We start from the raw sequence: 288,358 nt of genomic DNA, 5'->3' as shown, positions 1-288,358 counted from the left end.
TTTAGAAACTGATCTCTGCTTGCTGGGATTAGTCATTTATGGTATTGGGCATTTGATTTAGAAGTGACATGGTTTTAATTTTTTCTATTAATATTGTGAAGGAGGCAATTATCATTTGGTGATATCTAAAAAGAATTTCATTCAGTGTATTCAAATTGATCTAAGATACAGAAGATCTATGGATATATAGTGTGAGCACAAAAGGGAAATCGTTTTTTCTTTGTTTTATTTAACCTGTCCCTTTTGGCTTAACAGGGTGACTCTTTGGAATTGATCCTGAACTGGAACTTTACACAGTTGAAATGCAAATAATCATAGTGCTGTTTATGGTAATGTGGGATCCTTGCAAACACCTAAACATGCACAAACAAGGAAGCAGAGACTGCAGAGCGAATTATATTTTACAGTGCTTTAAATGTGTTATGTAATTATGCACACTTGAGTTATTACAGATAACATGTTTTTCTCAAACGGAGCATCGTGATTTGAACACGTTTCTCTAAATGTGGCAATTGATGTCCGGGAACGTGAAGTGCCTTTAAGAGACAGGCTTGGATATTGCTTATAATGACAAGATTTTTAGGCCCTTGGAATGAAAAAATGTCATTTGTTTTAAATGACCTTCCTGGGAACTGGAGAGAATGAAATACAAATTATAGTGATTTGCTGTGTCTCTTGTAAGTGTTTTTGATTGTCATAAATTCAAGTCACAAGAACGATCAATGATGTGATCTGTGTAGAAAGACTTCCTGGATGGACTAGTATTATTTGCTAACATTTTGCACAACCTTGCTAGATGTGACAGTGCCTTATAACAGAAGGCGAGGGAGGACAAATCACCTGCATACACGTTAGAATCTCACATTAATCGCATTATTGGATTTGACTGGAACACTTTCTCTTTATTTTATTGAATCTCGTATATACTTCAATGGAAGTGGCGCCATGTATAACATCTGGGCCAGTGTTTCTCAAACTGTGGATTGCCGCTTACTAGAGGGTTGGTAGCCGATTTCTGGTAGGTCGCCAAAGAGCAATACAAAAAGCTGCCTTTACATTTTGCATTGTTAACATTTGATGCTCTTCAAAGACAGAGATCAAATGTCAGGTTTTGTCTTCTGACAAACTGCTGCTTATTGTTTTGAAATGGGGATAGTTTTTTCTGTGACTGTAAAGTGATAGGAGTTTTTCAAGTGAGCTACATGCCATTATTGCTGTGGTACGCAGAGTGTGATAGGAATGGTTGTAGGATGCAATTTTTTGTACCACATAACAGCATTCAGGGCCTCATTATGATGCTGGTCATAAGGGCTACAACCTTAGGTCTGAGGCCTTACGACCTAAATCGTTGATTTCAATTCCGACCGGCTGATTATGATACAGCCGGTCAGAATTGAAACTGGCACGTCATTCTGACTGGCTTCCGAAGAGTTCCAGGAGGCCATCTGCTGGTCGGAGATTGGCCCAGAATCCAAATGGAAGGCATTTCGGGCTTCTGGGTTGTGATGCATGGTTTATGGCAGGGTTTCCTTGCCAGACTTTCTGATTTGGAAACCCTGTCGGAAAGCGTGCTTGAGAACCCTTAGCAGGGCCCCCTTTCCCTTGCGGTCTCTGGTTGGGGCACGAGGGGGCACTTATGGTGCCTCCTGGTTAATCCCTGCACCTTTTGGCAGTCACATTGAGGTGCCTGCCATTAACACAACCTCCCATTTCCATATGGAAGCATGTACTACGGCCGGTCTACAGCTGTATTACATGCTCCCATAGGGAAATGTGGGAATGCGACTGAACAGTGTTTGGTCGCATCATAATCAGGTGGTTGGGACCACCGACCGGAGGTCAGTCAGTCCGGTTTCTGTCACGGTGCGTCTATCCGACATCATATTAACTCCCGTAATTTGCTAGGAAAGCAAAAATGTGTACATTTTCTGTAATAAGAGTGTTGGGAAAAAAGATTTTTATAGGATCAAGACAAATCGATCTACTTTTACTTGGAGATGCACAAGTGCTCACTGAAATCTGATTGCAACATAGTATCACTTGTGTGCAATATAGTTTTATCAATAAAACTGTATGTGCACATATATTGGTCATTTCGATGGGAAATCTGCTGTCTGTAAATGATAGTGTGCTATTGCACAGTGCTTTAGTAATACATTTGTCAACATGTGCTCCAAAATGCACCACCAGCTACATAGTACACCCTTACTACTCTCCTGTGGAATACATTTGTTGCACTCTGATTAAAGCTATGTTTTTCATAACCCCTATGACTTCAGTGGTATAATACTGATGTCAGCACCCTCCATGAAACCCGTATTTTGGGCTGCTGTGTTAGCTCACAAAATCATTTCAAAAGAAAATGTGTTCTTATTCATACACAATCACTGCACTTATGTATGAGTTTCACTTATTGAGAAATATGGATGTAGCTTAACAACCAGAGCTGCCGACTTTGGATCGGGAGAACCAGGTTTGAGGCCCAGTGTTGGTTCTGGGCCAATAATTTTGGCTCAGGTTTATCAATATTTGATGCAGAGCAACGCATCAAGATAATTTGCTAAGATGCATCAAACGGCGATGGCAGGAATGCAATAGAGGTAGTAACATATGACGCATTCCTACACTCTCACTGCGCTGGTGCACTTGTGGCTGCCAAGCACTAAAGCAAAAACCACAGTTGATGGACAGAATGCAGAACAATATCATACATTCACCCCAGTACAGAGATCTGGGCCTAAATCCATCGTTTTTTTGCACTCCACACCACCCAGTTCAGACATGGCCATATGCAATTCAGTCTGACCCTGTGCCTCATGGGAACAGTCCAGCCGGTACTGCCAAGCCATGCCTTCCCTGGACGGGAAACAAGCTTCCGAGGACCAGTTTCTGGCATTCCAGCCGTCTTCAGCCCTGCTTGCTTGAATCCAGTGGTGTGGAGAGCATGGGACTCACGTCTGAGCATACCCATCCCACTCGGGGTGACAAATGCAAAAACCACAGTTGATGGACAGAATGCAGAACAATGTCATACATTCACCCCAGTACAGAGATCTGGGCCTAAATCCATTGTTTTTGTGCACTCCACACCACCCCAGTTCAGACATGGCCATATGCAAATCAGTCTGACCCTGTGCCTCATGGGAACAGTCCAGCCCGAACTGCCAAGCCATGCCTTCCCTGGACCGTAAACAAGCTTCCGAGGACCGGTTTCTGGCGGTCCAGTCGTCTTCAGCCCGGCTTGCTTGAATCCAGTGGTGTGGATAGCATGGGATTCACGTCTGAGCATAACCATCCCACTCAGGGTGACAAATGCAAAAACCACAGTTGATGGACAGAATGCAGAACAATGTCATACATTCACCCAATTACAGAGATCTGGGCCTAAATCCATCGTTTTTTTGCACTCCACACCACCCCAGTTCAGACATGGCCATATGCAAATCAGTCTGACCCTGTGCCTCATGGGAACAGTCCAGCCCGAACGGCCAAGCCATGCCTTCCCTGGACCGGAAACAAGCTTCTGAGGACCGGTTTCTGGCATTCCAGCCGTCTTCAGCCCGGCTTGCTTGAATCCAGTGGTGTGGAGAGCATGGGACTCACATCTGAGCATACCCATCCCACTCGGGGTGACAAATGCAAAAACCACAGTTGATGGACAGAATGCAGAACAATGTCATACATTCACCCCAGTACAGAGATCTGGGCCTAAATCCATTGTTTTTGTGCACTCCACACCACCCCAGTTCAGACATGGCCATATGCAAATCAGTCTGACCCTGTGCCTTATGGGAACAGTCCAGCCCGAACTGCCAAGCCATGCCTTCCCTGGACCGTAAACAAGCTTCCGAGGACCGGTTTCTGGCATTCCAGTCGTCTTCAGCCTGGCTTGCTTGAATCCAGTGGTGTGGAGAGCATGGGATTCACGTCTGAGCATAACCATCCCACTCGGGGTGACAAATGCAAAAACCACAGTTGATGGACAGAATGCAGAACAATGTCATACATTCACCCAATTACAGAGATCTGGGCCTAAATCCATCGTTTTTTTGCACTCCACACCACCCCAGTTCAGACATGGCCATATGCAAATCAGTCTGACCCTGTGCCTCATGGGAACAGTCCAGCCCGAACGGCCAAGCCATGCCTTCCCTGGACCGGAAACAAGCTTCTGAGGACCGGTTTCTGGCATTCCAGCCGTCTTCAGCCCGGCTTGCTTGAATCCAGTGGTGTGGAGAGCATGGGACTCACATCTGAGCATACCCATCCCACTCGGGGTGACAAATGCAAAAACCACAGTTGATGGACAGAATGCAGAACAATGTCATACATTCACCCCAGTACAGAGATCTGGGCCTAAATCCATCATTTTTTTGCACTCCACACCACCCCAGTTCAGACATGGCCATATGCAAATCAGTCTGACCCTGTGCCTCATCGGAACAGTCCAGCCCGAACTGCCAAGCCATGCCTTCCCTGGACCGGAAACAAGATTCCGAGGACCGGTTTCTGGCATTCCAGCCGTCTTCAGCCTGGCGTGCTTGAATCCAGTGATGTGGAGAGCATGGGACTCACGTCTGATCATCCCATCCCACTCGGGGTGACAAATGTAAAAACCACAGTTGATGGACAGAATGCAGAACAATGTCATACATTCACCCCAGTACAGAGATCTGGGCCTAAATCCATCGCTTTTTTGTACTCCACACTGCCAAGCCATGCCTTCCCTGGATCGGAAACAAGCTTGAATGCCAGAAACCGGTCCTCTGAAGCTTGTTTCCGGTCCAGGGAAGGCATGGCTTGGCAGGTCGGGCTGGACTGTTCCCATGAGGCACAGGGACAGACTGATTTGCATATGGCCATGTCTGAACTGGGGTGATGTGGAGTGTAAGAAAACGATGGATTAAGGCCCAGATCTTTGTACTGGGGTGAATGTATGACATTGTTCTGCATTCTGTCCATCAACTGTGGTTTTTGCATTAAGCACCAAAGCAGGCACCATTGTGTCATGAAGCAAGAGTTTTATTGTACAGTTTTTACAGGACCTGAAACTTTCAGGCACAAAAATAATCCTTAGATGCCTTTCCTCTAAATGAGCTTCAGAAAACAAGTCTTTGCAACTCTATTGGGAAGGCTTACAATTTTTGGCGCATTCCCAGGACATAATATCGAACTAAAAGTTTCATATTACATCAAATATTGTGTCAAGAACATCAAGATGTCAAAAATATTGTCAACGGGAATATCTAAGGTAAGGATATAATTTCAAGTGTCATAAAAAATATCCATTTAGAAAATATTGTTGTATCTAATATCATTTGTAAGTATTGTTTTGTATGTATTTTATTGTAGCGTGTTTGATTTTAGGTTTTATATATTTTTTTGTTTGGGTGCTATTCTGTAATTGAAATTAAAATTTTGAAAATTCTTAACTGTATTAATGTGTAAAAATAAAGTCTATATAAATTTATAAAAACTTTTTTAGGGGTGTGATGTTGGGTTTTAGGAGTTTAGGGTGGGGGATTGTTTAGCAAATATTTTAATTTAAATGCAATCTTAAATATGTTAATACTGTACAATTTATCAAAACATTGAGTTTCATCATTAATGTTTCTAAATATTATTTCATATTTATTTTGAATGCATTGATACATGATGTTAAAATAAGCAATATTGTATTGTAAAAATGATAAAGGTATTTTAATTATAGAAATTATGATAACAATTTAAATTTAGGCCATTAAATATTGCAATAGTTTTATAAAATTAGCTTATTAAATTTTGTAAATGAATATTTGGTTGAATTTGTTTACATTTTAAAATATGTTATGGATTTTATTAAATGTTGAAAATTATAATGTCATTGTTAATACATTGTTTACAAACATTTACTTTTATTCTTACATTTATAAAAAAATATGTATTATAAAACTAGAATATCCATTTGTTATTTATGATGTTTGAATTAAGATTTTGTTGTATATTTGTATGTTATTAGTCTTTAGAATTACATGCTTATTGTTTTTAATATTAGAATAAATTCTACTTCTCTGGATATATATTTTAAAATGTATTTTATTTACTGTAATAAAAAAATATTTTATATATCATTTTAAATTTAGTTTCATATGTTTTCTAATTTTGAGGATTTTTCTTTTTTGGATTACACATGTTTTATTTTATGATTCAAATATGTGGAATACTGTACAATAGGAATTAACATATTATGTTGTATGTTAATGTTTAATTTAAATGTTAAATACATCATTCTTCTTTGTTTCTAAGGAGATTTGATTTTATACTTCAAAAATTACATGTGAGTATGGAGTATTTATTGTGTATATACATGTTTTAGTGTCCAACACCTGGTCTAAAATGCTTTAGATTGTAGTGGAAATAGTAAATGTCAACCCTTTAGAGTTCAACACCTTCTCCACATTGCTTTATATTAGAGTGTGAAAAGGTAAATAGCAGGGCCCGATTCACAGAACTAACTTAAGTCAAAATCCTAAACTTTATACCATTTTGGTATTCACAGAAGGAACTTACTCATTTTGTTATTCACAGAAGACACTTACTCATTTCAGTATTCACAGAAGTTAGGAGTCCTAACTTTAGGACTCCTAAATGCCTTCTGAGAATACCAAAAGTCTTAAAGTTAGGATTTTGCTCAGTTTAGGAGTCGTAAAGTTAGGGATCCTAACTTTACTGTTCCTAAATTGAGAGAAATCCTAACTTTCAGACTTTTGCTATTCACAGAAGGCATTTAGGAGTCGTAAAGTTAGGAGTCCTAACTTTACTATTCCTAAACTGATAAAAATCCTAACTTTCAGACTTTCGGTATTCACAGAAGGCATTTAGGAGTCCTAAAGTTAGTAGTCCGTCCTAACTTTACTACTCTTAAACTGAGAAAAATCCTAACGTTAAGACTTTCTGTATTCACAGAAGGCATTTAGGAATCCTAAAGTTAGGACTCCTAAATTCTGTGAATACCGAAATGAGTAAGTGGCTTCTGTGAATACCAAAATGAGTAAGTGCCTTCTGTGAATACCAAAATGGCAGTAAGTTTAGGATTTTGTCTTAAGTTAGTTCTGTGAATCGGGCCCAAGCTCTTTAGCGTCATACACTTTCCACAAAGTGAAATAGAAAATGTCACCCCTTTTGTGTCCAACACATTCTCCAAATTAGTTTAGATTGGAGTGTGAATTGTAAAAGTCCCGCCTTTAGTGTACAACAACTTCCCCAAACTGCTTTATATTGGCATGATAATAGTAAACAGTCCTCTTTTGATTTCCAATACCTTCTCCAAATTGTTTTAGATTGGGGTGGGGATAGCACATTTTACATCTTTGGTGTCCAATACATTCTTCAAATTTGTTAAGTGGGAGTAGGAAAAATAAATGTCATCACGTTAGTGTTCAACATCTTTCTCAAATTGGCCTAGTTTGCAGTTGGAATAGTATATGTCACCCCTTTAGTGTCCAACCCCTTCCCCAAATTGATGTACATTCGATTGGGAATAATGAATGTCACCTCTGAAGTGTCCAACACCTTTCCCAAATTGTTTTAGATTGTAATAGGACTGGTACACGTCACCCCTTTATTGCCCAATACCTTCCTCAAATTGGTTTTGACTGGAATGAGAATAGTAACTGTCGTCCCGTTGGTGTCCCACACCTTCCTAGAAACTGGTTTAAATTGGAGTGGACGTAGTAATTGTTACCCCTTCAGTTTCCAACACTTCCTTCAAAATGGTTTACGTTGGAGTGTGAATACATAATGTAACCATTTTAGTGCAACATTCTTTTGTTAAATTGGACTCCTGTGTAGTAGGAGTAGTTTATTTAGCATTGTTGGTGTTTAGAAAGATATTTTGAAAGGTAGTTAGTTGTATATTTGTAATAAATAACGCTATTATTTACACATTTTCATAAACAAAGTATATGTAACACATTTTCCAATTTGGTATTTAGGTTTGAAAGTTTATTTAATATGTATTATTACATACATACACATTTGTTTGTTAAAAACATATAAACACACACACACACACATATATATATATATTTTAGAAGACAACAAACTGCAATACCCCTCTCTAAATTACTTTTGTCCATGAAACAGCACTGAAGCTGCCCTTCTGGCTGTTACAGAACACCTGCGGAGCTCACTTGATGAAGAACGAGCCTCAACCCTGATCCTTCTGGACCTGAACGATGCATTCAATATGGTGTCCCATCAGATCCTTTTGCAATGTTTAAAAGATATGGGCATTGGTGGCTGGGCCCTGGGTTGGCTCTACTCCTTTCTAGCTGAGAGATCCTTCCAAGTGATTGCCCCCCCCTTCTGCTCTCAGACGCACGCTGTGCGCCAAGGTGTTCCTCAAGGCTCTGCTTTGGGCCCTACTTGATTTAATATCTACATTCAACCCCTGGCAGCAGTGGGTAAGGACAGGGACCTAACTTTGGTCTCCTACGCAGATGGCACACAGTTAGTGGTCGCGTTATCTGACTACTCCGCACAGGACGCAATCAAATTTAAAAATGATTTAACAGCTATTGCACACTAGGTGACATCTACCTGTATTCAATTGAATGCCAGTGAATCCGAGATACTGTTAGTGGGCCAAAACACTTATCTGTTGAGCGAGCACTGGCGGCCGTCCACCTTAGCCCTCTCGCCTGCCCCCTTTAGAGACGGTAAAAAACCTGGGCGTACGGGTCAACTCTGCATTGACCTTCCAGGCTGGAACAAAGGCGATAGCTGGAGTCTGCTTTGGGCTCCTACACGGTATCAAACCTCTGCTGGATTTTTTCGATGGTAACACCCATCAGGTTATTATCCAGACACTATACTATCAAGGCTGGATTATGCAAGCTCTTTGTACCTAGGGGCCAATAGAGCAGAGCTACATTGCCTACAAAGGGCACAAAATACTGTCACCCAGATGCTCATTTGCGTGCAGAGAACCTGCTCTATTTCAAACTTTATCAGTAGATTACACTGGCTTCCAGTTGAGAAATGAATTAACTTCAAAGCCCTCTGCATTTCCCATAGAATTCTGAATGCCCAATCCCCCGATATTTTAGCTGATCTTCTCATGCCTTACACACCCACCCGCCAGCTGCGCTCTACTGGTCAACACTTGGCGTCTATTCCTCAGGCTAAGAGAGCCAGGGCAGGAAGGCGCTTTTTCCGTGTTCTTGATCCTATACTCTGGATTGCCCTCCCTGTGAGCATCAGAAGCATCCAAATTCATATGTCATTCAGAAAGGCTATAATACACATCTCTTTCCTAAGTAATCTGCTTCCCTCTTCTTCAACCCTCTATGCTATCTGTTTGTTTGAGATCAGCGTGGGGACACCTCTTTGCTGGGGCAGCTATGCGCTTTACAAAACTAATAACATAACACACACACACACATATATATACACAGATAGATAGATAGATAGATAGATAGATAGATAGATAGATAGATAGATAGATAGATAGATAGATAGATAGATAGATAGATAGCCTTTGCAACAATAAATTGCTTGACAAAAGACTTCACCAGTGTTGGTACCTGTTTGCAGTTTAAAGCAGGAGTGGGAGATCTATATTCGTGATGTCATCTGGGATTTCATTTGAGATATCATGAGTGATGTCACTGACCATATCATGCGGGATGTTATATGTTAGATCATAAGCAGTGCATTGGGGGTCACGAGTTATAGTTAGCTCAGCTGACTATAACTGCAAAATTTCTCTGGTTTTGTGCGAGTGAAATATCAGCCTAAATATAACATCCCTGTAACCTATGTTTTTTTCAGTGAATATCGAAGGTTTTTTATCCTATTTCCTAACTATAATATGCCCTTTAAGCTTTGCTTTTCTCAGTGAATTTCTAAAGTTTTTTAAATGCTAATTCCGAACTATGACTTCCCTGTAACCTTTTTTGTTTTCAGTGCATTTCCATGTTTTTTTAAGTAGCAATGGTCTTTGCAGAATTGTGTGGAAAGGGGACGGGGCCTCTGACCAGCTCTCAGAAATCCTACCGATTTGGAATGGAATGGAATGGAATAAGTTTTTGTATAGCGCGATAGCTTCCCGCAGGCGTCCTAGCGCTTTAACAGAGTACAGGTGGGTGAACAGAGTACGGGTGGGTGAAGCGGGTCGAGATTATCTGCTGAAGAAAAAGGTTTTTAATTTTCTGCGGAAAAGCAGGATGTTAGGTTCAGATCGAATGGAGAGCGGGAGGGAGTTCCATAGCCTGGCCGCGTTTGTAGAGAACATTCTTCCTCCACTTCTTTCTCTTTTGAACCTAGGAATGATGACTTGGAAGGTGAGGGTCGACCTCAACTGCCTGTTAGGGTGGTAGGGGGTGATTAAAGTGTGATTCAGGGTTGCTCCTTTCCTCCAGTAAGCACGGTGGGCGATGCACATGCTTCTAAAGTTGACTCTATCCTTTACTGGCAGCCAGTGAAGGGCTCTTAGTTCAGTTTTCACTGATTGCCGTCTGGGGATACGTAGGAGAGTACGAGCCGCGCAGTTTTGGATGACCTGCAGTTTTTTTAGGGTGGATTCGGGGGCTCCTAGGTAGAGGGCATTTCCGAAGTCTAGCTGGGAGAGGATTAGACCCTGGACCAAGATCTGTCTGGCCTTGAAAGGGAGGAGCGGTAGGATCTTTCGTATGAGTCTAATAATACCTATACAGGTGGCTGCTAGTTTAGTTTGCCTGGTGTCCGAAGGTTAATGTGTTGTCCAGCCAGATGCCAAGGCTCTTGATGGACTCCGCGGCAGGGGGGCGGGGCCTAGTGCCGGTGGCCACAGAGAGTCAATGGATTTTTGGGGGGAGTTGCCCAGCACCATTAGCTCTGTTTTGTCGCCGTTCAGCTTCAGATAGGACTGGCTCATCCAGGTGCATACTGCTTCCATGCAGCCTCTGAGATCGCTGGAGTAAGAGGAGGGATGAGTCAGGGTAACCACCAATTGCGTGTTGTCGGCGTAGGACACAACTTGAACGCCAAAAGGGCGTATTATTTCTGCAAGGGGAAGCATATAAATGTTAAATAGTGTGGGGCTCAGGGACGAGCCCTGAGGAACCCCACAACTGAGTGGTTTGCTGGGCGAGGTGGTATTACCCTCACAGACACGGAAGGTGCGGTTGGAAAGAAAGGAGTGTAGCCAGGCCGCGGCAGTGGAGGTTATCCCTAGCTTTGACATTCTGTGGAGTAAGATGTCATAATTTACTGTGTCGAAGGCGGCACTAAGGTCCAGTAAAATGATGGCCGCAGTGCCGCCCTGATCCACGATTTTTCTAGATCCTTCTGTTACTGCTAATAGAGCAGTTTCCGTTCCATGCATAGGGCGGAACCCCGTCTGAGAGGTGTCCAGAGAGTTGTTGGTTTCCAAGAATTCTGTCAGACATTGGTTTACGTATTTTTCCACGATTTTAGTCATCCAAGGTAACAAGGAGATCGGGCGGTAGTTCCCTGGGTTCATCGGATCTAGATTAGGTTTCTTCAGGAGGGCCTTCACTATAGCTTGTTTCCACTTTGGGGGAACAAGCCCTGCTGAGAGAGAGTTGTTAATTAAGTTCAGAATGCTGGGGAGGATGGTGGGGGTGATAGTTTTTAGGAAACGAGCTGGGGCTGGGTCACTAGGGGAACCAGACTTAACTTGTAGTATTATAGTTTCTAGATTGGTAGACTCCAGAGGAGGAAAGGTTTCCAGGGAAGTGAGAGGGGTAGGTTTGGTATACTGCTGTGCTGAAAGGGAGTGAGGGGGTGGGGGAAAAGAGTAGTAGATCGTGGCTATTTTGTTGTAAAAATAGTCGGCCTGTTCATTGCAGCGAGTTTGTGCGGTCAAAGGATCTGGTAGCTTGTCTGGAAGTTTTAGCAAGCTTTTAGCGATCTGGTAAATTTCCTTGGGTTTGGATGCTGCTTCGTTAATCCTATTTTCGAAGAAAATGGTTTGAGCTTTTTTTATGTTGATTTTATAGATTTTTAAAGACACCCGGTATTCAGTTTTGTTGATGAGTGAATAGTCCAGGCGCCATTTCCGTTCCAGTCTTTTGCATTCTCTCTTGAGATTGCGCAGGTCTTGAGAGTACCAAGGGGCATTTTTAGGTCTCTGTTTGGACTTGATGTCCTTAAATGGAATAGTGGAGTCTAGGGAGGGTTTAATCCATTTATTAAAATTGTCGTTGCTGATGATGGGATCGGGGTTATTTTCCGGGGCAAAGCTTCCAGTGTGGAAGTCCACATATTGGTATTGAGTTGTGACCATTTGCGATTTCTGCTTGTGACGGGAGGTGGTGTGGGGCGAGATTCTGCTGGTGCCCAGGAGAATGGGATCATGAAATGGTCCGTCCATGGGAGGGTGATGGGTGAATTAACTGTAAAATGAGTACAATTGCTAAAGATTGGGTCCAAGAGGTGACCTTTTTCGTGGGTGGGTTGCAGCACTAGCTGGGGAAGATCTAGTGCTAGTAGATTATTGCGCAGTTCAGCGGCTGCCGGATCTAAAGGGTCGTCCAGGTGCACATTTAGATCGCCTAATAGAGTGTAATTAGGAGATGAACAGATACCACTTGCTATCTCTGGGGTGAGTTGGTTAATAAAGTTAGTCGGAGTGCCAGGTGGTCGGTAAATGAGAGTCCCAGAAAAGGTACAGGTAGGGGAAAAGTCCAACGAGAAAGTGAGGTGTTCACAGTAGGATAGATTAGTTGGAGAGGAGCGGCAGGTGTAGCAGTTTTTATAAATGATACCTATGCCGCCACCTATTCCAGTAGAGCGATCTGCTTGAAGAATTTGGTATTCTGCAGGGAGTGTTTGAATGACATCATGATCGGAGTCAGTTTGGAGCCAAGTTTCCGTGAGGAAGATGGCGTCGGGGTCTTTTTCAGAGATCAGCAGGGATATTTCTGTGGCATGTTTAGGGAGGGATCTGCAGTTGAGTAGGACCATGCGGAACGAGGGGGGGGTGTGGTAGGGTGGCTTTGAAACTTACAGTGTGGGCAGTTGAAGTGTTTAGTAGTGGGGTCCCATGATGCAAGGCAGAGATTATTAGGATGTCCACGTAGGAGATGTAGTTTGCTGGAGGAGTACTGTGTGGGATAAATTTTGCCAGCACTCGTGGCCCCTGGTCCCGGACGGTCGCAGACCGGGCAGACGGGCTTGCCTTTGGCGCGCCTTCGGCGCCCCGCCGGCGCCGCCGCTACGCCCGTCCGCTGCACCTCCTGGGTAGGGAAATCATTTTGTAGGGCTAGGGCCTCGGGGAGGGAGGGGCCTAGCAAGGTGATCGGGTTCCTCACCTAAGATGGTGGACCTGGAATTTGCAAATACGTCAGGGAAGCCGAAGGCTCTGTCGGTAACACGAGGGGGGGGCAGGATACGCTATCGCTCAGCGTCGGCCTCAAGGTAAGTGCCAGAAAACAAAAGTGAATTTTAAAAGGTGCAATTGACACAACGTTCTATATACAAGGTGCACGTTAAAAACTATTTAAGGCTTATCAGTCAAGCTGTCCCGGCTTCTGCCTCAGGACCACGCAGTACACACCACACTCACTTGTAGTCAGTGGGCGAGTGGTGCAATAGTTGGTTCTTTTAAAAACAATTTAAGGCTTATCAGTCAAGCTGTCCCGGCTTACGCCTCAGGACCACGCAGTACACACCGCACTCACTTGTAGTCAGTGGGCGAGTGGTGCAATAGTTGGTTCTTTTGTAGGGCTAGGGCCTCGGGAGGGAGGGGCCTAGCAAGGTGATCGGGTTCCTCACCTAAGATGGTGGACCCGGAAGTTGCAAATGTGTCAGGGAAGCCGAAGGCTCTGTCGGTAACATGAGGGGGGGCAGGATACTCTATCGCTCAGCGTCGGCCTCAAGGTAAGTGCCAGAAAACAAAAGTGAATTTTAAAAGGTGCAATTGACACAACGTTCGATATACAAGGTGCGCGTTAAAAACAATTTAAGGCTTATCAGTCAAGCTGTCCCGGCTTCCGCCTCAGGACCACGCAGTACACACCACACTCACTTGTAGTCAGTGGGCGAGTGGTGCAATAGTTGGTTCTTTTAAAAATAATTTAAGGCTTATCAGTCAAGCTGTCCCGGCTTCCGCCTCAGGACCACGCAGTACACACCACACCCACTTGCACTTATAGAAAGTAAAAGGAGGGTTTCTTGGCCCTCAAGGTCCTTTAGCAACCCCAAGAAAACTTTATTTCCCAACCAGTAGTATAACAGGAGACGTGTTTGCAGAGTGGTGCAAAAAGGGGGGGTGTCCTCCGAAAACCTTTTAGCAAACTGACTGTGTGGGACTTACTAGAGGTAACAAGAGGGAGACTTAGCCCCCAAATACCCTCAATAGCTAAGGAGACTTCATCCCCCAACTAGTGATATGCCAAGAGGTGCATTTGCAGAGTGATGGAGAATAGACATCTTTGATGATTGCACCGGTAGTGCCTGTAGGATTCTATGAGTGCCGTTGCCAAGGACAGACTGTGAATACCAAGTGTTTTAAAAAAAAGTGTAAAATACTTATATAGACATATTTTACTTAAGGTTTCAGTGTAGCTATTTAGTAAGATACTAATTTAACTTTTCTATTTGTATTCATTTGTCAAAATATATAAATCAAAAAGCATTTTCCTTCTTCACAGAAGGACCAGAGGTCGCAATAACATCAGTAGTCACAAATACAAATAACAACGTGAAAAACAGATATATCTACATATTTTATACAGTTTGAGTCTATTCGTTTAGTAACATATTGGTTTCCGTTTATTTTAACAACACATTTATGAAAAAGAACAGTTTCAAAAAATACCTCAACATCTGAACTCATAAATAGAACTTAACTTCCAAACACCCATCAAACTACCCATTGTCACCCAAACTCATGGGGAATTAAAAACCGTTGCCAAACTAGTAAAATGGACAGTCTCAAAATATCACATGACTGTGAATGTGAGGAATATAATTGGACAATATAATGTTCAGTAAAATTGATACTAAATATACAACCACTCCTCCTTTATGAATCTTCTTTTCCAGAAGTATATTGTGAGCAGGTGCTAGATTTTGGCTGGAGACTTTTTTGGGACTAATGCAGGATGACGTTCATCTTATATCATTATAAAACCTATTGTAGAAATCGTCTCCAACTGCCAATCAAGCAGAAGGAAGCTGGAGGACCATCTACATCAGTGGCAGCAGCAACAATTCCCAGCCAGAAAGTCTCTTCATAGGTACAGACTACTTGAACAGATTTGGCTCCAGAGTTTTTAAGAATGGGTATGTATTCCATGGATTGTAGTGTTTTTATAGCAGCTGGTGAGCAGTGTGTAACAGCTATATTACAATGCTGTCAAAAATGATACATGGTATACTTTCCCCCTTTTATTTGTTTATATTTTTTTTTACATTTCGTAAGTGGAGTTCACAGTGAGCAGCAAGAAGGCAAAGTAAAGCTGAAAGACCCTCAACTTTAATAGCAGCACAACAACACCGAAGCAGAGAGTCCATTCAAAAGACCAATCTCAGCCCCACAGTTTTGCCCAATGGCATCATATTGCATGGATTGTGGGGTTGTATTCAGTGCTGGAGAGCAGTCCATAGCTGCCCACGTAATGCTGGATAGAATAATATATATATATATGTTTTTGGCTCTTCATAATTTTTCTATATTCTATATTAGCAGGCATGTTATTAACATCTTGGCTGCTTGAGGTATTTATCTCCTGTGCTGGACCACTTCCCGTCTGCAATGCTCTCTGCCTATTTATTGCCAGTTTCAGCATAGTTTGGCGCTTAGCATCATGCCAGCACTTCTTGCAGTCCATCACTGTCCTCTTAACTTCTGTGATGGAGTTTACCTTGTTGACTATGGACTGCCATATAGTATTTAGGTCCCCACTGAAACCTTGGAGCTGACAAAGAGCTTTTGCTGATGGTCCGTTACCTCCACAATCAGGATCTCATTCTTCTCCTGACTGAATCTGCATTTCCTCATCCTGTTCCTCTGGCTCTTCATCCCGGATGTTGGTGGGGTTGGGAAATTGTTGCCAGTCCTGGAATTGGCCCTGGCTGCTCCATTCTGCATTCAAGTTTTTTTCCCCATTAGCAGCATATGTGTACGTTTTCCCCGCTATACACTGAAATGTGGTTTTAGGCTGACAAGGGCGATCTTTCTTGCCGCTAATGGGTGGCCATCACTTTTTTCATGCTAACGTATAGTTTTCGTATGCCTTGATGCTTGTTTAATTTTTTCCGGCCACTAGCTGTTCCTAATGGCACATAGCACTGTATTGTAAATAAAGTAAACACAAGGAGTTGATGGACTAAGCGCTGAAACTTTTCAGACACTCATCTTCAGTCACAGATCTGGGTTGAATCCATCATCGTTCTTTAGCACACTGCGCCACTCAAGTTCAGACCCAGCTATATGCAAATCAATTTTGACACTGTGCCTCATGGGAACAGTACAGCCAGAACTGTCAAGCCAAGTCTTCCCTGGACTGGAACCAAGCATCCTGGGACCGGTTTTGGGGTAACACCCCTCATCAGCCAGGCTAGCTTGAATTCAGTGGCAAGATGAGCAAGGGACCCACATCTGGGCATACCCTGCCAAGTAATTGCGAACAAAGCAAACACAAGGAGATGGTGGATGGAGCGCTGAAACTTTTCAGACACTCACCACCAGTCACAGATCTGGGTTGAATCCATCATCGTTCTATAGCACACTTCTCAAAGTGAGCTAAAACGTGATGATGGATTCAACCCAGATCTATGACTGAGTGAATGCAATGTTTTAGCACTCCGTCCATCATCTCCTTGTGTTTGTATTGTAAATAAGGTGCTAGCATGGTGTTAGGAATTAGCAATCGGAAGCAGTAAAAAGAATTGACGCTAAGCAGCATGAAAATAGCTCCGCGACAATCTTTGTATATATGCACTAAAGTCCAACTATGAAGGAGAGACCCAACCCAACAATGACTGCCTGACTTTCTAACATGTCAACCAACAAATCTCCTAAAGTGATAGTTTTGATACAAGAATACTAACCAAACTGTAGTGAGGTAATGCTGTTGTACATTGTTAACAAATGATACTAATTATTCGGGAGGTGAATCTGGTATGCAAAATGTGTAATTATTTTTTCGACACAAAGCCCACCTGTGCAGGTGCCTGCAGTGAAAGTGTGATGGGAGAGGCAGAGGAGAAGGCTGTAGGGGTAGGATTCCCAGAGTTGGCATGGACAGGTTGTGGTGAGAAGCCACATTGTTTGCTTTTTGACAAATTAAGTATAATCTATTTGTCAAGCGAGGCAGATATCCTGTCCATCATCCTTCGTGCACATAGCATTTCCCCACCCATAACCTAAATGTAGCATGGTTCAATTTGGTACTTTAATGTTGGCTGTGTTATGTGCGTATGCTTCAGTTAATGTGGCATTACAAAGTTTACAATGTATCTTAAGCCAAAGACAAGGGTTTGGTCCTAGTGCCCAATCAGTCACCTCCTATAAGTATTTTACTTCATTATTCTTTTCTAAGTTCTGTCCAAGCCTACCAAAAAATCGATTCTTGACATGTGCCACTTTTTTCTATCCAAGTTATTTATGTGAATTTATTTCATGACTTCCATGACAGATTTAAGTCTGTTAAAATGTTTCCCTTTCATTATTTATCAAATACAGTGACTGACGAAGCCCCACTGTTGTATAGCAAAACTTCTACCTTGCTTAATTTCTTTAACTTACCTTGCAATAGAGTAACTTTCCTTACTGCCAAGAGAAGGTATTTGTTGAAAATAATTTGATTCGGAGGGTGAGGGCAGGGAGTAAAGTGAGACTGAGTGCCTAATTTAGAGTTTGGCAGGTGGGATAATCTGTGATGAATGTGCCAAATAAAAAATATATCCCATTCCTATCCCTGTACTGCAGAACACTGTTTTTTTTAAACTGTCTAAACACAACAGACAAGATATCCATATTTATATACATGCCATGTGTGATGTAGAATTATTATAATTCATGTGTCTCTCTGGAGTCAGGGTAGAATTGGAAGGCAGTCACAGAACAGAAAGGTAATTGGAATTAAAGTAAAATAATAAATTGTCCATTACAGCGACCCCAGCTCAAAACTGTAGAGAGTACCAAATCCGACACTAGCATGCCTCCATTAATGTTGCGCAACAAGAATAGAATACTATTAATTGTGCTGCTTATATGCCTCACTTAATAATTAGTAGTAATTTTACTTTATAGTATACACACAATGTGTCTGTTTACCTTTTGCCATGAAATCCCTTAAAGGAAAAAAATGCTTTTCATTCTGGTGGTATTGTGGCTTAATTCCCGGCAGTCAGTGCTTTATGTGATGTATGTGCAGTGAAAACCTGTCCCTGTGACTAATCACATCGAAAATTCCGATGGCCCTCGGGGACCACAAGTGTTCTGTACTGTGCCAATATATAAACCGGTGTTTGCACTGAGCATAAATTACAATTTTTCTTTTTCTTTTCTTTCTTTCTCGATAAAGCTATTCCTGCTGGTCCAGCCTGTATGGGGGTGAAAGCAGCCTGGCTTCACTGCCGCTGGATGGAGCCCATCAAGACTGAATATCGCTGGCTGGCTGATGGCTCTAAAGGAGCAGGAGGTGGAGGAATGAGTTAACTCCCCCAATACTTGCATTTTGGACTTTTTTGGGACTGTTTGTACTTTGAACATTGATTGAGGCAAAATTTATTGGTATGAGGAGAAGAGTTGGCCTGCAGTAAAAAAAAAAAAGTTTATTTATATCTTTTGTCTTTGCGCTGCTTGTAGAACAGCCTTAAATGACAAAAAGATGCCCTCTGAACAGTCACCCAACTATACATGGACTTTTCCCCCTACATTCTGTTTCTGAAGTCCCTTGCCATATAATTAATTATTTATTTTCTAGGTTACTAGGTTACTTACTTTACATATGCCCAACAATACCCCGCTAAGAGAGTGGAAACAAACATACTAGGTCTGTCTTATTGCTTAAGGATGCTAATAAAAAATAAAATCTTCAGTAAAAGTTACTAACTAAACTCCAACACTCCATTTCTTAGTTCTCTTACCTAAACAGATTAAGCAATGGCTGCTACCTTTCTCGATTTTCCAAAACCTTTTCATGATTCCCCAAGTTGCCTTCTTAATGGTGGTGGTAGCGCACAAACAGGGAAGACAAGACATCAAGAGTGAGGTTCCATTCCCACCTTGGTGAACTCCAACTGTAGGATTAATCATAAGGATTATCCATCACAGGCAACTAGATTGAAAGAAATCACATAGTTATTGGGTTATTTATATAATAACTTATCAGAGACTGAGACCAGATTACCACCATGACATAAAGAAGACCCAATATAAAACTAGCAGTAGTAACTTCAGAGCAATGAAGAGCTTTTTAATTATTGTATGAAAATAATTAAAACTAAACTTACAAAATCCTTGATTCAGGAGCAGTGGGTTCAGGACAGGAGAAGGTTATTGGTTATTATGCGTGGGTGGGTAAAAGGGGCTGGTATGGGCTATTGCTCCGGTAAGAAAAGATCCTGCAGTGAGTTGGTGACGCTTCACCACATCCACCCCACCAAACTTGTGATTAATTTATGGTGTTAATTCATGAGTCACATCTCAATATGTCACACAGCATGGTGAAAGAGGGTTCGGGGTTTGATCAATGGATGGAAACCGGAGCTGGGGAAAGGTGTGACAAAGACAAACACTACAAAGCAATAATATTCATCAGGTCAATGAGCTGCACAATCATTATCATCAAATGTGTTGTAGAAGGAAATGAAGAAATGACACAGTTCAGTTATATGCACTGCAAACAGTCCTTCAGCACCAGAGACCCAAGCTATATTGACATTTTCTGCCACCTAGGTTTGAAGAATACAAATTATGGAGGAGTGAACTAACGCAGTGCTAATTATTATCATTACTAAAAGAAAATGATGCTATATATATAAATGACAAATTGGGCAGTACTTCTACTGCCTTCTCGGAATGTCTGCTTTGTGTGCCTGGCTAACCAGGTCTGGAATGGTAAGCAGGAGTGGAACAGAGCTTTCACCTTTCATGCAGGAGAAGCGAAGTCTGTGGATTGTAAAACAGAGACAATATTGTAGAATCAAGGAGAAGGACAGAAGATAAGCTTTATGAGGAATGCAACAAGAGGCAGAGAAAGAGCATGGGCTGTGCAACCATTCATTATGTCCCATGTGCAATTAACTGAAAAGTGAGGGCAATTTTACAACCAATCCCAGACACATAGGTGCAAGTCCCTGGCCAGACAATCTCACAAAAGTCATATCATTTAGCATAGTGCATCCAGAGTGCATCCATTATGTTGGTCATCATTGTGTTGGTTTTGCTTTGAAATCAATAACTTCCTTCTTCTGGCTGCTGAGGTAGCCCCACTTTCAGTCCTGATTCTGAGGAATGAATCAGTCCAACTCTAATCCAAAAGGAGACTGTTAGAGATTGATCTGTAGTGCACGGCTGTTGATGAACAAGAATAGAAAAATAATGTGAGCATTGTGTGTAGATTTGTAGCGTGGACCCTGCAAGTAAATCTAGCTACGTGCGAAAGGTTCCATCACATTCAGGCAAAATCATCCACCAGCCCCCATTGCAAATCATCTAAATCAAATTTACAAATTAGTTTAACACCCTCCCTCACTGTCTGCCATCACATATATCTACAATCATCACTCATTCAAAAATATATATCACTTATTGTTGCAATAGTTACCTTTTCCAATCCAAGCATGGAGGTAGACAGTTATGGTATTGTATCTCATTTTCTCCCATGGAAGCAACACATTGTCAGACTTGTCAATTAAATGATCTTTACTGGGGCAGCCCACTATGTAATGAAAAAAGAAGGCTAGGCTTATGATAGAGGCAGGCATTGTCTCCAATGTCCCTGAAAGGAATGGGGGGGCTTCCTCACTGCACACTGGTCCAACTCCAAATTGGCCATACATGTGCCTAAAGAGTGGGGTTGCATTAGTTGCACACAAAGAAAATATATAATGTTCTTCTAGATAAATCCATATTTTTGTTGCCAAATCAGTTCAACTGCATTCTGAAAGTTCTATGGGTCCTAATAAGTCAGAGAAGTAGAGTAGGTCCTCAAACTCTGATGGTTCATTCAGACATAGGTCATTTAATGCACTGGAGTCAATTGCCCTCATACGCCTCTTCCTCCTGTGGTTTTTCAGGAATGGTGTAATTGTGTTGTATGAAGTGTTGTTTAATTTTAATCATGGTCAATCTGTCCACATTTTGAGCTGATAGACTAGTCCTTCTCACTGTGACATCTGTGCCAGCTGTACTGTACACACACTCAGCAGATACACTGGCTAAGGGAAAAGCAGATACTATATTGCAAGCCTGCTGAACTCTGGTCATTGGCACATCTTCCCATACCAATGGAAACCAGGCTTTTGATCCACGTACACTTCTTCTTTTAGGTGATCCATACAATCTTGGAACATTTTCTGGATGGTCAATGGAGCTGCCACTTGCTCGACCTCTTTTGCCTTCATCTATGTGCTTGATTTAAACCCTGTCACTTGAAACCAGAGGTTGGGTCCAATTATTCTGTTGCTGGTGTTGTCAGTTTTCTCCAAATATTCTGTTTCCCTCCAGACCCGGTAACTCTAACGTTGATCCATCTCACACTCTGACAAAGTTAGCTGTCTCTGACATCCTCTGTCATATGGAATCACAAGATGATTTTTAACCAGGCTGGGTAGTGTTATTTCTCTCACTCTTTGTATAGCACAGTTTATTACACATGGCATTGATATATGTGGGAACAATCTGATGTAAGCCCATTTTTGTACCTACCTTATTTTTAGGCTGTAGCTCTCTGGATGTCCGGAGCCTAAGGGCCCAATCCATCTCCATCTACATTGCCACACAACCCACAGTGGCATTTTGGTAATTATTTAATTTGCATCTTTTGTAACCCAGAATTAGGTGATACTTCTTTAGCTTACTTCAACTCTCTTTTAATTATAGGTGCCCCCCTTGAGTCCCCTTCACTTACCAGTCCTGATGAAGGTCCCACAGTAAGGTGCAATTGAACCTACAACCACCAGGGGTCGAAACGTCAACTTCTCTTTTGCCTGACCTACCCATGAGCGACAGATCATTGTTACTGTGTCATAATAATTGGGATAGGATTATATATGTGTAAAAGAAATATATGGCAATAACAGCATGCCCATGTGATGTCAACTTTCAAATGTACCAGTGTGACCACATGTCACTTCTGAAACTTTTTCATACTATCCCGATCCTCACCAACCACTGACCCACCCTCCTTTGTTTCCCCTCTCTCCAAGCTTCACTTTGGGCACAAACGTTTTAGTACCGGTATTTAGCAAATGTGTACATAATATGTTTATGAATGAGGATGTGAATAAATAACATCACTCATCTAGAAAGTGTTACAAGTATGATTTACATTATTTTCAGGAACTTTATTCTTTTTTAAAAAAGCGCGCAACTGGGACCCCCATTTTTGAATACCCAGGTCCCAGTACCTTTGGGTCAACCCCTAATTTGTAACAGGCACTTATGGCAGGCAGGGGGTGGCGGTAAAATGAAGAAAAAAATCATAAACAATAAAATAAAAAAAATAAATTACAAAAATAATTCCTGGTGCTCTAGGGGACTTTGAGAAACCTATTGGGAGACAAGGAAATGCAGGGGAAAAATAGAAACACATGCATATATAAATTAAACATTGTTCATATATGCATTTACTACAATGACCCTCAATCACATTAAACGGCTATCAGCGAAAAGTTAAAAAAATGAACAAAAACAAATAGGTATAGCCCTTTCCTATCAATCTACCTAGAAAATGGCTTTGAAAACGAGAAAAAAATACACACTGGCTGGCTGTACAAAAGGGCTACTGGCTACATAGTCAAACTGCAACAACAAGCAAGGAGTCATGGACATAACAAAGAACATATGCAGGCCTACGTCAAAAGCACACTGGCTGGCTGCAGAAAATGGGCTCTGGCCACATGTACAAACAACAACGCCAAGCAAGGAGGCATGGACACAATAAAGAACACATTAAGGCCTATGGCAAAAGTACATTGGCTGGCTACACGAAATGGTTGGCAGCCACATGGCCAAACAACAAGCAAGGAGGCATAGTCAACAAAGAAGGCATGCAGGTCTATGAACACTGACTACACAAAATGGCCCCCAGCCACATGGCATGGACATCAAAGACAAATGGTAGGCTACGGCAAACACAAACACACACTTGCCAGACAAAGAATGCATGGTAAACAATGAAGAAAACATTACCTTAATTCAGTAATGCAAACAATGAAAATTAAGTAATGTATAAACATTTTACAATGAGACACATCCTGCAAAGTCTTCAAATATTATGCCACCAAAATACAATTTTTGAAGACAATAAAGAGAAACACAAAAAAATAAACTCAAATTTTTTATTCAATTTAATGCCATCCCTGGCCTAAATGATGTTTTAAAACAACATATACAACAAAAATAATTGTTTTGTGTACCAAAGACCAATCCTGACTGGATGGTCCATAGGCAGACTAAGCCACATAGTAATATAAACAAATAATGCAAATTTAAAAACATGGAGGAAATGTACTGCACTGTGCAAACGTTTTCCGTTACTAAAGATAAAAAATGAAATGTAAAAAAAATAACTAGGCTCCTCCTACAACTCAAGGTGGTTCCCCATCACAATCAAATTTAAAAACAAATAAAAGTTTGAATCACTACTGGTGCATGTCCTCTATCAAACAAACAACATCCTTATGCAAAAGTGTTTTAACTTGGCTGTGATATCCCAAAATTCACAGTCCTTAAAATCAAACTGTATATATGCAGCAGGAATTGAAGACAAAGAGAGTGATCCTTCCATCTTAAAAACCAAATGAAAAGTGACCCGAAGATGGTCAAAGCACCAGGAGAAGCATGCTGGACACCAAGATGAAGTAGGAGTGACTGGGGTACTTCCTTCTTGTTGAAAAAAGTCAAATAAAATAAATGCTTTTTGCACTAAAAAAACAACCTTGAATGGTCTGTTGTAGTAGAATATTCACTTCAAAACACTCTTTTAAGTTGATTTAGCTCCTTACTAAGCAGCCACAGCTGTTTGCATACACTAAAATAAGTCTTGCTCATGTCAACAGGATTATAATTACACCATGCGCCAATAGGCGGAATTTAGCAGGAACTCCAGCTACATGTGTAGCTCCAAAAACATAATTCCACCCGTGCCGACTTGGAGCTCTATGATTTCAGTTGGAGTGCAGGGCCCTCTTGTGGTTACTGAAAACTGCTAAAAGAAAGACTCAAATATAGTTGAATGTTTTTATTTACCAAAACGTTTTCAATAGTTATTATGACAATCACTTTTATTAAACATTGCATTTTGTGTATTAATGAAATATACATTTGATTATGTTGTAGTTTTTTGACAAAGAAAAGTTTTGCTTTATATATGTTTGCGGGGTAGGGGGGATATTGATGAAACCTTTGGCGCCCGGTATATAATAGGTTTAGTGCCCTAGACCAGGTTGACTGACTAAGGATGAATACTACACGCTCCATACAGTCTACTTTAGTACACCAGAAGTTGGGAAGTCCTGGTGAATCCGCCAGGACACTAAAGCTACCCCCAAAATTGGTTGAAGTTACAAATTGCCCCGAGAATTTGTCTCAACTCGAGAGTGAACAAGGGGATGGGTTAACAATTCATGCAGTACCAAGGGGTCAATTAAGCTTTTCCTCCATTAGTACACAAATAGTGTGTCACGATTTGTTACATCTTATTCCTTTTTCCACTAGGGGTGACCAGGAACTCTTACAGTCGCATGTCAATCGGGGAAACACACTGATGCTTGGGGGAAAATCCTTGAAAATATGTTCCAGGAATATTGCAGGCCTCAAAAGCAATATTGATAATCCCGATTGGGGGGCATTTATAGATCTCTACGGGATCTGTTTATTCCAGGAAACTTGGGCTCAGACTCCACTGCATCGAATGGGGTATATTGCCTTTGCGGAACATGCCACCAAGGGTCCGAAAGGAAGACCATCAGGCGGGCTGTGCCTTTTGGTGGGTATACATCTCGGATTTAGGGCAAAAAGAATTAATACAAATAGCCCCAATCTAACCTGTATTTCTATGACTCATAGGAAACTACCCAAATTTACACTAGTTAATATTTATTCAGGCCTGTATGACATGGGGGGACCATCCCAGACCCTTGAGGCTCTGACTACCTTTTTGGAATCTCCATCAGGGGACACCACCCTGGTGATCGGTGGTGATTTTAATTGTCACTTCCAGCCTCTAAGTGGCGTCCCTGCTATTACATCAGAAGAAGAAGAATTATGGTCAGTTCCCCCCGTGTATGTACTGTGCTAAAGGGTGGACACCCCTGGTACTCCAACTAACCTCACTTTCGTACTCATTTTCTATAAGAGCATGCAATGGGCGATTTAGTGGGGACTCCCCAGGGACACCAACTTACAGGGGAATGGGTCACGCCTCTGTGATTGACTATTTCCTGGTCAGTCTGGAACTTTGGGATAAAGTTCTAGCCTTTAACATAACACGACGCACGGAGAGCGATCATGATCCCCATATTGGACCTTCAGTTGGACCTTCAGTTGGTGGACGCAGATCACGAAGATGTGATATCCACAAATGACGAACTGAGGGTAGTCCAAGGTGGGAGGCGAGTCCGTTGGGCAACATTTAAACAGTCATGTGATAATATGGCCTCCCTATACTAGCGTATACTCCCCCTATTTGAAAGGGTAGACTCCATCCTTGTTAACTCCACTGCTAATGGTGAGGGTGTTGATATGGGCGGAATCCATACGGACTTAGTTGAATCCTGAAGGACTCCTTCCATAAAGAAGGCACCCCTAAACAAAAAAAAGCAGGGGGATACAAACTCCTGGTTTACTAGGGGATGTAGGGTCGCCAAGAGTGAACTTCTTAAAGCCCTTAAGCAAGGTGAAAAGGCATGCGTTATTGAAGCTCGGCAGGCATATAAGAAAATTATACATAACGCTAAATCAGAATGGGAAATTGAACGATGGCAAGCCATTAGGGCCGCGCTCATCAAAAAAGATCCAAGGACCTTCTGGAACCTTGTCCATAACGGGAAACCAGAGGGTAATACTGTGATTAATCCAAATAATCCTGAAGAATTATGGGCACTCCACTTTAAAGAGCTCTATTCTATTGCCCAGTTTGAGAATAGTGAACCTTTGTGTACTTTTTCCACTACCGATCTCACTTGGGATACGCCCCCCTGTACACTAATGGAAGTTCAATCGGCACTAAAAAGTCTACAGCAGAATAAAGCGCCAGGTCTAGACTGGATCCCCCAGGTGATCTGTTCAAAGATGAACAGACCATATGGGCACCCTATCTGCTATTATTGTTTAAGGATATCTTGCAGGGTTCATCATTACCACCCACTTGGATGGATGTGGAGATAATCCCCATATATAAAAAGGGTTCGCCACTTGAACCGTCCACTTATAGGCCTATCAGCCTTATTTACGTGTTGTCAGAAAATCTGTGCTCGGATTCTACTGCAAAGTTTGTAGGCCTGGATAGATGAAAATATTATCCTGACCCCACTCCAAGTGGGTTTCAGGGCTAAAATTTCAACAATCGACCATATGTTACAGGTCCTGCATTGGAAACACGTTGTATTGGATGGAGATAGCCTTTATCTGACTTTTGTGGACTTGAAGTCCGCATTTGATATGGTGGATCGCAATAAGCTCTCGAACCTATTGCTGTCAATGGGAGTACCACCATGTCTATGCTACCAACTAAGACTCCTCCACGAAGGGACATATGCCAGAGTTCGCTATGGTAATGATGGACAACTGACGGGCCCGTTTCCTGTCGAAAAGGGTGTGCGCCAGGGTTTTTTCTCTTTTTCTTAATGGGCTCATCGATGAACTCTTGGCTATTAAAGATATTGATTCCCCTAAGCTGGCCTCCCAAAGATTTTCTGCTCTCTTGTTTGCAGACGACACCCTGCCGCTCTCAAAATCGCCAATGGGCATGCAGCGGGTATTAAACCAGTTTAGTATCTTCTGCAAAAAAAGGAATTTGGTGGTAAATATTAATAAAACAAAGTATATGGCTTTTAATGTAGATACTAGTAATTGCCCCCACCCTACGATGGAGGGCAAATCATTAGATAGGGTCCATACTTTTGAGTATCTAGGTCTAACGCTGAACGACAAAATAGGGTGGGTTCCCCAAAAAGTAAAGGCAAATTTAAAATTAATACAAGCAGCAGGGGTATTTTAAAAGTACAAAAAAAGTGTTGAAAAAACAATAAGTGTCCCCCTTGAAATTTTTAGTGTTCAGGCAAGGTCTTCGTTCCTCTATGGGGCAGAACTCTGGGGTCATACAACATCAAACGACCTAACTTGTACAGAAAACCACTTTATTAGGCAAATTATGTCCCTCCCAATTAATACGCCGCTCGTGCCGCTAAGGTTGGACTTAAATATACGTCCAATTTCAGATGTCATAGCCTCGCAGCCTTTGCTGTATTGGAGGAGACTCTGGAGTACGCCGGAGTTGGCGAGCTTTAAAAATGAACTTATGGTAGTTTTGAGATCCTTAGGTGCTAACAAGATTCCCTGGCTATCATTCGGTAGGCATTCCTTGACCGCTATCGGGCTGGAGAACCTCTGGACAAACCCAGCGGACTCCAGCTCGGTTACTTCAAAGAAAACATTAGCCCTAATAATAAAGGATTACAACCTTACTAAAGTTCTTGGTGCTGCCAAAATTCTAAGCCTAACTTACGAGTTCCTAGAATTTAAGCCCCATTATGGCTTCTTGACCGAGCTAGATCTTATACAACCCACTCTAGCCAAGAAGCTATTTTTACAATTTAGATATGGAACACTCCCTTTATATGCTTTTAGTAATAGGTGGACTGTAGTACCCCACCACCCATGTCCCGGCAGCAGAAAGGAGGAGGAATCTCCTCTTCACGTTTTACTTTTCTGCCCAACATATGCTGTAATTCGGAGGAAGTGGGTTATCCAGTTATGTAAAAATCTGGGCATTAGAAATTACCGTGCTTTCTACAGGATTTTGAGAACTGACACTAGTCCTGTGATAGTTGCTGTAGTTGCAAAGTTCCTGTCCTTAATGTGGCAACTGCGAAAGAAACTGACTAGTTAAATAATGCAGTTCTTCTGCACTAATTGAATCCAGGAATGAATTTGTGTAAACATGTAACTTTTTTTATGTTCTCTTATTCCTCTTAGATTTAATTTAAAAAATGTATAAATGTTAAACTTTTTTTCCCATTTTTGACATTTTGTAGTATTGATGTATTTTAAAGTAAATAGATTGTGTGGAATTGTACTTCTGATTTTAATAAGAAATATGAAGATTGATTATTTGGAATATTTACTGTTTTAATATGCTGTGCTTCATGGTTATATCTAACCGAAACATCTCAGTGGTGCACCTTGTCTGAGTAGTTTTGACCCTGCGAAGATGTCATATGTTATGACTGATGCCAGCTTGACTGGCCTGGTGGCTGCCTTGTTGCAAAAGGTTGATGGGGAGGAGAAACTATTCTGTTCATCTCCAGGTCCTTGAGGGGTGCTGAATTTACCTATTCAGTAGTAGAGAAAGAGGCTCTGGGTGTGTTGTGGGCAGTGCGCAAATTGATAACATTTTAGTGGGAAAGAGGTTCAGAATTCTCTCTGATCACAAACCTCTTAAGGAAGTTTTGTCTAAGAAGGCATACATTTTAGTCTCACACTGCATACGAAAATGGTGGTAGCTATGAAAGAGTTTGATTTTGACTTATCCTACTTGCCTGACTCTAACAATGTTCTGGCAGACTGTCTTTCAAGACTCACCTTGGAGATGATGAGGCAGTGGATGATATTGAGTTGTTTGGTTGGGAGGACTTAAAGGAAGAAGTCAATGTGTGTTTAATCAGTGAAGGGGTAATTTCCAAAAGCAAATGGAGGGAACACCTTGTGGGTATTGAGGAAAGTTTGTTGGTCAAAAGCACTCATGCCTCACACATGGGCATCACCAAAACCAAGGAAAAGATCAGGGAGGCATACTGGTGGCCTGCCATGGATGTTTCTGTTGAAAGATTAATCTGACAGTGTGCTGAGCATGCAGGCTGTGACAAGATACTCAAGTGTATGACACAACCCATGGTCATTAGAGATCAAGCTGCTGGTCCATGGACTGACATTTCTATAGACATTTTGGGGATGGTGAAACCGAGATCCCAAGATTGTTATGTCATTGAATGTATAGACTTGTTATCTCAGTGGCCCAAGATCAAAGTGGTGAATTCTACTGTTATGACTGAATTTTTAGAAGAGCTTTTCAAATGTGAGGGTTTCTCGCTGACGCCCTGGTCTGACAATAGGGTTCAATTCACCTCTGCAGTCATATAAGATTTTTTGACCTCTAGGGGGATTAAGGCGCATCCCTGCTTTTTTAAGCTATCAGAGCACGGCTTTACCAATTTTAGCATACCACCTCACTCCGCCAGCTTATTGTAAACATGTTCCAAAGTGTCTCCAGATAAACTTCAGTACAGTCAAAAAGAGGTTCAATATCTGCAACACATTATCTGTAATGGAGCCAGAAAGATGTCACCAGAGAGAGTGGAAGCCATCTTACAGAAGAATCCACCAACACACAAAAGGAAATCTGGATGTTTTTGGGAATGATTTGCTACTGTAGACATTGGATACCAGCCTTTGTATTGATGGCAAAGCCACTACTGAGGCTGACACACTGAGATGTGTCTGATCTGCTTCCTTGGGACAATGAATGTACAAAAGCATTCCTAGATCTGAAAGAAAGATTGTGTTGCACCCTAGCTCTGTAAATGCCTGATTATACAAAAGAGTTTACTCTGTTTTGCAGTGAGAGAGATGGGTATACACTCTCAGTTTTGACACAGACTCATGGTGGGGCCCAAAGACATGTGGCCTATTTTTCGACCACGCTAGATCCTACAGATCTCCTTGGCTGCTTGAAGGTGGTTGCTGCAGTGAGTGCTAGTTTAGAAAAGAGCGAAACTATAATGATGGGGCACCCTTTAATTGTGATAGTCTCACATTCTGTGGAGCTATTGTTGACCAAAACAAAAACACACTACCTCAAATACAATAGGCTGACTAGATACAAACAGAATTTGTTGGCCTCTAAAAATGTTGTCTCTCCTACCTATTCGCAATAGGGGAGCGCACAATGGTTGTTGGGTCCATATATGCGCCTAACTAAGGTCAGGAGTGGTTCTTCCAAAAGGCACTGAGTGAGGCCATCGCTAACAGCGCACCCATGATTCTTTTCGAGTGTGACCTCAACCCTGTACTTGATAATGCATTGGATAGGTCCTCCCAGCGCTTTGGTCAGGTTTGCGCTGTCTCCCAGGCAGGTCTGACCCACTTATCGGAACTTGGCCTAACAGATCTTTGGAGGAACCAACAGTCACACCGTAGAGAATATACCTACTATTCCAGCGCCCATAAGACCTACACCAGACTAGACTATATGCTGGGATCTTCTGAGCTCCTTGATATCACGTCGGCGGTCGACATTCTCCTGACTTCACTTTCAGACCATGCTCCAGTAGTGCTCACTCTCTGTCCTTGCCTCCTGTCCAACGTCCCACTTGACATTGGCATCTTCGTGATACTCTTACAGCGTGCAGATGTCGTTGACCAAGTAAAAGGAGCGATAGACGACCATTTACTACATACCTATAACTGAGATACCCATCCGTCCACCCGCACTTAAAGCGATGATTAGAGGGGAACTTATCGCCATCACCACGGCAGATAATGCAGACTGCAGGCACAAACGGGATGACCTGATGCGAAAGGTGCGGGAACTCAAGCAAATGCACCATCGTATTGGGGCACCTCCCACCTGGCGACAAGTAGCGGCAGCTAGGGCGCAATTAGTGGTAATAGATCAAGACAGGGCCGAATACGCCGCGCTGTGCTTGTGCCATGCCTTTTATTTAAGGGGCGATAGATGTGGATACCTATTGGCCCCCGAACTACGTGAGACTTGACTACAACAGGGGGTCTAGGAACTCAGAGGTAACACTGGGAGGGTGACAGCAGATGACGCGATTATCACAAAGATGTTTCGGGACATTTACACCCACTTATACTCGGAACAGTGGTTAGGCATTGATGACATAGACGCTTATTTGTCACAGGCACATCTCCCTACGCTGATCCCAGAACAGGCGGAGTACTTGGAGGGCAACATTTGAGTAGAAGACGTTATCACGGCCATAGTGTGACTCAGACTAGCCAAGTCCCCTGGCCCCGACGGTTACACTGTGACCTTTTCACAAGCAGGTTTGCTTCACCTTTGCACCCCTCCTCACAAGGCTATATAATTCCTTTGCTTCTCTCTGGGCGATCCCCCGCTCTATGCTGGAGGTGGCTATCGTAGTTATCCCCAAGCCAGTGGAAGATAAACCAGCTGCGGAGCATATCGTCCAATCTCCCTTTTGAATATTGATTTGGAATTGTACACTGGAATCCTAGCAACCAGGCTCACTCCCTACATGCCTGGCTTGGTTGATCCTGACCAGGCGGGTTTCATCCCTCAAAAGCAAACAAGTGATAACACCAAGAGAAAAAGCTTCAAGGATCCCCGGGGACTACATACTCCTTACTATAGATGCCTAAAAGTCCTTTGATTGAGTCCACTGGCCATATTTAGAGCAGGTACTGATCCGGGTGGGCTTAGGAGAAAAGATGAGGGCGCTTGTACTTAATTGCTATCACACCCCTATGGCATCTGTGCGGATCAACGGTCAGGCCTCGGCCCCCCTTCCCATTAGCAGGGGCACGAAACAGGGGTGCCCTCTGTCACCCCTGCTCTTTCCACTGTACATGGAACCCCTGGGGCAGAGAGTCAGGGCTCATTTGCCTATAACGGATACCCGTTTTGGGGGTGACACACAAACACCATCAGCTTATATGTGGACGATGTTATGTCTTGTGACGCTGGCGAACCCTGCAGTAGCTTTAGGAGCCTTTTTCTTGCAGCTGGACTCCTTTGCAAAGGCCTCTGGCTTTAAAGTCAATATTGCAAAATCATTAGAACACCAAAAGGAGGTCTCAGGGGAGTTTTAACGACCCTAACTGCTATGCCCCCTAACTGATAATGAGACCCTTGCATATGAGTACGGAACAGCATACCTTGACAAATCATAAAAGCCCCCTTGTTAGATGGCACCATTTTAGGTGCTAACTTTTTGAGATAGGGAATACAATCTCCAAGGATCGTAAACGTTAACTTTGTCATGATTGCGACCCTTGCATAGGAATATGGAACAGTATCAAATTTGTTAAAGCTTCAATAAAATTATTAAAAGTGACCTTGTTCGTTGGTACCATCCTTGGGTCTCAGTTAACTGAAACGGGAACTACGTTTCCCTAGAATCACTAACGTGCCGTGATGTGATGACGTTACGTGCACGCACGCCGCTGACGCCCAACGCAGAAGCCTGAAAGAATATAGCGAGCGCCGGCACACCGTGTCGGTACCTCCCCACGAAACAGCTTAGAGGGACGACCGGTTTACCGACGGAGAGGTAAGAGGCACATGCGCGACATGGGAAACATTTGCACATTTGTAATTAATCAAGTATACGTCTTTGAGATAATCTCTAATGGTGGGGACTCAGACGATTTTCATTGGTTGTTTCGTCACCCGAGTGTAAATGGAGACATTATTGTGTGCACATTTAAATCAGAGACACAGAGAGTGAAACCAGCGATTATTTACTATAAAACGCTGGGTTTCGCAAATATAGAAGCGTGACCTAATGTGTGAGAGAATGCAGCACCGGATGGGGCGTGCGAGGGACCGGTGATATGTGGGGTGTGAGGGATACCTTCCCCATATCAAAGCAAATCCTTTTCATTTTCACTACAGAGCAGTGCACCCACTACCTGAGGTGGTGCCAGGTGAGGTGGGGCTGTTCCCTCCCATCATATGGGTGAGTGAGACACAACATGTACACATGTCAAATTGTTACTGTCCACAACAGGCTGGTATCTAGTAGCCAGATTGTTGTTTTTTGAGATTAATGTATCATAATCGATGCACGTTGGGAGAATCACTGACTGTGCTTTCTTTGGTCTCTTTTTATGTATCTATACATCTCGCCCGGCTGAATACCTGGATTTAAAGTCAGGAGGCTGAATGTATATCGCACTTATCAGGTGATATCTTTGTACTTTTAAAACATAGCAGTAGCACTAATGGTCCTGAGGAAGCAGCAGGAGACCGGGGGCTCCAGTGACTGCAGAAACATGTCGACCTAACATTCTTGTCGGTAGTCATTTGTTATACTACTACTTGCACTGTTTTTATTGATTTGGGAGTGAAGGGGTGCATATTAAAAAAAATGTCCCCATCACTATCCAATTTTAGAGCTTTTCTCTCCTTTTCTTTTCACTTTAACACTTTCACTTTTTGCACTGCTATTCAGTTCCCCACAAGACACACCCTGTTTACATCTGAGTTAGTGTGTCTGGTATACCCTAGATCTGGCTAACAACATCTGCCGGTCTGCTGTGGTCTACCAGTCCTCCAAACGAGTAAGAGATCCCAGATGGTGAAGGGCGGTCTCGACGGTGGACTGATGGGAACTCGCTCACACTGATTGTTTCCCTTGTTTATCAACACTTTGGTTGGTTGTTTTTCTGTTAGATACATATTTCAGTTGGCCTTTTTGACTCACTGCTATTCTTTGTTGGTTTCAATATTGCAAAATCACCTGCTCTTAATCTTTACCTATCTCCGCCCGCACTGACAAGTCTCCAATGTCAACATCCTATCCAATGGTCTGGGGATACAGTGCTCTTTCTGGGGATTCACTTGGCGCCCACCTTGCAATCTACGGTGTGGGTTAACTACGCCAAGCTGCAATCCTGGGTCCACTCTGACTTACAGCAGTGGAAGCATATCCACTTTCATGCCTTGGACAGATAGCCACTATTAAAATGACAGTCCTACTCAAAACATTATATTTTTCCAAGACCCTTCCCTGCGGCCACCGATTGGCTGGTTACAGCGCTTACAAGTGGAAACTCTGGCAAGGCCGCAAACTTCATATGAAGAAGCTAGTTAGCACCCACCCCCCTGACGAAGGTGGGCATGGGATTCCAGATATTACAAAGCTGCACAGCTGCGTCACCTGAATCGGAATCGGAAAAAACACTGTTTATTCCAAGGCCGGGCAGTAGCGGATACCCCCTCAGGAAAATTCCTTTCCTTAAGACGCCACACAGATCCTCTAACCTTTACGCTTCCCAGATCACACGCACTACCTTAACATAGGATCAGACTAACAGGAGACATGGAATTATGACTTTCGCTTCCCATCTCACCCCACTGTTTGACAATCCAGACTTTAGTCCAGAGATGACTGAGACCGCCTTTCCTTTTTTGAGGGCCACAGAATGCAGCACATTGGGTCATTTCTTTGATTCCCTTTCCCCATCGTAGGTCTGATTATGGCCTTCCTGATCTGAGCAACTCCGCTACTTGCAGGTTTGACATTGGGCACTTCACCCTGACAACAGGCCACAAGCACAGAGACACCTCACCCCAAAGAAAAATGGCTAATCACACACTCATCCGATAAGAAATTGTCCTTGGATCTTTATAAGATGCTACTTGCGCATTATAAGCACACATATAACGCTGGTCGCGCAAGGTGGGAATAGGATCTGGGGCGTTCACTCGGGGGTAGAGAATGAGACGGGGTGTACTATAGGGCCAGGCACACTGTTAGCAACATGGGCCTCACTGAAACCCTGACCAAACTGGTTACTTATTGGTACTACACCCCGGAATGCATCCATTGCGCTGTTCCTACACAGAATGCGGATTGTTGGAGGAGCTGCGAGACACCAGGTTCTCTAGTGCACTCTAGTGGAGTAGTGTGGCCCACTGGTTAGAGGCGGCAGACCCGGAAGCAGAGATCGGCCCGGGACCAGGGTTCAATTCCTGACGCGGCAGGGACGTGGACCAGTGTCAGCGGACTCGATAATTCTTGCCTCGGTGCCTACTCTAACCAGGGGTCCCACTCGGCAACTCTGGGCATTAGCTTGCCTAATCTCCACAACGGCCCCATCAACGCCGGGGATGCCTGGCTCCACCTTGGGGATAGCCAGGAGGGACCATCCCACAGGGAAAGCCAGGACGGGTTCCCAAGCGGTATACAGCGCCAGGACGCCGCTCGGCAACAGTGCGCTTTACAAGTATACATTACATTACATTACTTGCTTTTGGAGTGTTGACACCTGCGGCAGTACTGGTCTCAAATTCTGGATGAAGTAGATAAGCACCTAGATACAAAACTTCCCATACTTCATGAATATGTCCTTTTGGGTGTACTGAACCCTTTGACCTACCCGCTTAAGTCTACAAGAGGCTGCCAGATTGCAATAGCGCTGGGCTCGGCCATCCAAAAGATCCTACTCCACTGGAAGACATCCTGGATACCCACACACACTGGCTGGTTCCAACACCTTTGGCACACCATGGGGATGGAAAATATTTCTCTTACCCTAGCAGGGAGAGGCTCAAAGTTTGGGGAGCTCTGGCAACCACTCCTGGCCATCCTGTATCAAGAGTTTCGGGAACTCACATGCCCCAGGTATTTGCTCCTCTTGCACCTCACTACACCTGACACTACGTCTCTATAAACTCTATTGTTGTTGTATCACTACACTTAAGCTGTAATCTTCCTTAGTCAGTGGACAGGAAGTGGGGAGGTATGGGTGAGGGGGATTTTGTTTATCTTTCTGGTTGTTCTATGTTTCCCTACTGTTGCAATAAGTGAAGTGGGAATAGTAATTTTTACCCCTCCGCTATCCAATACTTTCCCTACTGTTGCACTCACTGGAGCGGGAATAGTAATTTGTACCCCTCTGCTATCCAATACTTCCCCTACTGTTGCACTCACAGCAGTGGGAATAGTATTTCTTATCCTTCCACTATCCAACATTTTCCCCACTGTTGCAATCACTGGAGTTGGAATAATACATTTAATTTTTTTACTATCCAACATTTACCCTACTTTTGCACTCAATGGAGTGGGAACAGTAAATTGTACCCCCCGCTTTCCAACACTTTCCTTACTGTTGCACTCCTTGGAGTGGGAATAGTAATTTTTACCCCTCCGTTATCCAACACTTTCCCTACTGTTGCACTTTTTGCAGTTGGAATAGAAATGTAATTGTTTGGCTACCCCACATTTTCCCTACTGTTGTATTTATTGTGTTGCAAAATGAACGTTTGAACATTGTTTTAATAGTTTAACGTTTTAATTAATTTTAGATCTTTTTTAAATTATTGATATTTGTTCATATTTTATTTGTATATAATATAAAAGTTTGAAAATTAAATAAAGATAATAGTTAATACATTATTTAAAAGTAAATATATGTAAATGTATAAATTATTTTGTTTGTGTGTTTATATTTTTTTAAATTAAGTTAAATTTTTATATTTAGTTAAAATGTATATTAAATGTAATATATTTTGTTAAGGATAATATTACTATGTGATAATTTTATATATATTATTTTATTTTATTTATATTTTTAAATCAATATTTTTTTACATTCAATATTTTTGTACTTACCTGTTTTAGTATGGGGAGTCGATGTTTGCACTATCAATATTTTTTCTCGATATTTTTACCATCAATGTTTTTACCATCAATAGTTTATCAGTGAACTGTCCCGCATTATGAAGTCTGAGTTCTACTTGCAGGGACCTTTTATGACTCTGTTGCAGAAGGGTCACGCTATTTCACCACTTAGCGGCAGCTATTGCTAAAGGTGACATTATTCTTTCTTTTTATTCTGATTCCTCTGATCAATGCTTCTGCAATAATCATTCCTCTGTCACTGATATTTTGATGGTTTCTACTGCAGTTGTTGGGATCTCGGCTGTGTTTACAGAGCAACTCTTTATGGGAAGTTCTAGTCTGTATTTATGCTCCAAAATATTGCACTTTTCTGAAAAGCAACTCTTTTCTCGACATAGTGTAGATTAGGCTCTTTAGTTAAATAGTGTCAATTTTCCTTATGGAACACTCCGTATTGATTTATGCTGTCACTAACGAACCTTTGAATCAATATTTCTGTAACTGTACTAATGTGAACAAAGATAACAAACCATATTAATCCCTTAAGATAAACAAAGGTTTTGAAAATGTATTCAACCTCTCTTTATTGACTGAACATTAACCCCTACGATGCTTATGACGGAACCGTTCCGTCATGACCACACCCATTTTTCGAATCTTCAGCACAGTGCGAAAATTCGCGCCGCGTTGAAGAGGTTAAGAATCTGGATATTGATTTTGTATGGATGACATGCATTTTGTTCCTGCTTCATTCGTACCATGTTAGGAACGGTCCATCTGACCTGTCAAGCACCATCAGGGTTTCCAGAAGGCGAAAACTGTAAATTGGGGTGTTTAATCCTAAATAGCATTTGTCCAATCCTTCCGGTACTAACAACTGCTTTTAAGACTCTGAAATATAAATTGTCAAAGATATGCTATCAATGTCATGCAACAATTGACATTTTTAGCACTATAGACTTGTAAAAAAGTATTTGAACACATCTCTGCTACCACCGAAGAAGCTATAAATCCTTCCCCAGGCTTGCCTTTCTTGGGTCTACCATGCATATATCTATCCAGTGTGTGGCGAATCATTTATATGTCTCACTACTAAAACCTAGAAGTCATACCTCATCTTTTGCAAACAACAACTTGACATTTACTATTTTACAATCTCCATGGACACTTAACCTAAACACTTTTTAGCCCTGTTAGTATCAAACAGGGATTAAACCATTTGATAAGATCATAGTAATCATTGGTTATCATTACAATGTTTTATTGTGGAGTAAGTGTACCACCAACTAAGAGTTCCAAATGTATCCTGTAGCCTTCACTAATAATGTTATCTGCATGTTCGGCTCTCTGCTGATCACTAATCACAATATTTTATCTACATTTTGGTGTACCTGTTGATGTTATTTTCTGAAAATCAAAAAAATTATTTCAAACCAAAATAAAATCCTTACAATTTAAAACACAGTAACACGGGTGCAAACTTTGTTTTAGGTTAATCATCACTTAAGAATATAACATGGTTTGATTGCCTGTAGCAAACCTCTGTGGTTCTAATTGTACCATTGCAAGTTAAATTCACAGTGAAATTACGTAGTTGATTACTTTTCACAGTACATATGCCTATGTGTAACCTGTACAAGAAAATAAAGTGTGCAGTAGCTTACTAGGTGCATATTGCAAAAGGGATAATTAGTTACTAGCAGAAAATGTTGTCAGAAACAAAGTAGAATTAAATGAATACCCAGAGGTCAGGCTCACAATTACATTCCCTCAATAATACTACATATTTTTATATGTGTTCAAGATTAGAGAAAATGTCAAATCAATTTTTCTTGATAGTATATAATGACATTTTGAAAATAAAATATGCTTTCAAGTAGACAAATTAACACTGCACCACCACGGTGTGTTTATTTAACTTTCAGATGATTATATCAATTTGAAAAGAACTTAGCAGACAATATCAGGCCTTTTAATTCAAAGTTGGTATTCATGTATCCTGCATACTAACCAGGGCTAAAAAGTAGAAATTGCACGCTTTTACTTTTAACAAACTTAGGAGGCTTTAGACAAAAATTATGATATGTAATATCTTGAAATAAAATGTTTATTTAAATCTTTGTGTCCCAAATCCAATGAATACATTATAAGGAATATGGCTTAAAACAAAGGTTTGTGCAAGATTATTGTGTGTTGCCCATTCATTTAAACCAAATGCTCCACTTGATTTCACATCTTTCCTATGTAGTTACAAGTGTATGGAAGATTTCTAATACTAGGTTTCCTAATATTAGGGCCCAGATTTACCAAGAATTTGAGTGTGGTTTTTGTACTTTTTTAATGCAAATACAAGTCAAAGAAGGGCACAAAAATTGGAAAGGTGAATGAAAAAAATCCTGCAATGAGGCCACTCCCTGTACAAAAGCAGTGAAAACCAGGGACAAGCCTGCAAATCCCACACGTCTGGCGGTAAAAATGCACTATGGAAGCTACAAATACAACACACCAGAAACAATCTAAAGTGTATAGCAACATGGATGTACCCTGACCGAGCGGAGAGGCCGACGCTAACCCCACAAACCCCATAGACCACTAGCAAGGAACAACGGGGTCGGGGTAGGCCAGGGAGAAGAGGGAGAGGAAGACAGGGTGCAGTCCGCAGGAAATCCAGATCGGCGTCACGGAGGTGACAGAACACTACCATCAACTGACCCACAATTAGACTACTGTGAATGCAGTCGGAGTGTCAAGGAGGCCAATCGAGAGGCCAAGAGGCGCTGGCATGATGTGACAACTAAACAAGGCACAAACCCGCTGCCAACTGAATGGCTGCAACGACAACAGGAGGTGGGAATCCTAGGCCACAGGGGGACCTGGAGGAAACCAAGGCCACTTCATCAGTGTGGCGACGGTCATGGCGTCGGGAGTACGGACACAGCTCGCGAGGACCTGACATAACATCAACAGGGTGTGTAACGACCAGGAACTGGGGGGATGGGGGAGATGGGCACAATGGCTCACATGCACAAAGAAGTAAAGCACACTGCACAGCCACAATGACCCAGGATCATGTCCATGTTCCCCGTAGCACACTCCAGCACATACATAGCAAGAACAGCACCCCCACATTGACGACATTTTAGTACAAGGTGCAACACAACTCTGCATACCAGAAGACACAACTGGGTCCACACACGTGCAGAAACAGGCCTACCACATCTGACAGAGCTGGAAACTGTGAAATGGAAATGTACGTGTACATCCTCACATCCGTCATGTAGTCCAAATGTACATGTCCTGCATCTAAATCCTGCACCAGCAAAACAGTCACAATGTACATTGTCATATAGTCTGCATGTGAACATGGACAATACATCAACATACATGTAAACACAGTGTCAACATGCATCTCTCCTTCACATTGCAGAGGGACACACAACACCCCAAGCAGAGCACAGAAGACCACACATTAATGATGCTGGAGAGGACCACCACACCTTCGACACCGATGCCCTACAACAGCCCATGGACATCTCATGCAACAGAGCACCAGGACCAGGGCATCCAAGCTACTCAGAGGAAAACACAGACCCTGCAACAGACCACACAGCAGGAAGCGCCAGCAAGCATGGCTGGCTCACAACACTTCACTGAGCCACACATGGCACCCCAATTCCAGGTGTCCGAACACCAAAAGGAGGTGGCTAAACAGATGTGGTGGGCTCTGAACCCATGGAAGGCGAACTAGATCACATACGTGGGTGTATAATATACTTCCGGGATCACCTACACCCCATAAAGGAGACCCACACTGCCATAGAGACACATGCAGATGCACATTACTAGTACAGAACCATGCCCAGGGACACATAAATATCAGTCACACACCCATGTAGGCTCTGTATACGATGGCCCCGTCCACTCCACTTACGTATTGAGTGGGTGACAACAAAGCTACATGTCCAAGCTCTAACCCGCTGCCTACAGTGACATGTTTGCGTCCTCTGTACACAGCACAATGTAAGGTTGTAGGGCCCAGGGGCCTCATGCATACAACAACACCACAGGGACATATGCAGATATTATGTTAAACTTGCTATGGGCATGTGCGCCCAGCCCCTTTATTGGCAGGGCCACATGTACGGTGACGCCTATGCTGGATGTATGTGGGGTGAGTGTAAGCCAGCTTGCACGGAGTGCTTGGTGCTGGACACAACCTGAACAGTGGACACCAGTGCAACGGAAACATAGAAAACTGCATAACAGAGTCAACTGCTGAGCAACATGGAGGCATCCGGAGTAAGTACTGAGGTCACCCGAAATACAAACAGAAGTTTCCGTGAGGTGCAGTGCACTGAGGTTGGGGCACTAGAGCTTAGCGCGCTCATGTGTTGAAAATGACTAGGACTGTGTCCCTTCGGGATATTTCTGATGCAGACGCAGTGGGGTGTGTTAGAATTGCATCATCGTCCTCATCAACATCCCAGGTCTCACACACTGCCGGAGGTGACATTGCTGTGCAACCTCTACACAGTACAAAACTCAATCAGTGACGGTGCATGGGTTGCGGTGCACTGAGTCAGTGGCACCTGGAGTGTTGAGCAGGGTAAAAGGTAAGGGTGGGCGTAGTGGGCATAGTGGGGCTACGCGAAGCCCCACTACGTGCCACCCGCCTCCCTCCCGCCCTCCCTAAATGCTTCAATTAGCTTAAAAACTTAATTATAAACCACTTACCTTGTCCGCTGCTGCGTCCCGGGGCTCCCTCTCGTCATTGCGCAGCCGGCGCCGCCATCTTGGATACTAATGCGCATGCGCGGCCGCCCGCGCATGGGCATTTCCCGCGGCCGCGCATGTGCATTAGTATCTGCGACGGCGGCGGATGACGAGAGGGAGCCCTGGGGACGCAGCGGACAAGGTAAGTGGTTTTATAATTAATTTTTAAGGTAATTGAAGCATTTGGGGAGGTCGGGAGGTCGGGAGGGAGGCGGGTGGTGGGCAACTTCGCTACGCCCACGGAGTGGGTGTAGTGTTGCCTGCTATGCCTACTTCGCACAGGGCGAAGTAGGCAACACTACGCCCACTCCGTGGGCGTAGCGAAGTAGTTCGCCCAGGGTTAGTAACAGGCAGATGATGGCATCCACAACAGGTGTGAGCAACTCCGTTAGTCTGTCAGGACCACTATTTCCACTTTGTCAGATGTCGGCTGGACGTGGTCCTGGTGATGGTGGTGTGTGCCTCCTGCGGTGATGCCACGTCCAAACTGGTCAGGACTAGATTAGATGTGTGTGCCCTTGCGGACCGCTGATGAGGCGGGAGGCAGCAGACAGCGCAGAGCCATAGACACATGGTGTTGACAACCCCAAGGCCATGAAATATTGAATCAAACAGGGTCCCTGACTTAAGCTGCACAGAGTTAGTGGCCCCAGATGCACAGCAGCTGGCACAGGCACCCTGCAATGGGACAGAGAGTTGCTGTGCACTGAGGTAGGGCCACGCTCCCTGGGCGGATCCTCATCGATGTCGGAGGTGAATGTGGCAGAGGGTTGCGGGGGACAGTGGACGGTGTCCTTCAGGGTATGATGCGGAAGGTCTGATTGTATCCAGGGGATGCAATGGAGGAGTGGTAAGCGATGGCCTTGTTGCCCGCACCAATTCGGTGTCAGCTACATGAGGATGAAACTACCCCCTAGTCCATAGCTTCAGACACCACCAAGTGAGTGTCCATGAATGCCAGGGAACAGACTTAGTGGCACCAAGGCTGAGAGGGGATGCAGTCTTCGATGATGTAGGTACACTGATATGAACTCCGCCATTGCTAAATCAAGACTCTGTGACCTACTGGACCGCAGTGTAGGCCGGAGGCAGCAGTCAGCAGTGGCCCACAGCCACGTGTCGTTTGCTCGCGATACACAGAGTTAGTGACACCAGGGCAGTTGTCGCTAGTGTTCGGTCACCTCTGCATTGATGATCCTTTTTTGCTCCTGACTGCAACGCGGCATCCTCTTACAACTCTCCTTGCGTGCAATATGTACCCTGCCATTAAAAAATGGGAAAGATCCTTTACAACGCAACTTTTTCCACGCAGTTCCTTTACCATGCAGGTATTACAACGCAAGCGCTGGGGAGCGCTGTAGGATAGGGAATAGTTTAATTTACTATCCAAAACCTTCCCTACTATCCACGGGGACTGGAGTTGGACCAGTAAGTTAAACTATTCAACAATCCAGCGCCCCCAACGCAAGTCGTAAAACCTTCGCGGTAAAGGCATGAAAAAGCATGCATTGTAACAACGTACATCCTTAAAAAATAGATGCTGAGTACCAATTATGTGACCAACTCGACTGCAATCTAGGCGGTAGGTGTTTCCAGCAAGGGGCCACAGAAACATGTGGTTGTGATGCTATACATAGACTTGGTGTCACCACATCGATGGGGGTACACTGATGTAAAATCTGCGTTGCCATGTGTACCCAGCCATTGCATGACTCAGTTTCAAATTTGTGACCTACTCGAGCTGGGAGCATTAGTCCGCTTGGGCCCACAGGCATGTGTGGTTGTGATGCTATGCACAGACTTGGTGGCACCACGTCGAAGGGAGTATAGTGACTGAACCTCAGCCTTAAATAATGTTCCCTGCCATGGTGTAATCAAGACTCAGTTCCAGTTGTATTTCCTACTTGTCCGCTGTGTCTGCCAGTAGAGTACGTCAACGAGAATGTAGTTCTGCGTACCTGTGTCGTGGAGGCTGTGATGGTCCGAGGAGGCAGCCACGGTCGTGGACCTCGGGCATGGAGCTTGCACCGGCATGTGGTGGGCCCTCTTTGACACACGCCAGTGTCAGCAGGTGAGCACTGAGGCCTGGCTGAGCTGGGGCGGACAAGATGGGTTTGGGGACCAGCAGCTCGGGGTGCAGCAAGCGCACTGGATCCCAGGCCAAACCGCTCATGGCGTCAGCCTCATGGTGGGGTGAGAGGTGCCGCCCTAGCAGCGATGTTGGGCATTCCGGAAGAGGACCACGCTCAGAGTTACGTGCCTTTTTTTCACACCCCTGCACTGGCCTGGCGTACCCTGGGCCAGCCCACTCCACTCATGCTTATGTGGGAACGTAACAAGCAACTTTTCCTTGATCTCCACCACTGGCTGGGGTGGCATGGTTGTGTCCACTGTCCACTGCACTGCATACACCAGCAGGGTTTGTTGACATGGATATGTGTTTGGTCTGCATACTGTAGTCTGTCCTGCACAACCATGCCACACTTGGCATTGTGTACATTCATATTCAACGGTCACTTGACTCCTTCACACATGTCTGGTCCCTACCTCTTCCCACATCCTGCAATTGTGTGGCTGAGGTGGCAAGCCGTTGATGGCTAATGTACATGGCTAGCCCATGTTCCCATAGTAGGTTTTTCTGTTGTGTCTGGTGAGTGTGCATGTTGTATGTGAGCTTGTGACGTGTGCATTCCTAGAGTTGTGAGTTGCATGATTGAGGAGTTGAGGTATGTGATGTGTTCATTTGGTATTGGCCAATGAGCTATGCATTTCCGTGGGTGCCATCCTGGTAGCGCAGGTTGATGACAGACTGTCTGAAGGTGTAGGAATCATGCACACTGTCTGGGGTGTTGGCAGTGATGTTGGCGGGGATTCCTTGTTGGTTCAATATTGCCTGAAAATTGGTGGGATATGTGTGCTTTCTGTTGCGCTTATTGTGTGCAGTGTTGCCAGGGGGCACAAGCAGGACATGTGTGCACTCTATTGGCCCCTGACACGTGCGGGAAGCAAGCTGTGGTGCAGATGCCTTGCTTGGTCTCCGGCTGTTCCTGCGCAGTGTGTGGGAAGTATAGATAGTGGGGTACCAAGCTGATGGTGTCATCCATGACTGTTGCAAGTGACTTGGATTGGGCTGGCTGTGTGGCACCTCCGACTCGTGTGATTGTTGGTTGGAGGGTACCAGTGGCCAACAGGTGCATCACGGCGAGCAGCTTGGTCTGAGGTGGGATGTTCATTGTCTCCTGTGTTGGTACCGTTAGCCTGTGTACAACGGTGGTCAGGATGCGGAGGTGGATTGTCCTTTTGAGCCTGTAGTGGGCAAAGACATTCTCTGGTGTTGGGTCTGTGAGGTTGGTTCGTTTTCAGAGAGTCGCTGTCTTTGTCGGCACTGCCATTCCATTGGTCCGGGGGGGGACGTGAGGGTCTGGGGGGGTGGTGGGTGGTTCTGGGGAGTGGTGGCGGTGGGAGTTGTGGCCCTCGTGGGTTTCCGGCCTACATGATCAGTGGCTCCATGGCATCTGTTGTTCTTCAGGGGGCTGCCCTCCCTTTTGTGTTGCAGGCTGTGGTCCGACTTTACACCAGGTCAGAGCAGGTGTTCGTTTCCTGCTGCTAATGCACCTTATTGCCTGTTTTGTGATCTTAACGCCGATGTGGCTGGTTGTTGAGAATGTTGCGGAGTGGTGTTGTTGTGACTTTTTGCTCGGGAACTCCTGCTCTGCATCTCGTTAGCGATAGTTGCGGGGGTCATCTGTGGCGACGTTTTGTGCGGCTGCTAATGCAGGTAAACTGGTGCTATGGCTGTTAGCACCAGCTTGTGAATGGGGTGATAAATTTATCATGACTTTGGCTGCGATAAAGTGCCATTAACTCAGCGTTAGCTCCTTGAGAACATGCCCCAAAGTCTTGTGGTGGAATTTATAATCCAAACAAATCACGATTTGTGTTGGATTGTAATACAAAGTAAAGCAATATAGCACAATGATCTGCCTTGTGTTGCTTTGCTTCGGGGGGCGTTCATGCAACTGCCCATGGTTTGGGTGCTAATACCTATACACAAAGAATTGTAGACAGGGATTCATTACAAAACATCTTTATTTTCTCCTCCTTTTTCCTATTTGCGCGTGTTGTGTATTCCCTTGCATATATACAAAAAGAAAATTGCCCTTAAGCATAGTTTATTTGTCATTAGAGGCTCAGCATGTGAATTGGAAACCATGATAATAACAGGTAGCATATCTAAAACACTTAGATTGTCCTTTAAGTAAAACTCTTTGCACCAGATTTGCATTACTTTTGTAATGCAAACCCAATGCAAAGTTTTATATTGGGATTTATTATCAAATGCAAACCAGGATTTGCATTTGATAGTTTCCAAAAGTATTTCAAAGTTGTGCTATGTGGTTCTTTGCATTACTTCGAATCTAGGGGAAGTTCCATGGGAGGTGCCTCAGTATTCCTGTGTAATCTCTTATGGGTTTTGATGCTAATCCCTATCTACAAATAATTGTAGTCAGGGATATGCAACAACATCCTACACTTCCTACAGGCAGGCACAATGAGCATTTCTCCTCTTTTTTCCTACTTTGCATGCATGCTGCATTGTACAACAAACAAAGCAGAAACAATGTTGAAGAATATTTTTTGATCTGGAAGGTCTCCCTTGCAGTAAAAAAAATTCTTTCAGAGTGCACACTACTTTGCACTAGGGCACAAGGGTGTGTGCGCTGGTGCAGGGAGAGAGAAAAACAGCACTACATCCTAGTAAATACGGTGATGCTGTGCTCTTGCGCGTAAATGCAACGCAGTGCAGCAACTTTAGATTCTGTGCTGTTTAACTTTTTGTAAATATGGGTCATAGTGTGCCAATTTAATAAAACACCATCACTTTTTGCAATGATTCTGTATTGACATGTCCATATGGATTATATTGTAATTAAATATTTTACCTCCTACACACTTTCTAATGAGAACATATGTTTCATAATTATAACATGAAGCCACTAGGCTAATAGCATACATTAAAATATGGAGGCTGTGTGGCAATACTTATGTGGGTGGCTTACTGAGAACACCCTTTTGTGTGATTATTAAAACATTAATGCTATCCTAAGTTTTAAAAATAAATGTATGTGTTGTTCCAATCCATCCTGTTCTAATTAAAATATTATGACAGCAGAAAAGACATTAGCAATGTACATGATACATTTCATACATTCACCCTTCTTTATTGTGTGACCAACATTGGCTGATATCTTAAGTGAGGATTCATGAAATCGTACTTGAAGATTATGATGTAACTCTGTCCTTGGCTACCAGCCCGACATACTAAAATGTCAATAATAACAAAGGTTCTAAACTAATTTTGACATTGTTCCTATTTGATCATGTTAAATTAAATATTTTTAAAAGGTATTTGAACTTAACAGAGATAATCCTAGCTCAAAATTAGGGTACAGAAACTAGTGCAAGGAAAACTATAAATATAACACATATGTCCGATAAATAATGACCTGTGATGCTGGTTATGCTGAAGGACATATTGTATGGTCATATGTCATCATTAAAAGAATTTCATTTCACATGTCAATAACTGCCCTGTTGTGTAGACAGCAGTGTGCCACTGCTCATAGTGAATTGTAATCACATAAAATCCTATATATTAAAGTTATGTCTATGTTTTCAACATGAGCAAAAGGAAAAAGCACATTTTTATAAATTGTAACCTTACCTGGGAAATGTCACTATGTGACCCTTTCACCGCATTCATAATCATCCCTGATGTGTTTGGGATATTTCAATCTGAAAAGGTACATTTATCATTTTCAAATTATATGTTTCACCAATAAGGTTGAATTAAGACATTGAAATGTAGATTTATTTATTTTTAATTTGTATGGTACATAGGTTCATATTTGAGCCTTTCTACACTTCTGCCTAATGTAGGTGAAGGTATTGGCTTTTTCTTGTCAGTGTTAATATTTTACATTTTTGGAAGTATCAAATTATGTTTAACATGAGGGTGGATATATTGAAATGTATCTAAAATGTATTGTGACATTTATTTTGGTAACTGGTAAAAATAAAATGGACGGAAATGGTCTCATGCAGTGACACTTCTATCTAAAGTATTAGAATACACACAGAAAAAAATGTGGTCTCTAGTTGACAATGGTTATCACCTTTGTCCAAATAGGGACCCTTACTTCTAAGTCAGGATAAGGGGATTACACTCCTTAATAACCCCTGCTCACTCCCTTGGTAGCTTGGCATGAGAAGAACAGGCTTATCTCAGAGGAATTATGTTAAGCATTTGTGAATATACACAGTAATACAGTGATAACACTACAGATGGGCACATCACAGGTTTTATAAAAATAAGTATTCTTTATATAGACTTAACACAAGACCACAAACGACAAAAATCAACAATACTACACTTAGGATTACTTAAAAATGATTAAAGTCTCTTAGTTCATCTTGTTGGTAAATGCGACAAAGTTCTCAACAAAGTACCTGGATGCATAACGCAAAGTGAACAAAAGGCATGCAAAAGGGGAGATGCATTGGTTCTGTGACCCGGGGGAATGGTTGCGTCCTTCTTCAATGCTTGCGCAGAGTAGGGAACTCGTCGTGAGCCTTACCGGTGCGGAGGTGAAGTGTAGATTCTCGGCTTGCGGGTCCGTTGCGATGTGCAAGATGGCGCCTTGATGGCGTTACGTTTCTCCGGTGATGCGACAGCAGGCAGCTTCGATGAACACACGCTTCCAGGGAGATGCGGCCAAAGGCTGGCTTCTCCGGCGTTGTGAAGATTTCAGCTGTGGCGGCGACACGCTTCTTCTTGATGCGTCATGCTCCCAGCTCCCAGCAGCACGCAAGTGTCTGGAGTCAGAATTCCAGAAAGGAAATTCAGGAGGGAGCTGGAGGTGAAGTATTTTGTCCCAGAGACTTCAGCAGGAGGCAAGCACAGTTCAAGCCCTTGGTGAATATTCTGTAGATGAAAGTCCTTACATATTTCCTTCTCCTTTCCCTTGGCAATGAAGCAACCACTACAGGCCAACCCAGCAAACAGCACACTGGCAGAGGGGCAGTCCAAACTCCTGCAGTTCCTTGGTTCTTCTCCTTGGCAGAAAGGTTTCTTGTTCCAGAAGTGATCTAATTTCTTGGGATCAGGGTCCCAATATTTATACCCCAAAGTACTTTGTTCTCTGAAGGCACAGAGGCCTTTGCCTAGTCCAAACCATTTCCTGAGCACTTTGCTTACATAACTCTCTTCTTCATTTTACTGTACAGGGCAGAGACATCAGCTGCCTCACAGGAGGTGGAGCCAGCACAGGGGAAGGAAGATACAGCTCTGGAGCACTCTGTTCACATAATTCCTCCTCTCCTTTCACAATGCAGGGCAGAGACATCAGACAAGCCACAGGGGGTGGAGCCAGCATTGTAGAGGGAAGGCCCAGCCCTATTCAGGTCCCAGGTGCAACTTCTCCTTCCCATCTAGATGCAGATCTCTCTATTCACCACCGGGCTGACCCAGCCTGTCTCCTGGAATCCCCAGCCCTGTCACACACGAACCCAGACAAGGAATACATAACTCAGCAGAGGCAGGCTCAAATGGTTAGGCAAGCAAATACCTACTTTCTAAAAGTGGTACTTGCAAACAAAGAAAATTTAAATAAACTTTACTAATAGATGTATTTTATTAATCTGAGTTCAGGCATACTAAATTTGAATTTCTACCATGTTCCCTGAGTCAGTTAGGATTATAAGAATGTAATAATCTAACTGCCCATTCTGGCCTATGAGAACAGGTAGCCTTCAATAGGGAAAAAGGAAAATGGCTGTAATTCACTATTAGACCATGCTACACACATCTGAGCATGTCCTACCTAATACTTACAATGCACCCTGCCCTGGGGCCTACCATAGGGGTGTCTAATATGAAGCAGAGGGAAGGTTTAGGGACTGGCAAGTGGGCGCACTTTGCCAAGCTGACATGGCAGTGCTAGACTGCACATAGGCCTTGCAATGGCAGGCCTGAGACACACTTTACAAGCTGCTTCTGTGGGTGGCACAACCAGTGCTGCAAGCCCACTGGCAGCATTTGATTTACAAGCCCTGGGCACACATGGTGTACTTTACTAGGGGCTGACAGATAAATCAAATAACCCAATCATGGAATCCAATCAATAGTACATACATTTAACATAGGGAGCACTTGCACTGTGGCACTGATTAGCAGTGACACAGTGCCCAAAGCATAAATCCAGCAAAAACGTATTAAAACAGAGGAGGCAATCCGTCAAAATGGAAGGGAGACTCACGCCAATGATGCCAGGTCTAATAATGTGCATAATATATATTTATGATTTTGAATTATGTTTTTCACCCACGAGGAGCCAATGAATATATTTTTGCAACTTCACTATCACAAATCAAAGATGTGCAAAACATTAAGGGCCAAACTATGTGTTTGACAGCTCATGAGACCGCCAAACCTGTGGTGGCGGTCCCTGGACCGCCAGACTGGCAGTACACCCATTGTATTACAACTATGCAGGTGGGACCATCACAGCACTTCCACAACTGCCGGGGATCCCTGATCCCACAGCAGTGGTGCAGAGGTATGAGTCTGTAATATGCTGGCGGTGCTGCTGCAACAACGCCAAGCTTATTATGAGTTTCCTAACTACAAAGGTTTTTTTTTGCCTGCGCACTCCCTTGACTAGTACTCTCTTAATGAAAACAGTTCAAACTATGTGTGTGTGCTGTTTGGTTTAAAGGCAGCCAGCCCAATTCAATGATTAACCTCTGGTGAAAACTCCACTAGTATACCAAACGCACTACATTTGTAAAGTATGACAGTGACAAAATATTGGTCTATGACTGTTGTAGTTACCAAGTAATCACTCAGAGAATCACTTTACTGAAAATATGTTATTGTGTTATTTGAATCTGTACATTTTCATTGCATTTTCAAAATACAATCAATAACAGGTTTATACATAATAATGAAAGAATCAAGAAACAAAAACGTTGTCCTATGATTGGTATGAGAACAATGTCAAACAATTCTCATACTAAGATTAAGAAAGATAAAGAATCAGCAATCAGTAAATTTTGAAACACAACTTAGAGAAGGCCCAATGCATTTCGGGAGGTTCCCTTCTTCAGGGGCACTGAAAAGAAATGAAACATTGTATCAACAATCTATGACAATGTGAAATTATTTATGTTCAATGCTGTAAGTAAAGCTCACACATTAACGGTATTTGAGGGCAGTTCTAATTGATGAAAACACTGGAAAAAACTACTACACATAGTAGCAATTGATGAATACACATTTGGCATCAAGCATATTCTTCCACATCGCACTGTTTTTTTGTTACAGGTTGCGCTGAATCACTAGTTTCAACACCTAAATCGGATAGTACTGGCACTCTAGAATTCAGAGGGACACGTCACACGCTTTCTGGTGAGAGAGACTCATTGGTCTTTGTTAGAGCACGCTAGCAGTAGTTTTATAAGTGCAGGTTGCAGTGGTGTATAATGCTTTCATGCTTACAGTAGTTTCTTTGATTCTATGTAGGCTTTATAAATATACTAATACACTCTCTGTTCAATTTATCACAGGTTGTGTGCATGCCTAGTTCCTAAAAGTGTTTTGAGCATATTGAATTTAGAAGATTCAGAAGAAGTCGTCTTTTGTATCCCGTCTACCTTTAGTCACAGATTTGACGGCATCAAATTGTGAGATAGCGAACATATTCCGTTTCAACTTTCACAGTTGTCACTTTGAACAATTTCCTAACTACAACCCATTTCATGGCAGTGAACCCACCATGAAAAAGGTGGTGTGAAGAAACTGAGGGGGCCCTACGGGCCCCCCTGTTGGTTCTGTGCATGGGTGTGCATCTGTATGCACCTGCTCCAGCACTGAACAAAATGCACAACATTGGGCATTTCAGTCTGTGCAGGAATGAGCTGTGGTGATCCCACAGTGGTGCCTTTCTCAGGCTCTCCCATGAGCCTTAGAAAGGTCCCACTGTGAGACTGCCACTGTAGGACCGCCCGACCTGTATTCCAAACAGAATACGGCAGGTGGGCTGACTACAGATTTGGTGATGTTGCAGCAGGTTGCTAACGTAGCAGCCCACTGCAACACCGCCAAACTCGCAATCAGGCGCTCAGTGTTCAGAAATGAAATGTACAACAACAACAAAATTCTAAATTACCATCTACAAGCAGTAAGCTTTATGTAAGCAATATATTGACAAAATATACACAGCAACACTAACTCGCGATTGCTGATGGATTTTGAAAAGATGGAATGATTTTCAGATGAAGATGAGGGGAACAAATGGTCAAGAACTCCCCACTGATGAACAGTAGGCTACATTGTAACACATAATATTGATGCCTACATCTTCTTCCCCTGATAAGTGATCATGCTCCTCAAACTATCACATTGAGAAGTAGAAAAAGGATTATGTGTGGCCAATGATGATGCACCAGAGGAAGATTTAGGCTGTGTAGTAGCTAAAACATTAGTGAGTGCCGTAAAGACTACAGGATCTCAGCTTTGTGATGTCACTACTACATTAGGAGAATCTAGTTGGATTCACTCTTCTCCTTCTGACTTATTCTATGACGGTTCACTGACAGAATATCAACACCTAAAATATCCCCATACCACAATATCAAGTTATAAATATTGATGTCAAAAATATCGACATCCTATATTTATAATGTAGGTACGAAAATATCATGAAAAAAGTATTCATGTCATAATTATAGTTGTACAAAATATAATTTTTTTATTTTATATATATATATATATATATATATATATATATATATATATATATATATATATATATATATATATATATATAACATGAATACAAGTTAAATATATTAAATAATACAATTATTTAAAAAATCAATCGGATTTAATATGCATTTTGTATCAAATATGATAAATTAACTTAATTTAAAAGTGTTAAACACACATATATACATATATTTACTTTAAAACAATTATTATACTAATATTTTAATGTTTTTTATAATTTTGAAATAATATATAAATCTTGCAAATAAATATATATATGTAAATATACATATCCCAATAACATAAAATCTATTACAAAAAACATTCAATTTTAAATGAAAACACTAAACTATTTAAAAATCTTTAAACTTAAATTTCCCACTCCAGTCAGTGCAACAGTATGGAAAGTGTTGGATAGCGGAGGGGTTAAAATGGCTATTCCGACTCCAATGAGCGCAACAGTAGGGAAAGTGTTGGATAGCAGAGAGGTTAAAATTACTATTCGCACTCCAGTGAGTGCAACAGTAAGAAAAGTGTAGGATACCGGAGGGATAACATTTATTTTCTATTCCCACTCCAGTCAGTGCTACAGTAAGGAAAATGTTGGACAGCAGGGGGATTCCTACTCTAATGAGTGCAACAGTAGGGAAAGTGATGGATAGTGGAGGGGTAAAAATTACTATTCCCACTCCAGTGAGTGCAACACTAGGTAAGAGTTGGATAACAGAGGGGTAAAAATAATTATTCCCACTCCAGTCAGTGCAACAGTAAGGAAAGTGTTGAATAGTGGGAGGGTACATTTTACTATTTCCACTCCAGGCATATTTTGGAAAGCCATCTTGTAGCATCTTTAGATAAAATAAACTGAGTCAGTGGTGAGAACTCATGTGGCTCCTCAGGAAAACTTGGGATAATTTCCCATGCTGTGTGCTACAGCCAGAAAGTCACCAATATGTCTAATGGGGAGGGATTACACCAATTAATTAATTTCCCTTATGCATATAGGTGACCAATTCAGGCACATCTCTCTTGTTCACAGCTTGCAGTACTGTGTCTTTTAATAATGACACTTTGACCTGCTAAGAAGAGCAGAAGTTGTATACAGTTGTTTATCTTGTGGGTTAGTCTATCGACTGGCAGACCATAGTTAAACCTTGTGACCAACTTGAGATCTGTATGTAGAATGATACCTAAATATCTAATTGAGTCCTCTACCAACCTAATCAGGAATCCCATATGACATCTGGTTATGCTCTCAGTGAGGGTAACTATTGTGTTTCACTTAATTTATTGATATACCAGAAAACCATCTCAATCTGATTATCTATTTAATCAGGTGGGGAAGGTTATCAGCTGATTTCCTTACAATTAGTAAACTGTCTTCGGTATATATGGAGAACACCACGCAGCAAGACTGGAAGTGCAGGGTTCTGTGTATATAATGTTCTTGTAACTGCAATGTCACTGGGTCCATGGCAGTATAAATACCAGGGATGATAGTAGTGGGCAGCCCTGTCTAGTGCCCCTGGTCACCAAAAATGTATCTGAGGTCAAACTGTTCACACAAACCTGGGCTATTGGTTGAGATTAGAAAACCATCAAGAAAGCTTCCCCAAACCGAAATCTGTAGCAGTGCTGGCATCAAAAAAAGGCCATTCCAATTATTCTAATGCTTTCACAGCATCCAAACAGGATAAAGCAACCTTTCAACTCTGGCCTTATTTGATGCAAAACTGCAAACCCTGTATGCAGATTTGCTGTAGATCTGTGGGGAACACACCTGATTGTGTCTGGGAGACAATACTCTCCATCAACAAAGATAGGTGAGTTGAGGAAGGGTGCTTCTCTAAGTGTGATACTTATTTAGAGAAGGTAGAAGCCATATCTGATTTCAACCACTTAGAGGGGCAGTGAGTTGGTGCCATGCACATAAGGTAAACAACTATGGGGCATATTATCAAGGGGGTTTATCTCCGCTTTTTTGGCTTTAAAAGCCAAGAAAGCGGAGATAAAATTATCTCCCTATTACCAAGCTGTCGCTAACACCAGTTAGTGACAGCTAATAGGAGATAGCGACCATCTTGGGCCCCGCTTTGCATGTCAGTGATATTTATCACTAATGACATGCAAAGTGGGCATGCCAAGATGTTAGCGACTGGAAACAGTCCCTAACATCGCTATCTCCTATTACCAACTTTTGGAGATATTCGCGCTAAGCGCGAATATCTCCAAAAGCTAACACCTGCCCTGAGCAGTTCTTAGCCATGTTATCCAATGGGAGGTGGATAACATGGCTAAGAGCATTTGCTCGCTAATGCATGAATATCGCTGACTTTTCAGCGATATTCATGCATTGCGGCCGTTTTTTATCGCATTTGCGATAAACCTTGCTAATTGCAAGGTTTATCTGCGATAAAAATCGCCGATGTGCGGCGATAATTTTTGTCTCTAAACAAGTTAGAGACAAAAATTATCGCTAGTTGTTGGTAATATGCCCCTATAGGCTTTCACTTTGGGAGCAACTCAAAACAGCATGTGCAACTTAATGGTACCAGTCGAAAGGTATATAACACCTCATCATTAGAATAGCTAGTAGGATGGGCATTTTATGAGATATTACACTGGGATGTGAGACTGAGTGAGAGCAAGATATATTCTTGATCATTCCTGGTTGATTTATTTTTCTTCCTTGCACAGAATATTGATTTGGTAATATGGTCAATGTTGAGTATGGAACATGCTGTATAGAGGTTTTGGCTTTGAAGTTTTAATGAATGGGGTTATGGCTTCTAGCACTCCATCCTGGTATTTGCTCTTTTCAGTGACAGCTTTGTAGACATATAATCTTTTGAAGGTTTACCTACTTCTCTCAAACATAACATTCAATAAAAACAATATGAAAAAACAGATTGGTGAGTAACAAATCTTTTTTCTAGGATTGTATTTTTTTAAATTGAACAGGGTCAGGGGGCATGCATATTATAGGCTCTTTTCTCGGTTTTGGGAGGGCTATGACAATGGCTTTACTTAGAGAAATGGGCAACGCTCTGTCTTTTAGCACATCAGGGTAAACATTCAATAGATGAGAAGCTAATATATTTGATAACATTAAAAGAATTGGTTCATCAGTCTGAGCCTGGTGCCATACAACCAGCCAAACCCTCACTGGCAGGCAAAATCTCCTCAGTCAACAAGGGGTAACATAGAAATTGCCAGTGGCTATCTGCTGGTTATTTCATCAAGGTATTGTTTAATAGTAACACTGGCTGAGTGTGAGGTGTATTATCGTTTGTAATACCTCACAAATCCCCTATGTATTCACTACCAGTAACTGAAGAATAAGGTTCTGATGTCTGCCCTGACTTGATAACCAGGTCAGGGTTTTCCCAGGTATTTTGCACTGCCCGTACTGGTCATAATAATGCTTCTTTCTCCTGAAAAGCCACATCTCTGTCCAACAGTTCATGATACTGCAATACAAACTGGTTTTGTTCATCTAGATTAGTCGAAAGGTCATCACTATGACTCTGTCTACCAATATCTTTAAGTCACTCTGAGGCATTCCAAGCATGGAATTGTTTTACCTCACATAAAAGCTTTAACATTCTCCTATATGGATGCATAGCTTGACACTGTGCCTGAATTCAGCTGAAATATTAGATTCAAGGACTTCATGAGGAACCAAGGACGGTTCAGCCAATAATATGGTACAGCAAGCATCAATTTCAATGGGGAATGTTCAGGGAAAATGTTTAGCTTCAGTCACCCATGATATCACATTACAGGTTATTAGATAGCAATCTATAAGCAATCTAGAACAATCTGTACACAATAAAGTGTCATGGGGAATGAGTACAATTTCCATACATTTCCATGATATCACCCAAAATTTCTGCTGACTGAGTAATTTATGAGAATGTGACCCAGAGCAATCTAGAATGAAGTTTAGTGTCATATTAAAATCTCCGCTTAATATTCCCATCTCAACTCCATTGTGTCTTAAGATAGTGAGAATCTTAATAAAACATTGAATTATGTCAACATTTGGTGCATAAGTGTTCAAATACACTATGGCCAGTATTACAAAACTGTCACAAAAAGCAGCACAGCACACAAAGTTGCTGTGCTGCGTTGTGTGAGAGGGAGAGGGGAGAAAAGCACCATTTCTATAGAGCTATGACACTCTCCTCCTCTTTTCCTAGTCCTGGTGCACAATAAGACAGCTGAACGCCACATGTACACCTTTGAACCATAGTGCAAAGGTGTTGTGTGAGTCTAACATAGCTTTAAAACTGCAAGCTACCCTTCCAGTACAAAATACTATGCTTAGACTGGCTTTAAAATGTTTCCCACTTTAAATGTGTGCTCTACAGTGAAGCACCCATGCAAAGTGGAAAACTTTAGGAAAAATAAAAGCATTTTTTTTACACATGCTTTCAAGTTGTGTTACTTTTAGTGCAAAACCCAGTCTACTATTGTTATTAGATAGGGCTTTGCGTCAAAGACCATGGAAATGCCTATGTACCACCCACGGAACACCGACGTGATGAAGAGTAGCGCAAGGCGGGCTTCACACTAGTTTGTGTTACTTTTTCCTACATATCAACCCAAATACTCATTTGCATCGGCTTGTAAATCCTGAAAATTATTTTTACGTTGGGTCTGTGTTATAAAATTAATGCAACCCCAAAGCAAAGCCTTCATTATTCTGGCCCCACTTCCTCATCTTCTAGATGATTTATCAATATATAATAGATCTACCTTCTGGGTCTTCAAATTTGTGGATCAGATTTAAGTCCACACAGCTATAAGAGGAAAAATATCTGTGAGGCCCACACATATTGGTGAAGGTATGAGAACACCATGGTACAAGATGTGTCTGCTGAAACAGAGCCATATCTTTTCCAAGAATGACAATACATGTTTCACTTTGTGACGGTTATTTAGTCCTCTGCTATTACATGTCAGTGTTTTCTTATGGAGGGCCGACTCAACAAAGATGTTGTCTTCTGGTGTTGTGGTCTCAGGGTAACCTGTCAATCCATGTAGAGATTTGCCTAACTTCACAATATATATTGGGAAAAACAAAAGTCCCAACCAGGGAATCTCACACTTCACACATATTATTCAACCCAACTACCAGTGACATGTAATTCAAATAAACCGAATGTTAATCCATATTCTCGGTGCAGTGGTGATACACATTGTTGGGCTTGGCACTCTCTGCATGGTGATCTCCAAACATTTTGCCTTCAAACATCCTGTGTTTTGAATTAAATGTCTTTAGGAATGAGGTATCTGTAGGTATTAGGTCTCTGTGCACAGCTCACCAGTGTTGAAGTGCTTTTGCTCTCTTCCTAAAACATTGAACAATTGGCTTACAACCTTCTTGACGTATTTAATTTGCTTATAGTCCCTAGTATATGGTACTACATGTACCCAGGGCTTGTAAATTAAATGCTACTAGTGGACTGCCTGTTTCTGTTCCAGGCAGGCTCTGGCCTGGTAGTTTTGGCTGAACAGTTCTCTAGGGGGAGCAGTTTTAAGACTGAGTTGCATATGTCTGAGTCCAAACTGGTATGGCGATGTGAGAAAAAAAAAACAATGGACGGAAAAAACCTCTGTACTGGGGGTGAGTGTTTGACATGTTTCAGCATTCCATCCATCATTTGTTCTTTTTGCAATTGTCCTCATTCTGATACTGGTATGCTCAGACATGCGTCCTGTGCTCACCATGCCACTGGAGCCATGCTATCCTGGCTGATGAGGGGTGATACCCTGAAACCGGTCCTAGTTTACTTGTTTCCAGTCCAGTGACAACATGGCCTGGCAGTTCAGGCTGGTGGGTTCCCTTGGGGAGCAGGGTCAAGACTGATTTGTGTATGGATGGGTCCAAACTGACATGGAGTGGTGAGCAAATAAATGATGGATTTAGGCCCAAATGTCTGTACTGGAGTGTTTGACATTGTTCAGTATTCCGTCCATCATTTGTTCTTTTTTCTTTTGTTGCCCTAAGTGGGACGGGTATCCCCGGATGTGGGTATCATGCACTCTATGCCACTGGAGTCAAGCTGTCCTGGCTAATTAGGGGTGATGTCCCGAAACACGTCCCAGGAGGCTTGTTTGCGGTCCAGGGAGTACCTGGCCTGGCAGGTTGGACAGGACTGTTCTCATAGGGAGCAGGGTTAAGACTGATTTGCATATGTCTGGGTTCAAACTGGAATGGCAGGGGGAGCAAAACACGATGAATTTAGGTCCAGATCTCTGTACTGGGGTGAATGTGTGATATTGTTCTGCATTCTGTCCATCAATTGTTATTTTTCCTTTTGTCACCCGAGTGGGACGGGTATGCCCAGATTTGGGTCCTGTGCTCTCCATGGCACTGGAGTCAAGCTATCCTGGCTGATGAGGGGAGATATTACCAACTTTTGGAGATATCCGCGCTAAGCGCGAATATCTCCAAAAGCTAACACCTGCCCTGAGCAGTTCTTAGCCATGTTATCCAATGGGAGGTGGATAACATGGCTAAGAGCATTTGCTCGATAATGCATGAATATCGCTGACTTTTCAGCGATATTCATGCATTGCGGCCGTTTTTTATCGCATTTGCGATAAACCTTGCTAATTGCAAGGTTTATCTGCGATAAAAATCGCCGATGTGCGGCGATAATTTTTGTCTCTAAACAAGTTAGAGACAAAAATTATCGCTAGTTGTTGGTAATATGCCCCTATAGGCTTTCACTTTGGGAGCAACTCAAAACAGCATGTGCAACTTAATGGTACCAGTCGAAAGGTATATAACACCTCATCATTAGAATAGCTAGTAGGATGGGCATTTCATGAGATATTACACTGGGATGTGAGACTGAGTGAGAGCAAGATATATTCTTGATCATTCCTGGTTGATTTATTTTTCTTCCTTGCACAGAATATTGATTTGGTAATATGGTCAATGTTGAGTATGGAAAATGCTGTATAGAGGTTTTGGCTTTGAAGTTTTAATGAATGGGGTTATGGCTTCTAGCACTCCATCCTGGTATTTGCTCTTTTCAGTGACAGCTTTGTAGACATATAATCTTTTGAAGGTTTACCTACTTCTCTCAAACATAACATTCAATAAAAACAATATGAAAAAACAGATTGGTGAGTAACAAATCTTTTTTCTAGGATTGTATTTTTTTAAATTGAACAGGGTCAGGGGGTATGCATATTATAGGCTCTTTTCTCGGTTTTGGGAGGGCTATGACAATGGCTTTACTTAGAGAAATGGGCAACGCTCTGTCTTTTAGCACATCAGGGTAAACATTCAATAGATGAGAAGCTAATATATTTGATAACATTAAAAGAATTGGTTCATCAGTCTGAGCCTGGTGCCATACAACCAGCCAAACCCTCACTGGCAGGCAAAATCTCCTCAGTCAACAAGGGGTAACATAGAAATTGCCAGTGGCTATCTGCTGGTTATTTCATCAAGGTATTGTTTAATAGTAACACTGGCTGAGTGTGAGGTGTATTATTGTTTGTAATACCTCACAAATCCCCTATGTATTCACTACCAGTAACTGAAGAATAAGGTTCTGATGTCTGCCCTGACTTGATAACCAGGTCAGGGTTTTCCCAGGTATTTTGCACTGCCCGTACTGGTCATAATAATGCTTGTTTCTCCTGAAAAGCCACATCTCTGTCCAACAGTTCATGATACTGCAATACAAACTGGTTTTGTTCATCTAGATTAGCCGAACGGTCATCACTATGACTGTGTCTACCAATATCTTTAAGTCACTCTGAGGCATTCCAAGCATGGAATTGTTTTACCTCACATAAAAGATTTAACATTCTCCTATATGGATGCATAGCTTGACACTGTGCCTGAATTCAGCTGAAATATTAGATTCAAGGACTTCATGAGGAACCAAGGACGGTTCAGCCAATAATATGGTACAGCAAGCATCAATTTCAATGGGGAATGTTCAGGGAAAATGTTTAGCTTCAGTCACCCATGATATCACATTACAGGTTATTAGACAGCAATCTATAAGCAATCTAGAACAATCTGTACACAATAAAGTGTCATGGGGAATGAGTACAATTTCCATACATTTCCATGATATCACCCAAAATTTCTGCTGACTGAGTAATTTATGAGAATGTGACCCAGAGCAATCTAGAATGAAGTTTAGTGTCATATTAAAATCTCTGCTTAATATTCCCATCTCAACTCCATTGTGTCTTAAGATAGTGAGAATCTTAATAAAACATTGAATTATGTCAACATTTGGTGCATAAGTGTTCAAATACACTATGGCCAGTATTACTAAACTGTCACAAAAAGCAGCACAGCACACAAAGTTGCTGTGCTGCGTTGTGTGAGAGGGAGAGGGGAGAAAAGCACCATTTCTATAGAGCTATGACACTCTCCTCCTCTTTTCCTAGTCCTGGTGCACAATAAGACAGCTGAACGCCACATGTACACCTTTGAACCATAGTGCAAAGGTGTTGTGTGAATCTAACATAGCTTTAAAACTGCAAGCTACCCTTCCAGTACAAAATACTATGCTTAGACTGGCTTTAAAATGTTTCCCACTTTAAATGTGTGCTCTACAGTGAAGCACCCATGCAAAGTGGAAAACTTTAGGAAAAATAAAAGCATTTTTTTTACACATGCTTTCAAGTTGTGTTACTTTTAGTGCAAAACCCAGTCTACTATTGTTATTAGATAGGGCTTTGTGTCAAAGACCATGGAAATGCCTATGTACCACCCACGGAACACCGACGTGATGAAGAGTAGCGCAAGGCGGGCTTCACACTAGTTTGTGCTACTTTTTCCTACATATCAACCCAAATACTCATTTGCATCGGCTTGTAAATCCTGAAAATGATTTTTACGTTGGGTCTGTGTTATAAAATTAATGCAACCCCAAAGCAAAGCCTTCATTATTCTGGCCCCACTTCCTCATCTTCTAGATGATTTATCAATATATAATAGATCTACCTTCTGGGTCTTCAAATTTGTGGATCAGATTTAAGTCCACACAGCTATAAGAGGAAAAATATCTGTGAGGCCCACACATATTGGTGAAGGTATGAGAACACCATGGTACAAGATGTGTCTGCTGAAACAGAGCCATATCTATTCCAAGAATGACAATACATGTTTCACTTTGTGACGGTTATTTAGTCCTCTGCTATTACATGTCAGTGTTTTCTTATGGAGGGCCGACTCAACAAAGATGTTGTCATCTGGTGTTGGGGTCTCAGGGTAACCTGTCAATCCATGTAGAGATTTGCCTAACTTCACAATATATATGGGGAAAAACAAAAGTCCCAACCAGGGAATCTCACACTTCACACATATTATTCAACCCAACTACCAGTGACATGTAATTCAAATAAACCGAATGTTAATCCATATTCTCGGTGCAGTGGTGATACACATTGTTGGGCTTGGCACTCTCTGCATGGTGATCTCCAAACATTTTGCCTTCAAACATCCTGTGTTTTGAATTAAATGTCTTTAGGAATGAGGTATCTGTAGGTATTAGGTCTCTGTGCACAGCTCACCAGTATTGAAGTGCTTTTGCTCTCTTCCTAAAACATTGAACAATTGGCTTACAACCTTCTTGACGTATTTAATTTGCTTATAGTCCCTAGTATATGGTACTACAAGTACCCAGGGCTTGTAAATTAAATACTACTAGTGGACTGCCTGTTTCTGTTCCAGGCAGGCTCTGGCCTGGTAGTTTTGGCTGAACAGTTCTCTAGGGGGAGCAGTTTTAAGACTGAGTTGCATATGTCTGAGTCCAAACTGGTATGGCGATGTGAGAAAAAAAAAACAATGGAGGGAAAAAACCTCTGTACTGGGGGTGAGTGTTTGACATGTTTCAGCATTCCATCCATCATTTGTTCTTTTTGCAATTGTCCTCATTCTCATACTGGTATGCTCAGACATGCGTCCTGTGCTCACCATGCCACTGGAGCCAAGCTATCCTGGCTGATGAGGGGTGATACCCTGAAACCGGTCCTAGTTTACTTGTTTCCAGTCCAGTGACAACATGGCCTGGCAGTTCAGGCTGGTGGGTTCCCTTGGGGAGCAGGGTCAAGACTGATTTGTGTATGGATGGGTCCAAACTGACATGGAGTGGTGAGCAAATAAATGATGGATTTAGGCCCAAATGTCTGTACTGGAGTGTTTGACATTGTTCAGCATTCCGTCCATCATTTGTTCTTTTTTCTTTTGTTGCCCTAAGTGGGACGGGTATCCCCGGATGTGGGTATCATGCTCTCTATGCCACTGGAGTCAAGCTGTCCTGGCTAATTAGGGGTGATGTCCCGAAACATGTCCCAGGAGGCTTGTTTGCGGTCCAGGGAATACCTGGCCTGGCAGGTTGGACAGGACTGTTCTCATAGGGAGCAGGGTTAAGACTGGTTTGCATATGTCTGGGTTCAAACTGGAATGGCAGGGGGAGCAAAACACGATGAATTTAGGTCCAGATCTCTGTACTGGGGTGAATGTGTGATATTGTTCTGCATTCTGTCCATCAATTGTTATTTTTCCTTTTGTCACCCGAGTGGGACGGGTATGCCCAGATTTGGGTCCTGTGCTCTCCATGCCACTGGAGTCAAGCTATCCTGGCTGATGAGGGGAGATATTCTGAAATCAGTCCTAAGACGCTGGTCTCTGGCCCAGGATAGACCTTGCCTGGTAGGCTGGGCTGGACTGTTCCCATGAGGACCAGGGTCAAGACTGATTTGCATATGGCTGGGTCCAAACTAGTACTGCATAGTGAGCAAAAAAAAGATGGATTTAGGCCCAGATCTCTGTAACGGGGGTGAATGTTTGACATTGTTCAGCATTCTGTCCATCATTTGGTTTCTTTACACTTGTGGGCCTCCAGCACTCTTTGTGCCACTCACTTAAGTAGCCTTTTAAAACATGTTGCATCTCTATTTTTCAAAATTAATGTGAGATTTTTCTAGTGCTGTGTTTTCACTTTCTCACTGTTTGAGTTCAGCCTGACTAATTTTGTGCTTAGCTTAGTACTATCTTTCAGTTTGCATTTGGGGCAGAGTTCTGAACTAAGCACCCCATTAGGATGGCGGGCGGATCGCCCCCACGAGGCAGGCGGTAGCCACCACCGTCCTGTCGGAGGCGATCCACCCGCCATCCGTGCCGGAATGACCCCCCGCCATATTAGCATGGCTGGGGGCTCCTCGGCGGACGGAAAGACCGTCCTCCGCTTTTCCGCCCCAGTCGCCTTGCGACTGGGGCTGAAAAAGGTTTATATGGTGGCGTTGTCTATCAGACACCGCCAGCCACATTTGGATGGGCATTTACCAATGCCTTTCCGTGGCCGCAATGCGGCCACGGAAAGGCATGCGGAGTCTACTTTGCGGGCCCGTTGCAGGCCCCCAAGGACTCCGAGGGGGTAGGGGGTGCACATGGGAGGTACCTATGGTACCCCCCTGCATTTCAAAGGACAACGTGGCAGGTGCCACGCCGTGCCGGTCACATTGTTCTTTGAAATGCACAACATATATTTTTAACATTGCGGGTGGGACGGTGGATTCAGCACCACCCGCCACAAAGTTAAAAGTACAGGATGCGCCCGCCACTGTGGCGGGCGCATCCTAATTCCCCCCACGGGACCCCCGCCCTTATGGCGGGCAGTCCCTTTCCACAATGGGATGGCGGGCGGGCAAAGTCTGCCCGCCATCCTAATGGGGGCCTAAGTGTGGACTTAAATATAGTACTCCTAAATGCGCTTTGTGAATTCCCAAAGTCGTAAACTTAGACATTTGGTCAAACTTTAGACCAAATGTCTAACTTTACCTTTGTGAATCGGGCCCAGTACGTGTATTAAGTCAATATTTTTTGCCCCAATATATTTGCCCCAATATTTTGGTATTGCAATATTTATGTCCTCGATATTAAGTCAAAGTAGCCACCAAAATGAAGTCAATGTTGACTTCTTGTAGGGTGCAACAGGAGTATTTGGGCCCAGGGTCCATTGACATCCAAGCAAATCTACCAACCACGGACATGCATAAAAAGCAGACACCCCGGGCCCAATTTCCAAGGAGCCTCTGCAGTCATGGAGGTGGTTCCACAGTCACAGTGGAATCTCCGAACTGCAGTTTCTGCGAAGATTCCAGCATGACATCCGACCCTCCACCACATCTGTGGAGGCTCTTTGTAAATCAGGCCCCAAGGTTATTCCAGGATGGTGTGTCTGGTTTAGACCCTTGCACATTTTATTATGCGGTAAGGTGAGGAAATTCTGTGATTTTAGCCAAAGTTTGGTGTTTGCAGGATATTCTGGGTAAGATAAGCTAGTGGGATTCAAACAAGTCAATTCATTCTAGTCTTCCTTGTGTATTTACTTTTCAGAAACTTCTTAGTTTGGCAGGGTTTCGTTGATGGCGAACGAGCTCAGACCCAAGAACCTCACCCACCCACATTGCCAGAATTGTTCTATTTTCAAGTGACCTTGATGTCCACACATTTCGGGACATATTCTGTGGCAAGTGATAGGTTCCATCTCACAAATGGGGTACTGTTTCCATGAGGAAATGTGTGGGAACACTGGGTAGAAGAAATTTTGTGGATGTTTGCAGAATCAAGAAATCTATTCTCACAGTAATATGAAGAAATTGTGGGATTTAAGACCATGTTTGATGTTCGTAGGGCATTATTTGTAATGAACTGTAGTGTTATCCCGCAAGCCACAGTAACCTGGACTCCCTTTGGCATCTAGTTTTTATAAATGCGAGGGTTTGGTAAATTTCTCTTGATGTTGGATGAGCCCTGGACCAAATACGGCAATTTCCCACATTGCTAGAATGGGTCAATTATCAAGGCACAATTCTAATGCATCTGTTTTGCATTTTGGAGGTTTTCCTCTAGTAGGCGATAGACCCAGCCACACAGGTGGTGTGCCATTTTTATCTATTAGAAGTGTGGAATGGAATTTTGCTTATGTTTGGTATTTTAATGGCATTCTGGGTAAGAAAAGGTAGTGGGATTCCTCTGTTTGTCTAGTTTTCAGAAATATCTGGGTAAGGGAGTTTTCCGTTGGTGGCGGCTGAGTGCAGGTTCAAATACCACAGCTAATCTCATTGCAAAATCTTGTCAATTTTTATAGCAAAAAGTGGATGTCTCCATGTTGCTTTTTGGGGGTTTCCTTTTGTGGGCGATAGGACCAGCCATAAAAACGAGGAATTAATTTTATTAGGAAAAGTATAGAAACACAGGTACTTGTCAATTGAATGTCAAGCGATTTTTGGCTTCCAAGTTTAATACTATGTACAAAACAGATTATGTTTTTCAAATTGCCATTTGAATCATATGATACAATGGGTAACCCCTAATTCAGCATTGCACTTTTGACCACTATTCCCTAAGATCAGAATCTTGATTACATATCAAAAATGCACATATTATCTTCATACTCATTTTTTTGTTCATTATATTTTACCATATGACATGATACATACTCTGCACACATTGAAATATCATTATAAGCTGAGCTCAGTTTTTGACTCTGAGTGTAGCTTGTTTTTGGACAACCAGCAAACATGGTATAACCCTGAGTTCAGAAAAGTCGGGAAGATATTCCAGTTTATGTTACGTTATGTTATGTTATGTTACTATTTGTTTTGTAGAGCGCTCAGCTGCTCCAAAGAGCGTCCCGGCGCTAAAGATCATCACACCAAAATACCAGCAACTTTATTACTTTTGTATATTAGCCACTGGGACCAAAAATGAAAGATGAAAATGTTATCACAAATTTGTTTTTATTTAGATAATTTTTTAATACAGATATTATTTTTCTTTTGGAATCCATCACTGATCGACACAAATTATCCCTGGTTGATGTATATCATTTTTATGTAATTTTGAGAAATGTATAGCTTTTTTAGGCACCCATGGGGTTCATACCTGTTTTCACCACAACCTGCAAATAGGAAAAAACAACAAAAAATAGGTAAAATATACCCTCTCTTTGACATTAAAAAATACAAATAGCACATTGATAGGTGCCTAACAGAGTGTACAACCAGTTACAATTACCTTGGTGTTTGGCAGTTAAAACAGAAAGTTGAAATACAAATCGTAGCCCTTTCATTTGAGATTTGTCAGATCCATTGGATCTGTAGAATACTTAGGACATACATGCAACTGCCAGTTAAATCTCTTCAAAGCATAATTAAAGTGACATAATTGAAACTACCCCATCCTTTATATACTCTCACAAAGCATTCCTCAGTGGACTAGCAAAGTAAGTGATTACATAGCTCAGCCTTCTTCATTCAGTTCTGTATTTTTTTTCCATGGTCCTTCAAAAGAATCACTATTTGCCTGGAATTTAACTTTCACAGGCAATCTCTAGCCTCTATGTCCATTTTTATTAAATTCTACTTCATAGCACTGTGTCTCAAACTAACTTAGAGAAAGGAACTATCTGTACCTATACCGCTCATGCACTTACACAAAGCTACAGACCCTTGGTCTGGCTTCCTTTTTGAATCATTGTATATGGTAAAACCTGCTGACTACTGAGCAAGTGTCCCTAAATAGGTATGCTTTTAAAAATATCAGTCAGTCAGTCAGTCAAAAAAGCTTTATTATCGGCTAAAAACCATAAAAGCACATATACACACATTGAATAAAAACATACCAATATACAATAATACAATGTACTCTGAACTCATAATAGAGGATATTCTCCTAAAATTATGTACAGCATCAAAACATGGGCAGATCCTTTCCAATTAAAAACAAGGCAAAAAAAAAGGAAAACAGACACTACATGAATTAATAATTGGGATTCCTTGTAGAATACAGAGGTTGCAACAGAGGTTGCAGTTGTAACAGATTGGAATTTTTTTGTTTTAATTTTGGCACCTCTCGCATACCACATAGACAAAAGATATCTACAGGTCGCAAACACGATCAGGGGGGAGGTGTCATATTTCAATAATCTAAAAACTTCCCTGTAGTACCTGAGGCCCATAGACTTACATCATTGAATGACCCATTTTGCTCTAGCCTTGGAGTAGAAAGGGCAGAAGAGCAGAATGTGCAGATCTGTCCCTTCGCTACTTTCACACCCTGGGCATGAGCTAGGTAACTTGTTTGTCACTGCCCTCACTGGAAGTGTTCCATGTCTAAATTGGATATATAATTTCTTTGCCAGTGAGGGTTGCATGTCGTCCAAGAATTTCTCAAGTTGATAATTAACCTTGACCACCAGAAATCTATCTGTCAACCCACCCAGAGATGGACTTGATAGTGTCAAGTCCAATTGGTGTCGCTTGAGTACGTTGACCAACAGCCTCCTAGGGGTCAGGGCGCAAGTTTGCTCTAGAAAAAGCCACATATCTCCCCTACCTAGTGCATGGCAAAGCTGCTTGACATGTTTTAGCCAGGGGATTTTTCCCACACCCCTTATGGCCAATAGATCTCTTAAGTCCTCTCTGTAGCTTTGCAGCTCTGGAGTAGACCAGAGTTGCCGCCAGTACAGCAAAGGGCCATTGCAAATTACCTCCTGTATGGGAGGCAGCCCCAAATATAGCCGTAACTGGGTCAGGTGTGTTCTCTGGGGGAGTCTCAATAGGCGCCTAATGAAGCTGTTCTCGGTGCTAGACAAAGGGGTGGCGTTGATGTGGCCCCATAGCTCTACACCATAGAGAGCCCCACCTCTGGCCTGAGCTTTGTAAATTTCCACTGGTGGTCCCAAGGTTTTATATGAACACTCATTGTAGACCTTTAAAATACCGCCAGAGGCTTGAGCCAACTTCATGTTTGCGTTAGCCATGTGCGACCCCCATTCCATCTTGTCGTTGAGTGTTATCCCTAAGTAATCAAAAGTGGAGACTCTTTCCCACACCGAGCCATCCAAATGAGGGTGGGGACAGTTGGGTGCTTTGGCGTTGCAAACCATATATTTCGTTTTAGAGATGTTGATCTCCAGATTTCTGGAACTACAAAAGGAGCAGAACGTCTCCAGTGTTCGCTGAATACCCATAGAGGATTTTGATAACAATAGGGTGTCATCAGCGAACATTAGGGCTGGTATCTTACGGGCTGCTAGACTGGGTGAATTTAAATCCCTGCACCCAATAGATGATCAATCAGTCCATTAAGGAACAAGGAGAAAAGCGTGGGGGCCAGCATGCACCCCTGCCTCACACCCTTTTCCACCGGTAAGGCATCAGAGAGCTCCCCATTCCTCCCATACCTCACCGTCACGTAAGTGCCTTGGTGTAAACGTTTGAACAATTGGCACAAGTATACTGGGGCACCCATCTCTAACAATATAGCCCAGAGCTTGTCCCTTTGTACCAGATCAAATGCAGATCGAAGATCTACAAAGGTCAAGTAAGGGCTACCAGCCCCCATAGTCACCGTCTTCCAGTAGACCAATTGTAATCTAAACAGTTGGTCGGTGGTAGAGACCTTGGCTCGAAATCCCGCTTGGAGAAAAGTCAGGATGGGATGTTCATCCATCCAACACTGCAACCTCGTTAATAAAAGGCGGGCAAACAACTTCTGCAAGACGTCAATGAGGCTATATCAAAAAATAGTTTTTGGGAAACTTTGTGTATTGCAGCTATAGATTAGTATCCTTAAAGCAACAATTTCTCATTATGTAATCAATAGAGGAATCCAATCAATGCCCCAGGATTACCTTTCAGTTCCCATGAATAAATCACTGTTAATTACATTTACAGTTCAGATTTATGTTAACAAGTTTAGACAAGGCTGGCCTGCTGCTATGATTATGTCAGGCATATGTTGTTTGTTTGGTAGATGTAACACAGGTTTTCCTTATATCTTATGTCTCTGCGATATTCTTTTGCAAGAGCGTCACATACTCCGGAGGCCATTGTTGTGGGATTTAGGGATTCGCTTGTCAAAAAGTGGCGTTGACTGACATACATTTTAACAACATATATGCTAAATTGATTGCAAGGCCATTAAATTACTTTGATTTTATCACTCATGTGCTTAAGGGGAAAAGTCAGAATTTGTGGGCCAACAAAAGTGATTATTTAATTGATTGTTATAGTCTGCTTTTGAATGTATGGTGTTCCTGGATATGTTTTGCCTTAATCATTCCTCTTCGATTATTTATGTTTATCATAATAACTATCAAGCATCATGCGCAGAAATGCTGATAAGCATTCGAAATTGGGATGGACATTTATGCTTATGATGGTTATGGGGTTCTGAATATTTTGATGATTTGAAATAATCCTTAAATATTTTGTTTTATTACTACTTGTTACTTTTAATCAAATCAATATTCCGCTCCCCAATAATAACCAAGACCCAGCTGATAATTCCCAGTACTTATAAGTGGTACAGGTCAATGCCTCACCAACGATACATGTAAGTTTGACCCAGGAACAGTCAACATACAACACACAAATGACTTTATTGAAATCTGGTGATCAAAAAAGTCAGTGAATCCCTAAGTTTCTGCCTCTGGCATACAGACTCATTAACAAGAGCTGAAACATCAGAAGAAGCGACAGAGGTCCATGTTTAATTAGGGACACTATTTTGCACTGGTTTTTTTTGCATAATGGTTGGGACTGGCGTGCGCTGGTGTATACATGCCCAATTTATTTTCATGAATGTTATTTACAGCCTAAGCGTTGTTTGTTTTCCACTTTTTTCCCGTTTATGTCATAATTGGTAATAGTGCTTGGCTAATCATTCTATTTTCAGTATTGGTTGATGAATTACGACTCTATTATTAAGTTACCCTGAAAGTATGAACTACGAAACTGACATTGTTACAGGGCATGCGCAGAACAAACCACAGTATGTGTCTTTGGTACATAACTCAACTTGCCTGCTACCTGTGCTAAAAGCGCTGCTAATGCATCTTCTCAATTGAAGAGTTTCGTCTGGGTGGTCGGGTAGCATTTTTCCACCACAGTGAGATAGCCTAGTGATGTCACTGACCATTTCATGAGTGATGTAATATGTGACATCATCAGCAGTGCATTGCGGGTGTGCGAGTTATAGTTAGCCGAACTAACTATAAACAGGGGAATTTCTCTGGTTTTGTACGAGTGAAATGTCTAACTAACTATAACTTTCACTAAAACCTATGTTTTTTTCAGTGAATTTCAAATTTTTTTAAATGCTAATTTCTAACAATCCTGTGCCTGAAACCTATGGTTTTTTCTGTGAATTTCAAAGGATTTTCAAATGCTTTTTCTAACTATGCCTACAGAGGTAGGACATGTGAAGAAAGAAGAACAAATGCACAGAAAGAAGCAAAATAATTCAAAAAGAAGCAACAGAAATCCACAAAGACAAGGAAAAGTGCAGGAAGAAGCAAAACATGTGCAGAAAGAACCAACAGAGGAGCAGAAAGAGGTATTGTTGCAAACTCATCCTGTGCCCACAACTCTCAGACATGTAATGGTGGTAACTGACTCTGACTAACCGGGCCTGGAGCTAATGCTATGCTAAAAAACACTTAGAATACAGTGAAAACACCTACGTACACTAGGGAACATTATGCTTTGGGGTACCCCTATGATTAGCATGACCTCCTCTGTAAGATCCTAGTACATAATAGGGCAGGGGGATAAAAACTACCTCTTAATATGTGCTACGGACGCGTTTGCATATTGGTGAAGGTAGGGGGGCCTAACGTGACATGTGTGCAAACACGCCCGTGGTGCATTTTAAGTTAGGGGATTAAGTCACCTTGAATGCTAAAGGTCCCTGGGTCCAACTAGCCCACCAGGTACCTCCAGTAAGCTCCACAGAGCTGCGTTGCAGAGAGGTGTAAAAAGGGGAATGACCTAGACCACCTCTTTGCAAAGCAGAGCAGTGGCACTCACTGGAAGCACCTGGTGGGTTAGTTGGCACCCAGGGGCCCTCAGGATTAAAAGGGAATAATTTCCCCAACTTTATACATGCCACAGGGTGTGTTTGCACACATGGCACCTCAGGCCCCGCCCCCTCCCTTCACCACTCTGCAAACGTGCCCTATGGCGTATTTTTAAGTTGAGGGAAAAAGTCCCCTTCAATCCTGAGGGCCCCTGGGGGCCAGGTACCCTACCAGGTACCTCCAGTAAGCGCCATAGAGCTACGTTGCAGAGAGATGTAAAAAGAGTAGTGGCCTGGACCACCTCTCTGCAATGCATGGACATAAGCACAAAGGCATCTCTCTCTCACCTTTTGTAATTCAAACACGTTTTTATTTGAATTTGTCCAAAGGAAGGGGCGCTGTTGGCCCCGAAACCCTTCGGACTTACTAATTGCATGGGGAAAGACTTTGAAGTTACTCGGGAGCCAAAAAGAGATGGATGGCTTGGGGGTGCAGTGGTGTGCTCTTCTGTCAGCACAGGGGCGCTTTGTTGATCCAGATTTCCACGGTTGGCCTGAACCATGAGAAGGAGCTCCGCTTCACCGGCGTTAAGAAACACAGTGCGTGTGAAGACTGAGGTAGGTTTACAGTATCCTGCCTGTCAGCGCGTCATTCCTGTTAATGCTGTAACCTCGATGCCTGCCCCCTTACCTACTAAATGAGTTAATTGATGATAATAGCGCACAAAGGCATAGCACCTACTGAAGGAAAATATTAAACCTGCCGGACTACAGTTACCAGAAACCCTGGCGACACTACCTTGAGAGCCACACCCACTGAGGGCGGACAAATTCAAATAAAACGTGTTTGAATTGCAAATAGTGAGAGAGAGACGCCTTTGTGCTTATGTCCATGAGGAAGCAGCGCTGTTGGCCCCAAAACATGTCAGAATTACTAATTGCATGTGGAAAGGTTTTGAAGTTACTCGGGAGCCAAAAAGAGCCGGATGACTTGGGGGTGTTGTAGTGAGCCCTTCTGTCATCGCAGGGGCACTTTGTTGATCCAGATTTCCACGGTTGGCCCAAACTGTGAGAAGGAGCTACGCTTCACCAGCGTTAAGAAACACAGCGCATGTGAAGACTAAGGCAGGTTTACAGTATCCTACCTGTCAGCGCGTCGTTGGAGTTAATGCTGTGACCTCAATGCTTGATGATAATAGCGCACAGAGGCATAGAATCTACTTAAGGTAAATATTAAAACACTCACCTGCCGGACTACAAATACCAGCAACCCTGGCGACACTACCTTGAGACTTACTAATTGCATGGGGAAAGACTTTGAAGTTACTCGGGAGCCAAAAAGAGATGGATGGCTTGGGGGTGCAGTGGTGTGCTCTTCTGTCAGCACAGGGGCGCTTTGTTGATCCAGATTTCCACGGTTGGCCTGAACCATGAGAAGGAGCTCCGCTTCACCGGCGTTAAGAAACACAGTGCGTGTGAAGACTGAGGTAGGTTTACAGTATCCTGCCTGTCAGTGCGTCATTCCAGTTAATGCTGTAACCTCGATGCCTGCCCCCTTACCTACTTAATGAGTTAATTGATGATAATAGCGCACAAAGGCATAGCACCTACTGAAGGAAAATATTAAACCTGCCGGACTACAGTTACCAGAAACCCTGGCGACACTACCTTGAGAGCCACACCCACTGAGGGCGGACAAATTCAAATAAAACGTGTTTGATTGCAAATAGTGAGAGAGAGATGCCTTTGTGCTTATGTCCATGAGGAAGCAGCGCTGTTGGCCCCAAATTACTAATTGCATGTGGAAAGGTTTTGAAGTTACTCGGGAGCCAAAAAGAGCCGGATGACTTGGGGGTGCCGTAGTGAGCCCTTCTGTCATCGCAGGGGCACTTTGTTGATCCAGATTTCCACGGTTGGCCCAAACTGTGAGAAGGAGCTACGCTTCACCAGCGTTAAGAAACACAGCGCATGTGAAGACAAAGGCAGGTTTACAGTATCCTACATGTCAGCGCGTCATTGGAGTTAATGCTGTGACCTCAATGCCTTCCCCCTTACCTACTAAAGGATTTAATTGATGATAATAGCGCACAGAGGCATAGAACCTACTTAAGGAAAATATTAAAACACTCACCTGCCGGACTACAAATACCAGCAACCCTGGCGACACTACCTTGAGAGCCACACCCACTAAGGGCGGACAAATTCAAATAAAAATGTGTTTGAATTACGAAAATGGTGAGAGAGAGATGCCTTTGTGCTTATGTCCATGAGGAAGGGGCGCTGTTGGCCCCGAAATGCGCGGACTTACTAATTGCATGGGGAAAGGCTTTGAAGTTACTCGGGAGCCAAAAAGAGCCTGAATGCTTGGGGGTGCTGTGTTGAGCCATTCTGTCAGCGCAGGGGCATTTTGTTGATCCATATATTACCTACTGGCGGTCGCCAGTAGGTATATATAGTTAGGACCTAGTTACCATGGGAAATTCCAAACATTCTATTGGGAATAACTTTGGCGCCGATTGAGGCATCTGCCTGTAGCTTTCCTTACATTTGCCTCGCTGCGCTCCGCTCCTTCCCTGAAAGTTTCGGGGGGATTCGTCAAGCGGGGTCCGAGAAAAAAACGTGTTTTCCTCATGTTAATTTCCATAGGGACATTCTGACAAGGCTACAGCTCGAACAGCTGAACGGAATTATACCAGATTTGGCAAAATGGTAGGGACTGCTATGCAGATGTGCCTTTTGTATGTTTAGTGTAAATCCCTCCAGTAGTTCTTGAGAAAGTTGAATTTGAAATTTTTCAAATGGCATTTTCTATGGGACTTTTAGACACGGCTACATCCCGAATGGCTGAACGAAATTACACCAAACTTGGCAAAATGGTAGGGACAGGTATGCAGTAGTGCCTTTTCTATATTTGGTGAAAATCCCTGCAGTAGTTGTTGAGAAAATGAATTTGAGCAAATTTATTATATATATATATATGTGCTCAACATTCTATTGGGAATAACTTTGGCGCCGATTGAGGAATCTGTGTGTAATTTTCCAGAATTTTGGCCAGCTCTGCTCTGCTCCTTCCTTGAAAGTTTCAGGGGATTCGTCAAGCAGGAGCCAAAAGGGGGGTCCCAAAACGTATTTTCCCCATGTTAATTTCCATAGGGACCTTTAGACACAGCTACAGCCCGAACGGCTGAATGGAATTACACCAAACTTGGCAAAATGGTAGGGCCTGGTATGCAGATGTGCCTTTGCTATATTTGGGGAAAATCCCTCCAGTAGTTGTTTTTGAGAAAACTAAATTTAATCAAATTATATATCTATATGCGCTCACCGTACGCGTACCCTTATGTGGGCGAGCGATTGGCTGGCAGTCGACTGTGTTGGCCACCATCTTGTTTTTCAGGATAACTGAGGCACAAGAGAGCCCAAAACAAGAGTGGAAAATACAAAAAGGGGGCAGGGTAGAGACCCCCCAATCCTCTAGCCCTTCTCAGGGGGTCCCAAAAGGACAAGGGCAAAAAAAAACACGCGGGGTACGCGCACCGTACGCATAGGGTACGCATACTGTGCGCGTACCCCGCGATTTAAAAAAAAATAATAATAATTTGCACTTGGTGGTTCTTCTGGGACGCCCTGAGAAGAGCTAGGGGGTCAGGGGGTTTCAACCCAGCCCCCATTTCGCGTTTTCCAGTCTTGTTTTGTGCTCTCTTGTGCCTCACTTCTCATGAGAAACAAGATGGCTGCTCAGGTGGTCCCAGAAGGATAATAACATATATAAACGTTATCCGCTAATAGAATTAGCATTTTACAAAACCTTTGAAATGTATTGAAAAAAAATATAGGTTTCACGCCTGATATAGTTAGGAATTAGCATTTAAAAAACCTTGCAAATTCACTGAAAAAACCATAGGTTTCAAGCCTTATATAGTTAGGAATTAGCATTTAAAAAACCTTGCAAATTCACTTAAAGGACCATAGGTTTCAGGCCTTATATAGTTAGGAATTAGCATTTAATTGAATTAACATTCATCAAGTAGTTGAGGATCTGGATTTTCATACGCAGGCACCGTGTATACATGGAGCCCACGTGGCATGCGTTGCACATCGAGATAATTTTGAAGCGAGGTCCCTTCCCACCATTTTAGGATTTCGCTTTCAAACAGTTTCTCTAGTTGTATGAATGAAGTTTTCAGGTGACTTTGCACATTTGTTGTTGTTGTTCTGCTCGCAAATCTTGATTGTCCGGCATCTAATTTAAAGATATCGGCCACCGTTTCTGCCCTGCTTCATCCGAATACATTTCAGTTTGTTATCCACAGTCGTTGTTTTCAACTACTTGTTTCACGCATTCACCACTATTGCCACACAGTAACTGTGGTAGTTGCACACCACCCTTTGACCTGGTCTGCTCTTTTGTGTGTTTTGCATCTTGATACAGGGGAGCGAGCAGACAGGTCATAAAAAATTCCCCTAGACCCTCCACACACCTGTCCTGTTTTTTAGTATTAAGTGCAACTTTCAGTTGCGGGTCGATTTGATTAGGTTGCAAACGTAGTTTTGTTTGCACCCCTTAGCTCACCCAACTCAGTTGTGTGTGTTACCCGTCTGTCTGCCTCCACTGACACCCAAGGATAATACCTCCCACATACATCATTGTGTAACCAAAACAATTCTTCTTGGGGGCTTGTCACTTTTTTACCACACAGCGACTCATAATGGCGTATACGCCCTTTAAATTGAAGGTCTTAATTCTGCTTCAGATACCTTCTTTTTTCCTCTCTACTAAGAGGCAGTTGAAGAGTTACTCTATGAAGTATGTACCATTGTATAGCATATATCCTTAGACCTAGTTTGACGGAATTTTCCATCCAGTATAGATGTTTTCATATTAGAAACGATCTTATAATCCTGTAATACTCGATGTAAATGACGGAGGAACACTATCCACTCTAACTGACATCATGGGTCCCAATAACGGGAGATGTGCGCTTGGGAAAACTCAACCCCCCCCACCAACCCTCCACACCCTCTATATATCTAATTTTTTGCATTTTGAAGTTCCGAATAAACTGCTGAGCCCGGTTTGGTGAGATCCGCCGGTTGCATGTCAGAGGAGCAGTGTCTCCAGTAGGGGCATGCAAACATATCCTTAGTGGAGTTTGGGTCGAGTTTAATTAACATCAAACCTCGAAGTCTAACTCCAATAGGAGTTAAAACGATTCAATAGGGAATTACCTTTCTCGTATGTGTAGAAACGGCAATATGCATTTCTTTGGATTTGTGTTATTTGATGACCGCGCATGCGCAAGAGAGTAGTGATTCCGAATTTCCACGCATGCGCAAAGAAGTAGCGGCGTCTTCCGCAACTTTGTTCATTCTTCAAGCCACGGAGGTCTCATTATGCAATTACCGGAGACTATTAAAGGAGGAGGGGCAGCATTTCGTTCACCTCCACTTCCGCTCGTTTCCAAACTGAGGGCACCGACGGACAGGTGAGTCGCCTGGTGTCTTTTCTCTACATTAGTCAGGTCCTGCTTAGGACACTGTATTAGCTATTGCCTGTAGAGGTAGTAAGATCAGAAAGAGCCATTATGACCCTTAATCTCAATTAAACTTTGTGCCGGGGAGGTTATCCTGTCGTTTGATATCCCTCAACAGCTAAGGAGCCAAGGATTATGAGTGGCCCAGGTAGCTACCCATTGGCGCCTTTCAGTACCCCTACCTAATGCCAAAGCGCTGTGTTCTTAAACAAGTGTTCTGCTTATACCCATCTTCTGTATTGCTTGAAAAAGAGTTTTATAGAAGCCACTTAGAGGCATACAGTAAAGTCAGGAGAGAGCCTTGTGACATGATTAATATCGCAATTTGTGCAACCCCTATGCGCCCCCTGGGAGTCTTTGAGTTTGTAGGTGGTTGGTATGACAGCCGGGTTACTATCACACGTGTGTTGGGTTTTATGTGTAGAGCCATTGGTTTGGGCACTGTAAAGTGGTGTGCTTACCGTGTTCTCTTTTTCTACACTGTAGAGCGGGGCCTCATACTCCAGAGCGGTCACTGGGTGAGGTGAGCTCATCACCCACACAAAGCTGGGTGAGTATCACTGTGAGGAAATGCCTCAAGGTGATCAAGCTATTATGCTTTTTATCATGCAGAATGTAAATTATTCTTGCAGGTGTGGCTATACGGTCTCTGTGTGTGTATATAGGTTTATGTGTGTATTTGAGTGTTATTTAACATATTATCTATCTGTTTTTGTTTTTTGATAGGAAGAAGACACATATCTCTCCCTTCAGTGGACACTTAAGTATCTAAGTTCCTGGTACAGATGTAACTCTTTAGTAGTACATTCTTGTTACTTGTCACTTAAACACATCATATGTAGTTGCAGTAGCTATTCTATATCATAGGTCCTGAAGAAAGCCGGGTCAATGCCCCTTAGGCTGAAACATGTCGACCGTACTGCACAGCGCCATAGGGTAGTCTTACTACCTGGCGTGTGTTTAATCTTCGACACTTAGATTTCTGTCTAAACGTTCCTTGGAGTCTGGGTAGTCGATTTTATTCACTATTATTATTTGAGCACTGCACTTTTCATATTCACACCACTCTAGGATGTACATCATGATCACACTTTTTGACATCCTTTCCCGCACCGGCACTTTATGGTCGGATTTGGGATGGTATGACCAGCAATTTCCACGTGATGCAAACTCCACCATGAGGGTGGTCTGATGGAAATTGCTCTAGCCTTCTGTTATCCACAGTCGTTGTTTTCAACTACTTGTTTCACGCATTCACCACTATTGTCACACAGTAACTGTGGTAGTTGCACACCACCCTTTGACCTGGTCTGCTCTTTTGTGTGTTTTGCATCTTGATACAGGGGAGCGAGCAGACAGGTCATAAAAAATTCCCCTAGACCCTCCACACACCTGTCTTGTTTTTTAGACGTCTCTTCATGCCCTCTAGTAGATCATCCTGCAATGTTGAGTTGGTCCTGCGCTATTAATGCTTCTAGCGGTTCTATTTCTTTTAGCCACTTGACTCTGTCGCTCCACGCGAGTTTAATTAGAATTTTAAGCATCCCGCCCGACATTTCGGTGGTGTAGCTGGCCCGTTCATCAAGTAGTTGAGGATCTGGATTTTCATACGCAGGCACCGTGTATACATGGAGCCCACGTGGCATACGTTGCACATCGACATAATTTTGAAGGAAGGTCCCTTCCCACCATTTTAGGATTTCGCTTTCAAACAGTTTTTCTAGTTGTATGAATGAAGTTTTCAGGTGACTTTGCACATTTGTTGTTGTTGTTCTGCTCGCAAATCTTGATTGTCCGGCATCCAATTTAAAGATATCGGCCACCGTTTCTGCCCTTTTTCATCCGAATACATTTCAGTTTGTTTTTGTGTTTACTTTGTGCAACATGCGTGTTCACCAATGTCACAAGACTTTATTCACAACGCTCCAGCCATGTTAAACTCTGCTTTCAATCCACAACAGCGCAGTCAGAAAAATCACCAGACATTTATGACAGCGTAGGAGAGAGCAAAACGAGGCTGCACAAGCCCTCTGACTCACCCGTCCTCAATGCCGTCTCTGCGCACGTTATCAGTAATCCTTTTCTGTTAGTCGGCAGAGCTCAGGCTATGTCGGTTTTGCTCAATTCCATCAGTAAATGTCATCAGTGATATCATTTGAGATGTCATCAGTGATTTCATGAGTGATTTCACTGACCTTGTCATGAGTGATGTAATATGTAACGTAATCAGCAGGGCATTGCAGGCGCGCGCGTTATGGTTAGCTGAACTAACTATAACAGGGGAATTTCAATGGTTTTGTATGAGTGAAATGTCCAGCTAACTAGAACATGTGTGAAACCTATGTTTGTTTTCAGTGAATTTCTAGGTGTTTTTAAATGCTAATTCCTAACTTTAACATGGCTGAAACCTATGGTTTTTTCAGTGAATATATATATATATAAATATATATATTCATATATATATACATATACATATATATATTCACTGAAAAAAACATAAATTTCACACCAGTTATAGTTAGCTGGAAATTTTACTGACATAAAACCATTGAAATTCCACGTTATAGTTAGTTGGACTCACTATAACTTGCGCGTGTAATGCACTGCTGATGACATCACATATTACATCACTCATGACATGGTCAGTGACATCACTCATGACATCACTGATGACACCATCCAGTGAATGTGTGCCTTTCTGAAAAATAAATATGTTTTATATATGTATATGTAAAGGTCGATGGAAGAATAAATGTTTAAATAAGTGTCTAAATGGATGTTTTTAAAAAAAAAAATGATTGGTTAACTGGCTTATTAAGTGTATCTTAGTGAATACATATATTAACGAGTAATGTTTAAATATTTAAATATATGTATCAGTGTTTCACTTTGTGTATAAATGGCTGCATGGGTTGGTGAGTAGCTACATGTGTGTGTATATGGGTTATTAGATTTTTTTTAGTATCAGTATGAGTGTCTGTATGGTTTCGTGGGAGTGTTACTTAGCACATAGATGCATCAATGACTGACTCACTGTTTGTATGTGTTTTGAAGATGGCATATGTGCAGGACTGTATGGGTGGATGAGTGTGTATATGCGTGTGTTAGTGAGTGAATGACTGTCTCATTAGTGTCTTTATCAGTAACTACATATGTTTTAATCTAGTATATGTGAGTATTGATGTATATGAGTGAGTATATGTGAGAGTGAGAGATTGAAAGAGTTTTTTTTAAATGCTAATTCCTAACTATATAAGACCTGAAACCTATGTTTTTTTCAGTGAATTTCAAAGGTTTTTTAATGCTAATTCCTAACTATATAAGACCTGAAAGCCCACCAGGAATCTCCAGTATGCGCCAGGGGACTGCATTGCAGAGAGGTGTAAAGAAGCCACGCCCCTTTTTACACCTCTCTGCAACGCAGCTCCAGTGCATGTTTGAAGAGGGGAAACTAATTCCCCTTGCATATTGGGGTCCCTGGGGGCCAACTAGCCCACCAGGAGCCTCCAGTATGCGCCAGGGGGCTGCATTGCAGAGAGGTGTAATGAGGCCACTCTTTTTTACACCTCTCTGCAACGCAGCACCTGTGCATGTTTGAAGAAGGGGAACTAATTCCCCTTGCATAGTAGGGGTCCCTGGGGGCCAACTAGCCAACATGGAACCTCCAGTATGCGCCCGGAGGCTGCATTGCACAGAGGTGTAATGAGGCTATGCCCCTTTTTACACCTCTCTGAAACGCAGGCCACTGGCACATTTGCAGAGGGGGGACTAATTCCCCTTGCATACTGGGGATCCCTGGGTCATATCTGCCCAAACACCGATATTCCGAACGATTGAAAATGACTTTTCTGGAGAAACATTTGGATTTGGATTATCATGTCCGATACTTTGGAATTTTTGAAAGACTGACTTTGAGGATGCTATAAATTACTCAAGTCTGCCCCAATATTGTGGGTAAAATTGATACCTAGTCACTTTGAATAAGAATGTTCTTATGTCTCGTCTAACATTTGGAAGAAGTATCTAGTTATATGACAACAGGATACCGACATAACTTGAAGAAAATAAGAACGCCCTGAAGAAGTTCTGTTGTACAGAACGAAACGTTTCGGCTGGCTGTGGTACATAAACTTAAGGAAAATAAAAGCATTTGAACATACACTAAGATTCAGCGCTTCAATAAGGACTCTAAGTGATATCATTTGATTGGACTTATTGTGCAAGTGGTGCTGTGCCAAACTTTGGAATATTCTCCACTACTCTCTACTACTTACTCTCTCCTACTCCACTACTCTCAAATACTCACTCTCTACTACTCATTTTCTACTACTCTACTACTCTCTACTACTCTCTCTCTACTACTCACTCCCTACTACTCACTATCTACTACTCTCTACTACTCACTCTCTACAACTCTCTCTCTACTACTCACTCTTTACTACTCACTCTCTACTACTCTCTACTACTCACTCTCTACTGCTCACTCTCTACTACTCTCTACTACTCACTCTACTACTCTCTCTCTACTACTCACTCTCTACTACTACTCACTCTACTACTCACTCTCTACTACTCTCTACTACTCACTCTCTACTAATCTCTCTCTACTAGTCTCTACTACTCACTCTACTACTCACTCTCTACTACTCTCTACTATTCTCTCTCTCTGCTACTCACGCTCTACTACTCTCTACTACTCACTCTCTACTACTCACTCTCTACTACTCTCTACTACTCACTCTTTACTACTCTCTACTACTCACTCTCTACTGCTCTCTACTATTCACTCTACTACTTACTCTCTACTACTCAATACTACTCACTCTCTACTACTCACTCTCTACTACTCACTCTACTATTCACTCTACTACTCTCTACTACTCACTCTCTGCTACTCTCTCTACTGCTCTCTACTACTCTCTACTACTCACTCTCTACTCTCTATTACTCACTCTCTCTACCTCTCTACCTCTCTCTACTTCTCTCTCTATTAGTCTCTACCTCTCTACCGCTACCTCTCTACCTCTACCTCTCTACCTCTACACCTCTACCTCTCCACCTCTCTCTACACGCACACATATACACAAATATATTTGCATATATATGCATATGCATTTATATATATGTATGTGTATGTATATATATATATATATATATATATATATATATATATATATATATATATATATATATATATATATATATATATATATATATTCACTGAAAAAACCATAGGTTATAGACCATATATAGTTAGGAATTAGCATTTACAAAACCTTATTTTACTCGCATAAAACCATTGAAATTCCATATATAGTTAGTTGCACTAACTATATATCGCGCACCCGCAATCCACTGCTGATGATGTCACACATTACATCATTCATGACATGGTCAGTGACATCACTGATGACATCACTGATGACATCTCAAATGACATCACTGATGACATCACTGATGACATCTCATTTGACATTACTGAACACATCACTGATGATATCATTCATGTGATAATACGATGAACCTCTTTAGACTCTAATATAACCTTAGATACAATCAGTGTAAACAGACACTCACAGACTGTCACACATCCATGGAGTTACTCACACACCTAGTCAGTCATGCAAAGAATCAATCACACCTCCATTTCCTCAACTATACAGTTATACAAACTTTACTTATTCAAACATGTACTAACACATATTTACTCTCTTATACCATTTCTGATCTAAGTTCACAATGATCCATACAGCCACTCACACATTCACTGGCTCTTATGTTCAGTTATTTATATATGTGAACTCTCACATGGACTGTGTTTTACATATGTACTTACTTTGACATGTAGCACTGAGATATCCATTCACTCACCAATACACTCATGCACACAGTCAACCGCCCATACAGCTGTTTCCACATGCACTCTTGAACCCATACACCAAGTGAATCAACTGCTCACACATCTATGCACAGAGTCATACACCTCCCAGCCACCCACACACACACTCAGTCTCCCATACAAATACTTCGACAATCAATTAATAACCCATATAGTTACTCATATAGCTACTGATCAACACATGCAGCAGTTTACAGAACAGACATAATGATGCAGAAATTAAGACAGTTTAGTCACTAACCCATGCACTCAGTGAGACACATTTAATCACTCACTCATACAGTCAGTCACGCACCTACTAAATCCTTCATCCAGACACTTCTACATCCACTCATTCTTCAATATGTAAGACATATTTTAACTTTACAGAAACATACAGTCACTGGATGTTGTCATCAGTGATGTCATCAGTGATGTCATTTGAGATGTCATCAGTGATGTCATCAGTGATGTCACTGACCATGTCATGAATGATGTAATGTGTGACATCATCAGCAGTGGATTGCGGGTGCGCGATATATAGTTAGTGCAACTAACTATATATGGAATTTCAATGGTTTTATGCGAGTAAAATAAGGTTTTGTAAATGCTAATTCCTAACTATATATGGTCTATAACCTATGGTTTTTTCAGTGAATTTTCAAGGTTTTGTAAATGCTAATTCCTAACTATATATAGTCTATAACCTGTGGTTTTTTCAGTGAATTTCATTGGTTTTTTAAAAGCTAATATCTGTAGCTGTAAAATATACTCTTTATTACGTGACGTATCACGTAGCCACGTGAGACGCCTCATGACGCGTCGCCTCTGCAGCGCAAACCAAACCCGTAACGTAAGCGCGCCGGAGCACGCTTACAGATATATATATATTTTTTTAACCTTAATTAGACAAAATCCACACATGCACATATCTTGAGGCCTTGCAAAGGCACATCAAACAAACAATCCCTACCGCTCTGGACTGTTTAGAATGTTGACAGACACCGGAGAGCCAATCAGCTCCGCTTCGCAAAGTTTAGCTTAGCTGCCGGTTAGCTGCCTGGTTAGCTGCCCGGTTAGCTGCCCGGTTAGCTGCCCGGTTAGCTGCCCGGTTCGCGTACCAAGACGCGTCTCTACGGCGAAAAAAAATCGAATTTTTTTAATTTTTTTATTTTTTGCCCCGCGTGGCTCTATAATATCCCCCTCATCAATCCTAGGGGGTCAGGAGGGGTCTACCTTGCCCCCTTTCCTTCATTTCCCCCTTCGTTTTTCACCACCTCTTGTCTCTCGAGAGACAAGATGGCAGCCGCTCCGGACTGTTTACAATGTTGACAGCCAATCAGCTACTCCTCCGACTCACGTTACGCTGCCGGTTAGCTGCCCGGTTAGCTGCCCGGTTAGCTGCCCGGTTCGCGTACCAAGACGCGTCTTTACGGCGAAAAAATCGGATTTTTTTTTTTTGCCCCGCGTGGCTCTATAATATCCCCCTCATCAATCCTAGGGGGTCAGAAGGGGTCTACATTGCCCCCTTTCCTACATTTCCCCCTTTGTTTTGGCCTCCTCTTGTCTCTCGATCCTACCGAGAGACAAGATGGCGGCCGCTCCGGACTGTTTAGAATGTTGACAGACACCGGAGAGCCAATCAGCTTCGCATCGCAAAGTTCCGATACGCGAAAAGTTCGCGAACCGGATCGCTGCCCGGAGCGCTGTTACAGATATATATCTTGATTTAAACGTTAATTTCTCAAAATTCACTGAAGCACATATATTGAGACCTAGCAAAGGCACATCGGGCTAACAGTCCCTACAATTTTGCCAAGTTTCGTGTAAATCCATTCAGCCGTTCGGGCTAAAAGTGAGTCCAACCGCCCTATGGAAATTAACATGGGAAAATCGCGTTTTGGGACCCCCCCTTTTTTCTCAGCCCCCCCTTGATGAACCCCCCCCAAATTTCCAGGAGCTGCTCAGAAACAAAATGTGCCATTTTCCTGAAAATTTCAGCCGATTCCGTCCACAAACGCCAAAGTTATTAGGCATAGAATTTTCAAAAGTCCCATAGAGAAAAAATCCTAACTATATATACCTACTGGCTATCGCCAGTAGGTAATATATATATATATATATATACATACATATATGATCCCTAATTTTTCTTTCTGAAGCACTAATCATACTTTCTATGGCAAAATGAACCCCCTCATTTTTTCAGACTTACCACTTCATTCCAATCAAGATGGCTTCTGGTGTGCCATACTTTTGTCATAAGTAAGACTGTTAGCGCTCTAGTTGTTCTTTAGAACACTCTGGGACATTCTGTCATTGGGCTATACTTGGGCTACATCTGGGTGATATTTGGGCTACATTTAGGCTCTTTTGTCTCTGGTGGCCATCTTGGGAGCCTGTATGTCAGAATTTTTTAATGAAATTGGAGAGGATTTGAGAAGTCACTCAAAATGTGCCCTAATTTTTCTTTCTGCAGCACTTATCATACTTTCTATGGCAAAATATACCCCCTCATGTTTTCCTTTTTAAATTAAATGTTTTAAGAGTTACCACTTTATTCCAATGAAGATGGCTTCAGATGTGCCATACCTTTGTAATAAGTAGGACTGCTAGCGCTCTAGTTGTTCTTTAGAACACTCTGGGACATTCTGTCATTGGGCTATACTTGGGCTACATCTGGGTGATATTTGGGCTACATTTGGGCTCTTTTGTCTCTGGTGGCCATCTTGGGAGACTGCATGTCAGATTGTTTTAATGAAATAGAAGAGGATTTGAGAAGTCACTCAAAATGTGCCCTAATTTTTCTTTCTGCAGCACTAATAATACTTTCTATGGCATAATATACCCCCTAATTTTGTTCCTTTTTAAATTAAATGTTTTAAGAGTTACCACTTTATTCCCATCACGATGGCTTCGGGTGTGCTATACCTTTGTAATAAGTAGCACTGTTAGCGCTCTAGTTGTTCTTTAGAACACTCTAGGAGGCTGCAGTAGAACACAAAGGAATCAACTGACAGTCTCTGTCCTTGTTGGATGTACATGTTTTACTGAGAATGTCAGACTTCATTCTCAGATGACTGAGAAAGATAATGTGAATTTACAGAAAATATGCTTTCAGTTTAGCTTATACATCCCCTTCCAAACCCCTGTGGGAAAATCATGAGATATTAGTTTTCTTTCAAACATGATTCATGATATCACAGCAGAAGGCTTTTTCACATGGTAAAATCACCTTAGAACACACCACAATTCCTAAAATGAGTATGGTACCATCAGCAAATGATTTATAATGTAGCTAATGTTCTAAAACCCTCTATTAACTACAATGCTTTTTAATGAGGTGCTATCATGTATATTGGTCCCAAGATGGCTGCCAACACTTCTTGGATGAAGTGCTGACAGGAAATCAGATCAGATGTGTGGTTAGGCTCCGCCCAGATATATATATTTTTTTGAACCTAAATTACTAAAAATCCACTGGAGCACATATCTTAAGACATAGCAACGGCACATCGGGCTACCAGTCCCTACAATTATGCCAAGTTTTGTGGAAATCCACTCAGCCGTTCGGGCTAAAAGTGAGTCCAACCGCCTTATGGAAATTAGCATGGGGAAAACATGTTTTGGGACCCCCCTTTTATCTCGGCCCCCGCTTGACGAATCCCCCCCAAACTTTCAGGAAGATTGAAGGAAAATTACAGGCAGATTCCTCAACCTGCGCCAAAGTTATTCCCAATAGAATGTTGCGGATTTCCTATAGAACTACCTACTGGCGACCACCAATAGGTAATATATTAATATATATATATATATATATATATATATATATATATATATATATATATATATATATATATATATATATATATATATATATATATATATATATATATATATATATATATATATATATATATATACACAATTAATGATGGCACGAATGTGCTGTAGGATACGCATATGTACCGGATTTCTTGTACTGCCTACATATCGTAAACCACATGTACAGGTAAGAATATATACGGCATACTCAGTGCGGCAGTCGTATTTACCCCTGATGGACTGTTCTTTAGTTTTAAAGGGGGTCCTGTACGTGGTAGTATTGGCTCCAAAGTTGCATGCCCGACAAGTCGCGCATTTGCGAAAACCATTAGTTGTGGGTAGCCACGTTTGGATGTTTGTGGTCCCAGTGGGGGTCTCTTTAGATAAAAGATTTGCCATGTTCTTTGATTTTCTAAATGTTACACTGGGATGTTCTGGTAACGTGCTTTTTAGAATTGGATCAGTTAGAACTATGGGCCAATTTTTATTCAGGATATTCCGTATCTTGCGTTCCTGTTTGCTGTACGTGGTAATCAGTCTAGGTGAACTATTTTCCTCTGTTGTGTGAGTATCTTGCTCAGTGGTGTTGGGTAACAAGGCAGATCTTGGTCTTTCATTAGTTTTAGCCATGGCTTTGTTAAGGATGTCTTCACTGTATCCCCTATGTCGCATACGATCCAAACATGACTGGCTACAGGTATCGAATTGTTCCGAAGTGCTGCAAATGCACTTAAGTCGTAACAATTCCCCCTAGTGTATGCTTGCTATCAAATGACGCGGGTGCGCACTTGAAGCGTGTAATATCGCGTTTCCAGCAGTTGGTTTTCTGTATGCTGTGGTTGTTAATTTCTCATCAATTATTTGTACTTGGACATCCAGAAATTCTAACATGGTGGCACTCATGTGTGAAGTGAAATGTAAGTTGAACTCATTGATATTTAACAAGTTAACAAAATCTTGTGCACTCTGCATGTCACCCTTCCAAATAACAAAAACATCGTCTATATAACGAAGCCAAGAAACAACATTTTGTTCAAATATAGCTCTGTGGTCAGTCATGAGGACCTGCTTCTTCCAGTAGCCCACGTGTAACCCTGCGTAGCTCGGGGAAAAGCAGGCCCCCATGGCCACCCCCTGTTTCTGCCTGTACACATTCTTTTCAAAGGAAAAGTAATTGTTGTTTAAACACCACGAGATGAGAGCCATGAGCATCTTGTTATGCATGGCATATTCAGCAGGACGTGTTTTCAGAAAATGTTCAACTCCACGTAAGCCACATTCGTGTCGAATGCTGGTATAGAGAGATTCTATATCCAGAGTCAATAGAATCAATTCTTTGGACCAGGTCATATTTCCAATGTGTCTTAAAAAATCGCCTGTGTCTTTCAAGTAAGAGGGCATGGTTTTCACTAGGTCCTGTAAATAGAAGTCTATGTAAGAGCCCACATTCTCAGTCATGCTACCTTTCGCCGAGATTATAGGGCGTCCAGGAACTGGGATAGTGTTCTTATGTATCTTTGGTAACAGATAAAGAAAAGGTAGCCTTGGATGAGTGTTAAACAAGAAATTATATTCCTCATTTGATATTAAGCCCTCATACTTCCATTTTAGTGGCTCTTTCTTGATGTTATCCTTCGCTTTATCGTATTTGTTCCATGTGGTTAGTTCATAACAATCGCTGTTATTTAACTGTCTTTTGGCTTCTATGTCATATTGATGTTTGGGCCACAGGACAACATTGCCCCCTTTGTCTGATTTCTTGACAATGATGGCAGCATTGTTGGCTAGCTTGTCGATAAGTTTGTTGAAAGAAACTTGTTGTTGGTTTTGTTCAAATTTCCTGTTGCGGTTAATGGAACAATTTAAGTCTTTGATCTCCTCGACGATGCGATCATGAAAGACGTCGATGGCGTCTTTCGCATCAAAGGGATGAAGGTGGATTTAGGTTTGAAAGGGCTTTCCCCGGCACCTTTTTGCAGCAAGTTGAGTTCTCTTAATTTGGTTTGTGTAGGTGCTTGGGAACTCAATTCATCTTCATTACTTAAGCCATGTAATGCCCATAAAGTTGGTATTTCTCCGACCTGCACGCCAGAGGGATTTGAGGCTCTTGATTTGTTTTGTTTGTCCTCTCCTAGGTCTTTTAGGGCATAGAATTTCTTAAGTTTTAGTTTTCTGATGAATAGAAATAGATCTACACGGGTGGAAGCATAGTCAAAATTGGTGTTAGGGCAGAAGTTTAAGCCTAAGGAAAGCAGCTGTTCCTCAGCCCTCGTGAGTGTTAATGTGCTGAGGTTAACTACAGTGTTGTCATTGATTATTTCTTTTTCCGCCAGTAGTTTTGCCTCTTTTTTGGCTTGCCTTTTGCGTTTCCTGCGGGCGGTTTTTCTGATGTTGTTCCGCCTTCGTCTGCTTGATTTCTCTCTTTCCTTGGTCTCAAGGTTTTCAAGCGGTCCTGCACTAAAAAATCCACTTCTTCCCCTAAACCCGGAATGGTGTTTGCGGGTTCCAAAATGCTTGAACTTGAACCAGCTGAACTAATACTGGAATCACTCGTGAGGGATATTGTGTCTAATTCAGGTGTGTCCCCAGCTGGTGCTTGTTGTTTGGCTTCCAAAATATTCGGTTTAGTTACAATTGTTCCTTTCATTTTACGAATATTCTCATATTTCTTCGCAAAAGTGTAGATTTGTCCTCTTTCATAATCCTCCAAGTCTCTGGCAAATTTATGTACTTTTCTATTTTTTATTTTTTCTTCATATTTTCTTAGACGTTCTTTGATTTCGTTCATTTTTATTGAAATCCAATCCTGGTTTTCCGCTTTGCTCAGATCATGTTCCATTTCTTCAATTTCCTTAGTGAGAGCTAAACGATCTATATCAGCATACTTGATTAAGATCCGTATGAGGTTCATGGATTGTTGTAAATTACTTTCCCCCCACTCGAGTAACATGGCTGGATTGGGTTTTTCGAAGCTGGGAGCTAATAGTATGCGTAGTCCACAAGGGACCCTGTTCACCTCCACGTATTTGGTTAAAGATTTGCTTTCCCACCATTTGGTTAACTCGGCTCTCATTTTTTTCTCCAAGTTTCTCAACAAAATGTTCGTGTCTTTATTGGCATCTTCAGTATTTTCATTTTGCGTAGTTTTGTTCATATTTTTAGTTTTATTCCTAGCTACGTTATCGAATAACGCATCTGCATCCTGTTTTCTCTCTCGTACTGCGCTGCTCAACATTATGCCTATTTTTTTGATCGTTCTTAACTGCGGTGATTAATTTTTTTGGTCGTTCTTAACTGCGGTGATTAATAGCCTGCACGTTTAAATGTATATGAAGTCATGATTGGGTGAGTCCTTTCTTCATTTCTGTATTTATATACAAATACCCATTAAGCCCACAATGAAGCATTCTGGGATATGCAGTTGTTAAGGAAATTCAGGATTTCTGCCCTGGGAATCCCCCCCCCCTGGCGACCGGCCTTTCAATTTTATTTTTGTAATAAAGGGAGGGGGCCAAATGGCCACCTCCTGGGCCATTTTTGGTACCAGGGATCCCATCCCCGGGGGAAAGGCCATGAGGTTGGGGACCACATGAGAGCCCCAAGGCCCCCGCGGTCCCTGCCGGCAACCCACAAAACAAGCTGCTGCCAATTTTCCTGCTCTCTCTTCCATGAAGCAAAACAGAAGTTTACTATGGCATGGTGGGAGCAATGCTCTCGCCATACCATAGGAAACTGCATATCCCATTGGTGGGCACCCCGGGACTTTGCTGGTGCCGGCCCTGGAGCTCCTGGAAGGGGAGCGCTGCCCTCTCCAATCAGAATTAAAGCACTGGGGGAGTGGTGGTCCCCGGGGTCAGGGGGCCGCAAAAAAAACCCTGCATTTTCATTAATGTATGCCCTGGGGAGATGGTGGTCACCGGAGCTGCATGGGGGAGGAAGATGCCCACACCTATTTTATTTTTTTCGAAAAAGCCCAGAAAGGTAGCAGTCTGCGTGGCAGCGAGGGAGGCCCCCGTATTTAAAGATGAAAGCCTCTGGGAGGTGGCGGTCCCCAGGTCAGTGTGGGAGGCCCCATCCCTTTTAAGTAAAAAATGCCTGGGGAGGTGGCGGTCTCTGGGGCTGCGGTGGAGCTAGCAGCACTATCTAGAGGACCTGGAATGGAAAATTTGCTGATGAGATCATAGAAGCAGCTAGTAGCACTGTCCATAGGACTTAGAATGAGGAATTACCACTGGGAACAAAGATACAGCTGCAGTGCTGCCTAGAGGACTTGGAGTGAGGAATTAACACTGAGACCAGAGTAGCAGCTATCAGTACTTCCTATATGTCTTAGAATGAGGAATTACTGACTGAACCAGAGAAGCAGCCAGCAGCATTCTATAGAGGACTTAGAATAAGAAATTTCTGACAGGACCAAAGACGCATCTGCAGCACCTCCTAGAGTACTTGAAATGAGGAATTAACAATGAGATCAGAGAAGCAGGTAGCAGCACAGCTTTGAGACTAGGAAAGAGGAATTACGTCTATGATAAGAGACACGGCTTCAGCACTGCAGAATGATTTAGAATAGGAGAGTCACTAATTGGACAAGAGAAGCTGCTAGCTGCACTGTCTAGAGGACTAAGAATGAGGAACCATTGTCAAGACCATAGAAGCAACTAGCATAACGGCCTAGAGCACTAAGAATGAGGAATCAACACTGGGAACAGAGACACAGATGCAGCACTGCCTGGAGGACTTACAATGTGGGACTATCTGATAGGACCAGAGTAGCAGCTAGCAGCACTGTCTGGAGGACATAGAAAGAGGAATTACCACTGGCAGCAGAGAATTAAGCTGTACTGTATAAAGGACTTAGAAAGAGGAGTTACCACTGGGGCTAGAAAAGTAGCTAACAGCCCTGCCTAGAGAACTTAGAATGAGGCATTACCAGCGGGACCAAAGAAGCAGCTAACAGCACTGTCTAGAGGGATTAGAATGAGGAATTACTGTTGTGGCCAGAGGCACTGCTGCAACACCAGAGAGCATCAAGCAGCACTGCCTAGTGGACTAAGATTTAGGAACTACCAATGGGACCAGAAAAACGGCTAGCAGCACTGGATAAAGGACTGAGAAGGAGGAATTACCATCTGGGAACAGAGACATAGCTGCAGCACTGCCTAGAAGACAAAAGACTAAGAATGGGGAATTACCATTGGGTACATGGGAGCCAGTGCCTGCCAGGCTGCGATCGTGGAGTTGATGATGTAGATTGCATCACGGGGTGTGCAGCAATGTCTATATGTTAACATGGAGCTCAACGGGATGGGATGTGCGTCGCAATATTCTACCGCCACATGCAGAATAAAATTGTGAGATGCAAACCAAAAATGTGCATATTGTGCATGTACGCACAGGTAATACAGATAGGTCAGGCAAACTGAATCCCCCATGTTTATAATCAAGGGTGAAAGTCCGCCAGCCCACCTGAGCCTGCCTACTACCCCAGACCAGGCGAAGAAGCAGCGAACAAACTGTTTTAAAAAAAGTTGGGAGAGAGGGACCTATGTATTTAAAAGTTTAAAAAATGTAGGTATCACCACCATCTTAAGAAGAGCAATACAATCTGCAAGAGAGAGTGGAAGACGAACCCACCTGTCTATTTACTGCCCCAACAATGTGGCAGCGAGGCCATAATTCTCTCGGATAACTCTGTTGGGATCGCGGTGGACCCAAATTCCCAAAGGGGGCATTCAGGCTCATGTGGGTGTGTGCATGCAGTCAGTGGCATTGCTACAGACTTGGGCCAGTTGATATGTAACCCAGAGAACCGGGCAAACCGAATATACTCCCGCAGAACAGGCACTAGATGAGAGCGGAGCTCACCCATAAAAAGCAACATGTCATCCGCATATAACTAGATGTTGAGAGGACTGTGATGTAAGTTGAGAGCCGCATATTTGTGACATTGCCAGCGGTTCCAGAGTTAGGGTAAATAACAGCAGTGAGAGGGGGCACCCCTGCCTGGTGCCTACAGTGATGGAGCTTGGTTTCAAAGTATGACCATCCACTCTGACCCACGCTGTGCATTCAGTAGTTTTACCCAGTTAAATAAAGAAGGTGGAGAAGCCCATCCGCTGGAGTACAAAGAAAAGATAGCCCCATTCGATTGAATTGAATGCCTTGGCAGCATCGAGCATGACAGCTGCCGCTGGGAGATCAGGAGAGAGAGTGTGGAACAGAGCAAACAGTGTGGTGGTCGATCTTACAATCGATGGACTGCAAACTTGCCAGCACAGCCACAAGGGTTTTGTCAATGTTAGTAAGGTGGTCAGTCAGTCAAAATATCTTTATTCAATTTAGTTAAAAATCATACAAAGAGATAAAAACATTTCATACGATATAAAAACTATTTACAATATCATACAAATCAATACATACATGGAGATATTAAAAAGGCAAATTAGGTTCATTTAGTGTTGTGCAAAGTTCAAATGCAATGATTAAACACAGTTTTAGATTGACCCATTATTCTGATGCGTTTTCTTAGTTCTGGCTGCTGCCACCAAGAAATTAGCCATACAGAATGTGATGGGTATGTTGTTCAATGATTGTAGGTAAAGCAGGGCTGGTCTCACTTTTGTGAAGCCAGCCTCCTTTAGGACAGGTAACGGATATTTTTTCCTGGGCTTTAAATAAAACCCACAAAACATAACAAAGTGCATGGTGTCTTGGGCAGAAAAGTGATCACAACAACAGGGGGGGGCTAATTCGGGGTTTTCCCACGTTTTAAAATTGCCCAAATAAAAATGTAACAAATTAAACCTAAACTTGGTCAGGAGAAACCTATGGTATGGGATCGTAACTAAACCAAGATAAGGTGCTAGTGCAAATGAGTTTACAAGCAGATAGTGTCTCCTCACTGCCGGTTTCGCTAGTTCCTTTTCCTCGCGACATGCTCTTGCCCTACCTATGAATTGCTATTTGATCAGGTCAATGTCCTGGTTCTTGATGTCCCTGGGGGATGTAAAGAGTTCTGGTCATCCCAGGTCTGAAAACGACTTCATCTAGTAGGCCAACCATGGCACCCTTTTAAAGTGGTCCAAAGACATGACATCAGCCATGATCTTATGGTTAAGGGGAAGTTCTTCAATGAGCCAAGTCTTTAGCCAAAAGATCAAGGGTGCCATGTTCAGTCCATCCGTGACGAAATCTAAGCCCACCTCCATATGTATAGAAAAGGTCGGTGTGGACTGCGGGACAGACAGGAGGGTCCGTATGAATCTATTTTCCGCCTTCTGGATTGGTTCCAGGTTTACGTAACCCCAAAGGGGTGAACCATATGAGGCCAAGGCAACTGATTTGCTTTTATAAATCTTCAGAAGGGCTTCCATCGGCCTAGCGCCCAGCCTGCCCGCAAATCCCATGAGGGCTGCTGATGATCTGGTCACCGCAACCTCTTCGCCCTGACCTGAGGTCCCCAGGATCCCCTCTGATCAAAAAGAACCCCCAGATAGGGGAACGTGGAGACTCTGGTGATGACCTCGCCCTTACATTCAAAGATTTTAGATTTCCCCTTGCTACTTTGGTGCCCCACGACCATGGTATGGGATTTATTCATATTTATTTTTAGGTCCAGATGGTCCATAAACGTGACAAAAGCATCCAGGAGACGTTGCAGCCAGATGCCAGTGCGAGCTATCAGCACTGCGTCGTCCGCGTAGAGGAGCGCGGGGATCTTAACTGCTCCTGCACGCGGAACATCGCCCTCAACATCCTCCAGGTAGGCGCCCAAGCCATTAATGTAGATGGTAAAAAGCAGCGGGCCAGTATGCAGCCCTGCCTGACCCCCCCCGCATAAACTGAAAACGGGACGTACACCTTCCCTCATTAGTGACCCGTACTGCAGCAAAAAGCTCTTGATGTAGAGAGGCCATGAACTTAACTAATGCCTCATGGTATAGAGACAAAATATCGACTCCAAAATATCGACTGGACATAATATCGAGTTTTAAATATAGACTGGACAAAATATCGACTGGACATAATATCGACTACAAAAATATCGTTTTTCAGGTAAGTGAAGTAATATCGACTGTATAAAATATAGATAGCAAAAATATCGATTTTTTCATAATATATAATATTTTATAGTCTATTTTTATGTAATAATATGTGTGAATAGTTTGTATTAATGTTATTAAATATTTTATTACATGAATTTTGTTTTGATAATAATTGCGTAATGTAATTCTGTAGCGGGTTGTGGGTTTATAGGGGAATAGGGTGGGAAGTAATTTAATAATAATTAATTAATTAATATATGTTTGTTAATATTTTTAATTAATAATTAATTGATAATTAATTAATATTAATTAGTTAATTAATTAATATAATTTTGAATATATTTTGTATTAGTAAATAATTGTTAATTAATTAATTGTAATTAGTTAATTACATTAATTAGAGTACATTTTTAATATATATAATTTTGTGTTATTTTAAAGTAATTAATTTTTATAAAATAATATTAATTATTAAAATAATTACACCTAATGTTCTAATATATTTACTTTATTGTTATTGTTAATTAATAGTTAATTGGTAATTAAATAATATTGATAAATTTTGGGTAAAGGGGTATTTTTAGGGTTTAGGGTCAGTTTTCAGTTCATGGGTAAAGGGGTATTTTTCAGGGTTCAGGGTCAGTTTTCAGGTCATGGGTAAAGGGGTATTTTTAGGGTTCAGGGTCAGTTTTCAGGCCATGGGTAAAGGGGTATTTTTAGGGTTCAGGGTCAGTTTTCAGGCCATGGGTAAAGGGGTATTTTTAGGGTTCAGGGTCAGTTTTCAGGCCATGGGTAAAGGGGTATTTTTAGGGTTCAGGGTCAGTTTTCAGGTCATGGGTAAAGGGGTATTTTTAGGGTTCAGGGTCAGTTTTCAGGCCATGGGTAAAGGGGTATTTTTAGGGTTCAGGGTCAGTTTTCAGGCCATGGGTAAAGGGGTATTTTTAGGGTTCAGGGTCAGTTTTGGGTTTTTGGGTAAAGGGGTATTTTTAGGGTTCAGGGTTAACAAATAAGATTTTAAAAAATTATTTTTATTATTTTCATTTATTATTTAATTATTATAATTTAATTTAAGTCGTTTTAAGTATATTTTAGTAATTAAAATTTAATATTAATTTAATTTAACACTGTTTTTAATAAAGTCGATATTTTTTACATCTATATTTTTGTTAACGATATTTTGTACTCGATATTTTTGTACTTACCTGTTTGTAGATACAAACTCGATATTTTGACTGTCGATATTTTGTCCACGATATTTTGGCAAGTCGATATTTTGTCAGTCGATATTATTTCAGTGATCCATGCCTCATCTATCCCCATCTTCAGGAGGGTGGTCCATAGCTTAGACCTGATCGAAGGCCGAGGAGAGGTCCATAAACGCTACCCCTCCTTGGCCACCGTGTATTATGAAATCAGCAGGTGTAAGTTGGAACATTGCTCAACCGTTCCTTTCTTCTCTCTGAACCCGTACTGAATGTCGGCCAACCCCCCGCAACACTAGTAAGGTGGTCATTTGGAGGGTCCGTCTCAGAGTCCGAGGTTGCATGTTGAGTGGTTCTGGCGGGTATACGGGTTCAAAGGTGAGGCGCAGTTGGGTATGCTCGCTCATCCCCATTTCACGAGCATAGACCAGTATGACTCAGTACACAGGTGCAGTAGTTCAGCGTAGGCCCCCTAACTGTCATAATGGAGAAGCAGCCTCCTGCTAAATGCACAAGGATATAGTGCCTTCAATGTTAAGCACGATGAGGAAAGCGGCAAGGACACCCTATCCACAATGCGTTCAAGGCCCAGACTCCAAGGGCCCCAGCAAAGCACAGATCTCAAGCCACTAGCTGTGAAGCAGCAAGGATAGGTCACCAAGTAAGCCCAGGAGGGATGGTCTGGTGCTGTATGTCCACAAGGTTATGGTGTTGTCGCGCCTGTGGGGGGAAGGATCACCACAATTGAGAGGACCAGCCAGTCCGTAACCCACTGTTGCACCGCTCTCAAGAAGCTAGGGTGAAGGAGGATAGCAGTCCCAGCCGTATTCAGGAGGCACACAACAAGAAAAAGCACTGCCAGGGCAACTCAGAGGGTAACAATAGTGTGATCAGGCATGTAACGCTGTGCCCCCTGGAATGGGAGCTACAAGAGCAGATCTACGCCACAGCCGCACACTTCATTTCGGCGCAGACTTCAGGAAAGATGGCGGCTGAGCGCTGTTGCAAGGGGTGTCGTGCTGGCAATACCTGTCTCTGGAGGGGCCTGCTCAAACACCAGGTCAGCCGCGGACTGTACCGGCAGAGAAGCAAGGGCCCCAGCGCCTCTGGTGCACTGTACGGAGTTCAACAGGGAGGCCCCCCTAGTTAAACAGAGGTCCACCGCCGCAGTGTATAGCAGGTAGGTCAGCCTAGAGGGTGAGCGCTTAGCGTGCAGACACACCGAAACACAGTACATCGCACAGCGGCTGTCTAAAGCAGGCCTGCGCTAGCTCACTGGCCGGCCGCGAGGCAGGGGGGCACACCGCAGCTCCCACATGGGCCCGGCACTGATAGGCTACACAGACAGAGACCCGGAGGTGGTGCGGTCCTTTAACCACCACAGCAACTCCAAGCAGGGCACCCACCGATCCTCCAGGTCACCCCGCACAGCCCTCCAAACGCCAGGCCCAGGGAGCCAAGCACACCCCTAGCACACCCAGCCCACCACCAATACCAGCCAGGGTCTACCTCAGTCGCTCGATCTGAGTGCGCCCCAAGACACCACGCTGTCGGCACCGGCCCAGAGCTTTCCAGTCAGTGTTCTCAGCAACGGCGGTCTTCCGGCCCATGGTGCTCAGCCAGATCAGTCAGCAGCTCTTACAGGCCCAATAGCTGTCGGTTTCTGTCGGATGCAGGGCAGGATGGCAAGGATAATTGACAGATTTTGAACTCGGCCGGCGGATCAGCTCTCCAGATGCGGCCATCTTGCCTTGCACCCTCTAGCGCCCCCAAGGATACATTCATTTTTGTTAGGAAGGTTGATAGCAAAAATATAATTTATGAACTCCACCTGTTAGAAGCAACTTACAAGTCAACAAAAGAAATGTAAATGTAAATGTATTTGAGCTTATATAGCGCACAGCTACCCACAAAGGGTTTCCCGGTGCTTGCTTAGGGAACCCGTCCTGGTATTCCCCTGTGAGATAATCCCAGCAGGGTATCCACAAGGTGAAAGCCAGGCATCCCGCCGCGAGGGGCCGTTGTGGAGATTAAGCAAGCTATTGCCCAGAGTCGCAGAGTGTGAACCCGTGAGTCGAGAAGGCACCGGAGCGAGAATTATCGAGTCTGTGAAATTTTTTTGAGCCCAAGACCCGCCGAGGCGGGGAATTGAACCCTGGTCCAGGGCCGATCTCAGCTTCCGGGTCTGCCGCCTCTAACCCCTGAGCCACACTTCTCCAGAAATAAACCTGGAACTCAAAAGAAATTGGAAGACTGGTATTATCGGGAACTTCTAACATATGAAGAAAAGATATTTCTCTTAATTGAACATCCAACCGTTGCTAGCATTTACCTACTATCAGACATTCTCAGAAAGGCTTTTTACTACCCAGGTTTACTCATTATTGCAGAAAAAGACTCCCTCTGTTAACTATTAGCTGAATACATTGATGGAAGATTACAACCTTACAAGAAGAACCCACCATCTTATGTTCAGGATATGAAAGATATTCTAAGCAATCATGAGAACATGGACTAGCAAGACGGCTACATATTGGTCACCTTCGACTTTTTGAGCCTACACTCTATTATAATTGATGAACAGTCATATTAGAAGTTTAAATGTGCTCCCAACACAATCCGTCCATTATCTGGACTGACACAATATTATACTAGACATGTTACATTTTTGCCTTTCTCATAACGTCTTCAAATTCAATAAACAATCATATTTTCAAACACAGAGTACAGCTATGGAAGCAAAGCGTGCTCCCCCATATGCCTGCATGCTAATGGCAGAGATTGAAAAATTCTGGCTGTGGAACGATACATTTCAAGAATTTACACCCCATAATATATACAGCGGACAATACATAGATCATTTTCTGTAGATATGCAGTGCCAACAGCAGAAACTCAAAACATACTTATGACAATGAATTTAATATCAAAACCACCTCAGAATTATCCAACAAGGAAATTGATGTCTAGGATGCTACCATTTTTCTAAAATATCAAAATTCAGACAACATTTTACCAGAAAACAAATGTGGCCTATGCCATACTACAAATCAACCGCTGCCACCCGCCAGCCAACATTTGGAATATTCCAAAGGGAGAATTACTAAGAACACACAGAAATTACTCCCAGGAAGAAGAATTCACTAAAAAAGGGAATAAAGTCATGAGCATATTGGTAGAGAGGGTTTATATGAGAGCCCTACTTAACAAACTTTAAGAAGAAATCAAGACGGCATTGATTGCCAATAAGAATCACCCCAAACTATGTAGAAATAAGGATATCCTCCTTTTCACTACACAATATCACAACGGCCACCAACAGTTAAGATGAGTACTACAACAATATTTGCACTTATTAAACAGTTACCCCTCCATCAATGAGAGTATTGCCACCAACCTACAAATTTCTGCAGAGCTGCTAACTTGATGCACACACAATGCAAATTAAACATCCCACCAGGATTCAACTCGTGCCACAACTGCTTGGTGTGTACATTTGTGCTGAATAAACTAAAATTATTGTTGCTCAAGAAAAAACTTTAGAATATCAATAAAACAATGGATCTGTTGCAACATTACCATATGTTATAACGTTCAAACTCCAAGTCCTACAATGGAAGCACTACCTGATCTCTGAAAACAAGGATACAAAAACACTATCGCAATATATACAAAACTGATCTAGGACTACCGATAACGGAACAGTTCTTCAAATTTCATGAATGCAATTGACAATTCATGTTCTTTGGACTATAACATATTACTCAAGTTAGAGGTGGTAATCATGAACTAAGAATGTGGCAAAGAGAAAGTAATACATCTTGTAATTGGACACATTTCACAAAGGGCTCGACAAAGATGTCGAAATGCACTTTTGGCTGTAGTAAAGTGCTGGGCCTCCTGCCCTTCAGTTGATCTTAACATCATGTTCAGGAGACCCACTCACCGATTAGTGCCTTTTCCATCCCTTTCTTCCACCTTTCAAGCCTCAGGCTGCACACCACATACCATACCCCATACATTTGAGGTGTTCGATTTTCTCCCACTGAGATGTATAAAACGGATGTATGTTAAACATAATAAAATGGAAAGGGGCGACCATTCGGTCCCCCCGAACGTATGGCAGAGTACCACGATCCCCCCGGGAAGCCATCTTGGGCGGGAGGGCGGGCCTCGGCTGGTATGCCCGAAGCGGTGTAGCCGGGGCGCGCCTATTTCCCGCCCTAGAGTGGGCTGGCCTAGACACTGACGCGGCCGGCCACGCCCCCGGAGGCGGGCAGGGGCGGGTTTACTCCCGCCCTGAAGACGGATAAAAGGAGCCACAAGCCAAGGAAGCATCCTCTTGTTCCTGTGCTCTGAAGTTGCACCCCCTCGCTACACGTGAGCTCGAGACGGAACGAAGAGCCATTTTTTGAGCGTGGTAATCTTTTCTCTTTGTCTTATAGGAACTCCGCTGGAGAATGCCTAAGAAAGTCGTGAAGCGAATGACTACTGACCAGATGCTGCGGCAGCTAATGAAAGAAATGGCCGAGATGAAAAAGCGGATGGACGATAAAGAAGCGGGAGAAGGGCCGAAACGGCCTTCGGAGGGAGCAGCTCCGGGAGGGAAGGGCAAAAGGCCCAGAAGAGGAGCGGCTGGAGGGGACGTCCCGGTTCCCCGTCCTCCGCTTGAGGAGACGACTCCGGTCCCGACAGAGGGTACTCCGATTCCTGTGGTAGTTACCCCCGTGCCCGCGGAGGAGATGCCTCCTGAGCTGGCAGCCCAACTAGCAGCGTGGTTGGGAAAAAATGGTGAGGGCACCACGGCTGACGACGCACGAGCATTTGCTAGGCAGGTGCGTGAATCGAGGGAGGCGGCGAAGGCATCGCCAGTTGCCGTACCGGTGGCGGCAGTAGAGAAGCCCCCGGGAGCATCGGGTTCAGGTAAGCGGCCTTTGCCGATTGCAAGAGATGAGTCTGCACCTTCACGAAGGGAGAGAGTGGGGCAACATGTCCCTTTAGAGATAAAACAAAAGATCTGGGCAGACGAGTATATTAACATTTTTTCACTGCTAACCGACCACTACGAGTTGGAGCATGTTAGGAGCCAGAAGGAGCTCATGCATCCGAGTGTTTGGCGCGCAAAGATGGCCGCCTTTAAAGTGGATGAACATATTGGTAACTGGGGTAAGGCCTGGGGGATCTTTACAGCCATTCTAGGCGAACGTAGACCAGAACTGCTGCACGAATTACCGATCTATCAGACACGGATCATGGAATATTCTGTAGCTTATGCGGGCACCCAGTGGTTTTGTTACGATAATATCTTTAGGAAAGCAAAAGAACAGGATAAAAGCTTAACGTGGGACAGTTTCGACTCCGTATCATGGTCAAAAATCAAAAGTACTGGCATGTTGAAGGTGCCATTGGTGGGGAGCGAACGGGGGGGGGAACCCTCCCGCCAAAACGCCGGGACCCCCTTTCGATCAGGTTCAGGTAACGAATATCCCTCGAGGCCGACTGGCAACACTAGTAAAAAGGGTATTTGTTGGAACTTCAACAGAGGTAAATGTCCAAGGCCACAGGGCACATGCAAGTTCCGCCATGAATGTGGGGGATGCGGGCAGGCATCGCATCCAGAGTCCATGTGCAGAGCCAAAACGGGTGATAACGGGGGTAAAGGAGGCGCCAAACAGGTCTGAAACTGGCCGAGGGGCGCCTTTACCTACCCCGGTTGATACCATGGCAATGATTCCTTGGCTCAGCGAATACCCGGATCACGCTTCCGCTGGGGTGCTACGGAACGGTTTCTCATATGGTTTCCGCATCCCAGTGGGGGAATTCCGGGGGGTAAGACATTGTAATAATCAAGTATCAGCCTTGAGACATACGACTGTAGTACAGAAAAAGATTGCAAAGGAGGTAGCCCGAGGCCGGGTGGCCGGGCCATTTGTCGAACTACCATGTGATGATTTTGTCTGTTCTCCTTTGGGGGTGGTTCCTAAGAAGGATCCGGGTGAGTTCAGACTGATTCATAATTTGTCAGCCCCGCATGGTCGGTCGGTGAATGATGCAATAGACCAGGAAGTATGTTCGGTGCGGTACGCATCTTTCGATGAGGCCGTCGCCATGTTGAATCGCCTAGGGCCCGGAGCGCTGATGGCAAAGTCGGATATCGAGTCAGCGTTCCGGTTGCTCCCGGTACACCTAGACGATCAGCGTCTCCTTGGTTTCATGTTTCAGGGGCAATATTTCATGGACAGATGTATGCCAATGGGTTGCTCTATTTCTTGTGCTTATTTCGAAATGTTTAGTTGTTTTTTGCAGTGGGTCTTCACAAGGAAGACGGGTTTCCAACATGTCATGCATTATCTCGATGACTTTTTGTTCTTGGGGGCGGCTGGGGGTCCCGAGTGTGGTCAGGCTTTGAAGGAATTTTGTGCCTTAATGAAGCATTTCGGTGTGCCGTTGGCACCGGGTAAGACTGTCGGGCCCTCGACTTGCCTCGAGTTCCTAGGGATCGAGCTCGATTCCGTGGAAGGTTGTTTTAGGTTACCTAAAGAAAAAGTGGTGAAATTCAGGGGAACATTAGAAACATGTATTAAGGGAACCAAGGTCAAGTTGCATCAGTTGCAACAATTGGTTGGACAGCTGAATTTTGCCCTGAGAGTCATGCCGATGGCCCGCCCCTTTTCCCGCTCGATCTCCCAAGCCATGGTCGGCCTGAAAGAGGGTCATCACCGTACAAGGTTGTCGGCCGAGGTTCGTCAGGACATGCGCATTTGGTTGGCATTCCTGGCGGATTTCAATGGTCGAGTGGTTTGGAGTAAACCGGCGGTGTCCTCCGAGGAATTGGGACTGTGGACTGACTCGGCAGGGAGCACTGGTTTTGGCGCCATTTTTGGCACACAATGGTCGGCCCAAAGATGGCCTCTAGAGTGGCATGAGTCCGGTTTAACGAGGAACATTGCCTTTTTGGAATTATTTCCCATTCTGGTAGCCTTGAAAACTTGGCCCGAGGGGTTTAGAGATCACTCTGTTGTATTCTGGTCCGACAACATGACCGTGGTCGAGTGTATCAACAGCCAGGCAGCACGCTGCAAATGGGTTCTGAGATTACTCAAGGAAATTGTGTTATTGTGCATGAAGTTGAATGTCTTGTTCAAAGCGCGACATGTGCCAGGGGTAATGAACAAAGCAGCTGATGCACTTTCTCGTTTTCATATGCAGGCTTTTTGGGGCTTTCTTCCCACAGCGGACCCGATAGCGGCACCCTTCCCCGAAGCTCTCTGGTCGCTCGGTGCCCCGAGTTACAGCACCTCGTGGGAGAGAGTTTAGCCCCCAGGACAAGAAAGGCATATCAAGGGGCGTTCCGATCCTACTGGGCCTTTGTGGGGGAGGCTAGAAGAGAGCTTTGGGGGCAGGAGGAATTAGTAGTTGAATTCCTGTTGTCATTACACCGGGCAGGCAAATCAGTGGCTACGGCCCATAGGCATCGGGCCGCCATTTCTTTTATGGCTAGGGCTCACGGGATCCAGGACCCAACCGCAACCTTTATTGTTCAAAAAGCGTTACGTGGGTGGCAACGCCTTGAGGGTCGCAGAGTAGACGATAGGCGCCCGATAGGTCTGGATAGGTTGGCCTTATTGTTGTCTGTATTGCCTGCAACATGTTCCTCTCAGTATGAAACAGTCTTATTCAGGGCCGCTTTTATGCTAGCATTCTATGGGGCAATGCGCGTAAGCGAGTTAGTGGCAAAGAATAAACGGGATACCCTGGGGGGATTGTGTCGAGATCACATCCAGGTCAGGGGGGAAACGATGACTGTCTCGTTTGTTAGGTCCAAAACTGACCAGGGATCGGTAGGGGACTGCACCCTGATACAAAGGTTTCCCGAGTCAGCCATATGCCCAGTGAAGTGCGTTGAGGAATATTTAGCACAAAGGGTGGCATCATGGGGGGGGACCCTGTTGAGACACGCTGACGCCACCCCACTGACAAGGTTTCAGTTCCAGCGGGTGCTTGCGATGTCGATTTCAGCCGCGGGCTTAAACCCCGGCGAGTTTGGGACCCATTCCTTTCGGATAGGGGCCGCTACTGAAGCTACGGCCAGGGGTCTGAATGTCGAACAGATTAAACGTGTGGGGCGTTGGTCCTCCAATTGTTACAAAAGGTATGTGCGTTTGCACATGTTGTGAAGTGATATTGAGATACTCATGCTTCTTGTTTCTTTGGTTTTCAGTTACGCAAGCCTGCGAGGCGGGGCGAACTGTGCAGTCGATCCAACACGGGGCCAGCGGTCAGACATCACCAGCTGTGAAAAAGGAGGTGTGGATCGTGGGCCACTCATACGTGAGGCGTGCCGCGGACGTATTCAAAGCAGGTGATATGATTCACGTTGCCGGGGAATACGGGTACAGGGTGTCCTTCTATGGTAAGGGCGGACTCTGTATTGACCAATTTCGATCATTTTTCGAGGGTTTGTTAGGGCGGACGAGGTCACCGCCATCTATAGTCATAGTACATCTTGGGGGCAACGATTTAGTGACCACTGGTAGACGACTTCTTCTTGAGGCGATGCTTTCCACTGTAAGTTGGTTAGCGAGAAGAGTTCCAGGGTGCACAATTGCTTGGTCTCACATGATCCCACGAAGAGTGTGGCGAGATGCTCTTTCAGTTTCTGCTCTGAACCACTCCGTTAGAAAAGTTAACAATAAAGTGAGTAGATTGTTCCGTTCTAGTACTCTGCATTCGATCCCGCATGGTTGTATTAAAGGGGACAGTATGTATTTGGGGGATGGAGTTCATTTGTCCCGGGTGGGAAATGAGTTACTCATAGGAGACCTGATAGCTTGGTTGCGGACTTTACGACATGACCTTTAGGTAGGAGTATTGTGGGGGGTCCGGATAGCCGGTCAACTATCCGGCCTGTGGCGGTAAGGTCATGATCGGTGAGCATTATTGGAAGATCCCTTGGTGGGCGTCACCCATTACGGATGGGAGCGTTCGAAGGAGGTGGCCATCGGCCCCTCAACGGTGGGCGGTCCCGTCTAAGGATGGGCCGCCGTAAGTTAAGGAAAGGCGGTCAAGGCCCCTTCCTGGGTAATTTCCTGGGGCCAGGTCATCTGCGACGGCAGATGCGGTAAGTTGTGTGGGGTTTGGGAGGGGGTCTACGCTACCTTCTAGACGCCTCACACGAGTTCTCGACGACCTTTAAGTGGCGCCGAGTCTATTAGTGCCCCCGTCAAGACAAAGGAAATTGGTAAGTGCACTCGAGGTAAGCCTCGGTGCGGTCGCCCCTCACAAGTGAGGGGGACATGTCTGGTTTAGGGATCTTGACACCGGTTATGATCTTGCCGTCGGCCCTTAACGTTAGGATGTACAATTTCAATGTAAAGTTTGTATGATGTTAGATCGGCTAGGAGAACCTTTGTATTAGCGTATATGTTAAGGTTAGCCAATGATCAAATGTGGATATGAAATTGTACATGTAATATGAAACTGTTATTTTAACGTTTTAATTTTGTTTCATATTTTAATAAATACGGCCGGTGAGGGTCACTCCCTCACCGCCTTCCAAAAACTCAGAGACGTTTCCAGTTTCCCATCATTGGGGTTGTGTTGAGAGGGGGTGGCGGGTATCTCGGCCATATGGAAAGGGGCGACCATTCGGTCCCCCCGAATGTATGGCAGAGTACCACGATCCCCCCGGGAAGCCATCTTGGGCGGGAGGGCGGGCCTCGGCTGGTATGCCCGAAGCGGTGTAGCCGGGGCGCGCCTATTTCCCGCCCTAGAGTGGGCTGGCCTAGACACTGACGCGGCCGGCCACGCCCCCGGAGGCGGGCAGGGGCGGGTTTACTCCCGCCCTGAAGACGGATAAAAGGAGCCACAAGCCAAGGAAGCATCCTCTTGTTCCTGTGCTCTGAAGTTGCACCCCCTCGCTACACGTGAGCTCGAGACGGAACGAAGAGCCATTTTTTGACCCACCCACCAGCCCCTGGGAACAGCAAGTGGTTTAGAATAAAGTCGAAGTATAACACTATTTTTTGCAGGTTGTAAGTAGTATTGTGATGCCTTTGAATTATGCAATAAAGATGGTTAGAATTTTGATTTTTCTGTCAAATAAAGTGATAACTACGAATTTTGCAATAAAGATGATATGTTTTGAATGTTCGTTTCGTAATAAAGTGGTAAATGAACAGTTGTTGCCCAGTAATCACGACGTTATAAAGCGTACATGTATTACTGTCGTTAGGAATTAGGGATTTAAGTCATTTTAGTTAGAACTGTCGTATTTATTTTGGTAGGCGGTAAGGTCATGATCGGTGAGCATTATTGGAAGATCCCTTGGTGGGCGTCACCCATTACGGATGGGAGCGTTCGAAGGAGGTGGCCATCGGCCCCTCAACGGTGGGCGGTCCCGTCTAAGGATGGGCCGCCGTAAGTTAAGGAAAGGCGGTCAAGGCCCCTTCCTGGGTAATTTCCTGGGGCCAGGTCATCTGCGACGGCAGATGCGGTAAGTTGTGTGGGGTTTGGGAGGGGGTCTACGCTACCTTCTAGACGCCTCACACGAGTTCTCGACGACCTTTAAGTGGCGCCGAGTCTATTAGTGCCCCCGTCAAGACAAAGGAAATTGGTAAGTGCACTCGAGGTAAGCCTCGGTGCGGTCGCCCCTCACAAGTGAGGGGGACATGTCTGGTTTAGGGATCTTGACACCGGTTATGATCTTGCCGTCGGCCCTTAACGTTAGGATGTACAATTTCAATGTAAAGTTTGTATGATGTTAGATCGGCTAGTAGAACCTTTGTATTAGCGTATATGTTAAGGTTAGCCAATGATCAAATGTGGATATGAAATTGTACATGTAATATGAAACTGTTATTTTAACGTTTTAATTTTGTTTCATATTTTAATAAATACGGCCGGTGAGGGTCACTCCCTCACCGCCTTCCAAAAACTCAGAGACGTTTCCAGTTTCCCATCATTGGGGTTGTGTTGAGAGGGGGTGGCGGGTATCTCGGCCATACGTAAATGAAAAGGTAATACGAGCAATTTTTAGGACAGAGATTTACTGGTAAATAAATGGGAACAACGTTAGACGAATCAATGGAGCAATGTAGGGAAGGGAGGAAAGTCAAAAAGTTAAGAGTTTGTTTTTAATCACTGATGAACGTTCAAAGTATAACGCTTTCTAAATTACATGATATAACATTTGTAATCAAATGGGATGTGAAAAATATTAGAGACGTTTCATTTCAATAACGCTTTCACTGACTGCTCGTTTTTTAGGATTACGACCTGGAAGCACTTTTAGTATAGAAAATTGAAGGAAAAACAGCGATCAATTCAGAAATCCTCTACAAAACCCTTACTGATTAAGTGAAAGAGCCTGGGCAGTATTATGAACCATATAAGCCTGTATGTTTTGACAGTGTTGCTGAGATTTAAAGGTTAAAAGATCACTTTGCGCTATGGCCCCTGTTATGAGTACGGTAAGTCAGATTCGCATATCGTATATCTGATCAGTTAGTGTAAATCGTCAGAGATTGTTTATGAGATTATAGAAAAGAAAGTTTTGCGCTAATATATAGCAATTCTTTTCATTCAGTTTCACTACAGAATATTTGTATTATGTAAACACAAATCAGAGGTGATACTGTACGTGGAATATATTCTTAACCACTGAAAACAATCCTAATTAAAAAGCAGTCAGCATTGCTGAACACTGTTTTGCCAAGAAATAGTCACAAATTAATGAAAGCAAAACATATCAAGATGAACTCGTGTGAAGTATGCCACTTAGACAAACATTGTGAAATTGCCCGTAAATGAAACAGGCAATCAAATCCCGTGAAACTTTAGATAACTTGCAAAACATCTGCAAATATAGTTGTGCAAACTTGTTTATAGTGCGTTTCTCAGCGTCTTGGGAAGGTACTCATACAAAAAAAGTGTCAAAAGCTTGAGACATGAACATACATTGAGAAAGACATATGTAATGGATCCTTGGTCTGAAACAAACGATTGACGTACCTCCTAAAGATATTTTGAGACAGATTTACAAGCCCCTTGCGCCGCTTTTACGCCGCCATTTCGTCACTTTTGTGATGCAGCGGCAAAGTAAAATATGCGCCATGGTGCACGTTGTAAAGCCCTGCGCCAGAAGAGGCGTACTATCGCAGGGGGAGGCATTCCGGCGCAGGAACGCCTCCCAAAAGTGGCTGAGTGAAATCGACAAGATTTCACTCAGTCACTTTTGGGCCCATGCTGCATCAAAACCCTGCGCCTGCTTGAAGCAGGCGTAAGGATTGACGCAGCATTGCTGGAGCTGTGTTACGCTTGCGACGCAACTCCAGCAATGCGCTGCTTTTACGGCACAGATGCGTGACGAATCTGTGCCAATTTTGCCCCATGGTGCGCCGCATTTACAATGCGGCGCATCAAGGGTGGTGGAGCTGCAGCGCACAATTACTGGTGCATCCCTGCCGATATGCAGGGACGCACCAGTATTTGTAAATCTGCCCCTAAGTATGTGCACGTAGTCCGAAGTTTGCTTGCTATCAGTGAAACGAATAATCTTTTTCTTGATCAAATTATTTAATTTGATGGCCATTGACTTGGAAGGCGCATCCTGCTTTCAGAGAATCATTAATGTTGGTAGGCTTTGTTGTAACATATTTTCATGATTTAATTTCACATGCCCCGATTCACAACTTGCATAGACAGTCACCAGGAAAGGGAATATATGGTTATATGTACTGAAAGTATATATTTAAGAATTCCCTATTGCTAGCTTGCTTATTATTCCTGTTGTCTTTACAATTTTCGTAGCCTTCCGTAATGCAAGCAACTATAATTACAAATAGGCCTTATTATTTCTCCTTTTGGTTCTCTTTGTCTTGTGATTTTTCCCTTGACGTTGCAGCTCCTAAAATGGAAATATAGTGATTATATTCCTGATTTTGTTCCAAGGAAGCGGTCGAATTTCTCAGCATGGTTCTGACGTTACCCATTTTCTCTCGACAAGTTCAGAACGGATGTGCGAGGACATTTTGAAAGGTGTGCTCTTGTTTGTAATATGACAGGATTGTATTTTTGAGGACATCAGGTGCATACCTAATAGGTGGTCAGAAAACAGTGCCAACAGGCTTTGACTAGCTATTCTGAAGAGTCTGTGTTGTTGCAGAGTAATTCCCTCTGTGGAAGGAACAGAGGCGCAAGCCATCAGCGAGGAATCAGACGTGATAGGGTCAGTATTGATCATTCCCTTTTCCTTCCATGCAGTCCTGGTCAGAGTGAAGGGCGGCATATCTCGCTTCAATTTGCTCCAGAGACATTCACCTCGAGTTGCAGCAGCTGCAGAATATCTGCCTTCTACTTCAGCCTGTCAGTCCACAGCAATCAGCTACTCAGATAATTAGATTTGGAACAAAGACAACATGAATGTAGACATACCAGAATGCCAAGTCAAATCCACTGGCAGCATTTCTTCCGCAGTACCATTTTATGGCAAGGGAAATTCAACAACTGGATTGTCCTTCGGATTAAGCACTCTTCACAAATCAGAGGGTTGTTTTTACTGATTTTACAGGTGAATGCAGGCAGACGTGTGTGACAGTGGCCGAGACATCTCAAATTTAGAAAGGGGTCTCGGGAGCGCGATTTCTTCACATGAAAAAACGTGCCAATGTGAAGATAACAAAAAAGGGCATCTGGCACTTGACCTTATGATTACACTTGAGCTCTACCTCTATACATACAATGCATCGGCTGGCTTAAATCTATGCCTTAAAGAACTTCCACATGTTTGGTGTCTGGTCTCATAATGCCTAGTGCAGATACATTTTATACCAATAAGAATAACAAACATCCAGCAGTGGATTATCACTACTGTTGGGACATAAAAGCCCTGTGCATGGTAAAAGACGTGTACCCCTTCCTGAGTGCCCAACAGTACTGTTATCTGGCACACATGGATCATGTATGTGCAATATGACATAGGCCTGCCTCACAGATTGCAGTCCTGTTGGATAGGGGAGGGATGCCCACGTCGCTATCCTCATGGTTGTGTAAGGCTATAGCCTTATCAGGACCTAAGCAGAACAAGAGCGGGGGTGGTTGGATACTGATTAATTATCAGTAGGAGTGACCATGTTGTTTTTACCAGGTGTCACTGGAGGGAGTCATACAGGCTCACTCACCTTGTTAAAAGTTCAGCTGCTGTATGTTTACTTAGCACTTGGCCATTTTTGTGTCAGTATGTTCATTACATTATTATCTAATTGTATCAATTGGAGTGGGGTTTTTATTGTGTTAGGTTTTCAACTTTTCAACTATTTGGTTAACTCTAAATAATGTGCACATTTTGTTAAGATAAATCTGTCTGCCCTGGGCCATAGCATCCAGGGATTGAGCTCTGCGTCTTGCATGTGTCGGACAGCCCCCGGCCGTCCGATGCGCAGTGGGCATGTGTGTCGAACGTCAGGGAGTGTCCAATCTGCGCATATGTGGCATTTTGCTGCACCGCAACAAAATTCCGGCCACCCCCAAGGGGTTAAAATACTGAAACCTTTACTGGATCGAACCAGATAGTGCCATTGTTACTTGTTGTGGACCCCCATCCACTCTACTAATACTTTCTCATGCTGGACTTCCAAGCTGAGGGCATCCTTGCCTTACCAAACAGGTATGCAATTATATATATCATTACATTTACTGATGCTAAGATTCAAAAAAAGAGAATCATAGGAAAGGAAATTATCAAATGATATAAAATGCTATGCTATCTCTTTTGGTAATATGAACATTCTGTATATTTTTTATTTCTATTGTATAATTGAGTTTTGCCACTATTATTTTGCACGAGTTATGTACTAGTGGGGCTTCTAGAAAAAGGCTCTAAAAATAATCCAGATCACATGTGCATGTGTATGTGTGTGCATGCGTGCATGTGTGTGTAAATGAGTGTGCATGCATTTGCATTACTCTTGGGTGGTGAGGAGAACCTAGAAACATATAACTGTTGTCTCTTGCAAGCTAAACTATAGCTAACATGAATCATTTTTCAGGTTAGTTTGGGAAAGGTTCTTGGGCCATGGCCACTGGGGGCAAAGGGAAATCTCAGAGGTGTGACCAAGAATGGCTGGCAACATGACGGCAAGGCCATTATTTGATGTGTGATGAACACATATGTAGTCTCCTGTTTGGTTGCTAATTATTACACCTCCTAATCTTTGACTTTTTAGTTTAATGCTTGTAAAGCATGTAAAGCTTACTCAATTGTATCATGGTGAAATATTAAGTGTTCTTGATCTGTCATTGTTGTTTTGATTTTTGTGAAAATATTTCTCTCTTTCTAACCATGTAGTCACATTCTTCTGTGAGAATTTAAGAATGGATATTTGAACTGTAACAATTGCATTTGCATTCCCAAATAGCAATGGGGGTGAAGAATAGGTCTTGGCTTTCAGTTGGTTTCTCCTCTATACAGAACAATTTCCAACAGCAATGATAGAACCTTCTGTAGTCAAATTATCACATCTGCATTCCTTAATGGGAGTCTCCTAAAGAGCAAGGGTGACCTAATTTCTTAATTATTCACTACTTAACATTATTATACAAAATATCATATTCGTAACTTGAATGTGTATTGGAGTAATTGAAATTTGAGTACAGATTTGAGAAGTTTGGCCCAGAACTTATACCCCTCCCAAAAGTCTTCATAATAGTTGTAACTAGTACAGAAAGTGTAATTCTGGATGCAGCCTACCTTACACCCCTGTCACATTGCACTTCAGACCCTAGCTCATGGTTCCAATCTAAATCTTACTCCAGTTATCCCAGCATCCCTCACCTAAGACTATCAAATCCATAGCATCTCCTTTCACAAGGAAATTCGGCTTACGGTATCAAACACGATGAAGTAGCCCACAAATGCAAGATATAATGCACCAGCAAAAGTATTCACTTTCATGGTGATTATACTGTCCACTGTGAATAATTCTTCCAAAATCCCAGACTTTGTTACTCAGACTCATCAAGTCTACCAAGCAAAGTCATGGCAAAACGTTTGCTAGGAGGCTTAGAAGCACTAAAAGTTGGTAGCGACTTGGAGTGACTTAAGGCCGTTTTGCAAGGGGCAGCTGTCATGACTTGGGATAAATATTTGTAGCAAGTAAGGACATTATGAATTGAGTACACCATTTTTTTTTAAGTTTGATTTTATTAAAGAGTAAAGAAATACAAAAGAAAACCAGAGCAGTGAAGAAACAATAAATATGAGAAAAACAATAAAGTGTACAGGAAAGGGAGGAAGGGGAGTGAAAATCATACAGCCATGTGATGAAATAAATATACAAATGCATCATTAACCAAATACCTGAAAAAACAACAAAGCAAGCAGTATAATCTATGAACAGGTATACAAGTAAACTGGAGAATGAGATTTAAGGTGGTTTGCGTACCTCAATAGAGTGAACATCTTGAGTGATGGAGGAAGGGGCAGAAGAGGATAGGTAATTCACTAAAGGGAGCCAAAGGAGGTCCTGCTTAATGGCTAAAGAGACAGGGGAAACAAAATGAGTATCCAACCTGTGAAGGAAGCATACTGCATTCCACCATGATCGGAAGGAGATATTAGTGGCTTGTTTCCAATTGGAAGTTATATGGTGAAAAGAAATGGCAATAAAGAGATCCATTAGGGGATAGTGACTATGTGTTTGGGGGAGTGCTGGGGATAAAGAGCCCAAAAAGATGTGAGCGGGAGAAAAGGGAGTGTTTTCTGCATCTGTGACCAGACCAAATTCCAGAAACGAAAGATGGGGGGCATTCAAAAAGCATGTGTTGTAGATATGCAGATGAACAGGGGCATGACCAGCAATTAGGGAGAGCGTCTGTCGAGAAAGGGTATAAAACAGCGGGAGTGAAAAGGGTACGGTTATGAATAAAGTAGAGTGTTTGGGTCGTATTGGCAGCCCTAGAGGTTTTATGGAGTTTAGACCAGATTTTGTCCCATAATGCAATTGGCCAAACTAAAGAGAAATCCTGTTCCCATGCTAGTTCAACTTTTGATTTGGGCCTGTCTGCAGAGAATTGAGCAGAATTGTACAGGAAAGAAGCAGAAGGAGAGGAATCCAGAACAGAGGCTATAGGGCGATGAGTTAGGGGAATGGGATTAGAATTCGGTAAGGAGGCAAGATAAGACAAAAGAGTGGGATGAAGCACTTCGTATTGAGAGCGTGAACTAGAGGGCAACGAAAATTGAGACCGAAGGTCTGAGAAGGACAGAGGGAGATTGTGGGAAAGAAGTTGGGAAATCCATCGAAGACCGCGAGAATGCCAGGACTTCCAAAAGAAAGTACGGTTGCGAATTAAAAGTTGTTTGTTATGCCAGATAGGCTGTTCGTCTGTCGAAGAAATGCAAGAATAGAAAGAGGACAGATACAGAGAAAGAAGCCTGCGGGAGTGAGAAATAATGGGATTACGAAAACTAGTCAAAGGTGAAGTAAAGGATAAGAATTCACGAAACTTGAAGGGAGAAAGATAAGGAGGATGGAAAGGAAGCTCCGTGGAAAGCCAACGAGCTGATTGTTTGAGGGAAAAGGCACGGTGGTAGGCTTTGAAGTCGGGGAAACGAACTCCAGATTGAGATTTTCCCTTTTGCAAAGAAGACATTGCAATGCAGGGTTTTTTACCTTTCCACAAAAATTTCAACAAGATAGAATCAGTCTTTTTAAAGTAATAATCGGGAATATGAATTGGTATCATGGAGATAGTATATAATAGGAGAGGTGAGAGCATCATTTTGATCGAATTCAGACGACCCCACCAAGACTAAAAGTGATGGCGGAGTCCAATTTTTTGAAGATATAATCAAAATTGAGCTTCAGAGTGTCTGATAAAAGGGGAGCGAACCAAACACCTAGATACTTAATTTTAGTCGGCTGCCACGAGAAACCAGAAATATCAAAAAGATGTTTTTGTTGAGTACACCATTTGAAGTTGAATCTTAAAGCGTTATTGTCCCATCCATCTGGATCTATGTCATATGAAGTCTTATTGTACTATATTTGTCCTACAATTTCTGTTTGAGTTACATGCATTAGTACTTGGAAATTAATGGCACTGAAGCGGCTGGGTTAATGTAGATTGAGGTAAAATTAAATGCCATTGCCAGCGCTAAGGGGGGATGAGCTGTTAAACACTGCCAAGCTTGACTACTTTAGCTGTTTTCTTGATTAACATGCTAAAATTGTTTTGATTGCCAGGTGCAATAACCTCCACCATCTGAGAGGAGCAATGTATTGCGCAAGAAAATTCTGCATCTATTTGTGATATTTTTATTCAACATTGTAGCCAGTATCAAGAAATTGATATTATCTTTTACTTCAATGATTCACCCTAAGCAATTTTTAGTCCCCACAAAGCACTCCTTTTCCTTCATGTCATTCTTGTGTGTAGCAAGCATCGGAATAGCTATCTGTCAGAATTTTAGCACTGAACTGTCTGTTTTATTTGTTTACATTTCTGTTGCTATTGGTATATATATTTACTGTGTGAAGTGACTGCAGATTATTCATACAACCATGGTTTATCACTAAGGATAACATATTTTTTAAAATTGATAGAACTGAATTTGTCCCACTTACACTTCATTACATTTTCATTTTTTTCATTTTTTTTGGTCCTCATCTCACCTTTTAAGCCTCATCTTGTGAAGCTGTTCTCGCTAACTGAGGACTCGGCTTACCGCACACGCTTGGGTCACCCGACCCATCCCCTTTTGTACGGGACTTGGTGTAATCATAGGACCAGCTAGATCAATCTGAGGCCACGTCCCCAACGCATAAGAGGATGCCAGATGTTTATCGACTTATCCTCTACACCTTCATATTCTAGCCGGGCCATAACAAACAAGGCTTAGAGCCAGTCCTCTCTTTTTGGTGGGAGGGCATCTTTCCATTTCTTACAGATCTCTCTCCGCCCCAACATAATCATGTATAATAAGAGACCTCTGTCTCACTGTGAGGCTGTCTGACAAAACAGACCATCATCTCTGAATAAGACTAAGGAGAGATTCACATCAACCCTGGTTTTAAAAATGTCCCGAAGTGAGTCACCCACCTCTTTCCAAAAGTATTCCAATTCTGAGCACTCAAAGAAGACGTGGAGGTCATTAGCTAGAAGTGTGTGACATCTTGGACATTTGGGTGGAGGTACTGGAGCGAACTTTGCTATCTTAGCAGGGGAATATTAGAGTCTATTAATGACAAAAAAATTATTCTTTTTCCGACAGGCAGGTTTTATAAACTTATACAGTGTCTTTAATGATGGCTCAAAAAGGGACTCTACTGAGGATTCTATGGGAGTTCGGTTCCATACCGCCTCTGGGGAAGGAATTGCTAGACCTTCAGCTTCTAGTAGATGATAATACCATATTGAGATTTCCTTTTTAATAGGGAGAGCTGATTGACACAACCTCTCAATCTCTCCATTTCCCCTTACCTCCTCTCTCTCCGCATCATACCAGGACACTAGCTGTAAATATTTTAATCTAGATAGCGCTATGCCTATCTTAACGCTCAGATATTTCCAAGCATGTACTCCTTCGGTGTCCACCAGCTCCATCCAGGTATTGATTCCTGCCCTCTTTATTGGCAATGCTAGACTGTCTCTCAGGCACTCCGGGGTTCCGGGCGATTCCCAGACTGGTGCCAGGTCCCAATAGTAGCCTATCCCCCAACTAAGTTTCGCTCTGTGCCACAACTTAAGAACTGCCCTCAAGAACTTTAGACGTACCCGCTTAAAGAATCTGGGGGACCCAAACGTGTTCAGAAAAGCCTCGCCTCCTCCTCCTCCTTCAGCTCTCACCACCTCTCCCAGCAATCTACCCCAAGCTGACTCGTCGGGTTTCACAAGTAGCATCCGGATGCTCTTTAACTGGAATGTCACTGCATACAGGCCGATGTCGGGAAAAGACATCCCTCCTTTAATTAGTCTGCGTCTGAGTTTTTTCTAAGTCAGTCGGACCCCCTTGTCTCCCCAGACAAAGCTCCCAATCTTGCTCTGTACCTTACTAATGCTCTTTTTCGAAAAGGTTAGAGGTATAGTGGAAAATAGATAGGAAAGCTTAGGGAGAATGACCATATTTACCAAATTGATTTCCCCGTAAATGGTTAAAGGGAGATTTCTCCATCTACTGAAAGGGCGGTCTATTTCTTTAGTCACTCTGTTTAGGTTAATCTGAGGAATTTAGTTCAGATCTTTCACGATATAAATCCCCTAAACTCTGTGCTCACTGGTCCCCTCCACTGCCCTAGATTCCATCACATAACCTCTGTTTTTGATCTATTCACCGCATAGCCTGACATGGACCCAAATTCGACCAATAACTCCTCAACCCCAGGAATCGCCACCTCCGGGTCACTTGTATATAATATCAGGTCATCAGCATAAAGGGCTAATTTGGAGCTGTAAAATTCAGACCTGTAAGGGGAGATTGATAAGTTTAACCTTATAGCTTGCGCCAAGGGTTCTATGTAAATATTAAATAATAGAGGGGAGATGGGACACCCCTGCCTAGTTCCTTGCTGGATATTGATACTTGGTGTTAACAGACCATTTAAGAGAATCCGCGCAGAGGCTCCCTGATAGCAATTCCGTAAGGTTTGGATGAAAATGGGACCAAACCCCATTACCTCCAAAACCTCCTAAAGGTACACCCAGCAGACTCTATTGAATGCCTTGGCCGCGTCTAATGCGTCTACGGACAGGGGTTCAGATCTTTGAATGGCTAGATCTATATTGCCTATTAATAGATGTGTCTGCTCCTGGATGTGCCTTCCAGCCACGAACCCCTTCTGGTCTGTATGTATCAGCTTGGGTACCAGTTTTTCCAATCTCCCCGCCAAAACGCCCATAAAGATCTTGTAATCGGCATTTAGCAGGGAGATTGGCCGATATGAGTCTGCCCTCAAAGAGTCCTTGCCTGGCTTTAAAAACAGAACGATTATTGCCTCCTTCCACGAGTTAGGTACTCGACCAACTGGGCAATATACTGAGTTAAAAATAGTGCCCAGGAAGGGAGACAGCTCTTCTGCAAGATGCTTATATACTTCACTTGGAAGTGAGTCCGAGCTGGCAGCCTTTTTGTTCTTTAATTTTTTTATCTGCTCTGTGATTTCCTCCAACGTGATAGGAGCTTCTAAAATGTTCCTACAATCCTCGGGCAAGGTGGGCAATAGTTTATTGCTCATCCATGAGCGAATGGAACGCTGGGATGGAGCCAGATCCTCTTTATAGAGGTCTAAGAACAGTGAAAGAAGGCAGGTCTGCATATCCTCATTTTTACTTGATGTCTCCCCGTTACCATTAACAATCAGTTCTTTAATATCCTTTCTGGTACGGTCAACTCTGGCTTTCCATTCCAGTAAAGCTCCTGCTTTTTCCCCATACTCAACATTTTGCATGTTTCTAGCGTCCCATTGCGCTCTACACCTTGCATCCAGTTTCCCTCTATATTCCTGTCGTGCCTCATCCAGGTCCTGCAAAACTTGCAAGAGACGCTCTGAGCCCCCATTATTTAAGCCATTTCTGTCCTTCTCTAACTGACTTATTCTTCCCTCAATATTTTTTAGTACCACTGCCTCTGCCCTGTTCTTAGAGCATATGATACCGTGTAATCTCCCCCTTAGGCATGCCTTGTATGCATCCCAACTGAAATCCATAGTTGAAGAACCGATATTCAACAGGAAAAATTCTAAAGAGAAAGACTTCATAGTCTCAATAACTTCAGGATCGAGAAGCATGGCACTCTTTAACGTCCATCTTGACTGTACCTGCAACCCTTTACTCTAAAATGTAAACTGTAATGGTGCATGGTCTGAAAGGTTGCTTGGCATAATGGTGATCCCCTCTATGTCATTCAAGGACTGTATCTATAAAGACATAATCGATCCTAGAGGAGTGACCGTACTTCTTACTATAGAACGTGAAGCCCTGTTGTTTACTCTTCATAGCTCTCCACACATCCTTCAGATCTAAATCTTGGATCAGGTTTAATAATGCACAACGTATCTTTGGGGTGCCTGTATAATGACTCAAATTAGACCTATCTTTTATCGGGTCCAATAGGACATTGAAATTTCCACCTAGAATATAGGGAGGTGACTCCAGTGTCAAAATTGGTTGCAACTTAAGTATATAGGTCGAGTCATCAATATTAGGACCATAAAACGAGGCACACACTACGTCTGTGTTATTTAATGTAATTTGGGCCACTAACCATCTCCCAGAGGAGTCTGTTTGTGTTCTTTTAATGGAACAAAAAGCGCCATGTTTCACCAATATTGCTACGCCTCTACTATGGGACGTCTGGTGAGACACACTAAAAAAATTTATCCAGAGGACTTTAGTAAAATTTGAACAGGTTTCTGATGAACTCAAATGTTTCTCTTGCAATGAACAGACGTGGGCAGTGGATAATTCCAGATATTTAAAGATTAGCCTTTGCCTTTGAGGGCACCTCAGACCATTTACATTCCAAGAGATAAAGATGGTCCTTCCATACCTTAAACCTTGGTTTCCTGCCATTTTCCCCATCTACCTGTATGGCCTGTATGGCTAACTCCTCGACTCGGCAGGATGCATTACAGACTGAGGTGAGATGAGATTGCTTTTTATTTTTTACCCAATGATCCCGATCTGTGTGCCCCCCCACCCCCTCCCCAAACCCCCTGTGCCTGTGCCCCTTCTTCCCATGAGGAACCCTCCCTTCCAAAAGGCAGAGCCTATTTGGCTCCTCCTCCCACCTGAGATGCAAATCCTAAATTGACTACGTTCCTGCTAGTACCCATACTGAACAATCAGAAGCATTTACTTATCTTTTATTTATCTCTTTTATCCTCTCCCCCTACTTTTTAACCCCCTGTTCCTCCTTAATCTTTACAATGAGGGCATTGGCCTCCTCTCCTGATTTTATCTGGTACATGCGATTGTTCCACATCACACGAAGCAGTGCTGGGAACTTCCACTGTGCCTTGGCTCCCATACTATTTAGCTCTTCCAACCTGTGTCCCAACTCCCACTGTCTAGTAGCAGTTACATGAGAAATGTCTGATCTGATTTGAAAGGAAAAGGGATTAGAACTATTAAATTTTAGGGCGGAGGACAGGATCTGCTCCTTAACTGAATACGTTAAAAAGCTAACTAAAATCTTCCTTGGCTTTTGCTTAGCTGGGTTCCTTCTAAAGGGATCATGATGCACCCTTTGAATTTTGTGTACTAGGTCCACTAATCGCACTCCTTTCAGGACTGTCCCCTTTAGCAATGAGATCACAAACCCCTTAAGATCAGACTCCTCCAAAGCTTCAGGAACGTTTAAAAGCCTTAAGTTGTTCCGCCGTGAATGATTTTCTAAGCGTTCAATGTCCTCTTTCAATTCTCTGTTCTGAGCGGACAATTTGGCTACCTCCGCTTCGGTCGATCGCATAGAGTCCTTCATCATCAGGATTTCTTTCTCCTTGTCTTCAGTTCTTAATGTGACTTCATCTAATCTTTTTGTTAGTATTTCGCTGAAGGCTTGAATTGCTGTCTGGTTCGCCTCTGAGGTTAGGAATCTGCTAGTCATCTCGGCTTGATTATTTTCTGAGATTGTAAATCTGCAGGTTATTTCGTCCTTCATTGCCAAAAGAATATGCTCCAGAGTGGATGAAGCTACATCAGGTTTTCTTGTTATTCTGGTACTCCATTAATGGTGTTGCCGTTGTCTTGTACAACTCCTTGTTGTTCTAAATTACCAACGCCAAACAGCTGCATAGAGGAACTTCCTGGCTCATTACTTGCCAAAACTGAATATTTACTTGACAGGTTTACTGATGGATGTATCATTATCGGGGCTTTGACTACTTGCTGATCTCTCGCCTTTTCATTTACTAAACTTATGATATTAACAGTATTGACAATGATAGGAGCCCCCTGACTTACATTTTCTTCAGCTACATCTCCATGGTTTAATTGGGTGGGGGTTGTTGAGGCGGTACTGGTAAACATGACTTTATAAAAAGTTTTAAGTGAAGGGGTAACTTTTATCTTAGGAGGTGATTCTTTCTTACCCTTTCCTTACCTTCTACCAGCAATGTCACCTTTTTTGGTTTTAGCCCCAACACCTTCGTTGGAGTTGCACCCTTTAGCTTTACCCCGTCTGGCGCTAACCCTTACTTCAGAGATAGGGGGGGAGATGCGTGGGAGGTAAACTGGTTTCTCGTTTAGAGGGTCAAAAACTGACCTAGCATGGAGGGCGTACCTATTAACTTTAAGGGTCTGGACCTCCTTTGGTGGTGCCACTTCCGTGCTTCCAAGACCATCCAGCCCAGCAAAGCTACCAATACTGAACCCACCCTCTGCATTCATCCATCTGTCCGAAGCCTCAAGGAGCAACTCCTCCTTTTCCTCAGGCACAGTGAATCTCTCCAGGGACCACACTCTCCTACAGGTCCTCCCCTCAATGTAGCCTCTAATGGAACGTCAACTCCCTACCTTGGTGCTGGCGTCAGCTTCAAAACCTGAACAAGAACTCACTCCTCTCTCCACTGCATCTGCCGTGTTTGAAAGGAAACCCGCACCAGCTCATTCCCAGCCTCCCGTGACCCGGAACAGAAACAGAGCCGAGTCGCGTCTCTTTCGCGCTCGAGCCGCTTCCACCCACCGCGAGCACCAGCCGCGTCTGCTGTCGCCTTCATCACCCGCGTCGCTCTCGTAACCACTCGGGGATCCAGAACCAGGCAAAGGGCACTCCGGCAGAATAACAGGTGATAGTGGGGATTATAGAAGATTATAGGGGGATTTTATCGTGATTTCTGCCTTAAAAGCAAGCAGGAACATTATAACAAGCTATAACAAGACATCTCTTGAGGGGAGCCGAGCCGCAGCTGTTCAGCTGGCGGCCGCCATGTTCCAATTTCCAGCTATGTAGTTAATTACATTTTCAGATTCATTATTTCAAGTAATGTGCCAAGCATCATTAAGACAAATCTTTTTGGGTTTTGTTTCCTCAAGTCATTTTTATTCACCAGTTGACTAGCCTGATGCATGATACCATGAGCACTGATCTTCCTATTGGGCTTCAGTGACAAAGTTCAATCAATCAATCAATCAATCAATAAAGGTTCCCTACAGCGCAGCTACTCTCACGTGAGGGTCTCAAGGTTCTAGGGGGAGGGGTGGGGGACTGCTTCTTCGTCTGGGTTCAGTTGAAGAGACAGTCCTTTAGATCTTACTTAAATTTGGTCATTAACAGGGATTGCCGAAGGTGGAGGGATAGGGTGTTCCAGGTCTTGGTAGGGAGGTTGGAGATGGATTTTTCTCCAGTTCTTGACTAGTGGATCTTAGAGACGGAGGCAAGGGCCAGTTGGGCAGAGCCAGGGTGACTGGCTGCAGGGGCGGACTGGCACTGCGGGCATTCGGGAATCGGCCGAAGGGCCGCTGTTTCAGTGCCCTCTGTGGGCTGTTTTTTTTCTCCCCTTTCCCAGTCCACAGAGAGTGCTCTCTGCTGTCTGCTCTCTGTCGACTGGGAAATGGGAGAAAAAAAAACGTCCCACAGCACGGATACAGAGACAGAAATTAAAGCGCTTCACTGTGCGGCCATACAGCGATTATCAGCTGTGGCCTCTACTGCACCCCCTGCCCTGCAAAGCAATCACGCTGAGGGTGGCTGGGGAGGGGGTGATTGTTTACAAGAATCGGCCTCCCTGGGGGCCAGGCGTTTCTCAGGCCTTTTGAGCCATTTTCACCATGGCCCCCCTGGGGCCCACGCCGCTGGGGAAACAGTGATAGTCTTAACACCTCGCCCACAGCCCCTCACATTCAGGGCACAGTGGGCGAGGAAGAATGGGTCTGGCTGTGGGGGCAAGGTGATGTTTTGAAAGCGCACAATATTCACCTTAGCCTCCCCCCGCCCCCCCTGCAAGAAGTTTAAAAAAAAAGGGTTATAGTTCTTTCTCGGTGTCATCATTTTAGAACTGGTGCATTTTCAATATTACATTCAAGGAAGTCATGGTTGCAGCTTTTCTATTTTATGCAACTAACACCATTGACAAAACCTATAGTTCTGGCTTGTTGTAGGTGTAACATTACTTGCTGTATTATATATCTGAACACAATGACAGAAGCAGCAAAATACCAGTCGGGCGGCACTCAATGCTAAGCACAGATTTGTAGCTCAGGTGTTTTAAGCTACGCCCATAATTACATTGAACACCCCCTTTGGAGAGACCCCTCAGTTTTGTCATCCAACTTAAAGCCCTGGAAACAACACCATGCCACAGACACCTCAGGGCCTGGCACTGTGCATCATGCATGTCTCATGACTTCCAAGGTTTCAGATTGACTATGTGCAGGGCATCTTGAACGCCTCCCTTTGCTTTAGGAACTACAGCGAGGGGTGAGTTCCTGATGAGTCTCTTCTGTCTGCAACTCTGCGTACAATGGCTCAGCTCACAATTATTGTGAAAAGGTGGGTGAGAGAGTAAGTGAAGGGATGGCTGGATGGATCAGTGAAAAGGTGAATGGATGAATGAAAGGGTGAATGGATGGATGTTGAGAGAGAATGGGTGGATGGATTGATTAATTGATAAGTGAAAGTGTGAATGGATGAACAGATGTGTGAAAGGGTGTCTGTAAGGATGGATGAGTGAGTGAAAGGGAGGGTACATGGGCAGAAGATTGGATAGATGAGTGAAGGAGTGAAAGGATGGATGAGAGAAAAGATGGATGGATGACTGAAAGGATGGATGAGTGATAGGGTCAATGGATGGATGCATGAGTGGATGAGTAGATGGATAGTTGGGTGGATGCAAGGAAGGATGGATGGCTAAGTGAAAGGGTCGATGGAGAGAGAAAGGGTGAATAGGTGGAAGGATGAGTGACTGGGTGGATGGATAAGAAAGTGAAAGGATGGCTGGATGGGTGAGAGGGCAAATGGCTAGATGGATGAGTGAAGAGATGGATTGGGTGAAAGGGTGGATGGAGAGAAAAAGTGAGGATGGATGTGTGGATGACTGAAAGGGTGAATGTGTCTAAGGGTGAGTGACTGGGTGGATGGATGAGTAAGTGAAAGGGTGGCTGGGTGGGTAAAAGGGTAAATGGATGGATGAGTGAATGGATGGATGGGTGGAAGAGTGGATGAATGGGTGGATAATGGGTGGATGAGTAAAAGGGTGGATGGAGGGATGGATGAGTGAAATGATGGATGGAAGAATACATGATGGATAGGTTTGCAAATGGTTGAATATGTTTGGATCTGGATTAGCGGCATCTTATGTTTGCCACTTTACATCTCACAATGACTATCCAAGCAGATCTTCCCGACCATTTCTCTCACCAAACATGCCTGCTCAAAACCATGAATTGTAAACAAAATATCAGACTGGACAACCCAGTGCTGTAACCATATATATAGATTATTATCATATGAAATATCACAAAAAGACCTGCACAGTAGATCTAAGCTGCGTGCATACTGAAAAACTGTGAAGTACACGATTGGTTCAACCTGATATAAACTTATTTTGACTTGTGCTTAAATGGCTGTCTATTTACTTACTTACATAATAATGCACAACCTCCTCTGATGGGTCGGTAAAACGTACCTTTTGTTCAGAAGGTTTGTTCTGAATTTTAACCCTTTGTCCTGAATTTTTACACTCCCCATCCTGAATGTCCACCCATGCCAGTTGGTCACCTTAGTCCTGACACTCCCATACAGAACTACAGAGTGTTCACCCTGCCTTTTCTATTTGGTTACTCTTGTAACCAGATGCACCACACTGCCAAGCTCTAACTCAAGAGGGGCCATCTAATCCCCTTGGCATCCCACTCTCCACAGGGCTGACCAAGGTAGGCTGAGTAAAGCAGTACTCAAAGCTACATCAAGTGTGCCTCAATTGTCATTCCACCAAAACCAGAAAATACTGCACTAGACTCAGTGCAGTAGGTCTTCCTCAAAGGTTTACTTGACTTGCCACATCCAGCACCCAGAAATGCAATTTGTTGCTAGCCGATCCCTTCCTCTGAAGCAAGAAGGAACCGGTAGGAACCATTTTGTTTACCATTTCTTTGCACAATTTACTGATTCATTTGTGTGCCAGTTAATAATGTAACTTTATTTTAAAGGCATCATCCAAAATGCAGACCAGGGGCATATTTCTCTATATGCCAAAAATATTATTTAGTAAGTTTTGGTTCGTTTTTGTTTGTAGTGTGTAGGTCTGACTGCACTCTATTTTAGGTCCTAGGCCAGAATGTGGCAACATGTTTGTGTGTTGATTTCAGGACATGTCTAAGACTTTGTGTAATGTGATTTCTCAAAAGAGAGCTGTTTAGCCTCATTCTATGCTAGGCCTTGTTCGAGGCCTAAGCAAAATTTTCAAACTTGGCACTTCTTTCTCTGTGCAGAAGAATTAACTTTTCTAGCATGTTCAGGTTAGAATTCCTTTTTGCAGATTTTATATCATTTTCATGGTTAATTGAGTAATCCTCAGTCTCCTCATGGCCCAGACTTGAAGGCAGCAACAGATCTGAATAAAACTGTGTTTTTTGTATATAGACATTACTTGCTGGCTGTGAAATAAATTTATGACTAGATTGTACAGATACATTTTTTCAGCATTCTTTACACCCCAGACTGCCTTTTTCTCATTTGTGAATTCTTACTTTTGTTATTACATGTTCTGTTCCCAGAGATTCCAGTCTTACCCTTTCTCCTTGACTTTGTACTAGATTTCTGATTTATGTGATGATTAGCTGGTTGGGAAAGAGTATCTAACGACCTTGTGCAGGGCGTTAAGACTACATGTAAGTATTCAGTTATCAGACCTGCAGTGCTCCTAGTCTATACCAATGTTACTTGCTCTGTAAGCTTTAAAAGGCTTAATTTACTAAATATTTCTCTATGAATTAGACCTCAAAGAGTAACCAAATAGTGTTTCATGAAAGGGCACGCCCCTTGAATGTGGGCCACGCCCCTTAACTGTAGGCCACGCTCCTTAAATGTATGCCACGCACCTTGAACGTGGGCCACTTTTTTCGTCAGTGCCCGGGCCAAATTGTGATCCCAATCCGACCCTGACTGGCTGGTATATGGAATGCAGTGGTGGTTTCTGAATGAGGGCGTCAGGGCTCTGCCCCCTTTAGTTTTACCCCCCAGAGGCAGCAATTGCAAATGTGAAACTGAAAAGAAAGTATTTATCTTTTTAATCAAAAAATACTCACACCTCTGCTTGGGGCTGGGGCTTGCTGTTATGATGAGTCACGTGACACTGTCAGAGATGCCTCAGCCTCATGCTGATGCATTGGATTCGCAATGGACCTGCCCTGAGCCAATAGTATTTGCTGGGCTGACAAGCTCACCGACCTGAGGTCTGTGAGGTCATCAGCTCAGCAAAGACCTAACCTCGAGGACCAGTCTCCACCCCCTGATGACATGAGAGTAAAGTTAACCCCGGGCGCTTCAGGCTGAAGCCCTGTAGTGCCAGGGGCTTCACGTCAGTCGGGGAGTGGAGAGGATGGTCACCCCACCCTTTCCCAACTCGTCACAAGGGGTTGGTCTATCCCTATGACGAGTTGGGAAAAGGTGGGGTTGAGGCTGCAGGCAGGAAGCTGAAAACCCGATTCTGCGCTGTTTCTCTCTGCACAGACTCGAGGTGTGCTTCCCGCGCTGCTTGTTGCAGGCCTGTGTCGAGTGTGGATGCCATGATTTGCAGCTCCGGTGTCTGCCAGGAGCTGAAGATGAAGCAGACAAGTAGATGCGCACCTTCAGGTACATGTTGTTGACATCAACAGCCTCCCTGACCGGACTATACGTCACCAAGATGACAAAGAGAACAGTGACAGAAAGAGACAGCCCGTCAAGTTAATGGAGGATAGTTCGGCAACTCAACAGCCAAGAAAAAGTGTGCATATCTTCATTTGCATCTAAATATTTTGTATATTGTGTGCACACCCTTGTTGGTGCATCCACCCTGCTGCCCACGCAAGAAACGGGGGCTCAGAGTATGGCTATTGTTGGCTCTTTGCCTCATTTCTTCCCCACCTGTTGCACTTGCAAGCGCATTCACCTCTATTTTCTAAACCAGGGAGCTTAGGGCCAGATGCATCAAAAGGTTTTGCCCATTCTGTGTCTATGGGAAAATGTGTTCATGCATATGGCCCTTAAAGTCAGACTGGGCCTCTTGTTTAAGTCATTGTAGAAAGTTAAAGACTTAAGAGGCTAGTCATCTTGTGTTATTAAAGCATAAAAATATGCAGGCTATGCCAAATTCACACAAGTGTTAATTTTAATGTGTGAAATAATGCATTACAGGACTGAAAAATATAACACATTTCATTCTTGCTGCACCTTTTAAAATTATTTAAAACACCTCAGGACAACTTGTATGGTGGCAATGTGGGCATATTTCAGTGTCTGCAGACTTGATTTTTAGAGAACGTATTGTCATAACGAACATGTGCATGTCTTTAGGGTGAGGGTACACCGGGGTGCTTATAATTTACTAATTGAACTCTAAAAAAATGGGATACATTTCAGTTTAAATTATGACAAATAATATCATCTGTACTTGCATAAATGTTATGACAAGGATATATACTTGGCTGACCTGACCAATCAAGGGCTAGAATGTCTGGAGAGATGTATTGTTCATATAGTTCGTTTTTTTATGTAGTTTGTAGCCTGACAGCTGGCATCTAACATCTAGCCAAATTATGCTGCCTGTTCCTTTGAAAATAGAGCATTGGCCATAACTCCATGTGCACCATGCTTCTAGAGCTGTGTACTTGTGTGTATACTGCTGTCATTTCCGTAGCTATGCTTCTGGATGGCTTCCACACAACCACGGAGTGCAGCCGGAGTTGTGCACATCAGTGCACCCCGGACTCCTAGAGCTCCTGAAATGCCTATATACTCCTGTGCATCTTCAGCATTTTAGGATTTGTACCACTAGGAACCATTTCCAGAGTTGTGCTCCACAGTTCCCTGGATCCATTTCAATACTAGGCTGCACATTTCTCCGTTTATTTGAGACCATTTCCACTGTTCTCCCACTTAAGTGCATTGTACATTGAACCATTTTAAGGACTAGATTAACAGATCAATTAGATGGACAGGAGAAGATCTGCTTATGCTCCTGTACAGCTGCTGAGCAGCTCCAGGGATGTGTGATTTTGTAGACTCCAAAGTCGCATCTAGAGCAGTCTGCAGAATTGTTGCTGCACAAAGTACATCTCGTTTAATTTTGCTTTTGCCTTTTAAATGTTCTTGAAGCAGTTTCTTCCCTCGCTGTATGTACTCAGAGGGCCAGGAAAGTCTGTTGAAGCAGCGATTCCTACACAATTGCCTGTCATGGCCCAATTTTTATGTTTTCATTAATTTATTTTTCTATCTTTTACATCTATAACTAAAGAATATTGTAGCGATTGTAAATATGATATTGCTTAATTTTTCACTCTGCGTTATCATTGCAAGGTGAGCCTGGTGGTGTGATACTTGTGAAGGGCATCTTTTCTATGTCAATCTAAAAAGCCTTTTATTTTGCACAGGTGTAAAAGGGGTTTCAAAGGAAACCTCTAAACGTTCTTTCTCCAGGATCATCCTCCAAACAAGGGTTCACTGTTTGCGCTCTTATCAATAATCCTTCCTCTTTCCTTTACACTAAGGGTATGTATGTCCTGCTACTCTTTCAGAGTCAGTCAGATCTGCATATCAAGTGTGTTGACATCCAAGATTAGGTCTGATAGTGATCCATTCCAGTATTGGCTTGGGAGAACCAGTGGTCTTATTTTTCTCCAAGAGATACCACCAGAACATTGCAGTAGAAAAACTAGCCTCCACCTAGACATGTGTCCAGTAAATAGAAGCTCCTGCGACCTCCTAAGTTGTTTAGTAACAATGTGCCACACGGAATTGGTGTGAGGTACGTTTACTCCATGACCTCCAGGGAAGAATTTCTCACTTGATGGTCTTCACTTCATGGTGCCTCAGGATGGTCCTCATAGAAAACTTTTTGGGAAATATTCCACAGTCTGTGGTGCCCAAGGTAGAGACTCTCGTTCCACTGAGTCACCAGGTGATCCCTTTACTCCTGTGTTCCCTGAGGTGAAGCTCTTCCTAGAATCAGTGTTGATGTAGATAATGCACTCTATGGTGCCCAAGTGTGTTGTGATGGTTGAACACCCTGTTAATGAAACCTTCTAGAAGATGTATTTGGTTGTACACTACCTTCATTTTATCTGAGAGTATTCTTTAAAAATAATGGCAGGCTTGATTCCTCTCCATACCTTCCCTTTTAGAATATGTGGTACTGCAGAGTGTACAACCAATTTCACAATGCTCCAATGTGAACTGCTCCCTCAATGGTTCTCCAGGGTGGCCTCACAGAATAGGTATCTTGAGAGACGTAACACTCTGAAGCATCCTCTTTGGCCAGGTTTTGGGATATGGGGAAGGGGGTGTCCCTGCGATGGTTGGGAACACACTGGTTGTTTTTTGGTACCCCTCACACACCAACAGGCCCCTTGGTGTCATGCTTCATCATTGGGGTCCTCGCACCCCTCTACGGGATGTGTTGTGCTGCGACCTACAGTTGCATGGGAGCACTTACAGTGGCTATGTTTGGTGTGGGTGAGAGAATTTATAAGTGAGTGCTGTGGTGCGGTTGGATAGTGAGTGAAGTTTAAAAAGTGCCTGACTCGTGGGGTAACAAAATCTTTATTTGGCCCCCGGGCTGGTACTAATAAAAAGGTGAGAGAGGAGGTATTGGCGTAACCTATGTGCGCCACCTCCTATGTGTGTGTCAGCATGTTTCGGTGTAAAAACACCTTCTTCAGGACTGGGGTACACAAATCCCCACCTTACTCACGTTTCTCTACTTTTTCAGAATTTTCATATGCTAAAAAAGTGAAATTTACAAGTGTAGGTAATATAATGTACCTAATGGATGACCTGTAAGGAGAAGGACAACATTTTTTTTCAGGTGGTCCGTTCCTTAAAAAATCATAGGCGTGTTTTTTGACCCGTGGATACAGCCATAAAAAGGAGCGGTTCGAATTTCTAGACACGTTAGTGTCATTCTACACATGGAGGACGAGCCTGTAGTGAAAATATATATAAAAAAAGACAGACACACATATAACATAAAACACACACTCTATTTTTAGGCAAATTCTGGGTTGTAGTCAGCCCCTGTGATTCTTGCTGAGTCATAAACTTATTGTGGGAAAAAGAAAATTCTGTGAAGCTCACAGTGGGCATAACATACTGTTTTGTCAGGAGTTTACTACTCCATGAAACCGTGTTAACGTAGGGGTTACTCGTGCTTCCTTGCTACCTGTAAGAAATAAACAAAAATACTGCTTTGCCCGGTACTTACATATTCGTAGGGGTGGTAAGATGGTTCTGTTGGGTTTGTATTGCTCATGAGTCTATGAGGAGAATCCCTCTTTGCTGGTTGTGCCGTGGTGTTTGCAAAGGGCCCTTTTATACTGTTTGTGACTCGCCCCTAATTGAATTATTAGCAATCTGGGGAACCGGGTATGCCCGTATTTGGTTTGCCGGTAATTGAGGCTTTTTATCTGCTCATGTCTCGACCGCGCATGCGCGGTCGTTTGTTTACTAAGAGAAGCGCATGCGCATTGGGTTCCGATGTCCTGATTTTCGCCGCACATGCCCGGACAAGTTTGTACTTGCACTAATCCTTTTTTCAAGTGGAATAGGGTTCGTGTCTACTGTGCTGTAGATATTTCATTTTGACAAAAATAGATTGCCTGAAAAAAACGGGTTAGCCCGATTTCTATAAGGTTGTGACATACTTAGTCAGGTTAGTGGGAAATAAGTAAAAGGTAGTAAAATTAGTAAAATTAAAGAAATTAGCTTATCGTTTGATCTATTACTTCCCACAATCGTTCTGTCGACTAAGTTTACCCAATTTTCACTATGGAGTGTACTGGGCTAAGTATGTTATGATTCTTTATACGGTAATTGTTCAGATTAAAAAAACTAGTTCGAATTCAAAAATGGGGAGTTACAATGGCTGTGAATCCAGGCCGATACACACGGATATGTTTTCTCATGCGGGTAGCTCAAGGTTTCAGTTGGCCCAAGGGAATGGCATTGTTCAGCCCAGATATGTGGGTACTCAGGCGGAAAACCCAGCGTTGTTCTTTCTCAAATAGATCCCGTTCTGTGGGTAATTGCTCGATTACCGTCCATTTGATGTCATTGACGCAGTGCTCCATCTCTAGGAAGTGTGCCGCTATCTTAGCGGTACTCTTTTTGCAGCGGATGGTACTCTTATGTTCACTTGAGTCGTGTTTTTACGGCTCTGGTGGTCATGCCAATGTACTCGAGGTTGCAGGGACATACAATCATGTAGATTACGTTCTTGCTGTTGCAGTTCGTAAGTTTACGTTGATCCCATCTTGGTCCATTGGCAAAGGTCAGCTGCTTACTTTTTCAGGTTAGGTGGCAGCTTGCGCAGTTACCATAAAGAAAATGTCCTTGTATTCCTTGTATTGGAAGTTGTTGCTGTTGCTGTTGTTTTGGGCAGGTGTGGACTAGTGTGTCTTTAAGGTTCTTCCCGCGTCTGTGGGAATACATTGGTTTCTCAATCTCCAGTGATCCACATGTCAAGATGCACCAATGTTTATTCACGATTTTTGACAATTCATTTGAATGGGAGCTGTATGTTGTGACGCATATTGGTGTTGCTTGTTTGGTGATCGGTCCCCTTCTGTCCTCCAGAAGGGCATCCCTGTTAATGTTCCTAGCCCTTTTCATGGCTGCATTAATGTTCCTGTCTGGATAATGTCTTGCTTGCAGTTTGACTTTGAGATCTTGGGCCTGTGATTTATAGCTGTCCACTTGCGTGCAGTTTCTCCTCAGTCGGAGGAATTGCCCGTATGGGAGGTTCATCCGTAGATGGCGTGGATGAAAACTGTCGTATCTGAGTAGACAGTTTCTTGCTGTCGGTTTGAAATGTGTAGTAGTTTCTAGTTTCCCATTTTGGTGGTATATGTTGAGATCCAAAAAGACAAGTGTCTCATTCGAAACTGAGTGTGTAAATTTGAGGAAGCGGTCTTGGGTATTAAGCCAATCCATGAACTGAATGACCGTCTCGTGGTTCCCCTGCCAGATCACAAAGATGTCATCAATGTATCTTTTCCAAGTTAGTATGTGTTGTCTGTAGGGATTGTTCTGATTGAGAATTTTATTTGTTTCCATGAGGTGTACATACAGTCCGGCTAGGCTCGGCGCAAATGTACTCCCCATGCTTGTGCCATGACTCTGTAGGTAGATCGTCTCATCATATTCAAAAAAGTTTTTTGTAATGCGATACATTCCATTACTACTCCCCTTGGAGTCTGGTATCGCCAGTGGGTGCTATACAGGACTTCTTCGATTATTGCTACTGTTTCGTAGTATGGACGGCATGTGTATAAGCTCACGACATCTAGACTGAGCAGAAGTTGGTTCTCTGGATCAAAGGTGAGATCTTTCAGCATTTGTAAAACTGATTTCGTGTCCTTTAGATACGTGTCTGTTCCTTGGATGAGTGGGCGGAGAAAAGCATCTGAGAACTTCGAGAGAGGTTCTAGGATGGAACCTATACTGGAGATGATAGGTCTCCCTGGGGGGTTGTCCAGGTTTTTGTGTATCTTCGGGATACAGTAATAGTATGGTGTTCTCTGGATTTTCTGTATTAGGAACTCAGACTCTTTTTTTGGAGAGCCAATTGTGTGCTAAAGCTTCCTCTACCACCCCCCCTATGGTTATTCTCAGGGATTCTGTCAGGTCAACAGTCAGTATTGTGTAGTTTTGTCTATCTGACAACAATCTTAGGCATTCCTGGTTGTATGCTGTTGTTGTTTGTACAACCGTGGCTTCGCCTTTGTCGGCGGGTTTTATGGTAATGTCACGGTTGTTGGTTAGCTCACGGATGGCCTCTTGTTCCATCTTGCTTGTGTTGTGAAAGACCGTGCGTTCAGACGGGGCTAAATCCTTAAGATCAGTCATTACTGCCCTCTCGAAAGCCAAAACCTCGATGGGTAGTAAGGCATCTGGTGGTGTGAAGGTGGACTTTAATCTCAATCCTGTGTCTGTCTTTGGGACACTCTCCTTATCCTTGAAGAAGACCTGTAGCTTGATCTTTCTTAAAAATTTCCTGCATTTCTATGTGGAGTTTGAAGGAGTCCAATTTATTAGTTGGGACAAAACACAGGCCTTTATTTAGTAGGGCCCTCTGGGTAGGCGTAAGTTCCAATGGTGTGATGTTCATCACTAGGTCCCTTGCGGCTGGTTTACGGGTTGCTCTGCAGGGCTCCTGTCATGCTTCTGGTGTTCACTCTGGGGTCTCCCTGGTTGGTGTCTTGCCACATCACTGTGTTGCCTTTTCTGTTCCATCCTCTGCGTGTTCCTTGGCGTGTCCCTAAAAAAGGCTGGTTGTTGTAGAAGTTCGGATCGAACTCTGAGCCCCATTATTGGTACATAGGTCCCGTTGGTCCTTGTCCAGAGTTACATGGTGTGAAAGGTGTTGGTCCTCTGAAATGTGGAAAGTATGGTTGGGGTTGGTATCCTCGCCATCCTCATTGTCTTGGGTATTGGTGGCCCTGTCGCCTCTGATAACCCCTCTGTCGTTGGTTGCTGTGGGTGCTTGATCCAGAGGAACCACTGTCGGAACCATCACTTTCGGGAGTGAATCGATCTTTGTCTTTGCCCAGTTTTTTAAAATTGCTTTGCTTCAGTGTGGCTTCAAAATCAGCCATTTGTTGGTTTAGTTCATCTAGCCTTCTTTTGAGCTCTGCAGGTTTTATATAAGTTTTTAGTTGTACCTCAATTTTCTGTATGTCCAATTTCAATTCTTGCGTGATTCTTGTGGCGGTCTTTACTATGAGTACCAACCAATCCCGTGTACAGTGCCACAAAATCAGTGACCATTCTTTTTTGAAAACTTTGTCATTCTGGAAGATGAAGGGCTCATTTTTGACCAAGAGACCCTGTGGTGCTATCTTGTTCCTCAGGTACTCGGTCATTAGCAGGCCATGAAGTGCTGCCCTTATTTGTGTTTTCCTCAGGTTCATCAGTTCATCCCAGTCTACAACACTGGGTCCTGGTTCAGTGCTGCTAAGCCCTTCAAACGGGTTGAGGGCCGCCAGGATCTCATCAATGACTTCTTCACCGAACATGAGTCCGTGTTCTGATTCCATCTTGGTGTAGTTGAGCGTGTGTTCTATGTGTGTAATGTGTTGATAGTATGTGTCTAGATAGGGATAGGGGAGCTCCCGCAGCTGTGCGCTGCCTGTACACAAATGTTAACAAAAGGGAGAGAATTATCTTAAATGGATTTGTTCTCCCTGGGTTAGTTTTATAAACAAAAGAAATCCATTAGGAAGGTGAAGGGGGTGTCCCTACGATGTTTGAGAACACACTAGTTGTTTTTTGGTACCCCTCACACACCAACAGGCCCCTTGGTGTCATGCTTCATCATTGGGGTCCTCGCACCCCTCTACGGGATGTGGCGTGCTGCGACCTACGGTTGCGTGGGAGCACCTACAGTGGCTATGTGTGGTGTGGGTGAGGGAATTTATAAGTGAGTGCTGTGGTGGGCTTTGATACTGAGTGAAGTTTAAAAAGTGCCTGGCTCATGGGGTAACAAAAAACTTTATTTGGCCCCCGGGCTGGTACTAATAAAAAGGTGAGAGAGGAAGTACTAGTGTAACCTATGTGCGCCTCCTCCTATGTGTGTGTCAACATGTTTCGGTGTAAAAACACCTTCTTCAGGACTGGGGTACACAAATCCCCACCTTACTCACGTTTCTCCACTTTTTCAGAATTTTCATATGCTAAAAAAGTTAAATTTACAAGTGCAGGTAATATAATGTACCTACTGGATAACCGCTATTTAGCTGACCTGTAAGGAGAAGGACAACAACATTTTTCAGGTGGTCCGTTCCTTAAAAAACCATAGGCGTGTTGACCCGTGGATACATCATTAAAAGGTGCTGTTCGAATTTCTAGACAAGTTAGTGTCATTCTACACATGGAGAACCTGCCTGTAGTGAAAATATATATAAAAAAAAATACTAGACAGACACACATGTAACATAAAACACACACGCTATTTTTAGGCGAATTCTGGGTTGTAGTCAGCCCCTGTGATTCTTGCTGAGTCATAAACTTATTGTGGGAAAAAGACAATTCTGTGAAGCTCATAGTGGGCATAACATACTGTTTAGTCAGGAGTTTACTACTCCATGAAACCGTGTTAACGTAGGGGTTACTCGTGCTTCCTTGCTACCTGTAAGGAATAAACAAAAATACTGCTTTTCCCGGTATTTACATATTCGTACGGGTGGTAAGATGGTTCTGCTGGGTTTGTATCACTCACGAGTCTATGAGGAGAATCCCTCTTCGCTGCCCCTTACGCCAGCTCCGTTGGTTGTGCCGTGGTGTTTGCAAAGGGCCCTTTTATACTGTTTGTGACTCGCCCCTAATTGAATTATTAGCAATCTGGGGAACCAGGTATGCCCGTATTTGGTTTGCCGGTAATTGAGGCCTTCTATCTGCTCAAGTCGCAACCGCGCATGCGCGGTCTTTGTTTACTAAGAGAAGCACATGCGCATTGGGTTCCGAGTTCCTGATTTTCGCCGCGCATGCCCAGACAAGTTTGTACTTGCATTAATCATTTTCCAAGTGGAATAGGGTTTGTGTCTACTGTGCTGTACATATTACTTTTTGACAAAAATATATTGCCCAAAAAAAACGGGTTAGCCCGATTTCGATAAGGTTGTGACATACTTAGTCAGGTCAGTGGGAAATAAGTAAAAGGTAGTAAAATTAGTAAAATTAAAGAAATTAGCTTATCCTTTGATCTATTACTTCCCACAATCGTTCTGTCGACTAAGTTTACCCAATTTTCACTATGCAGTGTACTGGGCTCAGTATGTTATGATTCTTTATACGGTAATTGTTCGGATTAAAAAAATAGTTCGAATTCAAAAATGGGGAGTTACAATGGCTGTGAATCCAGGCCGAAACACACGGATATGTTTTCTCATGCGGGTAGCTCAAGGTTTCAGTTGGCCCCAGGGAATGGCATCGTTCAGCCCAGGTATGTGGGTACTCAGGCGGAAAAACTAGTGTTGTTCTTTCTCAAATAGGCCCTGTTCCATGGGTAATTGCTCGATTACCGTCCATTTGATGTCATTGATGCAGTGCTCCATCTCTAGGAAGTGAGCCGACATCTTAGTGGTACTCTTTTTGCAGCGGATGTTACTCTTATGTTCACTGAGTCGTGTTTTTACGGCTCTGTGGTCATGTAATTGTACTCGAGGTTGCAGGGACATACAATCATGTAGATTACGTTCTTGCTGTTGCAGTTCATAAATTTACGTTGATCTCTTCTTGTTCCATTGGCAAAGGTCAGCTGCTTACTTTTTCTGGTTAGGTGGCAGCTTGCGCAGTTACCACAAGGAAAATGTCCTTGTATTCCTTGTATTGGAAGTTGTTGCTGTTGCTGCGGATTTGGGCAAGTGTGGACTAGTATGTCTTTAAGGTTCTTCCCGCGTCTGTGGGAATACATTGGTTTCTCAATCTCCAGTGATCCACATGTCAAGATGCGCCAATGTTTATTCTCGATTTTTGACACTTCATTTGAATGGGAGCTGTGTGTTGTGACGCATATTGGTCTTGTTTGTTTGATGATCGGTCCGCTTCTGTCCTCCAGAAGAGCATCCCTGTTATTGTTCCTAGCCCTTTTCATGGCTGCATTAATGATCCTGTCTGGATAATGTCTTGCTTGCAGTTTGACTTTGAGATCTTGGGCCTGTGATTTATAGTTGTCCACTTGCGTGCAGTGTCTCCTCAGTCGGAGGAATTGCCCTTATGGGAGGTTCATCCGTAGATGGTGTGGATGAAAACTGTCGTATCTGAGTTGACAGTTCCTTGCTGTCGTTTTGAAATCTGTAGTAGTTTCTAGTTTCCCATTTTGGTGGTATATGTTGAGATCCAAAAAGACAAGTGTCTCATTCGAAAATGAGTGTGTAAATTTGAGGAAGCGGTCTTGGGTATTAATCCAATTCATGAACTGAATGACCGTCTCGTGGTTCCCCTGCCAGATCACAAAGATGCCATCAATGTATCTTTTTCAAGTTAGTATGTGCTGTCTGTAGGGATTGTTCTGATTGAGAATTTTATTTGTTTCCATGTGGAGTACATACAGTCCGGCTAGGCTCGGTGCAAATGTACTCCCCATGCTAGTGCCATGACTCTGTAGGTAGATCGTCTCATCATATTCAAAAAAGTTTTTTGTCAAAGCTAAAGCGATACATTCCATTACTACTCCCCTTGGAGTCTGGTATCGCCAGTGGGTGCTATACAGGACTTCTTCGATTATTGCCAGTGTTTTGTCATGTGGAAGGCTTGTGTATAAGCTCTCGACTTCTAGACTGAGCAGAAGTTGGTTCTCTGGATCAAAGGTGAGATCTTTTAGCATTTGTAACACTGATTTCGTGTCCTTTACATACGTGTCTTTTCCTTGGATGAGTGGGCGGAGAAAAGCATCTGAGAACTTCAAGAGAGGTTCTAGGATGGAATCTATACCGGAGACGATAGGTCTCCCTGGGGGGTTGTCCAGGTTTTTGTGTATCTTCGGGATACAGAAGAAGTATGGTGTTTTCGGGCTTTTTTGTATAAGGAACTCAGACTCTTTTTTGGAGAGCCAATTGTGTGCCAAAGCTTCCTCTACCATCCCCCCAATGGTTTTTCTCAGGGATTCTGTCGGGTCAACAGTCAGTATTGTGTAGTTTCGTCTATCTGACAACAATCTTAGGCAATCCTGGTTGTATGCTGTTGTTGTTTGTACAACCGTGGCTCCTCCTTTGTAGGCGGGTTTTATGGTAATGTCACGGTTGTTGGTTAGCTCACGGATGGCCTCTTGTTCCATCTTGCTTGTGTTGTGAAAGACCGTGCGTTCAGACAGGTCTAAATCCTTAAGATCAGTCATTACTGCCCTCTCGAAAGCCAAAACCTTGATGGGTAGTAAGGTATCTGGTGGTGTGAAGGTCAACTTCAGTCTCAATCCTGTGGCTGTCTCTGGCACACTCTCCTTATCCTTGAAGAAGACCTGTAGCTTGATCTTTCTTAAAAATTACTGCATTTCTATGTGGAGTTTGAAGGAGTCCAATTTACTAGTTGGGACAAAACTCAGGCCTTTATTTAGTACGGCCCTCTGGGTAGGCGTAAGTTCCCATGATGTGATGTTCCCCACTAGTTCCCCTTGCGGCTGGTTGACGGGTTGCTCTGCAGGGCTCCTGTCATGCTCTGGTGTTCACCCTGGGGTCTCCCTGGTTGGGGTCTTGCCACATCACTGTGTTGCCTTTTCTGTTCCGTCCTCTGCGTGTTGCTTAGCGTGTCCCTAAAAAAGGCTGGTTGTTGTAGAAGTTCGGATCGAACTCTGAGCCCCATGGTTGGTACATAGGTCCCGTTGGTCCTTGTCCAAAGTTAAATGGTGTGAAAGGTGTTGGTCCTGTGAAATGTGGAAAGTATGGTTGGGGTTGGTATCCTCACCATCATCGTTGTCTTGGATATTGTTGGCCCTGTCGCCTCTGATAGCCCCTCTGTCGTTGGTTGCTGTGGGTGCTTGATCCAGAAGAACCACTGTCAGAACCATTACTTTCATTGTCACTGTTTACATTCCTTGAGATGTAGTCATCCTTAGTATATGGATATGCTGTCTCTGGAGTGAATCGATCTTTGTCTTTGCCCAGTTTTTAAAATTGCTTTGGTTCAGTGTGGCTTCAAAATCAGCCATTTGTTGATTTAGTTCATCTAGCCTTCTTTTAAGCTCTGTAGGTTTTTAGTTGTACCTCAATTTTCTGTATGTCCAATTTCAATTCTTGCGTGATTCTTGTGGCGGTCTTTACTATGAGTACCAACGAATCCTGTGTACAGTGCCACGAAATAGGTGACCATTCTTTTTTGAAAACTTTGCCATTTTGGAAGATGAAGGGCTCATTTTTTACCAAGAGACCCTGAGGTGCTTTCTTGTTCCTCAGGTACTCGGTCATTAGCAGGCCATGAAGTGCTGCCCTTATTTCTGTTTTCCTCAGGTTCATCAGTTCATCCCAGTCTACAACACTGGGTCCTGGTTCAGTGCTGCTAAGCCCTTCAAACTGGTTGAGGGCTACCAGGATCTCTTCAATGACTTCTTCGCCGAACGTGAGTCCGTGTTCTGATTCCATCTTGGTGTAGTTGAGCGTGTGTTCTATGTGTGTAAAGTGTTGATAGTATGTGTCTAGATAGGGGTAAGGGAGCTACCGCAGCTGTGCGCTGCCTGTATAAAAATGTTAACAAAAGGGGGAGAATTATCTTAAATGGATTCGTTCTCCCTGGGTTAGTTTTAAAAACAAAAGGAATCCATTAGGAAGGGGGAAGTGGGTGTCCCTACGATGGTTGGGAACACACTAGTGTTTTTTTGGTACTCCTCACACACCAACAGGCCCCTTGGTGTCATGCTTCATCATTGGGGTCCTCTCACACCTCTACAGGATGCAGCGTGCTGTGACTTACGGTTTCGTGGGAGCACTTACAGTGGCTATGTGTGGGTCAGGGAATTTATAAGTGAGTGCTGTGGTGGGGTTTGATAGTGAGTGAAGTTTAAAAAATGAGAGAGGAGGTATTGGCGTAACCTATGTGCGCCACCTCCTATGTGTGTGCCAACATGTTTCGGTGTAAAAACACCTTCTTCAGGACTGGGGTACACAAATCCCCACCTTACTCACGTTTCTTTACTTTTTTCAGAATTTTCATATGCTAAAAAAGTGAAATTTACAAGTGCAGGTAATATAATGTACCTACTGGATAACCGCTATTTAGCTGACCTGTAAAGAGAAGGACAACATTTTTTTTCAGGTGGTCCGAATATGTAAGTACCAGGCAAAGCAGTATTTTTGTTTATTCCTTATAGGTAGCAAGGAAGCCCGAGTAACCCCTACGTTAACACGGTTTCATGGAGTAGTAAACTCCTGACAAAACAGTATGTTATGCCCACTGTGAGCTTCACAGAATTTTCTTTTTCCCACAATAAGTTTATGACTCAGCAAGAATCACAGGGGCTGACTACAACCCAGAATTCTCCTAAAAATAGAGTGTGTGTTTTATGTTACATGTGTGTGTGTCTAGTATTTTGTTTTTTTTATATATATTTTCACTACAGGCACGTTCTCCATGTGTAGAATGACACTAACGTGTCTAGAAATTCGAACCGCACCTTTTTATGACTGTATCCACGGGTCAACATGCCTATGGTTTTTTAAGGAACGGACCACCTGAAAAAAATGTTGGGCCTTCTCCTTACAGGTCAGCTAAATAGCGGTTATCCAGTAGGTACATTATATTACCTGCACTTGTAAATTTCACTTTTTTAGCATATGAAAATTCTGAAAAAGTAGAGAAACGTGAGTAAGGTGGGGATTTGTGTATCCCAGTCCTGAAGAAGGTGTTTTTACACCGAAACATGTTGACACACACATAGGAGGTGGCGCACATAGGTTACGCAATACCTCCTCTCTCACCTTTTTATTAGTACCAGCCCGGGGGCCAAATAAAGTTTTTTGCTACCCCACGAGCCAGGCACTTTTTAAACTTTACTCACTATCAAACCCCACCACAGCACTCACTTATAAATTCCCTCACCCACACCACACATAGCCACTGTAAGTTCTCCCACGCAACCGTAGGTCGCAACACGCCGCATCCCGTAGAGGGGTGCGAGGAACCCAATGATGAAGCATGACACCAAGGGGCCTGTTGGTGTGTGAGGGGTACCAAAAAACAACCAGTGTGTTCCCAACCATCGTAGGGACACCCCCTTCCCCCTTCCTAATGGATTCCTTTTGTTTATAAAACTAACCCAGGGAGAACGAATCCATTTAAGATAATTCTCTCCCTCCCCCTTTTGTTAACATTTGTATACAGGTTTTGGGATAGACACTGAGATCTGTTAGTGGAACTCCTGGAATAGGTGTTCAGGCAGAAATCGCTGTCAGTAGTGTCCCTGAATGAGTGCCTAGCTGTGTGGTTCCCAAGGATGGTATGGCACTGTGCTCTATGGAGTCTCTGCAAGTGTTTGCAGAATGGGTGACTTGACAAACACTATTTCAAGAGGGTTCCAAGGTGGATAATGTAATGTCAATCCTACCAGGAGCATCTTACTGGTGTCATCACAGAAACTGCTCTCCTTGTAATATCATGACGCCTTTCTAAAAAGGTCGATAATGTGGAACATGCAATTCTTGCAGTCGCAGAGCAGGCTTACTAAAATAGGTGTCTGGATGAACACTCATCTCCACTGTGTTCCAGGGTGTCTGCAGAGGATATGTCCTAATAAATACAATTTTCCTATGTGCAACATGAGTTGACTTTAACAGGTAAAAGTATTGGACACACCACAGCATCACTTATTGTTGGCCCCCTTTTTGCAGAGACAGTTTACAATTGCTTTATGAACTTTCTTGCTTTCTCAAATTTGCTTGAAAATGCACCACTTGCCCATTTATTTTTCAAACGTTTAACTGGAGGAGAAACCCCCAGGACCCACCATATGGCTGTGTGGCTCGCTCGCTCACCAGAGGGCACTCATTCAAAACCTTTACGCCACACCACTTTCAAATGTCACCAGCCGCCACTGGTGGAATGTGAGATTAAGTTTCAGGTACACTAGTCCAGGGTTGTGGGGGGCTTTGTAGGCATGAGTGAGGAGCTTGAAGGTGATTCTGTTGTTGACTGGGAGACAGTGCAGTTTGCGAAGGTGTTCAGTGATGTCAGCTCAAGGGGGATGTTGAGGACCAGTCTTGCTGCTGCATTTTGATCGGTCTGTAGTTTCCTGAGGATTTTCCGGGTGATGCCAGGGTAGAGTGTATTGCCGTAGTGGAACCTGCTGGTGATGAGTATGTGAGTGATCATCTTTTTTGCTTCAGCGGGATCCATGTGAAGGTCTTCTGAAGCTGGCATAGCGTGTGAAAGCATAAGGAGGATTGATCTGGCGGTCCATTGTAAGTGAGGAGCCAAGTATGATGCAGAGGTTGCATGCATAGTCTGTGGGCTTGAAGGGGTTCCCAGTGTGGCAGGCTACCAGGAGTCGTCCCTGGCAGATGGGGTGGGTCCCAGGATTAGTATTTACATCTTGTCCGAGTTGAGTTTGAGGAAGCTGTCCTTCACCAAGGAGGCAATGGTCTTCAGCCTGCTGTGAAAGTTGATTGTGGTGGCTAAGGGTTTGTTTGGGAGTGAGAGGATCAGCTCAGTGTCATCTACATTGGAGACAATGTTAAGTCCATAGTTTCTTACGATGGTGGCGAGGGGGGCCTTGTAGACTTTGAAGAGGGTGGGGCTCAGGGAGGAGGCCCAGGGACTCCATAGCTGATCTAATAAAGGGTCAGAGTGGAGCAGAGTTAGTCTGAATTGAGTTCAGCCAGAGAGAAAGTAGTGGATCCAGTCCTGGGCCCTGCCGCAGATGCCAGCATCATGGAGACTTGTGATTAGGGTGCGGTGTGGGACTGTATCAAAGGTAGCCGAGAGGTCTAGCAGGATCAGGGCTGCTGTTTTGCCCCGGTCTAGGAGGGTGCAGATGTCATCAGTGGCAGTGAGGAGTGCGATCTCAGTGCTGTGATTGCTTTGTGAGCCAGATTGGGAGAATTCCAGGATGATACATTTGGAGAGTTCGGCATTGATGGATTTCGGGTGCGATGGAGGTGCCTGCTCTGTGAAATATGTGGTGCAGGCAGAGGTCCGTGGGGGGTCTGGAGCGGATTTAATGGTCTTGAGTGTGTCACCCATGGTGAGCAGGGTCCAGCTGAGCAGGGTATGCTTGGGTGTGGTGGATTAGGGGTGATGGTGTTAGGGTCTGTGGCAGAGTCTTGAACATCAAATCTGTCATAGATCTATCTGATATTGTGGTGGAAGTAACCGCTGAGTTTGTTGGAGCGTTCTTGGGAGGGAGGGATATCCGAGGTCTTGCTGCTGGGCCTGGTGTACTTCTTGTTGATGGCGCAGAGTTCTTTTTTGTTGTGAGAGTTGTTGTAGATTCTGTCTTGGAGGGCCATTTTCTTTGTGGTTTTAAGGAGGAGGTGGTGTGGAGTTGTGGCAGTTTTGAAGGATGTGTGGGTTTTCAGTACTTTTGCTGTTCCTCCATCTCTACTCAAGACGTCTGCAGGTGCATCTGGTGTTATGGAGGTTGGGAGTGAACCAGCCGGCTTTCTTGGTGTGTAGTTTGACGGGGGCCTTTTTGAGGGGGTCCAGGCCGTTAATGCAGTTAATGATCCAATAGTGGATGTTGTGAGCTGATGTGTTGGCATCTGCTATGGGCAGCAGTGTGGTAGTGCTAAGAGTGATGGTGAGATGTTCCTAAGGGTTCTTGTTCCTGCTGTGGTGGAGGGCGGTGGGTGCAGTAGTGTATGGTGGGCGAGTTGAAGGTGAAGTGCACGCAGTGGTGGTTGGTCTGGAGGAGTTCCGTGGAGTGGTTATAGGTGATGGCGCTTCTGGCAGACAAGACGGTGTTGAGCATGTGCCCCGCTGTGTGAGTGAGAGCGATGATGGGCTGCTTCAGTCGATGTTGGTGAGGTTTTCCAAAAGGGAAGTGGTGTTCTGGTTGCGAGGGTTGTCCAGGTAAAAGCTGAGGATGCTGAGTAGGATATAGTCAGTTGATGTGAGGACCTGGGGTGCGATGACATAGATGATGGCATCTTTGAAAGGTAGGCAGGGGGCCTGTAGATGAGGTTTTCAGGCAGGGTGGTGTTGAGGTGGATCTAGACCTGGAAGTGGAGATTTTTTTTTGTTCGTTTGTCAGAGTGGGTGGCAAGGTGGAGGGAGTCCTTGTGGATGATGCCAATGCCGCCTCCTGGTCAGTCGGCACAGTCCTTGTGGTTGATTTCGTAGCCATCGGGGAAGGAGGTGGCAATGTCCAGGCATGAGCTGGGGTTGGTCCAGGTTTCCTTGAGGAAGGTAATGTCTGGCCCGACGGAGTCAATGAGATCCCAGATTTCAGTGGCATGTTTGTGGAGGGAGCAAATGTTGAAGAGGATGAGTTTGAGCCAGCTGGGTGTGCTGCTGGTTGAATGAGCGGTGAGAGGAGCTGGCATGTTGGTGTGAGTGAAGGTGTGGCTGCAGTTCTGGCATGAGAAGGGTCCTTGGTTGACTTTCGGGTTAGCATGGCATCCTGTGTTGAGGAAGGGGCTTGAGTTATATCAGTGGAGGGTCCGTGAACCAAGGTCAGTGGCACTGGGTGTGGTCCAGGCATGGATGGGCTAGGCGTGCCTGCCTTTGGCACGACAAATGGCAGGGCCACCCAGTGGCCACCATTAAGTAGTGCTGCAGGGGGCTTCTGGACAGCTGATAGGTGGGAAACATGGGAGCGGGGAGGTTCACTGGAAGGGTGCGGGCCACGCGAAATGCCAGCGGCAGTGTCGAGGGCAGCGAAAAAAGTGAAAGAAAGCAAAGGAAAAGCAGAGGAAGGACAGAAGGCAGAAGCAGAATCAAGAAAAAAGAGCAGAAATAAAGGCAAAAGCAGAAAAGAGAGACAGAGGGGCGGCCCTAGGAGTAGAGCAGAGATACTCTGCCACTAGGCCACCAGGGACGAGGCACAAGCAGGAGCTGCGGGTGGAGGGGGACCACAAACACCTCACCAGTGGGTCAGCAGCAACAACGGGGGGAGCAGCAGCTACCAAGCAGAGCTGCGCCTTGAAGGGAGCAAGTGCTCTAAAGGTTAAATAGTTCGAATGTTACCCACTGAACTAACAGAATTTCTCCCTGGATGCTGTGAAAACAGACTACATGCTTTGCTGATGTTTATCCTAACTGGATTGGAAGCATTTGACTGTTCGCTAATGTCCTCCCTAATCATGCTTTTGCAAAATATTTCACATTGTAGCCTGTCGGACATTTGTAGAGCTATCAATGTTACAGTTGGAGCTATGGCCTAGAACAATAGACACAAGAGGGGTCATCAGCCTCGTTTAGATACTGTCTTTTGGTGTGGCTGTACAGCAACCAGATACTGACAGCATGAAACTCACATGCGGTGACTTGGAAATTATGACTCCTGCTTCTTTTTAAGCAAGCAAAAAACACAAGATGATGGACGGAATGTTTCACAATGGCAAAACATTCACCCCCAGTCACAGATCTGGGTTTAATCCATTGTTTTTTGCTCACCAAGCCACCTCAGTTCAGACATGGCCATATGCAAACCAGTCTTGACCCTGTGCCTCATGGGAACAGTCCAGCCCGAACTCTCAAGCCATGTCTTCCATGGACTGGAATCAAGCATCCTAGGGCCGGTTTCTGGCTATCAGCCGTCTTCAGCCAGGATTGCTTGAATCCAGTGGCTTGGTGAGCACGGGACCCACGTCTGGGCATATCCTTCCCACATAGGGTAAACAGCAAAAAACACAAGATGATGGATGGAATGTAGCACAATGGCAAAACATTCACCCCCAGTCACAGATCTGGGTTTAATCCATCGTTTTTTGCTCACCAAGACACCCCTGCTCAGACATGGCCATATGAAAATCAGTCTTGACCCTGTGCCTCATGGGAATAGTCCAGCCCGAACTGCCAAGCCATGTCTTCCATGGACTGGAATCAAGCATCCTAGGACCGGTTTCTGGCTATCAGCCGTCTTCACCAGGATAGCTTGACTCCAGTGGCTTAGTGAGCACGGGACCCACGTCTTGGCATACCCTTCCCACATAGGGTGAACAGCAAAAAAGTACTGGAGTGAAGGACTGACATTGTTCTGCATTCTGTCCATCAACTGTTGTTTTTGCATTTGCCACCCCGAGTTGGTTGGGTATGCTCAGACGTGAGTTCCATGCTCTCCACACCACTGGAGTCAAGCTATCCTGGCTGAAGACGGCTGATAGCCAGAAACCGGTCCTAGGATGCTTGATTCCGGTCCAGGAAAGACATGGCTTAGCTGTTCTGAATGGACTGTTCCCATGAGTCACAGGGTCAAGGCTGATTTGCATATGGCCATGTCTGAACTGGGGTGGTGTGGAGTGTGGGAGTGTGGGAGTAATAGCAGATGCTGTCTGATTCTGGCAGAGTAGTCTGAGGATGGATCAAAGTGCAGAAGAACTGAATTATGGCAGAGGAGCTTAACAGTAAATGAATGAAAAGAAATGTCTTCTGTAATGACTGGCAAAAGGGTTTGAGAACTCAGTGGGCTGAGGTCATTAAACATGTTAAATGGCAAACAAATAGGGTGAAAGGCCTATGACATTCTTACGGGTAGAACATCCTAGATATCCATGTATATATTTACTACCTAAAATACATAAACAAGCCATCTTTCCCCCTGGACCACCAATTATTGCAGGCATTGGATCATTAACAGAACCATTGGCGCAATTTCTGGATTCATTCTTGCAGCCATTGGTACATAATCTCCCGTCTTATATCCAAGACACCATGGATTTACTGAACAAACTGGATGGGTTGGCTTGGGAGGAGGCTTTCTGGCTCTGTACCTTGGCTGTGGAATCCCTGTATACGTGCATAAGGGAGGATTTGGGTTGTAGAGCAGTGGAACATTTTCTCTCTTCACGTCATAACAAGATGCTCATTGAGATGTTGCATCTAATTGTTGATAACAATTTTTTCCTTTATGATATCACCTGGTATGAACATTTACAAGGCACTGCGATGGGGTCCAAAGGGCCCCGTCCTATGCCAATTTGTTCATGGGGTGGGTCGAAGCCAGACACATATGGGCTCATGCGGCGTCTGAGTGGACAAACCACATACATTTTTGGGGACGTTACATAGATGACGTCATTATCAATTGGTCTGGCTCAGAAGAGAGTTTCAAGTCCCCTTTCAGTTATTTAAATGGGAACACAATGAATGTTAAGTTTACTATGATGATGTCACAAACTAAGATTGAATTTTGGATGTGACATTATATGTGGCTGACAACATCTTGCATAGTACCCTGCATGGGAAAGAGACGTCAGTGAATAGTCTACTGCATTTCCAGAATTCACATCCGACAAGTACTAAAAATGCTTTTCCATTTGGCGAATTGGTACGAATAAAAAGAAACTGTAGTGAAAGGTCGGAATATGATAGACATAGTTCAGATTTGGTACGACGTCAAAAACAAAGAGGCTATAGTAATCAGGTTTTAAAGAAAGTAACTGACAAAGCCAGTAACTTAAATCGCACAGCAACACTGACGCCTAGAGTAAAAACTTCTAATGAAAGGTTATCTTTCATAACTGCAAACTCCAGTTTGAATCAGGATGTCTATAAATTACTGTGGAAACACTGGCACCTTTTACGAGGTGTTCCAGTAGTTAGAAATTTGATTAGGGACAAATCCAGTGTAGTATATAGGAGATGTAAAATGATAAGAGAAAGTTCTTGGCCAAGTTATACAAAAGATGTGGCTCAGTCCAAAAACAGTTTTTTTCCTTGTGGTTGCTGTAATATGTGCAATCAAGTAAGCCGGGCGGCTTCTTTCAAATACAATACAGATAAACCCTATGAAATTAAATATTTCCTAAACTGTTTGACTCAGTTTGTAGTCTATGTCATTATCTGTAATTGTAAGAGGATCTATGTAGGGAGCACTGTGAGAACATTAAAAATGCGTATGCAGGAACATAGACGAGCATGTGTGAATCAGGATCTGACCTATGCTTTGTCCTCACATGAGTGTGTATGTATAGGGGATAGATCAATTTCAAATTTCATGCTATTGACCATGTACCAGTTCCCCAAAGAGGAGGTGATAGGGAGCTACACCTCTCGCTACAACGCATGGTCTTAATATTAACTCTGAAATGCACTATTTCTTGTTACACTAACTATCATGTCATGATCCAAAACGGAAATACTAACCTGATATATCTCCTATTGTTGGTACTGCATAAATGTACTAGGTAATTGGAAGAGTGAGGTAACATGAACTGACTCTACCTTTCCATACCTTTAACTTCAAGCTAGTACGTTTGTAATGAGCATACATATAGGGAATGAGTGATAGTTGGAATCGAACCTTCACCATAGAAGTGCAATTCATTGTTTCTGGTCTCCAATCAGTGAATAGGTGTTATCATGCCTTCCTTATCTGGGTGCCAATATCAAGTGATAGATGCTGACCTTTGGGAGGTTGACATGATGGGTCGGACAGAGTAATATGCCGCAAAATGAATGAATAGGAACTATCAAACTGTTTGCAACCGTTGACCACGCCATACACCTTTACGACGTTTTATGGTTGCACTTCAGTACAAGCCTTGTTATTTTGTGTCTGAATAGAAAACAGCATGGTTTTTTTACTGGGAAATATGGCGGTGCAAGTGGCATCATGCATTAGACATAGCTTAATGTCAGTGCTTTAAGGGTGTACAGGTTCGATCCTGCATAATGGATGACATAGATAGAGTAATAGACGTTTTGCTCCACAGTCTGAAACATGCATTCACTACACAATACGGGAGATTTTGTTTGTATCTTAGTTCAAGCTTTGCAAGTTGGGTCCGAATAAGAAAACCGCATGTTTCTATTTGTGGAATACGGCGGTACAAGTGGCATCTCGCACTACACACAACTCAAGTCTAGTGTTTGAAGGATGTACGGGTTCGATTCTGCAGTAGGGCCGAAATAGACATAGCAATAGACGCTTTTTGTTCCTCCTTGTTAAATAGGCATCTATCATACTGCCAAAACAGCGATACATGCCGTAAAATAAGTAACAATGTTAGTACAGACATTAGGAGGAGTGCTGCCCATTTATTTTTAAGGTTTGTTGGATACAACTGGTTATTTGTTAGCGTTTGGCTTTTGTTGAGAATTAGGTCACGAGTGTCTCCGCGCTTTTTGAAAAAGTGCAGCATCGGTACGAGAAGACGTTTGATGACGTAGTTGAGGTCATGTTGGAGTAACACACCATGTTGTTATACTCCACGCTACTTTAAATGTCATCGTACATGTCACAAAGTGGTTGCTTGGTCGTAATCATGGTCACAACTATGAGTGGCTCACTGCTTTTGTTATTTGGTTTGCGCATTTGACAAAGAAGGGGTTCAAGCCCGCTATAAGGATGATTAAAAAGTAATATGGAAAAGTTACTATTAGTATCCCTTTATTATATAAAAGGGAACCCAGAGCATTCCCTATTGTGTCACAGGGAATATAGGATTTTTACTAAAGTGTATACACATTTCTTAGAGGGATTGAACTTCTTCTAAGTAGTTCGTACTGAAAGGTGAGTGCTCTAGTTGTTTGCAAACCTAAGGCTCACAGCTGAATAGAATTGAGGGACATTTTGTGCTATATAAACGTGGCGTGTAATCGACTACCATTACACGGAATCGGGTCGAGGTACACAATGGGTCGTCAGAATGACGAGGTAAGTAGTTTTTGGTGTATGGTTAGTTGTGCTCCCTCTCTAAGATGGAGTAGGAAGGGAGTAAAGGGAAAATGCTGGTAGATTGCTGTTTGGGCATACATGGGGCAATTATAAAGAAAGCCAGCATATTCATAAGGCACTGGCTGAAACATGTTGACCCACCAAGGACGTGGGAGGTCGTAACTCGCCTCTAACGTCCACCAGCCTTATTTTTAACCGCTGACGGAGGCCCAGGTATTAAAGTTTTTTCAACCTTCGGGTACTGGGACCCCCACCAAGCCGTTTTAATTCACATTCAAAACACCCTTCACCGCACACACAGCGACATACCTGCTCCGCTGTAACCAGGCGTCGTAGCACACCCGGGACACGCTAGGTGTCACTGGGTGGGCCCGATGATGAAGCATGCCACAAACTAGGTTGGTGGGTGAGGGCTTCATGAGCACACCTACCAGGTGCCACAACCCCTTGACAAAACAAGACTGAGTCACTAAGATTTTAAACTTAAATCTTGTTAAAAAAAACCCTCCCAAACTTAGCTAGTCTCTTTTTGATTAAATTCTTAATGGAAAATTAGTGCCTTCAATAAGTTGGGACCAGTGTAATGAGGCTGGTCATAATATAATGCTCTACAAGATATGATTATACTAAAGGAAACTCAATATATGTAGGGATAATAATATGTCGTGTATATGGGCAATATGTCAGTCCAATACGTGAGTGCTATATTGAAATTAACAAAATGCTCATTATTCATTATATATATTTGTCAGAGAGTTGCTAGTGCTCTAATCAGCATGTGACAGAATAACTTCTGCTTCTTATAAGATTGAATAAAGTGGTTCGTTTGGAACATACATGGAAAATCGTACACTAGTTAAGACAGGAAACTAGGATTCGAAAATGTTAGGAGTGGTATTACACGTCTAGATATTTGTAAGTGAGGTAGTGTGGCTCACTGGTTAGAGGCGGCAGACCCGAGAGCAGAGGACGGCCCGGGACCAGGGTTCGATTCCCGGCGCGGCAGGTTTCTGGACCAGGGTCAGCGGACTCGATAATTCTCTCGCCTCGGTGCCCACTCTGATCAGCGATCACACTCGGCAACTCTGGGCATTAGCTTGCCTCATCTTCACTAACGGCCCCACCAGACCGCCGGGGATGCCTGGTCTCACCCTGGAGATACCCATTAAGGGACCATCTCTCAGGGAAGCCAGGAAGGGTTTCGCAGCGGTCGAAGCGCGGAGATACTCCCCCGGGAGTGATTCTAGCGCTATATAAACACGCAAATTAAATTAAATTAAAATTAAGGATACTTTTTACAACAATGTCAATTTAATATATTTGGTTGTAGAAATTTGAATTCCATGTGCAGAACGCTTCGGTGGCCTAGATTTCACCAGACGTAATATTTTAAGCAGAAGGGATTATCCTGCGGGATTTTACAATGGATGTCTAACTTTCTAATGTGAAAAAAGGTAGATACTTCTTCCCTCCTTCTCTTTTTGAGTCTAATGTGGTCCAGCAATGTTGCAGTCCTGAAGTATACATTTCGCTCATAATCTTCTTTGCTTCTCCTCCTCCTTTTCCCGTTTTCTAAACTCTCTCTTCGGACCAAGCTATTGCATAATCAGTGAATAGAGTGATTTCGAATTACCTCAGTCTTCCAATATATACAGAATTTGGATTCCATTATTGTACAACATGTATCAAGTTCAGGATCCATTAAATTGTCATGTGAGGGACTTATGATCGATGAACAGCATAGATGCTGAGAGTTAAAGCACATTTAGTTGCTTGAAAAACATAGCAAAAAATTGCGGTTTCTTCCAATCTCTCGTTTTTTTTTAAATAAATGATTTTTATGTATGTAAATTATATGTCCGTGTTAGTTTTTATCTAAGAAAGTCTCTTTTTATACTCGTAATGACATGGTAAAATATGCAAAGCATGTATAAATTATTGGTATAGTTGTTTATATTGTGTACTATTATTTACAGCACTTAAGTAGCCCGTGTTGGGCGAAACGCGTTGGCTGTGGATGCACTGAAATGAAATAAAGCATTTATGATCTCCAAAATCTGTGTGAACGTCCATCACTCCTGTCTGCTCTACTTTCAAATTGTATGGCATTTTCAGCCAGAAATTGTGATTTGAACAATGCCTCTCCAAATGTGTGTTAGAAAGCCTATGACATTCAGTAAAGGATCAACATCATAATAAGAGTCCGATAAGCTGAAGAAGAGCAGAAGAAGGAATGAGGGTTGCTCCAGGTAGACCATCTCAGATAACCCACAAAGGGATTCTGGGTAACAAATGTTTCTGTTTCCCAGCTGTGATGACACTGGGAACGAGCAGTGATAGACCAGAAGAGTGATCTGCCAAATTCTGAGGGCTAGATGAAAGGTGGTAAAAATACATATACAGCAGAAGTCTTTTGTAGGCCAGCAAAGAAGCACTGAATGTCCGGACTGGTCGAATAGTCTATGTGTCATCGAGACCTGTGTGCTGAAATTGCATGCGCATGCATGTGCAGTGAATATGTCGCAAGTCTGTACTAGTAAGACTCAATGTCTGATTCCTGGGACAGACAAATACATTTTGAATGGCCCCTGGGATGGCTTGACATGTGATGAGGGTAGAAACAGCTTTAACGGCAGTAATGAGCACCCAGTGTTGCCTTTAGCAGGTAGGACTTGTGTATCGGGCAGAACCTGCTTTGACTGTTTTCAGAGGGACCCGAACCACCATAGTTTATTCAAGTTCTTCATGACCCAGACAGGGAGTGCTCTGTAGATTGCTCAAAATGCTGCTTAGTGACCCGGACTGGTATCTCCATGACCAACAGCAAAATAGGAAGTGGGGTAAGTTGGTTCAGTAGAGTTGGAGAACACCTAATGTGACCAAGGGACTAGTTTTCTCCTCATCCACTAACTATGAATGGTTTCAGAGAGGTCATCTTTGGAAGCAATATGTGCACGCTAGCATGTTGAGCATGGACTAAGACAGCCTGCTGTTCGGTGATCTGGACATCCAATGGTTAAACTCCCCCAGCGACACATGTTAACAGACTTCTACCCATGCAATAATAATCTGCTGCTCCTAGGACCTGTCATTGTATAGGCTGGATTGATGGACCAGTAGCCAATCTATATCAATCAGAACAGGTACAATTTGGGTGTCACAAGCCACACACCTGAACTTGACGCAGATCTGATGGGGTGACGACCTCTGGCATAACAAATCTTGAGGGGGCCTCCCTGCAAGGCACGTGAGGGGGCCTCCTAAGGGCTCAATTAGGAGCTCTTCAGCCACAGTGGTGTGCTTATGGGGCCCCCTGAAGCTTGGGGCCCCCACGCACCGCTGGGGCTGCGGGGCCCATGTTACACCCCCGGTGATGACTGGGGTCTTTGTTCTCTGAGAACCAACCCTGCAGCAGCAACTAGCAAACTGCACTGGTGGAAGTTCCCAAAGGGAATGGGGGTTGTAGTAGAGAAAGGCAAAATGCACTGGTCTGGCTATGTCCTCCTAGTCGGTTTGCATGTGCGAGTGGTCTCTCGATGATGTTGGTGTTGATACTGGATACAGGTGCATGGAAAAGATTTATGCCTGTGGGTACAGGTAACATTAGAGTGATCACAGATAGGACCAAGAAAGGTTAACATAGACAATGGTTATGATGAGAACGTTTACACATACCCTGGATCCAAAGAGCAAGAGAGAACATGACACCCACCAACAAATTATTCTTCCTTAAAATGAGTTGCAACAATCTGTTAGTCTCGTATTAGTGTGTTAAAGCACACTGTGTTACTTGCACAACTGCGTAAGTGTTAGTGCACTATAAAACACCCTAGTGTATCAGAATCGTGAAGCGTCTTTCTACGGCATGTCAATTAGCCAACAACAACAGCAATAGTACAACAGACTTCGTTTCCTGATCTCCTTCAAGTTGAAGTCACCATTCCTAGAGCTACGAATGTGCAATTCCAATAACAGTCAGTTTCAAGGTCTAAACACAAATACTGCACAGTGCAAATCACAGTTAGTTCAGTGCAGTGGTGGAGCTAGACGTTTTGCCGCCCGTGGCAATCGGGCCATTCATTTACCTCCCCAGCGATGACCGCAGGTAAGTGGTGGTGACACATGGTCCCTGCGTTTGCCGCCCTGCGACGGACACAGGTAAGAGCGGGGGAGGGAGGGGGTAGGGGGGGGGGGGCGGCGGTCCAACACTCCTCCCAAAACTCATGCTGCCGGGGCAGACTGCTCCTTTGCTACACCACTGGTACTGGGACTCAACTAAGCACTGTACAGTCTTGAAGTGACACCCAAAAGCGGTACCGAAATATCTTTGAAATTAACCTCAATTCGTTTTTCTTTCCTTATTAGGTCGCACTAGTGACTCTTGAAGCAGAAGTTGTCCCAGGATTGAATTCGGGAGCCGCAGCAGAAATGAAGCTGGAGCAGCACTGTCAGCCAGGTAAGTGATGTCTGACGGGGCCTAGTGCTTCAGGCGATGTGGGCGTGGTTTAAACAGCCGCGTATGCCTGCCGTTAGTGTATGCCGTTCCAGGTATTTGTGCTGCACATGGAGAATGTGGCAGCTATTCAAGCAGAGCTACATGTGCGCACAACATACAGGTGTTCTGTAGGCATATTGACTCAGTAGACATGCTCATTTTAATATGAGCAATGTCCAATTGAGAGTGCTCCTTCTGCCACCAGAGCTATAAGCCATGTTGGCTCCTTTCACAGTATGTGTTCCCCAAATAACACCAAGCACAATATCATGACTGTAAACAGAGCAGGATACAATCAAGGCACATATTAATATTATACAGAGTGTAACAGTGAGCACTAAGCACAACAACTCAATGGAGGAGGGCCACCTCACAATGATCCAGAGCATTTGTGGGACACCCCCGCGCCGCACGGCCACCAGCTGCTGCGTGTGCCCCCAGTGCCTGCCTCTGCATCAGCGCCGTCCTCGCTGCTGCCCTGAGCGCTCCCCTTTGGTTTTTGGCCGTTTTGTCTATAATTTGTGCTTGTTTTTCCTGGTGTGTCCGAGATCGTGTTTCCACTGTTTTTGCCCCGTTTTGTCCTGCATTAGTGCCTGCTTTCTCTGTGACGTTTCTCTTCGTTTTTTTGGCCGTTTTGTCTGTAATTGGTGCTTGTTTTTCCTTGTGTGCCCGAGATCGTGTTTCCACTGTTTTTGCCCCGTTTTGCCCTGTATTAGTGCCTGCTTTCTCTGTGACGTTTTCTCTTCGTTTTGCCTGCCTCCTTCCTCCTTGCCCGCCTACCTCGCCGCTCTCCCTCCCCGCTCCCGCTTCCCGCCACTGCCATTAGCCCCGCCCCTTTTTCTTCTGTACCCTCCCCGCTCCCGCCTCCCAGCTGCTCCGCCCACCCGCGCACTTCGCCTTAAATGGCGACCGTGCGAACGCGCAGCGGTCACGCGCAGCGGGCGCGCCGTTTGTGCGCCGAAGGCGCGCCAAAGGTAAGCCCGTCTGCGCCCGTCCGCGACCGGATCGCGACCAGCGCCAGGACCCCTGGTCCACGAAGACCCCGCCCGACCCGCCTGACGTACTCCGCCGCCACCCTCATCGCTCTCAACTCCGGCCGACTCCCTGAATGCCATCAAGCCACACCACGACACACCCACGGACCTTTCAGCTGCCACGCCTGCAAGTTCTCCTGCATCCGGACCAGCCCCGCACCAGCACCCGCCAAGTCGAACTCCAGCAGCACCCACCTCAAGTGCATCCTGCTCAACACCCGCTCCGTCCACAGACACGCCATCGAACTCTGGAACCTCCTGGATGCCACCGCCCCTGACGTTGCCTTCCTCACGGAGACCTGGATGAACGCCTCTTCGGCTCCCGACATCGCCATCGCCATCCCAGAGGGCTACAAGATCGTCCGGAGGGACCGAAACGCCAACCAGATGGGAGGAGGCATCGCCATCATCCACAGGAACACCATCCGGCTCACGACCTGCACCGACAACACCCTGTTCAGCGCCGAACACCTGCATTTCCAGATCCACACCAACCCGAACACCACCCTCAGAGGCACCCTGATCTACCGACCCCCTGGACCACGCACGCAATTCAGCGAGGACATCGCCGACTTCGTCAGCCCGCATGCCCTCCCCTCCGCTGACTACATCCTCCTGGGGGACCTGAACTTCCATCTGGAGAACAACAACGACCACAACACCAGCACCCTGCTCGACAACCTCGCCAACCTGGGACTCAAGCAACTGGTGTCCACCCCCACCCACCTCGCCGGACACACACTCGACGCCGTCTTCTCATCCAGCACAGACATCAACTTCAGCCACGCCACAGAGCTTCAATGGACGGACCACAGCTGCGTCCACTTCACCTTCAAGAGAACGACGACCCACCAACACCAGCAACAGGCCGCCCGCAGAAGCTGGAACAAGATCACAGCAGACCAGCTAGCCACCTCCCTGAGCCAACACCCTCCTGCCAGCTCAGCGAACCCCAGCCAGGCCGCCGACAACATCACGAAGTGGATCAGCAACTGCGCGGACGAACTCGCCCCGCTGAGGACCCCGCCCAGCAGACCCGGCAGCAAGAAGGCCCCATGGTTCACCGACGAACTCAAGAGCTCCAAGAAGAACTGCCGAGCCCTCGAGAAAGTCTGGAAAAGGGACCCGACACCGGACAACAGGACCTCCTACAAACTGGCCACCCGGAAACACCACCAGCTGATCCGCGCCGCCAAGAGAACAGCATTCAAGGACCGGCTGGACAACAACGCACACAACAGCAAGGAACTCTTCAACATCGTGAAAGAGCTTTCCAACCCCAGCGCAGGAAACAACGACATCACCCCATCGCAAGACCTCTGCAACTCCCTCGCCTCATACTTCCACAACAAGATCACGGACATACACAGCAGTTTCAACAACCAACCAACGCACACCACGACCGACCTGCCACCCCCCCCCACCACCACCCTCCACGCCTGGACCCCGATCAGCACAGAAGACACCATCCGCACGATGAACTCCATCCACTCCGGATCACCAACCGACCCCTGCCCTCACCACGTCTTCAACAAGGCCGACGCTGTCATCGCACCCCACCTGCGAGACATCATCAACACATCCTTCGACACCGCCATCTTCCCCGAAAGCTGGAAACACGCCGAACTCAGCGCTCTACTCAAGAAACCAACAGCGGACCCCACCGACCTCAAGAACTACCGCCCCATCTCGCTTCTCCCGTTTCCAGCCAAAGTCATCGAGAAGACCGTCAACAAGCAGATGGCCGCCTTCCTCGAGACGAACGGATCCCTCGACCCCTCACAGTCCGGCTTCCGAGCCAAACACAGCACCGAGACCGCCCTCATCGCCGCCACCGATGACATCCGAGCCCTGATGGACAATGGAGAAACAGCGGCCCTCATCCTCCTAGACCTCTCCGCGGCATTCGACACGGTCTGCCACCGCACCCTAATACGGCGCCTCAGCAACATCGGAATCCGGGACAAGGCGCTGGAATGGATCATCTCCTTCCTCGACGGAAGAACACAGCGAGTCCGCCTACCACCGTACAAGTCAGAGGCCTCCGAAGTCATCTGCGGCGTCCCCCAAGGATCATCACTGAGCCCCACCCTCTTCAACGTCTACATGAGCCCCCTCGCGGCCATCGTACGCAAACACCACCTCAGCATCATCTCCTACGCCGACGACACCCAGCTGATCCTCTCCCTGACCAACAACCCCGCCGCCGCCAGAGCCAACCTGCACGAAGGGATGAAAGAGGTAGCCGAGTGGATGACGACCAGCCGCCTGAAACTGAACTCGGACAAGACGGAGGTCCTCATCCTGGGCTCTTCACCCTCCGCCTGGGACGACTCCTGGTGGCCTCCCGCCCTGGGCACCGCACCCAAACCGACAGACCATGCACGAAACCTGGGCTTCATCCTGGACTCCTCCCTCTCCATGACCAGGCAAGTCAACAGCGTCTCCTCGGCGTGCTTCAACATCCTACGCATGCTACGGAAGATCTTCTGGTGGATCCCCTCAGAGACCAGGAAGACCGTCACCCAGGCCCTCGTCACCAGCCGACTGGACTACGGCAACGCCCTCTACGCCGGGACCACCGCCAAGCTCCAGAAGAGACTCCAGCGGATCCAAAACGCCTCAGCCAGACTCATCCTCGACATCCCACGATCCAGCCACATCTCCGGACATCTGAGAGACCTTCACTGGCTCCCCATCAACAAGAGAATCACCTTCCGCCTCCTCACCCACGCACACAAAGCCCTACACGACCAAGGCCCGAGCTACCTCAACAGCCGAGTCAACTTCTACGCTCCCAAACGCCACCTCCGATCAGCCAACCACGCCCTCGCCGCCGTCCCCCGCATCCGAAGAGCGACTACAGGAGGAAGGTCCTTCTCCTACCTGGCCGCCAAGACCTGGAACTCCCTCCCGTCCGACCTGCGCCTAACCCAAGACCACCTCTCCTTCAGGAAGAAGCTGAAGACCTGGCTGTTCGAGCAGTAGCGGCACCCCCCCTCCCCAGCGCCTTGAGACCCTACGGGTATGTAGCGCGCTTTATAAGTGTCACTGATTGATTGATTGATTGATTGATTGTGTGCTGTCGTACGTGACGATGTGGTGATCATGACAATGAATGCCCCCCAGATATTAGAGTCCAGCTAAATGTGCTGTATAAATAGTGCATGTTTGTAGGTAGCATTTAGCCATGGGAATAATTGCGTTTCTTTGCTATTTGCTTGACACCTGGCCAAACAGTACATAATGTCTTCTATTTAGCTACAAGCCATGTAAATATTAAAGCGTATTTGCTATGTGCATGGCTGCTGGCCAAACAGTTCATAGTCTCTGCTTTTCAGCCAGTGACGGGATAAACAATGAAGGTTTCTTGCTATTTGTAGGGCCTCTGGCCAAACAGTGAAGATGTTCTACTATTTTGCCAGCAGCTGGGTAAATTGTAAAGTTTTCTGCTATTTGCGTGGCTGGCAGCCAAACAGTGCCTCGTCTTTACCATTTAGCCTGGGGTAATGTAAATAGTGCTGTTTATGTACTATTGGCAAGGCCCCTGACAAAATAGTAAATAATTACTACTGTTCAGCCAGTGGGCAAGTAAATTGCAGAGAAAAGTCACTATCAACCCGGTGGGCAGCTATGTAATTGCTACCTTAAGCAAAGCAAGGAAGTTCTGTCTGTCAAGAGATCATCTACATTTACCTTCAAGAGCCACATAAAAAACTCTGCCACTAGTGGTCAGTAGTCACATAACATGCTATTTCAAATTAGGGGGGACTTTCCAAGTTGTAGGTGATTGTAATATTTTAATTTGACCTGTTGTAATAATAATAAAGCATGGTACACTTTATATTGTTAGATAGGTTGTCCCTCTTTCCGACCAGTTTTTCCTTGTTAATTTCACCAGGCGTTTCCTCGCATAATATGAACAAGAACATTTCTGGACGTAGTTAATTGTGCCCATGTGTTACTGCTCATTCTGGCGCAAACCCCTGTTTATATCCAAATTAGTATCAGCCCGAATTTCAAAATGGCCAACTAAGTGTATACCTTCCTGCTTTACTTGACACATACAATGTGGGACATCAAGATTTTCTTCATTCGGTGAGTGACCTGACCATGGCCACAAAAAGCAACTATACATATGTGTTATGGCATTATAATATACTTGTTTGTACATGATAATCTTGCACACTCATTTTTAAACAATTAACAAATTAGATCCACTGGAGAAGCCTCTAACGATCACCGAGCATGAACAGGTTTGAGCTATTGGTTTTTGCTAGCATCATCTCCATAGGATGCAGCTCTTATTATCTACTCCCCTGCATTCCCATCTTTAAGAGAATCCTTCCAGTGATGGTTCTTCCTGCTGCATGGAGTGATGCAATTATCTGCATGCTGCGACCTATGTAAATATGCACACTTTAGGCATCCGCGCCAGCTCTAATTGTAGGTTTCCCAGGGAGCAGCAGTATTTCCTCGGGCTGAAAGGGTAGCAGAGTGAGGAAGGCGGTGCGAAGGAAGAGACAGTTAAAAGCAAAGGTTTGAATGCACCAGTAAAATTATGTCGCATTGTGCAAGCAAAGTAACCCGTGAAAACCTGGAGCATTTTAATAACATTGGCTTTTGTAATAAAGCTTTTACGGTTTATGAAACGACTGTTTTTTTAAGATGTTCCTTTCCTTTCCTACTCTACTCTACCTGCAATCCTACCGGATGAGTCATGGCGCTCTTGTTATTTCATCCCTCTCTAAAACGTGAAGCTCACTTGTGCTACGTGTGATGCGAAAAATCTTTTTTCCTGATTTTTGAGAAACACACTCTCAAGTGTTCATATATTGGACATGCTCTTGTGTAAATCAACATTGGAGAAATATTTAGTTTTCATTCATTCAAGTACACCTTTAATCTTTAATCTATACCCTTTCACAAGTGAAAGAAAGTGAGTGAAAATCAATTGTATGTTTAAAACTGCCACTGAATAATGAGTCGGTAGTCTCAGTGGAAAAAGCTAATTTTTTTAAATTAAAAACATAGGGGCATATTAGCAAGAACTTTGTTAAAATCATTGCCGTTTTAGTGGCAGGAAACTCTTGCTAAGACTGCGATAATGGGCTTGCTAATATGCGTTATAGAATTCCAATAGAAGCTCAGGTTAGTTGTCTTGCATATCTAACCTGGGCTTCTATTGGAATTCTGTCCAGCATGTTAGAAAGCCCATTATCGCCGTTTTAGCGGCAGTCTCCTGCCGCTAAAACGGCGATAATTTTAACGAGGTTCTTGCTAATATGCCCCAGAGTTTCTGGGTGATGGTCAGTCAGTTAAGGGAGGAAATGCTGCATTCTTATGAACAGATTTGCGGTTGCCACTGTGTAGCTATAGTTAGGTCAGAATGTCCATGAGGTTTTTTTTGTTTCCCTGTCAACATTGGCACCACTTGACAATTGTCAAAAAACTTTTCAAAAAATCCTCAACTCCTTCCTGGAAAATGTCGGGGTGATCTCTCAAGCAGGGGTCAAGAGAAAGAGGAGGCTCCAAAACCTTGATTTTCCATGTAAACTCTCTTTTTGGAAAGATTTAAAGCAGCTACAGAAAAAAGCGTAAGCATTATGATTGGTGTGCATGTTCCACTCTCTTCCGGAATAGGTGTGTTGAATGAAGTACCCTAGAGAGGAAGGGGCAGATTTACAAGCCCCTTGTGTCCCTTTTGCGCCACTGTTGCTTCACTTTTGTGACGCAGCAGAGGCGTAAAAGTTGCGGCCATTGACAACGTGGCACATCTAGGGAGATGCGTCACATTGTAAAGCCCCGCATCACATTATACCTGTGCCAGGTGTAATGTATGCAGGGCAGGCATTTCCATGCAAAAAGCCACGTAGAGCTGGTGCAGTGAAATTTACAAGATTTCACTGCGTCACTCTATGCCTTTACTGCTTCAAAATCCCTATGCCTGTTCAGACCACACGTAAGATTGACACAGGGCATTTTACATGGGACCAACCTATGTTTTCTGGCACATTGTTGGAGTTGCGTCACTTTTGTGTCAAACTCCAACAATGCATCATTTTTCCTCCAACAGATGCATCAGAATTTCTGAAGCATTTGTTATTCCTTCCGCCATGGTGCACTGTATTGTAAATACAGCGCATCCATGGTGGTGCAAGGACATTTGAAGGTGACGCAAGGAAACTGACGCATCTATGCAGATGCGTCAGTTCCTTATATATCTGCCCCGAAGTTGTTAGGGGCTGGTCACTGGGAGGCGAGTGCTTGTGGCAGGGTTGGGAGTGTAGGTAAACACTTTGTAACATTTCATCCAAGTAATTCAGCTTCATTTGATACCATCAGTTAATCTCTGAAATGTGAATGAGCGATTTGTGATCTGGTCCATATTAAATGGTGCCATAAAGCTCGAGGCGAGTAATTATACCTCTGGGTGGTTCAATTCTACTGTGGAAACTAAGGGCCATAGCTTTTAACAATTCACACAATGCAAAGCAACAACTACTCTGCTGCTCTGGCTGTGTGAAAGGAAGGAGGAAGAAATGAACCATATTAAACAGTATACAGTGCATTCAAGTTCTCTACCTGCTCTAATGTACAAACTTCTGCCTAATGCCAACACAAGCATTGTTGCATAATGGGGCATGGTTGCATGTGTTGTAGGGAGGATTGTCTTTGTGAAGGAAGGGGCACCTTGCATCACAAAAACAATCCTCAGAGGCATGTTCCTCTTTCTAAGTGTGCTGCAGGATGCAGCGCCCTTAGAAAAACTAAACAACACAGAGAATTAAAGAAATTTCTCCTTGTAGTCCCTCTGGTGGGAAGGTGTATAATTCTGATACATTTCCAGGTCTACCAGAGTTGGTAAATCTGGGAATGTGTCAGAATGCATGGGTGGATGAGTGGGAACACCCATGTTCCACCCATGGCACTTCCCTCACCACAGAGAAATTCAAGGCAGCAATTTGTGCTGCCTTGTGCTACTCTAGATTTAGCAAGCCATACAGGGTCACACAAGGTGGCCTTGTGTGGCTTGTTAAATCTCATTCAGGTTTTGTTTCATGCTTGTGTCCCCTAGTGGGATTCAAGGGGGATATAAAACCTTGATAACTATGGGCTTAAGTTCGTGTCCAGTGATTCTGTGTAGCTGGATTGATCCAGAGGTTGGCTGGCAGTATTAAAATGTATTGATGGAAGGTAGCGAATATAGAGAGAGCTGTTTTGATCCTTGACACTTATTTGATATTTGTCAGCACAGAAGTAGCCTTTTGCATAGTTATGTTCCAGATTATCTTGATTTATACTGACATTATGCCTTCTGTTTTTATTACCTATGTGTGATAATGGGGGGATGAGTAGAAGATAGGTGGTCAGCTGATTTTGTCATATTCAGTAGCGACAGTAAGGATGGTGTTGAGACAGAAAAGTCCTCTGTAAAAATATATCCGCCCCTGCCCTCAGTGCCCAACTGTACTGTTGACTGGATCCCTAATGCTGATCTTTGTTGTCAGAGGCAAAGACTGATCATGCATGTGTGCCATGACATAGGTATATGTAACAGCAAACAAATGATGGACGGAATGCTGACAATGTAAACATTCACCCCCAGTCAAAAGATCTGGGTTAAATACATTGTTCTTTTGTCCACTACGCCACTCCAGTTTGGACCTAGCCATATGCAAATCAGTCTTGACCCTGTGCCTCATGGGAACAGTCCAGAACGAAGTGCCAGGCAAGGTCCTCAATGGTCCGGAAACAAGCATCCTGGGACCGGTTTCAGGGTATGTCACCCTTCTGCAGCCAGGCTATCTTGAATCCAGTGGCACAGTGAGCAAGGAACCCACATCTGGGCATACCCATCCCACTTAGGGCGAAAAGTGTTACAGCAAACAAATGATGGACGGACTGCTGACAATGCAAACATTCTCCCCAGTCAAAAGATCTGGGTTAAATCCATCATTCTTTTGCCCACTACGCCACCCCAGTGTGGACCCAGACAATTGCAAATCAGTCTTGACCCTGTGCCCCATGGAAGAAGTAGTGGTCAATCTCAACAATACGAATTCGCAACTCTGCGAATTTCCTCTGCAGTTGCGAATTCGTATCGTTGAGATTGACTACTACTTCTGAGTGGTCTTTTCTAGTTCCCACATTAGAGCCTTTTTAGGCCTATTTACCATGGTAATTGCTATTGAATTGAATTACTCCTTCGTGACTACGACGGTTTTAATTAAGTTTTGTCACTTCAAATATCTGACATCTTGTTTTAATTTTTCAGATATAATTGCCCCACAACCCCTTCCCTTGTTTGTCCTGATGAAGACCCCGCCTAAGGACCTAATCTAACCTATAGATAGGGGTCAAAACGTCGACGCCTCTTTTTCCCTTGGACATCCGGCACAAGCCCCTGACAGTTCCATCTATAGGTTGTGACCGTAGAATGTCTCTCTGTAATAATTCATCAATGGAGGCCACAAATTTCGGCTTTTTGTATTTGAAATGTTTGATCCCTTATTGATTGTGGTATCAACAAGTGTTTTGATTAACTGTGTCTATCCCTTTAAACTTCACATCTTTAAGCACCCCCTTTACTTCCTTTCTCCCCCTCTGGGGCTTTTTATTTAATATGAAATAATATGAAGTAAATTCACCATTGCAGTTGCCTGGTGTTGTAATTAAATTGCAATACTTGTGAAAAAACAAAAATATTTTCTTGAAATTGTGATTTTTGTAAGCAAGTGTAGTATTGTTAGTGTGTGTAGCTAGTACAACACATTTTTTTTGCGGGGACCCCTTACCCACATGTACCATAGAAAACTGAAGAGTCTCAACCCATGGGTCAAAACAAGCAACAAGGACTACCCTGGCCTCTCCTGTGGACTGAGGAGGACACAAAGAGTGCATTGTCAAATTGCTGGGACCAGATTGTAAGTGTCTCAAAAACAACAAAGCCACCCAAGATTGTATTTAGCTTAACCCCTTGCGTGTGGCCGCGATTCTGCGTCTGTGCGGCGCTTTTAAAGAGTGGGCATGTTCATGACGGCCCCCAGCCGTCATCAGCACACGAGCACCGTGCTGCGTGACGGACGGGGGCCGTCATCAGCACGCAAGGGGTTAATATATATCCCTCAGGATTCTACCTAACACCCTTGACTACTGGACCTATACAAAAATGTGATGGGATGTCCTCACACACCACCAGGTGTCATGCTTCATCATAGGACTCTACACGCTCTCCCAAAATCAGGTTTGATGGAGAGCAGGCCTACACCTTAAGTCAGGGAGACACTTCTACCTAATAATGGACCCATGATCTATACAGATTAAAAACCAATGTGACACCTTAAACAACCCTTTATATTGACTGGAAATATCACTATGTATTAAAAACCAGTGCGGAGGTAAGGGGACTTAGTACCTCATTACCACATAGCCCTTCACCGCATGTACTGTCAACTTGTATTTGCCTGATAGCTCATGCGACCTCATGGCATTCTTCAGGACAGAAGCAAGGAATCCAGGTGTGGCATCTAGGCATTTGAATAGGGCTGACCGTTGTCACCCTTTGATGTACCAGGCACAAGAGTACGTGTAACAGAATAATAATAAGATTTTGATATCTCCTAGATTAGGTAGATCAGGGGTACATAGAAATAACCATCAGTATGCAACACTCGCAAGCTTGGTTAGAAAGTGGAACTGCACACATGAAACATTGTTTTCAAATACATCAAGTTGTGAGACCAGCTCACAATCTTACTCCACTATTGCGTCATCCAGGCCCATAAAGGAAGGGCTCAGGACCCCTGTAGTCACACTCTAAATAGCAATGCGGCAGGAAAAGTAGTTTAATTTTCATTGAATGAAATTTCCTTTCCCATCCTCAGTAATACAAACATTGGGATCTATATTCCGACACACAGGCACCTTCTTACTTCATCAAGGTGCATGCCTGTCTGTACACCTGGCTATGTCTGCTACTTCCTGCAGACGTGCAAGCGGGTAGGGGCATAGCCGGGTATTTATAATGCAGCCCGTTGTAATTTCCTCATTGTATGCAGCTTAGCCTTTTGACTCAAGAGCGCTCAACTCCGGCGGGGGGGGGGGAGGAGCGGGAAAAGGCATTCACCTGCGTCACCATAACAGAGGAAGCACTGGGTTGTGGGTGATGTCCTGTATGCGTGCCATGAGAACGTTATGTAACATCATTGAGGCGTCGCCTCCGGAAGTCAATCCCAGGCTTCCTCCAGAGTTACTAGCTCATGGGCGATGTAGTTTCCTGTTTGAAGGAGGGTTGTTCAATACATCGAGGGCAGCCGTCTGAGAGTGTCCAAATAAGCAGTCCATTCTCTACACAAGTGCAAGTTTTTTTTTTCATTGATAAAGATGTTTATTTAGAACCCCAGCATCTGAGAGTGCCTTTTTTTACTATTATATCTATTAAGTGTTTCACACCCAGGATATTACTGGGGACGGGGAAGCAATTTCCAGGGCATGGTCCGTACACCCCTCCCAGGGTGGGTACATACACTGTGCACTGTACTCAGTCGCTGAAAAGGGAGCGTGGACTCCCACTGAACTGTGGTGGTACTCACCTCATAACAGTTGTAACCATGGTATTTCGTCATTCAGACTGTTTCCCATGTCCTCAGAAGGTACATCATGAAAAAGTTGACCACCAATACTCCCGAAATCCACAAGAAACTGTTTACATGTAAACAAAGATGGGTGTACCGTTTGAGGACATGGGATCGGATGAGCTCTTATGCCTCAGCTGACAACATAAGTTCAGCACTCCCAATGGGTGCCAGGTGGTTGGAATTAATGTCCTACTTTGACTAATGGACGATATTGCCGAGGTCAATAGGGTCTCCCATAATTGAGGAATCTCACAGTGGTGACCTCTGTATGTTTTCTTGCGAATCACTTACATGATGGAGGGTGCGAATGCAGATAGCCCACTTTTTTCCTCTCGGTTCCTTCACCTTAACCCCCAATTGAAATTGGGTGTCTTTTTTAAAGAAAGAACAATTCACAGTTAACAATCAAACCCAAAACTCTCCCGATAGCCATTACTTCCCATCGCTACAAATTAACAATATCTGCCACCATCTGGGGTAAATGTAGTCCCAGAGGTTGGGTTTTCCCCATCCATTTTTTCAGGTGGAATTCGCCTCATCCAATTTCTGGTTTGTTCGGGGCTCCATCATTTTGTCCAGTTGAAATGCATTGTAATAAAAACTGATTTTGAGAGTCACAAAAAGGAAAACATATAAAGATTGCTGATTGATTTAAGCACAATATAAATAATGTATTGGTGCAATCATAAACATTTAAAAATGGTGGTGAATTGCAGGGTGAGTTTACCCTCTGGCAAATTTGATGAACTGTATGTGAGAAAAAACTCTTTTTTCTCATCATTTTCTTGAAGACGTTTTAGAAGGTGTTTTATAAGCTAAAAGGAGAACTTATTTCCTGTAAATCCACACACATGTTGCTGAGCCAGTTGTGAAAAAGCCTGATAGGGTAACTAAAACATACTTCAAACAGCAGCAGAGGTCAGTCAGTTGTTTCTCCAGTGTTCAGCTACAGATTCACCGCAGAGGTTTGTTGTGCAACCAGAAGGGTAAAATTCTATATTCATGACAAACCTGAAGCACACCTGAAAATATGTTGCTAGAATCAGATGTTGAACTGAAAGGATTTGGTATTGTGGTGACTGGTGAAAATGAATAAAATTTGGGGGTTAATTATGTCATAGAAAAGATGGTTAGTGATCTAGAACACTGAAATAAGGACATAGGGACTCATTATGATGGCAGTCGGACAGCGGTCCCACCATCGGGATAATGATACAACCACCTCCATGCAGGTCGCCCGGGATGCAGCACATGCTGCAATACACACAAAACACATTGCACATATCCCTGAATTATGTGGCAGGCACCATGCGGTGCCTGCCACATGGTGCAGAGATATGTAGGGGGGCACCATATTTGCCCCCTAGGGCCCATATCGGAGGGTGCCCAAGTTCATTTTCGCCAGCCTTTTCATGGCGGGTTAACCACCATGAAACGACCGAAGGAAAGGGACATTGTAATCCCTACTGCGTTGCCTGAGCAGGCACCTCCACCATTGTAGGGATTCAAGTCCGTCCGCCAGTTCAACAGGCTCCTTGAGCCTGTCGGAGGCATGGCGGTCGGTCTCTCTGTCCACCCTCCATATGCCCGCATCATAATGAGGTGGGCGGGCATGCAATGTCCCATGGTGGTGGGACAGCCACCGAAAGGCTTACGGTGGTGGTCCCACCGCCATCGTAATGTGGGCCATAGTTTCCTTTATATCTTACATATTTTCTCATCAATGACAGGGGAAAAGTCTGCTATGATCAGTAAAATAAATACTTCCTAAACCAGCAACAGCTTGTCAGTTGACTCCCCAGTGATCCACTGTAGCTTCACCATAGTGCTAACATACTGAATTCAAGATAAAACTCGAGGCACTCCTAAACGCTATCTTGTTGGATTTGGAGCTGCTAAATCTAAATACTTTCCTGGAGAGCAGGCTGAGGTAAATGAGAATTTTAATACAGTCTAGCTCTTAAACAAAATGAGGGGAAGTGTTATTTGGAGTTTTTTGAGGCATAATATATATTTTTTTAAAGCTAAAATAGTTAAAGGTGCGACCTCTGCCTATGCCCAGCATTGCCTTTCAACATTAAATAGGCCACCCATCTTCTCTGTTGCTTAATACCACTTTCATTTGAAAATAGTAGCATTATTGTAGACATTAATGTTTTTTTAATCTTCAATTTTAATGTATTTTATACATGTTTTACAGCTGCAGGAGAATATTTACACATATCTCATATTTAGAAACAAAGAGATTTGTGTTCTAATGAACAGTGACCCTCTGAAGATGTTACTTTTTAAACTTTTATTTTTTTTCCTCTTCCTACATTTCCTGTTGCCGGTAACTGTATCTCCATGCATGAATGTGCACTAATTTCAAACACATTTTTATTACGAGTTAAACAGAATAAAATGATAAAACCCAGTTGAAATTCCCTGATGGGTGGTTTATGGCATCATATAAGTGTTCTCTAAGATGTATTACTATTGTGGGATCATTTTAGGGTGTTTACTGCACTGCCTGTGGCTCCACTTTGTATTTCGCAATCCATATTAGACTGTGACTGAACTAAGCTTTATTACATGTACTGCTTTCTTCAGCAGAAATCTGCTGGGATGCATTGTCTCCTAATGTTGGGCCTCGCTGTACTAATGGATATATTTTTTATACTTCTGCATAACTTACCCATGAGAAGAAGCCTGCTTCCACTGGCTCAGCTGCAGGCACAAACAAAATGACCTTACAAGAGAGAGATAGTGTGTACCCGGCCCCAGACTCTTAGCTCATCCTTGTGTGCCGCTCTTTGTCTCTTGCTGCCTTCTGTGGAAAGTTACTGTGTGGGTGTGTCTTGTGCTGCTGCTGAAATGTATACTTGTTACTTCTACGCTTGGGAAAGCCAGTCCCTTGGCAGACATCTTAGGGTGCAGGTCTGAATGGACTTGAAGAGTATAGCAAATAAACGACCTATTGGTATTCTCTACTGTCTGACTGACTCATTCTTGGGAAGGCATAGCAGGTGGTTGTATATAACCTGCGTGGCCCTAGAGGGCCATGTCCTTCAACAGGACAGTGACATTAATGACCATTATAGATTGAACCATTTATAAAGTCCCACTTATCTTTAAAGTAGATCTTTGGCAGAAAAACAACCAGAAACAGTGATAGTCGCAGAAATGTGAAAATCAATAACAACATTCGTAACTATAAGAACAACTTGGTAAAATACTATTCTATTTTTTTATTTGGTTGGCTTGTCGGGGAATTAACTACTCTGTATTTTGAGGACATTGCCAGTGAACAATATTTTTATCAATGTGCTGTTTATTCTGTTTTGGAGGAATGGAGATAGGTAGGCACACTGTGATCAGCCAGCCCTTGGTAATGGCATTCAATATTTCATCAACGACTCACAAATCAATTACTTGCAGGTTTAGTGACTAGTGCTGCCTTGTCAGTACACATGTACAGTAACTTAGTTAAATACCAGTCAATCCAACATCAGTTAATAAAGTTACACCAAAGGTTAATGTTCTCTTTGTTGCTTATGCATATGTGCAGTGTTTAAACCAATTCATGAAATACTTATTCTTATTTGGGCTAAAGTAAGTGTCCTGATATAACTGTATTTATATATTAACTGAAAAAACAACGTATATGGTAGGAATATCTTACTTTATATCAAAGGAAACCTTTGAAATTCATTGAAAAACAAAGGTAAATGGAGGTTATAGTTAGTTGAAAATGTCAGTTAAAACATACTATTTTAAACAAACAAAACCACTGGAATCTACCAGTGATAGTTATCGAAAGTAACTATTAGTTGTACCCTGAAGTAACTAGAGCTTGTGCCCTTACCATGCACTGTGTTGTAATCAGTTGTAAAGTTTTAGATGTTGCAGAGATGTTATAAGTGATGTAATGGAACACATCTTTAGTGGTGTAATATGTGAGGCCATAAGCAGTGTGTACCGGGAATTCTAATTGTATGTTTGTGTTCAATGTCTGAATATATATATATATATATATATATATATATATATATATATATATATATATATATATATATATATATATATCCACACAGCTTAGCGAAGGTCATGCCGGCGCCTCTCAGTTTGTGGCGGGCCTCGACGGGGTTTCGCCACACCCCATTCAATCCAAACAAATTACCGTCTTTGCTTCACAGACAGAGAGTCGAGGCCCAGATTAGCTTTTCAAGTGTTTTTATTCCGCAACACTAACACTCAACGCGTTTCGCAGCCTCCGCCGCTTTCTCACGAGAGAGAAAGCGGCGGAGGCTGCGAAACGCGTTGAGTGTTAGTGTTGCGGAATAAAAACACTTGAAAAGCTAATCTGGGCCTCGACTCTCTGTCTGTGAAGCAAAGACGGTAATTTGTTTGGATATATATATATATATATATATATATATATATATATATATATATATATATATATCCATAAACACAAAGGGTTGCCCTTTGCTTGGAGGCCCGTTGGGGCGGGGCTTCTTTGAAATAAAAACATGTGACTGCCGTCCTCTCTGTCAACTCTGTGCCTAGCCGGTAAACAAGGGTATGGAAGTCTGAAATGCATCTGGCTGTCATTCATAAGGTATACTGTCGCTGTAGTGCTCACTGTATCTTCATTAAAGGAATTTGAATCCACCAGAGAGGCTTTTCCATACGGGGCAACCTTTGTATTTTTGGATATAATATGGCAGGCCCGGTCGTGGACCTGCCCGCTGCGGAAGTGCGGATCTGTGGACCACGAGTGCCTGGTACCTGGGATTTGTGGTTTTCCTGATAAAGGTTTCAGGTATTGGCAGCGAGCAGGTTGGAGATAGGAATGCCAACACACTGGAGTAATAATTTGTGCATGAGACTGCGAGCAACATCGAGGACCACTGGGCTTTTATTTTATTTTGCAACACTACAAACACAATAATGCTCGGAGGCCCGTTGGGGTGGGAAATCTTTGAAATAAAATCATGTGACTGGAGTCCTCACTGTTGACTCTGTGCCTAGCCTGTGAACAAGGGTGTGGAAGGCCGAAACGCGTCTGGCGGTCATTCATAAGGTATCCTGTTGCTGCTGTGATTGCTGTTCCTTCATTAAAGGATTTTGAATCCACTGGAGAGTCTTTTCCTTATGGGGGAACCCTTTGTGTTTTTGGATATAATACGACCGGCCTGGTCGTGTAACTGCCCGCCACGGAAGTGCAGATCTGTGGACCTTGAGTGCGTGGTACCTGGGGCTTGTGATTTTCCTGATGAAGGCTTCAGGTATTGGCCGGGAGCAGGTTGGATACAGGAATGCAAACCCACTGTGGTAATAATTGTGCATGAGAACGTGAGCAACATTGAGACCAAGTGGGGTTTTATTTTATTTTACAGCACTACAAGCACCATAATGCTCGGAGGCCCATTGGGGCGGGCATCTTTGAAATAAAAACATGTGACTGCAGTCCTCTCTGTTGACTCTGTGTCTAGCCTGCGAACATGGGTGTGGAATCCCGAAACGCGTGTGGCTGTCATTCATAATGTATCCTGTCGCAGCTGTGCTCGCTGCACCTTCATTAAATAATTTGAATCCAACTGAGAACCTTTTCCTTATGGGTTAACCCTTTGTGTTTTTGGATAAAATACTTCCGGCCCGTTGTGGAACTGCCCGCCGTAGAAGTGCGGCTCTGTGAACCACGAGTGCGTGGTACCTGGGACTTGTGGTTTTCCTGATGAAGGCTACAGATATTGGCAGAGAGCTATTTGAGACAGGAATGCCAACCCACTGTGGTAATAATGTGTGCATGAGACTGTGAGCAACATCGAGACCCACTGGGGTTTTATTTTTTTTTGCAGCCATACACCAATATGCTCTGAGGCCCTCCCCTTGTTGAGCATACTGCTCCAGATTTTAATGCTTAAACAAATATGGTAAGCTTTCCTACAGTCAAGGATATACAGATCCAGGAAATGTATCTTAATTTTAAAATGTTGCTGGGGGCTGCTGTGCGTTAAATGACCCTGAGACTTACTGTTTTTTAAAAAAGTTCCTGTGATTGCTGTGCTTTTGACAAGCAAAACAACACTATTAAGAACTGTGAGTAGTGCCCCTGTCCCTTTTTTGGGCACAACAACAACCACAATTGTTACAAAAAAGCCCATGGAGGGCATTATTGGCTTCTCCATGGGTGGGAACAGTGAATATTGCTCCTTTTCTTTTTTAAATTTACTTTGGTGACCTGGTCTTTTTTTCTAAAAAGGGCAACATAGGAGACCTACTCCCACTCTACCTGACTGCTTTTTAATAAAAAAATAAAAAATTGTGCTTCCCGCACCAATCAGTGCACCCACAACATAGCCAAACATTGGGGGCGGAAGACAGTGACCCCCATAGCCTGTGAGCTCCCCTGCCTGCACTATCCTGGTGTGGTGTGAGATGGCTCCAAAGGTTTCTCATGTCCAGTGGGAGCAGCTATAGTTTCTGCTCCTGCTGTGTGGGAGCAATCCTGAGTTCCCTTCCCATTATCCTGTGGTAAAGGATTTGAAGTTCTCCATGCACGCTCTCTTGTAGGCAAGGAACAGTACAGTGTCCCAGTGGAGGGGGTCCCCGGGATACAATATGTCTGTGGGCCGTGGGGATGGTGTCCCTGGTAATAAAGAAGGGGCCCCCATGCCACCCAATTAAAAAATGCTTTGGTCAAGGGGATGGAGTCCCCTGGTTTATATTATAGCTTGAGGAGTGGTAACCACACACTGAACCATGGCACAGTTTAAGAAACAAGGCTTTTTGACCCCAGAGGGGGTCATACCAGGTCTGAAGGGTTAGGGTATCCTGACCCTACACTCCTATATGTTTTTTCACACTTTTTGCAGGAAATAGAACTGAGTTACTGTGTTGTGAAGTGGATGCTGATGTTTTAAAATTATTTTGTTCAGACGTTTTGGTTGTAGCTGTATCTAACTTCCTATGGAAAGTTGCAAGGGGAAAACACGTTTTGGGACCACCAATTTTTTGCTGCCTCTACTTCTTCGATCTCCACAAAACTTTCCAGGAAGGAGCTGAGGCAGATGAGACATTTTTCGCAAACTTCATGAAGGTCCTTCAAATAATGCTAACGTTTGTAGCAAACCAAAAAAACTATATGTTCCCAGTGGTGACTGCCCTCCATCCCGATAAACTTAAGCTAATGATCTGATTGGCTGCACAACATGAACAAAGATATTGTAGCACTTATTTAAGGATCCACAATAAGAAAATACATTTTGGGAGTAGGATAGACCCCTTAGGCCTTGTTGGGAGGTTCTAGAGAGACCCTACAAAAGCCAAAACACTTTTTTAATGGTTCCATGGGTTTACAATGCATCCGCAGATTTGCAGTAATTTAGTAAAATAATGATAGTCCCACTCTTTTGAGATTCAAGCCCACCAGGATAGTCAACGGTTAAAGTGATGTTATAGTTAGGAATTTTAATAGTATCTTTCTGGATATAAAAAAAAATTAGAAATTCACTGAAAAACAAAGGTTAAAGGGACATAATAGTTAGGTCAAAATGGCACTTACAGCTTCAATCTAAAACAACACTGAAATGCACCAGCCAAAGTTAACACCCCGTGAAGTAATAGAATTTGCGAAAAGTGGTTTTAGTGTTTTTTAGTTTAAAAACACATTATGATCTAAGTTACATTTTTAACTAACTAAAATGTCATGTTAGTCTTTGAATTTCTGCAAATTTGTTAGGGTTGTCTTAAAATGTAAAACACTTAAATAACATACTGGTGGAGCACCTGCCCAAAATTGCCTCTCTCTGATGAGCTGGCACATCAGCGGCTGAGACACCAAATAAGTTCACTTATCAAAGACACCTTATGCACCATTTTGGATGTGACTGAAGTCTTATTAACCAGGGCATCTCCCTGAAGGATGTACTCCTAGTGCGTTAAATGCGCTTGGTCCAGAGAACGGTGATATCTGCACTCCTAGCTGGATAGGATTTGTTTCTTTTGTCTTAACAACAGGCCATTCTTTTGATAAAATATTCCAAAAGAAGTCCTTGTGTTGTCCTGATGATATCTTTTTGAAATCTTGCAATTGGGGGCAAATCACGTAGACATATCGTATACAAGCTCACCTCGGAATAGGGACGCAACCAGAGAGCAGGCCATTGGCCGGAACACAAATTTCAAATGGATTTGCTGTCCATAGGTCTTTTAGATATCAGCTTTGAATAGTTTGAACCATTATGAATTTTTGGACAACTGTCTGCTAATCACTTTATATCAAATACAAGAAGTTTATGTATACTGTGGTGTATATATTGTGTTTAATCATAGGAATATTGTTGTGAAAATTATGATTGTAGTAATTGACTTATGTCATTATTTTGCATCAGTAAAAAGTGTGGTATATGTATTGCCATGTATTTTTTATTCATTTATTGATAGAAAACTGAAAAAAATGTTTGAAAGAAGTTACCAGAGGGGAATTGGAGTGGCTTTATTTTCCGAAGTTTGCCACCACAGTTCAGACACAGCTATATGCAAATCAGTCTTGACCATGTGCGTTATGGGAACAGTCCAGCCCGAACTGTCAAGCCATGTTTTCCCTGCACCGGAAACAAGCATCCTGGGACCTGTTTCAGGCTAATAGAACTCATAAGCCAGGATAGCTCAAAACATTGGATAGCATATATAAAAAGATGGTTTTTAGAGTCAGAGCAACAATGAATTAAACTTCTAGTGACCATACACACCCCTTAGAATTGTGTAGATTTTTTAATCTGTCCCCCAGAATGTTTTTAGCATTGTAGTATCTCCTTCACAGATAGGGGCACCACCATGGAACAAAATACATGATAGGTATTATAGGGCAAGGGACCTCCAGCTGCCTATTTATTATTTTGTCCTGTTTTTAAAAATACTTTTTTGTGGGAGTCCTAGCTCCACCCGGCACGTCAACAGCTTTCTTTTTTAGTTGGGGCCACCAGGGGGTGGCACAGGACCCCTGTAGCCACATCAGCTCCCTGCACGAGAGCCTTCTATTATTTTAATTTTTGATTACTTGTGCCCTACCCAATGTCCCCAAACATATTTTTACTGTTGTGGGACAAAAGTGGAGCCGCTTTGGGTTCTGCTGCGTTAGGCAGGAGCAAACCTGTGTTTAGGGCAGAAAGTTGAACTTTTTCCTGTCTGCAGAGGATGTGTCACCAGTACATTGTATGTTGTCGGACTGCCGGGGATAGGGTTCCCAGGGCAATTGGGTGGCTTGGGGAGGGAGGGAAAAGCCCCCTTCCCAATTTAAAAATGCTTTGACCTCGGGGGATCGGGTTAAAGGGACAAGTTAATGGCTTGGTGTGGAGGACCCCTCAACCCCTTCCCAAAAGGGGGGGTGGTCGATGGTGTCCCCAGGCCCTTTATAATTGCCCTGGGAAAGAATGCTGCATGGCCCCTTTCCTTTTGAAAATACATTTAGGCCCTTGACCACCCGGCGGCATTCAAAATAAAAAGTGTCTACCTTTTGTTTTATGGTACTATGGATCTGCAACATTTAAAAAAAATGTTTTGTAGGATAGAAGACTGAGTCCCTCAATCCGAAAATGGCTACCACAGCATCTTGTGCCAGCTAATCAGATCTAATCTGTCTGGTCAGATCCTCTGCAGCGTGAAATGTACTTAAACTTTAAACCTTAATTTCTCAGTAACTACTGAACTGATTTACACCATAAGCTTGCTTACTGGGTAAAGTTCTAGCTTTCACCCAAACTTATTGTTATGCCATTCATCTGTTTTGGATGTACTTGTGTCTAGTTTTCCTATGGGAAGTTGCATGGGGGAAATGTTTAAAGACTCCTCTTTTTTATGTCCATCCGTCAGGCACGGGCCCAAAAAACATAAGGGTCCTAAAACATTGATTGCCCATGTAAATTCCAATAGAAAAAGTTTATTACCAATACGGAAAGAAACAGCTGAACAGAATAGCATAAAGTCTGGCAAAAAGTTAGAACTTCACTTAGAAAATGTGCTTTGTGAGGGTTGAATCCGTTTAAGAAAATGTGCTTCAAAGAGATGCTTGAGATGGGCTTGAAGGGGATAAAAAGTTCTGACTATATTGACAGTTGATCCTGTGGGAGCCACATGGTATTGGAAATTAAGAGAATAGTGCCCTCTGATTGTCTAAAGAACCTTTTTGTTCTTTTGGCCATTTTGGTACCATGGCACAGGGACCCGTCCTGCAGTACTAAATGCTCTGATTGGCAGACTACAACTCAGAGCAAATTATTGAGGCTGACATTACAGGACTCAAGGACTTAGATCCCATTTTTCGAAATATGTTTTAAAAATATGTTAATAGCCTGCAGGGTAGGTACACCCTGACACAGCACTTACTTATGGCAGGACCATGGGGGTCCCCAGGGGCCAACATTTAAAAATCGTTGTTAGTGCATGAGAAGTGTGGCAAGACATGGGATGATGCTGGAGTGCAGGAGGAGAAGAAATATGGGAGAATTATTGCAATGCAAAGTTTTAAATAGCTGAACAGGGGGGCAAGACCTCCTTTAATTTTAAGAAATGTGCACACAATATCTCAGGACTATTCATTTTCGACAGCAAAGACATACATGATTATGAAGAAAAACAATGTGACCAAGAGAGAACCACCACTTCAGACAAAAACCTGTAAGATGTTCTACAGAAAGCAATCTTTTAAAAATGAACAGTCTGTTTAGTGGAGCACTGCTCAATAAACAATTTTCTTTAGACCCACCATAACACACCTGGTAACCCATACTCCATCATACATGCAACTGACTGTAAGAGCCATGAAGAAGTATGTGAGCACAACATGCATTGGCTATGTTTCTTGAATAGATTGTCAAAAGAAGAAAATGAATAAAGATTTTTTTTAACTTAATGGGTAATATCTACTATTAAGACATTGCTGATGTGTATTAATTATTAGATTTTTTTGTTGTTGAATTTTTAGTTTGATATGAGTGATAGGATTCACTTTTTTATTATGAGTGCTGAACCACTGTAGATTAAGTTAAAATTGGGAGTTTCTCCCTTTTTTGGAAGTTGAGGGGGCTTGAATTTCTGGTTCTATGCACCATAAATAATCATTTAATTATTCCTAAATTATCATTTAATTATTCCTCATTTAATTATCCCTAATGTTAGGGTAGGTGCAGTTATTTGCTCCCTCAAATCCCCTTGCAGTCTGTTGGTTTCTGAAACTAGATGATGTCTTTGATCACATTAGACAGTGACCCCTTCTCTTGTGGCTGTCTAATTAGAGGATGCAGGAGACTTCTTTTAACCATGCGTTACTTTTAGGATGTATGATGTTAGATAATGTGGTGGCGATTGCGTGGTTTGCCTATATTAAAAAGGTCAACAAAGCGGTACAAAAGGGGGTGGTGATGGACGGAGCATCTGAACCAATCAAACACTCAAACCCAGTCAAGAGATCTGGGTTTAATCCATCACTGTTCTTTAGCCCACTCTGCCACCCAAGTTCAGACATGGCCATATGCAAATCAGTCTGACCCTGTGCCTCATGGGAACAGTCCAGCCCGAACTGCCAAGCCATGCCTTCCCAGGACCGGAAACAAGCTTCCAACGACCGGTTTTTGGCATTTCAGCCGTCTTCAGCCCGGCTTGCTTGAATCCAGTGGCAAAGTGAGCAAGGGACTCACGTCTGAGCATACCCTGCCAACTTATGGCGAACAAAGCGGTACAAAAGGGGGTGGTGATGGACGGAGCATCTGAACCAATCAAACACTCACACCCAGTCAAGAGATCTGGGTTTAATCCATCACCGTTCTTTAGCCCACTCTGCCACCCCAGTTCAGACATGGCCATTTGCAAATCAGTCTGACCCTGTGCCTCATGGGAACAGTCCAGCCTGAACTGCCAAGCCATGCCTTCCCTGGACCGGAAACAAGCTTCCGAGGATTATGAATTGGAAACCGTCCCAGGATCAGCCAGGCTATCTTGAATCCAGTGGCCAAGTGAGCAAGGGACTCACGTCTGAGCATACCCTGCCAACTTAGGGCGAACAAAGCAATACAAAAGGGGATGATGGATGGAGCGTTTGAGCAAATCAAACACTCACCCCCAGTCAACTGATCTGGGTTAAATCCATCACCATTCCTCAGCTCACTCAGCCACCCCAGTTCAGACATGGCCATATGCAAATCAGTCTGACCCTGTGCCTCATGGGAACAGTCCAGCCCGAACTGCCAAGCCATGTCTTCCCTTGACCGGAAACAAGCATCCTGGGACCGGTTTCGGATTCATAATCCTCATCAGCCAGGCTATCTTGAATCCAGTGGCCAAGTGAGCAAGGGACTCACGTCTGAGCATACTCTGCCAACTTAGGGTGAACAAAGCGAAATGCTGGAATGCTGGAATGTTCCCATGAGGCACAGGGTCAGACTGATTTGCATATGGCCATGTCTGAACTGGGGTGGCTGAGTGAGCTATAGAATGGTGATGGATTTCACCCAGATCAGTTGACTGGGGGTGAGTGTTTGATTTGCTCAAACGCTCCGTCCATCATCCCCTTTTGTATCGCTATATTAAAAAGGTCAGGCACATAATGAATATTCAAGAACTGTGTAGTAACCCTGAGGATTTTTCATTCTCTTTGAAACATTCTATAATGTGTAAAAATTACAGGGATCATACCAATAGCTACAAGCGTACTGTATTGTATTTTAGATCCATAAATAAAACGTAGACCTGTTATGCTCCCCTTAGAACATGCTACACTTAATGCTTTTTTGTAAATGTTATTCCTTGATAAGGAAAACTGTTTTATTACCATTTCTGGAGTAGGTAAATACTAGATACTGTAGATAAGTTATATCATATGTTCAATCGTCAACCTTCATCTATATTAGCGTGGCAGTGGTAAATTATACAGTAACACAACACATAAAAGAGAAAGGCGAAGGGAAAGTCACTGTACGTTCCTCAAGAGAATCAAGTAAATCAGAGAATAAGGTGCAGTAGTGTCAGAGAAATATAGAGAAGAATGGAAAATTTACTGTTTCCAAATACTCTAGGAACAATCAGGACTCCAGAGTTTGGATATCATGGGACGTCTGCCACGTTGTCTGAGGAAAGTCATCCTTTGAGGAAGAGGAAACATCTCAAACATAATAATGTTTCGATTGTCCATAATTTGGCGTTTTCGGACAGAACCTCCCTCAAACCCACTCCTTCCCAGGAACTTTGTCACTCCCTCAATAACTTTTTCATTCAAAAAATCGCCATTATTAAAGCTAACATCCCCCTTCCTTCCCCCACTTTTGTGGACCCTCAGTGTCCTCCCCCTAAGGTTCACCTCACTGCCCTTCCACCTTTAACTAAAGAATCTCTGACTGCTATAATTCCACTCGTCAAATCTGGTTCCCCACTAGATCCCTGCCCTGCCCATATTCTCCGTCACATTTTCCTCAGTTGTCCAGACCCTCCCCTCCACGCTCTTAATAGCTCTCTTTCTCAGGGCGTGGTACCTAACTCACTCAAATCTGCTGTCATTGTCCCTATATTGAAAAAACCGGGCGCCGATCCCTCAGTCCCAGCTAATTTTCGCCCCATCTCTCTCCTGCCATTTCTGGCGAAAGTTCTCGAGCGCCACGTTACTTCCGCCTTGAGTTCTTTCGTGGAGAAGAATGGGGTCCTCGCCCCCCGCCAGGCCGGGTTTCGCCCCGCACACTCCACGGAGTCCGTAGTGCTCTCGGTCCTTGATAACCTCAGGGGGGGAATGGACACCAGCCAACCTCAGGCCTTGGTCCTCCTCGATCTCTCAGCCGCTTTTGACACGGTGGATCATTCCATCTTGCTCTCCTGTGTCAGGGCGGCGGGGATCGGGGGCACAGCGTTGGTCTGGTTATCCTCCTTCCTGGGGGACCGCACCCAGGCTGTCCGCCTGGGTGATTTCACTGCGGACTTCCGCGATGTTCAGTGCGGGGTTCCTCAAGGCTCTTCCCTTTCCCCCCTCCTATTTAACCTTTACATCTCCCCTCTTATTTTTTCATTGCAACAAATGGCGGTCGCCGTATTTAATTATGCGGACGACCTCCAGCTTGTCTTTAATCTTTCCTCCTCCCCTGACTCCGCTCTTAATTTTCAAACCATCATGATTCACATCCGTGACTGGATGAACCACAATCATCTTAAACTCAACCCAGACAAAACAGAGCTGGTGTTGACTGGTGGTTCATCCAGCCCCTGGTCCCCCATCTTTTGGCCCCCTTCCCTTGGCTCCCCACCTGCCCCCTCGACCTCAGTCAAAGCTCTAGGCATCAAGCTCAACTCCCAACTCACCCTTCACTCCCAGGTCAGCTCTGTGGTTTCCTCTTCTTTTCTGGCACTGCATACCATACGCAAGGTGTCCCGTTTTTTTTCATTTGATGCACTAAAACTGATTACCCTCGCCATGGTCGTGTCCCGCCTGGATTATGGCAACGCCCTATATGCAGGTATTCCTGCATATAGTCTTCGGCGGTTGCAGCAGATCCAAAACCAGGCGGCGTGCCTGGTGTTTAAACTTCCTAAGTCCCACCATTCCACTCCCCTTCTAAAGTCCCTACATTGGCTTCCTGTCTGTGCTCGTGTCCAGTTCAAACTTGCTTCTATCACCTTTCAAGCACGACTGGGCACGGCACCGGCTTTCATCTCATCTGAGATTATCCCCTATGTTCCCTCTAGGGAATTGCGGTCTTCTACCCAATCCCTTCTTACTGTCCCACGGTTCCGGAGAAAGAAATGGGGAGGCTCTAAATTTGCGACCCTTGCTCCGATTTTCTGGAACTCATTGCCTTTGGAGCTCAGAGCGTCAACCTCGTACCTACTGTTCCGGAAACAGCTCAAGGCACATCTTTTGCTAAATTTTGTAATTAATATCTCACTTCTCAACCCCACTTAGCTTCCGCCCTCCTGTCCAGTTCTCGGTCAGTTTAGCGCCATGAAACCGCTGGTGTACGTGCGCTGTATAAATAATTTTAAATAGAAATAGGAATGCCACCAGGGCAGACTAAGCCTCCTTTAAGACTTTAAAGGAAGGAGGGATACAAATTACTGGACACGAATGGCGGGATCCAAATTAGCTAAAAATACCTTTGTGTTCCAATGTTATTACCTTTATTCAAGAGGACACAGTGTATATCTAAAAACAATTGAAACGGGTATGTAGAGGCCAATGGCTCAAGCATGCCTATCATCTGCCAACATGTTTCTGCCCACTGCTGGTAGCTTAAATGGTCTGGGCAGTTTTTTAGTGCTTGTAGATCCCTATAGCTAGTTTTTGTGGCTCTTATAATCACTCAAATACAATACTAATAACGGTGTAAGCTACTTTGTAACACAGGTGAGTCCACCCTGGGGCTGGATATAATTTTTACACTTCTATTTGGGAGAAATTTACCTAAAGTTATGTTTTTAGATATAACACATTAGCAAAAGGAGGGCCTTTCCTACATCAGCATACACTTTTATTTCGTTTAAAAACATGGTCATGGAAGTGTGATGTTACAGCACACACTTCAAACAGGAAAACGTAGAAAATGTGAGAGGACTTTGTGAGCCCTCATGTGCATATAAGGCCACAGGTAATTGGAAAACATTATCTATCTTATGCTATAAACAAGATCAAAGTGGAAGTGCTCCAGTTTTGTTTTGAAAAACATGTCTTTTCCATCAACAAATTGCTATGCCTCTAAATCCATTAATTGAAGATATACACTCCCATATATGAATTACTCCATGAGTTTGGTGGACATGCAATGGAAGTGGGACAAAATGTTCTCTAATTAAGCTCATCGCATTTCATACTTTAGGACAAAGGTCTTCAACATTTTGATTACGAGGACCCCAGTCCAAATATTTTAGGTGCAATTATCCCCTCCTGACAAAAATTTCTAGAACCTGGTACTTCTCCTCATCGACAACCATAAACATTCCCAATTCCCATGTCAAATCATTTTTACGGTGAGGAAATAAAATTAGAAAGTGTTTAACAAACTAAAAGTTGTGGGTGACTCTGGTTCGGTGTCAGAGGTTTAACACACAGTTCAAACAAAAAGTCTCCAAAAAGAATATCATGAAATTGCACAATGGTACTTTATATTTCACAAACAAAACATAATTTGGCAAAACTTATTCAGCTGATAGCAACTTTCCGAACTAATGTGATGGGTGTGCCTGTTTTTCTCCAGAGAAACGGTAAATCTCTAGTTACACATCATAAGTACCAATATAACACCCAAATATAGCAATCAGCAACAAAAAGGTGACCAGTTCAGCTTTACAAATGTATTGTATGAGCAATAGAAAAAAATGTTCTGTTAAAATCAGCAGATTATGCAGCAGATGATGGATTATGTGGCAAATGCAGCAAATATATGATTGTGCTAAAATCACAACGGCCATACAATGGCATATTTCCTGTGCCTCTGGTTATTATGGCTGTAATGCATGGGCTACAATGTTAGTGTTAGGCATCCAAGTAGAACCATAATTTATTTTATGAGATGCTGACAGCTTGGCTTTTACAGCTGCATGGAACTGGAGGTTGCTGACCATCATTCATCATAATTAAAACATACCATTTAATAACAATATTGATGAACTCTAAGGTCCAATTAGGATGCTTTCTTTAATTCACAGGGAGTAAGTAGTCCCTTAAACTTCTTTCATACTGTTTTTCTAAAAAGGTTTTTATTTTTAACATTATGAAAACAGACACATCTATTTTAGCAAAAGCTGACTCTTGGTTATATTAGTTTATGCTGTTGTTGACTTCAGTCATGTTGGGGGGAGCTAGAGGGCTGTGCGAGTCTGAAAATAGGGCAAGCTCAAAGGTGTGTCTAAAAACTAAATATTCTGTAAGATTTTAGGCCTTTCACCATCAGGTTGTTACTTATAAAATAACAGGCTGCTTAGATAAAAAATAAATAAAAAGGTGTTACTCAGTGGGAAATGCATGATAATAAATTATGAAACCTCTATTGGTTAATGCACTGCAGGGGTCTGGGCAGTGGCTGCTGGCTTGAAACTGGGGTGGTGAGAAGAAAACAAATTAAAAAAGAAATTTACCTTTGGTGCCACCGCCACTGCACTCCTCTCCTCTGTCCTCACCAGCACCTGAAGCACCCAGGCTCCCAGACTCTCCCAGCCAATCACGACACGGCATGAGCAGCATTATGATTGCTCTGATCTGCCTGTTTGGCTGCTTAGGCAGTGCCTGGGAGCCTGGGCATGTTCTTCACTAGGCTGGGCCGCACAGCCAGGTGGGGAACTTGATAAGTGTGCATGACTGTTTGACCGGTCCAAGAGGGCCATCTAAACTGTCATGTGCACTTAGGGAGTGTAAACCACACCTGTCCCTGTGACGGCGGTGAGCCCAGCACTGCCCCACCCTAACATGGCTTTGAGTGACACAGAAAAATAAAAGGATAATAACTTGATATTATCATTTTAGTTTCTTGCACTGCTTAAACAGCAGTGGGGCAACACTCCCCTGCCTTAGTGGAGGAGCCCCCACTGGGTCTGTGTGTAATCAGATCTTGGTTGGAGCAGTGGAGAATAGTGACTTGTGTATTTTTTGTGCTACGAGGTCACAGCCTGTGACAGAAAGCACTGTGAGTATGTAAGGCATTATTTTATACTTGCATTACACATAGTATAAGATAGACTACTGCAAAATACGCAAAATATTATACAATACAATGGTGTTTTGAAAATATAGATTTAAGTAATACCTAAACAGTACTTAACACTGTTTTTACATAAATGATCAGAATAAGAAAAAGCTGCAGTGAGAATATTACATTTGAAGCAACAACGGAAGGTACATCAGGAAGAGATAACGAAAGAGGATACATGAAAAAAATGCAATCAATGAAAGAAATCAAAAATATCAGCCTGTTTGGAAAACAGAGTATCAGACAGATTAAAAGGCAGAGCTCCTCCATCACATAATAAAATTAGGCAAACTTCAAAGTCTGCAACGGCGCTCCAAAAACAATGATGCCTGTTATCGAAAATACACCAGGTCTAAACCCTATCCAGAAATGGCATCAGGATCCAGAAATGACATACCATATAACACCAAACCCCATGAACCTGAATGAAGGAATCGGATGTCACCTGCCAACTAATTAGTTGGCAGGTGACATCCAATATAGAGGAACTGCTCCAATCTCTTATTGCAGGGCATGACTCAGGTGTGCAGGGAGTCTGGACCTCTTTAAAAAGCCCCCCTCTGTCCCCTTTCTTTTATGTCAAGACCTGAATGAAGGAACACATCTGCTATGGATACAATTGACAACAGTGTAGCAGCTGAGGAATGGATAGCTCACTTCACCAATTTATACCAACTAAAACCAGAGGTGGGAATATCCCTCAAATTTACAGACATTTCCCTGTGCACTGGAATAGACAATAGAGGTTTTCCCCTAATAATGTGTACGGAGCTAGAAGATGCCAATAGAAAGATAGCCCCACGGAAAGCTCCTGGAATTGATAAGATTCCAGGAGATCTGTTTTTATCTGAAATAGAGATGTGGCCACCATATTTCACTGCGGTATTTAATGCAATTTTAAGGGTGCTACTATGTCAAAGTCATGGGCAAGGGCAGAGTTTTTCCTCATTTATAAGAAGGGTTGCTCCTTGGACCCAGCCAACTATAGACCAATTAGTTTCATTGATACTTCACAAAAACTTTTTAGCAGTGTTATAATGAGCAGCCTTCAGTACTGGCTTGGAGAATGATATTCTTTGCCCTCTTCAAGCCAGATTTCAACCCAACAATTCTACTGTGGATCAGGTCTTTAGACTTCAGATGATTTACTGGAAGACCGTTAACGTTGAGAAGGGTAGGTTGTATGGAGTTGTTGTCAACCGAAGAGCTGCATTTGTTCTTGTTCCCAGAATACCTCGCAGAACTGGGAATACCGACATACTTGCGCAGTGTAATTGAAAGACTGCATCAGAACAACTATGCGCAAATTAGATGTGGCAAGTTGGGTGAGGTTACTAATCCTATCCCAGTGAAGCGTGGCATAAGGCAGGGTTATGTATTGGCCCCCACCCTTTTTCCCTTGTTTTAAATGATTTGATAGTTTTTTTTAAATAGCTGTGAAAATTATGCCCCATGTCTAGCTGGGATGAGGGTTCCAGCCCTCATGTTCACAGACGGATTGCGTTGTAACAGCATTACGTTGTAAAAGATGCGTTGTAGCGGTAACACACCGTTTAAACTTGTGTTTGTTTCTGAAGTAAGTTTTTAATTTTGACAAAAGTGGTAGGTTCTAAGTTCACATAACACTGAGAACCTGAAATATATGTGCATTAGGTACAACATCCTTTGTGCTACATTATGCTAAATAATGCTGACATTTATGTGGACCATGACATTATTTTTTATCGGTAGTTTTGATTTTAGCATTGGTTTTAATATCAATACTATTCAATTAAGTGGCTTAACTTGACACAAAATTAGGCAACATATCCACATTTTCACCAATTTAACATATGTCGCATAATGCGTACCACTCACCTTGCCATGCTCTTGCTTTGAAGCGACATCAATTATCATAATGTAAGCTAAGATATGACAATGTTTACACATATAGTATGACCATCTGTCTTGTAATACTATTAAGTTTCATGTCTCACTAACTATGATTAATATTACAATATGAAATCTATACGTAGCTTCTCTATTCCAGTGAAACCAGAGGGAGTTGAAATATTGGTGCCTGTAACACTATTTCAAATATTCATAAATGCATTGGTTAATTGGTCCTCAAAACATCTAAAATGGGAGTATAGGTTAGTACTGAGGGGACTATTCACAGTGCAGTCAGAAAACACTGTGTCCTTTTCACAAATGTACTAAGGGACATTTTGGGGCTGATTCACAAAGGTGTTTATGAGTATGTAAAGGAGTACTCATATAGTACTAAAACCTATACTTTGTTAATTTGTCCCAGTGTATTCTTGATATTCCTGAAGCTGGAGGCAGAAGACCTCAACATTAAAGTGGGGGGTGGAGGGGAGATTAGACAAGTCTCCTTTTGAAACTCAATTAGGCCTTTTGGGTAAAAGGTATGCTAATTAATCTTCCAGTAGCACAGCCATATAGTAGATAATGGGGCTGAAGGTGGGACTTCAGTCTCTGCTGTTCCGGATGAAAGGGACCCCTCATGGGAGGCCAGCCATTTCTCTTTCCCCTGATCACTGGTCATTTCAATGGATTACAACCAGATGCAACAATCTAACACAATTTGTGCCTCTGATATGGGTGCTCCAGCCTGGAGAAGACCCTGCTGTGAGGATTGCCACTATGCACAAAGTAGGTGTATAGATAGTAGCCTGGCAAGGACATTTGAAAAGAGTGCTACCTCAAACCAGTTCTGAAGAGCAATCAGTGCATCCACATTTCCTGTATGCTTCACAGTATAAAACGGGACTCACTGACCCACTAGTTTTTCCCAGTTCCGCATTTTCTATGACCAATAAAAGAAGTGCACCAAGGAGTGCTTGCTGTGCAACCAGACAGACTGACTGCCAGTGTGCTTCCCAGAGGAGAAGAGATAGCACTTGAGTATATCCCTTGCTGGATGAAGCTGTTCATCTGACCTCAAACAACTAGAAACCAATTTCTCTGTTGAAAAAGGAACAGAGCCTGGCAATCCTAAAGGAAGAGTGACTGAGCTGGGAGACTCTTTTACTGGTGGGGGCTGCCAGAGGAGGAGATTAGATGATAGTGATCTGCATCCCTGTTGTAAGTGAGTACTGTACAATCTTATTTGTAGTTTCAGGTAGGAACCACAGGAAAACTTGTTCAACCATGACCCATGTCTCTGTGACAAACAATGAAGATTTTGGCTTGTACTTGCACTGCTGTGCCCAGAAGGATGTGACCTAGTGCACAATGTCTTCCCAAGAGTAGTGAGACCTGTGACACTGTGTTGCACTTGAATTAGACCTGTGTGTAACTACAAACTCCACTTCTGTTAAGCTCCTGTGGCCACAGAACACCTGCCTAACTGATCCTGGATTGCTCTGATAATCTGCAGTGACTATCACTCCTGCTCACAAATCCTCTGCCTGCTAGCTGTGACCCTGCTGAAAATGAGACTGAAGCACCTAGATGTTGCCTCTCTATTGTATTGGTTCACATGTGCTCCCAGAAGCTGGGATGTGCATTGATGAAGCTGGGCAGCCACCTGAGTGTTGAAAACACCATGGACGAGCCTCGCTCCATGCCATCAGATTGTTTGAAGTGTGATAGATTGAGTCCCCTTTTAAATATAAAAGGGGTAATCTGGACCTGAGCCTTAATCACACAATCATTCTTATTCCTGAGGGGCATCATGGGTTGGAAGTTAGTGGGTAGAGATGTAGCAAGCTAGAGAGTGAGGATACTAAACTGTGTCTTGCCAATATTGCATGCATGGTATTAAGGTTCTAGTGCACATTAAAGTACTTTTCATCTTCAAAGGAAAGCACTGAGTGCTACAATCAATTATTACAGTGCATGTGATTATTGAGTCTTGAGTTTGAGCACTATCACATTACCCCTCTGAGAACCCTGTGACTTTGCATCATCACTACTACTGGGAGTCAATTGATGAAGGTGTTGTACTTGGCTCAGTTTACAGGGCCATGACAGTATGGACCCCAGGACTTTAAAGGCAACAACCTCAACCCCCCTGTTTAAAACACACTAGCCCCAGCTTGCCACATGGCCTTCGGAAAGGGGTATTTAATTGACAAAACTAACATTATTTACAACTAACTAGTACAATGTGCAAGGCTGAGACAGACAAATAGATTATTGCTATTAGCCCATCTGGGCAGAAATTGTGGTGGTTGAATTACTAACTACATGCATTTTAAATAACAGAAAATCCACTTGCAAGTGTGTTATGTGCCTCAACAGTGTTAAGATATGACAGAGACATCCCATGTATGTGAAACTGAGTGTTGACTGACATCACATTATCTCTTGTACAGTGTAATCATCCATCTTCTATGTCATTTTGTCTTAAACAATTAAAGGAACCATCACTTAAATGTCTAATTGAAATTATGATTCTTTGTATGTATCAAAAATAAGAAAATTTGGACTAGAATATAATGAAATCCAAAGCAATAAATTAATTCTGTTGACATCAAAGTGAAAATTACTGAAATACACATTGTGGACAATCAGTCTACTACTAATACAAATGTCAGCCTTTTGGTAGTAGACTTTGTTTATAAAAGGGCTGGTGGTCAGTCCCAGATCACCACTAAACACCACAGCATATTGAAACAATTTTATAAAGATTAGGGGCAGTAATTACTACAGACAAAGCTATATCCAAAAGCCACGGAAAAAGATACTCAGATTTTCTGACCTCAACTGAAACTTGTGACGGAAGTATTTATAGAAACTCATATTTTGCCTTTCATCCTGAGGGGAACTTATTTGTCGTACTGTTCCTACTACTTCAGTAAGACTTTGGGTAATATTCTCAAGGAGCCATCGCCGAGTTAGCAGCCAAAGTCACTATAAATATATCACCCCATTCACAAGCTGGAGCTAACAGCCCATAGCACCAGTTTACCTGCGATAGCAGCAACAAAAAACATCACACAGACGGCCCGGCAACTATCGGTAATGAGATGAAGAGTAGGTGTTCCCAAGCAAAAAGCTGCAACAACACCAGTCCACAATATTCTCAACGACCAGCCAGATTGGCGATAAGATCACAAAACATGCGATAAGGCGTGTTAGCTGCAGGAAACTAACACCTGCTCTGACCTGGTATAGTGTCGGACCACAGCCTGCACCGCAAACGGGAGCCAAGGCCAGAAATACACCTAAAGGACAACAACATGCCATGGAGCCACTACACATGCGGCACAGACACCCAAGAGGGCCACAAAAACCACTGCCACCACCCTCACCCCACCGAATCCCCCCCCTGACCAACATAGAGGCAGCACAGACAAAGACAGCAGCCCACCGAAAACACACCAACCTCACAGACCCAACAGCGGAGAATGTCAGTGCCCATTACAGGCTCAAAAGGACCACCCTCCTCTGCATCCTGGCCACCATTGTACAGAGGCTGACAGTACCAACACAGCTGACAACCAACATCTTACCTCAGACCAAGCTGCTGGCTGTGATGCACCTGTTGGTCACTGGTACCCTCCAACCAACATCCGCGCGAGTCGGAGGAGTCACACAGCCAGGCCCAATCCAACTCCCAGACAACGGCCATGGATGACACCATCATCTTGGTACCCCACTATCTATACTTCACACACACTGCGCAGGAACAGCCAGAGACCAAGCAAGGCATCTACGCCACAGCTGGCTTCCCGCACATGTCAGGGGGGAATTGACTGCACACATGTCCTACTTGTGCCCCATAGCAACACTGCACACAATAAGCGCAACAGAGAGCGCACATATTCCACCAATGTCCAGGTAATATTGGACCACCGAGGAATCCCCGCCAATGTTGCCGCCAACACCCCAGGCAGTGTGCAAGATTCCTACGCCTTCCGACAGTCCTTCATCAACCTGTGCTACCAGGATGGCACCCTTGGAAATGCACTGCTCGTTGGCCAATACCAAATGAACACACCACACACCTCAACTCCACAATCATGCAGCTCACAACTCTGGGGATGCACACGTCACAAGCTCGCATACAACATGCACACCCACCAGACATGACAGCACAACTTACTCTTGGAACCTGGGCCAGCCATGTACTTTAGCCACCAACAGCATGTCACCTCAGCCACACAATAGCAGGATGTGGGAAGAGATGGGGATCAGACATGTGTGAAGGAGGCAAGTGAACATTGAATATGAATGTACACAATGCCAAGTGTTTTGTGGTTGTGCTGGACAGACTGCAATATGCAGACCACACACATGTCCATATCAACCTACACCGCTGGTGTATGGAGTGCATTGGACAGTGGAGGCAACCATGTCACCCCTGCCAGTGGGGGAGATCAAGGAAAAGTAGCTTGTTATGTTCCCCCTGTAAGCGTGTGCTGAGTGGGCTGGCCCGGTGTACACCCAGCCAGTGTAGGGGTGTGAATAAAAGGCACCTAACTCTGGGCGTGGTCCTCTTACGGAATTCCCAACATCTCTGCCAGGGTGGTGCCTCTCACCCCGCCACGAGGCCGACACCGTGAATGCTGGTGCCTGTGATCCTGTGTGCCGCTGGTCCTCCAAACCTTCTTGCCCATCCCTGTGCACCCAGGCCTCAATGCCCACCTGCCGACACCAGTGTGTGTCGAAGAGGGCCCACCATGTGCCGGGGCAAGCTCCAGTCCCAAGGCCCACAACCTTGGCAGCCTCCTCAGACCATTATGGCCTCTGCGACACAGCACTCTATACTCGTTGATGTACACCACCGGCATACACAGTGGACAAGTAGAAACGCAATAGGATATGATTCTTGATTACACAATGGTAGGGAACATCATTTAAGGCTGAGGTTAAGTCACTCTATTCCCTCAACGTGTTGCCACCAAGTCTTTGCATAGCATCACAACCGCACGTTTCTGTGGCCCCTTGCTGGAAACGCCTACCGCCTAGACTGCGGTCGAGTTGGTCACACAATTGGAACTGAGCATCGATTTTTCAATGGCAGCGTACATATTGCATGCAAGGAGAGGTATAAGAGGTTGATGCGTTGTAGTCAGGAGCAAAAAAGGGGAATCGTTACTGAGGTGATGGAACACTACGGACAACTGCCCTGGTGTCACTAACTCTGTGCATCATGAGCCAATGACATGTGGCTGTGGGCCACTGCTGACCATTGCCGCGGCCTACACTGCAGTCCAGTAGGTCACACATTTGGGACTGAGTCTTGATTTAGCAATGGGGCCAGGGACAGACTGATTTGCATATAGCCAGGTTCTGAGCTGGGATGGGGCAGTGAGATAAATAACGGTGATGGATCAAGCCCTGATCTTTGGACTGGGTAAGAGTGGTCTGTTTAACTCAGACACTCTGTTCATCACCACCCCCTTTTTGTAAATCGTTTTTGGCCACTATAGGTGTGGCAGGGTATACTCAGACATGAGTCCCTTTCTCACTGCTCCATCAGGATTCAAGCAAGCCGGGCCGAAGAAGGCTGAAATGCCAGAAACCGGTCCCCGGTAGCTTGTCTCCTTTCTGGTGAAGAATTGGCTTGGTAGTTTAGTCTGCCCTGTTCCCATGATGCACTGGGCCAGGGACAGACTGATTTGCATATAGCCAGGTTCAGAGCTGGGATGGGGCAGTGAGATAAATAACGGTGATGGATCAAGCCCTGATCTTTGGACTGGGTAAGAGTGGTCTGTTTAACTCAGACACTCTGTTCATGACCACCCCCTTTTTGTAAATCGTTTTTGGCCACTATAGGTGTGGCAGGGTATACTCAGACATGAGTCCCTTTCTCACTGCTCCATCAGGATTCAAGCAAGCCGGGCCGAAGAAGGCTGAAATGCCAGAAACCGGTCCCCGGTAGCTTGTCTCCTTTCTGGTGAAGAATTGGCTTGGTAGTTTAGTCTGCCCTGTTCCCATGATGCACTGGGCCAGGGACAGACTGATTTGCATATAGCCAGGTTCTGAGCTGGGATGGGGCAGTGAGATAAATAACAGTGATGGATCAAGCCCTGATCTTTGGACTGGGTAAGAGTGGTCTGTTTAACTCAGACACTCTGTTCATCACCACCCCCTTTTTGTAAATCGTTTTTGGCCACTATAGGTGTAGCAGGGTATACTCAGACATGAGTCCCTTTCTCACTGCTCCATCAGGATTCAAGCAAGCCGGGCCGAAGAAGGCTGAAATGCCAGAAACCGGTCCCCGGTAGCTTGTCTCCTTTCTGGTGAAGAATTGGCTTGGTAGTTTAGTCTGCCCTGTTCCCATGATGCACTGGGCCAGGGACAGACTGATTTGCATATAGCCAGGTTCTGAGCTGGGATGGGGCAGTGAGATAAATAACGGTGATGGATCAAGCCCTGATCTTTGGACTGGGTAAGAGTGGTCTGTTTAACTCAGACACTCTGTTCATCACCACCCCCTTTTTGTAAATCCTTGATTTAGCAATGGCAGTGTTCATATCAGTGTACAGGCATCATTGCGGACTGGATCCTCTCTCAGCCCAGTGTGTTCCTCGACATTCATGGACACTCACTGGTCGTACATTGGTGGCATCTGAGTCGATGGACTAGGGGGTATTTTCATCCTCATGTAGCTGATACCAAATTGGTTCTGGCAACGAGGCTGTACTTTTCCACCCCACATTTGCTGCTTCCGGATAAAATCATAGGGCCCGATTCACAGAATGAACTTACTACTTTTGGCATTCACAGAATGCACTTACTACTTTTGGTATTCACAGAATGCACTTACTACTTTTGGTATTCACAGAATGAACTTACTCATTTCGGTATTCACAGAAGTTAGGACTACTAACTTTAGGACTCCTAAATGCCTTCTGTGAATACCGAAAGTCTTAAAATTAGGATTTTTCTCAATTTAGTAGTAGTAAAGTTAGGACTCCTAACTTTAGGACTCCTAAATGCCTTCTGTGAATACCGAAAGTCCTAAAATTACGATTTTTCTCAATTTAGTAGTAGTAAAGTTAGGACTACTAACTTTACTACTACTAAATTGAGTAGTCGAGTTGTCGAAAGTACTACTTACTTTTCAGTAACAATGCATGCAGTAGTGCATGCTCTTCCTTTATGTCACTTAAAAGATTTATGGTTAGCTTTGTACCCAAAGATTTCTTTATCTTCAATTATTGTTTGTCCATGCTGTGCTTTTTTTTTCTTCTCTCAACAAAACCTACCCAAAAGAAACCCCCATTCCCATCCATTTTCCAAACCCTAACCCTCTTCCCCGGGCTGTGTGGTTTTGATTGATGTGTGACTAAATGACATCAATAATTCCACACACTTGCTGGGTAGGATAAGGTCATAGCAACAGGCTGGTGAAGGAATCCGAAGATATATTCTAGACTTACTCAGCTTCAGTACTATTTCTTATAGTAGTAGCCAATGTCAAAGAAATTCAACGCAAGTACTAGTTATACTTTCAATACTTTACCATTTGTTAGGCTACATTGTGGCACTGTTCCAGTGTACTGTCACCTGCTATATTCTCTATCGTACCATTGTAATGCTCCAGTAAGGACAAACCAGGTTTCATTTTCTTTTTTTCCATAGGCATGCAACTGCCACTGTGTCACACCACTAGTACCACCGCAATGAGAACATTTCATCCGCCCAGGATTGCCAACCTTAATCGCCATTTCCAGTGGAGCCAGCCCTGGGCCTAGCCCTACTTTCAAACACAAATTACAGGTAAGATAAGCGTTTGGTGGGAGGTAGTATAATGGAGTATTAGGAGAGATGAGAGATTGACGGTGGTACTACTAAAGTCCTAGGACTCTTGAATTCACTTACTCTGTGAGAGGCACTTAGTGTTGAAAACATTTAGCCATTTACACTTAAAGGAAGAAAATGACACAGACTTAAGTTTCAGGAAAACAAACTTACTGTTAAACCCCCACCCACCAGACTCAAAAGCAGTAAAAAACAGGTATGCTCAGATAAAGTTTCAAAAAGTATATTTGTGTAGCCCTAACAAAATAATCTCCCGCAAGACCCTCCCTAACCCCAACAATTGTCCTTCAAAAGTCCCAAAAACAACCCAACTCCCAATTCCCACCCCTCAAAAGTCTCTAAAAAAGGGGCAAGGGACAGTACGGCAGGATGCTGTTCACTTTAGCAGCCAGGGCATCATACTCCTTGCGGAGGGTGGCATGGTCGGAGCGGAGGCCCTCCACCAAGGTCTTATATGTTAGGACCTCCTGCTCCAGGTAGGACACTCTGAGGCATAAGCGGTGCTGGCGTGCCTTGCAACTCCTGTGGGGGGCAGCTGCTGTCTTTGCTGCTCGGCGGTGGCGGTTGGCTTTGGTAGCCCGGCTCCATACCGCTGGAGCACTGCGCTGGCTGGCAGCCTGTGGGGGCAGGGAGGAGGATGCAGCTGTCCCAGTGGATGTTGTACCAGTAGACTGCGTGTCCTCCTCCTCCAGGGCCACCAGCCGCCGATATTCGGCGACAGTGGCATCCAGCCTTTGTTGCCGGGCCATTCGAGCCCGCTCCTTCCTTGTTGGTTTTGTTGATTTGGAAGGAGCAACTATATGAAGAAAGAAAGACATAGTCTGTAACCAATGCTCCTTAAGATTAACACAAAATGATTGAGCAGAAAGTTGTGTCACAGGATAACTAGCAACTTGAAAGCACAGTACATAACTATTGAGGCCAGTATCTATCTAACCTCCCACTTCTTCATCCTTGCTCTAACATTAGTGGGAGTTTAAGGAACAAATTCCACAAGCACTATGGACTTCCATTACAGTCGACTATGACAGTACACCAGTCTTATTCTTCTTCTTCTCTCTTGTTTAGGAAAATTGGTACGTTATCTTATGCAAGCCGGCATAATGCCAGCACAGTGAACTTGCACCCAAGAAAAACAGACGCACACCATGATAAGTGAGACAGACTTGCGTTACTGTACCGGTCCAGTAGATGCAGGTGGTGAAGCTCTTACTTTTCTATTACGGGTAGCACTGAGAATACTCTGTTAAAAGGGCTACTGCTTAATTAATTTAACTTTCACCCTACAGTGCAAATGAGTACTAAAAAGGAAAATGAAGAAGCTAAATAATCTGATTATCTATCACTTCACATGGGATGTATTTGATTACATATGAGATGACTTTAGGTGCTTTGCTTTTTATTGAGTGAACAGTGATACACCCACACATGAATGACGTACCACTACTAAACTAAACTTATTAAGAGAGGTAGGGAGTGTCCACCGTAATAACCGGATATATGCTGTGCTTGCAGTTGCAATACAACTACTGCTACTATTCATGGTAGTATTTGGACAAAATTACAACGTATTTTCCTTGCCTTTCCTACACTGGAATGGACGTGCGGGTACAGTGTTACATGCTCTTCAAAGTAACACTTAGTTCATCCAGTGACCGTCTACTCTCTCTAGATACACATATGCCATCTAAGAGTCAGATAGTACCATGATCCAGGCATCCATCCATTCAAAGTATATGCACACATACAGTTTCTGTTTCACCCACCCAGGCTGTTCTCCTTCCACCCATCCTTGCTTCATCATTCACCCAGCCATGCACCATACCATATTCTTTCCTTCCCAGCCACCTTGGGGACCAAGCAAACACATATCATTCTTCTTTGCCAGTCATCATTAAATTTCTCGTCCTTCCACACTTACTTACACCCTTCTTTCGCTTTCCGTTCATACCATCCATCAAGTTCATCTCAGATCTGATTGGGATTCTTCTCGCCAAAAACTTCACAGCTAAGTCGAAGTACATTTAGAGGAGGCTACTACCTGGTTGATTTATAATACACCCGTGCAGAAAGCACACTCTGCAGTCTTCAATCTCAATAAGTAAGGAATATATAGCTTACCTCTGCCTGCCACCACCTTGTGAACCCTCACAGGCACATTGGTGTCGTCCGGCACTTGCATCGCCGCCTCCTCCCCAGAAGTGTTCTCCTCATCCACCACCACCACCTCCGCGCTGGCCCCGCCACCAGATGTTCCACCTACAAAGTACATTTAAGAATGTTAGAATACACCACTCACTACTATATAATATTTGGTCTAGGAATAAAGAAATGTGAAAAAAACAGAAAACAATGTAATAATTTGTGACTGTCTACTCTAAAGTAAAAATGTCCCTTTTTCCAGGGAAGGCTGTTGTCTTGCTGCTCTTTTTGGCACAACTGATGAATGCTTGCTTTTTATTCTTAACAGGCACCACTTTTTCTCCTAACAGACAGAAGCTTGACTTCTAAGAACTAAAGCAAGATCAAGTTCAAACCAGGTGAGAGCTCGGCTCGACCACAAGAAATGTGTTCAATTAATCGTCAGCACTAAGCACGTTTCCATTTTCAGTTAAACGTTTAGTTTTATGACAAACTTGATTTTAATTAATGTGTTTACTTTTAATAAAGCTTTTAAACTTAAATAGACTCTGTGGTTTTTGGTCCTCCAGACTAGAGTGGCTGAGCTAAAGGTTTTGCAATTTTTGCAAGCATGAGTCCGTGCCTCTGACACTTCTTGACTCTGACTCCGTACTCTTGTCCTGCGTTGGATACTCATCATTGGGGATCAATCATCGGTGACTTTGGGAGCTAAATGACTCTGCCACACTATCTAGTCAGTAAGGAGAATGGGGGTTCAACTACAAAGTCTGTTATCACTGAGGTATGTGGAAAGTCTAACAGCGCCTATTATAATTGATAAGCTAAGCAATGCATTATTTAGTGTCCATAGTTCTGTTTGTGCAGATTTGTCCCTGCAACAGTAGTAGAATGGATTGTCCTCCTATCCAAACCAAAAGTAAAGTAGTATCCTATTCTTTCTTGGTGGTCATTCACCTTGAAAAGACATTATGGACAATCCCAGAGGACTGCACTCAGTGCATAGAGCTATTGCGGACTAGAATGGGAGTCCAATGGAATTTCCAAATGTGCAATCTTAGTTAGCTACACAGATAGACTAATAAAAATAATCTAGTAATACCACAGGGAGTCATAGTCGCGTCAGGATAAGAATTTAGATACAGTCTACAAGAAGATCAAAGACGATTTAGAAAAAATCGAATGAGGAACGCTAGGAAAAAATAGGTACTCTGTATTAAAATTAAAACTTACCGGGGCCAGCAAAGGAGCCCTCGCCTGCCCGATCCTGGCTTGCATCCTGTTGAACAGCACCCTCCTCCTCCTGTGTCCTCTTGCCCCTGGGGGGAGCTGATGTACAACATGAAAGAAAGAAAGACCAGAAAACATGGATGATATTTGTCAACCAAATCAAACATTTCAAAAGAACAATAACAAAATATTTTGGCAAAATAGCAAATAGACAACTATTCCACGGGATATATTGACCGATCTCATGTGGTCTACTACGTTATTAGTATTGCTTGATTTGCACGCGAAGTGACAAAGTTCATCGTGATTGCAGATCAGCGACAACACTGAAAAGTTTCCTACTACATTAACCAGTCATTAAAATACTCAAACTATCAATCCACCACGACTATTTCTTCTTATGTGTACAAAGGAAGAACTGGACTTGAGTCTGTAGGGGCTGATTTAGAAGCCCCTTGCATCTCTTTTGCTCCATTGTTACGTGATTTTTATGACGCAGCGGCAGAACAAAAGAGGCGCCATGGTGCGGCGTATATTAACAACGTGACGCATATGGGAGATGCATCACGTTGTAAAGCCCTTCGCCATCAGGGGGCGTTCCGGCGCAAGGGAGGGCGTTCCGGCACAGGAACGCATCCTAAAAGTGTCTGAGGGAAATCTACAAGATTTCAATCAGTCACTTTGAGGACAATGATGCGTGACTCAAACCCTGCGCCTGCTTGAAGCAGACGTACGGCTTGACGCAGCATTGGGGAGATAGGGCACCCCAGAGCATTGCTGGAGCTGCGCCATCGTTGCGACGCAACTCCAGCAATGCGCCGCTTTTACGGCAAAGATGCGTAACACTTTGGTGACGTTTTGGGCCCATGGTGCGCCACATTGTAAATGCGGCGCAACATGGGTGGTGGTGGCGTGGCGCACAATTACTGGCACATCCCTGCTACTTTGCAGGAATGCACCGGTAATTAAAAATCTGACCCTTAGTGTCTAGCATTACGCAGTTCTTTAAACTACACTCATACATAATTTCACAGGCCAATGAAATGAACAGAAAATCGAAAACAAATAAGCATAGTAGCAACGCTACTGAGAAGGAGAGCAGTGCACCTGAAATGCACAGAACATTTTGAAATATAATTTACCTACAATGTAATCAGCAGCATTAATGCTCTTGGTAAAAACAAAATATAATAACACACAGAGCAGGAGAAAACAGAGTAGTAAAGAAATAGCTACTACTACTCACCAAGCCCGGGGATCTCAAGGCCGAGCAGGTCGAGCAGATCGCGTTCCCGGTCCAGGAGATCCGTCCAACGGTGGGTGGCCTGGTTGTAGGTGCGCCGGACCCGAGAGTGTTGGTAAATGGCCCGGCACACCTTATCCCACCGCTTCCAGTGCTCCTGGATCCCGTACCCGCGAGCGATCTTGCCGCCTGCCATAATGGTCCTGGGGAGGCGGCGCTAAACATAAAAAATTAGTGCGGCCACCTCCTCCGGGCTGAAGATCTCCCGGGGTGCGACCTGCTCCCCCCTCAAATGCCCGCACGGGAGCCGGGCACCTATTGCGGGACCCTTCCCCTTCCCGGGATGCTTCCCGGCTCCCTTTACCATGGTCTGGGCAGAAAGGAAGCTAAATAATAAAGAAAATAGAATAGGGAACAAGAAAAGAAAAGAGTTTAAAAAAGTAGTTTAAAATTAACCAAGAGTAGCAGAAAACCCAAAAATATAGAGCTAGAAAAATAGAGGGATAGATAATAAGTAAAATAGATTAAAAAAAAAACTTCAAACAAGCAAAGGATGGCAGAGATTCAGAGGGGATAGAAAAAGCATGCCCAGAACCATAGCAATGAATGAGAAACAAGATGGCCGCGCCCGTTCACGAACGCGTTGGTAAGTTCGCGCGACATTTTCCTCGCGAACACACGCGAAATTGTACTAGCGGGCCGCACAATTTGCGAGATTACACATTGCGCCCGGAAACGGAAATACGTCATGCAAACAAGATGGCCACGCCCCTGAACGATCGTGAGGGTAACTTCGCGCCGTTGAGCTACAAGCGGCTCGCTAAAACGCACAAAACCATGCGAACTAACACGCTGCAAAAACAACAAATCGCATATTCGCACGAATTCGCGGCTTCCAAATTCGATCTTGCGCACGTTCGTGCCCCGCGAATCCCGCGAAATTTGCAAAACTGAAAGCACTCAGCAGGTGCAAAAGTTCAAACGCATCATTAGTAACCATTCCCTGAGTGCTTCCTGACTGGGGCCCCTCCAGAGTTCAGTTGCCAGTTGCAACAATTGTATGACCCTGCTCTGACCCTCACAGCAGGCTCATAGAATAGCTACAAGTAGGCCACAAAGGTCCTGGAAAAAAAAAATTGCACTGCAACAGAAAGCAAATTACAGATAAGGAAGCAGGTGCCAGACTGGAATTTTAAAACAGTGACACATTAATAAATCAACCCCAAAATAATTCTTGTCAGTTGAAGCAGGGCAGGTGTGCTTGCTTTTCCCCCCCATAATCTACAGTGATGATGAACCAGAGGGTGGCATTGATGTACCAGTGGGTGGCATGGGTGAAACAGAGGGTGGCAGTGGTGAAACAGAGGGTGCTGGGAACCTGTGATGCTGAACCAGACGTAGAAACAACATAGTCGCGACCGTTGCGAGCCGACAAGTAAGCAATTGCGAACTGGTACAAAACCCTCGCGAACTGGCAGAAACCCTTGCGAACACAAAAAAAATCCGCAAATTCGCGAGAATTCGCGGATTTTGCGGATTGCGAGTTTGCAAATACGCAAATTTGCGAACGCCAGATTCGCAAAATTCGCCCATGCTTAGTTCTGACAGACTAACGGAGTTTCTTGCATCTGTTGTGGATGCCACCATCTGCCTGTTACTCTGCTCAGCACTCCAGGTGCCACTAACTCAGTACACCGCAACCCATGGACTGTCTCTGATTGAGTTTTGTGCTGTGGAGAGTTTGCGCAGCAACGTCGCCTCAGGGAGTGTGGGAGACCTAGGACATTGATGTGGATTATGATGCAGGTCTAACACACCCCACTGCATCTGCATCAGGAATAGCCAGAAGGGACACAATTCTAGTCATTTTCATCACATGAGCGCGCTCAGCTCTTGTGCCCCAACCTCATTGCACTTCAACACACGGACACTTCTGTTTGTATGTCGGATAACCTCATTTCTTGCTCTGGCTCTCTCCATGTTGCTCAGCAGTTGACTCTGGTATGCAGTTTTCTATGTTTCTATTGCACTGGTGTCCACTGTTCAGGTTGCTGCCAGCACCAAGCCCTCCGTGCGGGCTGGCTTACACTCACCCCACACCTATCCAGCACAGCCGTCACTATAAATGAGGCCCTGCCAAGAAAGGGGCTGGGCGCAAGTGCTGTTGCCAGTTCAACATAATATCTGTGTGTGTCCCTGAGGTTTTTTTGTATGCATGAGGGCCCTGGGGCCTACAACATTACATTGTGCTGTGTACAGTGGACGCAGACATGTCACCGCAGGCAGAGGGTTAGAGGTTGGACATGTAGCTCTGTCGTCACCCACTCAATACGTAAGGGGAGTGGACTGGGCCATTGTGCGCAGAGCCAGCGTGGGTGTGTGACTAATATTTGCGTGCCTCTGGGCGTGGTTCTGTACTGGGAATGTGCATCTGCATGTGTATCTATGGCAGTGTGGGTCTCCTTTGTGGGGTGTAGATGATCCGTGAAGGATATTAGACACCTGTGTGTGTGATCAGATTCGACTTCCATGGGTTCTGACCCCAACCGCACCTGTTCGGCCACCTCCTTTTGGCATTCTGACACCTGGCATTGGGGTGCCAGGTGCGGCTCGGTGAAGTGTTGTGTGCCAGCTGTGCTTGCGCGTGCTTCCTGCTGTATGGTCTGTTGCAGGGTCTTTGTTTTCCTCTGAGTAGCTTGGCTGCCCTGGTACTGGTGGTGGATTGCGTGGGAGTCCATGAGCTGTTGTAGGGCATCAGTGTCGAAGGTGTGGTGGTGCTCTCCGGCATCACTGATATGTGGTCTTCTGTGCTCTGCTGGGGTGTTGTGTGTCCCTCTGCAATATGAAGGTGAGATGCATGTTGACATTGTGTTGACATGTATGTTGGTACGTTGCTCTTGTTTACATGCAGATTGTATGACAATGTACATTGTGACTGCTTGCGAGATGCAGGATTTGCATGCGGGACCATGTACATTTGGACTACATGACGGATGTGAGGTTATACGCGTACATTTCCATTTCACAGTTCCTAGGTCTGTCAGATGTAGTAGGCCTGTTTCTGTGCATTTGTGGACCCAGTTGTGTCCTCTGGTATGCACAGTTGTGTTTGTGCATTGTACCACATTGTCCTCAATGTGGGTGTGCTTTTCATGCTATGGGTGTGTGCTGGAGTGTGCTACGGGGAACATGGACATGATCCTGGGTCATTGTGGGTGTGCAGTGTGCTAGACCTCATTGTGCATGTGTGCCATTGTGCCCATCTCCCCCCGTCCCCCCAGTTGCTGGTCGTTACTCACCCTGTAGATGTTGTTTCAGGTCCTCCCAAGCTGTGTCCGCACTACCGACTCCTTGCACCGCCTCCACACTGTTGACGGTGTCCTCCATTTCCTCCTGTGGCACAGGATTCCCGCCTCCTGTCGCTGTTGCAGCCTTCCTGTTGGCAGCGGCTTTGTGCCTGGTTTAGAGTTTCACATCATGCCAGCGCCTCATGGCCTCCTCCATTGGCCTCCTCGACACTCTGACTGCATTCCCGGTAGTCTAATTGTGGGCCAGTTGATGGTAGTGTTCGGTCACCTCTGTGACGCTGATCTGGTTTTCCTGCGGACTGAACCCCGTCTTCCTCTCCCTCTTCTCCCTGGCCTTTCCTGACCTGTTGTTCCTTGCTGGCGGTCTGTGGGGGTTGTGGGGTTCGCGTCGGCCTCTGCGCTTGGTCAGGGTGAATCCATGTTGCTAGGCACTTTGGATTGTTTCTGGTGTGTTGTATTGTTGTATTTGTAGCTTTTATAGTGCATTTTCTCACCAGAAGCGTGGGATTTGCTGGCCTGTCGCCCGTTTTCACAGCTTTTTCTTCCACGCTTGGCCTTTTTTTGGGTCGCGTTTCGCATTTTTGCGGCGACCTTAATTACCCCAAAGAAATCGTGGAAAAAGATCTGCCTTTCGTTGTTAACTCTGGCAGAGTTAACAATGAAAGAGCAGATCTGTTTTCACAATTTCTTTGAGGTAATTAGGATTGTCATGTTCTGAGATCGCAGACACCATCCGGTACTGTGTTAGATTTAGGAGTCCAGAAGGTGCATTATGAGCTAGCCAGAAAATGTTTTAACATATTCTGATGGTATGAGTGGACGTAGTCCCCATAGTTTTGACTCTTATGCTGCCCAAACACAAAGTGGCATATTCCCAAGAACGTGTGAAAACCATCGCAAAAGTTACTTATATAACTTCCAACATCGCAGCAAAAATTACGCCGTGTTAACCAAGCATTCTCAACACGGTGGTACCATGCAATAGAGCACCTAAATAATACACAATTTGGCATTTTAAACCTTTATTGAAGCAATTGGATTCTTGTGTAAAATGTGTGTGATGCAACGATTAGTAGAAGGAACCAAAGCATTGTAACCAGCATTACAAGAATGGTAAAAACAATGAATAGTCCAACCAATATGATTATTGCACTGATTAAGGACATATAATTGTACTCCTGCCAGTACTACCTATCCTAGAAAGCATAGGGTGAATGCCATCCTGCCAGATACCTTGTACTGGTCTAAGTCCCCATTTACCTGTGTGCATGATTCATCCGGAAGCTAGTCTGATGTAGAACAGGCCACTGTCCCTCTCAGGATAGTGATGGGATTCAGCTGGGCTAGAATTCAGGCACGGAGTGACCACATGAATTCATGGAAATGATCCTCAGACAAACAAAGGATTAGGGCACTTTATATAATGAAAACTGGAACCATTTGCACTGTGTCTGACTTCACATCCGGCTGTCATTATTGATTCTACCAATTCAGAGCTGCTTCCGAACAGACAGCGATATGCGAAGGCAATTTGCACAGTGTACTTGGTCCATGGACAAAATGTACAATGGTATGATAATGTGCCTATGAAGATGGTATTTGTGAGGAAAACACAGCAAAACATTCTCTGAGTACATACACTAATGCATGCAAGTAAGGAGGCAAAATGTGCTAAAAGTCATGGCCTGAAAAGACATCAACATGTAAAAATGGGAGTCCTATTAACCTCACAATATGCACTCCTTGTCTGTAAGGGGACTTAAAAGCTTCAAACTAAATATAGAATAATATCCTAAAATCAAAATTAAGATATATATAAATAATAATAATAATAATAATAATAATAATAATAATAATAATAATAATAATAATAATAATAATAATAAATAAATAAATAAATAATAATAAATAAATAATAAATAATTGAAACCTAAAAATCTTAAACATTTATCAGTTTAATACCAAACCATAAAGAAAGCCAAATTGCATTAAAAGGCAGTTTAAAAATACGGTATTAATATCTGCATAACATTTGTTTTTAAATTGCAATAAAAAGATAACTAATTAAAAACTTCTTGAAACTCCAACAATGTTTTAAATGTTCTAAGAGTTATTAGAAACCATGTTTTTTTCAGATTCCACAGAAAATGTTTTCATTGGTGCCTCAATCACACGTTCAAAAGAACAAGTGTTGTCATGCTCAACCCAATCAGGACCTGCTGAAGGTGTGGCAGCCAGTAGTGCATGCGTAGAGGATGAGCCAGGATCCAAAATCCCAGGAGCTGAGGCATCAACAAAAGGCTCATAATATGCATTTTGCAGCAACAGTAATCTCATAGGACCTTTCTGAAAATGGATTCTTAATGAAACCATCAGCAGTACCACATCCGTAGATTGTATGGGTTGCAATCCAAGGTATATATTCAAAGAACACTTGAAAGTGCACAGCAAACAGCGGAACATAAACTGTATGCCATGTAACCATACAGGTTGAAAGGACAAGGACCAGTTTTCATTTAGTACCTGAAGTAAGGCTGCGCCAAAGTACTGTATCAAGTGACTATGAATCATCAGCAAATCTGGTAGTGTTATTCCCATAGGGCCGCATGGCAGAACATCCAGTGTGGAACAAAAAAATAGAATCTGGATTTCAACAATCAGAAATAGAATAAGCAGTATGCCTCCAAAGACATCGGAGCGTTTAAAAGATGGAATCACACCAAAGACAGTCTGAAAAGTACGAACAATTTCCGACCCATTCGCTTTGAAAGATGTGCATTGCGGCAGTATTTGAAGCACTATATATGTGGTGCGCCAGTTCTCTGAAGTGTAGTAGGACGCAGTGCACTCGGTCTCCAAAGTGTTGTGGGAGGCTGGGCTGTGTATAGCAGCGATTGCATTTCAGAAGAAGACCTCGCTACTTGAAGATCAAACGTCTCATGTAGATGTTGAAGAAACTTCCTTCTGAAACAATATGGATTTCAGTCTGCTCAGACTCCCTAAGTTCATATTAAAATTAAAAATGGAAGGCCAAACCATCACTCCTCTAAATGTACCAGCAGGTGAAAAAAGCACAGTTGTACAACAGGTCACGACCCTGGAACCCGTAACAACATAGGGTACTCCCAGGCTAATCCCACAGCAACCTTGGTCATTCAACATAAAATGAATTCCATTGGAAAGTAATGGTAATACAGAATGAGTTACAGCAGCCAGATGGCCCTACAGATAACAAGCTTTTGCTTTTGAGGCATCACAAGCTCAGAGAAATGTGTCACCTTCTGGCAAAATAAAGAATGGCTGAAAGTGTTCTCGTAGTCTGGACCGCTAAGAAAAAAAAACAGTTTCCCCGTTCCCACACCTGTAATTGAAAGTTAGGATTCCTATTGTTTGTAAAAATCTCTTCCCTAATGCTGCATAACTTCCTGACTGAAAGTGTTTTAAACAGGATGTTAAGTGAAATATTGAAATTGGCAGAAAAATAAATCCAGGAATTATCCAACCGGCTGAAGGTGCTTTCACCACAGTAAATGGTAATTTCTCTAAATGTTCTATGTTGACCATTGTGTATGCCACATCCTTCTTTGCCATGATTTTCTGACTGTGTGTTAAATTTTAATGCAGAAATGAATCATTAGCATTTAAGTGCTTCCAAGCTGTCACGGTCTCCCGGCCGCCGGTAGATCACTGCCTGCCCTTGTCAAGGCAAAACGGTGGTACGGATGACTACGAACTGTAAACTACAAATCCCAGCAACACTTGCGGGTCACGTTGTAAGTGACGTTACGCCGATCTGGAACCAGGATTTAGAGGCGACTGCTGCGATCTGCAGTGCCGATAATTCTGGATTAGGAAGCTATTGCAGACTCCTTCGGTGATTTGACTTTTCATTGTATGGCAGTAAGAGTGCGAATGCACAGTTCTTCCGGATCGCCAATCCTAAGACTGGATGCCCTGAAAGTCGACCCTCGCCCTCAGTGATTGGGGTTTTGGGGAGAATAATGTTTCTCCGATCTCCTCGGAGAGAACACAAACGAGGCATTATCATTGTGGGCTCACATTCTCCTCTGTTGGCTAAGACCGGTCTCGGTGTCTTTTGCAGAGGAGTCTTGTTCTTTGATTTACTTAAGATTCCTTTGCTCCTCTTTTGGATGAGACTCGAAGCAATCAGTCTCGTGCAGAGGAGCCCTTGTTTACCCTCTCAAGCATTTGGCTCATGTACTTTGTTGAGGAGTCTCCTTCTGTTTGTACATTGGGTGATGAATATATTTGCGGGCAACAGCCGTTTTATCAAGTCATTTCATCTAAAGTGTCATTCCTGAGTGATTTTCGTTTGGGTTCTGATATGACATGATGGGATTAATGACATGGTGATGTACGTACGTTTCAACTGCACATAAATTGAACTAGGAACAAGAGAATATTGTTCTTGGCTTTGGATTAATCCTTATAAGCTATTGCTTCTTTTTGTTGTTTCAATATCACTCTAGGAGAGAGGTCAGAGAGGGTATGTCGTCATTTATGACTAGGCGCCAAAACCTCACATCAACCACAATGGTAGGTGCCATAAGAATATTAGAAAAGTGAATTATAGGAAGTAATTACTACTGTGGTTCCTTTATATGATGCTATTTATTCTTTTGTATTGCAAAAATAGTGCATGGAAGTGAACTTGCCACTGCCCTCTGCCCTCTTCTATGATCTTGGCTCAACTTATTTTTCTGTTCAGATGAGTACTATGACAGGGTAAACCCCACAGCCATTGTAGTAGTGTTTAATTGCAGACTGTGGGATTGTCTTGCTTACCCTGTGTTCTTCTCTCTTCCTCAGAACTCCCTCCCCGCAGTCCCTACCCTTTCCTTCCCCCACTTGATTACCCCAAAAGTCTGCGTGGTTACCTTAAAACTGGACTTGGGGTTGTCTAGAGGTGGGCCCCCTTTGAGCATCAACACAGCCCTGAGGATTCGTGTGGAGGAGCCTGACACAGGCTATGTGACTGCTCTTCAGAATCTATAATGTCCAGCTTAATATCATGATAGATCTAAGATGACTTTCTGTGTTATACGAGGGTCATGTCACTCTGTATGAAGTAAATTATAGTGGATAAAGTAGTCATACCTTTGTCAAATACTGCTAACGCCTTTTCTAAATGTACTCTGTCAACTTCATGTATCAGCTCAGCAGCTTCCTGCTGTGAAATCTTCCAAAGCTCATTGTACACAGCATTTAAAATGTGTTTATGATGTGGTTTTTCTGGGACCTAATAAAAACTTCTATAAGTCTATCTCATTGTAAAGGAGAGACAAGTGTTCTTTCAACTTATCTAGCTTGGAATGCTGTAACTAGCTGCAGCCTATACAGGTAAGCGCAGTTGGACTGTGGGGCCGAGTGGGGGGGATTTCGACAAACGAGGATGAGAGAAATTAGTTATTTATTTATATTTTCCTTGTTCTCATCCGTCGAATTCCTATCCAACCCCACCTCACCGCTCTTACCTGCAAGGGCTGTGGCTGGCTGTAACCATTGAGGCAGAACTTTCCCACACTGCATGTTCTGTCAATTCAAAAGTATAGTGCCTGCACAAAATGTGGGTCTGGTCTGTTTATTCTAAAACCCTTGGTGTTGTTCAAAAAAGTGCAGGACAACCATTAGTATATAATGGCCGCACTAACCACCCATCTGGAATGGAATGTGATTCATTTAATGTACTATTCTGAAGCATGCCATTGAGCTTTTCCTTTGTATATTTTGTACATTTTCAGCAATTTTCAAAATGTTCAAATGTGGGAATATGTGGTGTTGAATTCCTCTATCTGGCGGGACACTCATACGCCGAGGGCTTACCGGCGTCTTCCCACGTCTGCTGACAAGTCTGTTGTAGCTGCATCTGCTTTATGCCACAGCTAGCCGCACCCGCTGCGCGGGTGCCGCGTCGCAGTTTTGGTGAGTGAGGCTGTTGGGAGCACGTTTGCTCACAGCCCCAAGGAAGGACTCGAGGGAGAAGGGAGAAGGGTCGCGCTCTACACACCAGCGCTGCCGCTGCAGGGACTCAACTTACCAGGAGTCCCTGCGACCCGGCACACCTGCAGACCTATTGCCCCTCCCACCCCTCGCTCTGAAGGTGAAAAGGAAGCAGATCCCCTCATCCCAGCGGGACACTCATACGCCGAGGGCTTACCGGCGTCTTCCCACGTTTGCTGACAAGTCTGTTGTAGCTGCATCTGCTTTCGGCCACAGCTAGCCGCACCCGCTGCGCGGGTGCCGCGTCGCAGTTTTGGTGAGTGAGGCTGTTGGGAGCACGTTTGCTCACAGCCCCAAGGAAGGACTCGAGGGAGAAGGGAGAAGGGTCGCGCTCTACACACCAGCGCTGCCGCTGCAGGGACTCACCTTACCAGGAGTCCCTGCGACCCGGCACACCTGCAGACCTATTGCCCCTCCCACCCCTCGCTCTGAAGGTGAAAAGGAAGCAGATCCCCTCATCCCAGCGGGACACTCATACGCCGAGGGCTTACCGCCATCTTCCCACGTTTGCTGACAAGTCTGTTGTAGCTGCATCTGCTTTCTGCCACAGCTAGCCGCACCCGCTGCGCGGGTGCCACGTCGCAGTTTTGGTGAGTGAGGCTGTTGGGAGCACGTTTGCTCACAGCCCCAAGGAAGGACTCGAGGGAGAAGGGAGAAGGGTCGCGCTCTACACACCAGCGCTGCCGCTGCAGGGACTCAACTTACCAGGAGTCCCTGCGACCCGGCACACCTGCAGACCTATTGCCCCTCCCACCCCTCGCTCTGAAGGTGAAAAGGAAGCAGATCCCCTCATCCCAGCGGGACACTCATACGCCGAGGGCTTACCGGCGTCTTCCCACGTTTGCTGACAAGTCTGTTGTAGCTGCATCTGCTTTCGGCCACAGCTAGCCGCACCCGCTGCGCGGGTGCCGCGTCGCAGTTTTGGTGAGTGAGGCTGTTGGGAGCACGTTTGCTCACAGCCCCAAGGAAGGACTCGAGGGAGAAGGGAGAAGGGTCGCGCTCTACACACCAGCGCTGCCGCTGCAGGGACTCACCTTACCAGGAGTCCCTGCGACCCGGCACACCTGCAGACCTATTGCCCCTCCCACCCCTCGCTCTGAAGGTGAAAAGGAAGCAGATCCCCTCATCCCAGCGGGACACTCATACGCCGAGGGCTTACCGCCTTCTTCCCACGTTTGCTGACAAGTCTGTTGTAGCTGCATCTGCTTTCTGCCACAGCTAGCCGCACCCGCTGCGCGGGTGCCGCGTCGCAGTTTTGGTGAGTGAGGCTGTTGGGAGCACGTTTGCTCACAGCCCCAAGGAAGGACTCGAGGGAGAAGGGAGAAGGGTCGCGCTCTACACACCAGCGCTGCCGCTGCAGGGACTCAACTTACCAGGAGTCCCTGCGACCCGGCACACCTGCAGACCTATTGCCCCTCCCACCCCTCGCTCTGAAGGTGAAAAGGAAGCAGATCCCCTCATCCCAGCGGGACACTCATACGCCGAGGGCTTACCGGCGTCTTCCCACGTTTGCTGACAAGTCTGTTGTAGCTGCATCTGCTTTCTGTCACAGCTAGCCACACCCGCTGCGCGGGTGCCGCGTCGCAGTTTTGGTGAGTGAGGCTGTTGGGAGCACGTTTGCTCACAGCCCCAAGGATGGACTCGAGGGAGAAGGGAGAAGGGTCGCGCTCTACACACCAGCGCTGCCGCTGCAGGGACTCAACTTACCAGGAGTCCCTGCGACCCGGCACACCTGCAGACCTATTGCCCCTCCCACCCCTCGCTCTGAAGGTGAAAAGGAAGCAGATCCCCTCATCCCAGCGGGACACTCATACGCCGAGGGCTTACCGGCGTCTTCCCACGTTTGCTGACAAGTCTGTTGTAGCTGCATCTGCTTTCTGCCACAGCTAGCCGCACCCGCTGCGCGGGTGCTGCGTCGCAGTTTTGGTGAGTGAGGCTGTTGGGAGCACGTTTGCTCACAGCCCCAAGGAAGGACTCGAGGGAGAAGGGAGAAGGGTCGCGCTCTACACACCAGCGCTGCCGCTGCAGGGACTCAACTTACCAGGAGTCCCTGCGACCCGGCACACCTGCAGACCTATTGCCCCTCCCACCCCTCGCTTCACGCCCCCATAAAGGACCGCCCCTTCCCCGCTGTGCGGGAGCACGCGGGAGCATCGCGGGAGAAGCCCGGGACAAGGGCGGGACCATCTTAGGCCATCAGGGGCCAGAAGAGGCCGGGCTGGGCCACATCTCTTGGCTCCGTAAAGTGGGTACATAAATAACGGGAGCATGGCTTCAGGCACTAGAGCAAGTAAAACAAAGAAAGCTGCGGGAGACGTTGTCTTAGGTACAATGGACCAATTTATAACTCGAGCTGTCTCCATAGTGGAAAAGGAGATAATCCTGGCAGAACGAAGATTATCCCGGGATTCCATGGGCATATCTCACAAGCGCTCATCCTTGGGCACCCTTGCCCTAGCCCCCAGCCCTGTATATGTTTCCCCAACTCCACTGGTGATAATTGATTCCCCGAACATTGACGAGAGAGTGAGTCGGATTAGGGCAAGTCTAGAAAGGGTAACTACCACCGCACCAAGCATTGTTCTTGACCCAACACACCCTAACCCACTCGTCCAAACTGACTATTCGCCGGGGGAGCAAAATCAGGATCTCGAATCTGAAATCAACAAAGCTCTTAGCTCCCCTGCGTTGTCCAACGAAGCCTCAAATCCTCCCCTCACAGTTGTACATACTGAAGTTAGCACTTCCACAGTAGTGGCTCATCAAAGCACCCCCGTAGGGAAACTAGCTTTAGGACTAGTCGCACAAAAGAAGAGAAAGCGTCCTGCTAGCCCCCGCAGGGGGGGCTCTCAAAAGCCGCATAGTAAAGTAAGTAGGCATATTGTGACCAAAGGGGGTACCAGTACTAACCAAGTCCCACACCCAAAACCCTCTACGACCCACACTAGAGATATCGCGTCTGAGGGCGTATTAGGTCCGTTGGCTTCTTTAGATACCACCATATTCCCACAAGTTGAGAGCATAATTAAGTCTGTGGTGATGCCTCTCGTAGACAAGATTGACAGTCTCACACGTAAACTAGCTACTCTTGAGCAGTCAATGTTGGATAACTTTTACGCTGTGAAATCACTGGTCAAATTTCACGCCAAGGCGCAGGTTGAAGAAAATGGAGGGTTAATGAGTGGTGCTGTCTCCTTAGCTCCCTCTGTCACCTTAGCTCCTTCTGAGTTAATATCTCGCCAAAAGACGCCTGTACCGGGGAAGGCTTCCCAATTACATCAACCCAATAGTGGAACCACACCCGCCCCACAAACCCTTACTCTTGAGCCCAGTTTGGGCCGCCCAAGGAATAAATCCAGTACCCAGGTACCCAAGGCCCCCAAGGTTAACTTTGCCCCAAACCCTAAGCCCATAGTGCCTACTTCTAAAGTAGCAGGAACTACACCGACCACATCGAATGGTAACATAACTCCATCCTTTTCCACTCCTGCCAAACAGGCTGCGCCCAAACCCCCAGCGAAAACCGTAGTTAAATCTCCGGCTAAAACACCAAAAGATAGGGTAAGAAGGCACACTCCAAATGCTAGCCTCCCCCCTGGTTGTAAGCCGTATGTGGTAATTCTAACGGGGATTCCGGAGCTTGAAGAGGGTTCTTGTGAGTTGTACTCTGATCTTAAACACAAGACGCTCTCCTGGCTCAAAGCAAATAGACCCCTCCCAGGGCATATTGATGGCAGAATTGCCTTCGTTCGCCGTGTGCGGTGGATTGGAAATAGACGTAAGGATCTAACCGGGGACTGCGTGCTGATCAATTTTAACGATCCTAGAGCAGCAGGTATGATTTGCAGTCAGCAGTCGCATTATAACTTCTGCGACATTCAAACTAGGGACCTGAGGTACTTTTTTCATCCCCCTCCTTTAATGGGGTATAAGAAACCTTCTCAGGATGGGGGCAGAGGCGCATGGTTCCCGCATTACCCAACCTTGGATGTTAGAGCAAGGGCATGGACACCTACCCAAGCAGCCCCATCCCAGGGCTGGGGTTGGGGACTTGGTGATAAAGTGGTAATAAATGCCCCCTCCCTTAGGGTTATTACACCATGCATAGCTGGGCGGGCACCCCTGTCTAACATTTCTGTGCCCCAACTCACGCTCAACCCAATTACTCCCTCTCTCTCAGGCTATCGGACTGAGACTATTGAGCCTGTGGATGGAGTACAAACTTCGGGTATACAGGGTAGGGAAGCAGGACGCGTTGAGCCTTTGTATCGTCCTACCCTGAAAGCCATTAGTTGGAATGTGGCAGGTTTAAGTAACAAGCTGGATGTCCCGGACTGGGTGGCGCTCATTGAGCCCCACTCAGTCTGTGCATTCCAAGAAACGTGGTGTGTGGAACCAAGGCACAGAGTGGGTTATGCCACCTTCTTTGTCCCGGCAGGTATCCCAGCATCGGGAAGAGGTCGCCCATTTGGAGGCCTCTTAGTCTGGGTAGATATATCTCTAGGTTGGAGAGTACATCATCATCCCCAAAAATCTCCAGACTTGATGCGCCTTACTGTAACATGCCCAAGGAAAGCTGAAAAGCTGGAGATTATTAATATTTACACACGCGGGGCTTCAGGGAGAGCTTTGTCACCAACTCTTTTGGCTTTGGAGGTAGCTTTAGGGGAGTGCCGTGGAGACTCTTTAATTTTGGTCATGGGGGACTTTAATTGTACATTCGAGCCCCTGTTGACCGATGAATCTTTGGACTTGTATGACGAAGATTCAAGGAGAGGTGTCCCGTCACTTGATCTTCCAATTGTAAATAGATGGACCCCCAGAATTATTCAATTAAATTCCCTTACACTTGAGCACGGCTTGAGAGCAGCTAACGGGAGAACACGCTCAGACCTAGCGGGGGCACACACATATAATAGGGTGGGTCACTCATCCAGGATAGATTATATCCTTTTAAACTTTTCCCTGTGGGCCCACATGAAGGATATGATAGTTCTACCTTCCCTGGATAGTGACCACAACGCACTCTCATTATCCTTAACATGTTGGTGGAGGGAGAGTGGCTCATCTTGTGGAGATCATGATATACCTGAGCTAAGGTCATCGGGAGGGGTGGTTCCCTCAAACTGCCTAAGACGCTTAAAATGGGACAAAGTGGCAATCGATGAAGAAAAACTATCATGCATTAGAGCTGTTACCACCGCAGCCTGTGAACTTTTGGAAAATGAGCCTGTCAGCCCAAATAAGATCTCAGCAATGTTTAGCGAGGTCTCGACGTCGATTGGGGACCTATTCAAGGTTAAAATAAAAAAGGGAAACAACAACCTTGGCAAGCGACAGGGCAAATTTGGCTGGTACTCGACGGTGTGTCGTGCTGGGAAGAGAGCACTAATATTGGCAGTAAAAAGCGGAGACGCAACATTAATAGCCACTAAACGCAAGAGCTACAAATCCGAGTTAAAGGCAGCAAGGAGAGACTGGGAAGATGCATTTTGGCAGGAACTCCGTGTCGCCAGTGTAGAAAAAAATGCAAAAGGTTTTTGGGACTTATTACGAAAGAAAAACAGACCCCTAGATACTGTCATCACATGCAATATAACTGATGATCTGTGGTATTCACACTTCTCAAAACTGTATACAGCATCTGTAGCAGAAGCGATGGATTTCCCACTACCACAGATCTCTCGAGGTGATGGGAGTTACGAGGAAAGTCTGTTTACCAGGAAAGAAGCGGAAGGTGCTATAAAATCTCTTGTTCCGCGCAAAGCGGCTGGTCCCGATGGCCTTCCTGGCGACCTGCTTCGCGCAGACTTAGGTGATTGGGGTATGCTAATCGCATCAGTACTAAACGCGGCTATGGCAGGTGCTCCCCTGCCCGCCTCATGGATGGCCGCCGAGGTGGTCCCCCTGCACAAGAAAGGCTCAAGAGACGACCCAGCAAATTACAGGCCGATTAGCCTGATAGATTGCTCACAAAAAGTAGCGGGCAAGATCCTTTAAGCCAGAGTCCAGCAGTGGGCAGATGAAAACAAGATACTCTCGGATTTCCAGGCTGGGTTCCGAGCTGGCACAGGAACAATAGAACAATCGTTAAGGCTGCTTATGATCCACTGGAAGGTCGTTACGATTGGGAAGGGTACTTTATACCTGGCCTTCATCGACCTCCGGACGGCCTTTGATTTGGTTCCCAGAAACAACCTATGGAAGGTTTTGTGTGACCTTGGCATGCCACCCTACTTGCTTCATTTGATCATGAGGTTCCATGAAAAGAACTATGCCCAAATACGCTGGGGGCCGAATGGTCAAAAGACCTCAAGAATAGATGTGAATAGAGGTGTGCGGCAAGGTTGCGTACTTGCCCCAACCCTATTCTCTCTCTATGTAAACGGGGTGGTGGACTACTTGACCAGGATACCAGCAGATGCACCCCGTTTGGCAGGCCGTTTAATTCCCACTCTGCTTTTTGCGGACGATACTTTACTTCTGTCAAAATCCCCAATGGGCCTTCAGCAGCTTCTCTCTGGTTTTAACGATTTTTGCAAGCAGAGAGGACTCTGTATTAATACAGATAAAACAAAGTATCTCATCCTGAACCCCCCGCAAAAACTTGGCCCTCCTCCAACACTGGGGTCTGTTGCACTGGAAAGGACCAAGACGTTCGACTATCTGGGTATCCGGCTGGTGGACTCCATGAAATGGGACTATCACTTGACCAAAATGTTGTTGAGTTTGAAAAGAGTGACTGGGGCCCTGCTGAAAGAGCAGAGAGCAGCTTCCACAAAACCAATAGCAGCAGTAATGGACATTTACTCGGCCAGAGGAGTAAGTGCCGCTCTTTATGGGGCGGAACTCTGGGGAATGTCAAACATGAAAGAGCTTACTCGAGCTGAGAACATCTTCTTGAGAAGTTTGATGTCTCTCGGTCCATCTGTCCCCATTCTACCATTGCAATTGGACATGGGCTGTCGGGCGATTGAAGACCAAGCAAAGTTACGCCCTTTGCTTCTGTGGGCCCGCATCTGGAGAGTGCCTGAGCTCTCAAGTTATGCGGATGGCCTGCGGGAGATAATCAAATCTACAGGTTGGGCAAAAATAAAATGGCTAAGGGACATCAAAGCACTACTTGCCAATCTGGGGCTGGAAGAAGCATGGCATCAACAGACAGCCCCGCCCAAATCAATGCTAAAACAACTTTACTGGACATGGGTGGCAAACAAAAGAAACTCTTCTGCAACGATTTGCAAAACGACTAGAAACTTTGTGGAGTTCAAAGATGTCCCCATTAGAGAATTGTATTTGGATATTATCTCAGCCCCATGGGAAAGATCCCTGTATTTTAAATTTAGAATAGGTCATCTCCCTGTAATGGAACTCACATGCCACTGGAAAATTCCTTACCAGACTGCTCCATGGTGCCCCTTCTGCCCACAGCGCCGTGAATCTGTCCCTCATTTGTTATTCGAGTGCCCTGCCTATAAGGTTCCACGGATGAAATGGTTAAAACCCATGTGTCTCACCTTGGGCACAAGACATTGTAATGTGGCACTAAGGATATTACTTTCAGACACTCGCACATTTTTTGCATGCGCCACCTCGAAGTATCTTGGGTGGGCATGGCGGATTCGGTCAAAGAGACTTAGGCAAATTGTTTAATCATGTTTTTACTTCCTTGGTCTGTTTCTTAAACATACCTCTTTTAGGTAATTTATATAATTCTCCCCCTAAAAATTATAGTAAAAATTGCTGATTTTTATCATGCAAGGGGTTTTTATACTTTTTACTTTCAATGCTTCAAAAAGAAATTTTTATGTATGTATGCTTTTTAAGATATTTTTTATGTCGAAATAAAGCCTATTTGACTTGACTTGACTTTATCTGAGCCAATCACAGGCAGGTTGTTTGTTGTAAAGTCTTATTTAGAAAAATCATTTGCCTTGGTATTAGGCACACTCTAAACAAAGCCTCATTACCTTGAACTTGCCAATCTCTTGTTTCCCAAACAGATTTTAAATCAACATTGTCTTTCCAAAAGCTGTAACCTTGTATTGATAATTGGGAAATAAAAAAGACTGAACAAACTACTTTTGTTTCGATCAGCATGTTTTTCTTTGCCAGAGAAGGGAGAAGTTTAGAATAATAAAACACCGGATCTACAGGGTTTTTGGCAGAAAAAAAAGAAAACTTCTGGACATATCTTTTGGAGCTACCCAAAGGTGGTGTAAGGCAATGTTGGCATTGTGTATAATTAAATAATGCATGTGGAGTACCAGTTCTGGATAAGTAATGGTGTGCATAGTGATGGTACCAAAGCAGTTCCTCATAGTTAGATGTATCACTATACATATCTTCACTTTCAAATACAGTATAATTCTCTAGCTCAGAAAGCATAGACTTAACTGTATTAATATCCCAACTATCAGAGATGCTGCCAGGACTAATCACATCCTCAACTGAGATCTTGAAAGCATGCAGTATTTGTAAAGTCTCTGTAGGACCAAAAATATCAAATGGGACCATATCCCAAACAATAATATCTGAGACAGGAACTGTAGAAATGTTCACAAAGGGGCAGGTCTCTTCGCATTTTGTGTGATGAAGAATGAGGCTTCAATATCTCACTTACCAGTTCAACATCAGAGCATTCTGAGAGATAATTTCCATTTAGAAGCAAAATAATACTGTCACAAAACCAATCCAGATTAAAAGGAAAAGCAAAGAGATGGAAATCCAAATGTTAATTGAAGGTGAAACAAAGTGTGTGTTTTTCAGTTAAATAATATTCACAAGTTCCATGAAATGTTTAGTCTGACAAATCCATGGAAAAGTCATCAATGTCAGCAAAATAGCCAGATACAGTATGGGCAAAAACAGGGACCTCAAGGGCAGAGTTGAACTGGTAGATAACTCCAAAGATTAGTCATAATAAACAACGTTATTGTTAGCATGTGATATTGAGGACTGTGAATTCACATACAGTGTTTGTATGTTGTTGGTAATGTTATTGGAAGTCGCAAAACAGCAGTGTTAGATAATCCTTGCTGAGGCACAGAAGTTTCTGTATTTGCTATTGCTTCTAAAGGGATTTCCTGTATTGTAGTGAGAGGTTGCACATAACTACTAAGGATCCCTGGTGTCCTACTGTGTAGGACTGGCCACATGGTTTGATTTGATTAGATCAATCAACACAAATCCTTTGCTTTTGTAACCAGCAAGAGCTGGTAAAAGTACAGTTTGGGTACCTTCAACTGCCAGGACAGGCACTGGTGCTCTGTAAGACGGGGCATATTCTTTCCCATCCACAATCTATGAGTAATACCATTACAATATGATCTCTCAGTTTAGTGGAAATAACTGCACAGGATGAAGTATAAATTCTCTGAAATGAGGGACTTACAAATAGGGGCTTATTACGATGAGTGTTAGAAAGCCTGGGACCTCAAGTTGTAGGCATTCTGACACTCATCATTGGTTTCAATTCTGACCAGCTGATTACGTTACAGCCCGTCAGAATTAAAACCGGCTGGTCATTCCAGCAGGCTTTCGATGGATTCAGACCCCACCCGTAATCCAAATGGATGCCGGATTACGCCGTCCGAACTACGATGTACAGTTTCTGGAAGGATTTCCATGCCGACCTTTCTGACATTGAAACCCTGTCGTAAAGCATGTTTAGGCGCCCCTGGCAGGGCCCCTTTCCCTTGTGGCCTCCAGTTGGGGGCTAAGGGGGCACCTATGGTGCTCCCGTGTTAGTCCCTGCAACTTGTGGCAGGCACCTTGAGGTGCTTGCCACAGGATGCAGTGATTAACACAACCTCCAATTTCCTTATAGGAGCATGTACTATGAAACACATGCTCCCATAGGGAAATATGGTAATGCAACCGAACAGCATTCATTTGCATCACAATCAGGCGGTTGGGACTGCCGACCGGAGGTCAGTCGGTCCAGTTTCCGCAACAGTGTCTGGCCGACCCCGACATCATAATAGGCCCCATTGTCTGTAGGCACTGTCATTGGAGCTGTAGTGTATACCATGAGAAAGTAGAAAGAATTGAAGAGGAATCTATAAAAAACTAAAGAAAAATCTAAAGGATTGGCTTACCAGACCTGGCACTGAAGCACACTCATTTTTTGGGTCACGGCATAGTGTGGTCACACAAATTCCGTCACTCACAGGACAAGAGAGCCAATGGCTGAAGTAAGCTGACTCATTGCCCCATGATACATGCTGTCAAGGATGGAAGCACACTGTGGTGGTGAGTTTGGGTGGTGGCAGAGCCCTGTTACCGCGTTACACTACTGGCCTGTCTTTTTAACTGTGATCTTGGAAAAGTGCAAACGCTGCGGTGCTTAGCTCCTGCACCAAGTTTTTTAAATATCTTTTAGTCATTTTGAGGGCAATCCTTACCTTAGCTGTGTCCTGGGCTCGACTGTTACGCCTAAACTCCCTGGTCCGACGCTGTAACCATTACAGTTGCACGGAGGGCGGGCTAGGGAGAGCCAGGCAATTCCGGGGGGGGCGGTCAGCGGTCGAGTTGTTGACTGACAGCTACTTATTGAAATGCTTCCGAGTCAGCGCAGCGGGCACGCCGAAGGCACGCCAAAGGCAAGCCCGTCTGCGCCCGGATGGGGCCAGGACCCGAACCCCTGCTCGGGTCAGTATCAAAATTCAGTATGGCCCCAAGAACTACATGAGTTGCGCCCCCACAGTAAGGACTGTTGTAAACATAGCATGGTGAGCGATAGCAGAAGGGGAAGCTGTACATTCTGCTCATTCACTCTCGGAGGAGGTGTGGAGGACGAGGGGATGAGCAGTGCACTCAAGTGCTGCCTAGTGAACTGCCGGTCCCTTAGGAAACATAGCCTGGAGGTCTACGACCAACTGGTAGACGACCAGATCGACATTCTATTTCTTACAGAGACCTGGCTGGACGAGGAGTCGGCCCCGGATATTGTAGAAGCTTTTCCCAAGGGCTATGCGATTAGCCACCTTGACAGGAGAGGTGGCAGGGGGGTGGCATCGTAATTATTTATAAACACCGCATCCATTGCACGCTGGAGGACACAAATCTGCCTGACTGCGAGGCAGGGACTATTACGCTTGCGGTGGATCAAAGCTACATTGTAAAGGGGGTTCTAATCTACAAACCTCTGGGCCAAGCCAAGGGCTTTGTGTCCAGCATACTGGATTATCTTGCGCAACCAGCTTTGCGTTATGAGAAGTTTATGGTGCTAGGGGACCTGAACCTGCATTTTGAGGATAGGACCTGCACCACTGCCAATTAATTATGTCATGAAATGGCCACACTTTAATTAGGACTTAGATCCACTGCCCCTACTCACATACAGGGACATATTTTGAAACCACTGTTTACAAATTGGGAGGACATTGTGGCCCACACCCCTCTCCCTGTCACATGGACGGATCACTACTTAGTGCCATTTGCGATTATACGCCTGGGGCCCAAGAGATCGGAGACCAGCAGTAAGATAGTGGTCTGTAGGAGGTGGGGGGTCTTTTCGCAGGGACTTTTCAACAATGCCCTGGTGCAAGATTGTCCGCCAGGTGGCAGTGATGCGGAATCGCCATGTAAGAACTTAGATAGACGTATCACTGAGGCTCTGGTCTGTACGGCCCCATGGGCTAAGAGAAAACAATACAGAACTCAGAGATCGGCGCTGTGGTACTCAGAGGCCCTGAGAGCAGCAAAAGCAGGGTGTAAACGACAGGAAAGACTCTGGAGGGCAGACTTCTCAGAGCAGGGGAAAGAACATTATGAAGAGGCGCTAAGGAGCTACCATAAGCAAATCAGAAGGGCTAAGGCTGATCATTTTTTGGAGAGAATTGACTCAGCCAGTAACTCGACCCGGGAGCTCTTCAAGGTTTACAAGGAGTTAACCTGTATTACCAGCTTAGCAGCACCGGCAATGGGCTCGGAGGTGCTCTGTAACCAGATAGCTGAATTCTTTTCTGAGAAGGTGGAAAAAATGTACTCCACCTTCCCAGAAGTGGCCAGAGGTGCAGAGGAAGGGCTGGTAGAAAGAGAACCTGTGGAGGAGGGAGGAGGGCTGAAAGAATTCTCAATGCCCCTCCCAGAACAACTGATTAATATCTATAGTAGTATTAAGATGGATCCCCAGGGACCCGGCTCCTCTGAAAAGGTTAAGAGGTAGTCTGGAAAGCCTGGAGCCCTTTATAAGACATCTGGTAGCGACTTCTTTTGGAACATGTTGTGTTCCCGGATGCTGGAAGGGAGCCGTGGTTCTGCCGCTCCCTAAGAAACCGCACCTCGGGTTAGATCGTTTAGATAATCTACGCCCTATTTCCCTTTTGCCGTACTTCGCAAAGGTGGCGGAGAAAGACGTGAATGCGCAGCTAACGGCCTATATTGAGGAACATGGCCTTCTTCACCCCACTCAGTGCGGCTTTCGAGCTAGGTACTCAAGAGAATCAACTCTGATTTTTGCCACTGAATCCATCAGGACTTGTGGATGCAGGTCAAACGGCTGCCTTGATCCTGTTGGATCTAAGTGCTGACTTTGACACTGTAGCTCATCATACGCTGGTGCAGGATGTATGTCGTTACAACGCATACTTTTACTCCGCATACCATTACAACGCGGTTTTTACAACGCATACCATTACAACGCATAGCGCTTTGAGGTGCTGGATAGTGGTAAGTATAATTTACTATTCTAACTCCAGTCCCCGTGGACCCTAGGGAAGGTGTTGAATAGTAAATTAAACTTACCTCTTATCCTAGAGCGCCCCCCAGCGCAATGCGTTGTAATGGTATGCGTTGTAATGCCTGCGTTGTAATGGTAGTGCGGAGTAAAAGATGCGTTGTAACGGGTGTATACCGCTGGTGCAATGTCTGAGGAAGGGTGGGGTGTGTGGCAGTTCCCGGAATTGGCTAAAATCTTTCCTGTCGGGTTGGTGCTTTCAGGTGAGACATGGCGAACACTACTCCAGGTTCATCAAGCTGAACCAGGAAGTGCCGCAGGGCTCGACCCTGAGCGCAACCCTGTTTAAAACCTATGTAGCTCCCGTGGTGGAGATTGCTGAGGGGTTTGGGATCAGGTCATATCCTATGCCGATGACATGCAGCTGGTGGTCTCCCTGACCCAGGCTCCGGAGTCGGCCGCCTCCAGCTTCAGGGCATGCATGCAAGAACTGGCTGCTTGGATGGCTAAGAACTGCCTGAAGCTGAATGGCGACAAAACGGAGGTGCTTGTGGTGGGTAGGGCACCGACTGTGTGGTCCTCGGCGTGGTGACCCCAGGATTTGGAGGTGACACCCACTCGCTGTGTGCAGGCAAAGAACTTGGGAGTCTGGTTGGATCCCAGCCTGTGTTTCGATTATCAAACTAGGCGGGTGGCAGGTGCCTGCTTTGGGATCCTGAAGGTTCTGCGTAAAACCTTGGACCTACTACCTGTGGTGGATAGAAAGATTCTGGTTCATGCGCAGGTGACGTCGCACCTACATTACGGTAACATTCTGTATCTAGGTGCACCTGGTAAGTGCCTACTCCGTCTGCAGGGAGAACAGAATGCGGCAGCCCGCCTTATCTTGAGGCGCCCGAGAAGGTCATCAGCCAGGGCAGCTCGGGTTGCGCTACATTGGCTCCCGATAAAAGAAAGAGTCACCTTCAAGGCGCTCTGTGTCTGCCACCGGATCCTGCAGGGAAAGGCCCCTGCGTATCTGTCGGAACTCCTGTCCCCCTATGTTCCCACACGCCAGCTGAGGTCAGGTGGGGTAGGCTTGGTGTGCGTACCGCCATCAAAAAGGCCAGGATGGGAGGTCGGCCTTTTCCGACTATTGGCGGCCAGGCAATGGAATGCTCTCCGGATGGAGCTCCGGATGGAGGCCCAGGAGAGATTCTTCAGGAAAAAATTAAGAACGCTTCTCTTTCCCCAAGTATTGTAGGGTGTAGGTTAGGGGTTCTGAATTCTGGCTGACTTTACCGCAGCGCGGGGACACACTGGCATTAGTGTAAACATTGCCCTTTATAAATGGACCTATTATCATTTATTATTATAAATTACACTCATACAGAGCAACAGTAGAATAGGGCTGACACAAAACCCTTTCATTTATTTGTGTATACTTATACATATTTACAATGAATTTCTATTGATCGGAAGATCTTGGCAGACAGGTAAGTCTGTCTGGTTTTCTGAAAGCATTGTAACAAACATTATTCCAGTGCAAATACCCCTAGGGTTTGTCAAATTCCTTTCCTGCAATATTAATTGGTGAGATTCCATGTAATAGCAAACCTGCATACAAGCTTTAGTATGTTGTATTAATAAATAACTTTAACAAATGCTTTCCACAATATAGAAGCAGGGCTGCTGACTTTGTCATAGCTTTTTATAATAAACAAATCAGGCCTATGCCACTGAGCATAACTTTTTCCATTGAAACATGTATGCCTATTTCCTTAATCATTGGCTTGTCACCATAAATAATTGAGGCATACTGTATTGAGTGTAGGATTCCCACAAAGTAACCATCAGACATTCAGCCATAAAGTTACAAATGGATACAACATTGGAGTAAGCAAAGCTAACTACCATCTCGTATAAGCCGGCCAAATACAGAATATCACAGTGCAATTTTTTTTTCCACTGTTTTCCAGAGAGGTAACCAAAACCCTTGCCTACTATGGTAATCTATAAGATTCCAAATAAATGCAACACACATAGAAAGAGTAAACAACGAAGTGAAATAAACAGATTTCTCCGAATTGTGCCTCTTTTGGGAAGAAGTGGCATTTTGATGCATTCCCAGGTTTCCTAATCTTGGTAAATCATGGAATGATCTAATATCCATGGGTGGGTGCTTTGGAACACCCAGGGTCTACTCATGGGACACCTTCCCAGGGCAGAGTAACACAAGGCAGCGACTTGCACTGACTTGCATTCTCTGAATTTATCATGCAAAACATGGCCATGCAAGTTGCCCTTGCGTTGATTGGTAAATCTGATTTAAGGATTGGGTTGCCCTTGCAACGTCAAGCTTAGCGCAAGGGCACCACAATCCAATGATAAATCTTGCCCTTGAAATATATATTTAAATTTAAGGTCATTGACTAGCTGCCATAACCAAAACAGTCCTACTATATAGAGCATAACCTTTTTCACAAAGCAAAAATGCAATGCAAGCACTCTTTTCCAGGGGAAGCACATAACTTCTGCTCACTCAAATACTGTACTCAGGGGAAGCAACAAGCGGGTGGGGGTCTTGCCATTTTCTCTACATTACTTCTGAAAACACTTTTTCTGGGCTGTCTAGTCAAATCTAATAAAGGTAAATTACCTAATAAACTGAGTCTAACAACATAAAAACCCCGTTGAACTGTTGCAAAAGATTCTGCTCTTTTTGCTCCAGTGACTTAAAATTGGCTATTTCCGGTAGCAGCAATCTCTTTTTTTAACACAGAGCTTACGTTATAACAATAAACATTTTTTTAATCAAAATAGATATCAATGAAACTATTTAATACATTTGTTGACCAGCTGAGTAAATAAATTAAATGTTGCAATCAGCAAATTTTTTATAATTTCTATAATTTCTATTATAAAACACACTTCTGTGTATATAGTACCTCAACTATAGAGAAAAACCTAACTTACAGTAGCGTTAGTGCTACCTTTTCAGTTCGGAACCGGTTTATTTCATCACGTTAAGCTTGTGCATGCATTCGCGAATTGATTCATTTAATTCTATATAGGGTAAACATCATCTAGGGCTTCGGGCATTTAAATTCTGTTTGAAGTGAAAGATAGTCCCAGAACATTTCCTAACACACGAATAAAGCTACACACAAAGGAGATTTTATCAGAGCTGTAAACGTTATTTAAACTTTAGCAGATTAAATGCTTTGTGCGAATTGATTAGGAACACATGACCTTGTTTTGAGTTCACACCTCCATCGTCCGCATATGTACAGAACGTGAGCAGTAAGTCAGAGCATCAATGGGGAGTCAGGACTGCCGTCATTTTCACAATAGTCTACGCCTTGTTCTGCCCGAGGCTGGTTCAAGATTAACAGGGATCCATTTCAATTTGACAGCTGGGTTTTCCTGTTTGAGGATGGTACCACATTCTAGTGGCATGCAATCTTCGATATGGCAAAACATTGTTATTCTCATCAAAAATTTGTTTTCTTGTGATACATTCCACCTCCTCCTTGTCCAGTCATTTTTCTTTTTTCTGTTATTATGTCCCCATTACTCTTTCACAATCTCCTGGTTGAGCAAACTTTCCGTGGCCGTACTTTCTGCATTTCTGGCATTATTTCATCTTCTACCACAATTGGGTTTCTCTTTTCCCATGCCCTCTATCCGTGACAATGTCAATCCCCGCCCTTTAGGATAGCTTTCCTTGTAAACCAAATGTACTATTTCAATTTTAGGACTAATATAAAGATTGGCAGGTGGCCGGCTGTCCATCAGGGCTTTAGAGAGCAGTATGTCTGCCACCTTGATGGACAACCACCTGCCCTATCTAGATCGCACAATCAGTCTAGTGGCTATCTCTGACCCTGCAGAGTAAAGGCCATCAAAGAGATTCCTATGAAGGGACGACAAATTATGGCCTCCATCCTTCAGTCAATTGTGTGCCAAACTTTTTTTGTTTTTCAAAAACAAGCTCCCAAAGCAGGATTTCTTTTTAGAAACAATAAAAAACTAACAATAAAAAACCAACAGCCTGATTCATCAAAGACCCGTTTTGTGAGTCTTTAATAGCGATTCATAAGGAATCGCTATTACAGACTCGCAAAACGGGATTCATGTAGGAATCGCAAAATAAAATGCGATTCCTACATATTCCTTATTTGCGATTAGCAAATTGCTAATCGCAAATAAGGAATAACTCCCCATTCATTCCTATGGGTCAAAAGGCCCATCGGAATGAATGGGGAGTATTCCTTATTTGCGATTAGCAATTAGCTAATCGCAAATAAGATAGCGATTTAAAGGGTGCCTGGGGTGTCCAAAGGACACCCTGTAGCACCCCTTAAATGCAAATTTAAACAGGTGTTGCGCACACACATGTCCAAAGGACATGTGTGTGTGCAACATGCAACTTAGAAAAATGCTTTTAAAAGCATTTGTCTAAGTTTTCGCTATTTACTACGAGGTTTGACCTCGCGGTAAATAGCGGGCCGAAATTGCGAATTCGCAATTTAAAAATGGATGATGAATTGCATTTAAGGAATCTCAAATAGAGATTCCTTAAATGTAATTCCTCGCAAAATAGCGAAATCGCTATTACCGATTTTTGCATTTGGGATGATGAATCCCAAATGCAAAAATCACACTCGCAAAGGGCCAGATTCTCAGAATCTGGCCCTTTGCGAGCGCAATTCAGCTTGATGAATCAGGCTGTAAGACCCTGGGAATTTATTTTTTACCAGAGTGTGAGTTTTTTTTTTTTTCTTCAAGACCACCCACTCACAATAAGAAAATGGTATGATGTCCTTACTCCAACAAACCCTACAGAGTAAGCTTTTAGACTGAGGAGTTAGCAGGGGCACCGCTTTTGGAAAGATGATAACATGGGGCCGTATAATGCATTGTGATTGTTTGTGCCCAGAGCACCTTTTAAAAGGTGCGCTTTACGAAAACAATCACATTGCGCCTTGTTATGTTTCATGCACTGCCCCCAGGGCAGCCGCAAACTCAAGCTGCCCCCAGGGCAACGCATTCATGTGAAAACACAGAGCAGCCACTCCGTGTGTTCACAGTGCAGGTGGAACCAGCCTGCACTTTCAAATGGTCTTAGAGATTCCCGTGCAGGTGGGTCCAGTCAGTGACTGCACCCGTCTGCAAGGGGATGTCTGGGAGGTGCATGAGGCCCCCTTTGCCCCCTGCAGAGGGCTGCTCTCAGGAGGGACACTGACAGTGTGCCACCTTTTAAATGGCTCACTGTCAGTGCACCTCATGACAGCTGCTTTGACTCTGTGCCCAAGTCTGCAATATTGCGCTGGGCCAGAGTCAAAGAAGGGTCCAGGAGACCACCTTTACCCCCTGAAGAGGGCTGCTCTCAGGAGGCGCACCGACAGTATGCCACCTTTTAAATGGCGCACTGTCAGTGCACCTCCTGAGAGCTGCTTTGACTCTGCGCCTGCATCTGCAATACCTTTATGTTTATCTGTACAAAATGTGCTTGGATAAGTGCTATTGTGGATGATGTTTCAGTGCGTGCAAGATGTGAAGCCGCCCATGATTCTGTCTTGTAAATGTTGCTGCTGAGGAAGATCTTCAATCAGTTGGGGCGAGAGTTGGAAATAGGAGCTCAAGTGAAAACAAGTGCAAGCTTGGGCCTTTACTCTTGATGCCAATCAAGTATCTGAAGGTGTCTTTGTATAGGTAAACTCTCTAACACATAATTTCAAGTGATAGCCACGACATGAATCCGTTTTGCCTGAGACACCCCAGGGTCCTACACATTTTTTTCAGTGAACCATGTGCCTTCCTCAGTTTGAGTACTGCAGGTTGAGCGGTACACTTGGGGAAAGTAACGCCCTGGTGAAGCATCAGGACTCTAATTTTAGTTTTACTAACCCTGGGATAATGGCATTGTGAGCATATTGTGTTGAGAGTGGTCACAGAATATGCTGCAATTGTGTTGAGAGTAGTCACCGATTATACTGCAAACCATATTACGAAAAGGTGCACATTTGCCAAATGTGTTTTTAGATCATGGAAGGTGGCACGAGTTATGTGCATTGCTAATCATAACTGACAAATTTCAGTGTATTTCGGGTTTAGCCTGAACCATAACTCACATTTTAACTTAGTTTTTTTCAGAAAATGTAATTAAAAAAAATATATCTTTTTCATAATGTACTTAATTTTAACCCCCACTGCACACGGTCTTTGGCTGTGCAAGCAGGGCTTTTGGCTCTGTGTAGCAGGCACTTTTTCTCAGTGTGCAGTATGGGCCTTCCTAACCCATCAGGGCAGCCCAGCCCACACTGTTCATGGCTTTTAGGAGTAGGCTGCAGGGCAAGTCCCTGTGCCCAGCCCACTGTGGTTGCTCAACCCTGTTGAAAAATGGCCCTCTCTAAAGGATCACCTGAAACATTTTGCTCCTCCTATCTTTCTGACCTTTTTGTTGGCCTTGAAAGTCTGGGCACTTTACCACTGCTGACCAGTTTACTGCCACATCAACGTGGCATTTAAAACTACTTGCCAAGCCTTATAATCCTGTTTTATTACATATAAGTCACCCCTAAGGGAGGCTCTAAGCAACCCTAAGGGCAGGGTGCCATGCAAGTAAAAGGTTAGACATGTAATGTGGTTTACATGTCCTGGTAGTGACAAACAGCTTTTCTAGTTGTTCATTACTGTGAGGCCTACCCCTCTCATAGGTTAGCATTGGGAATTCCCTTATATCTTTTAAGTGTTAATTATTGATCAAAGAGGAGAAGCTTTTTTGTGTTTGATATGTTGGAATGGCAATGCTAAATCATCCTTAGGGGTGAAGCTGGAGTTAACATTTCTGTTTTAGGAATGCCACTTGTAGAAAGTGGACATTTCTCTGTACTGACTGCTCTTTGTGCCTAACAGCCTGTCTCCAATACACGTCAGCTACATCTTGTGCATTCAACCACAAACAGAGGAAGGGCTGGGTGTGATAGAGGATTCACCTGCATTCACCTGCACTATGATAGCATTCCTGGAGGATGGAACTCGGAGAGGTTACATCTGAATAGTTTGTGTCATGTCCGCACACAAAGCACTGATTCACCCCCGCCCCCGGGTTAGCCTGGTTGGCAAGACTGGGTTAAAAAGGGATCCTTGTGCACTACAACAAAGGCTCTTTTATGTATAAGTACTGGATCTCTGACCACTTCAATTTAGACACTGCATGGGACTTGTAACCAGACACTGCTGCCTCTACATCTGCACTTTGACAGAAGGACTGCTATGCTGTCAGGCGGGACTGCCACTTTTATACCCTCCCTGCTGTGCTGGCCTTCTGCTTGCTGCATGCTGTGCTGCAGGATTGGCCTGCCTTGTGTATTGGCCTGCTACTTCTTTGCTGTGCAAACTACTCGTGATCTCCAAATGCTTGTTGGCTTTCACTCTGTTTACAAAGTCTCAGATCTATAAATGACTTAAACTTCCCCTGACCGGCAGACAGGGGCCATAGAACAGTCAATCATTCTGCTCTGACCTGCATTTAATGACTTTGAGGACTCAGTGCGCCATTTTGAATACCAGCGGCTGAACTCTTGAAAATTGAATTCCCCACAATGCTCACAGCTGCTGCAGTGCCTTTCAGCATGGCGCCAATGCAACACACTGTCCTGGTGACAAGCGTTATTTCCTGAAGTGCGTGGCTCATCAACCATCTCCGCATGCAGGGGGCACATATGCTTCCTGCTTCAGCCGCTGCTGGGGTGATTCCAATCAGCTGACAACACCAGGTCCATTTCATGTGGCCCGCTGACAACCCCTTCATCCTTACTCCTGGATTGACCTGGGTGCTCCTATACATCATCACCGCATCAAGATACTGAGGTGCATATAAGCAAGGGCTTATCGCCACCAGAACATAACTTTTTTAGGGCGTTCTGTTGGCAATATGCCCTTTGCCTTATTTACAAGGTGGTGTTAAGCCACTTAACATGGTTTAATGCCGCGTTGTAAATAAGGCTCCTATTCTCGCAGCACTTAGCGTGAAAGGGGCAGGCAAAGGTTGTTGCAGTGGGCTGTCTGCCGCAAAACCCATTGCTTTTGACGCTGCCCACTATTTACAAGGGGGGCATAACTATGGGGCAGTGCCAAAAAAAGTCTAGGGAAAACCTGGTCTTAACGTGGCAAAATGAGGAGAAATTATTAATTCCTCCTCATTTTTGCTATTTCTATTTGTGCTGAATTATGCAGCACAAAAAGAAAGAGCAAATCGCCATTAGTGATTGTTGATGTGCAGGTAGGTTTCCCTTCCTGCACTTGGACAATCATTAGATATGTGCGCTTCACAACGAAACACTCACAGAAGTTACAAATCACCATTAGTGATTTTTTATGTGGAATAAGGGACACCTTCCTGCACATGAACAACCAATCTCTGCAACCCAGACACTCTTGCACTATGGTGCAAGGGTGCCTGCGTTGGCACTAGGCACCTAGATTTAGCACCAGCGCAAGGGGAAACACAGGGGTGTGCCTCATTCTTGTGAATATTGTGCATCCGTGCATTTTTAAACTCACTGAGTGCATCGTTAGAAATCTTGGAGTTACACTGCACTCCACCAGCTTACTGTAAATATGCCTCTGTGTTTAGTCAGCTCACGCACCCTCGCGTGCAGCTATCCTTCTTTGGAGCCCAGACTGAGTAGTCAACTGATCCCGTTCCAGTACATTTGGGCTTTGGTGGCATAGTTTGTGTGTGATACCAGGAGATAGCTGCTGTGGAGGATCCCCATTCAGAATTCTATAGTTACCTTAGGTCCAAGTCGACCTCATATGAACAGTGAAATCTGGGGAGAGTCCAAAAAAAGCTATGCACATATCCTGAAAAGTATACCGTGCACTTTTATTGTTTTGGTCTTGTTTTACTGATAATACAAAAAGCTACGTTTATAAACCTGTGTGGGGTCTTTTTGTGGTATATTAATTTTTTACTTTGTGTTTTGCACAAATACTTTACAAATTCCCTCTTTAGGTATACCTGACTGCTCTTTGCTAAGCTACCAGAGGGTGAGCAAAGGCGATCGTTTACTGTGTACGAGCGTGCCCTGACTAGAGTGAGGATTCCTGCCTGGCTTGGGTGTATACCTCAGCCAACCAAAAATTCAATTTCTAACAAACCCCCTCTTTGCACAGCCTGTCTCTGCACAGTTTTCAGTCAGGCCGGTGCCTCAAAAACCTCCAATTTGTGCTGGTGGACTTGGTAGCAGGGGTTGCCTGAACTTTCAACTAGGTTAATTCCATGTGGAAAAATTGAACAGCACCAAAGTTATGAAGGATTTAAACTCTAAGGGGCAAATTACCAAGTGGGGCGATAGGCAATTATCGCCGATTTAGCGGCCGTTGTCGGACGCTAAGCGGCGATAGTTCTATCGCCCTATTAGCAAGCTGTCGCTAACTGATGTTAGCAACAGCTTTTAGGCGATAGCAAGCGGTTTGGGGCCCGCTTTGCATGTCAGCGATGTTTATCGCTAATGACATGCAAAGTGGGCGTATCCAACCATTTAGCGACTGACAGCAGTCGCTAACGTCACTATCGCCTATTAGCAAGGCAGGTGTAGCGTTGGAAATATTTGCGCTAAGGGCGAATATCTCCAAATACTAACACCTGCCCAGACCAGTTCTTAGCCTTGTTATCCAACAGGAGGTGGATAACATGGCTAAGAGCATTTTGTCGCTAATGCGTGAATATCGCTGTATTCTCAGCGATATTCACGCATTTCGCCGCTATCGCTGGATATTTTAGCACAATGGAGAAAAACGTTATTAATAGCATGTTTTCTCCGCTAACATATCCAGCGATAGGCAGCGATAAAAAAATCGTCGCTAAGCCTATTTAGCAATAAATATCGCTACTTGTTGGTAATATGCCCCCTTAATGCCCTTCCATTTATCTCCCGCTTATTTATCGTTGTCCACCCTTGACATCTGATCAAACTAGATATGGGTGAAGTTGTAATTACATCAGCATATTTGGTATACTTTTGGTAAATGTATGTAACAAAATGTATGTGTAATTAACAAGATTACGCAAATATGCCATATTGCTATCCCGTTCGGGGGAAAATCATAATGCGATATGCACAGAAACAATGCAATCAGCATGAACACACACAACTTATTACCATTGCAAGCAGAAGATGTTTAGCGAGGGTGGTCACTATACATTTCAGGCACATTGGGTAATTTGAGCACTAAACTACAATGCCAAACGTGAGCAGACGTTCTAGTAACATGAACAGGTGAAAAATCAACTGGAAAATACATTTTCGAGTTTAACTTTTACTCAAATTTGAGTTCTTTTTAAAAGTAAGATGCATTTCGTCTTTTTTTACCAAAACAAAAGTGCCATGGAGGCAGAGACTACCGCAAACTGATGAACAACAACATCCTGTTGTCCCAAAGAACCCTCTCTCTTCTTTGTTCAGCTCTTACAGCCAAATGCATCAACCTAAAAACCGGTCGCAAATGGGCAGATTCTCAGAATCTGGCCCTTTGCGACCGGTATTTTTGCATTTGGGATGCATCAAAAATCCCAATTAAGGAATCTCTAAATTGAGATTCCTTAAATTGCGCTTGCATTTAAGGAATCCCAAATTGATATTCCTTAAATGCAATGCATCAAACAACAAAAATTAGTGATTTCGCAGATAGGAGTAGCAAAATACCATGAAGTTGAACTACATGGTAATTTGCAAAAACATTGAAAAATGCACTAAAGTGCATTTTTCAAAGTTCCATTTAACACACACACATGCCCTAGGCCCATAGAAATTAATGGTGAGGTATTCCTTATTTGCAATCGCAATTAAGGAAAGTGTAGGAATCGCTATTTTGATAGTGATTCCTACATGCATAGGCTTTTGCGATTCCTAAATAGCGATTCCTTAAAAATCGCTATTTAGGAATCGCAATTCCATCTGTTGATGCATCTGGCTGTTAGTCATTTTGAATTTAGATTATTGAAGGAAAGCATCACTCTCTTTTTGTCTACAATCTGTGCTCCATTCATACCCTTGGAATAGTTTTTGGGAAATATCAAGTAGGTTCAAAACAGCACTTTGTTGTTTGAGGGAGGGTAAGCACCACTATTTCTTTTCACTTTTGGGATTTCTTTTCATTTGTTGTAAAATGGACTGGACCATTAGGGGCATTTGTGAGATTACGCTTTTGTTTGAGATAATGATTGCACATTTTTGGGATGGTGGAGGACTGGTGTTATAAATAGATTTTCTCCATTTCCATGCATTTGTGTAATTGTTTAGATTTGTTAATTTTATTGTGTTGTGGTTTTACTTTTTGGTGCCAAAATCTGTCCTGCTGTAGGCCTGGGTGTTTTTCTAATGGATTTTTCACACTCGTGCTGCTGCTATGCCATTTAAACATAACTTTAGGGGTTTATGGATGGCCTTGTAATAATTACAAAATGTCGGTTATTTTTTGTGGACTGTTGGTGGCAAGGGTCAAGGTGGCTCCATGATTCTAGTCTCAAATGGCCAGATATGTTTTGTTGTTCTCAGCTATTTACCGTCCTGTGTGGCTGACCACCATTTTTGAGAGTTTTTATTCGTGAAATATGGTTGATATTGTGCTTTACTTTGTTCTGCAGCTTGTAAAAGTATTTTGGAAGGTCAATTTATGTAGACGTGGGCTGTTTGTGGTTGGGAATATTTTTTAGCTTATTTAACTTTCCTTCCTGGCATTACAGTTATATTTATTGTGGGCAAAGGACAGTTCAATATTTGGGCCCAGGCACATTTTCGGTAAATATTAGGTACTGGAACAATCCTATACTTCAATGCTTCACAATTTGTTTCCAGGTGGTGGGAGTTTGCTTCTGGCAGGATACAACAGCCATGTTCTTTGTTCTTCACACCTCATTCTTTGCTGGCCATGTGGCAGTGACCATTTTGTGTAGCCAGTTTGTGTGCTTGTCATAGGCCACCTTTTTTTCTTTGCTCTTCATGTCTCATTCTTCACTGAGCATGCATAGGTACCCCTTATATGTATCTTATGTGTGTGGCGGCCATTTTGTTTTTGTTCTATGTATTTTATGTATGTCCTTTAATGCTGGCCATGTGCTGACCACCCATTTCCATGCCCTTTTCTTCGCTAACCATGTGGAAGAGGAGTCATCTACCAATTTTTTGGGCAGCTAGTATGTGTGTGAACCCCTTTGTTCCATTCTAAAAGCTTTTTTCTAGAAACATTGATAAAAGAAGATCATACTATATTAGTTTATTTTTTTCTGATATATTTATCTGTGCTAGTTGATGATTGTAGTGGACAGTTGTAACTTTCTAATCATATACTTGTTTTTTGCCTGACTCTTGTATTTCATAGTGTCCCCAATGCGCCCTTTAGACACCAGCAATTATTTCATTCATTATTTGAAGTATGCCTGTCCCTGCCTTTCATAAAGGCTTCCTTAGGCCCTAGAGGGACACCAGCAAATAATTGATCAATTTGTTTAATTTTGACCTGCACCCCCACATGCCATAGGGTTCCCATGGGCCCTGGACTGGTGCCATCAACTATTTATTTCATTTATTTAGTTTTTCCCTGTCCCCTCCTATTATAGAGGACCTATGGTCCCTGGAGCGACACCAGGTTAGCTATTCATGTGGTCAATAGCAAAACCTATTGCATTATATTATATACTATAATATATATTATTATATGCATGGGAACACCATTGTTAAGTTGTTGTGGTGATGATCATGATGATGACGACTTGTAATACACTTGCTAGAATGCCAAGTCCAACTGACTTCTTGTTTCATTGTTATTGCCTGGAGCTGCCCAAGATATAATTTCACAAACAATTCTGAATTGGAGAGAAGTCTGTTAATTAGCTGACACCGAACCAGTGTCCTCTGCTAAGTGTGCATGCTGGTGCTACCCTATTTGAAATGTAGAGAAAATGGCCCAAAATAAGGAGGCTTTTGGCAATAAATTAGTTGGAGTTCCTTAACTGGCTGAATGGGCAAGATCAAAGCCTCCGGTTCACATGGTCCTACAGTAGGAACACAGCTGTGTATCTAGATCTGGATATTGAGGCGAGTGAGAGTGGCCTCAGAACTAGTGTCCATCATAAACCCATCAACAGAAACTCTCTGCTCTCATATGAGTCAAACCATCCAAGGGCACTTAGAGACAATCTGCTGGTGGGTCAATTCCTCCGGTACCGTAGGAATTGTTCCTCCACAGCTGGCTACAACGAACAGGCTAAGGTCCTCAGTAAGAAGCTGGAAGACAGAAACTACCCCGTGAGAGTCATCAAGCAGGCTAAAAAGAGGGCATTAAACACCCCAAGAAGTGTTTTGCTAGAGACCAACTCAAAAAAGAAGGATGACTGCATCCCAGTCATTATGACATATGATCCCCTAGCCACAAAAATACGGCAATCAATCAGGAAGCATTGGTCTGTGTTGTCAAGTAATGATTTCAAGATGCCACCCCTCGCTTTGCCCTTAGAAGATCATGTAATTTAAAAGATAAGTTGGTGCATACGAGGGTAAAGCCAGCTAAGGATTTGAGAAACAACACCATCCCCAAAGGCCATTTTCCATGTGGGGGTTGCTCTGTTTGTCCGTTAACCACAAGAACATTTACTGTAACTTTACTGTCTGGAAAAGAATGGTTTCTGGGACAATTCAGCAATTGCAACACCACTAATGTGGTGTATAGACTTCAGTGTGAGTGTGGCCTTCAATATATTGGCCTTACAACGCGCAAGGTGAAACTAAGGATCCAAGAACACCTCAGCACTATAAGAGTAGGCAAACTCACAACAAAGTTGGTCCAACATTGTCACACGAGCAAACACACATTTACATGGGTGGTGTTAGAGAAAGTGACAGGGGACGCTCAAACGGTAGATAGATTACTTGCCACGAAAGAGGCAAGATGGATCTATCAGGAGAAAAGTGAGCAGAGAGGGTTAAATGAACTCTTGGAATGGAACAAATTGCATTGATATCCAAGTAGCACCTGTTGGTCTGATGTAAATGTTCTTTTGCGTTGGTGAAGATGCGCACGATAATGCAAAGATATGTGTTAATTCATATACACACTTTCATCTTGAAGATATAGAAAATCTGCGTGCTGTATGAATACTGTATAGATCCATCAATAATAGGACATAGGGAGAAAGAGTGCAGAAGCGCAACAATGGCATTGGGCAGGTTAAGTCTGCCGATAAATGTATATAATGACAATATCACTCAAATATAACACCTTTAACAAATGTGAGTGGACACCCCCACATGTGAGTGTGGATTTGAGGTCTTAATAAAGATTGGATTAGCGCTGATTTAAGGTATATATACATACTTGGAGAACGAGCGCTGCAAGCTGTGTCCAATTTCAGATAAAATGAGAGTTGTCAGTTTACATTTTTCATACACGAGCGTTTTCAATAAAGTTTTGCTGGAGTGAAAAGCTCTGTGATAAGAAAATGTTTAAATGCGAGATCTCGCGATATGGAGGAAGGAGTGTACACTTTTCTATAGCCCTTATGGTTAAGAGCCCAATCCAAGATGGCCGCTAGTAACGCGACACCGAGAGAGCCAATCAGGGCCGGCATTTCGCTCGCGTCATTGTGTAAATGAACGGCTGGCAGCCGCGAACATTGCACGGGTCGAGTGAATGCCGGCTGGTCTCCCACTATCGGTAAGGTAAAAAAAAGGGGGGTCTAAATAGCTGCGGATTTCAGAACAGATGAGGAAGAAGATTGGGAAGTAAGATATGCTTATAATTTAAGACATATTCTGATGTTGTCTCTTTGCAGTTAAGAATACGAAGGGTACGACAGATAACTCACAGAAGGAGTTAGTCTATACGTGTTTTTAGTACCTCTCGGCCGGTATGAGAGACAGCTGCCGTTAGATGGTAAATATCGAAAAACAACAGTACAGAGCGTTTCTGCGCAGCAGTGTGTAGTTGCATACCCACACGGCAGGGTATTAAATCTGATTTTGGATTATTTTTTAAGTTTTGACAGTTGTGAAGCCCCGGTGTCCAAAGCAGTGGCTTAAAAAACTATATGCCCTGAAGAAATTGCCAGACGAACACTATGGCAATTAAACATGTCGGCAAGTAGAATATGGCTGCATAAGTAGTAGCCAGATTCACTATTTTAATCTATGCAATCAGCATGAAAGAACATGAATAAAGTTTGTGTGTCCGTGCTGTATGCGTATGTTTTATGTTGTGTGACACTATTTTGTGTGTTTTGTTTTTTCCACTGCACTTGCTCTCGCAAACACATATTTGTTTTCACTTGGACACTTTTCTTTGAGCTTGATGGCACCAATGATGATAACAGGGCTATCCTGGTGAGTACCTGCCAGGTGCCCCATTGGTGGTGCGCCCGTGAGGTGCCATCTCGCTTCCACACACTTTTTTTCACAGTGGTATATGGTTTCACATTTGTCTGTTTTACAGGGACGGGCATTTTTAAGTTGGGCACGAGATTGATATACCCCCTACCCCATAATCATTAAAAGATGGGAGGTAGTTGTAATTGATTGCAATGTGAGGGATATCATTTCTAAACTGGTTAAGAGAAGATTGCCTGTGACCTAGGTTATAATCAGTATTGTGACTTGATGAGTGGAGGACGACCTAGGTCCTGAATTCCCTCTTTGCTCCTTGTTGTTGTTGGTAATAAATTGGTAAGACCAAGGGGCCTCATTTATGAAAAGTGACGCATCGCTGCCTGAAAACAGCGATGCGTCACTTTTCACTGCGCACTCCTTGCGACATTCCTGATGCGTCATATTTAATGTATGACGCATCATGTCGCAAGGAGTTACGGATACGTCAGTATTTCTCACGTATCTGTAAGAGCAAAAGTGACGCATTACTGGAGTGTGTCACAAAAGTGACGCAACTCCAGCAATGCGTCCTTTCACATGGGGAAAGCCCCATGTGAAAGGGCTTGCGTCAGTCTTATGCCTGCTGTGAGGCAGGCGCAAGATTTTGACGCAACAGCGTCCTAAAAGTGACGCAGTGAAATCTCATAGATTTCACTGCGTCACTATTACGAGGCTTTTTGCGGGGGAACGCCCCCTCTGCATACATTATACCTGACGCAGGTATAATGTGGCGCATGGGTTTAAAAAGTGCCGCATCTACCTAGATGCGTCACTTTTTAAATATGGCGCAACAAGGAGCATTTTTTACACCGCTTGTGCGTCACAAAAAGTGACGCACCGGCGGCTCAAAACGGACGCAAGGCCTTCATAAATAAGGCCCTAGATGTTTATTGCCAGTGCCACCAACGGCATTAGGCCCTCCTCATTTTTTCAGGAACATTCTTACGGCACCCTCCTCTGGATCAATGGACTGTCACCAAATCCATAGCCCATGTCTGTCAGTTCTGTAGTGACAAATAAGAATTGCCCTAGCATCCAATTGTATCATCAAGGGAAAGCCAGCAACAGAAACTACAGAGTTCAACATCTGATACTCCAGAAGTAAGAGCAGAGCACGGAGATGAGCATGCTGCAAAGAAGAATGATGTTTGACAGCTGTTCCATTGTACACAGCAGCTTCAAGAGAAAGACGGAGCACTTTCTGATATTCTGCAAGTATCCACTTCTGATGATCTTGATATGGATTGGAACCAAACTGAGACCTACCAAAAGACACAAGAGACAAATATAATTACCATGCAAGTGAGGAAGATGATTGTAGGAATGTAGGATGTGCTTCCATGGTTACCCCCACTTTTTGACTAGTGCTAAGCTGTATTTGACTAGTCTGACTGTGATCATACTGATCAGGACCCCAGTCTATCTTCTTTCTCCCTAAACTGTTGTGTTCAGTATTTAGGTACATCCTCGATTGGATACTGGGGTACCCTTATAAGTCCATAGTATATGGTACTAAGGTACCCAGGATGTAATATGCCACCCATGAGAGACCCTTCAAAATGGAACCACAGCCCTGCCATTGCAGCCTGTGTAACCTGGTGCTAGCACCACTTACTAAAGATATAGGTTTCCTATATCTAAGGTTTCTACACTTAAAACCTACAAGTCACGCCTGCAGCAGGCCTTTGCAATCCTGAAGGCAGGGTGCTTGGTTCTAAGTGAGAGGGTGCCCCTTGTTGAACAAGGTACCCCTGCTGTCTACGGAGTCCATTCTCCTGGGTTGTCAGTGAACCAGCCATATACTATGTAGAGGGGCACCGCGTAACTACACGATGACCATCGCGAAACTGCCTGCAACAAATCATATCATGTTTGGTATCAAACATGTTGGAATCATACCTCCCACACCATAAACGGTGTGTGAGGTATGATGGTATGATTCCAAGCGCTGGAAAAGGCCTCCATTAGGCTCTCTGTGTTCCGGGTACCAGCCTACTTGACCTGCACAGCACAAAATGGTTGCTGCCAACCAGAAACACGATTCTGTCCTCCTGCTGCTGAGCCAAGCTCAAGCAGGGGAAGGCAGAAAAATAGGCATCCTGTCACAGGGAGGTGTGACCACTTGCCAGACAGCATTTAGTGTATTTTTTTTTTTATGTTTGAAAGCTTTATTAAAGAAAAAACAAATAGTACAAGAAGGCGATATCAGCAAAATAGGAGAAAGGAATATATGATGGAATAAGTTAAACATAAGCAGCCAATATCACAATAAAAACAAAGCATTTTGAATTATGTGGGGTGGAGGGGGGAGGGGGGGAAGGGAGAGGAAACATGTTATTATCACTAAGGATAGATAATACAATGGATATCAACAAAAAAGTACAGTAGAAAACATCATATTTAGCAATTACTGGAATGAAGGGCAAATAATATCGGAGTTCAATATAAAGCTAAAAACACAATAGCAAAATTGAAAGTATCATAAAAAACATCATAAAAACTACAGGCAAGAGTATATGTATTCAAGGAGGTTTGAAATTATCCGAAGAAAGTGGAGAATAAGTCTTCTTGGCAGATTGATCTAAATATAGAGTAAGAGGTAACCAGTAGAGGTCAACATTTCGGAAAGGTTTGCAAGAGGAAGCAAAGGCAACATCAAGTCTGTGTGCTTGACATACAAAATTCCACCAGCAATTTAGGGACAATTTGTGCAAGGATTTCCAATTAGAGACAATATGCTGTAATGCAAGAGCTAGCATAAGATCAAAAAGACCGTGGGAATGTTTTGGGAGATCTAAATCTTCTGAGAGGCTACCAAGAAATACTAGGGGGGCAGAAAAGTGAATAGAAATGTTAAAAATACGAGAGAGACGAGAGAATATCTGAGACCAAAAAATACGAGTGGAAGGGCAGAAAAAGAAGAGGTGTAAAAGATCTGCAGAAGGGGCATTACAGGTCCAACAAGTAGATACAGCATTGGGTTGAAAGCGAGAAATAGAAAGAGGAGAAAGGTATAGTCTGTGGTAAAAGAAAAATAGGGATTGAGTAAGAGAGGCAGTACGGGAAACCTTCAAGGATCTGGCCCATAGTTTGTCCCAGAGAGAAGTCGACCAAGAAGAACGTAAGTCTGTTTCCCAGGACAATTCCAATTTCGATTTGAGACGATCCGGATTGGGGGCTGAGAAGTACCGGTAAATGATGGAAGCTTTAGGAACAGTAGAAAGAACGGTGAGTAAAGAGGAAGACGAAGCTGCGAGGCCGTCAGAAGGAAGAGAATAATATCGATCTAGAATCGTTTCCATGAGGATAAGGAATTTCTTCGCAAAAGAAGGAGGGCAATGGAATTGAGAACGGAGTTTAGGAAAGGAGCAAGGGGATGATCCATCAAAAAGATGATATACCCAAATGATACCTTTTGCTCTCCATGAAGGCCAAGCAATAGGTCTATTATTTATTAATATAAGTGAGTTGTACCATATAGGCGATAGAAGGAAGGATTCTTGTGTCATCGAGGCAGGGGAGACTAAAGGACGGAGAAGAGAGGAAGTATGCTTGAATAGCAGGGGATTAAGGCATGGGGCTTTGGAAGTGAAGTGAATTACCTCTTGTAGAGAATATGGAAGCAATAATTCCTGTTCTACAGTGAGCCAGAGGGGAGAAAAAGGGGAGGGTTCCTGAGATAACCAGCGGGAGGCCTGTCGAAGTGAGAAGGATTTATGATAAAGGCGAAAGTCCGGAAAGTTGGTTCCACCATTAAGTTTAGATTTACGCAAGTGTAAAAGAGATATGCGAGCTTTTTTCTGTTTCCAGAGAAATTTGGACAACACCGAGTCAATGCGACGGAAATAGGAGAATGGGATGCGAATGGGAAGCATGGATAATAAGTAGATCAAAATGGGGGCAATCATCATCCTGATGGAGTCAAGACGGCCCCACCAGGAGAGAAATAGTGGGTTCCAAGAAGTGAGTAAGGAATCAATTCTGGATATAACTGCATTCATATTGAGTTGAATAGAGGAAGAAATAGAGGGGGAGAAAAGAACACCCAGATATTGAATTTTTGTGGAGTTCCAAGCGAAACCAGTAGTCGCGAAGAAGTGGGGAAGGCAGAATTTAGTTAAGGGAAGGATCTCTGTTTTGTCAGAATTTATTTTGTAACCCGAGACCAAAGAAAATTTCTCGAATTCATTTAATAAAGAGGGGACAGAGGTGGTCGGATCTGAAATAAACAAAAGAATATCATCAGCATATGCAGACAATTTAAGATGTTGTGTACCATATGGGAAACCAGAGATGGATGGGTTATTACGTATAGAAGTAAGGAAGGGTTCAAGTGCCAAAATAAATAAAAGAGGTGATAAAGGACAGCCCTGACGGACTCCACGTTGGAGTATGAATGGGGAAGTGAGTTGACCATTAACGAGAACAGAGGCTTTGGGCATAGAATAAATCAAGGAAATGAAAGATATAAATTTGGGGTGAAAGCCATGCCATTTTAGAGAAGCCATGAGAAAGGACCAGTCAACCCGATCAAAGGCTTTCTCAGCGTCTACTGAAATGGCTGCAAGGGGGATTGATAGGGAAGGGGCTTTGCTTAAGACATTAAGGAAGAGCCTAGAGTTATCGGATGTTAAACGGCCCTTAACGAAGCCACATTGTTCTTTCCCTATAAGATGCGGGAGGAGCGGGTCAAGGCGAAGAGCTAGCAATTTTGCAAAAATTTTATAGTCCACATTGACTAGAGATATAGGTCGATAATTTTTACAGAACTTAGGGTCTCTGCCATCTTTAGGGATAAGGCATATGGTGGCGTCTTGAAAGGAACCTTGGGCTGATCCAGTAGAACAAAAAGATTGGAAGAGAGATAGAAGTTTAGGTAAGAGGAGATCTGAGAAGTGTAAATAAAATTCAACTGGAAAACCATCAGGTCCTGGAGTCTTGCCTTTAGTAAGAGAGGATAGGGCAGAGGAAAGCTCCGAAAGAGTGAGATCAGAATCAACCGTCGAGAAATCAAGGTGGGAAGTATCTGGTTGAGGTAAATTGTCAAAATAAGATTGAAGTAGTTCTGGAGTGGGAGGATTTTCCGGAGTGTATAAAGTCTTATAAAAGGAATGAAATTGGTCTAAAATTTCCGCGTCGGTATGAAGAAGAGTATTAGAGGGAGAGTAAATTGAATCAATGTTAGTTCGTTCTTTACGGGACTTTAAATAATTAGCTAATAATTTACCAGATTTATTGCGACCTCCGTAGTAACGGGCACTGCTCCGAAGGAGAAAAGAGGAAGCAGAGTCCGTAGTGAGCTTATTAAAAGCAATCTTAGCTTTAAGTAATTCAGGAGACATAATCTTAGTAGAGGAAGTATAAAATTGATGCTCCAGAGATTTAATATGTGCAAGGGTAATTTTACGTTTTTGAAGGAATTTTTTCTTTTTCCTGGAGACAAAATCAATAATGAAACCTCGAGCTGTGGCCTTGAAAGAGTCCCAGAGAACATGAGGGGGGGTATCAGGAGTATGGTTGAGATGAAAAAATTCAGAGACAAAAGAACGAAAAGAGGAGGAAAAAAGAGGATCAGTAAGAAGAGAAGGGTTAAAACACCAGCGAGAAGATTTAGGAGTAGGAGGAAGGAGGTCAAAAACAGTAACAATAGGGGCATGATCAGAAATAACTATAGGCTCAATTGAGGAGGAAAGAAGGTGTTGAGAGAGAGATGAAGAGAGAAAAATGTAGTCTAAACGGGAGAAAGAAGCATGAGGAGGAGAGAAAAAGGAGAAATCCATAACATCTGGGTGAGTGAGTCTCCATGAGTCAACCAGATGAGCTTGAGTGATAGTGTCAAGGAATTGTTTATGTGGTTTGTGAGGGGAAAAACGAACCGAGGACCTACGGTCTAAAAATGGGTCAACGATCTGGTTACAATCTCCACCTAATAAGAAAGAGTCATCTTTATATTGAATACATTTTGCTGTAATGGAGGGCCAAAAAGAGGAGTCAAAACATGTAGGACCATAAACATTGAATACGGTAATTGGGATATTATTAATTCGTAGTTTAGCTAAAACCCATCGACCCTCGTCATCCTTTTCTTCTAGAAGAACTTTACACTGAAGACGTTTATGAATCAAAATGGCTACTCCATTCTTTTTTTGAGAAGCGGGAGAGAATAAAACAGTTCCAACCCATAATCGCTTCAGTTTCAAAGATTCAATATCTGAGAGGTGAGTTTCTTGAATAAGAACAATATCAGGATTGTATGAGGAGAGGTGGGAGAGTACTCGTTGCCTTTTGATAGGGTGATTAAATCCTTTCACATTCCATGAAACAACTTTGAAGGTGAAAACTTATTAAATTGATCAAAAGCGAAATAGTCAAAAACATACTGTAAAGATAATAATTCAAACTGTAGAGAGATAATAACCATAAAATTCGTCAAAAAGGTAGAAGGAAGAGCAGGTAGAGAATGAAGGAGAAAAGAAAAAAGGGAAAGGGAGAGGGGAAGGAATAGGGAAAGATGATCAGGAGGGAAGGAAGAAGGAAGAAAAGAGAGAAGGCATAGAAGACAGTACAAATCCAAGAGGATGACTGTATTGAACATACCTGGAAGGGGAAGTATACACAAAGGGAAGGTGGGGAGGTGGTGATGCGTTACAAGACGGACGGACCAGGAGCAGGAGCAGGACCACATCGAGACCGCACAAAAGGAAAATGGGATGGGACAGAATGGTGGAAGGAGTATCCGACACATATCCGTCTGGGGAAAAAAGGAAAAATTGTTAACATAGAGAACATGTGACGTAAAGGTATAGGTTCAAAGTTGAGAAAAAAGAAAGGAGAGATACATAGAAAGACGCAAGAGAAAGATATCAGAGAAAAGAGATACAAAGTGAGAATGTGGGAAATTGAGAGAAGAAAAATGGAGAATTACATGAAGTCAAAGACAAACTAGTAGAAGAACAATCATATAGACAGTAAAAGCTCAATTTCAGCCACTGTTCGAAGCAGAAGAGGAGGCATCCATCCCTTCTTCACTATGAAGAAGAAGAAAGTTCCTTAATTCTCCAGGTTCCTGAAATGACCAAGTCTTGTTCCGATAGGTGACTCTGAAAGTACAAGGGTGAAACAAGCCATATCTTGCTCCCAAGGAGTGCAGAGAGGGACGCATAGCCAGAAATTATTTACGTCTGGATGCAGTGGCGTTAGAAAGATCCTGAGATAAATACACTCGTTGACCTTGCCAATTGACTTGTTTTTTATTCCTCGCAGCTGAGAGAATCAAGAGGAGGTCCGTGTATTTCAGAAAGAGTATGATAACTCCACGAGGTTTCGAGGAAGAATCCGTTCTGGCCCCTAGTCTATGAGCACGTTGAATGCTAATGGAAGTAGAAGGTGGGAGGTCCAGAAGTTTCGGCAGGAAGGTGGTAAAGAAAGACACCGGATTGTCCCCCTCAAGATTTTCCGGCAAATTGTAAATACGGAGGTTGTTCCTCCTATTGCGATTTTCCAAATCTTCTGTGTGCTTTTGAAGTGAGAGGACAGTTTTTTCCAAGGCGTCTATACGCTGAGTGTTGGACTGAATGTCAGGTAATTGCTGTTCAACAGTAGAGATTCGGGCATCCATGTTTTCCCACTTATCCTTTAGAAGCTGCATGTCTGCACTTGTTTTTTCAATGAATGGACGTAATGCTCGCAGCTCTTCCAGAATGTGATCCGTGGGAGAAGGCGAAGGATTGTCTTCTGGTGTAGGAGAGGTTTGCTTAAGGCGTTTGCCCGCTGGAGCAGGTGGGGAAGATTTACTGGTAGTGGTATGAGCCAAAGATGATTTTTGAGAGGTCATTTTTACAGAAGAATTGGCTTTACGTGTACCAGATGAAGAAGAAGCCTCCGATGCGTTCACCGATGGTATAAAGACAAATTGCGGTTTACGTAATCTGACCATAGAAGTGAATGGTATTGCCGCTAGATAGGCTCAATTCCCTGAGAGGCAATGAAAGGTGCGTTTGGAATGTTCCGGAAATATCCCCGAAAAGTGAGTAAAGCACCAAAGTAAGTGATGTGAGAGAGCGTCAGGGAAATAGAGCAAGTTATTCAGTGCGCACAAGCGAGAATGTGACTAAAAAGGTAACATGCTGAAGTACATCTTGAGAGGACTGAGGCGCAGAAAAAATCAACAGAAAGTTCTCAGAGAAATTGTCAGTATAGCGCCATGAGAGGGGACATGTAGGAGAAAAAGTATCGAAGGACTTTGACCTCGTTCGATCATGAAAAGAAAGCCGTTGTCAGGGGTGAAGCATCGTGAAGAGTGCGTATTTGTCGTGAGCTCCAAGTTAGAATAAGAAGAGAGAAAAACGCAGCAAAAGAGTCTCTTATATAACAGGTACTGCTCACCCCTGAAATGAAATCAGCGTCGTGAAGGTCGTTGGTGTCTGGTGACACTTCGTGTGGCGGTAATCCTGGCAGCCGAGGCTCCGAGATTCGGGAGAGTCTCAAAATGGCGGTTCCGTGAGGGACTGAGAAAACATCGCAGAGAAGAGCGAAAACGGCACCACAAGCGTTGTAAAGCCGCTCCGCCGACTCCGCTAGCCTTCCGCAGGAGAAATCCAGCAACTGGGTGCAGGAGCGGTCCCGGTTACATCGGGAAATCACGCCGTGAGGTGATCGATGCGGCGGAGCTCCGTACCTAGCCGGCCATCTTGCGCGGCATCCAAGCCACGCCCCCCATTTAGTGTATTTTGATGGGGTGGGTTCACTTGCCAGCACCACTCTGTCTGCATGAGGGGCACTATTGATGTCCCTGTGCATAGTCCAGTTCAAACCAGTCCTGGGAGCCATTGGCTCCTATTCTGGCACTAAACTGGATGACAAAGGACATGGGAGTAACCTCCCCCCTGTGCAGACCCTCCCATGGGAGGCCCCCTGAATCTTCCCAACCCTTTCCCTAGGGTACTTAAGGGCTTACCTGGGTGTAGGTCCCTAGATTCATCGAGATAAGAATCAGATCAGACACTACTGCTCTTCTACCGTTTGGTCACTCTGGACTTCGCTGGACATTATTTGGGCCTGGCGTTGTCTTCCTTACAGTCTGCTGCATTGTCTGGTGCCTGTGCATCATACAGAACCTTCCAAGGTGTGTGAAGCATCAAATACACTTGAAGAAATCTCCCTTGGAGTGAAGGAGTCACTCCCCTGCATTTGCAGGCACTGCAACTAAGTCAAGCAGTCTGCTTATCCTGAGCTCCTTCAGACTCTGAAAGGTTCTGCAACACAGGTGGGTGTTGTCCACAAATTCCAAAGACTGCCCTGTCCTCTCACCAAGTTTAAGGCCTGTATCCCTCATTGTCGTTGCACTGCATCAACTTACAGTTGCAAAGGCTTGTTGACTTCTTTACAAAAAAATGTTCAGGCTCCATTGAGCATCTCCTGTGAACTGAATCTTCAGCCACACCACATTGTGTACATTGTGGCCTGCATCTTTTGGTGAGCTGCTTGAGGTCCTCTCATGACTTCTGTGCCTTTGGCCTGTGGGTCCATTTGAAGGTCAACTTCACTTATCTTGGGTTCCCCTGATTGCTCAGGCCTGCCCTGACTTCCCTGCTTGTGGTGTGTCCCCTGGACCTTGCATGTCCCGACATTGTACATTATTCAACTTCTGCGTTGGTTGCTTTTGCCAAGGCTTGTTGGTGCTCGCACTAGACACTGATCCCTCTGCAATCGACATCCAACGTGGGAAAGCTCTTGTGCGGCTCCTGGACTACTTCAGCATCGCCTGGTCCTCACAACTACAGAGTCAAGGTGCTTGTCAATTCTCCTGCGACACCAGATATTGGAGGCCTTTCATCTTCCAAGTCTCCTGGTCACTCCTGAGTGTCATAGATTCTGTCTCCTCTGCTTGCAGGTACCTCTCACCTAGAATCTGCCTTCGGATTCTGCCGGCCACTTTCTCCTCTTCCAGCAGCTGCACTTTCCTGAAGTCCTCCATTGGAAACAATGGCGGTTTCTGACCTCACTTCACACGTATGCACCCAGCTTCCCTGGTGTAGCTAACGTGGGTACTAGGATGTTAATGGGTGGGGTAGCTCTCCAACCTTCTGTCTTCCATGGAGTTTCTTCAGGGTCTACAGGGAACTGTCCTTAACTCTTACAAATCCAACCACAACTTACATGTAGACTTGTACGAGCACACAATTGTATACTCACACTGCTCTCTGTGGGGCTCCTAGTCCCTCATCTTGGGTGGTACCTTGGGTCAACAGCAGTTATATGTCCTCTCAACACTGAACTGACTCCAGTCATGGTTCTTATTAACCCTGGGTGGAGTTCGCGAAGTTGCACTTTGTGAAGCTACGTGAAAGTACGCGAAGCTACGCGAAGTGCAAAAAAAACTCTGTCACACTACGCAGAGCTCCGTGAGCAGCGGAGTACAGTAGAAAAATGCCATTTGCGGTGATTGCACAGTGCCGGATGCTTGTCCACACTGTGCAATCATTGCAAATAGCACCATGCACAGTGCAAGCTTACCTTTTTACTCGATCTGCAGCTTTCTCAACGCGAACAGGCAGTTTCTCAACGTGAGAGTGGTCGTGAGCATACGCGTCCGCTCGCAATGAGAAACCTGATCTTCCTGCATTGAAAGATCTAACCCAGAGGTTTATTTTCCACACTTGCGCTCGCCAACTAGATATTGGTGATCGCGAACGAGGAATAATCTAGCAGGGAGGTGGATTTTCCTTGCTCATGCTCGCCAACTTGATGTTGGTGAACGCGAACGAGGAAAAAACTCTGCTGCGCGTAGCGGAATTTTTCGGAACTCCACAAGCTCTGCGTATCGCGGAGTGCGGGAAACTCTACAAACTCCGCAAGGGGAACGGAGTTCACCGCCCAGGGTTAGTTCTTATACTACTTTCTTAGTATACGGTTTAGTCCCCCCTGGGGACCACTGTGTATTTCGTGCTATTTACTGTGATTTCTTTGCAAGTATTATGTGCATTGTGCGTATCTCCAGGTAGGAGACATTTGTATGTGTTAGAGAGTATTTTATAATAAATACATATTTTTATAAATAACTTGTGTGGTTATTTGTTCACTTAATCTATACTATAAGATTATATCAGGTAAAACTAGCTGCTTTACACTCCTTCTGGACTAAGGCTAAAGGCTGCTCTCCACAGTTACCACTTAGAGAACTTTCTAAGTTTTTCTAAGACCTCTTAAATCACCATAAGGGTTGTCTAGACTGGTGCAGGGTGTCCACTTACATAAGTGTACAACATATACCAGGCCAGCTTTTCACAGTGATGATTAGCAAGTGATTTTTAGTGTGGAGAGTGGCACAAAGGAAGTACTGCTCCTCTCTATTCAACCTGTTCTTGCTCATATATTTCAATCAACCCTTCCTGCTTTCATCTCATCAACAACAGACCCCAGAAACCTACATCAACCACCATCCCTACTACAGTCACAGCCTGCCATTTAGAGAAAGGCCAACACAACTGTCTAACTGCACCTCAACAGTTTCTTCAGGCTTTGGCACAATAAGAAAACTTTCCTCCTCAGTTTGAGACTTCTTTACACTCAGGCCTCATGACCGGCACATCACAGCATGCTCAATTAATTTTTTTTGTGATAATCCAGGCGGACATTAAGGTACTGGAGGCCAAATGGCTCATCTGAAAAATCACCACACTATTGTATGGTAAGAACAGTTCAACTGATAGAAGGAGGTAGTAATGATAAGGAGGAAGAGGATGTCAGCCTCATATGATGCTGCCCTGAGACTGTTCCACATAGTGTGCAGCCTTCACTCCCTGTAATCTCAGAATGATACAAGGGATATAGTCACTCAAAAGTGTCCAATCAGCCTTACTGCTCCCCATAGCTCACTAGCAGAGGTATCACAAAGAAAATAGTCACAACAACCACCTTTCAATGATTATGTTAAAAAAGGGGCACTTACCACCAAATCCATGATCTAGTAAATGTATACATTGGGAAGCTGGCAACATTGTTAGCATTTAACCTCCTATCTTTTTTCGTGCATGAAAGGAGAGGAGTATCTTGAATTTGTAGAGGACCTCTCCCAAAATGAAAGGTTTAGCCTATTTTTTCACTGTTACTTTGCCATTGCTGCACCATAAAGTGCTGCAATTTTCTGGTCATGATATGAAGACAAGCACAGTTCGGTCCATCCACCTCACGACAGACATGTGGCTGAATTGGCAAACAACAGACTACATTTGTATCACTGCACACTGGATCGCCTTCAAGGGAATGAAGCAACAGCTAACTGCTGGTCTCACTGCTGATACTACTATTTGGGACATTCAGCAGCAGGCAACAGTGAGGATCAACATGGAGAAATCACATGCATCTGTCAAACTGTTGCATCAGTTTAATACTAAATTCTATGAATGGCTTCAACCCAGCAGTCTCAGCAATGAATTAATTGCCTCCGACAATAGCAAAAAGATTACCAAAGCCATGGCTGAAGAAAAAGACTTCATTGCTGGCTGGGCTTCCTAAATAAATAAATATTCATATTAGTAGTGTATGCTTCATGACCCGTAAGGGGAACCAGGTGCTGTCCATAGCACAGGATGTTGAGCCGACACTGAGACTCGAACTTGGATCCCAAGGTCTGGCTGTTATGCCACATCCTCTCACTTCAAAGAAGTAATCAGCAACATATAGTCAGTCCCCTTTCAAAGAATTTGCACTCATTTTAGTAATTCGTTATAAGCCGGGTAGCAGTTGAGAATCATTCAGAATGCTAATTAGGTACCTGTAAAAGACCTTGTACAGGAGGTACCAACACTTTGGAACTCAGCCTACTACATGCAGAAAATGCCTATTTGAACAGTACTGGTCTATCAATGATTATGCAATACAAATGATATATAAGGATGCGACTGCCAAAGTCATGACAATGGCATGGCAAGTGGCAGCACCAGTAACAATTAGGAAGATGGTCCAGAACTATCTGGATGACCTAACAGCTGTATATTCGGATCACGATCCATTGACCTATTGCCTATGGAGAAAAGAGCATTGGCCAGGATTTAGAAGCCGACAATAAAGCACCTAGCATGCCTGGTAGCCAGTGAATCTTTGGAGCATGAGTTCTGTTCACCAGGGGCAGCTATAACAGTCGCAAGGACAAGTCTCTCTCATGGAAAGTGTTTAGGTGCCTGAGAAAAATAGGGGTCCCCAAAACATGTTTTTCCCATCCATTTTTCCATAGGAATTTTAGACACAGCTATAGCCCAAACAGCTGAACAGATTTACATCAATTTGGCAGAAAGCTAAGTCTTGGTCAAGAAAGGGTTCTTTTTGAATTTGATGTAAATCTGTTTAGCAGTTTTTGACCAATTAATGCTCAAAAATGTTATATATTTCACAATGCAGAGGCTCTGCGCACCAGCAAGATCTCCTTCTGAGATTGTATTGGCTGCCACCAGATCAACAAGGATGTGGCAGAAACCATTTTAGGACTTGGGAAAGCAAGAAAAAGACATGGGGGCAGGGTAGGGATACTGTGACCCCCACAGTATGGGAGTGGGGTTCAAAATGTTGTTATGAATTCACAGAAATTCCAAAAACTGTGATTACATTAAAAAATGTAAAAATAAGATGTGCAGTTAAAAAAAAATACCCACTAGGTTGGGCCAGGGCCTGCGGGGCATGGGCAATTTTAGTAGACGGGGGTACATGCTGTACCTTTCAGAGCCTAAGAAGGCACCAGGGCACCAGTGATCCTATCATCAAGGGCCAATATGCTTGTAAAGGAGAGTGGGGCACTTGGCCACCTTCCACAAGCCTCTTGGAGACCCCATTCCCTGAGGGAAAATGTGGAAAAAGTGGAGGGGTATACATCCCCTCATAAAGCCTTTGTAGGCGCCATGGATCTTATCCCCGGCCTGTTTTTTTTTTAAAGGGAGTGATCACATGGCCCCCTCCCTAAGCCTTTGTAGGCCCTGGGGATCCCATTAATCGGAACCAAAATTATGTTTAAATGGAGGGCCACAATGCTGCCCCCCTCACTGCGCTTTAAAGGCTGGCGGAATTGCTCTGTCCTGGGGAGCACCATCCCAAGACAGTGTAGTTCCCCTACCCCCACTAGCACAGGCAGGGAAACATATGGGCTGGAAGACATGGTGGCCCCAGGACATGTTCCCCCCAGAGACACCATCTGCTCAAGTAAAAAATCTCGGAGTGGTGTTCGATGATGGCCTCTCTTTTCGTCCTCACATCCTGGGATTAGCAGGGAAATGTTTCAGCATCCTCAAGATGCTTAGGAAATTTCTTCCCGAGCTTTCACTGCAGTACCGTAGGAATGTAGTTCAGGCGTTGGTGGGATCACGCCTGGACTATGCAAATGCGCTCTTTGCGGGCCTACCTAAATATCTGTTATCTAGGCTGCAGATTGTACAGAATTTGGCGGCCAGAGCCATCTATGGCCTGCCCAGGAGAGCCAGTGCCTCAGCGCTCTTAGCCAGGCTGCACTGGCTGCCTATCGCTGGGAGAATTAGATTTAAACTCCTCACTTTGGCGTTTAAAGCTCTCCATGCGATTGGCCCTCACTATCTGAGGAAGCGTACCGCTTTCTATGTGCCACGGAGGTCTCTGCGATCGGCCGAACTGGCCAGAATGGAGGTACCTGTGGTCAAACGTGTCCGGATGGGAGGTCGCTCCTTCCAACACGTGACAGCCTGCCTGTGGAATGAACTCCCCCTTTCCCTTCGGAAAGCAAACAACCTATTGGCTTTCAGGAAGGAGCTGAAGACTCTGCTCTTCACCAAGTAACCCGCGATAACTGTAGCGTGTCTGCCTTGGTTTTTTCTCGGTTTTTAGGGGCCTCTTTGCTAAAGCGCCGGGACACCCTTTGGGGTAGCCGTGCGCTCTAAAAGTTTGGCTTACATTAACATTACATTAACATTAACATATGGTTTTTCTTAAAGATGTTATTTTATTAAGTCAGACAGTGCATTACAAACACTGTACCAATATCAAATTCGAACAGTTGAACCATCCTCCCATACATGTCAAAAAACAGCAGTAATTCCACTTACAGGGACCATTGTGTGCTGAACCTTACAGTATAAATAATTGCCCTTTAATCCTTCTCTCCCAGATAGGAGCCCCACTCCCCATTGTTGCCCATATAGCCTAACCCTCTGATTCCTGCATGTTGTCTGCAGAACACTCCTCGACCTCCCCAAACCTTGTAGGGATCCACGACCATGTTTGCAAATCCTCCTCTGCATGGTCTTCCCTGCTACACTGATGGAGCCGCATTTCTTCGGCTAGTGCCCATATCTTAACATCTTTTACCAATCCCTGTTCCCTGAGCCCTAACATGCTCCTCCATGAGATGGAAACTTGCTGTTTGGCTAGCAGCAGGGCCAGTTGCATTCATTTCCATTCAATTTTCCTGTCCTTGTGTTTCCTGGCTGTCCCCAAGAGACAGGTGGCTGGGTCCTACTCCACTTCTATACCCTCAATACACTCCAATCGCTGGACCAATAACTCTCAATAAGCATGCACTGAGGCAGAGCCAGGCTAAGTGAAGAAAGGTTGCAGGTGCACCCTGACTCAGGTTACATCCGTCAGTTTAAGGGGGTTTATTCTTTGGAGGGACGCTGGGGTGACATATCTGCGCTGTATATAATGAAAATGTACTAGTTCAAACCACACAATGCTTGCCCCTTGCTTAACGACGGTGCAAATACCTTTCCAATGTGCGTCTTCTAGTTGTGTACCCAGTTCTGCTTTCCACATTGCCTAGACTGAAATATGGTTCTTGCTTATCTGCATTCATGGCTATATATAAGTCAAAAACTAAGTGTCTATTTCCATCAAAATCCAGTAATATCCTGAACAGTTTAGAGGAATGCAGGGCTTCCTGGTATGTGTCCAGAAATCTTGCACTATGTCCACAATGCTTGTATACAGTCAGGATGCAAGACGTTTGTTCATTCATAAGTGTCGGCTGGAATGATATGAGTCTTGCGAGTATATTGTGATAGTCAAGAGAGGTGAGCTATGGCAAGAATCCTGACAGTGTATGAGCTGTTGTGGGGGCTTGAATGAGTGTGTGAGTAGTTTTGTGAGTTTGTAAGTGGGTGTGTTATTGGTTAAATGGGTGTGTGAGTGGTTGTATGGATGTGTGTGTGGGTATGTGAGCGGTTTCTGGGGTATTAGTGGGTGTGTGAGTGGTTGCATGAGTTTGTAAGTGGATGAGTGATTGGTTCTATGTGTGGGTGACTGGGTTTGAGTGATTGTTTAGATGTGTGAGTAGTTGAGGGGTTGTGAGTGTGTGTGTTAGTGACTCCATAGGTGTGTGAGTGGTTGTTTGGGTGTATGATTGGGTGTGTAAGTGGTTGAGTGGGTATGTGAATGGATCTGTGAGTAGTTGTATCAGTTTGTAAGTGGCTGTGTGAGTGGTTTTATGGGTGTGTGAGTGTATATGTAGATGAGGGTCTGTATGTGTGAGTGGCTGTATGACTGAGTGTGGAGGTGGCTGTTTGGGTAGGTGAGTGGCTCTGTGAGTGGATGTATGTGTGAGGGAATGGGGGTGTGAGTGGCTCTATGGATGAGTGAGGGTGTGTGTGAATAGCTATATGGGTGTTAGAGTAGGCGTATGAGTGGTTGTGTGGGTCTCTGAGTGGATGCATAAACGGTTCTCTGGATGATGTCATCAGTGATATCACTGACCATGTCTTGAGTGATGTGATATATGAGGTCATAAGCAGTACATTGTGGGGTATAAGTTATACTTAGCTCTCGTAGCTATAACTGTTGAATTTCACTGGTTTGTACGAGTGAAATCTGATCCTAACTATGTTATTCCAAACTATAATGCCCCTCAAACCTTTGGGTTATTTCAGTACATTTCTATGTTTTTTTAAGTTTGCTTTTCTAAGTATAACAGCACTGTACCGTTTGGCTTTTTAAGTGAATTTCTAAGATGTATTTTTATTTCGTTTTCTAACTGTAACCTGTAACCATTGAGAATGAGTGTATGAGTGCATGAGTGTCTCAGTGTGTGTGTGGGAGTGTGTGGGTTTCTCAATGGGTGTGTGAATGTTTGAGTGGGCTGAGGAGTGGCTGCATAAGTATCTCACTTGGTTGTAAGTGAGTGTGTGAGTGTCTGAGTGAGTTTGTGAGTGAGTGCATGAGTCTCTGACTGGGTGTCTGAATGGGTGCATGAGTGTCATAGTGAGTGTCTCAGAGGGTCTATGAGTAGCTGTGAGAGTGTGTCATTAGGTGTACAAGAGCCTCCATGAGGGTGTGAATCAGTATGTGAGTGAGTGCATGAGTGTTTAGTGGGTCTGTGAGTGGGTTTGTGAATCCCTGAGTGGGTTTTGAAGTGGGTGCATGAGTATCTGAGTGTCTGTCTGAGTGGGTGCGAGAGTGTCTGAGTAGGTCTGAGAGCGGGTGCATGAGTCTCTGAGTGGGTCTTAGTCTGGCTGTATGAATCTGTAAGTGGGTCTTTGAGTGGGTATGTGAGTCTCTGAGCCGGTGCATGAGTCTCTGAGTGGGTTTGTGTGCATGAGTGCCTGTGTGGGTCTTTGAGTAGGTGCATGAGTCTCTGAGTGGGTCTGTGAGTGAGTGTGTGAGTGTCCGAGTAGGTATGTGAGTGGGTGCATGAGTATATGAGCGGGTATGTGAGTGGTAAGTATGTGAGTGGGTGCATGAATGTCTAAATTGGTCTTTGAGTAGATGTGTGAGTGGGTCTGTGAGTGGGTGGGTGAGTATCTGAGTGCCCTCTGTTTTGCCTTTTCTGCTCTTCTTTCTTCCCTCCATTTTGCCTTTTTTGCTTGTTGTTCTGCCCTGTTCTTCCCTCTTTTGCTCTGTTTTGCCTTTCTCTGCTCATTCTGCTATTTTTTCTGCCCTCTAATTTGCCTCTTTGGCTTCTTTTGACTCCCCTCTGTTTTGTCTTTTCTGTTCTTTTCTTGCCCATCCATTTTGCCTTTTCCGCTCATTTTTCTGCCCTCTGCTTTGCCCGCTTCAGCTCTGTTTTGCCTTTCGGCTAATTTTTCTACTCACTGTTTTCCCTTTAGGGTAATTGGGGAGAAGGGCCTAGCGGTCCCACCACCCTGGGCACATCTATACATTTTCCGCATTAGCCACATAATTCATCATCTGCTGTCTAACCTGCAGATTTAAACAAAAAAAGCTTTGTTTGTAGCTCAAAATGCTCAAACATTACAAAAATGCAGCGACAAGTATTACAGCGTGGTGGAAGGTCCTTTGTAAACCTAGAATGGTCACCTGTTACTTATTGATAAATGTGGGTGTTAACCACCCTGGGCCAATATCGATCCAGGAGAACCCATCCCCCAGGGCCCAACCTACCTAGGGGCTCTGGACCCACCCATTGCACCCAGTGTGTATCATTAGGAACCGCTGTCCCAGCCGGCTCCTGCCTCATGCAGGAGCCAGCTTTGCTCCCACAGGCAAAGAACTGCTAAATTATGCAGCTCTCTGCCTGTAGCAGCGATCTTTTAATCTGGTGAGAGCACTCGTTATAGGTACCTTAGGGCACAAGTTTTAGTTTCTTGAGATAAGTGAAACTATAACTGCTGAACATCTATGGTTTTGTGTATGTAAAAGTTAAACCTAACTATAATGTCCCTGTAGCCTTTGTTTTTTTTTTTGTGAATGTCTAAGGCTTTTTTCTATTTCTTAAAAATAACATCTCTATAACCTTTCATTTTTTTCTGCAAATTTCTTTTTTTTAATTTAAAGTAATATTTAATTACCGTACACTAATCCAACCCAACACCGTGCATGGCGAGTTGGCCGCAGGGTCGGCCCAGCAACCAACCCCCACAAGTAGCCATTTCTACCATGGGTACACTGGGTGCTTGGCCACAATCTTGCCCTGTGGCCAACCCCCCAGAAACAGCCAACTCCCCGAAGACAGCCAACCTGTGGGCTCCAACCCCAAGCTTTATGTGTGTGTCACTTGGTCTGTGTGTGGCTCTGTGGTTCTATGAGTGTGTATGTCAGTGCTTGTGTGAGTGTGTCAGTCAGTGTGTGGGTCTGTGCGCGAGCATGTGAGTGCTTGTGTGCCTTTGTAAGTGGGTGTGTCAGTGTGTGAATGAATGTATTAGTTTGTGGGTGAGTGTATGAGTGGATGTTCAGGGGCCCACTCCTCCTCCTGTTACCTCCAGTAACTCTCACACAGTGGGATTGCTAACAGGTCTTCGGAGGCCACGGCCCCCTTTCTCCACCACTCTCCAAATGCATCTCCTGGCACACTATGGGTTGGGGATGAAGTTAACTTTACTCCTGAGGGACTTTGGCGGCCAAGTAACCCTCCTGGTAAATCCTACGCAGCGGAATTCCTGAGCACTGGTTGGAGGCCCACCCCCCATTTCTCCACCACTCCTCAAATGCGACTACCAGTTAAAGAGGCATTTGAAATGTAATAGATCTCACATTTGCAAGAGTTAGAGCTATTAGCATTATAAATCTAAAAGTGTTTTATGAATGTTTCTTGGAGTGGATGTAGTTTGTGTGTAGTGTAATTATGTGGTATGTTGTCGAGTGACATTATATAGGTAGAAAGTATGTGGTATTTAGTGGATAGGAATTATGTATAGTTGGATTATGTGTTATGGAGAGTACTTATGTGGTATGGTAGTCTGTGTTGTGAAGTGGTTATCTCAGGTTTAGTCTTCCTCATTTCCATAGAAGCTAAACTATGACCTCAATGAGACAAAAAATAGAGGGAATCACTGAGGAGCACTTCTGGACCTAGTCGGAGGTATGAGCATGGCCACAGGAAATATGCAACTGTTTGGCTGCACCAATTTTTGCACATCTATACATTTTCCGCATTAGCCACATAATTCATCATCTGCTGTCTAACCTGCAGATTTAAACAAAAAAAGCTTTGTTTGTAGCTCAAAATGCTCAAACATTACAAAAATGCAGCGACAAGTATTACAGCGTGGTGGAAGGTCCTTTGTAAACCTAGAATGGTTACCTGTTACTTATTGATAAATGTGGGTGTTAAATTGGTACTAATGGTGTACAAGCCACTCTTGCTAGTTTCTATGCATCTCTTACATCAGTCTGCATTTCTGTTGCATCTTTCTGCACCTTTCTTTCTTTTTCTGGACATCTCTTGTGCCACTTCCTGCACATCTCTTCTACATTCTGTACCTCTTTTTCCTCTTTCTGCCCCTCTGTTCCCTCTTTCTGCACCTCACTTGCATCTTTGTACACCCCTCTTGCCTCGTTCTGCACCTCGCTTGCCTCTTCCTGCACCCACCTTCCTTCTTTCTGCACCCCTCCTGTCTCTTTCTGCACCTCTGTTTGTTCTTTCTGTACTTTTTTGTTACTTTCTGCACCCCTATTGACTCTTTCTCTAGCCCTCTTCCCCCTTTCTGCCTGTCTGTTGCTTCTTTCTGCACTTCTCTCGCCTCTCTCTCCACACCTCTTCCCTTTTTTTGTATCTCTGTTTCTTCTTTCTACACTTATCGTGCATCTTTCTGTGCTTCTCTTGCTTCTTTTTACACCACTTGTGCCTCTTTCTGCACCCTTCTTCTCTTTCTGTACTCCTCTTGCATCTATCTGCACCTCTGTTCCTTCTTACTGCAACTCTTGCTTCTTTCTGCACCCCTTGTGCATCTTTCTGCACCCCTCTTTCCTCTTTTTGCGCCTCTGTTGTATCTTTCCGCATCTCTCTTGCTTCTTTCTGTACTACTCGTGCTTCTTTCTGCAGCCCTCTTCCTTACTTCTGTACCCTCTTGCCTGTTTTTGCACCCCTGTTCCTTCTTTCTGTTCCTATTTTGTTTCTTTCTGCACCTCTCTTGCTTCTTTCGTCACCCCTCTCTCCACTTTCTCCACCCCTGTTCCCCATTTTTGCATCTTGGTTGCTTCTTTCTGCACTTCTCTTTCCTATTTTTCCACCTCTCATCCCTCTTTCTGCACCTCTGTTTCTTCCTACTGCACTTCTCTTGCTTCTTTCTGCACCTCTGTCCCTTCTTTCTGCATCCCTTGTGCATCCTTCTGCACTCCTCTTCCCTCTTTTTTGCATCTCTGTTGATTCTTTCTGCACTTCTGTTTCCTATTTTTCCACCCCTCATCCCTATTTCTGCATGTCTGTTGCTTCTTTCTGCACTTCTATTGCTTCTTTCTGCACCTCTGTCTCTTCTTTCTGTATTCCTTTTGCCTCTTTCTCTTCCAATTTCACCCCTTTCTGCATCTGTGTTGCCTCTTTCTCCACCCCTCCTCCCCTTTCTGCATCTCTGTTGCTTCTTTCTGCACTTTTCTTGCCTCATTCTGCACCTCTGTCTCTTCTTTCTGCAACCCTTGTGCCTCTTTCTGCAATCCTCTTCCTCTTTCTTCTCCCATCTTGTCTCTTTCTCTGCACCACTGTTGCTTCTTTCTGCACTACTATTGTTTCTTTTTGTACCTTTTTTACTTCTTTATGCACCCATTGTGCCTCTTTTTTTGCACCCTTCTTCCCTATTTGTGCACCTCTATTGCCTCTTTCTGCACCCCCCTTGCCTCTTTCTGCACCCCTCTGCCTCTTTCAGGATCTATTTTGCTTGTTTCTGCTCTTCTTTTGCCTCTTTCTTTATCACTCTTGTCTCTTTCTGCACTTTTGTAGCTTCTTTCTGCACTTCCCTTGCTTCTTTCGGCACTTCTGTCGCTTCTTTCTGCACTCCTCTTGCATCTTTCTGGACCCTTCTTCCCTCTTTCTGTACCTCACTTGCCTCTCCTGTTTCCTTTTTCTGCATCTCTCTTATGTGTTTCTGCAACTCTTATGCCTCTTTCTGCAGTTCTCTTACCTCCTTTTGTACGTCCGTTGCTTCTTTCTGCACCCCTGTTGCTTCATTCTGCACTTCTCATGCTTCTTTCTGCACCTGTCTTGCTTCTTTCTGCACCCTTGTTGTCTCTTTCTGTACTCGTCTTCTCTCTTTCTGCACCTCTCTTGCCTCTTTCTACATCTCACTTGCCTCTTTCTGCACTTTTCCTGCTGCTTCATACACCTCTGCTGCTTCTTTCATCAATTCTCTTGCCTCTTTCTGTACTTCTCGTCTGTGCTTGCACCACTCTTGCCTCTTTCTGCACCTCACTTGTTTCTTTCTGCACCCCTGTTGCCTCTTTCTGTACCCCTCTTCCCTCTGTGCAACTCTCTTGCCCCTCACTACACCTCTCTTCCCTCTTCCTGCACTGCTCTTGCCTCTTTCTGTACCTGTGTTGCCTCTTTCTGCACGTATCTTCCTTCTTTCTGCAACCCTCATGCCTCTTTCTGCACCCTTCTTCCCTTTTCCTGCACATCTCTTGCCTCTTTCTGTACCCCTCTTGCCTCCTTCTGCACCCCTCTTGCCTCCTTATGTACCTCTGTTGTTTCTTACTGCACTGCCCTTGTGTCTTTCTGCACCTCTCTTGCAAATTTCTATACCCGTCTTGCTTCTTTCTGCACCCCTCTTGCCTCCTTCTGCATCTCTGTTGGTTCTTTCTGCACTGCTCTTGCTTCTTTCTGCAAGTCTTTTGCCTGTTTATGCAACTCGCTTGCCTCCTTCTGTACCTCTGTTGCTTCTTTGTTGTACTTCTCTTCCTCTTTCTGTGTCCCTCTTGCCTCTTTCTGCACCTTTCTTGCCTCTTTCTATATCTCACTTGCCTCTTTCTGCACTGTTCTTGCTGTTTTCTACACCTCTGTTGCTTCTTTCAGCAATTCTCTTGCCTCTTTCTGTACTTGTCCTGCCTGTTTCTGCACCACTCTTGCCTCTTTCTGTACCTCGCTTGCTTCTTTCTGCACCCCTGTTGCATCTTTCTGCACCCCTCTTCCCTCTTTGTGCAACTCTCTTGCCCTCTCAAACCCTCTCTTCCCTCTTTCTGCACTACTCTTGCCTCTTTCTGTACCTGTGTTGCTTCTTTCTGAACTTATCTTTCTTCTTTCTATACCCCTCATGCCTCTTTCTGCACCCTTCTTCCCTTTTCCTGCATATCTCTTGCCTCTTTCTGCACCCCTCTTGCCTCCTTCTAAACCCCTCTTGCCTCCTTCCGTACCTCTGTTGTTTCTTACTGCACCGCCCTTGCGTCTTTCTGCACCTCTCTTGTAAATTTCTGCACCCTTCTTGCTTCTTTTTGCACCCCTCCTGCCTCCTTCTGCACCTCTGTTGGTTCTTTCTGCTCTTGCTTCTTTCTGCACCTCTTTTGCCTGTTTCTGCAACTCTCTTGCCTCCTTCTTCACTTCTCGTGCCTTCTTCTCATCTGTTGCTTCTTTGTCATACTTCTCTTCCTCTTCCTGCACCCCTCTTGCCTCTTTCTACACCTCGGTTGCTTCTTTCTGCACTTCTCTTTCTTCTTTCTACACTTCTCTTGCTTTTTTCCGCACCCCTCTTGCATCTTTCTGTGCCCCTTTTGCTTCTTTGTGCACGTCAACTGCCTCTTTCTGCACCTCTTTTGTATTGTCTGCAGTTCTCTTGCCTCTTTCTGTACCTTGTTTGCATCTTTTTACATTTTTCTTGCCTCTTTTTGTACCCCTCTTGCCTATTTCTGTACCTCTGTTGGATCTTTCTGCAGTGCTTGTGCTTCTTTTTGCAGATCTGTTGCACATTTCTACATCCCTATTTCCTAGTTCTGTACCCCTCTTCCCTCTTTCTGTACCTCTCTTGTCTTTGTCTGCACACCTGTTCCCTCTTTCTGCACCCCTTTTGCCTGTTTCTGAAACTCTCTTGCCTCCTTATGCACCTCACTTGCCTCTTTCTGTACTTCTCTTGCTTCTTTCTGCATCCTTCTTCACTTTTCTGCATATCTCCTGCCTCTTTCTGCACCTGTCTTGCCTCATTCTGCACATCTCTTGGTTCTTTTGCACAGCTCTTGCCTCTTCCTGTGCCCCCTTTTCCTCTTTGAGCACCTCTTTTGCTTCTTTCTGCACTTCTCTTTACTCATTCTGCACCTCTCTTGCTTCTTTATGCACCCCTGTTGTCTCTTTCTGCACTACTGTTGTTTCTTTCTGTACTTGCCTTTCTTCTTTCTATACATCTCTTGCTTCTTTCTGCACTTCTCTTGCTTCTTTCTGTACCTCTCTTGCTTCGTTATGTACCCATCTCCCCTTTGTTGCATCCCTCTTGTCTCTCTCTGCTGTTCTCTTGCCATTCTCTGCACGTCTCTTGTCTCTTTCTCCACCTCACTTGCCTCTTTCTGCACTTCTCTTGCTTCTTTCCATACCTCAGTTGCTTCTTTCAACAATTCTCTTACCTCTGTCTGCACTTCTTTTACTTTTTCTACACCTCTTGTGTATCTTTCTACATATCTGCTGCCTCTTTCTACACCTCACTTGCTTCTTTCTGTACCCTTCTTGCCTCTTTTTGTACCCTTTTCTCTTTCTGTACCTATCTTGCTGCTTTCTACACCCTGTTCCCTCTTCCTGTACATTTCCTGCTTCTTTCTGTACCTCTGTTGGTTCTTTCTGCCCTTTTCTTGCTCTTTCTGCACCCATCGCTCCTCATTCAGCACCTCTGTTGATACTTTCTCCACTTCTCTTCCTTCTTTCTGCACCCCTCCTGCCTCTTTCTGTCCCTCTCCTGCCTCTTTCTGCACCACTCCTACCTTTTTCTGCACCCCTCTTGCCTCTTTTAGCATATCTGCTTGTTCTTTATACACTGCTCTTCCTTCTTTCTGTACCTCACTTGCCTCTTTCTACACTTATCTTGCTTCTTTCTACACTTCTGTTGCTTCTTTCAGCTATTCTCTTGCCTCTTTCTGCACTTCCCGTCCTTCTTTCCGTACCCCTCCTGCCTCTTTCGGTACCTCTCTTGCCTCTTTGTGCACCTCTCTTGCCTCTTTCTGCACTCCACTTGCTTCTTTCAGTAAACCCCCTGCCTCTTTGTCACCTCTGTTGCTTCTTTATGCACTTCTCTTGTCTCTTTCTGCACCTCTGAGTAAGAGGTAGTTTTAATCCCCCTGCCCTATTATGTACTAGGGCCTTACAGGGGAGGTCATGCCAATCACAGGGGTAGTCCCAACCCATGGTGTACCCTAGTATATGTAGGTGTTTTCTCTGTATTCTAAGTGTCTTTCAGCATAGCACTGGCTCAGGGCATGGTTAGTCAGAGTTAGTTACCACCAGTACCGGTTAGTAAAATAGTTGGGGGCACAAGATAACTTTGCAACAGGGCCTCTTTCTGCACCTCTGCTAGTTCTTTCTGCATATCTATTGCTTCTTTCTGCACTTTTCTCTTTATGGACCTCTGTTGCTTCTTTCTGCATTTCTCTTGCTTCTTTCTGTGCCTTTCTTCCTCTTTCTGCATATGTCCTACCTCTGTAAGCATAGTTAGAAATTAGCATTTAAAAACTTTTGAAATTCACTGAAAAAACCATAGGTTTCAGGGATGTTATAGTTAGAAATTAGCATTAAAAAACTTTGAAATTCACTGAAAAAAAACATAGGTTTCAGGGCCGTTATAGTTAAAAATTAGCATTTAAAAAACCTTTGAAATTCACTGAAAAAACTGTAGGTTTCAGGTATGTTATAGTTAGAAATTAGCATTTAAAAAACTTGAGAAATTCACTGAAAAAAACACAGGTTTCAGGGATGTTATAATTAGTTGGACAATTCACTGATAAAAAACTAGCCAAATGTGGCGGTTATAGTTGTATTTTTTGAATTTGTATTTGTAGAGTGCAACATTCATCCCAAGGGACATCATGGCGCTAAGACAAAGCAAAGTCCAGGCTATTGTAGGAGTATAGTTTTCTAATTGTCAGGTTAGTAGCAGGAGAATAGGTGGGTTTTTAGCTATTTTCTGAACATTAGGTGATCTTCCGTCATACGAATTTTCGATGGGAGTTTGTTCCAGAGGACCCCTGTTGATTTTGAGAAAGATCGGTCACCCATCCTGACTTTAGTCGTCCACTTGACTGACGCCAGTGCCTGATGGTGGGATCTCAGGTTGCACGAGGGTACACATAAATCTAATTTGCCATGTAGGATTTGTGGGCCGGTTTTATATAGCGTTCTTTGTGCATAGCACAGGAGCTTAAATTTGGATCCTTGGCGTACTGGTAACCAATGTAACTCCTTCATACAGAAGGAGGCTGAACTATATTTGCTCTTATTGCATATCAGTTTAGCAGCGGCATTTTGGACCACTTGAAGTTTGGTGAAAAGATAGTCCGCCTTCCCACCAAACAGTGCATTGCCATTGTTCAGCCAACTCACAAGAAGTGCCTGTGTCACTGTTTTCCTACAGTTTAAAGGGATCCAGGGAAAGCGTCATCTAAGAAGTTTTAGAGCGATGAAGATTTTCTTGCACAGTAGGCGTACTTGATTTTGCATGGACAGGGCGTAATCAAAGATCATGCCTAAATTCTTAGCAGCCTGACTCAGTTCAGTCACAGATCCTAGGGTCTGGGGCCACCAACTATTATCCCAAATTGCATGGGCGCCTCCGAAAAGTAGGATCTCTGATTTTACCGCATTTAGCTTTAAGCAATGTCCAGACATCCAACCTGCAATTTCTGTAAGGCTGTGTATGAGATTATCTTTAGTGGCGACTTTTGTGAGTTTATCAAACAGGGGAGTTATCAATTGTGTGTCATCAGCGTAGGAACATATCTCGAAACCCCATTTCCTGCTGATGTCCGCTAGGGAAGAAACATATATATTAAAAAGAGATGGGCTCAGGGTAGCTCCCTGCGGAACTCCGTAATTGACTCTTTTTGCAGTGGAGGAATAGGGACCCATTTGAATTATCTGGGTTCGATTTTCAAGAAAAGACGCAAACCATGCAAGGGCTTTTGAACAGAGCACTTTTTTATAGAGAATTTGTAGCAGCTTGCTGTGAGACACAGTATCAAAAGCTCCTGTGAGATCCAAAAGGATCAGTGCTACGGCTTTGCCCTGATCAAATAAGGACCTAATATTATCAGACACAGCTAGCAAGGTGGCCTCAGTGCTGTTGTTTACCCTAAATCCGGTTTGTAAAGGGATCTAATAGGCTATTGGTTTCAATAAAAGTTGTGAGTTGTTTATTAACCAATTTCTCCAATACTTTAGACAGGTATGGTAGTTGGGAGATTGGCCTATAGTTGGCTGGATCCTAGATTTTGAGACCTGGTTTCTTTAAAAGGGGGGAAAAGACAGTTTTTCCCATATATCTGGACAGGATGCAAGCTCTAAATGCTTAAATGAGAGCTTTGGTGACCTTGGGTCATAATACTGACACCAGGTGGGAGAAAATGAAATGTGGACAAGGGTCTAATGCAGATCTTGCCTTAAGTTCTATCATGGCTTTAGTCACTTGTTCTTCGTAAAAAGGTGACAGACTATCAAGATAACTGTGGACTGCCAGGTGAGGAGCCAAATTTTCCCAGATCGTATTGTCTTCCTTGTTAGTGGGAGTAAAGGTTGCATAGATTTTTGTCACCTTATCTATAAAGAAGTTCTTTATTAGTTCACACTTCTCGGACGAAGGCGCCATGGATTGAGACAGCGAGGTGGGCTTACAAAATTCCCGAATGACTTTATAACGTTCTTTGGATGAGCTACCAGTTTCTTCGATCTTTTCTGTGTGATATTTGGTTTTAGCATCTTTTAAGGCCCCATGATAGATTTTTTGTTCAGCTAGATCGATATGTCTATCTGTGCTTCTTTTTTAGAGTCTCCATTTATGTTCCTTGATTCTGCACTCTCTTTTCACAAGTTTTAATTTTAGTGTTTACCACTTTTCTGATTGGGTTTTAGTGATGGGTTTCCAACGAGTAAGTTTGGGGGCACACTGGTCAAGAACTTTTTCAATATCTAGTTGTAGCTTTGTAGCTTATGTGGTTGTGGGGTCTTGATACTGCAGTGTAGAGGCACAGGGGAAAAAAAGCACTAAATGATTCTTCCGTAATTTGATTCCAAGCCTTAGTCTTTGTCTGATACGATGTTTCAGTCTTAGGTGAATTATTGGGTAGGCTAAAAGAGAAGGAGATTAGAAAATGATCAGTCCAGAGTAGAGGTTTAGTTTCATGATTGTTCAAAGATTCTATGTTAGAAAACAGTAAGTCTAAGGTGTGACCAGCCATATGACTTGGTTTGGTGATCCTCTGGAGTAGCTGCATTATAGCCATGTCATTGTCTAGGTGTTTAACCCCCGGGTTTGTACGTTTTTCATAATGTAAATTAAAATCCCCTATAACTAGAACCTGATTTTGTTTTAGACAGAGGGGGAGAAGTTGTGTTAGTAAGCTAGTACTAAAACCAGGCTGCTAGCCTGGCGGGTTATAAATGATCGCCCCTCCAAATAAATTATAATGACCCACAGACACTGAGAATGCTAGAATCTCATGTGTGCTTGCTTCAGTGACAATAATGGGAACACAGGTGAAATGATCTTTATATAACTTTGCAATACCTCCTCCTCTCTTACTAATTAGTTGAGGTAACTATAACTCGCGCACCTGCAATGCACTGCTGAAGACGTCACATATTACATCACTTATGACATGGTCAGTGACATCACTCATGACATCAATGATGACATCTCAATTGACATCACTGATGACATCATCCATGTGATAATCTTATGCACCTCCTCACACCCTAATATAACCTTGATGCACCCACTCCAAAACACAGACTAGCATTTTCGGAACCAAAGATACACCAATACCAGTTACTACATACCCACTCACTGATTCCTAGGTCTACACACACATCTACTTATTCACCCGTACAGTCATTCACCCATACAGTCACTCATCAATACAGCACTATCATATGCACTTATACACCTGTATAGACACTGACACACTGCCACTCACCCATAGAGTTACTCACACACATAGTCAGTCATGCAAAGAATCAATCCCACTCCCATTTACGCACCTACACAATTTTACACACACCACCTCACTTATTCATACAGATACTAACAAATACTTACTCTCATACAATCACTGACACAATCACACACTCATCCATACAGCCACTCTCACAATCACTCACTCTCACATAGAGTCATTTATATAGTCTAACACTTACATATACTGCCTTTTACATATGTAGTTAATCACACATGTACAACTGAGACATCTAAACACTTAACAACACACCCATAAACACATTCACCCACCCATACGGCCTTTCACAGACACACTGTTGCACCCACACAACCAGTGAATCACCCACTCACACATCTATCCACAAAGTCACACACATCCCGTCCACCCACACAGATAATCAGGCACCCACACAGATAGTCAGACAGCCACTCAATAACCCATGTAGCTGCTCACCAATCCATGGAGCCGCTTACACACCAACTGACAGACTGACACAGATATTCACACAGTTTAGTCATTAACTCATGCATTCAGTAAGACACGTTTAATCACCCACTTATACAGTCAATCACGCACCTACTAAATCATCCAGACAGACACTCATACACCCACTCATTCTTCAATACACCTTGGAAAATATATATATATATATATATATATATATATATATATATATATATATATATATATAAAACATATTTAAACTTTTTAGAACCACTCAGTCACTGGATGATGTCATCAGTAATGTCATTTGAGATGTTCAGTGATTGTCATCAGTGATGTCAATGACCATGTCATCAGTGCCCTTCTACTTTCACGCTAGTCTGCAGCCCATGATCTTGAAGGAGCCGTTGATAGCTTTACCACCTGGATCCGTCAAGAGGTTGACACTGCTTCCAAACACCTTTCTAATAGGAGATCAAGGCGTATTCCATCCCAACCCTGGTTCTTTGGTACTCTTAGAGTGCTTAAATTGGGTTGCAAAAAACTAAAATAACGATGGCATCAGGAGTATTGTGCAGTGGCCAAAAGTGCTCTCTGCGTAGCCCAGAGAGAATACTATGTAGCCATTGGGGAGGCGAAAAGCAGTTTTTATGCAGAGCGGATTGCCAAGGCTAATAACAACAGTAAGGAGATTTCTCCATTGTGAGAAGCTTTTTGGCACCCTGTGCCGAACAATCGGCTCTTCCAGCTTTATTGTAATGGTGTGAGGAGCTATCTTTGTTTTCTGTTGAAAAATACAGAACATTTAAGATAGCCTGGGGACAGACTCTTGCATGTCTAGGGTTCCCTCCCTCATGCTGCCTTGTACCCCTACTCCATCGGCCTCTTCATTTATGAAGTTTCTATCCATAGCCGGGTCTGACATACTGACCATCATCCATTCACTTAAGTCAGGCTCTCCGACAGACCCTTGTCCTGCTAGAGTTCTGGCAGGAGTTGCCGAGGTGGTCTAACTAGAGGTAAACACGATTATCAACTTATCTCTACAGACTGCCACTCTACCTCTGATCTGGAAACAGGCAAAGCTTGTGCCACTTTTGAAAAAACCTTTCTCAGATCTGCTTAAACTTGCAAGCTATCGCCCCATCTCTCTCCTCCCGGCATTGACTAAGGTCTGCGAAAAGGTGGTTTTCCTTCAGCTTGGGGCGTATGTTGAAACATCTTCTGCTTTCCACCTGGCGCAATCTGGTTTTAGGGCATCATACAGCACTGAGACCGCCCTGGTGGAAATTGCTGAGGCGATTAGGGAGTGCCTGGACCGGGGCGGCAGTGCGGCCTTGATTTTGCTCGACCTCTCTGCTGCCTTCGATACGGTGCCCCATCCAATATTTCCCACTCGACTATCAGATATTGGCATCGGTGCCTCTGTCTGGGTTTGGATTAAATCCTTCCTGGAAGAACCCACTCAGGAGGTCTGGATGCCTCCTTTTTCGTCAGCGGCCAGGAAAATGTCTGCTGGAGTCCATCATGGTGCTATCCTGAGCCCCCTGCTCTTTAATATCTATCCGACTCCTCCAATTTGTCTGGCAGAGGAGCTAGGAGCTAAAATATTAGCCTATGCCATTGACATCCAGCTCCGATTTACCTGGAATTGACTCCGACCTGTCAACAGAAACTGCCCAGAAATGTCTTGCATCAGTGTTTCAGTGGCTTGCACATGCCCAACTAAAGTGCAACGAGGACAAGTCGGAGGTCCTTTTGTATGGTCAGTTTCCGCTTGCCTTTAGAGAATCCTTGTGGCCACCAGACTACCCTCGTCCCAAGTCAGAGGGCGCCCCAGAAAAAAATGTCTAGTTTGGAGAAGACCTTCGGTTCTTGGAGTAAATCAAGAAACTCACTGGAGTTTGCTTTGGCACGCTTAAATCATTAAGAAGGTTTTTACCCATGCTTTCAAGGTATGCCAAGGAGATGGCTGCCCACGCTCTCATTCTCCCCCGCATTGACTATGCCAAAGCTCTGTACGTAGGCATGCCGGGATATTTGCTAAAAAATTACAGACCATACAGAATGCCAGGGCTAGACTTCTGTTTAACATCTCAGGGAGGTCAAGCGTGAGACAGCATCTACATGATCTACAATGGCTTCTGGTGGCCCACAGAGTACTATTTAGGGCTCTCACAGTGGCCCATAGGGCCGTGCATGGTTTGGGTCCAGTGTATATTAGGAAGCGTTTTGCTTTCTATGTCCCCAGCCGATCCTTGTGCCCAGCCACCCAATGAGAGATGGCAATCCCCTGTTGATGCGGCTTGTGGGTCAGTCCCTCTCCGTTAAAGCAGCTCAGCTTGAAAATCCCTTCCTTTGGAACTAAGGTCTATCCAGGACTTCAGACTTTTTAAAAAACAACTTAAAACTTTTCTTTTAATCAGCCGATTTAACTCTCTGTTCCTATCAGGCTTTGGTAACTGTGCACACCAGAACACCCTTGAGTATTTGAGCGCAGTACAAATTAATTATAACATAACATAACAGTGATGTAATATGTGATGTCATCAGCAGTGCATTGCGGGGACGTAAGTTATAGCTACCTCAACTAACTATAACGGCCAAATTTCTCTGGATTTGTACGATGAAATATCCAACAAACTATAACGTTCCAGAAACCTGTTTTTTTCAGTGAATACATATATATATATATATATATATATATAGATATCAAGAAGCGCAAGGCTTATAAATTCAACTGTGATAAGCTTGATTATCAGAACGGCAATTTCTTTACCTTCGCGCAAAAATACGACGGTGTAAAGGCTAAAGTTGGTGTTGCAAAACAACGTGCCAATGTGAGTGGCTTAAGCAATAACACTGTTGCCTCAACCTAAGTATGGGCGAATTTTGCAATCCGCAAAATCCGCGAATTCTTGCGAATTTGCGGATTTTTATTTTTTTGTGTTCGCAAGGATTTCTGCCAGTTCGCGAGGGTTTCGTACCAGTTCGCAATTGCGAACTTACATTTCGGCACGCAACGGTCGCGAATTATGTTGTTTCTACGTCTGGTTCATCATCACAGGTTCCCAGCACCCTCTGTTTCACCACTGCAACCCTCTGTTACATCAATGCCACCCTCTGGTTCATCATTACTGTAGATTATGGGGGGGAAAAGCAAGCACACCAGCCCTGCTTCAACTGAGATGAATTAATTTGGGGTTAGTTTATTAATGTGTCACTGTTTTAAAATTCCAGTCTGGCACCTGCTTCCTTATCTGTAATTTTGCTTTCTGTTGCAGTGCATTTTTTTCCCCAGGACCTTTGTGGCCTACTTGTAGCTATTCTATGAGCCTGCTGTGAGGGTCAGAGCAGGGTCATACAATTGTTGCAACTAGCAACTGAATTCTGGAGGGGCCCCAGTCAGGAAGCACTACCGGGAATTGTTACTAATGATGAGTTTGAACTCTTGCCCCTGCCGAGTGCTTTCAGTTTTGAAAAACTCGTTTTTCTGCAATTTCGCGGGGTTCGCGGGGCGCGAACACGCGCGAGATCGGATTCGGAAGCCGCAAATTCGTGCGAATATGCAATTTGTTATTTTTGCGGCGTGTTAGTTGGCAAGGTTTTGTGCGTTTTTGCGAGCCGCTCGTAGCGCAAGGCGCGAAGTTACCCTCGTGGTCGTTCAAGGGCGCAGCCATCTTGTTTGCCTGACGTATTTCCGTTTCCGGGCGCGAAGTGTAATCTCGCAAAGTCCGCGGCTTGCCAGTACAGTTTCGCGCGTGTTCGCAAGGAAAATCTCACGCGAACTTACCCGCGCGGTCGTGAACGGGCGCGGCCATCTTGTTTCTCATTCATTGCTATGGTTCTGGGCATGGTCTTTGTATCCTCTGTCAATCTCTGCCATCCTTTGCTTGTTTGAAGTTTTTTTTGATCTATTTTACTTATTATCTATCCCTCTATTTTTCTAGCCCTATATTTTTGTGTTTACTGCTACTTTTGGTTAATTTTAAACTACTTTTGTAAACTCTTTTCTTTTCTTCGCTTCCCTATTCTATTTTCTTTATTCCTTTCCGCCCAGACCATGGTGAAGGGAGCCGGGAAGCATCCCGAGAAGGGGAAGTTTCCCGCACCCCGTGTCCGGCTCCCGTGCGGGCGTTTGAGGGGGGAGCTAGTGATGCCACGGGAGATCTTTACCCCGGCGGAGGTGGGCCAACTCGTTTTTTATATTCAGCGCCGCCTCCCCAGGACCATCATGGGAGGAGGCAAGATCAGTGCCGGGTACGGGGCCCGGGAGCGCCGGAAGCGGTGGGAGAAGGTGTGCCAGGCCATTTACCACCACTCTCGGGTCTGGCGCACCTACAACCAGGCCACCCACCGCTGGACGGATGTCCTGACCCGTGAGCGAGATCTGCTCGACCTCCTTGGCCTTGAGATCCCCGGGCTTGGTGAGTAGTAGTAGCTATGTCTTTACTACTATGTTTTCTCCTGCTGTGTTATTATATTGCAAATTTTTGTTTTTTACCAAGAGTAATAATGCTGCTCATTACATTGTAGGTAAATTATATTTCAAAATCTTCTGTGCATTTCAGGTACACTGCTCTCCTTCTTCTCAGTAGTGTTGCTACTATGCTTATTTGTTTTAGATTCTGTGTTCATTTCAGTGGCCTGTGAAATTATGTATGAGTGTAGTTGAAAGAACTGCGTAATGCTACACACTAAGGTTCAGATTTTTAATTACCGGCGCATCCCTGCAAAGTAGCAGGGATGCGCCAGTAATTGAGCGTCACGCCACCATCACCCATGGTGCGCCGTATTTACAATGCGGCGCACCATGGGCCCAAAACGTCACCAAAGCGTTACGCATCTGTGCCGTAAAGGCGGCGCATTGCTGGAGTTGCGTCGCAACGATGGTGCAGCTCCATCAATGCTCTGGGGTGCCCTATCTCCCCAATGCTGCGTCAAGCCGTACGTCTGCTTCAAGCAGGCGCAGGGTTTGAGTCACGCATCATTGCCCTCAAAGTGACTGATTGAAATCTTGTAGATTTTCCTCAGCCACTTTTAGGATGCGTTCCTGCGCAGGAACGCCCTCCCTTGCGCCGGAACACCCCCTATTGGCGCAGGGCTTTACAACGTGATGCATCTCCCATATGCGTCACGTTGTTAATATACGCCGCACCATTGCGCCTCTTTTGTGCTGTCGCTGCGTCACAAAAGTCATGCAACAATGGAGCAAAAGAGCTGCAAGGGCCTTCTAAATCAGCCCCTACAGACTCAAGTCCAGTCCTTCCTTTGTACACATGGCGATAAGAAGAAATAGTGGTGGTGGATTAATAGTTTGAGTATTTTAATGACTGGTTAATGTAGTAGGAAACTTTAGTGTTGTCGCTGATCTTCAATCACGATGGACTTTGGCTGTCACTTTGCGTGCTGCGGACTGCTGCCTGCCAATCCTAGGCAAACCTTTTTAGTACTTTGTTTAGTGAGTTACATAGGGTAGTTTCCAATTCGGCGGTCCGCAAATCAAGCAATACTAAAGTAATGACGTAGTCGACCACATGAGATTGGTCAATAATATATCCCGTGGAGTCGTTCCCTATTTGCTATTTTGCAAAAATATTTTGTTACTTTGTTAGTTCTTTTGAAATGTTTGATTTGGTTGAGAAATATCATCCATGTTTTCTGTTTTTCTTTCTTTCATGTTGTACATCAGCTTCGCCCAGGGGCAAGAGGAGGACACAGGAGGAGGAGGAGGAGGGTGCTGTTGACGATGCAGGCCAGGACCGGGCAGGCGAGGGCTCCTTTGCTGGCCCCAGTAAGTTTTAATTTTAATATAGAGTACTTATTTTTTCCTAGCGTTCCTCATTCGATTTTTTCTAAATCGTCTTTGATCTTCTTGTAGACAGGATCTAAATTCTTATCCTGCCTCGACTATGACTCTGTGTGGTATTACTAGATTATTCTTATTAGTCTGTCTGTGTAGCTAACTAAGATTGCACATTTGGCATTTCCATTAGACTCCCATTCTAGTCAGCAATAGCTCTATGCACTGAGTGCAGTCCTCTGGGATTGTCCATAATGTCTTTTCAAGTATTCTAAATGTTTATGCTTTGACCATTGCCAACAATAAAAAGGTGAATGACCACCACCAAGAAAGAATAAGATACTACTTTACTTTTGGTTTGGATAGGAGGACAATCCATTCTACTACTGTTGCAGGGACAAATCTGCACATACAGAACTATGGACACTAAATAATGCATCGCTTAGCTTATCAATTATAATAGGTGCTGTAACTGTTAGACTTTCCACATACCTCAGTGATAACAGACTTTGTAGTTGAACCCCCAATCTCCTTACTGACTAGATAGTGTGGCAGAGTCATTTAGCTCCCAAAGTCACCGATGGCAGAGGCACGGACTCATGCTTGCAAAAATTCAAAAACCTTTAGCTCATCCACTCTAGTCTGGAGGACCAAAAACCACAGAGTCTATTTAAGTTTAAAAGCTTTATTAAAAGTAAACACATTTATTAAATTCAAGTTTGTCATAAAAGTGAACGTGTAACTGAAAATGGAAAAGTGCTTAGTGCTGACGAATAATTGGACACATTTCTTGTGGTCGAGCCGAGCTCTCACCTGGTTTGAACTTGATCCTGCTCGTGTTCTTAGAAGTCAAGGTTCTGTCTGTTAGGAGAAAAAGTGGTGCGTGTTAAAAAGTAAAAAGCAAACATTCATCAGTTGTGCCAAAAAGTGCAGCAAGACAACAGCCTTCTCTGGAAAAAGGGACATTTTTCTCTAGAGTACACAGTCATAAATTATTAAATTGTACACTGTTTTTTTCACATTTCTTTCTTCCTCCTAGACCAAATATTATATAGTAGTGAGTGGTGTATTCTAACATTATTAAATGTACTTTGTAGGTGGAACATCTGGAGACGGGGCCAGCGCGGAGGTGGTGGTGGCATTGGTCATTGAGATTGAAGACTGCAGAGTGTGCTTTCTGCACGGGTGTATTATAAAAAAAGCAGGTAGTAGCCTCCTCTAAATGTACTTCGACTTAGCTGTGAAGTTTTTGGCGAGAAGAATCCGAATCAGATCTGAGGTGAACTTGATGGATGGGATGAACGAAAAGCGAAAGAAGGGTGTAAGTAAGTGTGGAAGCACGAGAAATGTAATGATGACTGGCAAAGAAGAATGATATGTGTTTGCTTGGTCCCCGAGGTGGCTGGGAAGGTAAGAAAATGGTATGGTGCATGGCTGGGTGAATGATGAAGCAAGGATGGGTAGAAGAAGAACAGCCTGGGTGGGTGAGACAGAAACTGTATGTGTGCAATATACTATGAATAAATGGATGCCTGGATCATTCATGGTACTATCTGACTCTTAGATAGCATATGTGTATCTAGAGAGAGTAGACGGTCACTGGATGAACTAAGTGTTACTTTGAAGAGCATGTAACACCGCACCCGCACGTCCGTTCCAGTGTAGGAAAGGCAAGGAAAAGAAGTTGTAACGTTGTCCAAATACTACCATGAATAGTAGCAGTAGTTTGTATTGCAACTGCAAGCACAGCATATATCCGGTTATTACGGTGGACACTCCCTACCTCTCTTAATACCTTTAGTTTAGTAGTAGTACGTCATTCATGTGTGGGGGTATCACTGTTCACTCAATAATAAGCAAAGCACCTAAAGTCATCCCATATGTCATCAAATACATCCCATGTGAAGTGATGGATAATCAGATAATTTAGCTTCTTCATTTTCCTTTTATAATACTCATTTGCACTGTAGGGTGAAAGCTAAATTAATTAAGCAGTAGCCCTTTTAACAGAGTATTCTCAGTGCCACCCGTAATAGAAAAGTAAGAGCTTCACCACCTGCATGTACTGGACCGGCACAGTAACGCAAGTCTGTCTCACTCACCATGGTGTGCGTCTGTTTTTCTCGGGTGCAAGTTCACTGCGCTGGCATTATGCCGGCTTGCATAAGATAACGTACCAATTTTCCTAAACAAGAGAGAAGAAGAAGAATAAGAGTGGTGTACTGTCATAGTCGACTGTAATGGAAGTCCATAGTGCTCGTAGAATTTGTTCCTGAAACTCCCACTAATGTTAGAGCAAGGATGAAGAAGTCGGAGGTTACATAGATACTGTCCTCAATAGTTATGTACTGTGCTTTCAATTTGCTACTTGTACTGTGACAACTTTCTGCTCAATCATTTTGTGTTAATCTTAAGGAGCATTGGTTACAGACTATGTCTTTCTTTTTTCATGTAGTTGCTCCTTCCAAATCCAAGACACCATCAAGGAGGAAGGAGCTGGCTCGAATGGCCCGGCAACGGAGGCTGGATGCCACTGTCGCTGAATATCGGCGGCTGGTGGCCCTGGAGGAGGAGGAGACGCAGTCTGGTACAACAACAACGTCGACTGGGACAGCTGCATCCTCCTCCGTGCGGGCTGCCAGCCAGCGCAGTGCTCCAGCGGCACGGAGCCGGGCTACCAAAGCCAAACGCCACCGCCCAGCAGCAAAGAAAGCAGCTGCCCCTCACAGGATTTGCAAGGCACACCGGTGCCGCTTATCCCTCAGACTGTCCTACCTGGAGCAGGAGGTCCATAACTATAAGAACGTGGTGGAGGGCCTCCGCTTCGAACTTGCCACCCTCCGCAAGGAGCATGATGCCCTGGCTGCTAATTCCAACAGCACCCTGCCAGAGTGTCCCTTGCCCCTTTTTTAGAGACTTTTGGTGGGTGGGAATTGGGAGTTGGGATTTTTGGGGACTTTTGAAGGACAATCGTTGGGGTTAGGGAGGGTCTTGCGGGAGATTCTTTTGTTAGGGCTATAAAAATATACTTTTTGAAACTTTATCTGACCATACCTGTTTTTTACTGCTTTTGAGTCTGGTGGGTGGGGGTTTAACAGTAAGTTTGTTTTCCTGAATAGTCCTAGGACTTTAGTAGTACTACCGTCAATCCAATCTCTCGTCTCTCCTAATACTCCATTATACTACCTCCAACCAAACGCCTATCTTACCTGTAATTTCTGTTTGCAAGTAGGGCTAGGCCCAGGGCTGGCTCCACGGGAAACAGCGAATAAGGTTGGCAATCCTGGGCGGATAAAATTTCCTCATAGCGGTGGTACTAGTGGTGTGACACAGTGGCAGTTGCATGCCTATGAAAAAAAAGAAAATGAAATCTGGTTTGTCCTCCTGAGCAATACAACGGTACAATAGAGAATATAGCAGGTGACAGAAGTACACTAGAACAGTGCCACATTGTAGCCTAACAAATGTTAAAGTATAACTAATTCGGTTGAAGTTCTTTGACAATAGCCATGGGTCTTTGTCAATCAGAGTAAGAATATATCCTCGGATTTCTTCACCAGCCTGTTGCTATCACCTTATCCTCCCCAGCAAGTGTGTGGATTTATTGCTGTAATTTAGTCACACATCAATGAAAACCACACAGCCCGGGGGAAGAGGGTTAGGGTTTGAAAAATGGATGGGTACGGGGGTTTTTGGGAAAGGTTTTGGGAGACAAGAAAAAATAGCACAGCATGGACAAACAATTGTGAACATAAACAAATCTTTGGGTACAAACCTATCCATCAATCTTTGAAAGTGCATGCACTACTGGATGCATGTCTGTGAAAAGTAAGTAGTACTTTCGACAACTGTGGAAGAAAGAATGCGACAGTACAGGGCGTGTGTGGAATTATTGATAACTATATTCAACATAAGGTCTCTGTTGCCAGATACCTGAGATCCTTGCTGGTCACTATAAATCCATTCACAACACTCAATGGGGTTGGTCTGGAAGGTATAGTAGATAGAAAAGGACAAATTGCTCTTTTTCTAGGTGTCCCCTCACTCACCAGGGTTGCCCCTTGGTGACATGCTTCATCATTGGGGCCATCCCAGTCCTCTACGGGCTGGGGCGTGCTGCGACTTGCGAATTACGTAGGAGCACTTACAAATGACTATGTGTGGTGCAGATGTGATAGTGGAGTGGACTAAGTGATGTGTTAAGGGATCAATTTAGAAGCAGAGAGAGATCCAAGAAATGCAGTCACAGTCAGAGAAAAAGGCAAGGGATACTGTATCTATGTTGTTGTAGTTGTCCCGTTGGAAGTGGTAAGTAAGTTGCCTGCAGAAAAAAAATCCTCTTATTAGCGGCACTCCTCCATTGCATCCGACGCTTTGTCCATCGATGTTGGTCACCAGAAGACACCCTATAAAAAAAGCACAGCATAGACAAACAATTGAACATAGACAATTCTTTGGGTACAAACCTATCCATCAATCTTTGAAAGTGCATGCACTACTGCATGCATGTCAGTGAAAAGTAAGTAGTACTTTCGACAACTGTGGAAGAAAGAATGCGACAGTACAGGGCGTGTGTGGAATTATAGATAACTATATTCAACATAAGGTCTCTGTAGCCAGATACCTGAGAGCCTTGCTGGTCACTATAAATCCATTCACAACAACACTCAATGGGGTTGTTCTGGAAGGTATAGTAGATAGAAAAGGAGAAATTGCTTTTTTTCTAGATGTCCCCTCACTCACCAGGGTTGCCCCTTGGTGACATGCTTCATCATTGGGGCCATCCCAGTCCTCTACAGGCTGGGGCGTGCTGCGACTTGCGAATTACGTAGGAGCACTTACAAATGACTATGTGTGGTGCAGATGTGATAGTGGAGTGGACTAAGTGATGTGTTAAGGAATCAATTTAGAAGCAGAGAGAGATCCAAGAAATGCAGTCACAGTCAGAGAAAAAGGCAAGGGATACTGTATCTATGTTGTTGTAGTTGTCCTGTTGGAAGTGGTAAGTAAGTTGCCTGCAGAAAAAAAATCCTCTTATTAGCGGCACTCCTCCATTGCAGCCGACGCTTCGTCCATCGATGTTGGTCACCAGAAGACACCCTGTCCACTGCCTGCCTGATGCTGAATTGTGGCTCGCTAATGTGAAGCCTGACTCCATCCTTTTTTCCCCATTGCAGAGACTGAAACCCGGCCTGTAATTATTCAACGAAAAACAGGAAGTGATATAATATTACAACACCACTGATAAATAAATATAAGGTATGTAGGCTGTGGAGTGCAAAAAGTCACACTTTGATTTTCCTAGTAGACAGTACAATATTTTTGAAAGTGCGTACTCTGTCTGAGTCACCTTTTGAAGGATAAATAAGTAGGGGCAAATTAATGTAGCGGATCTTTCCCCTCAAGCTAGGTGTACTGTAAACTGTGTTTTAGAACAAAATTAGATCTTCCCAGCAGTGCTCCCACCCAGACCCTTACTAAAGCCAGTCGCAAAAATGTAGAAGACCCCCAATCAAATCTCAAAAAACGAGGCCTAGCAGAAAACTGGTGACAAAACTTACTTTGAAAGTAAAAGTAGGCCGAAGTACCCCCTTACTAATTACCCCTTACCCACCGTGGATTGCATTCAAACCACTTGCAAGCAACCAAGCAAAAGTATCCATAGCCAGCATCGCTCCAAGACTCGAAAACCCCCCCACCCAAACACATGCAATAGAAATACTGCTAACCCTAACGAACCCTAAGTTAAGAATAGTGGCAAAGGCTTTCTTTAACTATGCCAAATCCCCCCTTTCCCACCATGGATTTTCTTCAAATGACTTGCAACCAAAATTACACATTCTCACGAGTGCTCTAAGACCCCAGAACTCAGTTGCAAAAATCTAGAACACCCCGAAACACATGCAATCCTGCTGCTAGGGCTAACCCTAACGAACCCTAAGTTACAAAAAGTGCCAAAAGGCTTTTCCGCGAGGATTTTGTCCCAACCACTTCTAGCCGGTATTAGACCCTCCCAGGAATGCCCCAAGACCCGCCAACCCACCCGCCAAGGAGCATAACACCCCCAAACAGGCCAAAAGCAAAATCTCATACTTGCAATATTTCTCGGCCTTCGGTCCAAACGCGCTGCGTAGCTAGGCCATAAGTCGGGGTTGCCACCACGGATTTCCTGAAAAGCAAATGCAATCAAGATTAGAGTGTCCCAGCAGTGCTCCAAGACCACGAAACTCACCCACAAACAGACGGAACCCCCCCTAAAAGCACCTCAAAGGCAAGCAAGTCATCAAAAACACAAAACATTTTCCGCCTGGGATTTGGTCCAAACCACTTTTATCCGGTATTAGAGCTTCCCAGCAATGGCCCCAGAGCCGTCAACCCAGGAGAAAACGAGTAGAAGACCCCCAAACAGCCAAAGAGCAAAAGTACAAAAATGGGGACTTTGTCAGTTTTTCCCAAATTTCCCACATCACTCCGCGCGCGCTCTGCAGCTAGGCCCTAACGCCCCTCTGCCACCATGGATTTGCTTCAAACCTCTTGCAAAGTAAAGTATATATAGCCAGCAGTGCGCCCAGACCCCGAAACCCACCCACAAACACCAGGAAGCCCCCCAAACAGGCCCCCAAAAACGCTACATTGAGCAAAATGTCAGAAATAGACAAAAAAAAATAGGCCTGGATTTTGTCCCAACCACTTCTAGCCGGTATTAGACCTTCCCAGGAATGCCCCAAGACCCGCCAACCCACCCGCCAAGAAGCATAACACCCCCAAACAGGCCAAAAGCAAAATCTCATATTTGCAATATTTCTCGGCCTTCGGTCCAAACGCGCTGCGTAGCTAGGCCATAAGTCGGGGTTGCCACCACAGATTTCCTGAAAAGCAAATGCAATCAAGATTAGAGTGTCCCAGCAGTGCTCCCAGACCACGAAACTCACCCACAAACAGACGGAACCCTCCCCTAAAAGCACCTCAAAGGCAAGCAAGTCATCAAAAACACAAAAAAAATTCCGCCCGGGATTTGGTCCAAACCACTTTTATCCGGTATTAGAGCTTCCCAGCAATGGCCCTAGAGCCGTCAACCCAGGAGAAAACGAGTAGAAGACCCCCAAACAGCCAAAGAGCAAAAGTACAAAAATGGGGACTTTGTCAGTTTTTCCCAAATTTCCCAAATCACTCCGCGCGCGCTCTGCAGCTAGGCCCTAACTCCCCTCTGCCACCATGGATTTGCTTCAAACCTCTTGCAAAGTAAAGTATATATAGCCAGCAGTGCGCCCAGACCCCGAAACCCACCCACAAACACCAGGAAGCCCCCCAAACAGGCCCCCAAAAACGCTACATTGAGCAAAATGTCAGAAATAGACAAAAAAAAATAGGCCTGGATTTTGTCCCAACCACTTCTAGCCGGTATTAGACCTTCCCAGGAATGCCCCAAGACCCGCCAACCCACCCGCCAAGAAGCATAACACCCCCAAACAGGCCAAAAGCAAAATCTCATACTTGCAATATTTCTCGGCCTTCGGTCCAAACGCGCTGCGTAGCTAGGCCATAAGTCGGGGTTGCCACCACAGATTTCCTGAAAAGCAAATGCAATCAAGATTAGAGTGTCCCAGCAGTGCTCCCAGACCACGAAACTCACCCACAAACAGACGGAACCCTCCCCTAAAAGCACCTCAAAGGCAAGCAAGTCATCAAAAACACAAAAAAAATTCCGCCTGGGATTTGGTCCAAACCACTTTTATCCGGTATTAGAGCTTCCCAGCAATGGCCCTAGAGCCGTCAACCCAGGAGAAAACGAGTAGAAGACCCCCAAACAGCCAAAGAGCAAAAGTACAAAAATGGGGACTTTGTCAGTTTTTCCCAAATTTCCCAAATCACTCCGCGCGCGCTCTGCAGCTAGGCCCTAACTCCCCTCTGCCACCATGGATTTGCTTCAAACCTCTTGCAAAGTAAAGTATATATAGCCAGCAGTGCGCCCAGACCCCGAAACCCACCCACAAACACCAGGAAGCCCCCCAAACAGGCCCCCGAAAACTCTACATTGAGCAAAATGTCAGAAATAGCCAAAAAAAATTGGCCTGGATTTTGTCCCAACCCCTTCTAGCCTGTATTAGACCTTCCCAGGAATGCCCCAAGACCCGCCAACCCACCCGCCAAGAAGCATAACACCCCCAAACAGGCCAAAAGCAAAATCTCATACTTGCAATATTTCTCGGCCTTCGGTCCAAACGCGCTGCGTAGCTAGGCCATAAGTCGGGGTTGCCACCACGGATTTCCTGAAAAGCAAATGCAATCAAGATTAGAGTGTCCCAGCAGTGCTCCCAGACCCCGAAACTCACCCACAAACAGACGGAACACCCCCTAAGAGCACCTCAAAGGCAAGCAAGTCAGCAAAAACACTAAAAAATTTGCGCCACGGATTTGGTCCAAACCACTTTTATCCGGTATTAGAGCTTCCCAACAATGGTCCAAGAGCCGTCAACTCACCTGCAAAGAGGTAGAACAACACCCCCACAAGTGCTGAGTCTTTCTTCATTGGGCGTAAACCAGCCCTCTGGTTTGATGGAAATAGGAGTCTGGAGGAGGAGGATAGAGGAGCATGTTCTTCTGAACTTGTGAACCTGAGGAATGCAGACTGCGGCAACTTCAAATCAATTAGCAAACCAGTGAAGACAGTTCTGCTGATGGGCTTGTTTTTGTGATTATCTGATTAAAGTTTGAAATATATTACCTGTGCACAACAAAGAAAGACAGACACACAGGAATAAAAGTGAATAAGGACGAAAAAGAAAGTTATTGATTCGTTGTCTCATTTTCAGGGCTCGGTATCACGGTCCAGGAATGAGAATAAGGCTTCGTCATCATACTCTGCGAATTCAGGCAGGGTGAGCTCAGTGTCACCTGACAGAGTAGAAATTCCCTCATCTATGTTGCTGGCCACCTCGTCTTCATCCGGCGCGCTTTCTCGTACTCTGAAATCTGGTGGTATGAGGTGCTGATTCATCTTGATCATTGTTAACCTCCCCACATTTTTGGGCGAGAGGCGGCTCCGTTTGGGAGTTACAATGCCACCAGCAGCACTGAAAACCCGTTCAGAAGACACGCTTGCGAGTGGGCAAGACAAGTAGTTTAAAGCCAGGTTGGTGAGCTGTGGCCACAATTCTTTTTTCCCATGCCAATATGCCAATGGGTCAGAATTAACATAGACCTCTGTTAAGTCATTCAGATAGTCCTTCACCATCGACTCAAGGTCCTCATCCAAGGTTCCTCCACTTTGCTTAGCTCTTGCTGTGCCTCTGACCTTTTGAGAACCAAACCCACGCAGAGCTAGCCAATCCTCTTCAGCCTCCAATGTTTCTGTTGTGTCTGGTGCAGATGATCCGGTTGCCGGTGTCTTTAACGGCTGAGAGGTCACTTGTGCCACAGCCACAGGTGCAGAAGTAGATTGTTTTGACTGGGGATGGCCTGCTGATGTACTGCCATTTCCTTCAATTTCCAGCCGTTCTCTTTCAAACCTCTTGGCTGACAAGGCTAGCCAATGTTTGTACTTTGGAACATGTTCATCATCAAAAGGAAAGAATGCTTGGCCTGCCAGCGCCTTTTTGTAGCGTGGATCCAGAACAGTAGCACAAATGTAATGCTCTTCTGAGTGGATCTTTTTAAGACGTTCATCACCTTGTAGGAGCTCTAATAATTTCTCAGCCAGAAGAAAAGAGTCTTGGTTTTTTACATCTTTTTCAAACACAGAACACACCTCCTTCAGTTGGTCCTCCAGCATGTACAACAATGGGATAGCTTTTCCCAAATTACAGTCCTCCTTGCTGACTGCACGCGTGAAGAACTCAAAAGGACGAAGCATGCGTGTCAGGGTTTGAACTATGTTCCATTGCGCCGCACCCATCCTCAGGTCCTCTGTACCCTCTGTAAGGAAATATTGATCGAGTACCGTATACTGCTCATACAGACGCTCAAGCATGTAGAAGGTTGAGTTCCAACGTGTTACCACCTCCTGGATGAGTGCTTTCACTGGCATTTTACGTTGATATAGCAGGCTCCTCAGCTGCTTCCGGGCCTTAAAAGAATGGCTGAAATGCTTGCACATTTTTCGGCAGGTGTCCAATACACTGTACGCTGCACTGCCTTTATTACCCAAGAATTTTTGGACAACCAGGTTTATACAGTGCGCCAAACACGGCACTCTGAAATAGTTACCGTCCCTCATGGCCTTAACTATATTGGCGCCATTGTCCGTGGAAACATAACCAACCTGGCGTTTTAGTGGGGACAGCCAGTTAAGGACCTTTGTGTTAAAGACATCCAAAATGTTTTCTGCTGTGTGACGTTTCTCCAAACCAAACATGGCTAGTGTTGCATGTTTCCGAGCAGCTTTAAAAGCAATGTCCGTGTCAACACCTGTGTTTAGCTTTGCTTTAGCCCCTGAAAAAGAGACCCAGTGTGCAGTGATGCACATGTAATCAGCGCCTGCGCCACTGGTCCACATGTCTGTTGTCATATGTATAGTGTGAACAGCACTCTTCTGCAAAGATGCCCCAATCACCTTCAGAACATCTTCATGTAGTGCTGGAACCGCAACTCGGGCAAAATAGAACCGGCTAGGAACCTTCCATTTAGGGCAGAGCGCTGCCACTAATTCTAGAAAACCAACCCCTTCTACAAAAGAAAAAGGGAGAAGGTCCAGAGCTAGCATTTTAGCCAGCTTAGTGTTATACAGACGCGTCAGTGGGTGGTTGCGTTCATATTGCGCTTCTGTAAACAACATCTTTTTAATGTTGCCCTGGACCAAGGATTTACGGGATGATGATGATATCTTCGACCCAGTTACGCTCGCTGATGAACTTTTCCGCATTGATGTCTCACTCTCTCCCACACTCTTAGTGTGCCTCACATGGGGTGTGCTGCTGACAGGGGTACTGGGTGTAAGTGAAGTGTTTGAATCGTCTTCTTCCTCCTCGTCATCATCAGATGAAAAATCAACGTTTTCATTACGTGCAATTCGGGCTTCCTTAACCGCCTCTAGGTGCGGAAACCATTGGACAGGGTGCGCTCTCCTAAGATGACCTCTCTGGCCTCCGGTACCATAGTTGGTACCAAACTTACCACGACTAACTCGAAGCTTACAAATGCTACAAATGGCTACGTTTTCCATTCTTGGGCAAACACTAAAGAAGTCCCAAACTGGAGACTGGAAATGTCTTTGGGGGCCGGAGGAGGCGGCGATACTGGTGGTGGTGGTCCTGCTGCTAATGCCAGATGAAGTGGAGGATGTGGATTGCCGAACTTCAGTACGTTTTGCACTTTCACCACCACGAATTGAGGTCGAGGTGGATGGAGGTCCCTTCTTGCGAGAAAGAAATATGGAAGCGGTAGGTGTTGGTGTACTAGTTACCTCCAAATCTAATGATTGTTGTGTTTCCATTTCCATTGCCTCCTCGTCGACATCATCATCACGCTCAGCAGCTTCTCGGGATAGGGTCAAAATGTCTCTTTGCTGCATGCCCGCTGGGGCTGCAGTGACCTTTATGATGACTGGATCGTCGTCGTGAAGGGCTTCATCAGCAGCAGTATGCGTCACTTCTTGTTGAGCCTCATCACACTCCATAGGTATGAGTTTTTCGACGACCTTCCTTTTACGCTTAGGTATCTTTGTCAGATCATGGTGTGCCTCACTCTCAGGCTGCCGTGGTGGTACCCATTCGTCATCCAGATCATCAGAAGGCGGTGGGCTTGAAGAAGATGTAGACACCAACCTTGATCTTTTCCTTGCTAGGGATGTGGAAGACAATGAATAATCATCAGGAGGAGTGGCTTCCAATGATACCTCGGCTTGATTGTCGATTTCCTGATGTGCCCCTACTTCGGGAGGGACAACTATTGTGGGAACTTGTTGTGACCCTCCATGCACCTCTGCTTGCGCATCTCCTTGCGCTGCCTCTCCTTCCACATGTACTTGGGCTTGTACTACTTGCACATGTTGTTGTTGCGGCTGTGGTTGTTCAACACTTGTCAGATGAGTTACAACAACCTGTGTTGATTCAGGGACATTGCTGCTACTTTCTTGCGATGAGCCAACATCACTGGTCGATGGTGATTGGAGAAGTACACTGACTGCCTCTGAAGCACTCAAGGGCTTTGACTTAAGTTGGCGTGGTGGTGGAGGCACTGAACCCAATGGAGCGGGGGTGCTGCTCCCAACTTGGTACCCAGCAGATCCTGCTGCTGCAGGCGTACTTTTTATTTTGCTCCCAAAAAACGTGGCGGTTGGCACACCAGCCTCCTTGGTAACTTGCTTCTTCTGCTCCTTACTAGCAACTTTCTTGCTAGAGGAGCCACGGACACCTTTTTTTGGGGCCATCTTCTTCAGAGCAGGTCAGACAGCAGGCCGCAGTTGCACGAATTGTAGAGTTGTCTGAGGCCAGACGTGACGTCGCGTGATGTTATGCTGCACACACACACCGCTGCACTTCCTGGCACTGGTGGTTCTCTTGAGTCTTGTGCACCTAAAAACAATGGAAGACAGAGGAACATCAGTTCAGTAAAGTTATACACCCCAAAAAAATCGAAAAACACTGCAAAATCAGCACAATCCCATTCCATCCATGCCCTCCATGATGTTTAAGTTCAAGACAGCCCACAGAAAGACTAGGCCCGTGCTAGACTCAAATACCCCTGGTGAAAAGGCCACAAGTACAGCCCCAAAAAACGAAAATCATTAAAAAATCAGCACAATCCCAATCCATCCATGCCCTCCATGATGTTTACATTCAAGACAACCCACAGAAAGACAAGGCCCATGCAAGACTCACTACCCCTGGGCATAAAGGTTGAAAAGTAGGCAAAATGGTTGCAGGCCTAACAACAAAGCCTGCATTCAAAATGGCCACTTGCCTCCCAGCACATGGCCAGTGCCTGTAGCAGCACTCAAAATGGCCACCAGCCACATGGCCTCTCCCTCCCCATGAACACCCCCAAAAATCGAAAAACACTGCAAAATCAGCACAATCCCATTCCATCCATGCCCTCCATGATGTTTAAGTTCAAGACAGCCCACAGAAAGACTAGGCCCATGCTAGACTCAAATACCCCTGGTGAAAAGGCCACAAGTATAGCCCCAAAAAACGAAAATCACTGAAAAATCAGCACAATCCCAATCCATCCATGCCCTCCATGATGTTTAAATTCAAGACAACCCACAGAAAGACTAGGCCCATGCAAGACTCACTACCCCTGGGCATAAAGGTTGAAAAGTAGGCAAAATGGTTGCAGGCCTAACAACAAAGCCTGCATTCAAAATGGCCACTTGCCTCCCAGCACATGGCCAGTGCCTGTAGCAGCACTCAAAATGGCCACCAGCCACATGGCCTGTCCCTCCCCATGAACACCCCCAAAAATCGAAAAACACTGCAAAATCAGCACAATCCCATTCCATCCATGCCCTCCATGATGTTTAAGTTCAAGACAGCCCACAGAAAGACTAGGCCCATGCTAGACTCAAATACCCCTAGTGAAAAGGCCACAAGTACAGCCCCAAAAAACGAAAATCACTGAAAAATCAGCACAATCCCAATCCATCCATGCCCTCCATGATGTTTAAATTCAAGACAACCCACAGAAAGACTAGGCCCATGCAAGACTCACTACCCCTGGGCATAAAGGTTGAAAAGTAGGCAAAATGGTTGCAGGCCTAACAACAAAGCCTGCATTCAAAATGGCCACTTGCCTCCCAGCACATGGCCAGTGCCTGTAGCAGCACTCAAAATGGCCACCAGCCACATGGCCTGTCCCTCCTCATGAACACCCCCAAAATTCGAAAAACACTGCAAAATCAGCACAATCCCATTCCATCCATGCCCTCCATGATGTTTAAGTTCAAGACAGCCCACAGAAAGACTAGGCCCATGCTAGACTCAAATACCCCTGGTGAAAAGGCCACAAGTACAGCCCCAAAAAACGAAAATCACTGAAAAATCAGCTCATTCCCAATCCATCCATGCCCTCCATGATGTTTAAATTCAAGACAACCCACAGAAAGACTAGGCCTATGCAAGACTCACTACCCCTGGGCATAAAGGTTGAAAAGTAGGCAAAATGGTTGCAGGCCTAACAACAAAGCCTGCATTCAAAATGGCCACTTGCCTCCCAGCACATGGCCAGTGCCTGTAGCAGCACTCAAAATGGCCACCAGCCACATGGCCTGTCCCTCCCCATGAACACCCCCAAAAATCGAAAAACACTGCAAAATCAGCACAATCCCATTCCATCCATGCCCTCCATGATGTTTAAGTTCAAGACAGCCCACAGAAAGACTAGGCCCATGCTAGACTCAAATACCCCTGGTGAAAAGGCCACAAGTACAGCCCCAAAAAACGAAAATCACTGAAAAATCAGCACAATCCCATTCCATCCATGCCCTCCATGATGTTTAAGTTCAAGACAGCCCACAGAAAGACTAGGCCCATGCAAGACTCACTACCCCTGGGCATAAAGGTTGAAAAGTAGGCAAAATGGTTGCAGGCCTAACAACAAAGCCTGCATTCAAAATGGCCACTTGCCTCCCAGCACATGGCCAGTGCCTGTAGCAGCACTCAAAATGGCCACCAGCCACATGGCCTGTCCCTCCCCATGAACACCCCAAAAAATCGAAAAACACTGCAAAATCAGCACAATCCCATTCCATCCATGCCCTCCATGATGTTTAAGTTCAAGACAGCCCACAGAAAGACTAGGCCCATGCTAGACTCAAATACCCCTGGTGAAAAGGCCACAAGTACAGCCCCAGAAAACGAAAATCACCGAAAAATCAGCACAATGCCAATCCATCCATGCCCTCCATGATGTTTAAATTCAAGACAACCCACAGAAAGACTAGGCCCATGCAAGACTCACTACCCCTGGGCATAAAGGTTGAAAAGTAGGCAAAATGGTTGCAGGCCTAACAACAAAGCCTGCATTCAAAATGGCCACTTGCCTCCCAGCACATGGCCAGTGCCTGTAGCAGCACTCAAAATGGCCACCAGCCACATGGCCTGTCCCTCCCCATGAACACCCCCAAAAATCGAAAAACACTGCAAAATCAGCACAATCCCATTCCATCCATGCCCTCCATGATGTTTAAGTTCAAGACAGCCCACAGAAAGACTAGGCCCATGCTAGACTCAAATACCCCTGGTGAAAAGGCCACAAGTACAGCCCCAAAAAACGAAAATCACTGAAAAATCAGCACAATCCCATTCCATCCATGCCCTCCATGATGTTTAAGTTCAAGACAGCCCACAGAAAGACTAGGCCCATGCTAGACTCAAATACCCCTGGTGAAAAGGCCACAAGTACAGCCCCAAAAAACGAAAATCACTGAAAAATCAGCACAATCCCAATCCATCCATGCCCTCCATGATGTTTAAATTCAAGACAACCCACAGAAAGACTAGGCCCATGCAAGACTCACTACCCCTGGGCATAAAGGTCGAAAAGTAGGCAAAATGGTTGCAGGCCTAACAACAAAGCCTGCATTCAAAATGGCCACTTGCCTCCCAGCACATGGCCAGTGCCTGAAACAGCACTCAAAATAGTCACCAGCCACATGGCCTGTCCCTCCCCATGAACACCCCCAAAAATCGAAAAACACTGCAAAATCAGCACAATCCCATTCCATCCATGCCCTCCATGATGTTTCAGTTCAAGACAACACACAGAAAGACTAGGCTCATGCTAGACTCAAATACCCCTGGTGAAGTGTGAAGTGTGGAGAAGTGTGGCTCAGGGGTTAGAGGCGGCAGACCCGGAAGCTGAGATCGGTCCTGGACCAGGGTTCAATTCCCCGCCTCGGCGGGTCTTGGGCTAAAAATTCCATGTACTTGATAAGTCTCGCTCCGGTGCCTTCTCGACTCACGGGTTCACACTCTGCGACTCTGGGCAATAGCTTGCTTAATCTCCACAACGGCCCCTCGCGGCGGGATGCCTGACTTTCACCTTGTGGATACCCGCTGGGGCTATCACACAGGGGAATATCAGGACGGGTTCCCTAAGCAAGCGCCGGGACACCCACTGCGGGTAGCTGTGCGCTATATAAGCTCAACTACATTTACATTTACATTTACAAAAGGCCACAAGTACAGCCCCAAAAAATGAAAATCACTGAAAAATCAGCACAATCCCATTCCATCCATGCCCTCCATGATGTTTAAGTTCAAGACAGCCCACAGAAAGACTAGGCCCATGCTAGACTCAAATACCTCTGGTGAAAAGGCCACAAGTACAGCCCCAAAAAACGAAAATCACTGAAAAATCAGCACAATCCCAATCCATCCATGCCCTCCATGATGTTTAAGTTCAAGACAACCCACAGAAAGACTCAGTCCACCCACCACTGAGTACCCCTGGGCAAAAGGCCCCAAAACAGCCCAAAAATCGAAAATTCCAAAATTTTTGTTGCAGCAACTGTAATGCCCCAAACAAACTTACTTGTAAAATTTCTAATCCAAAAGTGATGCAAAGATAGTCAAAAAGGCCTCAAATCCAAATATCCAGCAGCATCCACAAAAAGTAATCCTTCCAGCTCCAGATCCAAATGAAAAGTGACCAGGAGATGGACAAAGCACTGGGAGGAGCCTGCTGGACAGGAACAGGAAGTTGAAGACTGTGGGGCACTTCCTTCCTCCCACCCCCCTCCCCCCCTCCACAAAATGGACTCCTCGCTAAAAAAGTGCAGGCAAATGTCAACCTAAGGAGTTATTCAGATAAAAATCATCATTTCAAGAAGGTTTATGCTGCTTGCTGGTGGATTTCTTGTGCAGAATTGCAAATTTTATATTTTCGCTTGTGCGAGATTGTTGCTGCTCGCCGCATCTCAAATCTCGCAATTGCGAAGTACCGCGAGACGTGATCTCGCCGTACTCGCGTTGACAAACTCTCGCTGTGCAAGTTGGCAAGCCGCGATGACGTAATCGCGCTCGCCAAATTCCCGCGGGATCACACAGCAAGATCCAAAATGGCGCAGCACTCGCAAAATATCGAGAAAAACAACTCGGCAAACGATGATAAACGCCGCGCGCCGCAAAAATTGTATCACCAACGACGCGAGCCGCAAAAAAATTCCGCTGCGCGCGAATTTGCTGATTTTGCGGGAAATTCGCAAATCTCGCGGATTGCGAATTTCCCAAAAATCCGCAAAATCCGCGAGCGTAACGGATTTTCCGCCCATGCTTACCTCAACCTCCACCTCCGATCTAAGTACAGCCACGGAAAGTGAAACAGAAGAGGAGGGGGCAAAAACGGCAACTTTGGGGTTTACAAAGCTATCCCTGGCACAGGAGGTGGATTGCCTGTGCCAGGACAGGAAAAACACCCTGAGGCCCCGGAATCAAAAAGTGCCACAGAAAGCAGGAGGGCAAACATCAACCGCAGCGCAAGGAGACGGTGCTGCCCCCAACGCAAACAAGCCTTTCAAAAAAGCAACGAAAGGAAGATCGAACCGCAAAGTAAAGTAGATGAAGAAGCGGTGGCAAATACAGTGATCAACTTGTCAGACATTGTGTTGAGTAAAGCGGAATTACAGATCCTTGCACTTGGCCTTTCTTACAGCCCTGAAAGCAGCTTCAGTTATTCAGAGACTAGGATGGATGTCTTTAGATTTATACGTAAGCTGAAGCTGCAAAAGTTCCATAAACTCAAGGCTAAGAAAGCCCCAGTAAGCGATTTTAGTGCAATTTCTAGTCCACCATTATTTACAGCTGGTGATGTGAACTTGTTCCACGATTTGAAATCACTACAGAAAGAACAGAATACCACTATTGGTGATTTGGGGTTGGAGCATATCGATATTAGTCGAACAATCAAAACACCGTTCAAACCCAAATCGGTGTTTCAGCCCATTATGTTACATGATAACCTTGATCTGTTTCAGGAACAAGTCACGTTTGAACTTAAGGAATTGTACAAATCTACCAACTTTGCTAACAATAAACCTAATTATCAGCAATGATGGTATATTCAATTATTGAAAAAACTACAGGGTAATAATGACCTCATTGTGAGACAATCGGACAAGGGGGGGAATACTGTCCTGTGGCCGTATTCGTTATATATGGAGGAGGCCTACCTCCAATTGAATGACATCCCTTGTTACAAACTAAGTAATATGCGTATGGTTAAAGCCTCATGGAATGATTTATATGGCAATCTAATTGCTTGGAGGAGTGGCGGCTTAATTTGTGAAGCAGAATATCGGTTTTTAAAAAATGATCATCCCAGTCTTCCTACAATGTATTTTTTACCTAAAGTACATAAAAACAGGTTAAAGCCGCCGGGTAGACCCATAATTTCAGCAATAAGTAGTATCATGGAAAATACGTCTAAATATATAGACTACTTTTTGCATGAATGGGTCATAAGCTTGCCATCTTACATTTAAGATACTTCTGATTTTTTAAGGAAGAGTCAGGGGATACATTGGAGTGATGATTCAATATTAATCACAATGGATGTCACTTCATTGTATACTTCCATTTGCCACAGGGACGGCGTTAAAGCAGTCCAACATTACCTCAATCGCAGACCAGCATGCCTAGCTATGCATAATAATATGCTCATTAACATGGTCACTATGTGTTTGGAACAAAACATTTTTACTTTCAACAACAACATTTACCAGCAGACTAGGCGAGTTGCCATGGGGGCCTGCTTTTCCCCCAGTTATGCTTGTTTGCATATGGGACTGTGGGAGGAGCAGGTCCACAGGGGCCAATGCAAGCACATTCTTGAAAACCATATACCCCTTTGGCTTAGGTTCATTGACGACCTTTTTATTATTTGGAAGGGTCCTCAACCATTGGCCAAACAGTTTGTTGAACAATTAAATGATAACCATCTTAACCTCGAGTTCACTGCACATATGAGTACTCAAACTGTGGTCTTTCTAGATGTAGAGGTGTTCATTGCTAATGATGCCATTGCCACTAGATTATATCGTTACCTCACTGCAGGCAATTCATTGTTGCATGCATACAGCCATCACCCGCAGCATCTTCTCCAGAGTATTCCCTATGGGGAGATGTTGCAGGTGAAACAGATATGCAGCAATGACACAGAATGCCTTATTGCGCAGGAAAACAGCAAGAAAAGATTTTTAGCGCGAGGTTACACAAGATCTGTTGTTGATAAAGCAATTAATAAAACTAAGTCACTCACTAGAGACCAGGCACTTGTTCCCAAAAAATCAAGGGTGAGTCAGATAACCAATGGCACACCTAAAGTTAGGGTCATTCTAACATATAACCAGCAACATAAAAAAATCAGGAGTATTTTAAAACGAAATTGGGGCCTTATTTTGAATGACTCAGTAATAGGTGCAGACCTGGCAGAGTATAGCCGTACACTGCCATTGACCTTCAGAAAAGCCAGATCTATGGGCAACTGCCTTGTGAGGAATAGCCCTGAAATTAAATCCCCAACCAATTGGCTATCCACGCAGAAAGGCTTTTATAAATGCATAGGTTGCAAGGCA

The sequence above is a fragment of the Lissotriton vulgaris genome, chromosome 8, assembly GCF_964263255.1.
Source record: "Lissotriton vulgaris chromosome 8, aLisVul1.2, whole genome shotgun sequence".
Classification (NCBI taxonomy): domain Eukaryota; kingdom Metazoa; phylum Chordata; class Amphibia; order Caudata; family Salamandridae; genus Lissotriton; species Lissotriton vulgaris.
Note: the sequence above shows the minus strand (reverse complement) of the source record.